This window comes from Staurois parvus, unplaced genomic scaffold (assembly GCF_062004578.1).
Source record: "Staurois parvus isolate SC_StPar_1 unplaced genomic scaffold, SC_StPar_1.0 ptg000136l, whole genome shotgun sequence".
Classification (NCBI taxonomy): Eukaryota; Metazoa; Chordata; class Amphibia; order Anura; family Ranidae; genus Staurois; species Staurois parvus.
The window spans coordinates 4,873,827-5,117,619 of NW_028317932.1; the positions used below are offsets into that span (position 1 = coordinate 4,873,827).

The 243,793-nt window shown below is 41.1% G+C and overlaps 3 protein-coding genes across 5 annotated transcripts; 1 reads left to right on the top strand and 2 right to left on the bottom strand.

The window, feature by feature from the left end:
• Nucleotides 1–110,059: 110,059 nt before the first annotated feature.
• Nucleotides 110,060–144,938, top strand: XIRP1 (xin actin binding repeat containing 1). 2 transcript variants are annotated; one of them, XM_089673139.1, is made up of 4 exons: nt 110,072–110,170; nt 132,972–133,153; nt 134,431–134,483; nt 136,043–144,938. In XM_089673139.1, the coding sequence occupies exon 4, from the start codon at nt 136,043–136,045 to the stop codon at nt 143,039–143,041; it is 6,999 nt and encodes a 2,332-aa protein (XP_089529265.1). In that variant the 5' UTR covers nt 110,072–110,170; nt 132,972–133,153; nt 134,431–134,483; the 3' UTR covers nt 143,042–144,938. The 2 variants fall into 2 exon arrangements, with proteins under 2 accessions (XP_089529264.1, XP_089529265.1); XM_089673138.1 differs by lacking the exon at nt 132,972–133,153 and having other exon boundaries at nt 110,060–110,170.
• LOC149465917 (solute carrier family 22 member 13-like) lies at nt 135,967–196,283 on the bottom strand. Of its 2 annotated transcripts, XM_089673140.1 has the most exons (11): nt 195,853–196,279; nt 192,444–192,547; nt 186,973–187,127; nt 178,399–178,567; nt 173,565–173,685; nt 169,749–169,843; nt 168,126–168,340; nt 167,567–167,675; nt 159,732–159,941; nt 152,489–152,606; nt 135,967–136,787 (listed from the first exon to the last, which is right to left on the bottom strand). In XM_089673140.1, the coding sequence occupies exons 1-10, from the start codon at nt 196,225–196,227 to the stop codon at nt 152,522–152,524; spliced, it is 1,638 nt and encodes a 545-aa protein (XP_089529266.1). In that variant the 5' UTR covers nt 196,228–196,279; the 3' UTR covers nt 135,967–136,787; nt 152,489–152,521. The 2 variants fall into 2 exon arrangements, with proteins under 2 accessions (XP_089529266.1, XP_089529267.1); XM_089673141.1 differs by lacking the exons at nt 135,967–136,787; nt 159,732–159,941 and having other exon boundaries at nt 152,264–152,606; nt 195,853–196,283.
• A 10,561-nt stretch (nt 196,284–206,844) lies between these two features.
• On the bottom strand, nt 206,845–242,907 carry LOC149465918 (solute carrier family 22 member 13-like). The gene is made up of 10 exons (XM_089673221.1): nt 242,518–242,907; nt 239,867–239,970; nt 233,712–233,866; nt 233,134–233,302; nt 231,566–231,686; nt 228,668–228,762; nt 213,856–214,070; nt 213,363–213,471; nt 207,400–207,609; nt 206,845–206,938 (listed from the first exon to the last, which is right to left on the bottom strand). Exons 1-10 carry the CDS (start codon nt 242,890–242,892, stop codon nt 206,845–206,847), a joined length of 1,647 nt encoding a protein of 548 aa, XP_089529347.1. The 5' UTR covers nt 242,893–242,907.
• Nucleotides 242,908–243,793: the final 886 nt, after the last annotated feature.

The following is a 243,793-nucleotide window of genomic DNA, read 5'->3' on the forward strand; positions in this document are numbered from 1 at the left end:
TACACATACCCCCTAAATGACCCCTTGTTGGAAAGTAGACAGTCCAAGGTATATAATAAGAGGCATAGTGATTTTTTAGAGTTGTCATTTTGTGTCACATTTTATGGAAAATGGAGAAATTTAAAAAATGTGTTTTTTTGCGAAATATTTGCTTACAGTACTGTCACCAGTGCAGTACAGCACCATCATATAACTGGTGTGACGGTGATCAAGGACATTGACTTGTAACAGTATATAAAACAAAAAAAATACTTTTTTTCATCTTTTTAACATTGTTTTTCTTTTTTATTACCATTTTGTTTCTTTTTTCTGATTTCTTTACTGTTATCAGAGCAATACTGTACAGTGTTACCATAATGGCACTGTACTACTCTAGGGAGGTGATCAGGATTTTGTCTTTTTACTTACTATGATTGCTTTTACAGTAACAGTGAATATCACTGTTATAATCAACCATTTTGTATGAATGACATGCTTTCATTCAGTGTATACTATTGTGAAGCTGTGATTGACCACAGCTATCACATAGTACAGTTGCACTGTGATTGGCCCTGTCTGTACCATGTGATCACTGTGACCAGTCACAAAGATCAACACAACAGTACACGATGAATGGCTATGAATGGAAGCCATTCATTATGTGCAATTGCTATGTGATCTGTTGTGATTGGTCACAGCAATCACGTGGTACCAGCAGCGGCCTGGTACACTGATATGTTATCTGCTGTGTACTGTGGTCACAGAGCGTGACAGAGTGCTCCTGCTTGGTCATCAAATTATTGACTGGGCAGGAAGTGGTTAAAAAAAAATCTATACTCACCTCTATGCTGCAGCATCGCTCTGATGCTGCAGCTGTTCCCTGTTGGCTCTAAGCCTGAGAACTGAGCAATTACTTGACCGCTGATCACTCAGCTCTCAGTCTTCTTGGAGCAGTGACTGAGAGTGACTGCTCTCCGCTCTGCCCCTCCAGCACTCACTGAAGTGCCTGCTGGAGAGGAGTTGGGCACAGCTACCTTCAGCTCTCAGTCGTGCGCTGAGAGCTGAAGTCAGCTGCCAATGAGGCAGCCTGGTGAGTCCTGACAATATTGTAGGGATCCTTTCAGAGTCTAGAGCAGCTCCGTAACTTCAGCTGACAGCAGTCTTTAGCCTGCTATAAGCTACACCTGGGTCACAAGGGAGCCAAAAGAAGTGCACTCCAGAGAACCTGAAGAGAAGTAGCTCCAATAAAAGCTTTGGCCATACTTGTCATTTAATCTGGAGTTGGATTTGTAAGTGTGCCTACAATAAAGTGGACCTGTAAAGTACAGATTTACTTCAACCTCTCACATCAGACAAACTCTTCCTTACTCTGCTCAAAGCAAAATAAAAGCCTTTGGGGTAGATAAAGAAGAACTGAAGTCTATTTGAGGAGTAGAATGTTGTTTTAAAATGTGGAAATACACAAATAACACTTTCACCTACTTTCCTGTTTTTGTCATAGTTCTCATTTTAACGTGTTGCTGTGCAGCAAGTACTGAGCTCAGCACCATAAAAAAAGAAAGAACTACTGTGATTCCTAAAGCAGTTGTAAGAATACTTTTTTTTCCTTGTAACATGAGTCGTGAGGTAATCTTCTTTTTTTTTTTTCCGTACAACACGAACATGCTGCGTGTTTCATGTAGACTTTATTCCCTTGGCAGTCTGCCCAATGATTTCCTTAGTACAGATCTCCTAGCAACCAGTCCCTAGTCATTTGAATTTTTATGTATCACTATGTCTCAGGTGATGTCATGGTTTCCATGACAACTATCAGCTGGAATAACTTTGACATTTTTTGCCACTAAGCAAAAAAAAAAAAAAAAATTAGCATGACCAGATATTTTCCTGGGAAGGTTGAACATTAAATATTCCACTCACACATAACAATGGACTGTCTGCTTTTTGTGTTGATAGAGTGCTTCCAATCCAGTTGCAGTGCTTCGTATTCCTCTGGTATCTCGTCAAGTGTAGATTTGTAGCATTGTGCATGAGCTGCGAGTCAACTATAATAATTCACACTAAATAATTTAGCACCTTCACCTAATATATATTATTTTACTTATCAAGTAGAAAGTGAGTTTTACTATTCAACGCCTTTTACTTTTATATTAGAGGTGTACATTTTTTAACTGATACTTTTATTTTGATAGACAACGTATTCAGAAGAGATCTACTTGGAATGTTTTTATATGTGAATGTGAACAGAATAATATGAAGGATCTTCCCAATGCATCTTTTATCTGTAAGGATATGTTCACCTTAGTAACATGTTACAATAATGAACCTGCTTGGAACCCCTGTGACAGCAGGCAGGGGATCCTCTCCGCACATCCGGAACCCCCAATCCCTCATTGTGGCAGCAGGCAGGGGATCCTCTCCCCACATTCGGAACCCTCAATCCCTCATTGCAGCAGCAGGCAGGGGATCCTCTCCCCACACCCGGAACCCCCAATCCCTCATTGCGGCAGCAGGCAGGGGATCCTCTCCCCACACCCCGAACCCCCAATCCCTCATTGTGACAGCAGGCAGGGGATCCTCTCCCCACACCTGGAACCCCCAATCCCTCATTGCGGCAGTGGGCAGGGGATCCTCTCCCCACACCCCTAACCCCCAATCCATCATTGTGGCAGCAGGCAGGGGATCCTCTCCCCACACCCTGAACCCCCAATCCCTCATTGTGACAGCAGTCAAGGGATCCTCTCCCCACACCCGGAACCCCCAATCTCTCTTTGGGGCAGCAGGCAGGGGATCCTTTCCCCACACCCGGAAACCCCAATCCCTCATTGTGGCAACAGGCAGGGGATCCTCTCCCCACACCCGAACCCCCAATCCCTCATTGTGGCAGCAGGCAGGGGATCCTCTCCCCATATCTGGAACCCTCAATCCCTCATTGCGGCAGCAGGCAGGGGAACCTCTTCCTACACCCGGAACCCCCAATCCCTCATTGTGACAGCAGGCAGGGGATTCTCTCCCCACACCCCTAACCCCCAATCCCTCATTGTGGCAGCAGGCAGGGGATCCTCTCCCCACACCCCGAACCCCCAATCCCTCATTGTGGCAGCAGGCAGAGGATCCTCTCCTCACACCCAGAACCCCCAATCCCTCATTGCGGCAGCAGGCAGGGGATCCTCTCCCCACACCCGGAACCCCCAATCCCTCATTGCGGCAACAGGCAGGGGATCCTCTCCCCACACCTGGAACCCCCAATCCCTCATTGCGGCAGCAGGCAGGTGATCCTCTCCCCACACCCGGAACCCCCAATCCCTCATTGCGGCAACAGGCAGGGGATCCTCTCCCCACACCTGGAACCCCCAATCCCTCATTGCGGCAGCAGGCAGGTGATCCTCTCCCCACACCTGGAACCCTCAATCTCTCACTGTGGCAGCAGGCAGAGGATCCTCTGCCTACACCCAGAACCCCCAATCCCTCATTGCGACAGCAGGCAGGGGATCCTCTCCTCACACCCGGAACCCCCAATCCCTCATTGCGGCAGCAGGCAGGGGATCCTCTGCCACACCCGCTGTCACAATCTGAAACAGTGCGGTTGTGTGGGTGCTCTGCTCACTCAGCATTGTCATTCATTCATTTAGACATGTTGAGGTTTGCATGTTTTTTTTTGTACTGTGTGTTTTGCTGCATTTGTTCTTCACATGACAAACTGTGTGTTTGCTTCTGCCTTTGGGGTGCCTTTACCAATTAATGGCACCAAAATCACAACTAGTTAATTTTAGGTGTATAACGGTGGTCATACACTATACAATCTGATTGCACGGTGTCTATACAATCTCCTTTAGATTTACCTTTAGTTTAGAGCTGGGTGGAAACAGCAACCAATCACCAGCTTGTTAATATGAAAAATTAACTCCAGCAGCTCCCGCCTTCTATTCAACGCTGCTGTGTCTCGCTCTGCATGCCCAGTAAGGTAGAAAGGGGCAGAGCTGCTGAGGTTATGTAATATGAAGGAGGGGGAATAGCTTCAAGGGGGCTGTGCAATGTGAAAAGGGCAGTGTATTGTAAAGGGGGCTGTGTAATGTGTAGGGGGCTGTGTAATGTGCAAGGGGGCTGTGTATTGAAAAGGGGGCTGTGTAATGTGCAAAAGGGTTTTCTAGCTGTGCTGGAACTCAGCCTGCTCTCCTCCAATTTTCCGGCTTCTGCTCACATGTCCCCAACAACCCCCCCGCATAGCCAGTCACTGGGAAGACCAGTGTACTGCTGTTTCTCCTCCCCCAGCTCTCAAAAATCCTTATGTAGCTGAGAACAGAGGATATGTGATCACTTATAAAAAAGGGGGGTAATGTTTTATATAAATACACAAATTTGTTGCCTTTCAATTCTATTTTAACCTGAATGGGTTGTTTTACATGGTGAGGGTTGACATATACTTTAAAACTTTGGTTTAGTTTTGGGAGAAGGGAATAGCCCATCTTTTTTTTATCTTCACTTTCCTTCTTGGAGACACAGAAGGAAGTAATATGGCGATCCCTACAAAGAGGGCATCCCCTCTCAGACAGTTGTCACCACAAGTTTACATATTTACAGATTTCCTTCACTTTCTGCTTCTGAGGCAATTAAAAAAATTGGGACTTCCTATAACTTTCTGTACTGGAGATGATGGATACAAGATAATTTAAAGCCTTAAATGGGGATATAGAGACAGTAATAATAATTAGAAAAACAGACAGAGATTCTAAGCCCTTTCACATTCTATACAAAACAAACAAAAAAGGACTTTATATACATTTTAAAAGATGTGCCCATTTGGTGGGGAGTAGTGATTTTAATGTTTAGAGTCAGAAACAATTGAGTACTGTCCGTGATACTTTTTTATTTGCACTAACATACAATTTTGAGGACAAGCTTTCGGGGTATGTCCCCTTCTTCAAGGTCCAAGCAGTACTATTACAAATCACAAAGTTTAAGCAGAATGTTAGATAAGCTACAGATAAGATACAGCAAAAGCGAGGGGGGGAGGGGGGATACTACACTCACACAGAGGGAGTCAAGCTTCAGCTAATAGTCATAAAACTGTTGGATAATGATTGAGGAATCCCATGTCCAAGTTAAGGCCGTTATCTCTTGTGTCAAATAGAATTATCATTCTTAGTTCAAAAGTTTTTCTTTCCTGAATGGATTTGAATTTTCCTTTCAGAACTAAAACATTGAGGTCTCTTATTGTGTGGCCTGGTTGTGTGAAATGGTGTCCTACAGGTGTGCAGAGGTCATCTTCTTTATGTTCCTTGATGGTATGTCTGTGCAAATTCATCCTTGTTTGCAACTTCTTTCCTGTTTTGCCAACATAACATCCTTTGCTGCATTCTCTGCACTGGATATGGTACACAACATTACTGGAGGTGCAGCTGTATGATCCGGAAATATTGAAGATTCCTTTTCGAGTGTCTGACACTTTTTGATGGATTGATTTGGTTGCACAGCTTGCAGCGTTTCTTATTGCAGGATTTGCTTCCATTATTTGTGACATTATAATCAGAAGGAAGTTTCCTACTGATTAGTTTATTTCTGAGGTTGGGGGGTTGTCTGAAAGCCAGTATTGGGGGTTTCTGGAATATTTCTTTCAGAGTTCCATCCTCTGTTATGATGGGTTGTAAATCTTTGATTATTATTTTTCTTATTCCTTCTAGTGCTGGGTTGTATGTGGTTACTAGAGGTACACGGTTGTTTGTTTTTTTCTCTTTGTACTGAAGTAGATTTTCTCTTTGGGTTCTCAAGGCTGTGTTTATGCTGGTGTTGATAGTTTTGTCCTTGTAACCTTTCTTATGGAAGGAGTCTGCTAGTGTCCTGAGATGTGTATCTCTGTCTCTTGGGTCAGAACATATTCGGTGGTATCTAATGGCCTGACTGTGTATGATGGCACGTTTCGTGTGTTGGGGGTGGAAGCTGGAACTGTGGAGGTAGTTGCATCTGTCAGTGGGTTTCCTGTATATTGAGGTGTGAAGCGTATCATCCCTGATGTATACTGTGGTGTCTAGGAAGTTGACGTGTGTTTGAGTATTCCATTTTTAGTTTGATTGATGGATGAAAAGTGTTCATCAATGAGTAAAATTGTTTTAGGTTTTTTTCACCTTCTGTGAGGATGATAAAGATCTGTGACATGCAGCTAATCCATCCTTGTGAGGGATATTACTATACAGGGATACTACATCCATAGTCACTAGAAGTGTGTTAGATGGTAATTGCTGTATGTTGTTGATCTTGTTCAGAAAGTCAGTTGTGTCTTGCAGGAAACTAGCAGTATTCATGACTAACGGTTTAAAAAATTTTCTACAAAGCCTGAGATTTGTTCGGTGAGTGTATTCATACCTGTTATGATGGGTCTGCCTGGATTTCCTGGCTTGTGGACTTTGGGCAGCATGTAGAAGTCCCCGATTTCTGGATGATCCGGAATCGCATTTATAGTTTCTGAATGTAGGTGGGCTGGAAGTGTTTTAATGAGACCTTTTAATTGCTATGTAAAGTCCTGGGTCGGATCATAATCCAGTTTTTTTAAAGTAAATGACATTTTCCAGCTGCCTCTGGCCTTCTTGTATGTATTTGTATTTGTTTGTATCCATCACAACAACTGCTCCCCTTTATCCGCTGGTTTGATGGTGATGGCCTGATTATTGTGAATATCGTGTATAGCCCTTCGCTCTAGTGGTGAAAGATTGTACAGAATTTTCTTTTGCTGGGTGGATATCAGGGATGTAGCTCGCAATCTGAAGCTATCAATATAGGTGTCCAGTTTGGGGTTGCGTCCTTGTGGAGGTGTGAAGCAGCTGTTCTTTTTCTTTGTGTAGCACTCCATTGTCCTAGGATTCCTTTCATTATTGTGGATATATATATCTGACAATAATTGTAATGTTGTAATGTTTAGAGTGAAACATAAAAAATTCCATTAAATAACATGCCTGCAGAATGCCTTTAACCTGCCTGTGAGATGACATGTCTGTATAAGTGTACATAACCTACTGCAGGAAAACTAACATTTACAAATAAAAAAATTGCCATTTTAAATTAGCAGTAAATGACTGCTCCTGGCTGCTTCATTCTGTTAGTAAACAAAGTGGCAGGGGATTTCCTTCATCTATACCAGATCCTTATCCTAGATGCCAGGTATCCCCATGAGGTCATTGACCAAGTGTGGAACCGGAAAGTGTTTTTTTTTTCAACGGGCTGTTGGGCATAATTCATTGTAATTGACAAGGATATGCATCATTGGAAGACATGATTTCCAAATGACTTACAAAATGGGACATTTTAGGGGTTTATCTATTTTTTAATAAATGAGTTGTAAAAAATTGTATTTACTGTGTAATTTTTTTTTTTGTAAATGAGTAGAGGTACTCTATAATAACATAAACAGCCAGGCTGGTGCCCTCTAGTTCCAGGAGGATGTGCCTGTACATCCTCCCATAACTGTAGCCTTGTGCATGTCCCTGGGGCATGCAGAGGCATGATCTATAACCAGCTATGGCCACCAGACACAGCTGATTACTGATCATGGTACGAGGCAGCTCAGAACAGCCCTGTTACCATGTGATTGCTGTGACCAATCACATTTACAGTAGTAAGCAGCAAGTACAACGTCACCAGAGCAAGTGCAGTGTCACAATAGTGACCCTATACTGCAGTGGCAGTGATCATGTACAATAGCTGGTTGCTATGATATCCCTGTATGTCACTGCCACTAGCCATTATCTCTGATCACCGTCACAGCAGTATAATGTTGACAGTGCTGTCAGTTGGTATCCCTGATCACCGGCACATCAGTCAGTGTCCCTAATCACCGCAGTCCACTCACAGTGTCCATAATCACCGCAGTCCACTCACAGTGTCCAAAATCAACGCAACCCACTCACAGTGTCCCTAATCACCATCGCCCACTCAATTTCGCTAATCATCACCGCCTACTCAGTGTCCCTAATCACTACCAAACCAGTCATAATGTCCCTGATCACCACCACACCAGTCATATTGTCCCTAATCACTGCCACATCAGTCATATTGTCCCTGATCACCGCTACACCAGTTACAGTGTCCCTGATCACCACCACACCAGTCACTGTGTCCCTTATCCCATTTACTGTGTCTGTGATCTCCGATACACCAGTTACTGTGTCCCTGATCACCGTCACACCAGTTACTGTGTGCCTGATCACTGCCACACCAGTCATATTATTCCTAATCACCACCACACCAGTTACAGTGTCCCTGATCACCACCTCACCAGTGCAGTTTTTCCTCTGCCTGCCATTAACTACATTTCTGCCAGCTGCCTGGACCTATTTGCTGGCCATGCCTGTGCCTGTGACCTGAACTGACCCATCTGCACATCCCACTTACTATATTCCTGAAAAACACCAGGCCAATGGACATGGCCTTCTTGGGGGCAGCCATGTACCAGTAGGCTAGGCTTGCTTGACTTATAGGAACTGGGACTACTATAAGTTATGCTACACTAAGCTATATTCCGTGACCACTCATACAGAGTTGGCCATTATAGTACAATTGGATTTGAAACCATTGGTTGATTTGTGATACACAAGATACAATGTCCAGTATATAATCAGTCCAGACAGTGAAAAAGTCTCATATATGAGGTATCACCATATGCAGGAGGAGTAGCAGAATGTGTTTTGGGGTGTATTTTTAAGTACCCATGCTGTGTATGAGAAATATCTTATTACATTGACAACTGTATGTAAAAAAAATAGTTTTCTTTTGGCATTTTCCAAAAACATGTGGCAATAAAATTAAATCTTCAAAAGACTCACCATGACTCTTAAAAATACCTTGGGGGTGTACTCTCCAAAATGTGGTAATGTGGTTTTGTGGGTGTTTCTACTGTCCTGGTACTCTAGGACTTCCAAAAAATGTGATTTGTAGTCAGGAAATGAGATGTGTAATTTAGAATGCCTGAAGGTACTCCTTGGATTTTGGGCCCCTCTATATAACTAGGCTGTAAAAAAGTATCACACAAGTGGTATCACCATACTTGCGAGGAGTAGAAGAATGTGTTTTGGGGTGTAATTCTAAGTATGCCTTTGCTGTGTGTGAGAAATAACCTAAAATTGCAACTTAACTTGCAACGTAAAACAAAGAAAAACTTTTTTCTTCTATTTGTTCATTTTCCTAAAAATCGTGACAAAAAGTTACAACTTCAAAATACGTACCATGTCTATTTTCCAAAATGGGTCATTTGGGGGGTATTTGTACTGCCCTGGCATTTTAGGGCCTCAAGAAATAAGATAGGCAGTCAGTACATTAGGAATGATCAATTTTCAAATATATATAGTTTGTAGACTTTATAACGTTCACACAGATCAAATAATATACACTGATTAGGGTTTATTTTGCCAAAGAAATGTAGCAGAATACATTTTGACATAAATTTATGAAGAAAGATTATCAGAAAAAAACATACACTCTAATTTAGTCTATCATTTCATTTCTTTCACATTCCTTTTATGTTTTTCAGTCTATTTTTTTTCTCTTTTATATTTTTTGTCTTTTGGTTTTAGTTTTACTATATTATATATTTTTTGGGGGTTTTTTTACCGGTAGTTTTTTTTTCTTCAGTTCTCTTTCCTTTTTCCCCCCTTTTTCCTTTTTGTTTTCATATAACAGTTAATTTTGTCTGTTATTTTTATTTATATTTTTTTCTTTTTTTTCTTCTTTTTTCTCTTCTTTCTTTTTCACTTATTTTTTCTCTTGTTATTTCTAATCTATTTCCATTCATCCCCATTTCTTTTATACATATGCACACACCTGTTTGTGTTTCACATGCATCCTCATCACAGCAAATGATGCATATATTCTCTGGCTCTCTGTATCCTCCTCACCACTGTGACCAAGCCCTGGTGGACAAGGTGAAATGCATCAGAAGGCATGGCTGGAGCGTCAGCAGAGGCCATCCTATCTCATCCTAGAGACATTGTACTCTCTGAGCTGGTTAGAGCGGCACCCGTCCTCACACTGCATTGGATTCACTGGAAGCATTCTGGAACACTGATGCCTCTCTCCATATACTCTCAGGGTTACTCTCTTTTGCCTCCCAGCTGGTGCCACAAGATTTTGCCCTAAGAAAAAATATGTTTGTTTTTTCAAAATGTTTGGTATTTTTTGTTTATATAGCAAAAAAAAAAAAAAAACAGTAGTGATTAAATACCACCAAAAGAAAACTCTGTCTGTCTCCAAAAAATGGATACAGTGTTGCATGGCTGAGCAATTGCCAAAGTGTGACAGCACTGAAATCTGAAAACTGTCCTCGATAGGAAAGGGGTGAAAGTGAAGTGTATTGAAGCAGTGATTAAAAAAACACATTAAAAAAATAGTAATGGCAGGTGGGAAATGGTAATGTGAGACTGCCTATGAACTAGAGGAAGGGGGATGTGTTGGCCAGTCGATATGGAAACAGTTTAAGTGTCAAGCTGGCTCTAAGCATGTGGAGGGTTTGAGGTCAACTCCTTCTGATTCATCAAAACCTTTCATGGGAAGGTCGTCACTGAAGATGCTAGGGTGGGTTTGGTGACTGCTGCTTTGAGCTTCAAGGCTTTACTCTGTGGAAGGGCGGGCTTTGTACTGTATGCCTAATTTTTGCTGGCTGCTGCCCTCTTGTTCCTGGAGAAAGACTTACACTTATAAGGGTTGAAGAAGGATTGGAATGCGTCTATGAATATGCTTTTGTGGAGCCAGGCTAGGAACTGGAGAAAGGGATCTGTTTTCACCAGTTCTTTTCCATCGATTATTCAGGGTCACTATTGTCTCCATGCACATAAAAGAAGCAGAAGGTCATGGGGGAGGTGGAGGAGGGAAAGGAGGAGGAAGATGGAAAAGAGGAAGGGAAGGAGGAGTAGAGAGCGTGGAGGTGGAAGAGGTCAAAATAGCAATGCTGGCTTGGCACCTACTACCTCCAAGTGGCAGCACTTCTACCTCTCCTTTTAGGTTTGCCTGACATTTTTTTTAAGGTCCCATTTCTGCAAATGGGTGTAGGAATCTACACTTATTTTTTTTTTTTGGCTGCCTGTCCACAGGATTTCCCTCCTCCATTTGCTGCTGCCTGCTCTTTCCCCCAACTTTCAGGAACTGACTGCTGAGTGGCTGGAAGGAGTAAGATTATACTGGCAAAGCAGAGTGCCAGTACATGGCTATATCACAGATGAAGTGGTAGCTGATGTTGGCACTGCATTTCCACCAAACACTGGTTGGGTATGAGCTCCTAAAGTAACCACAAACCCTTTAACATACAAGTATGCTTTGATGTGCTGTAACAAAAAGCAGCTTTGCTTGTGTCAGCAATAAGAGTACTCTGTGAAAGCCAAAATAAAAAAAAGGCTTAACAAAAGAAAATAAAATAAACACCCCCGAAAAAATAAAACTTGAAACGCCCAACCCAAACCTATTGTTTTAATCTAGCAGAAAATATAAAAATTATGAATAAACACTACATATGCATGTATGATGTATTTCCTCAAAAATGTGTAATGCAAAAGTGATGCATTTTTGGGAAATAAACCGTACCCACATGTTGTGGCACAAGCATACGGCCGCATACAACCATATACTTCTGTGGGTGGCTGTATGCAGCACCTGTGGCTCCCCAGGCATGGAAAAGCATCTAAAATTTTACACCACAATTCTTGTCAGCATGTAAATATCTATGAGTGTAAGGCATTTAAATGACTGTTTGGTCTCTGAACTGTGGACACAGGGGGTACATAAGAATTTGTAGCCCACCACACCATAATCTACATCCACAATAATTTCATTGCACTTTTTGTAGTGAGGGGCACATAATAGAACTCCTCTTACTGGCTCTTCTACACTATCAGACATACTGTAAGTTCAAAGGCCAGGCAGTGCATTATAGCTACAAAAAGTTTTTTCTTAGTTTCTTAGTATCAAGATAGCCCACGCCCATACACATCAATAGGATTTGCGAATTTCAAACAGGATTCAACAAACCATCTGCAAATAGCACCAGGGCAGATTCACCCATCCATATTTTTGAGTTATTGCATAAGAAAGGGGGACTATGGGATTTGCATCCTAGACAGAGAAAATTGGGAGCTATTCATTTTATAGCTGTGCGGGCTCCTGGCTTTGGTGACACTTCTGCAAAACTATTCCATGATCTGAATGTAGTCACATCTACTATGCATTAATCTATTAATTTATCTGAGGATTAATTCTATTCAATACACACTCTAACAGGCTTACAGGTAATGTTTTTTTCTTGTTTGTGCCAAATGATTAATATTTCAGAAATTCATCCAGTCTTTGCTTGCTTGAATACAGCTCATTATTTAACAGATTTTTAAGAGCTGCAGGTGTTCCCAGGTGGGGGGAATAGCAGCCAAACCACTGCTTCCCTTCTTTCCCTTGGGATGTAGCCTTTTCTCTATTATGTTTGGAGTCAGCAGCTATTTTCAAATCCTTTTTTGGCAAACTTCACTGTGGCTGTCATGGTAAGAAATGATAGTAAGAAATATATATATATATATATATATATATATATATATATATATACACTATATATATATATATACACTGTATGTATATGTATATATATATATATATATATATATATATATATATATATATATATATATAGAGAGAGAGAGAGAGAGAGAGAGAGAGAGAGAGAGAGAGAGAAAAAGAGAGAGAGAGAGAGTACATACCCTGCCCTGTTCTCACTAGAATAATATAGCATCTGGAGCATATCCCCGTAGTGATTGATAGTTCTGTCAGCTTCCCGTATCTAGAATATGTCAGGTACAGTTTTATGCTGGTTCATGAGTTCACAGAACAGCCTGAGGCTGTATGGGGTGAATACATCACTGGACACAAAACTGAGTGTTCAGACACATCATAGACAAAATTTAAAAAAAGAATATAATTCAGTCTTCAGTACACGTACACTTCAATTCTTTGTAGTATCTGAATAATGTCACTTGGTTTATTTCATATTAGCTGTGAAGGCAGGTTACGCAGCTGGTTATCAAAGGAGGTGACGAAGACATGTTCACTTGACAAGGAGCACACCTGCTCCACAACTGTGTCAATGAAGAACTGGGTGTCACTAGAGTAAAGCAAGAGGATGTAATGTAGTGAGAAGATCTGGAGTATCAATAGTCTGAAAAAAAGCCACAAACACATTCTAAGTACATAACAATATAATATCAACTACAACTGAGCCTGATGTTGAAATGTAGCTGACAGGGTACAAAAGGCCTCAAAATTTCCACTGGCCTACTCACATTTGGCAAGTGGAAATAATGTCCCATTGTGTACCCGGTGGTGATCAGGGGGGTGGGTGCTGCCGGCAGCACCAATAAAGAATACAGGAGGTAAACATTAAGAGAGTACGCCACTTAAGCAGTGGCGACCTCTGTTGACAGTTCTCCCCTCTCTCCCTGCTCTGTTGCTGCAGTGGTGGAGGAAGAGGATAATCGGCTGTCAGCCTGCTTTACTACTCTGGCTTCTCCGCGGCCACCTGCAGCTTCCTCCACCCCGCACAGCTGCTACAGGCTATAGGAGGAAGGCAGCAGAACTGCTATTGGCTGCATTTACAATTTTTTAACCTTGGGACCTAAAGAAGGCACGAAGGTTTCACCTACATGGTACATGGGCACAACATCATTGCACCTCCCCACCACTACCACCACCAGGAGAGGAAGAGGGCACCTGAATTAGATAAACTGTGCACTGTAAGTCAATGTTCTTTCTGTGTTACACTGTTGACCTTTGCACTATGCGTCACAGGCATCAAAGGAAGCTCTGCCTTGTTTTCCCTTAATTCCACACTTTCACTTAAAGAAAGTCTCTTACGTGTGATTGTAAAGATGAAAAAAATGCTCTAATTTTATAAAAGGTTTGAGCAGTTACACTTAATATTTTGTTTCCCTGTTGATGTAAAACACTTATTTTGCTTTTATGTTTAGATTTCTTTATGTTAATATTGTTAAAGTTGTTGTTAATATTTACTTTTGTAACTTTATTCTGCATAAAACATTTAACAGTGTAATTTCATGAGATAATTTACAAGGGCGTGTTTAGGGTTTACAGGTGAGGCAGGGTAGGAGTTGGGTGGGGCAACTGTTGTTGAGTAACTCTTAAGGCCTGGCTAGTAGCTTAGGACTTGAAATTTTGAGCCCTGGCGGTACAGGATATATTAATATATTAGGATATATTAATACCAGCTATTAACCTCCCTGGCGGTATTCCCGAGTGTAGCTCGGGGTAACATTTCAGTACCAAAAGCGGTAACCCCGAGCTACACTCGGGAATACCATGCGGCGCTGCTCCGGCATGTGTTCTTCACTTACCTTACCCTGCGCTCCCACGATGTGTCCCCTGCAGCGTCCCCGGCCATCTCCTCCGGCCGATGCCGGCATCCGGCTTCTGTGTCCTGTCCCTGTGACGTCGGGACGTACGGGCGCCGCCGCCGGCGGCGGGAAATTTAAAAATTTTAAAAAATGTCATTTTTTTTTTTTCATTTTACACAGTAAAACATTGCTGTTTCAACCTATTTCACATACATATTGTCCCTAGTGCTTTGTCCTGCGCCCTGCCTGCATTTTGTCTGTTCTTTCTGCCTAGAAACTGAGAAATGTCCATGGCGTCCAAAAAGTGTCCCTTTAGGTCAAAAGCGGTTTAGATCAGCTAGAGAACAGCGATAGTAAATCAGAACCACTTACAGAATTGAGTGATAATGATTCGTGGGGGAAATTCGTCATCAGAAACTGAAAACGATTTTGCGACTGAGCTCAGCAATGTGCGAACTTGGCGCTCTATTTCACATTTCAGTGTTTTTGGTTTGATTATATTATTGAATTAAATTTTTTATTATTTTTATGATTATTTATTAAATTATAATTTATGATTTTGTGTTTCAAATTTTATCATACCCGGGATGTTTACTAGACTCTTGTTCGGACAGATTTCAGTGAGTTTTTCCTAAAAATTACAGCCTACAATAAAAAAAATACATATTTCCATGCAAAAAAATGGTACCGCTTTCAGCACCAAAAATCTGAAATAATCATACTGCCAGGGAGGTTAATACCAGCTAAGATTGCATAAGGTAGGACAACTGTACCTTTGCTGTAGTGGTTCTTTAATTAATACTGCCCTACCCTCTTATGGAAGATACGTTTTCCTGCAAAATGTCTTGATAAACTCTGGAATTCATTTTCTCATCTATGACAACAATCCATCCAGGCCCTGAGGCAGCAAAGCAGCCCCAAACCATGACGCTCCCTCTGCCATGTTTTACAGTGGGGATGAGGTTTTGATGTTGGTGTGCTGTGCCTTTTTTTCTCCACACATAGTGTTGTGTGTTCTTCCCCAACAACTCAATCTTGGTTTCATCTGTCCACAGTATATTTTGCCAGTAGTGCTGTGGAACATCCAGGTGCTCTTTTGCAAACTTCAAACGTGCTGCGATATTCTTTTTGGACAGCAATGGCTTCCTCCGTGGTGTCCACCTATGTACTCCATTCTTGTTTAATGTTTTCCTTATTGTAGATGTGTCAACAAAAATGTTAGCATGTGCCAGAGATTTCTGTAGGTCTTTAGCTGACACTCTGGGATTCTTCTTTACCTCATGCAGCATTCTGCGCTGTGCTCTTGCAGTCATTTGTACAGGACGACCATGCCTAGGGAGTGCTAAACTTTCTCCATTTGTAGACAGTCTGTCTTACCATGGACACATGAACATCAAGGCTTTTGGAGATACTTTTGTAACCCTTTCCAGCTTCATGCAAGTCAACAATTCTTGATCATAGGTCTTCTGAGAGCTCTTTTCTGCGAGGCATGGTTCACATCAGACAGTGCTTCTTGAAACCAGTAAACCCAAAACAGGTGTGTGTTTTTTAAGGGCAGGACAGTTGTCAGCAACACATCCAATATCATCACACTGATTGGAGTCAAGGTTGGCTCACTCCTGGCTCCAATTAGCTCTGAGAGAAGTCATTAAGCTAGGGCCTTACATACTTTTTCCTCCCTGCACTGTGAATGTTTACATGTTATGTGCAATTAAACCATGGCAACATCTAATGTTTGTGTAGTATTATGTTCAGCAGACTGTGTTCTTTTATTGTTGTGACTTAGATGACGTTCAGAGCACATTTTATGCCCAATTCATGCAAAACTCCACATAATCCCAAGGGGTTCACATACTTTTTCTTGCAACTGTATTCAGCTCTTCCCTGCTGACCTTGGCTTGTGTCATTTTCTGCCTGCTGTTTTGTTACCTTTGATGCCCATCTGATATTGACCTTGGCCTTACTCCTAATTTCCAAATTAGTACGTCTGCTGCCTGACTGCAGCTCCTTGTGATTACAACACTGCTTCCTGCACATGCAGGCTACTGTGCCAAAGCTGTGTACCAGCTTCCTGCACAATATTCGGTCTGAGCATCTCCAGCATCCCAGCAATATCCAGCCTATCTTAAGATCACCTGCTGTGTCTGGATCCACCTCAGACACTCGTGCTACTTCTTGTCCTGTTAATCCCTGTCACCAAGTCTAGGGAGTATTGAACAGCAGGTGTAACAGAAACCCTCTCATCAACTCAGCTTCTACCAGGTACGTGAAATATGGGTAAACCAGCTGACATATTGATGGATGTGCTTGTTGGGTATTTGAAGCAGTCCAAAGATCTGATCATTTGTTTTCAGTCAAATCCCACTATTTAGTGCCAGCTAAAGAGCTTCATTTGGCCTCCCATCCAGCTGAAGTTATGTCACAGAAAGAAATTGCAACTGTCTGAACATTAAGAGCTCAGTAAAAACAATACATCCCTTGAGACAATTGGGTCATTGTTGAAGAGGTTGAAAAGGCAAGTGCGACCTCAGGCAGTTAAAGGTACTCATTATTTCAAATTTTAAAATTTGTTGGAAAATCTTGCTGTTAACAAGTCCAAATTCTTTACACTTCTATCAAGCAGAGTGAAGGATGAGTATTTTACTTCATATTATTACATCAATACTACATCAATAATGTGCTGGCCATCTATAAACACAATTTATAGGTACCTACATCTCAAACCTTTATAAAACATATACAAAGGAATACATTCTAGGAAACCCCTCTGGACTTTACTGGAACCAAATTTTCATATGTGTAGTGAAACTTCCAATTATTTTCAGAGATAGAAATCATATTTACTTATAAAATTAAAACTGTAAAATCCTTAAAAGATCATGCATTGCTCCAGTGACTACCCCTAAAATGAGGGAAAAAAGAAAAAGACAAACTAATGAGGTACTAGCCACCAATACATCAACAACTCCCCAAATCAACTTTAAACACATTACTTAAAGTCAAGTTTATATTACTGCAATAATAACAAATATGACTTCCAGATACTCATGTGCCATCATTATTGTGGATATATGGTTGGCGATGAGACTTGAAAGTCTCTGTTTCGTAGACTGACATCCACTTCTTTAGGAGTTAAACAAGGTGTCTATAACTAGTACAAATATACACAGACATTGATATTGCATGCTATATTGCCTACATAATCAGAGTATATGTTTAAGGAAGAAACTTTTATTAGAAACCACCATTACATTCATCTGTCTGTCCACCCAAAAGTGGAAAATCCCCACCAACACTGTGTATGAAATAAATACACAAAATTGTCATATATTTAAAAGCTGTGCATGGTGCATTACTATATACTAGTAAAAAAACATATGGGGGTTATAGTGAGCACAGTGTTACTGAAAGGAACAACTACCTACCATATCACACAGCCACCAAGTATTCCCTTTCATAATTAGGAATCAAGCTATCCCCATTGCTGTAAGTCCTAGGATAATGTGTAAACCTTACAATATAATCCAAACCAAATTCTGACCATCCATAGGTATTCACACACCTGTTTGGATCTCAGTATGGGTTAAGCCCTCTGATGGCAAACACTATTCAGTAAAATTCCTCCTTGGATGATCTCCTGGATACTACAAACATGCTATCCAGGTATCTGGGCTGTCCTGACAGAGGAATGTAATGTTGGTTTTTAATAAAAAGTTTTTCCTTGGAACATATGCTCTGATCATGTAAATGCTATAAAAGCACACATTGATATTGGTTATAACAAGGTATCTTTTGATATTATTGTATAAATATTTTTGTAACACTTATAGATGGCACATCTTGTGTAACTTCTGAAGTGGTGGACTCAAGTCTGCGAAACGTGTAGAGAATGTCCATATTTACTGTATATATTCCATATAGCCAACCATATATCCAAAATAATGATGGCACATGAGTATCTGGAATATGTCACAATTATTAGTATTACATACAATATTTATTGAATATACTGTTTGTATATATATATATATATATATATATTTTAAAGCTGTGGTTGAAGTTTATTTGGGAGTTGTAATTTTGGACAGAGCAGAGAAGAGTTCAATTTTCTGTCAAATGTTTATTTCTTTCTGTAACCCCATTGGGAAAATTTTAACGCACTAACTCTCCTTGGGACACCTGTACACAAAATGGGGGTTTTGGGTGATAGTGGAACAGAAAGGCACAAACAGCAATAACAATTACTATTGGTTCTAACTCTTCTTATTTTTATGTGTTTCCCTTTAAAGAGAAAATGAAGATAGATCCCCTCAATAAGGACACAGATGGTAATAAAAACATGCCAGAGGCTCTAACCTGATGTGTCCCAGCAGTGCAGATAGGCAGGTCATTATCTTTATTAATCATTATTATTATACAGGATTTATATAGCGCCAACAGTTTGCTCAGCGCTTTACAATATAATGGGAGACAATACAGCAACAATACGGTTCAATACAAGAGGGATAGGAGGGCCCTGCTCCTTGGAGCTTACAATCTAGGAGATAAAAAATTTCTGCTACAAATCATCTTACTATCTCTTTAAGTTCTTAAAGCAGAAAGGCCATAATATTCTCTTAAAATATCAATACACAAAACGTTTGTAGCGCTTATTACCAAAGAAGCCACTGGTAATTTCTTCCCCAGGTTCCCCAAGGTTCTTCCCCAGTGGATTGCCTATCAGCTAGACACACGATCACAGTCACTCTTCTCCTCAAAAACCAGTCTAGGGGTGTTGATTTTGTTGTTTTTATTTTTGGAGTAACAGGGCTAGGGTTGAAGAAATTTAGTGAAATACTCCAAGAAGAGAACTATGTACAGGTTGAAGACAGTAAACTCTTTTCCGAAAAGCTGAAACAGAAGTCTTGCAATAGCAAACTGTGGACTTGGCTTTTTAGTAGAAACAGTTAAAGCAAGCTTCTTTTTCAGAGCACCAAGAGCCCCTTCACAAACAACTAGATAGAATAAGCTCTTCATGGACACCAGGTGATGTCCCCTTTAGACAAACACACACAGCTGACTCTCTAGAACAAGAGGGGTTGAAGCAGCCCAAACTTTTTTAAGATTTCTCACAGCAGTCTGTACTCAGAAAATGTCCAGTTGGTTGCCTCCTTCCAACTTCCAAGTGACACATTTCTCCAGGCAAAAAAACAGGCAAGCGGACCCGATCAGAACGTCTGTGTGAAAGAGGCCTTTAGGTTTTGTGCTGCCCTAGGCAATACAAAAAATCGGCGCCCCCCCCGCCACCACACACATACTTAGGGCCAGTTCCCAGTGGTAGAGCACTGGAATGCAGCACACGTTTCCATGGAATTCTTGCGCATTCCATGTGGTGCATTTTGACAGCTCATTCATTTGCTAGGGGTGCAAAACATACCTGACCATGGGAAAAGTAGTGCTTGTGCTACTTTTAAAAAGTACTGTGGTACCAAGAGATTGGTGCTCGCAAATGCTGTGCTTTTGAGATCTGCAGTGCAATTACCTGTGGTACAGGAAAACCGCATAGACTATGACTTTCCCAAATCACATTCTAGTGTGAACTGGCCCTTTAAAGAAGAAATGCCATAATCTTCAGATGACTGGTTGCTCCTTTCTTGACCAGACTACAGACAAATGACTTCTGCTGTTATGCTGTGTGAGGTAGACTGATCATTTCAACTTTGAATTTTTGGGTTTACAACTACTTTAAAATGGCAATGCGCAAAACAAATAAACATACCCTTCCCCAGTCTGCCAAAAACAAAATATCAAATTTTGTCTTGAGTTGAACTTTAATAATATTTATATAAATGTAGCACGGTACTCTAAGAATGGGGAGTGAGAGAAATACTGGCTGCAGCTGCTCTCTGTAGCTGCTGCCTTACAAACTGAACTGGTTACCAGATATATCAGCCAGAGGAGAGAGCTGCTGAGCAGGGAGAGTTCAATAGACTGAGTCAGGCAGCACTGTGGAAACTGTAGTCAAGAGCAGAGGGACTCTACTGTAATCAATAGTTATTGAACTGCATTTCCCAGATAGAGATTGCCAGGAGGAGGGGAAAGAGTTGCATTTTCTCAAGCTATACAGGAATATGCTCCCTCTTGCTGTGAAGGAGACCAGAAGTGTACATTGCTGTCCAGTGTTCACTATCACTGTTGCATATTGGCTACTTGAGCAGGGTCTGAAGCTCTAAGATTGGGGGGTGCCAGCAGCCAGAGTCACCGGGGTGCAGAGCAGAAAGAAGACTACATGCAGTGTGTGACAAAATGGTGAGCTGCAATATAACTGGGACTGGTGAGCTGCTGCTGTGGGGATTTACTACCTGCTGCTGGAGGGACTGAGACCTTTAGGAACTGGCCATACAGCTATCTAGTAGCCTTAATGCTGCCTGCAAGCTTGTTTGGGTGTATTCTCACTTGCACCAATGGTACAACTGCGCTCCAACGCTGAAGAGTTAGGTCCTTTTCAGCTGCTACACAGAGCCCTTCACCTATTGCTTATGCTAAGAGGTACCTCTCAGGGGACATTGCACCATAATCTAGCCATTCTCCTAGAGTGCACTCTAGACTAGTTATAGTATTGTTATTCACATTGCAGCTAATGCTTATATGCACTGTTTTTTGCTAACTTTGCTGACTCATGAGGTAATCCCAGTCTAGTGGTACAGAACTCTATTTTAGGTTGCCTTGGCATAGTGATTATACTGTCTAGTGAACTGTGTCTGAGCCAACCTTCTGTGTCTTCATTTATGTTCAAACCATCTTTTATTCTAACCTTTACCAATACATTGGGTTCATTTACCACTAAACGATCTTGAGTCTATTTCCTGAAGCTAATTCACAGCCAAGGTAAAGCTATCCATACTCGTGTTATTATAATTGCTTGCAGTAACTTTCATTCAACCAGATAAGTCAGAGGGGCTGAGGTTGTTCTTGGAGTTGAGGAGCAGAACAGAGAACTCAAATTAGCAAACGGCTCTTGTGGGGGTAGCGTTATAGTAGTAGTGCTAAAGTTTGTGACACATTCAGTCTACAGATTATTATTCCTAATTTTCACAATGTTTTACATTTTCACCTGTAACCTCTGCTACAACACATTAACTGGAGAGTTTTCTGTATTTAAAGGACAGCTTCACTTAGACCCTTGCCTCTGAAATTACTGCTTCTTTTTACAAATCCACTGTGAACGCAAAGAGAAATGTATGGAAAACTCATTCCTGAAATACACTACTACTTTGCAGAAAACAAGTTCAGTTGCAACATTATTCTGTCAGTTCTAAGGGACTTTGCTTGTATTGGTTATTAGGAGAAATTAAATGAGAGCTCGTGGATTTATGTAAGCATGGTCACAAACAGCCCAAATTAGAAAAGCTATGATTGGACCAGGGGCGGACTGACCATTCGAGCACTTGGGCACTGCCCGAGGGCCCAGGGTCAGTAGGGGGTGTCATGATCGCGGCGTCAGACTCCAGACCTTCTCACCAAACTCGTGACCAAAGGACTAGCCAATCTAAAACTGCAATGTGACGTGCGTAACAATACCACACCCAGCTGCACCCTGCACAAAGATTTTCCAGCTAATGGACTACAATCTATGTACCTGCAACCTGAGCGATTGTTACTGGGTCAGGTTAATTACGCAACTAACCCTCCACACTGCCACCACCCCCTTTTTGTACAGAGAAAGAGGAAACTCGCGTTATCAGTGATAACACTATAATAATTGAAATAATCTTCTGTATAAAACGGTCCGCAGGCCGGTTATACAGAGGTTTAAATAAACAGTAGCGTCTCTTCAAAGGCAGGGATTCGTAAATTGCAATTAAGAACTATAGAAACAGTTCAACACTTTCAGAAAGAGAGATTTATTGCTAAAAGGGTCAAACAGGTGCAATAAAATATTTACAGAGAAGATGTAACTAAGATATATATATAAATATACAGAGAACCACAGCACAGCAAAGAGATATCAGAGAGAGGTGAAAGGGTTAAAGTACTTGCCAAAGTCCTGCAGATCCAAGTCAGAGCAGGCGGGTACTTTGATCTCCCTATGTTACGATGGAAAAATGGGAGAATTCTTCAACTCAACTCTCTTAGGCTTGACAGCTTGCTTTAAAGTTTCCCAGCAGGGGGTGGTTCTCAGTAACTGACCAATACTCTGTTTAGGGAGGGATCGGCAGGCGGAACCCAAAATTGGAACCAACATCTTTCATAATTCATATTCTGGTCTATAACTTCCCAGCTGCACACGTGACAATTTACCCACGGGTATATTATTATGCAAACAAGTCTGAGGATTATCTAGATATGAATTATGAAATTATATTTTGCACGGTTCACAAGTTCTATGTTTTGGCTCCCCTGATGGTCTGAGATAATTCAAATGACCCATCAAACTGTTCGCCTGCTCCTAGCCAATCTCACTGGATGTCTGGTTTTTAGGTAAGTCTCTCATATTCCAAGATATGAGACATAGTGGAAAAATGGAGTTTAGCAGAGTTTATCTGATTCTGTCACCTCCACTGGGTTAGGCACATCAGGTCAGCATTTCTTTCAACTTCTGGGAAGGCTCGTTATCTGTTTTACAAGGTGTGAAACTACACAGACACGTTGGTCAGTGAGGCTCCAATTCTCTTGGGAACCCTGGCCTTATCCTGGCCTAGGTAAGAAAGGCTATATGTTCGCAGACCGCTCGGCACAGAGCTAGAAATGCCTTGCCTGGCTAGTGACCCATATACAGTGCACATACACACACTGGCCAGAGATCTCCTCTCAGTGAGAGGGAGGGGTGGAAAGATGAGGGGAGAAAATGGAGATGCCTAACAAAATGGTTGAACCGCGTCCATCTCTGATGCGCACGTTTGCGACAGGGGGCCCCATGAGATGCCCCTGGTAGCTTTCATTGGCTTTTTCATAGTCTTTTTTGGGTGTGGATGAGGACACAGGGGCCCTATGATCCCCTATTGCCCGGGGGCTCCATGAGTTGTCAGTCCACCCCTGGATTGGACTTTCTTAACTGGGATCAGATTCTTCATCCCTTTTTATAAATGTACTGAACATGTGCAACTGTATGGCAACATGGGCTTTTCTATTGATGATTAGCTAGCCCAAACCTGTACATGTTTAGATTTCTCAGTGTGGAAGGAAGAATCTTCCCTGCCAGGTATTGTATTGTGACAGCCACAGCACCTGCGGCTTTTTGAATACCCAGCACTATTTGGCCGTTTCTTCCATTTTTCGGTTGACTATTGTTTAGTTAAGTGGTGGCAAAAGGACCATCTATCACTTGAATTTCGGACAATTCAGCAGAAATCAGACAACATTTGAGCCCTGTATGGCCAGGTAAAACATTGCTTGGATAAGCCTATGCATTTAAAGTATATGTAAACCCAAGTAGAAAAATTATACATATATTGCACACTGACAGTCTTAGATGTAGTGGCTACAACAATATTTGAATTTCAGATGAAGTACCTTTTTGGCTGTAGAAGGAAAAATCTGTTGATCCTCATAGAAAACCAATATCTTTTTAACCTCCTGTGTACTGAACTGAAATCTCAAACACTGATGTCAGCATTCTAAGATTCTCCACTGTGAACTACTTAAATCCTCCTACCTATGTAACGGAGAAGTGGAGAGGGTGAGGTGTTTGCCGTCCAAATCAGGCGAGCAGCCTAGGGTAACAATGCTACTCCTCTATAGATACAGTATAGGGAGTGGATATTATCACCCTAGGACAGAAAGTGTGTTACTAGGTAGCTTGGCAGTGTAACATAATGAAAGGCACAAAACTGAAAAAATAAGCTTTTTATTTAATTCGAAATTAACTTTGCAATATTATATACCAGATTCATAGTTTTGTGCCATTTTAAACAGGGCAAATGATAAAATACAATATATTCTTTTATGTAAAGTGACAACAATTTTATTAAAACTAATCAAAATAGAAAAAAAGGATTTTTTTTTTTGTTTTGTTTTTAGTCAAACTGAGCTTCAAGGCGGTGAGCTACTTCTGAGGTATTTCTTTAGCTAGCACCTAATGCTTTGAGAATCCTCTGTTATGTAATACATTTGTTATACAAATAAACGTTTAATATATGACAAAGAATACCCAGAGCTCTATTGGTTTCCTACATACAGAGCACAGCATTTCTTTAATTTCAGATGTGCTGTCTCTAATAAAAACCTTGAAGCTGTCAGAATAGATGCAGAGAGAAGGGGTTGAGTTGATGCTAAAGTTTAGCTTGAGCAACTGAGCACCGTTATTGTGACGGATGCGGCGGCAGACCCCCAGCTCTTCTCATCAACTCGTGACCGAAGGACTAGCCAATCACCGCGCTGTCACGTGCGTAACAATACCACGCTCAGCTGCACCCTGCACAAAGATTTTCCAGCTAATGGACCACAATCTATGTACCGCAGCCTGAGAGCGATTGCTGCTGGGTCAGGTTAATTATGCAATTAACCCTTCACACTGCCACCACCACCTTTTTGTACAGAGTAGGAGGAAACTTGCCAATCTTAGCAGTAACACTATGATGTTTTAATAAGCGTCTGTATACACACTGTCACCGCAGGCAGATGTATGCAGAAGTTTAAAACACACAATAGCGCTCTTCAGAGACAGGGATTCTTAGTTTGCATTAAAGAGCTTTAGAAGCAGTTCAACACTTTTCAGAAAATAGGATTTATTACTAAAAAGGGTCAAAATGGTGCAATAAAAATATTTGCAGAAAAAGATGTAGCCAATATATATATATAAATACCACAACAGAGAGATAACAGAAAGATGTTTAGAGAGGTAGAATACTTGCCGTCAGCCTTGGTTTAAGCAGATCAAGGTCCTGAACAAAAGGGTCCCGTTCTCCCAAGTTGGTCCCTGATGTTAAAAAGGGAGAATTCTTCAACTTTATCTCTCTCAGGCCTGACAGCCTATTTTTTAGTCCACCAGCAGGGTGTCTCCTTAAAGCAGAGAACCAATCGCCTCATTTGGGGAGGGTGTTTATGTGAGGAACTCTGCTATGATCAAATCCCTCACACGTTTATACCATGGTCAATAATCTTCCATAGGTACATGGAGCATCCTATCCACTGGTAGGATAATATGCAGAATCATCTGCTGAACGTCTAGATATCAGATATCTACCTGTGACGGTTAAAGAGATATCGCTTTATGGTCTCGGGTAGACATAATCTAGCGGTGTAAGATATCAGGCGACTCGCATTAAACTGAGCTATCCGAATATATGCTTTGTTCGATTGTATGTATTCCCTATTTTAAGTTATGAAAAGTGGTTTTTAAATGGGATGTATGTTTTACGGCTATTCTGGAATGTGTTTCATGTCCAGTGGAGGACCAGTTTATAGCTTTACGATCATCTCAGATCGAGAAGCTAACAGACACCCGGGCACCAGCTAATTGGGATTACAACCTTGAAGTGTATCCAGCTGTGCCTGATGCCCTTGTGAACCCAGCACACACATACGCCACATTCCTGAGGGAGGGGGATTGGAGGGAGAGAGAATGATACAAGATGGGAAATCTTGAGCAAGATGGATGACCGCGTCCATATCTGTGTGCACAATTGCTACAATTATGAACAAGCTTTTTACAACAATTGGTAAGCAGAAATTGTAAAACATGTGAAAAGGAGCCTAAAGCTTTACCTGTTTCCTGGATATGTGAATATACAATATTCATATGAAATATGTCATATATGCCAGACTACAAATATTAATAAGTTATATTTTTAAATCAAGTCATCTTCCTATGTTCTCACGTTTCAAGTTTCTCTTTCTGGCAAGAGTGGGGAGTCCCAGTTACATTGATCTACTGAGAGCTCTCTAACTAAGGCTTTGCCTTGAATAGTGAATGGGGCTGCAAACCTGAGTGGGTCATAAAGATGTTTACTTATGGCTTCATGTCTATGGACACTTGAAAGGTAAAACTGTGAGACTGGCTCCTAAACTCCATAGAAGCGGCAGAGTGTCAACACAAGAATGAGGTCTTTTATCTCTTTAGCTCTGTCATCTGCAAGAAACGCTTCCATTACAGAGCTTCTATTGGACACCACCTTGTATAGCTTAAAATTAGATCCTGCAAGCATCTCCCTAGCTCTCCGCAGGAGACTGCTACAGCTTCAGTGGCACAGATGTAAGTCCATCATCTACATAGAAATTTCTTAAGATGAACTGTTTTACATCTTCTCCTTACTCATTCACTTCCTGCTTATCTATTCGTCTTAGACCATAAATGGCTATGGAAGGCGAAGGACTATTTCCAAAGACATACTTTCATCCTGAACTCTGTAATTTCTTTGTTGAGGTCATTATCTTGAAACCAAAGGAACCTCAAGTAGTTGTGGTGATGTTCTCTAACCACAAAACAGTACAGTAAAACATTTGCTGCACATCAGTAGTAACTGCTGTCGCAAACGTGCGCACCAGAGGCAGGCACGGCCCTCCATTTTGTTAAGAGTTCTCCATGTCCCCCCCCCATTCTCCCCCTTCCTCTCTGTTCAGCCACAGTGACATCTGGATGTGTGTCACTGGCAGGCTAGAGCACAGCAGGAAGCCCAGAGCTATAAAACACCTCTCTGAGCAAGGTGCCTGGCTGTCTGAGCGAGCTGTGCCATATAGCACCTCGTAAAAGCTAAGGCAAGCCTTCCCAGGAGTTCAAGGCATTCCAGAGAAGCAGGAAATCAGATAACTTTTTTAAAAATCCATTTTTCCCTTATGTCTCATATCTTGGAATATGAGAGACTTGCATAAAAACCAGGCATATCTTCAAATTGGCCAAGAGAAGACGAACAGTTTGGTAAGTCACTCTCCTTGGTTGGCATACATAGGAAAGCAGAAAAGTAGATCTCGTGAACCATTCAGTGTATAATTTCATATTTAATATCTAATCAATCCTCAGACGTGTTTGCATAATAATCTACCCGTGGGTGGAATGTCACTTATGCATATGGAAAGTTATGAATCAAAGTATGAACTAGAAGAGATTTTGGCTCTAGTTTAGGTCCACGCCCGACGATCCCTCCCTAAACGGGGCATTGGTCCTTGACTTCAGAGACACCCCCTGCTAGGATACTACAAAATGGGCTGTCAGGCCTAAGAGAGCTAAGTTGAAGAATTCTCCCATTTAACATCAATACCACCTGGGGAGACCTGTACCCTTTCGCTCTGAAACTTGATCTGCTAAACCAGGACTTTGGCAAGTACTTTAACCTCTCTCTGTTATCTCTTTGCTGTGCTGTAATTCTCTGTATATTTATATATAAATTGGTTACATCTTTTTTCTGTAAATATTTTTATTGCACCCCTTTTTGACTTTCAGTAATAAATCTTTCCTTTTGAAAGTGTTGAACTGTTTGTATAGCTCTTATTTGCAATTTACGTATTCCTGCCTCTAAAAAGAGCGCTACTGTGTTTGTTTAACCCTCTGTATAACCGGCCCGCGGTGACCGTGTTATGCAGACAATTATCTCAATCATTATAGTGTTATTGCTGGTATAGTAGAGTTTCCTCTTTCTCTGTACAAAAAGGAGGTGGTGGGAGTGAAAAGGGTTCATTCCGTAATTAACCTGACCCAGTAACAATCGCTTAGGCTGCCGGTACATAGATTGTGGTCCAATTAGCTGGAAAATCGTTGTGCAGGGTGCAGCTGGGTGTGGCATTGTTATGCACGTGACATTGCGGTTTTAGATTGGCTAGTCCTTTGGTCACGAGTTTACTGAGAAGGGCTTGGATCTGACACCGCGGTCGTCACATATTTGCGACAGCAGTCGTGGGATCGTCGCATATTGGTGGTAGCGATCCCGCGTCTGTCACAACTGCAACTTGCTCTTTGCAGAAACATATAAGGACACCTAGCAGCATTTTACTCAAATCAGGGGTGCTAAGAAGTTCATCATTCAATGAGATGCCCTCATACTGAGCGCTATAATCAAAAAACACTTATCTGACTGGTTTTTGGGGGTGATAGACGCCAAGATTGGTAGATACCGACCCTCTTCCCCTGGTTTCAGCTGGCTTCACCTGGCAGGTTCTGCTTGGTCATAGTTACATAGTTAGTCTGTCTGAAAAAAGACAAAAGTCCATCCAGCTCAACTATTAAAAAAAAAAGTTATAATCCTACACCCACAGTTGATCCAGAGGAAGGCAAAAAAAACCCCAGGTAAGCATGATCCAATTTGCTCCTGCAGAGAAAAAAACTCCTTCCTGATCCCCCGAGAGGCAATTGGATATTCCCTGGATCAACTTTACCTATAAATGTTGGTATCCAGTTATATTCTGTGTATCTAGGAAAGAATCCAGGCCTTTTTTAAAGCAATCCATGGAGCTGGCCAGAACCAACTCTTGAGGGAGTCTATTCCACATTTTCACAGCTCTCACTGTGAAGAAACCTTTCTGTGTTTGGAGATTAAATTTCTTTTCCTCCAGAAGTAAAGAGTGCCCCCTTGTCCTCTGTGATGACCTCAGGGTGAATAACTCTACACCGAGTTCACTATATGAACCACTGATGTATTTATACATGTTGATCATATCCCCCTATCTCCTCTTCTCAAGATCATGGTCATGGTCAAAGATCTTTTGCATAAAGTCAACAAAATGTTCTTTCATTTCAGGTTTTCTTGCAAAGGCGTGCTGTATAACAAGGAGTCTCTTCTGAGCTTGCTTCATGTTGTTTGGAAGTGTAGGGCATGGTGAGCGAAATGGTAGGGGCATTACCCAGTGGTTGTTTCATCTACAAACATCTCCTTTTCAACTACATTAAGGAATATATGATCTTTGATGGATATAGTGAACACGTTGTAACCTAAACTGTCCATACTGCGAGCTGTGGTCTCTGAATGGTATAATCAAGGAGTGTATGGCTGTAGTTTACAAGCATTAAAGGTCTCTCGAATTTAGCTGGTGAATATAGAAGGGCACCTATTGGGCAGCATGTTTCTCTTAACCTCTTGCCGTCCGCCTGCTGTTTATAAACGGCAGGGCGGTGGCAGTCCAAGGTCGGGTTGCCGTTCCTAAACGGCACCCGCCTTTTCTAGCTGTGCGCGCTCCCTAGGAGCGCGCACCACCGCGATCCGGTGTCCGCTGTGTCCTCCGGACACAGTGAAACACCGATCGTCGGACGGGACCTCTGTACGAGGTCCCGGTCATGTGATCACTGATTGGCGAATCAGTGATCACATGCAAAGTAGTAAGCAAGATGTCACTTGTGACATCATTGCTTACTACGTGTGAAATCTGTGAATGATCACAGAGGTCACATGGTACAAGGCTATTCACAACAGCCTTGTACCATGTGACAAGCTGTGACCAATCACAGCTCACTCAGTATTTCTCAATGACTGCAAGAATGCAGACAGAGAGAAAGAGAAATGATTGCTTTTACATCCTATATGGGTGTAAAAGCAATCAGTGTAAAAAAAAAAAAAAAAATCTTCATCACCCCCCACAAGTAGTACAGTGTCACCATGGTGACACTGTACTGCTAGGGTGACAGTATGTAAAAATAAAAAATAAAAATAAAAAATAATATAAAAAAAAATAAAATAAAAATGTAAAAAAAAATGTTTAAAAATTATAATGTTTGGTTATAAACTAATTTGGATTTTTTTTTTACTAAAAAAATAACGGAATAAATTTTGGCCAAGATTTAGGATGAAATATTATTTATTTGCAAAATTTTATAAAAAAAAACACTTTTTTTCAAAATTTTTGGACATTTTCATTTACATAGTAAAAAAAATAAAAATCCCAGCGGTGAATAAATACCACCAAAATAAAGCTTTATCTGTCTCAAAAAAATGGTAAAAAATTCATATGGGTACTGTATTGCATGACCGCGCAATTGTCATTCAAAGTGTGATAGCGCTGAAAGCTGAAAATTGCCCTGGACAGGAAGGGGGTAAAAGTGTCCGGACAGGAAGTGGTTAAATGAGTTTATGTCTGCTTTTGTTTCAGACCCACCTCAGCATACTTCTCCAACTATGACCCAACCTAAATCTAAACTTTGTGCATTATGGGGTCCATTAATCTGCTCACACACCTTGTGCACCCTGAGAATATTTCTCCCTAGCAAGAGGAGCATTTCGGCATTAGGGTGAATTGTGGGAATCTTATCTGTTAAGGATTTCACATGAGGGAAATGCTGTGTAACCTCGGGGGATGGTATTTCTGACCTGACATCTGGGATTATGTCACATCCAATGAGAGTGGTAAGTTTTTTGTGTGTTTTCTCATCCACTGACTGAACAATAAAGTTTGATGCCCATCCCCTGTTTTTACAATAGTACCTGATCATCTTTTTAGTGTGTAAGAAAGCGTTTCACCACTAATGGTAACTGCGTTAATGAACTCTGACTTGGCTAATAAGCGATTTCTTTGATCATCTAACACTGCATACATTTTCACAGAACTGTCAGGTTTGTTAGAAGGTTACACAGGCACTAAACAAATCTTGGACCATGATCTGGGCTTCGTCTCTTCTGCACATGCCTCTGTACACTTGGATACAACAGTCGATGGGATAGGTTTATCCTCATCCCCGCCTTGCTTTTTGTTGGTTACCAGAGTCCCTTATGCCCAAGGTGCTGGACCTGGATGCAGTACCGAGGTATGCTGGTCACTACTGCATTCCCTGCATATTATATTGACCTTGCAGTCTTTAGCAATGTGTTTGTTGGATGCACAACATCTGAAGCAGATAGCATTTTCCTCCAGGTAAGCTTTATGTTCATCAATGTGCTTGCTTCTGAACCCACAACACTCTGACAGTGGGTGTTGATTTTTTATGGATTGGGCATGAGCTGTGTGGGTCCATGGACTTCTTTTCAGAGTTGTTAAGATGTAAATCTGTATCAGTGGCTTACACCTCTATCTTTTTGACTGACACTAATGGTCTGTTGCCATGCTTTGCTCTTATCTTCTCTTTGTTTTCTGACATCTGGTTACTGCATGTTGAGAATATGAAGCTTGGGTCATTTCTAATCTTTTCTTGTTTAACAATAAACTTGGCGAAGAAACTGAATGGTGGGAAAGAGACACGATGATGTTCCTTGTACTTAGAGCTTTAAGAAATGCACTTATCTTGCAGATTGCATGGGAGCTTTTTAATTATTGATTTAATCCCATGTGCTGTGTCTAGGTATCTTAATCCTGTTAAGTGGCCTTATGTCTTGACTACACTGACCTCCAACAACATGTTGCCAAGTTCTCTTAACTTTAGGTTGTCTTTGTTAGAGAATTTATGGAAGTCTTCCAGTTTCTTCAACAGAGAGTTCTCAATACCTTCAGGACTGCCATAACAGTCCCCTATTCTCTGCCATACAATTTTAACCCTAGCAGCTGGATCATGAATGTGTACAGACCTGATTATCTTGGTCTGTTGAGATGACTCTAGTCTGAGCCACTTTGTTAGCAGATCTAGCTCCTCTCTAGCCATAAGACTGAGATCTCTGATGATGCCTTGGAAAGATGTCTTTCATGCCCAGTAGTTCTCGGAGTGATCATCAAATGTTAATAGCTACATGCTCACTAATTCTCACCAAATTAGGTGTTTGCTAGATCAGTTTTCCCTGAGGATCCTAACGGGCTATTTCCGAAGGAGGATACATGATAACCCATGTTATGTTAATGTGGAAAGCAGGAGACAGTACAGGCATATCTGGAGAGGGCTGTAGGTATGTCAAGTTAGGAAACTGTGGGAATGTGTTGGAGATAGGCTTGATAGAAGCATACTCTCTCATAATTTGGTCTGGAGCATGATTCTGTGCATATTCCTGAGTCCTCTGCGCTGAATCATGAGTTGATATTTCCTCAAGATCTTGGAGCGTAGCCCCTTCCAAACCAACCACAGTTTCGTGTACCACAACTTCTGCTGCTGCTTCTTCTGCTGCCGCCCTTTGGGTTTGCAGCATGTGCTCTGCTCGTGCTCTTTGCATTGCTCTGCTTTCTGCCTCAAAGACTTGGCTTCCTGTCTCAAGTAGTTGGCTTCTAACTCTGCTTTCTGCCTCATCAAGTCAGCTTCTGTTTGAGCATATAAGGCCCAAGGACGTGCTGCCTCTGCCTTTGCTCTGAGCACTAAAGAACTGACTGATGATCTGTTGGAATGCACTAAATATCTGGAGCCAGACAAGTGAGACCTGGTTTCTGAAGTTTGCTGTGGAATGTCCACACTCCTATCTGGATCCATGATGTATGAATTAAAGTGGAGTACAGTCCCAAGTATAGATTTGTGTGAATTCTTTCAATTTCACATGAAGCTCTTTTATCTACGCCTGTATACTGATGCCTTTTTACTATGAAGCGCCTGTATCTTCACCTGTATACAGATGACTATTTTCTTGTGAAGCTCCCTTGTCTTCACCTGTATACAGATGGCTATTTTCTTGAGAAGCTCCCTTGTCTTCGCCTGTATACGGATACCTTTTTACTTGTGAAACTCCATTGTCTTTGCCTGTATATGTATGCCTCTTTACTGCCTTTTTACTGTGCAGTCCTACTAATGGTTAACCGACGACTAGCTAACAAAACTGACAGAAGCAGAGTTGTATTTCATTCCAAAACTGACTTTACTTCTGTGAATAGTTCTGTAAAACTGCAATAAAATCACATAAACTGATATTACAATATGCTTGGATACATGTCTCTTACAAATGCATACAATGAACACATTTCTTACAAACAGCTATCTACAAATCACTTTGAATACATTGAAATAAAATCTAGCTATGTATGTCACCATTGTGACTGGGCGTCATATGACGTCCTGTCAAAACGAGCCTCTCACACGGCCGCAGGGTCGCGCAGCTCCGCGATCTGTCACTTGTATACAATGGATGGCTCCCTGTCATGCCATCCATTGTATACACTTATGTTGTTAGCTGTGACTGCTCAAGGCAGTCACATGATACAGACAGGGCCAATCACAGCCCATCTGTATCATATGATCAGCTTTGCCCAGTCACAGCTAATCACAACAAAAGACTGAATTAGTCATTCAGTAACAATGATTGAATATATCAATGAGATACATTGGTATTAGCAATCATAATGTGTTAAAAAAAAATCCTGATCACTTGCCCAGAGTAGTTCAATGTTACTATGGTAGCATTGTATTACTTTGGTTACGGTGTGCTGAAATATAAAATAGTAATTAAAAGAAAATATGTAATAAAATATAAAAAAATATAGCAACATTTGAAAAAAAAATACAAATTCAATTATTATTATTTTCACCAAAGAAATGTCGCAGAATATATTTTGACCTAAAATTATGAAAAAATTTTATTTATCTGCAAAATTTTATAACAGAAATGAAGAAAAGTATGCTTTTTTTCAAAAGTTTCAGGTGTTTTTTGTATTATTTAGCAAAAAAAATAAAAACTCAGTGGTGATTAAATACCACCAAAAGAAAGCTCTATTTGTGTGAAAAAAATGATGAAAATTTCATATGGGTACAGAGTCGCATGACCGCGCAATTGTCATTCAAAGTGTGACAGTGCTGAATGCTGAAAATTGGCCTGGGCAGAAAGGGGGTATAAGTGCCCGGTATTGAAGTGGTTAACAAACACAATAAAGGAACTTACAGGCATATGTGCATCAAAGGGAGAATGGAGGCCTTCACAGGTGATCTTCTAGAAGCTGGAAAGCCTACAGTGATGTATGGAAAATTTTTATTCTTAAAAAACATGATACACTTCCTGTCCTTTATTGATAAGGGTTCAATTGCAGTCAACATCCAATAAATGGCTCCCTACTCATCACGAACATGATGATATACATAACATTTACTGAGCACCAAAATATTTGAACATTTTGAACACATCACTCGCTCCTCATAAAAACAAAAAAAAAGTTTTAAAATAATTGTATTCAGTAACAAAAAGGTCATCTAACCTTTGATATATAATTTTAGGAAATTGAGTGATTTAGAATGTAAGTCAATGCAATATTCAATAAGGCAAGTAACTGTAATTTAAAGTGTTACTAAACCCACAACAGGAAAATCAGTCTGTATATGCAGTAAAGCATGCTTGTTATACTCAACCTAAGGGGTTAATCCTCTGCATTGTGTAAAAAGGTTGTTTGATCCTTTCTTCTCTGTAGCTCCCATTTTCAAGGGACCACCTCTTATCTCCTTATAAGACAGACTAAACCGTAGGCATTTTGCACATACTCAGTTTAGTGCTATAGAGGATTTTTTTTCTTGGGAAAGTGCATGTGATCAGCACAGGGCCAATCAGCACTGGTCAGACAGAGGTCAGGGGTTTTGCATTCTCCTAGAGCAGAAACAAAACTCCTCCACCAAGCTTTAGCTAGTGCTGGGCTGGACACTGATAGAAGTCACAAGACTGCTCTAAGTTCTGATGAGAAAAGGTATTTAGCAGTTTATAATTACTAAAATAATTGTATTTCCATGTTCTGTGTACTCTGGGAGACAAGATATAGTGGATGCAGGGGCCTGGGTTTAGTAACACTTTAATGTCAGAAACCGAGGGTATAGCATTTTGAATTAACAGGTTAAAATGTTTGTTTTGCCTTTTACACCCTTCTCTCTGTACTGACCCAAAAGGAGCATGCACATCTGAAAAGTAAAAGTAAAGTTAGAATGCCTAATCTGCATTTTATCATACTTGGGCTTTCATATTTTATATCCCTATCCAGGTTCTTCTTTTAAAGACAAACTTTAATGAGTTTGAGTCGGTGTTGTTTTATTTTTTTAAATTATAGGTTGTCAAACTGTGCTTTATATCTGCTTTTACTTAATCTTTATTTTACGAGTAAACATTTAATATATGACAGATGATTCCAAAAGACCTGTGGATTAGTTAATGAGACAAAACATCAGTGTGCCTGCTTGAGCTACTAGTATGACTAATATATCAGTCATAATATAATATATATATATATATATGTCATGCAATAAGGAACAAGTCACCGGGATATGACACTGATGAGGAGTCATTGAACTGTATAAACAACAGGATCTTTTCATCAAAGACGCAAACGTAGTCTTTATATCCAATAGGGCAGGCTAAAGCTCTATCTGCTGGCTCAGAAAACAATATATAAATATGCTATACTTCACATTTACCTGAATAAAGTAAAGAAAAAATGTTTTTTTTAGCCCTAACCATAATAAATGCAGAAAGAAAGAATTTATAAAACCCATTCCCCATTTTCCTAATAGGCAAAATGAATAAAAAAGCTAATATGCTGTTACATTATTGTCATTTTTCTATGTCCTTAGACTTGTCCTAGATTGTACAGAATGTTTCCTGATGTTCCACATGACTTGTATATGTCCTTTTCTGAACTATGCATTTTATGTAATTATTCTGCTGGCTGTGAGTAGGTGATAATAGGCCTCCAGCTGAGTCATTGTTTTGCTGTGAATTGTCAATTTCATTTCAGTACATTAACGTTTTAAGAAGTGTCTAATTTGAAAGAACAGCGATAACCATTTCAAACTTCATTTAATTGAAAGAGGACACTACCACCTACATGTTGTCCTCAATCCTCTTTGTCTTTTCTTAAATGTAATTAGCCTGACATAGAATGAACATGATCATAATTAATACCTCAGAAAACAAACTTTTCTCTATTATCTTTTATTTTCAATTCCTTATCAAAACATATCCCATAAAGTGCTCAATAGTCATTACCCACTATTTGTTTTCTTCATATACTTCCTTTTCTTTTATTGACAGGTTACTATTACAGGTTTCCCCAATCTCTACAGCAGCCAGTGGATTTTGCTCATACCCAGAGACAGCACTTAACTATTTTAAACTCATTTGCAACTCCTGTGTTGAGGGCACATTAGGCTATTTGTCAAGTCAATCCATTCTGGCTAGAAGAGTTTTTTTCTGACACTCTAATGGTCATCGTATCTTGCTAAAAACTTTTCTTCTTGACACTTGAAGCATACATGAACAAAATGACTAGGGTGCGCATGCAGAAGACCATTACTAAGCTGGTCACAGATGGTTCGAATCTCGGCCAGTTCAGCAGGGACAAGCCAAACTTTGAACCATCTATGGGCAAGCTGATTGTGCCTAATTCGATTGTTGTATGACTTGGGTAGAGCCAGCATGTTGGATTTTTACATGCCAATAATCGTGTTCTCCCGGTATTGATGGCTCTTCCCCCCCCCCCTTCTGCAGGGAGAACACAATGGCTTTGCAGAAGGGATTCCCCCATCAACACTGGCTGTGTTGATAGGGGAATGGAGTGATTTTCTTTCCTGCAACCACGGGTTGCAGGAAAGAAAATTGCATTGTCTATGGCCTCCCTGTACAAACTCTTCTAAATATATATACAAGAGGTAAAAAGGGTCTACACCACACCCCCGGAGCCTTCCCTTTGCTCCCATCCTCTCCTCAACACATCCATCTCCCCTCACACTCAACCTACCAAATATATCCAGACTAGCTACCCCATAAAAATACCCATGCCTTTAGGAATCCCTGTCACACTCCTCCCTCCTCTTCCTGATCTACTATCTACCCCTTCTTTGACTTCTTGTCCCCCATGCTTCAATAAAACCCAGACTTCACATTGCAGATTTTTGTACCCAGCTTACACACTATACAATCCCTAAATGAGCCTCACCTGGTAATGGGTGGTCAGGCCTACTTTTCTGATAAGAAACCTCAAAAAAAGTATCTTTCAGATTGCTTTAACTACCTCTGGGATGAGAAATCCGTGTACCCCTTACTTTAAAACCCGGGTACGTAAGTATTTATTGTAACTATAGCACACAACTTATTTTATTGCTTTGTAATTTTGTCTATAATGTTTTAAATACTTTTCAATAAAAATATTTTGAAAGAGAAAAAAGTGATTGGGTATGAGGATCTGGCAGTAAGTGTTTGTTGGTATAATTAAAAACCTGTGTATACTCAATCAGCAGAAATAGCTGTACTGCCTTTCAGACCACCTGCAAAGCCCCCCAACCCCTAAGTTATTACAGGTTTTAAAATTATAAAGAAAATACTTTTTATAATTGGCACTTCTCAGGATTTACTGTGTAGCAGCTTTTAGTTCCAATCATATGAGAGTTTTCTTCATGCTGTTGAAATGATGCAATGACATAGGGGTCGGGGTTGTTGGAAGACTCTCTTATCGTCGTTCCTGGAAGTTTCAATTAAAATACAGATATCTCTGTTGATCAGGACTTCATCACTGCAGCAGGCAGGGACTCTGTAAGTGCTTAATATAGATTCCCTGTAAGGATGCTGATTGCACTTTCTATTGCAGTATATGAAACGCTATTATACTGGGGCCCTGAAGAGACCCTAGTCTGTTTATAGCCTTTGCCAGCTCCTTTTTTTAAAGGTGATCTGTAATGAGTTTATGTCAGTTTTATTTATTTTTTAAGTCTAAAAGTTTTAAACTTTGTTGTTTCATATTATTGTTTTTATTATTATACAGGAGTTATATAGCGCCAACATTTTGCACAGCACTCTACAATTTAAAGGGAGACAGTACAGTTACAATACAGTGCAATACAGATTGTAAGCTCAAAAGAGCAGGGCCCTCGAACCCCACGTGTATCACATTGTATTGTTACTGTACTGTCGCATGTTCTGTCCCCCTTTGTAATGTACAGCGCTGAGCGAACTGTTGGCACTTTATAAATACTGTATAATAATATTAATACAGGAGGATTAGGGTGACCCTGCTCATAGAGCTTACAATCTAATGGGGGGAAGTGGCACAAAAGATAATAGTTGCGGGGAATGATATGATGGCAGTGGCTAAAGTACAGCTTTTAGGTGGAGGAGGGGTAGGTTTCCCAAAATAAATTAGTTTTCAAGAATTCCATAGGATGGTAGAGGTTTTGGAGAAGTCTTGGGGGTGACCATGTGAGGAGGTAACAAAGGAGCTAGAGAAGAAGAGGTCTTGGGAGGAGCGGAACGGACAATTTGGGTGATATCTCAAGATGATGTTGGTGATATAGCTGGGACAGTGTTGTGGATGGCTTTGTATGTTGTGGTTAATTTTTTAAATATTATACATTGGGCTAGTTAAGCCAGTGAAGGGGTTGGCAGAAAGGGGCAGCAGCCACAGATCAGTTAATGAGGTGTATGAGTCTAGCAGCAGCATTCATGATAAACTGAAGGGGGGATAGTCTGTGTAGGTAGGCCAGTGAGAAGGGAGTTCTCATTGTTTATACCTGTTTTTACATAATCTTTTAAATAAATATTTAATACAGGACAAAGGATTCCAGCAGGCAGGGACTCTGAAAGTATTATTATTATTATACAGGATGTATATAGCGGCAACAGTTTGCGCAGTGCTTTACAAAATGAAGGTAGACATAACAGTTAAAATACAATTTGGTACAAGAGGAAACAGAGGGCCCTGCTTGTTAGAGCTTACAATCTACGAGGAGGGGTTGAGTGATACAAAAGGTAATAGCTGTGGGGGGGATGAGCTGATGGAGTTAATAAAAGGAAGTTTATTAGTTAGGAGCAGGATAGGCTTCTTTAAAGAGAACGTTTTTCAGGGATCATCTAAAGGTGGATAGATTAGGAGATAGTCGGACAGATTGGGATAGGGAGTTCCATAGGATGGGAGAACCTAGGGAGAAGTCCTGGAGGCGGGCATGGGAGGAGGTGACACGGGAACTAGAAAGCAGAAGGTCTTGGGAGGATTGAAGGGAGTGGTTTGATAGATAATTTGAGACCAGATTAGTGATGTAGCTGGGGGCAGAGTTGTGGATGGCTTTGTAAGTTGTTGTTGGTATTTTGATTTTATTCGTTGGGTGAGTGGAGGCCAGTGGAGGAATTGGCTGAGAGGGGTAGCAGACACTGAACGGTTGGTAAGGTGGATGAGCCTGGCAGCAGCATTCATGATGGACTGGAGGGGGGATAGCCTATGTAAAGGTAAGCCAATGAGGAGGGAGTTGCAGTATTCAAGGCAAGAGATAGCCAGGGAGTGAATTAGGAGCTTTGTGATATCATTGGTTAAAAAGAGGCGTATTCTGGAGATGTTGCAGCGGTTGAGGTGGCATGATTTGGACAGGGATAGTTCAGAATCCAGGGTTACCCCTAGCACTCTGGCATGCGGGGATGGGTTGATAGTGGTGTTATTGATCCTGGCCAAGAAGTCAGGGGAAGAGGCATGTGGGGGAGGAACTATTATGACCTCAGTTTTGGATAGATTGAGTTTTAGGAAATGGTGTGACATCCAGTCTGATATGTCTGTTAGTAATTCGGTGATACGTGAGAAAACTGATGGGGTGAGTTGAGGAGTAGAGAGATATATTTGTGTGTCATCAGCATAGAAATGGTACTGGAAACCATTGGAAGCTATCAGCTGACTCAAGGAAGAGTCGTAGATCGAGAATAGGAGAGGTCCAAGGAAAGAACCTTGGGGGACCCCGACAGTAAGAGGAGTAGGAGAGGAGGTAGAGTTGTAAGTGACACTGAAGGTGCGGTGAGATTCGAAATAACGGAGAGTACATTCATGGAGAGCAAGTAAATAGTTTTTTGAGGAGGAGGGGTGGTCAACTGTGTCAAAGGCAGAGGAGAGGTCCAAGAGTAAGGAATAGTGACCATTAGTTTTAGTGGTTAGCAAGTCGTTTGTGAGTTTTAGGAGAGCAGTTTCTGTGGAGTGTTGTGGGCAAAATCCAGGCTGAAGGGGATCGAGAAGGTTATTCTTACTAAGGTGGCAGCTCAGCCGGTTGTAGACTAGATGTTCAAGGAGTTTGGAGGCAAAGGGGAGTAAGGAGATGGGTCTTAGGTTGCTTAGATTGGTGGGGTCCAGTGAGGCCCTTTTAAGTATAGGGGTGACTAGAGTTGGAGAAGATGCCAGTAGAAAGGGAGAGATTGAAGATTTGAGTTAAAGAGTGAAGGATAGAGCCAGAGGGTGACAGTAGTATTTGCGAGGGAACAGTGTCCAGGGGACAGGTGGTTAGGTGTGCTTTAGAAAAACGTTTACCAACCTCCTCTATAGTAGGTGGGTTAAACAAGGGAAGTATAGAATGTGCAGGTGGAAAAGGAGTGTAGGGTGAGGGAGATATCTGTACAGTGGAGATCTCAGCACAAATTGTATCAATCTTATTTTTTAAGTGATTAGCGATCTCTTGGGCAGTTAGTGAGTTAGTGGGTGGAGGTAAAGAAGGATGAAGGAGAGAGTTAAAGGTAAAAAAGAGTTCATGGGGATTGTGTGAGAGGGTATTAATGAGAGTGATAAAATAGGTCGGTTTGGCAGTGTGGAGACAGGAGTTGTATTTTTGAAGGGCAGATTTATATTGGTTGAAGTCTTGCTGGGTGTTAGCCTTATGCCATAAATGCTCCAGAGCAGGGCTACGTTTTTTGAGTCATCTGGTATTGTCTGCTTGCCAGGGCTGTAGCGGTCGAGGCCTAATTCTGTGTGTAGTGAGGGGGGCCAGTGTGTCCACGGTGGATGACAGTGAACTGTTGTAGACAGAAGTGGCCAGATTTACTCAGGACAGGGCTGAGATTTTGTCATAGAGACAATATGTTGACAAAAAGAAGAAAAGGGGTTAAGATAGCGAAGGTTTCTATGGATAACTGTTTGGTAATTGGAAATCAAGGAGAAGGAAGCCAAGGAGAGAGTGAAGCTAATAAGGGAGTGATCAGAGAGGGGAATAGGAAAGTTGTTGAGGTTGCAAGGAGTGCATAGGTAGGAGAATACAAGATCAAGGCAGTTACCATTGGAATGAGCAGAAGCGTGTGTCCATTGTTTTAAGTCAAAAGAAGTGGTTAGGCTTTGGAGTTTAGAAGTAGCAGGAGTGTTAAGATTAACAGGGATGTTGAAGTCACCAAGAATTATTGTGGGAATTTCAAAAGAGAGAAAGTAAGGCAGCCAGGCAGAGAAGTCATCAAGGAAGCTTGATACCGGTCCAGGAGGCCGATAGATCATGGTAATTCTTAAAGAAATTGCAGAGAATAGACAAATACGATGAACTTCAAATGAGGAGAGGGACAGAGAGGGAGGGGAATAAAGGACCTGAAAAGTGCTTTGAGGGGAAAGGAGGATTCCAACTCCACCTCCTTTCCGTCCACTAGGCCTGTGAGAGTGAGACAAGAGCAGACCACCATGGGATCACCAGCAGGAGAGGGAAAGTCAGATTCATGAAGCCAGGTTTCCGTAATTGCAAGCAGCTTAAAGGAGTTTGTGATAAAAAGGTCATGGTCCTAGGTGAGTTTTTTACAGACAGAGCCGGCAATCCAAAGGGCACTAGGAAGAAGAGGAATAGTAACCAGATTGTGTGAAATAAAACCAATATGTACCTAATACCATATAAAACATAGTGTACCTTATATGCACCCCTCTTCACCAGGGACTCTACCCATCCCTATGGATAGGGGGATATGTGCATATCTGTATGACTGTGAATGTACAAAATACAATATACCAGGGGTGTCCAAACTATGGCCCTCCAGCTGTTGAAGTACTACAAGTCCCATCATGCCTCTGCCTCTAGGTGTCTTGCCTGTGGATGTCAGAGTCTTGCAAGGCCTCATGGGACTTGAGGTTCCTCAACACCTGGAGGGCCATAGTTTGGACACCCCTGCAATATACAGTACTATAATGCAATAATTTGCACCATTATAGCACTGTATATTGTATTTTGTACATTCAAAGTCATACAGATATGCACATATCCCTCTACCCATAGGGATGGGTAGAGTCCCTGGGGAAGAGGGGTGCATATAAGGTACACTACGGTTTATATGGTAATAGGTACTCATTGGTTGTATTTCATTTATTTTGTCTAAATGTGGAATATGCTCATGTATTGAAGTGCGGCACAGCTAAAATCATTTAGTACCAAACGAATTTGAAGCGGCAGCCCAGCATTTATATTTACATGTACACTTACACATTTGTGGTACTGCTAGCAGCAGCCTGCCGAATCATAACCTCTACTCCCAGTCCACTGCACAGGTTCTATTTGTATACAGATTGTGTGGATTGCGACCGCTGTTAGTGGATAGAGTGTGTCGGGTGTATTGGTCAAAGGAAAAAGATGGCAGTCCAGGATTTGGAGAAATGTCTCCAGATTTTAGGAGAAGCAGAAGGGTGAGAGAGGTAATATGGGAGTATGACTTATATGGAGGGACAGGTCCCAGTGTCCTGGAGGTTTTATTAGTATGTGGGCTCAGAATTAGCAGGATTTGATGAGTACAGTAGTAAGGTGAAAACAGGAGTGAGGGCAATATATATAAGCTGTGGGGTAGAGAAGAGGGGTGAAGAAGAAAGTTTGAGGAGAGAGGATACAACTGTGAGCAGGAGGAGTAGGGAGTGCATGTTACAGAGTGGTAAGATGAAGAAGCAGACTGGGTAGCAGCTGAAAGATCTGGATGGGGAAACAGGTCACCTGTAGTCTGATTAGTATTTGAAGTTGTCTGCTGTGGTTTCTCGCTTTGTGCATTCACTGAAGTGCAATGCTCAATACTTAAGCCATGATCAATACTTTAGCCAAGATGATAGTTGCCAATGCTACCCCTGGCTGTGCCTCCCCTAAGGAAGGCCTAAATTTATACTGAGTTGGGTGGGAGTATTGCCAATTTATCAATTAGGAATGCATAGCAGAGACAAGGAGAGCAGGAGGGCAGAGTTGTAAAGATTAGGATCAGCTCATAAATTTGGGTTAGACAATAAGAGTAAAATAAACACCGCAGTAATATGGGCCAGAGTTAGAGATTTTGGAAGCAGTAAGAATGACCAATAAGAACACTGATAGTTATGAATCAGCTTCAATTAGAGGTGGAATTTAAAAGCAGTTTAGATGACCATACAGCAGTGTAGGGTGAATTAGCATTCATACATGGCATGGGTGATAGTACAGATGGATATTGCTCACAGACATTTACCGTATAGTAGTGCAGGGTGAATTAGCATTCATACATGGCATGCGTGACAGTATAGATGGCTATTGCTTATTACAGATTTCCTGCCTGCTTTAAGTTTATGGAGTACCAAGTAGTAACAATTTTTTTTAATGATTGCCACTAGAATGCTGCTTTTTCATAAAGTTAAAGTGTGTATTCAACTTTAAAGGCAATTTGTTTGTTTTGTACATATTTTGTTTCTTAAGCATTAGGACATACAAATAAATTGTGTGTAATTTCTTTTCTTTTTATTTAGCAGGCATAAATAACATATTTCATATGAAAATAATGCAGTCTTATATCTAGCAGGGGGAGCATTAGACCTATTTTCACATTTTCCTTTATCTCCTTACTACTTGTAAAAAGGCTTTTTGTTTACAGTGCTCAATAGCTGAAGCTGAAACTTACATACGCAAGTGGATAAGTCAGAGCAGTGACTCATCCACTACTGGATGATTCCATTGAAGGTTTCACTCCACTCAGACAAAGAGAGTCCGAAGGCAGGAAGTTCCCGTTGGGCTCTCTTTTTCAAATAAACAATAGTATTATAGTAATCATTTGTCATGTGTTTAATGTAATACATATTTTTATGAAGAACATCTTTTATGGTAAAGAAAGTAAAACTGTGTGTGTACATTTAAAAAAGTATACATTTAAAGCCCAACTGCAGACATTTTTTTTATATAAAATGGGTCCCATCAGATTCTGAAAACAATAATGCCCCATCAGCTCAGTCTTCAGTAATTACTTTCTTTTTTTTTTTTATTTAAATATTTATTTATTTTCCATATAATATGCACATTTCTTCAACCTTTTCATATACAAAAAGAAAACATTTTCCAAACCCTTAATTACTTTTCTACCCCTGATTTATTCCCTCAACGGCCCCCAACCCACTCCAAAAACCCACCCACCCCCTAAAATATCCCCATTTCCCCATTAATAAACCCTCCCCGTCTGCATAGTTCTAATGACTTTTTTCCCCAAATAGAATATTTGTTCTTCCTCCTCTTCCTAAATTGTTACTTCATGGATCTTGCTACAAAATCTTCCCATTTTCTCCACTTCTTATAAAATAGCCCCATCTTGTCTTCTTGCATGTAATATAATTTCTCCATCTTGCACGTCTGATTTGTTCTTTCTACCCAATCCTCCTCCCTCGGTATCTCTGGTCTATGCCAAAACCTAGGAATCAGACCTTTTACCGCGTTCAAGTACTGCCATACACCGGAGTCTTTATATCTATTTACTGGTAGATCTGTACTATGTAATAGACACACCTCTGGGTTCAATCCTATTTTTATCCCAGTGATTATCTCAATTAATTGGACTATTTTCTCCCAGAAGGCTTGTATCATTGGGCACTCCCACCATAGATGATATAAGGTACCTATTCTTCCACATCCCCTCCAACACTCTGGAACCTTTTCCCCATTCATCCTGTGTTCCACGTTCGGTGCAATGTGCCATCTCGATAAACATTTATAATTTACCTCCACCTCTCTCATACTTATATTCTCGTGTATCAATCTATATATTTTCCCTTGTTTATCCTCATCTATCTCTATTACCAGATCTCTTTCCCATTTTGCTATATACATTGGCTTTGTGTGTGTGACTAACTCAGTGAGAATCTTATATACCTTAGCTGTGCCCCGTTTCCCTTATCCACGTGCATCCAACAACCTCTCAAACGAGTTCCAATCCTTTCTCATTCTCAAAGGATTCGGAAGATTTCTAACAAAGTGTTTTAATTGGTGATATCTCCATTCATCTATTTTAATAAAAAGTTCTCTTTTATCTTTTTTCAAATCCTTAAGTGTTCTCAACTGCTGTCCATCCATAATATCTCTCAGTTGAATATCCTCCTTTTTGAACCATTTTCCTATACTCTCCTCCCTAACCGGGGGAAAAAAATCTGTGTTCCTAAGTGATATTAATTGTGAATTGAAATCCCATTTCATATTTTTGTGCAAATTATCCCACACCTTTAAAACATTTAATGTGAAAACACTCGTGGAATCTTTTAAACCTCTATACTTTACTGGGACCCATATACTTTTCCTCAGGGTAGTTCGCTTAATTCATTCTCAATCCCAACCCATCTTTTCCCCTCTGGGTTATGTGTCCAGTCATATGTTCTCGCTAGGATTACAGCTCTATAGTACCTCTTAATGTCAGGCAATTCCAAGCCTCCCTTCTCCTTATTTCTACTCAGCAGGTCGTATGATATTCTAGGTTTTTTGTTTTTCCATATATATCTTGTTAGCATCTTTTTTATTACTTTAAAGAATACATCCGGGATTTTAACTGGGACCATCTGAAATTTATATAGGATTTTCGGTGCAATTACCATTTTTATCAGATTTATACGCCCTATCCAAGACGGGTTACCTCTTACCAATTTCCTTAGTTCCTCCTTGATCTCATTTAAGAGTGGGATATAATCTAGCTTATATAAGTTCGTAACTGAAGCAGATAATTTAACCCCTAAATACTTTATCTCTCTGTTTTTTCATATAAAAGGGAATTCTTTTTGTATTTTTTCTTTTTCGCTAATTGGGAGATTAACGTTTAAAATCTCAGTTTTTGATGGATTAATTTTCAGGTTTGATAACTCCCCATATTCCTTTAAGCTCTTCATTAAGTTGGGAAGTGCTATCCTCGGATTTCCCACATAAAACAACAGGTCATCTGCAAAAGCTGCCACTTTATGATCTTCCCCTCCTATCTGCACCCCTGTAATATCTATATTTTTCCTAATTGTTGCCAGCAAAGGTTCCAGCGACAGCACATATAACAATGGGGACAGTGGACATCCCTGTCTAGTTCCATTTGACATTCCTATAGTTTCTGATCTCTCCCCATTAACCACAATGACCGCGGAAGGTTCTCTATACAACTTTCCTATCCACTCTCTCATTCTTGCTCCCACACCTAAGGTCTCCAGAGTATCCATCATAAAGCTCCAGTTTACTCTATCAAATGCTTTTTCAGCATCTATCGAAAGCACCACTACCGGCGTCTTCCCCTTCCTGGCCTTCTGGATAAGCAACAGAGTTCTCAAACCGTTGTCTCTACCCTCTCTCCCTGGCACAAATCCCACCTGGTCAGCATGGATCCAATCTGGCATTAGGTCTTTTAATCTATTTGCTAGGACCTTTGCGTATAACTTTGTGTCGATGTTCAGAAGTGATATTGGTCTATAACTGGAGCATTGAGAAGCATCCTTCCCCTCCTTTTGGATTAGTACCACATGGGCTTGCAAAGATTCCCGCCTCATCTCCATCTCCCCTCCCAGGGCATTCATATATTTCTCCATTTTTGGTAGTAACAAGTCACTATATTTTTTATAGTACCTCACTGTATAACCATCTGGGCCTGGGCTTTTCCCCTTTATGGTACTTTTTAATGCACTTTTTATTTCTTCCTGCGTGATTTCCATATCTAGGGAATTCAATAGATCCTCACTTAACTTCGGTAGTCCTGCATTTTCAAAATACACTCTTCTTTTTTCTCTACTCTCTTTACCACTTATATTTACTAGGTCTTGGGAGGCAATGTTATACAACTTACTATAGTATTCTTTGAACACCCTAGTAATCTCTTTGGTAGAATAAACCAGTTCTCCTTTGGGATTTCTTATTTTTTCTATATAGTTCCTGTTTTTCTTTTCTCTCAAGGCTCTCATTAAATATTTACCTGGTCTATCTGCCCATCTATAGCTCTCACTAGCAACTTTATTAAAAACTCTTCTCTTCTCCTCCTCCAACAGTAACCCCAGTTCTTCTCTCTTTTTTACTACCTTTTGTCTTATCTCTTCTGTTCTTTTATTTTTATGTACCTGCTCCAAATCACTTATTTCTTTTAACAGCCCAGTAAGTTTCTCTCTTCTTTCCCTTTTCTTTTTTGCCCCAATCGCAATCAATATACCTCTTATGTAGGCCTTATGGGTCTCCCACACTGTGGCCACCGACACCTCCCCTGTCTCATTCTCCTGAAAAAATCTTTCGATTACTTCTCTAATTTTCCGATCCACCTCCTGGTCTAGGAGGAGAGCCTCATTCAACTTCCAACCTATCCCTCCGGACGAACATCTCCCCCACCTCACTTTCAATGAAACCGGAGCATGATCAGAGAGAGACATCGCTTCTATTTCTATTTTGTCCACCCTTTCTATGAGTTGATGGTCAACTAGTATGTAGTCCAATCTGGAATACATCCCGTGAGCATTAGAGAAATATGTATAGTCTCTTTTCCATGTGTCACTCTCCAAATATCCACTAATTGACATTCATGTATCACACCCTTCAGAGTTTTCAAAGCTCTACTTCCCTCTCTCTGCACAGATGATGTTGTGTCCATTTGTGGGTCCATGCAAAAATTCTAGTCCCCCGCCACTATCAAAAGACCCTCCTTAAAGGCCAACACTTTTCTCAAAACTCCCTTCAGGTTTTCCTCTGGTCTCTTATTTGGGCAATAAATATTTACAATTGTGCATTTCTGTTCTTGTAATCTACCCTTCAAAAATAAGAATCTCCCCTCCGGGTCTGTTTCTCTCTCTTCAATCTCCCATCTTATATTTTTTGCAAACCCTATTGCTACACCCTGAGCTCTTTTATTCGGGGAATCAGCACAGAACCATGTTGGATAATTCCTTGAGTACAACTTTACGTTTGACTTAATCTCCAGGTGAGTCTCCTGCAGAAAAACCACTGAAGCCTCTCTATGCTGCAACTCCTTGAATACTTTATACCTCTTCCCTGGGCAGTTCAAACCTTTTACATTATATGTTAAAAATCGCAAATTTTCCATAGGTATTGTATCGATATATTCTTATTCCCCATTCTAACATGCAGAGACTCGACCCTAAGACCCCCCCTATCCCTCTTATCTTTCTACTCATATCCCTCCACCCCGCTCCCACTAATCCCCTCCCACCCTCCTACTCGCTCCACCACCCCCCACCCCCCCCCCCTTTTTAGGCCTTCAAACTGCCTATCAATCATTTGTGGTAATAAAACCACCTTTGATTTTTGTTTAAACCTTGGGGTTGAACTCCTCCCATGTACGGCTTACCCACCCTCCGACCACCATGGTTTCCCTCGCTTACTTTAAATCTTTTAACCTTAACGGTGCAATTTAGAGAGAAAGTTAAGATAAAAAAAAACTCGCACTATCCCAACTAACTCCTCGCTACCTCCCCCCTACCAACTTCCTGCCATACTTCTTTTCCCCCAATGCCTATTTCAGTCTCTGTTTCCCACCCACTAATCCTCATTCTCTGCAATTCCAGTCTGTCACAGAAGTCTCTTAAGTCCTCGGGAAATCTCAAATATGCTGTAACACCGTTCTTCCATCCGATCAAACACTCTGGGTTACCCCATCTATATTGGACGTTCCTTGATCTCATCTGCTCTAATAGGGGCCTCAAGGCTCTTCTTCTCCACAAAGTCTCGTACGATAAGTCCGCAAAAATCTGGATATTTATATCTCCATAATTAATAGATGTTCTTCCTTTAGTCCTTCTCCAGATCTCTTCCTTATCTCCATATTTTTGCAGCTGAACAATCACATCTCTTGATTTTTCCTTCCCGTTACCTTGTTGGGACTTTCCTGATCTAAAGACTCCGTCCAGATTAATTACCTCTGTTTCAGGTCTGTCCATAATAGAGTTTAACATTTTACAGACTTTTTCTTGCAGTTCTTCCCCTTTCAGGATATCTGGGATTCCTCTTATCCTCAAGTTGCTTCTCCTAGACCTGTTCTCCTGTACTTCTATTTTATACTGCAGTTGTTTCTGCGTATTCCTCATCATGGTGGACCTTTTTTCTAAGTCCGAAATGAATTGGGTATGTTTGTTGATATTTCCCTCCATTTCTTCCATTCTCTTTAACAGATGCCCTAGATCCTGACGTATATTTGTCATTTCTTGCTTAATAGTTTTTTCCAAGTCCTTAAACATTACGGCCATCTCTCTTTTGTTCGGCACTTGTAAATCTTTTTCAAGATCTTTCCTCGTTAAGTTATCTGTCCACTGTTGGCTACTACTATTCAGGCCTAATGACAATCTAGGGCTATTCTCCAAGGTAGTTTCCATTTCCCCTATTTCATTTCCACTATAGGCCCTTTCTGGAGTCGCATTACCCTGGGAAGTATATTTTTTAATTGAGCCCGTCTGGGACCCTTTAAGCCCACTTCCTTTAGCGCTTTTATTCTTCATATCTTCTGCACTCAGTTTTGCTCTTTAATCGGCGGGAAACTTTAAGCTATATATTGGGGTATTGATATTAATCAGTCTCTGTCAATTTAACACTTCATTTTCTTATTTCTTTTCCCAGGTCTCTTCTGGAGCCACTTAGTAATTTCTCATTCCCTCTTCTTTCTGTTTTCACTTTTCCAGATCCCCTGGGAATCCCCCTTCTCTCTTTGTTAGAAATTAGCAGTCCTTCCCACAGTTCAACACAGTTCCACACAGTTACACAGTTACATGTGGGTTCATACGTATGGACTCACCCTCCTTCACTCCTTCCCTCACCCAGTGAGTCGACTCAGATCTCCAGCCGTCCGCTCACCACACTCAGCCGATGTCTCTGGGGGATTCCTGCAGGGTCTCCTGTAGGTATGTATCCTCTATCACCTTCCACTCCTGTGCTGCAGATTTTGGGGATTGAACTGGCTTCTCTGCTCTCCTGTCAGGGAGCCGGCACTTGTCAGGGAACCGGCCGGCGCCTCTGCTTCCCAGTGTTCCTTTGCGGCTAACCAGCGTGGTCACGCCGCGCTGCTCCATCTCCCCGGCAACCCGACAGTTGATCCCAGGTCACCGCGGCACGAACACCTCTCGGAGCTTCGTATCCACTCTCACTGTCCTCTCCCTGCAGCACGCCGGCACCCTCTCCCCCTGGAGACCTCCTTGCTCAGGTAGGGCTTCGCTCTTCAGGCCTTAGGGGTTCTCGTGGTGGTCAACTCGTGGGTTATCGGAGAGCACTCACATCGTGCTCTCCGGCGCCGCCATGTTTAGGCTCCTCCCCCAGTAACCTGACCTCCCTCCCCCCCCAGTAATTACTTTCTATCTGGAGCTTTCCCCCAGTATATCTTCATTTTAACAAAGACTGAGAACTCTACTGTGAATGCAGTGTGTCATGGTCCTGCCCCCTGCATCACCAGATCACCCTTCATTCACTGTCTAAGAATGCAGAGCATGCCATTGACACCATCAACTCAGCATCTCAGCATCTCTCTCTGCATCACAAGGGACCATCCACTGCCAGGAGAAGACTGAAAAAGACCCAGCATGTCATGTATACAGCCTGAAGATTTCCAGTGATGTGTAAATATAAAAAATTAACAAAGAATTACATACATGCTGTGGGCCTCAAGGTGGAGGAATGTTGGGCCTTATAAAAAGTATATTAACCCCAAACCTTCATGGGTTTTCATCAAGGATAAGTTCACATTTAGGTTCACTGTATTTAGGGTAGAACATTTAACATATTCCAGCTTCTCCCACCTCTCCCCTGAATCCCCCCCTCAGTGTAACAGTGAGTAGGGGATCCTCTCCCTGCACACGCTGTTACAATTCAAAAGCAACGTGGCCATGTAGGCTCTACCTGTACGGCTGCACCATTCAGTCAGTTTCCTATGAATGAACTACAAGTGCCATCAGTTACCGTGGCAGATGGCTTGTGGTTTTGATTAGTACTCTTGTTGTTCATTCACAAGCTCTGCAGCTTTCAAATGGACAGCCTGTATGGACGTGCAGTCTGAAAGCTGCTGGGCTGGTCTGCAGAAGCCTAACATTGCACCCGTGATCCACTGATCACGAGTGCAATGCTTTCCAGGCTCTCGTAGGACAAAAATAATAACTGCAACTTATTCTGCAAACATTTGTACATTTATTATATTTTTTAAAAAGGTGAACTTATCCTTTAAAGTTATGTTTTACCAAATGGTTTGTAGAAATTACCGCTGTGGAGGGAAGTAATGATACTAATAAGAGCAGCTTAAGTATTTGTAATTGCGCAAACACAGCCAGCTGCATGACACAGCTAATAGGAGACGTGTTTCTCAGAACACAGGTGAATGTGTATGATTTCTTTAAAATGCATCATAATTTCAGAAAATGGGGTTTCAATCATCTGTGTGCCCAGTAAACTAAATGTACACCATACGTGTTTGTGCTGTAAGAGTTTATTATATAATATATATTTATATACAGCAAAATCTATCCTCCTTAGTGTACATTTGCATTTTAACTGTAAAATTACAATATATAGAATAGAATATACAGATTAAGATACCGGTATATCCCCTATAATGCCTGACATTATAACAGTATTTGCTGCCACTTAAATAAAAACACTGCTAAAAAATATTCTGCCTGTCTCAATTATTTTATTATCTGTATGATGGAATTTCAAGAGTTCCTCTGAGATTCCGCACTAGAATAACCTTGGTAACAAGCCTAGTCTTTGATATTTAGCTGCAGGACATAAAGTACTCGAAGACTGCTCAGGTGTCTACATTGAAATTAATTATGTGTTTGAAATGATAGAACTGATTGCATTTTCCTGCAAAGCGAGGCAAGCTTCAGATTTGGACCACACTTCTTATGGCTCCCAAATGAATAATAGCCTATTAGGTAAAATCATAAAATAGTGTAGCTTTGAAAAACTGAATGATTGAAGACTCTTTTATAGTGCTAGTAAGGCAAAGATAATATATGTGAAACTAGATAAAGCAGGCAAAGATACATTTTCTAACCACTTTAATATATGGATCATTTGTTCTTGATGAACGTAGTTTCATTTAATTTGACATACTGTATGTCAGCACAAAAAAATTCTATGGCTGATAAATTGTAGCATTTGTTTTGGTGTATTGCATTTTCAGTGTGATATTGGTACCACTTGTGAAAGAATTAATTGCTGTCATAACAGCTTGTAGTATGGTTAACCTTGCAGTTTAGGGTTATGGGGAAGGTCTGCCTTATGGCCAGGTTTAATGTTTAGATTAGGTCGTGTTAAAACACTTGACTCACTGTAAAGGCAATAAATAAATTAACGGTAAAGAAAGTGTATATTTGGCCAAAATAAAGAAATAAATATTCATTATATACTTGCAATACATTTTCCAATTTTAAAAACACTACAAATACAGAAAAAAATACCCATTTACCTGCCAGAATCCCAGTTAGGGGAATTCATAAGGTGTGTCTAAAGCTGGCCATACATGGATTGAAATTCAACCATAAACCAGCTGAATTCTGACCCTTGTGTGGTCACGTTGGGTCATGTTGAACAGAAGTCAATTTACCAATTCAATGACCCTGTTGGTATTTTTTTGCTTGTTTGGTGCCTAGGCTTCAGTTCTGATCTGTGTATTCTGATGGCGATGGTCTCCCCACTGTCAGACTACAATGACACAGCGGGGAGGATTCTCGCATCAACATTGAATGTGGGAATGGGGAAATTGAATAGTTTTTTTTCATTCAGCCCCCTATGTATGGCCAGCTTAAATCGGACTTCCACTCACCCTGTCAAAAAAATAAAAGTCAGCAGCTACAAAAACTAGCTGCTGACTTTTAAAAAACAGCCGCTTACCTGACCCTTGGTCCCGCGGTGTGTCCCCCACAACGCGTTTCAATGGTTGTCCTGTATGTCAGGAGGCATCTTTAGTGTGGGCACCCGGCTGTGACAGCTTGCGGCTTCACAGCCGGGCACCCACTGCACATGCGCGAGTAACGCTGCGCTTCATGAATGGTCCTGTAGTCTTCTGGGATCTGTCATTTGTCCCAAAAGACTACAGGGAGGGAGGGAGGACACCTTCTGCTTCCGGTCACCTAGGCGATCGGACCGGAAGTAGGAGCGGGTACCTGTTAAATTCGGGTACCCGCTCCCCCCCCTGCCCCCCAAAGGTGCCAATCCTTAATGGGGAGCGGTGGAGCAGTCCTTAAAGCAGGACTTCCCCTTTGGGTGGAGCTCCGCTTTAAGACACTCTTTTTAGGATTCAGATATGCCTTCACAAGACAAATATTTCATGTGCCTGTAAACAGGTACAGGGATCTGGGGCATACAACGCATGAGGAGATGCATTTAGGTCAGCGCTGAGTGAACTATTGGCTCTTTATAAATACTGTATAATAATAATAATAATATGGACACCACTGAGCTTCCTCCTGCTGCTCTAGCTATCACACAGACAGAGCAGCAGCAGGGTGTTTTGAAGATGGGTGGGCAGAGCCTAATGGGAATTTAAAAACACTACTTCCCCATTAGGTTCATTCCCCTTGTAACTGAAAGCAGGCAGTGAGTGGATCATTAGCCTATAGACAGACTGCTGTTTTCTATAAAATGTACCCACTGCCCTCTGCCAATCAAGAGGTAAACCTGATGGGAAACTGGGGTCTTAGCTTCCTGTCAGGCTTTACCCACTGTCAGCATCACTGGTTGTCAGAAGGCTGACGGCTGTAAAGCTGACTGCCTCCTTAATAACCAGTGTGTCAGGAATGGACTCACCATTAGTGGTGGGACTCATCTGCCGTGTGGGCTGCAGTACCAGGGCTGGCCAGCAGGTGCTCTCAGCACCCAGAAGCTCACTCCTGCAATCAGCCATCACCTGAGGCTGATTGCAGGAGGTGTATTTAAGGAATGGCCAGACCTGCAGTCAGGGCCTTGGTGTATGTTTCCCATGAGCCCCTGTACCTGCATCCTGTCTGCTTCCTGCCTGATCCTGACTCTGCTTTGATCCTGACTATGAACGAACTCCGCCTGTCCTGACATCGGCTATTCCTGACCACTCTTCCGCTCGCTCCTGGTACCCTGTTTGCCCGTTTGCTACTGACCCGGCCTGCCCGACTACGTTGATTTGTATATATGGTTATCTGTTGGAGTTTGGGTTTTTTGCACTGTGTTATGTTTACCTTGCACTGCGTTTGTGTTGTCTAGTCTTAATAAATTGTCTTATTTACACTATACCTGAAGCCTGCGTTTCCCTGTGTCAGTCCACACACCTCTGGTCATACCCAGAGCCCTGACACAATGACAGGCTGCCACTCTGCTACATAGCATACAGAGACAGGCCTTCTTTCTGTCCCTGTACGCCAGCATAAAGTCGGTCTTAATTACCTCCAGTTTCATTACCTACAAACTGTAGTTAAATATTTTCAAATCTGATGCATTATTAGCACCATTTTGTAAAAGTGACACTATTAAGAACTACCTAAATATGATGCAAATTTTGGTAAAGCTGACGTAGGCTATTTTAAAGGGCCATAGCACCAGAAAAGTGTTGTTAGGAATATATTGAATTCCCCCGAGTATTACTTCCTTCTTTTGCTGACAACACAGTGCTTTTTCTGCACTGAAATTCCAAGCAGTGTTGTCAGCCCTGCTTGCTGAACTAAAGATGTTGCAGACTTCCTGGAACCATTGGATGGGATTAGGTCATTAATGCCAAGTGTTTCCACAAATTTTGAGAAGGCTTATCCTGTTCTTCTACAATCAACATCTGCCTTGACACATTCCGAGGGAATTGGATTTATGTGCGTTACCTGTGTGCCATTAAATGAGTGAGTATATTCTTGTCACTCAGAAGTAAAGAAGCAGAATTGCCTCATGTAAGCATGCTCAAACTGTTGACTGACTAGCAGTGCTTTGCAATGGAATTGAGTACTGACTCACTCAGAGTGCTGGCTTATCCATTTTCCAATGTTGTTCTACATTTTATCATTTTTGTCATGATTTCTATACGAAAACATTTTAAAATCTAAAATCTGGAATTTTAAGTCTTTAAGTAAACCTGAGCAATTCAGATTGGGCACTTTTCCAATAAAGTTCCTTGAATTTCCATATAAGTCAGTTAGGGTGATCAATGGAGGTTTGGGAAGGAAAAGTCAAGATTTGATATAAATTCAGACATCTTTATTTCAAAATCCACTGATCATTTTGACGTGTAATTTTCACTTGATAGTCAGGTGTATTTTATCATATTCTCAGGCTAAATTGCCCAGGTTTGCAAGGTTTATTTTAAAAATTGTAGCCATTTTTTTAATGTTTTGGATAGAGTGCGAAAGGTTGAAACCTCTGATAGGGCTTTATTGCTGTCAGTGTACCCTCTAGGGGGATTTACCCTCTCTATTTGTCCTGTGACTCTTAAAGTTTTACTAAACCCACAACAGTAAAATCAGTCTGTATATGCAGTAAAGCATACTTGTTATACTCCCTGTGGAACCTAAGGGGTTAATCCTCCGCATTGTATAAAAAGGATGTTTGATCCTGTCTTCTCTAATCCTAACCTTCTTCCATTGTCCCCTAAACATCTCCTGATAGAACAGAGGTTTGGAGTCACCCTGCACATGCTCAGTTTGGTGTGTATTACTAGAGAGTTATTTTTTTTTCCTGGGAAAGTGCACGGGATCAGCACAAGGCCAATCAGTACTGTCCAGACAGAGGTCAGAGGTCCTGCATCCTCTTAGAGGAGAATGAAAGCGCCTGCTATAAGCTTTAACCAGTGCTGTGCTGGACACTGATAGAAGTCACAAGACTGCTCCAACTGTTGATGAGAAATAGTATTTAGCAGTTCATAGTTACTAAAATAATTGCACTTCCATGTTCTGTGTACTGTGGGAGACCAGATATAGTGAATTCAGGGTTCTGGGTTTAGTAACACTTTAAAGTGGTTCTAAGGATCAAGGTTTTTTTATCTTCATGTATTCTATGCATGAAGATAAAAAACATTTTGTGTACAGCAACCCCCCCCCCCCCAGCCCTTACCTGAGCGCCCTCCGACCCAAAAACGTTCTTGACAGCCTCTGCTGTCTTGGGACTCTTTCTCCTCATTGGCTATCGCCAATGAGGGGGGGGGGGGGGTCGAGCCACGGCTCTATGTGTCTTATGGACACATAGAGCAATGGCTTGGGGACGAGCATGCAGTGGTGCCCCATGGCAAGCAGCTTTCCCTGGGAGCACTGCTTTAGGTGGACCAGCGTGGACCGACAAAGAAGAGGATCGGGGCTGCTCTGTGCAAAACCACTGCACAGAGCAGGTAAACATAGACATGTTTGTTATTTAAAAAAAAAAAAAAAAAAAAACACAAAAACAACAAAGCTTTAGTGTCACTTTAACAGCTGGATACAAAATGATAGGTAATTCAATATGTTACAACTGCAACCAGAACAGGAGGCGAGGAGAAATCTTCCAGTGGGGACTTGAGTTCCGGAGACATCAGTTCAAGAGGGGATTCTCCCTTACTTTGTGGAGATTGGATAAGGCATACTCTTTCAGTATAATATACAGGATTGAGCTGTCAGTTTGACCCACCAAAATGCAAGGATGGCCAGGCAGTACTGCGGAAGAAAAGGATTCTGCTCCATATGCATACCCCAGCACAACACCCAAGCTGGGTGCCTCTTCTGCCTTTACCTTGACCCAGCCCCAATAACAGGTATGCAGGTAAAACTGGACAGAGCAAACATTCTAGCCCCAGGTATGACAAAGAACTTGAACATGTATTTTTGTACTGAAACCACCTGTTGTAAATTATTTTTTATTGACTCAGTACATGATTAAACAACTGAAAGGCTGGTGTTGGGCAGAAGCATCATTTGAACCAATGACATATTATAGGAAAAACTAACCAAACTCATATTTATAGTAATGTAAACAGCTCATTCTGTTTTATTTAGCTTACGAATGTGGTTTCCTTTTTCATTTTAGGATCTTTTATAGTCAGCCAAATGAGAGGTCAGTTCCAGGCTGCATAACTATTTAGATCAGAAAAGTAAAAACTTACTCGGCTCATCTTGATCCACTTTTGTCTTCCCTGAGTCTCAGCAGCTTAGGTAAAGCATTTTCATCTGGCACCCCATCAAAGGCAGCCCTGAGCGCATTCTCACCTCATTTCCTCATAAACCAACAGGCAAACCTCTTTGAAATCTGTGACTTTACACATGTTTTTGGTTTTCTAGTGTAGTTTTTGGTGTCTTTAACAAAGAAAAATGTTTTGCTATTTGATCAGAATGACAAAGCGTTTATGCATGTAACATTTATTATATAAAACATTTTTCCACATTCTGAGGTCTTTTCAATATTGGGCATAAAAGAAACATATTCCTCCGAGTATTTTACTCCAGTCATTCTCAGCACCCACATTGGCTTTTTCCTTTTTTTTTTTTATGAAAAACCACATAAGTGCTTGAAATATGGACTCGTGAGCAAAAGTGGAAAGCTACATCTGAGACACATACCACTTGATAAAAAAAAATATGTTTTACAACTGTCTCAGATTTTATGATTAGGACCTTATGGCTGATCTGCACACAACAGGAACCAGTTTTTTTCTAGGGCAGATGACAATTAAAAGGATGAATCTGACTGGATGCTGTGGACTATGATCAACTTTGATGCGGACTTATGCTTCCTGTCTTACTTAGACCAATTGTATTTTTAATCAAAAACTGTTTTTAAATAGATTATCTTGCATACAAAAAGGTCTGAGTACAGGAAAAAGTAAAGAACATATTCTGTAATGTACATGCACCATAAAACATAAGGCATAAGGCCCAAATCTAACCTATAAAAATTATGGAACTATGACTGCATGTTTGGAACAGCTCCGTTTTGTTTACCACTTAGATCAATTGTAATGCAAGGTCCCCCCCCCCCCCCTCCTACCTAAGTCTACTAGGTAACCTTTGTATCACAATAATGTGTCATTACAGCCAACCAAGACATGCTGATGTTGGAGGTTGAGAAAGACTGTCTAACCCCTAAAACGTTAAGAAAAATAATTGCCCTCCATGACTGATTTGTTATTAATGGCTCCTACAATGGTATCCACCAAAGACACCATCCAATAAAATACTGAACTTCATAAAATTGGGTTTAAATGGCCACAGCAGCCACTTCATTAAAACACAACTAATTAAATGATTACCAACAATGTAAATACATTTCTGGGAGAGTTGATCTCCTATGTCACCCACTGTGCTCAGAGGCTCCTCCTGCCAACCACAATGTCCTTTACTTATGGGGTGGTTGGCAGGAAGAACCACTGAGCGCAGGGGAAGGTCAAAGGGGATTGAAGATGCTGGGAGTGTTTGGTTCTCCACAGACATCCGAGTGAGATTTATCTTCAGTGGAGCAGTGTTCAGCAGCATGTGAGTAGGTGAAAGATATGTATTTCAATTTTTCTTTTACAGGGTTTTTTTTTTTTTGCCAAACTGATTTATACAACAGCGTAGCTTTAGGTTCTTTCTTGATCCAAATTGTAATTTGTTTGTATAATTATAATTCATCTATGCACCCCCCAAGCCACTGTTTCAAACCTTACTAAATGAAAAACTATTACATATAAAACTCCATCAACTCTAGTGTCTGGAGGGGCAAAGCCTTATACAGGAAAGAATGAATGAATTGCTTTTATTCAAAGATGTTTTCTATGATTGTTGTAATCATAGCCAAAGCTTTTCAGGTTTTTAATATATCCCATTCTTGGAGCTATAAAAAAATTATATTAGAACAATATCAGAAACCAGATTAGAGTAGAGCACTTACCTTCTGTTGTACCAAATGTTGCTTTCCACTATATATATTATACATAAGGCCCCTTTGGGTCATAACACCATGTGCATGTGAGCAACACATGATGGCCTCTGGTTTTCTCCTGGGTTCTTCTTTCAAAAAAGACAACCATGTGTCAATCTCTGTCTTTCTTACCTTTTTTCAGTTGTAAATATTTCAACTACTTTGAAGTGGGCATGTAACATGATGGAAGATGATTTGTTTTTATGCTTGCATAAACTTTGTTGCTCTGAGCTGGGGTCTATGTAGTCTTTTTGAATTTGCAGCCTAAATGTACTGGCCCTTTATATTTTTGATTAAATATATAGCAACCTCTAGTGTGCTACTAGAATAGTAAAGTAGATTCTAGGTAAAAATCATTGTGTGACTCATGGTAGTTGTGTGGGTCATGTGATTACGGTTTGGTTATTGCAGGTCAGCTGGATGACTCTACAGATTGTGGCTCTATCACCTCCTCCTGACTCTGGAGGACCATAGAACCGTCCAGAGGTCGGTAAGAAGGAGGGGTGGAGTTTTAAACTGCATATTCATGAGGGATCTGGCCAATCCCAGGTTTGGAGGCCCTGATAGAGTGGTGGACTGGCATATAATATGGGAGAGTACGGCTGACAGAGGAGTCGGGTGAAAGTTGGAGTGTTGAGGAGACTGTTGGGGTCTAGGAGGGGTCCCCTAGGTCTTGGGGGAGGCCTCTGGGCTGGGCTCGGGCTGGCTCAGGAGGATACATTCTGCAGAGGGGCGCAGATGAGATCAGGCCTGGAGCAGCAGGGAGCAAAGAGGACAGTGTGAGTAAAGCAGCACACTTTGGGATCTACAAGAGGAAAGAGTGCCACACATAGCAAGCTTTCCAATGACAGCATTAAGCTAAATCCTTTTATCCTTGATCTGGAGATCTTATGAGAAGTGCGGAGGACTGGTGGTGTCTGCAGGTCAGAGAGCTGGGGGAGAGAAGACTTCTCTGCATATGGGGAGAGAAGACGTCTCTGCATGTATCTACAGTACGGAAAGTGATTTTTGAGCTAGTTCTTCACCTGTAAGGCGCAGCTGCTACTGATGGCTCTGCTACTGATGGCTCCACAACGACTGACGGCTTTCAGGAAAAGAACAGTCCAGGATCTGCTTTGTACATAGGGAGGAAGTTTCCCCCTTCCATTATTCAAGTAAAGTTAAACATCCCATAATCCCTATTTCCCTATCCAACTTGAATTCCCCTAAAAAAACAAATCCAAATTCATGGATTGGTCACTGTCTCTGGATGCAAGTCTGGGTGAAAATACCAGTTGCCTGGTTGTGCAGAGGGAGGCTTAGGGATACCCACAACACGCTGGCTCTCACGAGGGCAGCGCTACAGATATTTTTTTAATGTTCATCACTGACAGGACTGTCTGGATTAACATGAATAATACAAAACAGGCATAATTCATTTTCTGCAATATGTGTGACTTTACAGGATAAAACATTATATTATTTTTACTACGACTGTCATCGGTTAGCTGCATGTTTTATAGTCATATAGTTGAGTACCTTTTTCCCTTGAGGTGGGAATACCTGCAGACATTCTACAAATCTGTCAACTCTGTAGTTACAGGAGATTAACTGACTTTATATATTGAAAGATATGATGTATTTACTGGAGGCTTCCCCTAAGAAGTCTGCACTGAAGAAAGTCTTCCAGGAATAATAATTACAGACAGACAGAACATAGGATAGTAAAGGCTCAGTGATTTGCCAACATGTCACATGTCCAGGAACACAGTCTGCAATCTTAAAGAAACAATGAATGACTCATTACCCAGAATAAACATATATCCATATTCTCAGCTTTCATTTTTAGAGCATGCAAAACAAATGCTTAAGTATTACTATGCAAATGAAAGCTTCCCTGAACAGGATTGTAAACTGTATGTTATAAAGAATAGCTATGCAAATTAACTGCTGCCAAAAGGTCTACTCACTCTACTAAAAAATCATCATCATTGCATTCTGCCTCCCTCTTGGGGCTATTTTCTATCACTTCTTGTTCTGTATGACATTTGTCACCTAAACAGCTAAACCGGAAGTAAAGGTAATCTCCCCAAAGGGCACACAAATAGCAAAAAAAAAAAACACACTACGTTAAAGTGATTGTAAACCCTTTTTTTTAAATAATAAAATGTTATACTTACCTGCTCTGTGCACTCTTTCTGCCCTGTGCCTCTATAGGCTTTTTTCTACTAGGCCCAGGGCTTAGCCAGTGCACAATGCACAGCTACAATTTATTTACTTTATTTTTCATCCATGTTTGTCACTTTTTACTTTTGTGTGTGTTTTTTTCACTGGATGGAGGGTGTGGGTCATCAGGCCTACCCTGAGGTCTAGGGGGAAAATGTGGTATTCTGTTCCATCCCTGAATCTGGGGGGGTGTCTCTCTTCGTGGGAGCACCTCACCTAGTACTCGGTTGGCTTCAGCTGACCATGAGGAGAGGGGTCTGCCAGGCCTTTTGCTAGATGGACCATGGTTGAACCTTGTCTCTGTCAGGAGCCTTGGATTCCAGGGGTTTAGGGTAAAGTCCTACTCCCTTCGGGGAGGGGGGTGGACAAAAAGCACACCCTTAAATGCACTTTTTTGTTCACTTACGAGTTTTTGCACACTACCGCAGGTTTAAAAAAAAGAAACCCTGCATTGTGCAAGCAGTGGTTGTGCACAAAGAATCCCTGATCTTCTATTTCTGTGAGTGCTCCCCCAGTGCTCCTGGCTCCTCTTCTGCAACTGCCCCCATAGAAAAAACACTTCCTATAGGAGCAGTTGTGCAAGCTTTTTTCTAAGATTTTGTTCTTGAGTATTTTTTAACTTTATTTACACATCACAATTATGTTTTAGCGCAGCACAGTTTGACTTTTTCTGTTTTTGTTGTCTATTAAGGTCGATATCACTTAGTGTGCTTCCAGCGTCTTCTCACAAAAAAATCTTTTGTGCATTAGACCACTTGCAGAGTTCACTAATGTTATTTGATTTCACTTGTGCAAGCTTGATCCTGATCAGTGTCACAGACAGCATGGTTTGGCCTCACCACTTGCTCCCTCATCACAGAATTTGATTGACAGCAGCAGGAGCCTATAGCTTTCACTGCTGCCTGTTTCTCCCGGTGTAAAGAGAAGACTGCTACAGGGAACAGCGTTGGATCGAGTGAGGACTTAGTATGAGGGGGGCTTAAGGGGAATCATCTGCACAGGGTTTATATTATGCAGAGAATGCATTAAGGTAAAAAACCTTAAGACGTCAGAACCACTTTAAGTAGGCCATAGATTCATTTTTTTAAATTCAAATAGCGGTTGTGTGTGGATGAGGGAATAATCCCCACTGAGCTTTTGTATTCTGACAGTGGGGAGTGCTCCCAGCTATAGCCAGCGGTGCTGATCAAAAGGTTAAACCAACAGGCTGGTTGTATAGAAGTCAATCGGTAGATTTTCGATCCATGTACGTAGGGCTGACTTTAGTTGCTAAGCCTTCCTCAATTTACTAAAATATGTTTTATTACATTCCTTCACCATGTTAGGGATATTTCCCATCATTTTCTGCTCAGTATGACATATGTGATCTAGACAGGAAGTGAAGGGAACAAGCCAAAAGGTGATACAGTTGGCAAATATAAATTGATAGAGGTTCAACCCTTCACTACACCTTCCAAAACAAAAAAATAGAAAAAAGGTTTTGACTATAGTGATTGTTTAAAATCTCAGCCTGCAATACTCACCTTCAGTCTAGAGCTATTGACCACAGTACTTCATAAGTAAAAGGCAGAAGATTGAAGATTACCATTAATGCAGGACATCGGGCCCATCCCCTGAGGGGGGCATCACCACAGATGCTGCATTTACTTATAAAGGTGCAGAGAGTGGTGCTGATGTCATCATGTCAGCGCTGCTTCTTGCATCTTCGAGGACCCTCCAGCCCAAGGAAGAGACAAGGAGGAAGAGTTCAGTGGCATATTATTTGGTTGCCTGAAAACATCAGAAAAAGTAAATTCAAAAAATGTCTTGTTTCGCTAACGTGCTACACTAATCAAACAGACATACAGTATAGACAATTGAAACTTGTGTACTTTATATAATAAACACAATGATATAAAAAAAATTGTAATTATAAAAATCCATACTCATAAATATTTGTAAAAGTTGCAATAGTGTATACAAAAAGTCCATATCCAAGCATAATACCGTGAATCCCACTCCAAGTGAATCTCTACCATCTCAACCCCTTCCCGCCGCCACCTCCCAACCTTTTTAGAGATTTTAAATGCCAAGAGGTGGAGGTGGGCATTTGGGTCATGTGGCCGCTGTGATCGGCTATCACAACGGTCACATGATCGGAAAGCTCCTGATCGCTAATATGCTTTGGGAGCTTTCCGGTCCCTACCGGTGTCTGTGCTGGGAGTGTGCAGGCACAACACTCTCAGCACAAAGAGTGGTTTATTTTGGGCCACATATATGCGACGCTATATATCTCGACTTTGAACCCCACACACCGTGAAGCTGCAAATATACCCCACATCGGCGGGAAGAGGTTAAGGACAAGGCAAGAGGCCTACTGGAGATATATGACTCTCAAGTTATAGAGAAGCATGACGTAAATGTAACCACTAAAGGGCAAGGCTTAGGTTTCCATACAGTAGAATAACCAGGAGGATACACCAATATCCACATACCCCTCGAATCAGCATCTCACATGTAAATGTTAAAAAAAAAAGGAGACACCGCATAGTATAAGGGTGCAGTGCACTGATTTATTAAATAAAACAACTGCACTTACATAGATGGGCATGGAAGACGTCAGTTTTATGAAGTGCATAGAATGGAGCTGCATACTGTGACATCATCACATACCCAGAAGTGCTTCCGGACGTGCGATCTCCCCTTGCCTCTATAGAGCTCCACACAAGGTTCCAGTGAGAGACTGTAATAAAGAGAAACCACTTCCTGAAAAAACATCAGAATCTAATACTTCCACAAGTGTCAGATTACTAGTTTCCCATTGCATTCTAGGGTTCCTTTTACTGGCCCCCATGTCACTAAAAGACACAATGGTGACATATGGGCCAACGGATGGATCCACTGAGGAACACTGGAACTAATTACTAGAGCAGTAGAGAGAGACATAACATTAAAATACAATAGTTACACATTGCCCTTATAATATTTATTTCAGTTCCTCTTGTCTGGCCACCACTGAATTTTTGTAGCTAAAGGTAGCCATACACTGATCAAAATTAGGCCATCTCAGCAGGAACCTATGAAATTTTGACCAGTGTGTGGCCATCCCACTTGGCAGAAGTTGATCATGTCAATTGTGTCAATCTTGTGTCAATCAGAGGATGCAGCTGCTGATCAGTGTATTCTGACAGTGGTGGGTTCCACTATCAAAGTACAATGTTTTGGCAGGGGGATTCCTCCATCTATTTTGTTTGTGTGGATCTGTAACCGTCCATGGCCAACTTCATTGTAAAGGCTGAAGTAGTAGTAGTATGTAGGGTAGTGTACGGAAGTCAATAAAAGATAGGGCAGTGTACAGGAGTCAGTAGTATGTAGAGCAGTGTACAGAGGTCAGTAGTATGTAGAGCAGTGTACAGAGGTCAGTAGTATGTAGAGCAGTGTACAGAGGTCAGTAGTATGTAGGGCAGTGTACAGAGCTCAGTAGTATGTAGAGCAGTGTACAGAGGTCAGTAGTATGTAGGGCAGTATACAGAGGTCAGTAGTATGTAGAGCAGTGTACACAGGTCAGTAGTAGGTAGGACAATGTGCAGGGATTGGTAGGGCAGAGGACAGGGCATCACCAGGGTAGAGCACAGGAAGTCAGTAGTGCAGTGTACAGAAGGGTAAGGAGGACATGATACGGGGTGTTAGGAGAGAAAGGTAGTGCGGGGAAATAGCAGGGCATGGTACTGCGGGGCCAGGAGGACATAGTACTGGGGGGTCAGAGAGCACAGGTCAGGAAGGCTGAGGGACTGGAGGGCACTGTACAGGGAGGTCAGGAGGACATGGTACTGGGGGTGTCAGGAGAGCAGGATACAAAGGGGTCAAGAAGGCACACTACAGATGAGTCAGGAGGGAATGGAACTGGGGGTTTAGGAGGGTACGGTAGACAGACGTCAGTAGGGCATGGCACTGGGGGTTAGAAGGGCATGGTATAGGGGGAAGAAGGGCAGAGGGCACAGTGCACAGAGGTCAGGGTACACAGAGTTTAGGAGGGCATGGTACTGGGGGTCGGGAAGGCATGGTACCAGGGGTCAGGAGGGCACAGTACGCGAAGGTCAGGAGGGCATGGTAAAGGGACCAGGAGAGCATGGTACTGGGGGTCAGGAGGGCATGGTACTGGGAGTCAGGAGGGCACAGTGCACGGACGTCAGGGTAAACAAAGGTCAAGGCAGCATGGTACTGGGGGTAAGGAGTGCATGGTACTGGGAGTCAGGAGGGCACAGTGCACGGACGTCAGGGTACACAAAGGTCAAGACAGCATGGTACTGGGGGTAAGGAGTGCATGGTACTAAGGGTACATGGAGGTCAGGAGGGCGTGCTACACATAAGTCAGGAGGGAATGGTACTATTATTTTTTTCTGTTGATTGAACAAGATGGACTTGTATCTTTTTTAAACTTGATTATCAATGTAACTACAGTATGTAAAAGAACTAAAGGTACGGGGGGTGTAGTGGCTACTGAGGGGAGTCATGAGACTTTCTTAGCTTATATAATGTTGGAATACAGTGTTCATGTATTTTTGTACAACAACTATATTAGCATTCAGAGAAAGAGAGAGAGATAAATAGAGGTTACAGATATATTCTTCAACCATTAGATATCAGTGTTTAGTGGCTGCATCTATAGTTAAACTCGATGGAAAAATGCCAATTTATATTGTAGGTATAAGACATAAGAATAAAGAACCTCAGTGTCCTATAAATAAAATAACATTTTTGTTTTTGCAAATGATAACATACACATGTAACACACTGTCATACAATGACATATATATACCCCATCATACAAAACTACACCCAACCACTGCCTACAAGTGCTGAGCTTGGGTAGAGGCTTCAGATAGATCCCAACATGTTTCAGAAAAGGATTTCCTTCTTCAGGGAAGAAAGCATGGGTATAGGCATCTCTACAATATAATGTATCACAATTAGTAACAATTCAAAAAGAGAAACACTTGAATATCAAATATAGGTGTGCATGTGTGAAAACAGATTAGGCTGTTATATATATTAGACTTTCATTTAAATGTGTGTACAGAGTATTGCATTAAAAGCATCATTAGATTAGATGGGGCTGGTATTCACCATCGTACACAAAGATCAGCTAGGGGGTAACCACAGACCCAGCAGGCAACCACAAGGACCTTCCAAAGTGACACTGAAGGGACAGGTGCAAAGTCTATGAGAATTCAAATAAAATACATTTGTATGAGAATAAACTTTTAATGGAAACCAGAACAAACAAATCTCACCAGTCCCAAGGAAATAGGCCAAGCCTCATGGTCAAATAGGTTAGGTCCAATAGAAAAAGTAGTCTGTGTGGTATGCAAAGTACTGCTTGGCCACCCCTAAGGTGGCCAAACAGCTCTAAGAGCTGGATGATGGTGCCAATTGGCCCACAAAACACCTTGTGGCGGGCGCACACATTAATAAGATGTCCCCCAGCGCATGAGGAAAACATGAGCACATAGATGGGCAAAGAACCTAGTGAGGTCCCAAACGGGCGGCCGAGGACTTAGCATGTCGGGTGGTGACTGCTGGAACCAGAATGGAGCTTACCAACCATCCCCCCCCCCCCAGTGGACGATCAGCAAACCACAGCCCCATCTTTACATACAGATGTACATATGTAATCAAAATACAAATTCCAAAGTAGTGAAAGTAAACAACATAAAACAGACAACCAGGAGCCCGGAGTGGAAGGCTTGAGTCCACATTGCCTTGGTGTCACTGAGAGCCACACAGGGGACACTTCCTGCCAGGGATTCTGCTCCTCCCCTGCCAGCTCTGCTCCTCCCCTGACCCACCCCTCCTACTTTCCCATAGCCCCGTATCTCCCCTAACCCGCCCTTCACAGTCCTGCCCTTCCCCTCCTTTAAGTCATCCTCACAGCTCCTTCTGTTCCCACCCCCGGCCTCATACACACACGTGGTACAGTGACACCTGCCGGCTGCCCTGCAATGACAGATCTGGCATCTATTCTGTGACACCTGGAGCTGCGCTCCTCTCCAAGTAGGTAGTAAACACAAATTCTCCTGCGCTTGAAAGTGGGCCCAAGTATAGCAGTTGGCTACATCCTCATCCCAATTTGTGAGTGTAATACTTACCACTTTTACATGAATAAAAATTGAGTTTTAAGGATCATATACTAGGCTAGCGTGCCCTCTGTTTTGTTTTATAGTTACATCTGTGCTCCTCTGCAGAGGTTGTAGGGTTAATTCCTTTGCCTGCATTGGACCTAGCACACTCGGGACAGCGCAGGTGGTAGGACTAACTTCTGCACCACTCTAAATGCTGCGCCTGGGGCGACAGCACCGTCTGCCAACTGCATATTATGCCACTGGGCGCTTCTGACTCTTCCTCTTCTCGGAGTGTTACCATAAGAACCTGCTGCGGGCTCCATCCCAAGCCACACTGCCTGCATCAATAGACAGTGAGAATCAGACCTGCCTCCCGCTCCCTCATCACAGCGTTTGACTGACAGCAGTGGAAGCCAGCGCAAATTAGCAAAGCCTATGAAAGCAGGGAGAAGAGGAGAAAGCCACTACAGACAGGCACAGTGCTGGATCGAGATCAGGCTTAGGTAAGTATAAGGGGGGGGGGGGGGTGAGGGGGCAATACACATACTGAAACATTTTTTACCTTAATGCAGGAAATTCAAAGATAAAAAAAAGTTTTGGCTTTACAACCACTGATGTCAGGAAGTGACATCTTGCTTACTACTATTCATGTGATCACTGATTGGCACAGTGCTGGATCGAGATCAGGCTCAGGTAAGTATAAGTATAAGTATTCATAAAGATAAAAAAAAGTTTTGGCTTTACAACCACTTTAAAACTGTTTTACCTTAATGCAGGAAATTCATAAAGATAAAAAAAAGTTTTGGCTTTACAACCAAAGTGGTTGTAAAGCCAAAACTTTTTTTTATCTTTATGAATTTCCTGCATTAAGGTAAAAAAAAGCAAAGTGGTTGTAAAGCCAAAATGTTTTTTTATTTATATGAATTTCGTGCATTAAGGTAAAAAATGTTTCAGTATGTGTATTGCCCCCTCACCCCCCCCCCCCTTATACTTACCTGAGCCTGATCTCGATCCAGCACTGTGCCAATCAGTGATCACATGAATAGTAGTAAGCAAGATGTCACTTCCTGACATCATTGCTTACTACTAGTGAAATCTGTGAATGATCACAGAGGTCACATGGTACAAGGCTATTCACATCAGCCTTGTACCATGTGACAAGCTGTGACCAATCACAGCTCGCACAGTATTTCTCAATGGCTGCAAGAATGCAGCCAGAGAGAAGGAGAAATGATTGCTTTTACAGCCTTTATGGGTTTAAAAGCAATCAGTGTAAAAAAAAAAATCTTCATCACCCCCCACAAGTAGTATGGTGACACTGTACTGCTACGGTGACAGTATGTAAAAAAAAAAAAAAAACGTAAATAATAATAAAAAAAATAAAATTTAAAAGTAAAAAAAATTTTTTTAAATTATAATTTTTGGTTATAAACTAATTTGGGTTTTTTTTTACTAAAAAGATAACTGAATACATTTTGGCCAAGATTTATGAAGAAAGATTATTTATTTGCAAAATTTTATAAGAACACTTTTTCAAAATTTTTAGACTTTTTTCATTTTTATAGCAAAAAAAAATAAAAATCCCAGTGGTTAATAAATACCACCAAAATAAAGTTTTATCTGTCTCAAAAAAATGCTAAAAAATTCATATGGGTACAGTGTTGCATGACTGCACAATTGTCACTCAAAGTATGAAAGCGCTGAAAGCTGAAAATTGGTCTGGACAGGAAGGGGGTGAAAGTGTCTGGATTTGAAGTGGATAAACATGGATACAGTTTGTGTATATTCTCTTGTATTTTGCTTTTCCTGGTTCCTGACCAAGGGCGGACTGACAACTCATGGGGCCCCCAGGCAATAGGGGATCATGGGGCCCCTGTGTCCTTGCCCAAACTCAAAAAAGCCTATGAAAAAAGTACCAGGGGCATCTCATGGGGCCCCCTACTGACCCCGGGCCCTCGGACAGTGCCCGAGTTTCCAAATGGTCAGTCCGCCCCTGTTCCTGACCCCTCATCAACAAGATAATTAAATGTTTACATACCCAGTGATGTAATCACTGAGCCTCTATGCTTCTTTATGCCATGCAGGCAGATCGTGGCTGCTGGGAGAGTCTGGCAGCACATAGCTTCCTAAAGACATCACAGCACCCTGCCTCAGTATTCCTCTCAAGAGCCCTTTGCCCTGATAAAAGCAGTGGGTTGGCTCTTGAGAGGGGCTATGCAACAATCAAAATGCCTTGATTGGTGGGTATCAGTCAGGACATTCCTAGGTAGACTGCATTTGCATGCAGATCGCCCTAGGTCAGGCCCACACATAATGCTGTTGGGGTGGCTCCATGATTGATTGAACAGAAATCCAAATAATGAAAGGTGTGAACTAGGGACAGTAGGGCTAGGTGGAAAAGTGCTAGATGATGGATATTTTCCAGCCAAGAAATTAGGCAGGCTCTCGCTGACTTTCTGCAGCTTCTAATGCACGCTGTGAGAAGCTCACAGTGTACAGTGAAATCATAGTCTGTAACTTGGGTACCGGAGAGGAAGTTGTAAACCTTTGGAAGGTAAAGCTATAAGCTCTGTAAGCAGCCTTCAAGGTAAAGGTATTTAAAGTGGAACCTTCACCATAAACAGTGCAATGCATTAAATGCGGGTTTTTTGTTTGCATTTCTAGATGTAGTTCAGCTTTAAGGATCTCCTGAAAAGCATGTGAAAAGAAGCCTGGAGCTCCATTTGCTGACTTGATACATACATATTTATGTAATATTATATATTGTTACCAAACAGAAAAAAAGTTTATCTGTATAAATATATATATACAGTCATGGCCGAAATTGTTGGCACCCTTGATATTTCTCCAGGAAATCATGTATTTCTCACGAAACGTATTGCATTAACACATGTTTTGCTATACACATGTTTATTCCCTTTGTGTGTATTGGGACAAAACAAAAAAAGGGAGGAAAGAAAGCAAATTCGACATAATGTCACACAAACCTCCAAAAATGGGCTGGACAAAAGTATTGGCACCCTTTCACAACTGCGGATAAATAAGAATGTTACAAGCATGTGATGCTCCTGTAAACTCACCTGGGGCAAGTAACAGGTGTGGGCAATATAGAAATCACACCTGAAAGCAGATAAAAAGGAGAGACGTTCACTTAACCTTTGCATTGTGTGTCTGTCTGTGCCACACTAAGCATGGACAACAGAAAGAGGAGACGAGAACTGTCTGAGGACCTGAGAACCAAAATTGTGGCAAAATATCAACAATCTCAAGGTTACAAGTCCATCTCCAGAGAACTAGATTTGCCTTTGTCCACAGTGCGCAACATTATCAAGAAGTTTGCAACCCATGGCACTGTAGCTAATCTCCCTGGTCGTGGACGGATGAGGAAAATTGATGAAAGATTGCAACGCAGAATAGTCCGGATGGTGGATAAGCAGCCCCAAACATGTTCCAAAGACATTCAAGCTGTCCTGCAGGCTCAGGGAGCATCAGTGTCAGCGCGAACTATCCGTCGACATTTAAATGAAATGAAACGCTATGGCAGGAGACCCAGGAGGACCCCACTGCTGACACAGAGACATAAAAAAGCAAGACTACAGTTTGCCAAAATGTACTTGAGTAAGCCAAAAGCCTTCTGGGAAAACGTCTTGTGGACAGATGAGACCAAGATAGAGCTTTTCGGTAAAGCACATCATTCTACTGTTTACCGAAAACGGAATGAGGCCTACAAAGAACAAAACACAGTACCTACGGTAAAATATGGTGGAGGTTCAATGATGTTTTGGGGTTGTTTTGCTGCCTCTGGCACTGGGTGCCTTGACTGTGTGCAAGGCATCATGAAATCTGAGGATTACCAAAGGATTTTGGGTCGCACTGTAGGGCCCAGTGTCAGAAAGCTGGGTTTGGGTCCAAGATCCTGGGTCTTCCAGCAGGACAATGACCCCAAACATACGTCAAAAAGCACTCAGAAATGGATGGCAAAGAAGCGCTGGAGAGTTCTGAAGTGGCCAGCAATGAGCCCAGATCTAAATCCCATTGAACACCTGTGGAGAGATCTTAAAATTGCTGTTGGGAAAAGGTGTCCTTCCAATAAGAGAGACCTGGAGCTGTTTGCAAAGGAAGAGTGGTCCAAAATTCCGGGTGAGAGGTGTCAGAAGCTTATTGATGGTTATAGGAAGCGACTGATTTCAGTTATGTTTTCCAAAGGGTGTGCAACCAAATATTAAGTTAAGGGTGCCAATACTTTTGTCCAGCCCATTTTTGGGGTTTTGTGTGACATTATGTCATATTTGCTTTTCTGCCTCTGTTTTATATTTGTTCCAATACATACAAAGGGAATAAACATGTGTATAGCAAAACATGTGTTAATGCAATACCTTTTTTGTGTGAAATACTTGATTTTCAGGAAAAATATCAAGGGTGCCAACAATTTCGGCCATGACTGTATATATATATATATATATTCTCTTTAACACATCAAAACACCTGTCCATGACATTATATAAGTTTAGAAACCAATTTTGAAAGGTTCATTTGAGTCACATTTCCTAGAAGGGAAACTGAAAGCGAGAAATGAAAATATATGTGTGTATTACTGGGTAAGAGAAAGAAACGAGACTTATATCATTTTCAGTGATGGGAATAAATTTTAAAACACCTGTGAATGCACAGGAAATGAAACTGGTGATATGTCATCTATGTATAAATTAAATAATCAGTTCCATATAAAGCCATTCACCATTAGTAATGTAGCACTACCCCCTTAAGGGTTGCTTAGTAATTTTTTGGGTTCCCTGTCAATCTGGACCTCTCGTTGAAAGCCCAACCTCTGCTGCCACCACCATGCTCTGGTGACCCAAATAAATCACACCTGTTAAATGGACACACAGAGTAGTGTAAACCACATTGAAGTTTATATTGGAATTGGAGGTAACTGAGTCAAGAATAACAAAATAACAATGATAAATACAGCAAATATAATCACTCTTGGCAATTGTGAGCAAAATTAACAACATTCACAATGAAACAATAGTGATTATTAGCAGGCCTGCTTTCCTTAATAATCCACTGCCTCCAATCTGAGGGGAGTGTTGAATCCCCAGTGAGCAGGAATTACTATCAATAACAGATAAACTCACTCTGGGTCATCAGAGCTAGATAACAAGTATTTGATGTAAAATAAACAGAATTCTCAGTTAAAACTGGCAGTGTTCCCTTTAAGAGATCTATAATGTCTTCTGTGCACTTGTTGGGGCCTGATTGATGTGAAGTTGTGTCAAGGGGTGGATGGTAGTTCCTTAGGGTGGTCACATCAAAGATAGTGAGGAAAAAGGGGAAGATTTAACACTTCCCTGATTGATGGTAAAGAGTTAGTGCAAGGATTCCTCTAAGAGCTCTAGCCATGAGTTAAGCTTGACGTAATAAATAGCAACAATTGACAAACATGTCTATGGACAAAGGTATAGGATGAACAGTAGTAACAGAATCCTGCTCTGCATAAAGGTAAAGGGACTGGTTGATTCAGTTGGCACTGCTGTATCTTGATCTGTAACTATATATCCTGCGGTCAGTTTGAATGATAACTGTACTGCAGATGTATTCCAACGATGGCGCTGGTATAACAAGTCTGCAAACTAGGGCAACTGTATGTAATGTTCACAACTATGTGCAGGTAAATAACTGAGGTGATGAACTATCAATGTTCATTTTGTTAGTGGATGCATGGTCCTCTCTCACCCTATCAATGTGGTTCGGCGGATTGCCGTGATTCGCCTTTCCCAAAGGATAGAGACAGTCCACGGGTCCTCTGGTTCAGACATGGCTTTCCGCTCTGACTCCTGCTGTCAGAGTGGCCTGCTTGGCAGCATGGCAGGCAGGGTGGTCCATAAGTTCCTTCCATTCTCTCTCCAATCTTGGCTCTGTGGCCTAGTTCAGCATTTCAGCTGTCAGCACACCTCCTTCTCCTTCAATCTCCCTCCTCACTCTCTTCGCCAGTCTCTGAGGATTTGATATTTGTATGGCCCTTGCCCACATGCTACCTCTCTTGGGAAATGTAGTCCCATGCACTCTGCATATCAGCCAAGTCCTGCTGTTCAGAAATACAGTGGAGAAAATAATTATTTGATCCCACTTACAAAGAAAGGAAGGATCTATCATTTTTATCATAGGTGTATTTTAAATAACAGAAACAGAATATCATCCAAAAATCCAGAAAAACACATGATATAAATGTTATAAATTGAGTTGCAGTTCAGTGAGTAAAATAGGTATTTGATCCCCAAGCAAAACATGACTTAGTACTTGTTAGAGAAACCCTTATTGGCAAGCACAGAGGTAAGATGTTTCTTGTAGTTATCAGGTTTCTACACATCTCAATAGGAATTTTGGTCCACTCTTCTTTACAGAACTCTCTTGGATGTCGCCTGACAACTCAAAGTTTCTGCTCCCTCCATACATTTTCTATAGGATTAAGGTTTGGAGACTGGCTAGGCCACTCCATGACCTTAATGTGCTTCTTCTTGAGCCACTCCTTTGTTGCCTTGGTAGTATGTTTTGGGTCATTGTCATTCTGGAAGACCTATCCACAACCCATCTTCAGTGTTCTGTCTAAGGGAAGAAGGTTCTCATCCAAGATTTTACCATACATGGCCCTGGCCATTGGCCCCTCAATGCAGAAAAGTCAACCTCTACCTTTAGCAGAGAAACAGCCCCAAAGCATAATGTTTCCACCTCCATGCTTGACTGTAGGTATGATGTTCTTAGGGTCATAGGCAGCATTTTTCTTCCTCCAAACACATTGAGACGAGTTAATGCCAAAGAGCTCAATTTTGATCTCATCTGACCACAGCACTTTCTCCCAATCCTTCTCTGAATCATTTACATGTTCATTGGCAGACTTCAGACGGGCCTGTACATGTGAATTTTTGAGGAGGGGGTCCTTGCCGGTGCTGCAAGATTTCAATCCATGGTGGCATATTGTGTTACCAATGGTTTGTTTGGTAACTGTGGTCCCAACTGCCTTGAGATCATTCACAAGCTCCTCCCCTGTAGTTCTGGGCTGATCCCTCACTTTTCTCATGATGACCCTTACCCCATGAAGTGGTATCTTGCATGGAGCTCCAGACCAAGGGCGATTGATGGTTATTTTGTATGTCTTCCATTTGCGAATAATCACTCCAACAGTAGTCTCCTTTTCACCAATCTTCTTGCTGATGGTCTTGTAGCCCATTCTAGCCTTGTGCAGGTCTTCAATCTTATCCCTGATGTTCTTTGACAGCTCTTTGGTCTTCAGAGCGAGAAACTCCAACTTGTGTGTCGGGTAACACTTCAGCGGGGGGGAGAGGCTTCTACTCATGGAAGCTACAGGTCACAGTAACCCAGCATGCTCTTGATAGAGAACGTCCCCCTGTCCCGCTTAGATAACATCTACGTGAAGTTCATATGGTTTGGAGGGATGGGCATAGGCCAACACAGGGGCCTTTGTCAAACATTGCTTGAGCTTGATAAAAGCTTGCTCACACTGCTGAGTTCACTGGCTGTGATGGCTCCTGAGATCTTTGCGGCCCTTTCCTAGGAGAGTTCTTACTTGGCTCACTGGTTTTGGCCTCCATATTCTTTAGGTTGGTGAGGGGTGTGGCTGTCTTTACTTATCCCTCCACAAACCAAGAATACTATGAGCAGAATTCCAAAAAGAACCTCAATTCAGCGATGTTGTTGGGTTGGGGCCAAGTAGTCATAGCTTCAGTCTTGCTTGAGTCTGTAGCTACCCCCTCTACAGAAACCACATGACTCAGATACGTGACAAAATTCCTGTAGAACTGGCATTTTTCCAGTGACAGTTTCAAGCCTTCGTCGTGAAGTCTTTGAAACACTGCTCTTTGTGCTCCTCTGAGGTTCTCCCAAACACTATTATGTCATCTAGATAGATCAGGACCTCAATTAAATTCATGTCCCCCACCATACATTCCATCAACCTATGGAATATGGTTGGGGCTCTGTATAGGCCTTGAGGCATGCGATTGAATTCAAAGAACCCCAGTGGGCTGATGAAATAATTTTTTTTTCTCTATCTTCAGGATGCATAGGGATTTGGTAGTATCCACCAGTATCAAGTCCAGGATGCTAAACCAATTGGCACCTGATAGACACTGCAAAGCATCTTCAATTCGGGGGGTTGTATATTGGTTTTGGACAGTCCGCTTATTCAGAGTCCTCTAGTCAATACACATCCGTAAGGTACCATTCTCCTTGTGGACCACTACAATGGGAGAGGCATAGGGACTCCTTGACTCCCGGATGATCCCGGCCTTCTTCAGCTCAGCCAGTTGTTCTCTTAAAACTTCTAAGTCCCCCAGAGGGACTCGTCAGGCCCGCTCTTGAAATGTTTATCCTCCTTTAGTCTAATCCGATGTTGGACACATTTGGCACACCCAACATCATAATCATTCTGAGAGAACACTCTCTCCCAGCTAGTCAATCTATCTCTGGCTCTCATCTGAAACTCCTCGGACAGAGGGGAATCATGTAAGCTGAACTCCTTCCTACCCAGGTTGTCTGGTTTGTTGGGTGTACTGACTGGAGTGGCCACATGTACTTGCCCCAATAGAGCCCGGGCCTTTGTCATAATCACTTCTGGAATAATCTCCACCCCAGCTATTCCTTATTTACTCTCTGTTTCCAACACCACAAAGGGTCCCGGCTGGTCCCAGCTCAGCTTGACTCTGGCTCTCAGACTTGTGACCGCCACCGGCTGGAGCACTTTCTCTTCAGGGTCATTCTTCCAGACTTTCCCCACTTTTTGTTCTGGAGCCCTCAATTCTCTGACAACTCTTTGTAGCACCTTCCGGAGTTGTGGTTGGATGCTTTCTATAGGTACCATGTTCTGCTTGGCTAGAATAAGGAGTCTACGTACTAAGTCGGTGTTGGTCCCAGTTAGCAGTGAACACTGTTTTTTCTCCGCAGGTCTGTGTCAAACAATTGCCAGGGTATTGAAAGTCTATGCTTTTCTTTTAAAGGTTGGCCCAAAGGTCAGACAGATAGGTATATAACTGTCATAGGGGCACTTCTATTCCCCAGATCTCCAGCTCCTCTAACTTCTGGATGGGGACGTGCTTCAGGTGTTTGTCATAAAAATCCCTATAGAGTAGAGTCACCTGGGCCCCGGTATCCAGCAAAGCTTTGGCATATACTCCCTTCACTTGAATAGAGACCAATGGAGATGGGCCTACTAGTTTGTTTAGAAGTTTCTCAGGTTGAAGCTTGGCACTTCTGCTGCAGGCTTTCCCAGGTTTACTTGCTCGCTTCTGGAGAGTTGGCTTTTCCAGTTTCTTGGAGTGGTGTGTATTCATTTCTCGTGCTGACTTGGCTCTAAGGGACAACTAACCGGAGTCTGGGTGGTTTTGGTCTCTAAGGTTTGCATTCCTTGAGAGTTGGAGCTCGGAAAGTTCTCTGGCCCCTCAGATGGCTCCATCACTGAGTTTTCCTCCATTTTTGGATAGAATAGTTTCTTAAAGTGTCCTAGTTCTTCACATTGGAAACAACATCTGGGGTACCCTGGACTGGTATCCCCTCCCCCAGCTGACATAGCCGACACTGTCTGTCCCATCTCTGACATGGTCTTCAGCATGGCTTAGAAATAGCGGGGGACAGCTCTAGCATCACACTGATTCTGCAGAAGGGCAGAGTATGAAATTTGTTTTTTTAATATGCCCACACTTCTTCTTTAATGGACATTTGATTTAATGTTAGTTATGGCTTTACTCCCTAGCTCAGGGCTACTCAGATCTTTGTGAGCCTCAAATATTACAACAAATGCTTTAAGTGAAGCAAAAAAACTAAAGCTGGTTATATATTAGAATTTCATTGAAATTTTCATGTTAAGAATGCTAATTAAATTTTCTAAGTGTTAGTGAGGTTAAATCTAAATATAGGTTATACTCGTTTAGAGGCTAAAAGTCTTAGAGTCTCTGTACAACCCCTCACACTGGCCAGCATGTGAGCAGGTGCAGTGTGGTGCAGAGGCAGTAATGACACAGAGTCCAGTTTCAGATAACTCAAAAACTTGTATTGAAGAGCATGCTCAATTACAAGCAACCCGAGTGGTAGAGCACCGCATCAGGTAAAACTCACAGTTCAGTGCAGAGAGGTAGTGGGTAAGATACCCTGACTGCGTCTGCCTTCAGATGATTGAATGCCTAAGGAGAGGCTTCCATACAGGGTTGCATGTCCTTAAAATGTTTCTAATCATCAGGAACCTTTCCCTGCCACTAATCACTTTCCCTGACAGACAGGTGATCTTTCCCTCCTCTGTCCAGTTTGCAAAAAGTGTGCCAAATCTTTGGGGCAGGGACCTATAAAGGCTCTGTTCACCCAGGATGGCTGCCAGGAGTAACTGGTATGCAGTGTGGCCAATTGGAACGCTATCCTCAGGGACCAGGAATCCACAGAGAAACCAGGTCTCTCCTGACTTTGGTCCAGCTGTGGAACCACTCCAGTTCAGAGCCGCTTACAGTGAAGGAAGTGGATTGCACCTGCCTACAAGTATGGTACTAGATGTTGGCTTGTGTTGGGGCCCAAAATTCTGAGTCAGAGTGTTCAAATACATTTGTAATCCAACAGTAATAGGGTGAAAATCCTCAAATTAAATTCCAAGACCGAACATTTTGAAAAAAAAACACGTTTTTCTTTGTTTCTGTTATAAAAGTTTGCAAATAAATAATTGTTCTTCATAAATTTAGGCCGAGATGTATTCTGCTACGTCTTTGGTGAAATTAACCCAAATTAGGATGTATTTTTTAGTTTGTAGGAAAGTTCTAGAGTTCACAAACTATGGTATAGATGTGAATATTGATCAATCCTGAAGTACTGACAGCCAATCTAATTTCTTGAGGTCCAAGAATGTCAGAACAGTACAGATATGCCCCAAATGACCCCTTTTTGAAAAGTAGACAGTCCGACGTACTTCATAAGAGGCATGGCGAGTTTTTTGAAGTTGTATTTTTTTTGGCATAATTTTTTGGAAAATTAAAAAACGTATTTTTACTACAGCATGCCTAACTGGCATGGCGGTGATCAGGGACACTGACTGGTGACAGTATATATATTTTTTTATTATTTTTAATTTTTTATTACATTTGTTTTTCTTTTTTTAAGATTTTTTTTCATATTTCACTATGACCAAAGTAGTACAATGTTACCATAGTAACATTGTACTACTTTGGGGAAGTGATCAGTATTTTTTTTTTTTACACAATTTGCTTATAGCAAAGAATTACTTTGCTATAAGCAAGCATTTACCTGAATGACATCGATTCATTTAGGGTTTTTTTTTTTTGTATTTTTTTTGTTTTTTTTGTGCTTAGCTGTGATTTGGCCACAGCTAATCACATGACATGTGCATGTGATCGCTGTGACCATTCACAACTAGACAGTAGTATACAATGGATGGCATGAATGAAGCCATCCATTGTATACAACTGTCATGTGACCTGCTGTGATTGGTCACAGCAGATCACATGGTACTGGCAACGGGGCCGGTACTCAGATCTGTCATCGGCCGTGTCCGAGGTACAAGGCCGGTGACAGATCGCGCCGCTGCGCAAACTGCGCATGCCCAGGAGTATGCCATATGGCGTCCACCAGGAAATCTAAAGCATTTTTCCATCCGCCAAACGGCTATTGGCTGGGTGGCTAATGGTTAAGAAGAAGGTAAACGAGATTATGGTCAATGGTATCTCACCACTATGTAATCTGCTTTGAAGCCTCCTCTTTTTCTCTGCTGTCCAGAACTCTGGATGCTCAAGGGTTGCCTCTTGCAAAACCAGTTTTCATTTGGGAAAACAAAATGCACAAATGAAACCTGTTTAGTACCACAATTATACCTGATTCCATTTTAATGGTGGCAAGAAAAAAAATGCTCTGATAAATTAATTTTCAGAATTTAAACAAAACCCTACTGGTGCATGGCCAGGTTAACTGATAAAAGCAGATTCCAGTGCTACAGTCTACAAGCACTGTCTGGCCCTGGGCAAGCCAGGCAGTTTAAGGCACAGTTCACATTATTACGGGTACAGGAATGCATGTAAATTGCACATGTACCCATACTGACAAGTATCCACAGCCAAAATATGCTGCTTTTTTGCAGATGCTCAGGAGTGCCATCAATTTTTAATGGCAGCCCCACGCTTTGGAAAATGTGGTGCAACCATTCGGTTCCTTGTGGCCACTTTTTAAAAAAGGATCAGAGACTTTTTCTTTATGGGAAACCCAGGTACAGTAGCCCATTCAAATGAATGGGCTACTATACCTGCAGAAACACAGCACTAACCAAACGAATCAGTGTGAACCTAGGCTAAGAATTATCTACTGTACAATACTACAGACCATTCGAGACTACAAGGCAGAAAATTGGGGAAATGGTTGATGGTAGGTGTTTGGCAAGAACGTACATTGTGTCACTGTACAGCTGCTTTGTATAATAACACACAGCCTTGTGTATATTATTCTAGGGGTTTAAAGTCCCCCCCTCTCTAGAGGTGACATAGCAGTGCTAAAAGTAAATAACTCAGCTCCATTTATTTAACCACCGAACAGGCTCCATCAGGCCAGCCACCCACTTCGCCTCTGTATAGAATCTCTCTGCATGAGAAGTATCTGGTGTTCAAGTTGGAGGAGATTCCAACAGCGCACTGTTCTCCTGTATACAGCCTCTGTTGATAAATGGGTGTTAGTCAAAACAAGCAGCATTCCACGTGCAGCGCCCTGACAAGTATTATGCATTGGCAACAAAGTCACTATTTATCTAGCTGACATAGTGACATACAACAATACACAAATATACTGAGAATGGAATGCATATTTCATTATTTAGAGAAATATAATCTGTGCACAGCCTGGAGGATGGAAGAACATTCTTGTTTCTGAATCCATGTCCAAAACCATATTCAAACGTTATATGTACAGTATATACATACTGTACATATATATATACACATATATATATATATAGTGTCTCTTTCTCTATATATGTAAATTATAACTCCCAACCCGGGGCGGACTGACCATTGGAGCACTCAGGCACTGCCCGAGGGCCCAGGGTCAGTAGGGGGCCCCATGAAATGCCCCATGTACCTTTTTATAGGCTTTTTTGAGTGTGGGCAAGGACACAGGCGCCCCATGATCCCCTATTGCCCGGGGGCCCCATGAGTTGTCAGTCCGCCCCTGCTCCCAACTGTTCCCCCAAAAGAAATGACTGAAACACTTTTTTTTCTGCTTTTCTGCTTTCTCGGCTTCTGTGGAACAGGGACGCTGGAAAACCAGCATTCAATCAACACGTGCAGCTAATGGGCTGCAGCACTGATTAGTGTATTCTGACAGCAGGGGAGTCCAGCTGGCTGAATGAAAAACACTGAGCAACCCTAGATTCACACCTAAGCGTTTTGCGCAGCATTTTGCAGAAACACGCTGGAGTCCATTTAACATGATTTCCTATGGGACACGTTCACATCTCCATGTTTTCACCCGGTGCGTTTTTTGGAAAGGGTCAGGGACTTTTTTGAATGTAAAAAGTTGCGTTTTTAGTTCTTCCATGGAAACTCTGCAGAAAAGCCTGTAGTGTATTTTTGCTGCTTTTTTATGCATTTTTGTTGCGTTTTCGCTGTGTCTTGCTTGTTAAATCTGCCTACCAACAAGAAAAAAACACAAAATGCATCAAAAACATGGTAAAAACGCAGGTGCAAAAACGCAACGCAAAACGCAAGGCCGAAACAGATCAAACACAAACTGCATAGGTGTGAATCTAGTGTTATGTATGCTCAGCTTAACTTACAGACCTCTATAAGTAACTCCATTATTTAAATGATAAGTGACAAACAGGATGGATGTACTTTTTGTAAAAGTGCACTTACTGTTACTAAACCCACAAGGGGTTACTCTGCAGCATTGTGTATTGTCCCCTAAACATCTCCTGATAGAACAGAGGTTTAAAGTTCCTCTGCACATGCTCAGTTTGGTGTGTATTGCTACAGAGTTGTTGTTTTTTCTTGGGAGAGTGCATGTGATCAGCATAGGACCAATCAGCACTGTCTAGACAGAGGGTCAGGGGTCCTGCATGCTCATAGAGAAGAATGAAAACTCCTCCTACAAGCTTTAACCAGTGCTCTGATGGACACTGATAGAAGTCACAAGACTGCTCTAACTGCTGATGAGAAAAGGTATTTAACAATTTTTATTTACTAAAATAATTGCATTTCCAGTTTCTGTGTACTGTGAGAGATCAGATATAGTGAATGCAGAGTCCTGGGTTTAGTAACACATTAAACTTTGTTTAAAAATGCAAAACGAATAACCAAAACCTTTTTTTTAGTTTTGGACATTTTGCGGTTTGTATCCTGCTGGGGAAATTTTCTTTTACTTCCTGTCTTGAAGATACAACTATCTCCTAAAAGTGAAGGAAATTCCCATCTTAGACTATTGCTATCAGAACATTTCTCCCCAGTGGAAGATATGCCCATTCCTCTTGCTCTCATGAAAACTCTAAATCGTAAAATTTCTACTTACTTTCTCTCTTAGTGATAATGGTCTCCAGGACAGAAAGAGGGGTCAAAAAAAGTTTTGTGTTTTTGTACACTTTAACATTGAATTGCCAAAAAGTTTATATCCACCTCTAAGTTGTTGCAATGGTATTTCCAAAGTTACAGATATACAGCTGAATTTAAAGCGGAGTTCCACCCAAAAGTGGAAGCTCCCCTTTCTTGCCTCCTCCCCCCTCGACTGCCATATTTGGCCCCCTTTAGGGGGGAGCGGATACCTGTTTTTGACAGATACCCGTTCCCAGTTCCGGTTCAGTTCACCGCAAGTTTGGCCCCCCTCCTTCCTCCCGCAGTCTCTTGGGAACCTTCACAGGGCCAATCAAAATGTGCAGCACGACATGTGCATGTGCAGTGGGCACCCGGCTGTGAAGCCGCAAGCTGTCACATGCTGGTGCCCACAGTTGAGATGCTGGAGCCAGGGAGAGAAGAAGAGAAGAGAAGGGAAGGCGCAGGTGAGTGGACCATGAGACAGGTGAGTGTGTGTTTATTAAAAGTCAGCAGCTACAGTTCTTGTAGCTGCTGATTTTTATTAAACACAAAAACATATGGAACTCTGCTTTAAGAAATATCTGAAAGCGATATTAAAGGTTAATTTTTTTTTTTTTGTAAAATAACAAACATGTCTATACTTACCTACTGTGTGCAGTGGTTTTGCACAGAGCAGCCTGGATCCTCCTCTTCTCGGGTCCCCCACTGGCTCTCCTGGCTTCTTCTTTCTGTCAGGTACACCCATAGCAAGCAGCTTGCTATGGGGGTACCTGCTGCTCCATGTGTCCATTCACACATGGAGCCAGAGCTTGGCCCTGCCCCCCCTCCTCATTGGCTGACTGGCTGTGATTGACAGCAGTGAGAGCCAATGGCTCTCAAATGTTCCAAAATGTTTTTTGTCAAATGACATTCTACTGGCGTATGGCCATTTTATATATGCGGGGGGGGGGGGGGGCAGAGTTGACAAAGTGAATAAAGCAGCATGAGATTTTTTTTTTATTTTTAAAAACACCTGGGCAAACTTTAGTTAAAGTCTAGCTCCAAGAATTTTAAAAAATACACGCTTGCAGTACCCCCCAACTTGCTCTGCAAGGGTCAAATGCTTGTTATGTCTATGGGTTAAAGTACAGGCTGTAGTATTTACCCTACACTTATGCTGCAGCATGGCATGTACGTCACAGATTGACGTACAGGGACATTAACCCTGTATTGTATGCTGAGGAAGCTGGAGTGTAACTAGAACAGAGTGCAGAGAAGGGCAGACAAACTGATAAGAGGCATAGCGGAGCACAGCTATGAGGAAAGATTAGAGGAACTGAATGTATTCTCTCTTGAGAAGAGGAGATTAAGGGGGGATATGATCAACATGTATAAATACATCAGTGGTTCCTATAGTGAACTCAGTGTAGAGTTATTCACCCTGAGGTCATCACAGAGAACAAGGGGGGCACTCTTTACATCTGGAGGAAAAGAAATGTAACCTCCAAATACAGAAAGGCTTCTTCACAGTAAGAGCTGTGAAAATGTGGAATAGACTCCCTCAAGAGTTGGTTCTGGCCAGCTCAGTGGATTGTTTTAAAAAAGGCCTGGATTGTTTCTTAGATACACATAATATAATTGGATACTAACATTTATAGGTAAAGTTGATCCAGGGAATATTGGATTGCCTCTCGGGGGATCAGGAAGGAATTTTTTCCCGTGCAGGAGCAAATTTGATCATGTTTGCCGGGTTTTTTGCCTTCTGGATCAACTGTGGGTATAGGATTATAACTTTTTTTTTTTCTTATGGTTGAACTAGATGGACTTTTGTCTTTTTTCAGCCAGACTAACTATGTAACCAATCGTAGCTTACAGCGCAAGCTGCAGGGGGCAGTCACAGCACTGGATTGAGGAATAAAGTCAGAATATACACTTTATTCATGCATCCCCTGGGCATAATGAGCAATTAACCTTTGCAATGCGGGGACCCAACTGCATACCGATGCATATTTTAAATTCATAGAATTGGGTTTAAAAAAAAAAGTTCAGCTTTAAATGATTGGGTATGCTGGCAGGATTTATCAGAGAGGAGTGAGAAGTCTGAGCATGAGCCTGTGTGTGTTTAGTAAGCAGTCAATGTCGCCCTCTGCTGAGCTACCTGATGAAGTTCTGTGTCAGTGTTTTACAATGACTCCACTCAGTTTGATTCATCAAATAGGAATTTACTGAAATAATTCTAATACGTAAAAGCTAGATGCTAAAGGGAGATTAAGAACAGGAATTTCCATAATCTCTTTTTATAACTATCTAGATAAATCTCTACAAATATTAGTTTAAACAATTACTGTATAATTAATAGTCCTTACCTTTCAGGTTGATATAATATATCTAATTAATGTATTGATTTATTTTACTTATTTGTACATTTCTTTAGCATTTTCCACAGAAATGTACTAAAAATAGTACCATTCACATCAGTTTCTGGGTTGGATTTACTTTATCCCCAGTCTAATAAGCCTACCCGACTACTCCTAACTCACAATCCAATGTTCCCACCAGTCAACACATTGTAGGGCCAATTTTAGGTAAATCCCAATAAACTTAAAGCCCAAGTTTTAATAAAATAAAAAACAAAAATAGCACAAGGGACATGACATGAAGGGACATTAATCCAATGTAATATATGGATAAAGGACAGACGGATGATTGAAAGATTCTCCCCTCCATTCATAACTCACCTTTCGTTCATAGAAGGTGTAGTACGACTTCTATGAATGGCAGAGGTGGGCAAAAATGGTGGACAAAATAGGGCACTCTTGATGAATGCCTGTCAGAGCTCCCTCTGTTTTATTAACTCCTGTGCACCGGAATATTTCAGTTGTGAGGGTAGGGGTGGTTGGAGGATGAAGATTTCAAGGAAGAAAGGAGTACTCTTACTACTTGACCTCTCTGCGGCTTTTGATACTGTTGACCATCCCCTCCTCCTCAAAAAACTTCACTCTCTTGGTCTCAGAGACTCTGCTCTCTCCTGGTTCTCCTACCTATCGCAGCGCTCCTTCAGCGTTACCTATATCTCTGGCTCTTCCTCTCCACTCCCTCTTTCTGTAGGGGTCCCTCAAGGTTCTGTCCTCAGACCCCTTCTCTTCTCCATCTACACCTCCTCCCTTGGTCACTTGATAAACTCCCTTGGCTTTAAGTACCATCTCTATGCTGATGACACACAAATCTATCTTTCTACTACTCACCTCACCCCTTCAGTCTCCTCTCGCATTACTAACCTAATAAGCGACATATCGGCATGGATGTCACTACACTTCCTCAAACTCAATCTTTCCAAAACTGAGGTCTTAGTATTCCCTCCAGCCCGTGCCCCCTCCCCTGACTTCTCCATCAAGATCAATAGCACAACCATCAGTCCCTCCCCTCATGCCAGGGTACTAGGTGTAATCCTAGACTTCCATCTGTCCTTTCAGCCCCAAATCCAATCGCTGTCCAAATCTTGTAGACTTCACCTCCGCAACATCTCCAAGATACGCCCGTTCCTAACCTCGGAGACTACTAAGCAACTTATTCACTCCCTGGTTATCTCTCGCCTTGACTATTGTAACTCCCTCCTCATTGGCCTACCTAATCGCAGGCTATCTCCTCTTCAGTCTATCATGAATGCTGCTGCCAGACTTATCCACCTTACTAACTGTTCAGTATCTGCCATCCCTCTCTGCCAATCCCTCCACTGGCTTTCCATTGCCCAACGGATAAAATTCAAAACATTAACAATAACATATAAAGCCATTTATAACTCTGCCCCAAATTACATCTCCAATCTTGTCTCCAAATATCACCCAAACCGTATTCTCCGCTCCTCGCACAACCTCCTGCTCTCTAGCTACCTTGTCTCCTCCTCCCATGCTCGTCTCCAGGACTTCTCCAGAGCTTCCTCCATCCTCTGGAACTCTCTACCCCAATTTATCAGACTGTCGCCTACTCTGCTCACTTTTAGGCGATCTCTGAAAACCTACCTCTTCAGGGAAGTCTATCCTGCCCTCAGCTAATAATGGAATCTTCTATTCCTCCTACCAGTCCATCCCCCACAGTTACTACCTTTTGTACCACTAGCCCCTCCCTCTCAGATTGTAAGCTCCAAGGAGCAGGGCCCTCCTAACCTTCTTGTATTGAACTGTATTGTTGCTGTTTTGTCTCCGTTATATTGTAAAGCGCTGAGCAAACTGTTGGCGCTATATAATCCTGTATAATAATAATAAGGAATCCAGGAACCAGCAGTACACTGATTAATAATGTCATTCCCTTGTGCTGATTTAGCTTTTTTAAAATATTTTGTCTAAACTTAGGCTTTCACAGTTTGTAAGAAGTCAGACAGAACATGATTCAATGACTTTAACAAAAATCTGAAATCTAAATGGAAAATCCAACAGAGGGTGAAGAATATAAAAGTTTTGTAATGTGTGCCCAACTCAAGATTTTGTATAGGTATATACAGAGAATTAATTTACAACAAGAAGCAGTTAACAACAGTAGCATAACTTAAATGCGCCCCTTGAGGGTTAGGGACTGATGTGAATGTACAATATATATGTAAAACGCTGCGTAAATTGACAGCGCTATATAAGTACCTGTAATAAATAAATACCGTATTTGCCGGCGTATAAGACGACTGGGCGTATAAGACGACCCCCCTACTTTTCCTGCTAAAATGTAGTGTTTGGGCTATACTCGCCGTATAAGACTACCCCTCTTCCAATGCACACCAGTGGGAGGAATAGTGCCCCATCATTGATGTCAGTGGGAGGAATAGTGCCCCATCATTGGTATTAGTGGCAGGAATAGTGCCCCATCATTGGCATTAGTGGCAGGAATAGTGCCCTATCATTAGTATCAGTGGAGGAATAGTGCTCCATCATTGGTGTCAGTGGGAGGAATAGTGCCCCATCATTGGTGTCAGTGGGAGGAATAGTGCCCCATCATTGGTATCAGTGGGAGGAATGGTGTCCCATCATTGGTGTCAGTGAGGGGTGGAATAGTGCCCCATCATTGGTGTCAGTGGGGGGTGGAATAGTGCCCCATCGTTGGAGTCAGTGGGGGGGGAATAGTGCCCCATCATTGGTGTCAGTGGGGGGGAGGAATAGTGCCCCATCATTGGTATCAGTGACACCAATGATGGGGCACTATTCCTCCCACTGAGACTTGCTGACCCTGTTCTCGTATGGTGCTGTGGTTGCAGCAGCACCTCTACACAGAACACCTGCTGCTCCGGCACTCAATTTTCGCGGGGCCGCTCGGCTCCGCCCCCTCGCCGGTGATTGGCCGCCTGTGTGCCTTTCCTGAGCTACAGTTCTGGCGGCCAATCACCGGTGAGGAGGCGGAGCCGAGCAGCCGCACGAACATCCAGTGGCCGAACTGAAGGAGACGCCGCGCTTCCTGGACCGGATCGTCGTGGGACTGGATCCAGGTAAGAGACATCAGCCCCTGCAAACCCCTGTACTTAATGCCGCAGCCCCCCTAAACATGTGTACCGGCGTATAAGACGACCCCCGACTTTTGAGAAGATTTTCAAGGGTCAAAAAGTCGTCTTATACGCCGGCAAATACGGTAAATGCAAACATCATCAGTCATAGGCATTGCATAGGTCAGATGAAAGAGACAGGAGTTCTCTTGAGATCTAGGACAGCAGTAAGAACCTGTTGAAGCCTACAACCCTGACCCCATCCACCCAAAACAGATAAATACCTCTGAGTGTAGTTGCTTGTAGAACAGCAGAAAACTCATCATTATGCTCCTGCATCGGTTTTGCATTTTTCCATTAAAATGTATTTAAGCCCATGTTTACATTGTTTTGGATAGGGTAGGCAAGAGTTAGGCCCCCTGCATATTTTTATTGCAGTCTGTGTCCCCATTGGAGAAATTAGAATTTTTTATTCGCCATGTCTTTCATCAAGAATGAAAATAAGAAAAATGTAAAAATTGCAGTTATCACTTGAACGGGAATAGAGGAGGAATCTTCCATGGAGGACACTTGTTCTGGTGACAACTAAGAGAAGTTTTCATTTAAAGTTGAACTTCACTCTCTCTATCAACATTGATTATTTTTAATCCTTATACTGGGAGCACTAGAAAATTGATAGGAAAATACTGTATATCATTCTTACTTGTTGTAAACCTTTTTTTTTACATTTCTTAAGTTACCTCCTGATTTTGATGCCTAGGTAAATGATGTCATACATCTCAAGAGTTTTCAGGAGGAAAGGAAGGGCTTTTTCAGCTAAAAACACTCTCCTGCCACAATGCCTAAGCTAACAGTAGATGGATTCCAGGAAGCAAATGCTACATGATTCACCTGCTGTTACCCATAATGGCCATGGCCAGAAATGATAGGGAGTGTTTTTCAAAGTGGTTTCTCAGCAAAATAAAGCATGGAGACATGAATGGATGGGTCAGTTTGGTTTGAATATTAAAAATGAATGAAATAGCATTTTTGGTTTGTGGTGCTCAGATGCAGTGTAGTTCCACTTCCAAAACTTCCTGTTTTGCCTTGTAAGGAGAAACGAGGCAAAGGAAAATATCCACAATGGGACAGAGATAATAAAAAAATAGCTAAATGCAGATCTACAGTAAAACCATGACATTCTCACTTAATTTCTAGCAAACTTCTTCATTTCTGAAAAATGCCAAGCACTTCCACGAGTCTTATTCCAGTGGCAGGTTTGAATTCTAAATGTTTCCTTTATTGCCTTTATCTACTGTAGCTTTACAAGTTGTTGCTGAGTTATTCATGTCTTGGGTGGTGCATTTTGGATGGATCATGCCACATCTACCTACTAATATGCTAATAAGGTATCTGTTTTTTTTTATTGTCTAAAGCTGAACTCATGACGCATCAGAAATCACAATCTCAACAAGAATTGAAAAAAAGTGTGTTTCCTAATACTGGCTCACATGTGTAAGAATATGTGCACTCTCTAATTTATGTATTGTTCAGAAGAATATAGGAAGAAAAAGCTGAATGAGAAAATTATCTTTGTGTTCCTTAAAATTCAGTTTGCTACAGGTTTTTCACATTGCTCATTTCTACTTAGAAGATTAGAAGCACATACAGTATATAAAATGATATATATAGAAGAAACCCATTGCATAGGTGTAATACATAATAAACCTACTATATGACTGCCAAACTATGGTAGTAGCTTGCAGTTGTCTGCGTGTGACAGGTACGCTTTAATTATTAAAATGGGAGAAAAGAGATTGATGCATCTGTAAAACCTGCAACATTTTCTTTAGTAATATCTTTAGTAAAATAGTAGATAATGCAGCTAAGAAGCCCAATCTTGCCTATCCAATGCATTCCTATTGCATTAAGGCGTTAATATTTTTCCAAGGTTGTCATAAACAAAAGGGCTTGATGCCTCTGGAAGGCTATGGTGCATTTTCATTGAGATGATCGACGAGGTGCTCAGGAGAAGGTGACAGATGAACTAGCAGGCAAAATCTTTTATGTATGAGCTCTTGTATGTAGAGGTTAGGCAACTACAATAATTGGCTCATCTGCTTCTGTGTGTTTTAAATGAATTATCCCTAGCAGCGTTAAAAGAGAAGTCAAAGCCATGAATGGTATATTAAGAGGGATATTTTTATGCCAAAATCCCAAATACTGAAACCTTTAGGTATTTTAAAAAGAATATTTATTATTTTCAATCTATTTTATTTGCATATATGAAATGTATGCGCTAGATGTACATAGTTGTTTAGTGTATGTTAAAACATAGATTCCTTTACTAAAATTGCATCCCCAATTTCAGGGTGCTCCAAAATAATAGGCTATCAATGTCTTACCTGTCATAAAAGTGTTAGAATGCTACACTGCCACTATTGCAGACTGTCCCTTGCCTGAGCTTTGCTGATTGGTCTGACTAAGCAGAGAGGCCAGATATAGTGAATGCAGGGTCCTGGGTTTAGTAACACTTTAATTGAGCTTTAATTTTTTTTTTTAAACCTTGTATATATGTGCAGTTAGTCAGTATATATAAGGGCAGCAACATTTGTTAATTATATACACAGTGTCTAATTCATGTTTTGCAATGCTGTGCAGTGACTGTGCTTTACCGGTTCTTTTTACAATACAAGTCTACAGTAGTAGTTAAGGAAGTGGGAAATATAAGAGTCTACCCCCCTTCTTGGCCAGAAGGTCCATCCATGGCGCAAGCTGGTGGCCTCTTTAAGACGTTGGAGCCTGGACATTCTTGTAGCTTCTTTCTCCTCCTCACTAAGCCATGGAAGGAAAGCTCAGCCAGGAGAGAGAAGAAACCTGATTGGCTGCACGGACAGCTGGAAATTTATCCTCACCCACTGGACATGCAATGTTGGTCTGTATGGAGCCAGAGAATAAGTGAAAACTGTTGCACAGGAAAAGAAAAGAGCTACAAGTTGTGCTGTATGGGAAGGAGAGAAGGCCTGGAGGGGGAACTGCACTGCAAGATTCTATACACTGGACTGTATATGACATGCTACTGACCACTGCACTCTGTATCCTTGACTGTATATGAAATACTGCTAACTGCACTTTGTATGTTGGGCTGTATGTGACATGCTTCTGACCACTGAACTCTGTACTGTGCAATGTACAGTATATGACATGCTTATGACCACTACACTCTGTACCCTCAGCTGTATTTAACATATTTCAGCACCCTGTATCCAGGCCTATATACAGTCAGGTCCATAAATATTGGGACATCGACACAATTCTAACATTTTTGGCTCTATACACCACCACAATAGATTTAAAATGAAACCAACAAGATATGCTTTTACTTTAATTTGAGGGTATTTACATCCAAATCAGGTGAACGACGTAGGAATTACAACAGTTTGCATATGTGCCTTGTTAAGGGACCAAAAGTAATGGGACAATTGGCTTCTCAGCTGTTCCATGGCCAGGTGTGTGGTATTCCCTCATTATCCCAATTACAATGAGCAGATAAATGGTCCAGAGTTCATTTCAAGTGTGCTATTTGCATTTGAAATCTGTTGCTGTCAACTCTCAAGATGAGATCCAAAGAGCTGTCACTATCAGTGAAGCAAGCCATCATTAGGCTGAAAAAACAAAACAAACCCATCAGAGAGATAGCAAAAACATTAGGCGTGGCCAAAACAACTGTTTGGAACATTCTTAAAAAGAAGGAACGCACCGGTAAGCTCAGCAACACCAAAAGACCCGAAAGACCACGGAAAACAACTGTGGTGGATGACCGAAGAATTCTTTCCCTGGTGAAGAAAACACCCTTCACAACAGTTGGCCAGATCAAGAACACTCTCCAGGAGGTAGGTGTATGTGTGTCAAAGTCAACAATCAAGAGAAGACTTCACCAGAGTAAATACAGAGGGTTCACCACAAGATGTAAACCATTGGTGAGCCTCAAAAACAGGAAGGCCAGATAAGAGTTTGCCAAACGACATCTAAAAAAGCCTTCACAGTTCTGGAACAACATCCTATGGACAGATGAGACCAAGATTAACTTGTACCAGAGTGATGGGAAGAGAAGAGTATGGAGAAGGAGAGGAACTGCTCATGATCCTAAGCATACCACCTCATCAGTGAAGCATGGTGGTGGTAGTGTCATGGCGTGGGCATGTATGGCTGCCAATGGAACTGGTTCTCTTGTATTTATTGATGATGTGACTGCTGACAAAAGCAGCAGGATGAATTCTGAAGTGTTTCGGGCAATATTATCTGCTCATATTCAGCCAAATGCTTCACAACTCATTGGACGCCGCTTCACAGTGCAGATGGACAATGACCCAAAGCATACTGCAAAAGCAACCAAAGAGTTTTTTAAGGGAAAGAAGTGGAATGTTATGCAATGGCCAAGTCAATCACCTGACCTGAATCCAATTGAGCATGCATTTCACTTGCTGAGGACAAAACTGAAGGGAAAATGCCCCAAGAACAAGCAGGAACTGAAGACAGTTGCAGCAGAGGCCTGGCAGAGCATCACCAGGGATGAAACCCAGCGTCTGGTGATGTCTATGCGTTCCAGACTTCAGGCTGTAATTGACTGCAAAGGATTTGTAACTAAGTATAAAAAAGTGAAAGTTTGATTTATGATTATTATTCTGTCCCATTACTTTTGGTCCCTTAACAAGTGGGAGGCACATATGCAAATTGTTGTAATTCCTACACCGTTCACCTGATTTGGATGTAAATACCCTCAAATTAAAGCTGACAGTCTGCAGTTAAAGCACATCTTGTTTGTTTCATTTCAATTCCATTGTGGTGGTGTATAGAGCCAAAAATGTTAGAATTGTGTTGATGTCCCAATACTTATGGAACTGACTGTATATGACATCATTTTTACCAGTTCACTTTGTACCAATGGCTGTATGTGATATACTCCTGACCAAAGTAAGACTCTGTATGCTGGCCGGTAGGAACATTCTCCTGATCACTGCACTCTGTACTGTTATTGAAGTTCTTCCTGAAGTTAAGCTGTAATGTAATGAAAGGGTTTATTTTTTTTCAGCAAATGATTGTGCTGAGGTGTGTACGTGGCTTCTGCTTTCGGCACATTAATTAAGACATGTTGTGGGTGCAGAGACTGATATACAGTATATTACTGTGTACACAGAATAGGCTCATGTTTTTAGTCCCTCGCAATATTGACACAGTTTTGTTACACCCATAATTTGTGCTGCTCTCACCTCCTAATTATTCTCTGGGTGCTCAAGGCTGAGCTCCCACCATAAAAAAAACAATTAGCTATGGCCCTGAATAAAAGAAATAAGCAAATGCCTTTACTGACTTCCTTCTAAAAACTGCTAGTTGACTAACGGTTATGTTGACCCTCTGGCTTCAGTAGTTTTTGTGTAACTGACCTGCCATACGCCTGCATGTCTAGAAGGAACAAATGAAATTAGAACTTCTGATATGTGTACTTGTTCCAGGCCAATGACTTAAAGCATGGCAGGCAGGCATCTAACATTTTCAAAATGTGAGAGTGAGAAATTCGCAATGCCAGCCTCTACTTGTTCTCACTGCTGGCTTCCTTTTTTTATAATTTGGCAGAATAAGAATGCTGGTGGCGCTGTTTAAGTTAAAGATATCTGATAGCTGGAAGGTCCACCTGTCTGTTTATGTGACACCAATATATCAGAGCTGTGTGCCTTTTTATGGTTGGGGAAAGAGAATCTTTGGCTTTTTTTTTGCAGTCAAACTTTTTAACCAAACAGTGTCGCAACATTTTTCATCACTTTTCAAAGGTATAGGAAAAAATAAGCACATATGTAGGATCATATTACACACAGCAGAACTATCTTATTACATGCTAGGGAAAATATACTGTTATAAACATAAAGAAAAAAGCTGTTTACTATAAAGCCCATGTGTATTTCAGTGCACTTTAAAATTTGCTTTATTGAATCCAGGGGTGGACTGACAACTCAAGGGGCCCCCAGGCAATAGGGGATCATGGGGCCCCTGTGTCCTTGCCCAAACTCAAAAAAGCCTATGAAAAAGGTACAGGGGCATCTCATGGGGCCCCCTACTGATCCCAGGCCCTCGGGCAGTGCCTGAGTTTCCAAATGGTCAGTCCGCCCCTGATTGAATCAAAACATTCCTCCACTTAGTATCATAACCATCACCAAAAGCTTAAAATGGGACAACATTGTCAATATAAAAAGGGCTCCTGGCCCAGGCTTGGTTAGCAGGGAATCTTCAAGTGGTTCTAAAGGCTGAAGGTTTTTACCTTCATGCTCTCTATGCATGAAGGTAAAAAACCTTCAGTATGCAGCCCTCCCTCCATACTTACCTGAGCTCAGTCTTGATCCAGCAATGTGCAGGAGAGCAGAGGCTTTCTAAGCCCTCCCTGTCTTCACTGGCTCAGACACAGCAGCAGGAGCCACTGGCCCAGACACAGCAGCAGGAGCCACTGGCTCTCTACGCCCTCCCTTTCTTCACTGGCTCAGACACAGCAGCAAGAGCCACTGGCCCAATCACAGCAGTGGGAATCCCAGACAATTCTGTCAGTTATGGCTGCAATCTTTCTTGGTCTACCTGACCTTGGATTGGTATCAAGAGATGCCCGAACTTTCCACTTCTTAATAGGTGATTTAACAGTACTGATTGGCATATTCAAGGCTTTGGACATCTTTATATGTCCTTTTCCATCTTTATAAAGTTCTATTACCTTGTTACGCAGGACTTTTGACAGTTCCTTTCTGATCCCTATGGCTCAGTATCTAGCCTAGTCAGTGCTTCCATGTAAGTGCTAACAAACTCATTTGCTATTTGTACACTGACACTAATTGCAATTTAAAAAGCCACAGATGTGGACATTAACCTCTAATTGGCATTTTAACCCGTATGTGTCACCTTGTGTGTCTTCACCAAGGCCAAACATTCCAGGGTATGTAAACTTTTGATCCAGGCCATCTGGGTGATTTCTGTTATCATGATTTAAAAAGGAGCCAAACAACTATTTGATAATAAATGGCTTCTTATGATCATCATCCTTCAATAAAAGAGCTTTTTTTGGCATAATCAGTCATATTTTCAATATCAATGCCAAAATTTCACAATTTCTGCCAGGGTATGCAAACTTTTGAGCACAACTGTAGTAAGAGTGTACATATTTCCAACTGTAGAGAGACTGACTTCCTGTCCAAGCTGTGATGCTGGTCCATTCGAGCGCCACCTACAGTGGAGAAAGAAGACTACACCTGCATACACTCCCCCTCTCTCTAACAGATGCTGTCCTGAACATGGCAACAACAACAATGATAAAAGCACAATCAGAGCATAGTCAAGGTAGAACAAAAAACAAATTCAAACCTAGTAAGCATGTCATGCAGGGAGCTGCCCGCGGTTAGAACAGAAAGGCCGTTGGCTCTCTTCAGTCTCTGCAAAGTCACTTGACACAGATTTGTTGACGGATAGTAACTTGAAGGCCATAGGTGGCAAGGAACCATAGGTTTGCGCTTCATTAGTGCTATATCAATGATTGGGCTTTTCCAAGCCATGGCAATGGCAATTTTAGCCGCCAAAAACATTAAGTAGATTAAAGATTGTGTATGCCTTGGGACATTCTTGACTGGCTTATTCAACAGGGCAATACAAGCATGGTGACCAAAAATATAAGGCAATGTATCCACATCCAATACTCTGGACTTTGGGCAGGTCCACCATATGTGTAAAACTGTGCCCATCTGACCACAGCCCTTGAAACTTAAGGCCGACGGTCCCGGGAACATTTGTGAGAGGTGGTTTGGGACCAGGTGCTACCTCACATATGTTTTGTATCCTGCTTCTATCAGAGCTACATTTAATATGCCTTTGTGAACACGAGAGTTCCAGGATTGCCAGTCCTAATTCTTCAATAGTCATGCTCAGATCTCTCTCCCATGCAACCTAGTAGAAAAGTTTGGTCAATGGGGTGGTAAAGAGTTTGTACAATACGGAGATGCATCCGCACAATTGATTCCTTGCATACATCTGTTTTCAAACATAGTGCGTAACATCAGATCAGGACTGTTTTTCTGTAAAGTATGCAAAAAATGATAGATTTGCTGCAAATGAAAGTTCTCAGAGGGAGGCATCTCCAGACTGTACACAAAATATGAGGATGGACAAATTCCCCCTATGGTCAAGAAAGTCCCCTATTCTATAGAGTCCTTATTTACCCACTAGTTAAAATAAGTAGGAGACAGTCCCGGGGGGGAGTAAAGGGTTGTGAAGTAGGGGGGCCGCAGGCATATGTGAAGAGCTTAAGGGCCAACATTTGCAGTTCAAGTCCCATAAACTGAGAGAGTGGGATAGAGTAGGGCACAGAATTGCTTTGCATCAGTGCGATGGAAGCCATAACAGCAGGTCTATGGGGAGTGGTGCACAGGCTTGGGCCTCAAGGGATACCGAATCATACCTATAGCCACGTTGATAAAGTTGGCATAACTGCGAGAGGTGTGCCAACATGTAATATTTCCTAAAGTTCAAGACCCCCAGTCTACCCAATACACAGTTGTTCGAGCCAATCTGTTACCCTTAGCACCCCAGATTTAGCAGAACATTTTTGATTGGAACTTCTGAGTTATCACCAATGGGACTGGGATGGTTAGCGTTCTAAAATAATATAGCAGTCTGGGTAAAACTGTCATCTTAACTGAGGCAATCCTCCCCATCCATGACAAGCTCACAACTGACCATGTCTCCACATCCTCCAATAATTTTTGAAACAGGAACGGGTAGTTTGCTTTATACAAGGATTTCCGTTTTGTATTTACTATTTTTACTACTTTGCATACTAATAAAACTTGTTTTTTATATACTCGTCAAGGGACATATCCTGCCGACCACACCAAGTGTGGGAGGATGCAGCTCGGTGCAATGATAATAACTCAATCACTGTCCAGGTGGAGGCAGTAGAACTTGTATTAAAGTAAAAACAATTCACAACAAACATGGTGGGAGAGGACCCAACTGGGAGCACTCACAAAAGCTAACAGCCTGTAGTGGATCAGGTATCAGCCAAACTGACAGCATCTGTCTGGAAGGGCAGAATGCAGCTTGGCTTTTTCGTAACCACACTGGAAGATGTCCAAGGAAATTACTGAGCCCTAAGGTTTCCTTTCATGTCTGGAACCTCTCCCTGCTGCTAATACTGTCCCTGGCAGACAGGAAATCTGTCCCTACACTACCCACATGCGAATGTACACCAAAACCTGGAGAACAGGGACTTATAAAGACTTTGCTGTCCCAAGATGGCCATCAGGGGTCACCTGGATGAAGCACAGCCAACTGGAACACTGCCCCCAGGAACCAGGAAACCATAGAGAAACTGCATTTTCCCTGACTTCCTCTCCAAAATGTGATGTCGCTCCTTTCAGGCACCTCCTACATTGCCCCCAGGAACCAGGAAACCATAGAGAAACTGCGTTTTCCCTGACTTCCTCTCCAAAATGTGATGTCGCTCCTTTCAGGTACCTCCTACATTGGAGGAAGTAGACTGCACCTGCCTACAAACAACAGAATTTGTTAGGTTAACTAGTAGGAATATTAGCGTAACCTATGGCGATTGAACTAGGCCACAATAAGGCTAAGACCCACTACACTGGTCCACACAACGTCAGTAAAAATAGCATCAACCATGAAAGCATGAGTGGCATAAAAGAAACCTCACTATGATTTACAGATATTCAATAACTATTCAAACAATGTTCCTGAGTGCACTGCAAGCATACAGCCCTATTAGTGGGTGGGCAAATGCTCTACTAGCAAATGGGCTCCCCTAAAGGTGTCTACAGTATCTGGCACCTAATTGTCAGTGTTCTGCAGCTTTTGTTGGGGCTCTTCTGTAGGTGTGTCAGGGCTCCCAGGTATGACCAGAGGTGTGTGACTGATGCAGGGAAACGCAGACTTCAGATATGTGATAAACAATACAATTTATTAACACTAACCATACAAACATAAATGCAGTGCAATACTAAACATAATACAGTGCAAACAAACCAAACCAAACCACCCACAGATAACAGTACATACAAGCAAGCGTCGTCAGGCAGGCCGGGTCAATATCAATTGGGCAGGTAGGTACAGGGGGAGCAAGCAGAGAATGGTCGGGGTCACAGGCCAGGTTCAGCAGGTAGCAAGCAGCGTAGTACAGAGGGTCAGGCAGAGGGATGGTCAGGGTCACAAGCCAGAGATCAAAACAGGTAACAAGCAGCGTAGTGCAGAGGGACAGAAACAGGATGCAGGACAGATACAGGGCCCAGGACAAACACAACACCAAGGCAGAGTCTGTGGGTCTGGCCATCCCTTAAATACCCCAGCATCATCAGTTCCAGGTGTTAGCTGGCTGAAAGGTTGAGTCTCTGATTGCTGGGAGCACCCGCTGGCCAGCCCTGGTACTGCAGATCAAAAGGCAGGTGAGTCCCACCATTGCTGGCCAGTCCATTCCTAACAAGGTGGTGCACATGTAGCTGTCCCTTTAAGACATCAAACAAGGGATGGTAAATGGGCTACTAAGTAAGGGGCAGTCTCAGTTGGCATTAACTGTAGGCAGTAAGTGGTTAAGTTCAGTATTTCCTCCTACCACTGCCAGTATATAACGGATCAGGTCCACTACGTTTGGCGATCAGTGGTCCCAAATATCTCAGTCCTCACAATCAGGTCCTCTCTGATGTGGTAGCAACAGGTCTTGGATTTCAAAGCACAGCAACTTTCTCTGTGACTCAGTCGTCCACTCTGGTCTCCAAAGGCTTTGTTCTCAGAGCAGGCAAGCACAGCACAAGTCTGCACACACTGATTTTCTCACACTGTCTGCCCAGAGTCCAATGCAGACCCCAGCAGCAGGTTTGTATCTGTTTGCTGCCATGCTGTTCTCTTTTAGCAGGTCTGCATGTGTTTGTTGCCACACTATTTTCTCTCAGCAGATCTGTATCTGTTTGCTGCCACGCTGCCAGCAGACGCAGCCAGTGGCTTACCCAGCTACATATGCCTGCTGGTGTGAGGCCCTTCATCTTGATATCCTCCTAAAATTATAGCTATGTACTTGCTGGTAAGATTGGGTGATGGCATTGTTCTGTCTCTTATATGTGGAAACAAAGTGCTGTATTTACCAGGGTGGCCATCTCCACACAGAGACACAGTACAGAACAAAATATGCCGAGTCAGTAGTGGGGAACAGATCACCTGCAGGGAGACCACAGACAATACTGGTGACTGGTCATTTGCCCTCTACCTGCTTATTTATGGCGCAGCTTCCAGAGTTCAGTTCCTTCTTAAGTTTCATACTTAATTATTTTGATTTTCTCTATTTTTTAACTTTGTTCAATCCCCACTTTTGTAGCAACTGCTATAAGGTATTATAAAAGCACACATAGATGTTTCCTGTATAAAATGGCATTGCTACATAAAGTCTCAACAAGCCATGTACCTGTAAAGAGAAACATAATAATACTTACCTACTTAAAGTGGAGTTCCACCCAAAAGTGGAAGCTCCGCTTATTTGTCTCCTCCCCCCTCCACTGCCATATTTGGCACCTTTTGGAAGGGAGGGTGGAGCAGGTACCTGGTTTTGAGAGGTACCAGCTTCCACTTCCTGCTCAGTTCACTGCGGTGAACTGAGCCGGACGTTCGGACCCCTCCTTCCTCCTTCACAGGTCCCAGAAGACTGCAGGACCAATTAGTATGCGCAGCGCATGCGCAGTGGGCACCCGGCTGTGAAGCTGCAAGCTGTCACAGCCTGGTGCCCAGAGTTGAGATGCCAGCACTGTGGAGAGAAGAAGGAGAGAAGGGACGATGTGGGTGAGCACATCACTGGACCCCAGGACAAGTAAGTATGTGTTTATTAAAAGTCAGCAGCTGCAGTTTTTGTAGCTGCTGACTTTTAATAAACACAAAAACATCTGAAACTCTGCTTTAAGGCATCCCATAGATGAGTCAGTTTTTTTTTTCGCTCAAACGGGGTTGAACAGAAAAAAACTGACTTGATTCCCTCATCCACACACTAGATGTAGATGTAGGAATCCTCCCCGCTGGTCTTGAAATTATGTGAAATAGCCCCACTTACAAAGGGGTTAAAAGGGAAAGACACAATGAAGGGGATTTACTAAAAACTGAAGCACTCTGAATCTGGTGCAGCTGAGCAATGTAGCCAATCAGTTTCTAACTTCACCTTGTTTAATAAAGCTTTGTTTTGACAAAAACTTGGAAGCGGATTGGTTTCTCTGCAGACCTGCACCAGATTTTGCATGCTCCAGTTTTATTATATCTCACCCAATGCCTTCTAGATCTTCAGTCTGTAAAAGCAATTGACATGTGCAAACCTAGTTCCGGGTTATTTCATTAGAAGACAAAAGAACAACCCTAAAGAAAGGCTGCAAATTAATGGTTTAAAATAAATCCAAGCAGAGTAGTTCCAGGTACCAAAATTACTTTATTGTAAATCTCACAATGAGGTGAAACCTTGCAAGGTGAAAAACACATCACAAATATTAAAAGAATCAGCAATCCGGATTGTGATATCCAAAGGCTATTGTGGAGTACCAATCATCATGGATATGCTCTACTAAATACAGAATATTCTGATGAAGTCAGCGGCGATTGGCAGATGAACCACGTCAACGTAATGACGTCATCACACCTGGAAGTGACGTCCCAAGGCGTTCTCACAGACATTTGAGCATATCGCACTGGAAGTGACGACGCACACTCGTGGCTCCACACAGCTCTACAATATACATTTCCCTGCGTTCAAGCAATCACAGGGACAAATTTAAGGCCTCCATGGGGAACAGTACAGCAACTACCAATGAACAAGGATACATTCGAGATTCCCTTTTCCACCACCAAGCCATGAAGTGTTGGATACACAATTGGTGAGTGACACAACCACGATCTCACAATGCATATTTTCATCTGGAGTTCTTTTTACACTTTCAATATGCTGTTCTGCTTACATCCTCGTGTTATTTGAAGCCGGTTATTTCTAACCATCTGCACTCTAGTTGGAACTTACAGGGTCTATTTCCTGCGACACTTGATTTTCAAAATGATTCATGTTAATTGACTGCCTTATAAACACCATATTTGACCTCAATGTTATACCTCTACAGATGTCGGATTGTCTGAATTTTGTTCCTGTGGACTAAATATATGTCCTTTAATATTTTCCTAATACAGGATGACCGGAGTGAAAAGTACAGTATTCTGGAGCAGGTTTTTGCACTGTTGTTCTTGGCATCACCCCTACAGTAGACGTGTATTGACACGAAACGCGTCTAGGAGGAGCCTTCGCACGCCTTGACGTTACGCCGCCGGGTCAGGAGGTCCGGCGGCCCACCTTTGGTATTCACTGGTCAGTGTATAGAATCTCTTTTTCAAGCTGCTTATACTGGCTACAGGCTGCAGGCATGCGTTTTGTAACTTTTATGGTTTACGTTATTGGATTTAATAAATAATTTTAAAACATACTACACTATGAGTATTCTTACTCCTTACATCTGGCACTGAGTTCCAATACCTCAGCCCCAGCATTTTTAGGTTCTCTGCGTGGATCCAAGGAGCAGTGTGATCCGACCAGGCCAGCATCGTCTTACCACCGACGGACCATCTGGGTACTATAAAGCAGCGCCTACATGGGACCCCGGCTACATGTAACCTGTACATGCGTATTAATATTGCGCTTCTGGTAAGCAGGCAATTTATCTATTCCTGGGATTGGATTGCATCTATACTCCCTGAGAGTCCCCCATCACTGAACTGTTTATCATCTTCAATATTCCTATATTTGATGACCGCATATATAATTGTCACTTGGATATTATTTGTAGCGCTGCACTTTATTGTTTCTGTTCTTATAGAAATGACTAACTCCATACCCCAGTAGCACAGTAATAGCCAGGGGCGGACTGACCACTTGGAAACTCGGGCGCTGCCCGAGGGCCCGGGGTCAGTAGGGGGCCCCATGAGATGCCCCTGGTACCTTTTTCATAGGCTTTGAGTTTGGGCAAGGACACAGGGGCCCCATGATCCCCTATTGCCCGGGGGCCCCATGAGTTGTCCGTCCGCCCCTGGTAACAGCTACCATGCTGGACCATGTACCATGAATCTTTAGCAGACATTGATTAACCCTCCTGGTGGTATTCCAGAGTGTAGCTCGGGTTAACTTTCAGTACCAGAAGCAGTAACCCCGAGCTACACTCGGGATTATCCTGCAGCGTTGCTCAGGGATTCCCTCTAGCACTTACCTTGTCCTGCGATTAAAAATGTGACATTCACTCAATACACTAAAATCACATAGTATTACATTACTGTATCAAACCATGTCACATACATTTTGTCCCGAGTGCTTTGTCCTGTGCCCTGCCTGCATTTTTACTGTTCTTTCTGCCTGGAAACTGAGAAACGTCCATGGCGTCCAAAAAGCATCCCTTTAGTTCAAAAGCAGATTTAGACCAGCTAGAGAACAGCGATAGTAAATTAGAACTACTTGCAGAATTGAGTGATGATTCGTCATCAGACACTGAAAACGATTTTGCGGCTAAGATCAGTGATGTGCGAACTTGGCGCTCTATGTCAAATTTCAGTGTTTTTGGTTTGATTACATTATTGAATTAAATTTATTATTATATTATTATTTTTTATGATGGTTTATTATATTATAATTTATTATTTTGTGTTTCAAATTTTATCATACCCGGGATGTTTACTAGACTCTTGTTTGGACAGATTTCAGTGAATTATTCCTAAGAATTACAGGCCTACAATAAACAAACAACATATTTCCATGCAAAAAAATGTACCGCTTTGAGCACAGAAATACTGACATAATCAGACTGCTAGGGAGGTTAAAGAATGCATGTTATTATTGTTCATGATGTGTTTTGTTATAATCAGAAGAGCTACCTTCATTAATATGTTTAATAATAACAACGCATGAGGGTCCAGATAATAGTATGCAAGCATTTGCTGCCTATTACTGCACATTACAATGTAGTAGTTCAGTTTTTCCACTAGATGGAACTGTACTACCAGTGAAGGTGATTGTAGTCCTGTTAGTGCACTTGCAACAGAAACAAATGAGTACTGTCCATGATACTTTTATTTGCACTATTGTCCCATTTTTCAGAACAAGATTTCGGGTTGTACCCCCTTCTTTAAAACCCAATGCTAAAGTAACATTCTGCTAAAACTTTGTGTATTAGTACTGCTTGAGCCTTGAAGAAGGCTTGTCCTGAAAAAATGTATGTTTGTGCAAATAAATAAAGTATCACAAACAGTACTCAATGACTCCACTCCTATGAAATGCTTGCATTGTTTGGTCAGCTTTCTGTTAACTTCTTGTTTACTAAATTCTTGCTAAATTCTTGAAATGTCTATTTCTTACTATTTCATGTAGAAGACGCATAAAAATGGTTTACAATATCTCTTGATAATGCTTGATTCTGTAAAGCTGAATTTTGAAACCGAGGCTTTTGCAGGCTGGTTGCTGTTGCTTATGTGATTAACCACATAAAGTTCTGTTCCAATTTCATATGTGCTAAGATCAAGCGTTTGCTGTGAACCAATCTGAACTGGCCAAATAAAGAGTGAGGTCTAAAGAAAATGTAGCATATGGGCATTAAATCCTTCCTGATTTAAGACTTCTAAAGCTCATTCGAGGTTGTCGATGAAACCAACTTCAGCCTGTGGCCTTGAGTAACTGCCTTACTCGCCAACTGTTAAAGACAACGTGTCATGGTTTTTGGTCCATTTTATTTAATACCTTTATTTAGTGTTTACCAGTTGAAAACATCTTTACATATATAGGCTGCCCTTGTTGTACTGTCCTTCTAAAAATAATAGATTTTGGTGCAATGGCTTCAGTATTTTCAGTATATTTAGTCATTAACTCAGAACAATTATGCAATAAAAGATCTGACTTTACTCTGATTTTTCTGATCTGTATGATTGTGGTATGTCAACTTCTCAAAAAGCATTGATGGCGGAAACAATCAGGAACTATTATTTTAAGAAGGAAATCAGCAATGGTTAATTCACTCAGTACAAGTTTCAGTTACAAAAGTGATATTTAGATGTACTTTTTCATTATTTGTACAGTAGTATGAACTATGTGTAGAGTTATTCACCCTGAGGTCATCACCGAGGACAAGGGGGCACTCTTTACATCAGGAGGAAAAGAGATTTAATCTCCAAACACAGAAAGGTTTCTTCACAGTAAGAGCTGTGAAAATGTGGAATAGACTCCCTCAAGAGTTGGTTCTGGCCAGCTCAGTGGATTGCTTTAAAAAAAAGCCTGGATTATTTCTTGGATACACCGAATATAACCAGTTACTATTTATGAGTAAAGCTGATCCAGGCAATATCTAATTGACTCTCGGGGGATCAGGAAGGAATTTTTTCCCCTGCAGGAGCAAATTGGTTCATGCTTTTCTGGGTTTTTTGCCTTCCTCTGGATCAACTGTGGGTGTAGCATTTTAACTTTTTTTTTTTACGGTTGAACTGGATGGACTTTTGCCTTTTTTCAGCCAGACTAACTATGTAACTATATAATCTCCATTACACACAATTAGTACAGGGTGGAGCCATGAGTCCCAGTTTTCAGGGGATGCTGAGCTTCCCCTGCACCTGGAAGTTTAGGTCAACCGAACACTCATTTAGGTCATTTGGCTAAACTCTGAACATGTAAAATGTATGTAATGTAATGACCAAACTGTACCTAATAAGTGCTTTTTCTTCCTAGGGCATCCTTGGTATTCCAGGAAACTGTTACTACTACTAGTTGATCCCCTGTGAATAAGAGCTACACAATAGACCTCTTGGAAGTTTTGTCTGCGGACCAGCACTTGAGCCAGAGAGCTCTCTGAAGCACCACAGCAGCCAAAATGATGCGGGCAAGCACGTATTCATCATCCAAAGAGGCATCAGATATTATCTTTACTGCCTGAACCAGCAGATCTGTCATATCAATCAGACGCTGGAGAGAATCATTAGACACAAGATCTGGACTCTAGTCTATTCCATTACAACCTGGGACAAAAGAAACATTTTGGGTAGATTTCAACTTTAATAGCAATATTCAGTGTCAACATTTTATATTTTGCTGGAAATATTTCTAATAATCAGCATATAATCATTTTGAACAAGTATGGAAATTTGGCTCAGCGTAAAAACCAATTGAGTACTGTCCGTGATACTTTTTTTTATTTGCACTAACATAGAATTTTTGAGAACAAGTTTTCAGACTGTACCCCCTTCTTCAAAGTCCAAGCAGTATTAATATATTTGGACCTTAAAGAAGGGGGTACACCCCAAAAGCTTGTCTTGAAAAATTGTATGTTAGTGCAAATTAAAAAAGTATCACGGACAGTACTTAATTTTTTCTTTCACAAGTGCACTTATAAGGCTACAATCACCTCAAGTTCAGTGTAAAAGTAACTCTAGCTCTCTGTATGAACTCAAAGTGCATGAAATGTAATTTAGACTGCCAGGTTAATGTGATTCCCTTTCTAGTACCTCAGTTGTGTTTGAAGTCTATATGTATTTAGACTATATGTGTACACACATGCCTCCATGGAATGACATCAGACAGTACTATTTATACACTAAGGATCGTGTTAATGACATGATATATTAAATGAGGGTGCTGTTATATCCTAATTGGTTGGTTTCCAAACTGTGAGTTAATGTAGAACACAGGAAAGAATAGTCCATAAAGTGCATGAACATTGAATTCAATATTTTTTAATTTTAAGTCTGAGAAAATATGATATTAATGTTTGTTAGAAATACATGTGTATGAGATCAGTTCAATGCAAATACTCTTATCACTGTAAGTTTATGTTATAAAACATTTGGTTCTATGTATAATGGTTTTTCAGGTATGTACATGGGGGTAGAAATATTTTCTCATTACGTGTATAAATTATTTTTCCTACTTCACTGTGCTGTACCATGGTGCTGCTTTACTGCTCTTTATTCTCAATTTAAATCTTAGTCAAGTCTGACATACATTCCCTATATGGCTGCATTATTGCAGTGATATATAGCTCTTGTTAATGATATATATCTAGTTGTTAATCCATAAATCTTTGTATTTAATACAACTGTGGAAATATAGAAACAGCAGGTAGTATGGCATATTGCTTAAATAAACATTACAATAATGACTCAAATATGTTGACCAATAAAAAGTATATACAGGAAACATGTGTATATGGAATACATTATAGTATCCTCTGGTGTACAAATCTGTAAATGTGTATTTCCCCAAACCATTGACACCTATTATTTTATTATTTCTCCACAAAGTGTCCTATAAGCTCTGTATTTCAGTATTTTATGACTGACTACTAAAATGACTATGATTGGTTGTTCTTGGCTTCTGAATACACTGCTCTTTGATTCAGCATTAATAAGTCGTTTAATATCTTGTACACCTTGATAACACATTTACAGTAGAAAATTAACTAAGGAAAAGACAAATATTGATATAAAAAAAATCCCTGAAGTCTTCCACCCTCTTTGCAGCATTTAAAAGTCCTTTTTCACTCCATATCCCACTGTTGAGTCAAGTCACCTGTAATTTCCCTTGTGTTTTACAACTATACTAACTGTTCCCAAAAATGAGTCCAGCAGAACAAAGTTTAAGAAAGTGGCCAATAGAAGTAGCCAAATCACATTTAGACCAGGCTTACCACCACAGCTCAGGCTTCACTGAGGACAGTCTGATCTGCTTCAGATGTCAAGGTGATGACAAATTTCTCGTCATCTTTCTGTAATACGAGAACTGCATACAAATACATTTTAATGACTGCATGCACCTTCCTGGCCATTTAAAATCTGGCTTGATATCTGTTGACCTTAAATGCCAGTTGTGGCCCATGCATAGTTCAGTTACTGGCACAAGAAATATAAATCAACCATGTCTGCCCAACACTTAATACACCCTCCTCCTAGATAGGTGTAAGGATAAGTAAATGTAGTTTGGCTCATTGAAGTCAATGGAGCTAGTTTGTTTTGTTAGCCAAATTTAGTTTTGGCTCACTGTACTGTATCTAGTGAAGCTGGAAATTTTCTGGGTTGCAGTATAACTCTCAGTTTATTCAAAAAATATGTGATCGGAGCCTAATATAAACACCCACATTATGGCACCATCCCAAACTTTCCAATTTAGAAAACAACAAAGTGGGTAGAAACACCTATTACTAGTTAGGGATATCTCACTCAAAAAAAGGGGAACTTTACATGTGCCTAACAATGGGAACTATATACAACACAATTATATATAAAACATATGTTTATTGGCTCATCAAATTAAAAAGAATCATCCAGAACCGTGGCCTGTGGAATCTTGTTAGCTACAATTGATGACTTGGTTGATTTAACTCCTTTGGGCAGTATCTTGGGAGCTGGTATGGAATGGTTTTGGGCATGCAAAGTTGCATAATTGGAATAATGGTTGGAGGTCTATGGGACCATTTTTAGTATTACATATCTAATGACAACTTAATCTTGACTCCCCCCTTCAGTTTAATAAGATTTTAGATACACTGTACTTTACCCCCCTTATGGCTCTGGGTGGGAATACCTCTTTTTGATGAAGGTTATATACATTGAAGTCACAGTATATCATTGCATTATGTGGATTCATATGGATTAGTGGTGGCAGCTTTCCATGTGGCTCAGAGAGAAGAAACATATGGATTAGTGGTTTATCTCAAGAGTGGATCCTGAGGAAGCAAAATATGGCGAAACGCATCGATCCTACATACTTGTTATACACTACCATAATATCCATAAAGATTTTATGATACTGCTGGATTTTGATATTACATGTTTTTATGATAAATGATTCTTTTAATTGGATGAGCCAATAAACATGTTTTTATATATAATTGTGTTGTATATATTTCCCATTGTTAGGCGACTTCATTTACACAGATGTCAATGCAAGCTACACATGAAATCACGCAAAAACAGTGCACAAACCTTTTTCAAAGTCACTGCGACTTGAGTTGCACTGACTTGAACAGTTCCATAGTGGCAAAAGGGTGCTACTTGTCATGCAACTTTGATCTGTCAAGTCACATGACAAGCCGCACCAGTGTGAACCAGGGCTAAGTGTTAAACTAGGTAAATTTACCAGTGATTCTGCATTTGATTGGTTTGCTCTGGTCTGTGTTCCAGAGACTGCATGGTTGTTTGCTTTCCTTGTTCACCTAGAGAAGTACTGGGTATTGAAGGCAAGAAGGTTCTAGTCAGCAGTTTATTATATATGTAGCCCTAGCCAATAACTGGGTGTCCTAGCCCAGAGGATTCTGGGAGAGTGCATACATATCCTGGAGCCTAGAGCAGCTGGGTCTTCTTTCAGAGGGAAAATCGCAGCCTGGGGGGCTGTTCGCCCTCCCTGGGCACTACTGCCATGTGTATGCCAAGTGGAGGCCCCAACTGGGAGCTTGAAGGGCCTGAAGCTATTGAAGGTTACTGAGAGTCAAAGGAGGGGCTGTCATCTAAAGATCTGGTCTGGTACAACTGAGAACAAGTGCTTGCAGGATACTGGTAAGAGGCAGCCATTTGTCCATAAGCATCAGGGAGTACAGACAAAGGTGGGAGATCCTAGAGACTGAGTGCTGCTGCTGCCACCCCTCCTGTGTTAGAAGATCAACCGAGTGTTTGAAAAAGAGATAGTGTCCTGAAGAGCACAATCTATCTAATTCTTTGTCAAAGAACTTTGCTTGGACTGTCCACAGAGGAAGATTTAACTTCCTCAATACTGCTGAGGAAGTTGTTCTCACATTTATTAATAGGAGTTATTGGAGAATCCCACCACTTCCCACTCCTACCCAAGTTCAATCTTTAATAAAGCATCAGAAAATTATCCCCTAGCCTGTTTCTTGAGCCAGTGGGGTGACTGTGCACGTGTGCCTGGCTGCAGGGTGATTACAGGAAAAGACCTAGGGACCTACAAAATTGCTACACATGGAAGGGCACCATTGGTGTATTTATGATCATGCTGGTTTTGTTGGCTTTTCTTGGTCCATCCTTCTAAAGAATTTTTAGAAGAAAGCTGATTTTTATCTGTTTATAGGAAATAAATCAAAGTATAAGAACATACAGTAGTTCAGCAGAAGACTTCCATGATATAAAAAAAGGGTCCATACCACAATCCTTTAAATTCAGGTCACTTGATTATTTTATTCAGCTTGCTTGCTGTTGCTATAGCCTAAAATGAGGGTTAACTGCAGCGGCTCAAGTTGGTAACATAATGTAGTGCGTATCATTCGAAAAATGGCACCAGGGACATCAAAATATCAGTAACAAGTTCGCCTTCTTTATCATATTGGACCAACTTTTACGGGCCAATTTACTACTTTTACCCTTTTTTGGCTTTTAGTTAGGAAAATATGAACCCTATAAAAATATATAGCAGACCCAGAAGAGGGACATCTGTGAAAAAACTAAGGACAAAAGGATTTGGGTCCCAATGAGGGACAGGTGGGAGCTACAGTAAGTAGTCTCTAGGTATTTTTAATGAGCCGTTAAATGAAAACACTCAGGTCTATTAGTCTACATTCCTTGCTTTAAGCATCCTGCAGCAGAAATGTTTATCTAGTTTCACGTTACAGAGCCGATGTCCACTGTCAGGTGTTGAAGAACCCTCCATATTCTCAGTAAGAAATGTGAAGGTGCTCGATGTGTGTTAGGGCTGTTGACATAAGACAGTCAGTAAAAATCAGAGTGGCTAATCTGTGAATGTTGACATCTCTCACATAACCTAAAACTGCCCTGGTATATAACGACCACACAAAACTGGAAAGCATATTGTACAAATATCATTTGAATTCTACAAAGTTAACAATAAGGTTTGTCTACATTTCAATTTTGATCAAGTCAATGCAAAGGGGATCCTCCTTAGAATGTATACCATTCTAAGTACCAGCTGAGATTTGATCCTTCTATGGGCAGGCAGGTTGTATTGAAGTTAATCCATCAAACCACTTCAGTACAACCAGTCTGTCAGATTTCTTGTGCACCATTACTGCCAGCAACGATGGCCGCCCCCCCGTAATCATTGTGTTCTGCAGGCAGAGAAGACTCCCTGTCAGCAGAACACAAAATCTCTGCAGAAGGAATCTCCCCACCAACACTGACTGTGTTGATGGGGAATTGAGAGATTTGCATAATCTATGGCTTGCCTTATTGATATCTGTGTTACTAATGGTGCCATATATTCTGGCACTTTTCCACTACAAGTTTTCTATTGTTCATACTCATACGTTCTATGGTTCCCCTAATCAGACATAAATACAACATGATTGCACAACATTCGCACCACAATCTGACCTTTCATCAACACAATGGAGTAGGTGAGCACAAACCATCAAGACGATATCTCAGCAATTTCTACTCCCTTCTGGTGCTTAAACTGAGATAAACAGACATCGCAAAAAAGAACAAAATGATCATTTATGGCTCTGGTCATTTGTGGATAATGACACATTACTGTGTATGAGTACCCTTAGGCTTTTCCTGACTGTAACTTTCAGAACACCTTCATCTTGGTATAACTTTTAGACCCTTCTAAGGTGTTCCTACAAATCCTTAAATCACTGACACCATCATCATAAGCCAGGGTGTCTGACAATGACTCAGCCAGAGTCCTAACATACCTCATTTCCAAACACTCATGAGCTATGTGTTCCTTAAGGTTCATACGTACCTGATGTGTCTCTCTCCTTTGGTTTCAGCAGAGTAATGGTTGACTCAAACTCATAGAATAGCAAAGCACTTGCAATACCCTAAAAATAGCTATGTAGGTTCATCGTCCCAACATAGCTCTGTGCCCTGATAAAAACAGCTGCCACTTGCTAGACACACAGAAACAAAGTTGCAGGTCCTGACAAGGACGCAGGGAGCTGATCAGCCTACTTGGGGACTTTCTTCTTTTCACCACGCTCTGGACCTTGCCTGTTTTTGTAAGTCATCCTTCTTAGCAATAGTTTAATCTTAAGGTATAAGGATGTTTAATAGCAGAATGCATGCTTACAATTTGAATCCATTTGCTCAGTTTTAGTACGTTTTGTTACATTTAGTATTATATTCAATGTTTGAGTTTGATTTAATGGAGCTGAGAATATTAATACTGTGCTGCAAATATGTATGTAATCAGCCATTTATAATGATAGCTTTAGGCTATTTCCACTTTGAGTTGCATATTGTGCTCCTTGACATTTAGTCTTTTGTTTGCTGGTTTGACATTTCTGTTGCTTGATTTTAGTTGTACCTCTAGTGAGAATTTGTAACTTATAATTGCTGCATTAGTCTCATATAACTTAGGCCGGATTTATTATGAAAGAGAACTTGGTGTGAGAGAGGGATAAAGAAAAGAAGAAAAGGGATAGAGAGGAGCTTGATGTGCTGATATTTGCAATATGACAGAATTGAGTTATGCTTCCAATAAACAAGACATGTCTGTGCCTACTGGAGACATGATGAGTAATTATCAATATTGGTAATGCTTGTTATTGCACAAAGGATTTTAACCAGTCATATTGATATGCAGTTTGGAGGAGGACAGGCAGACCGACCCTTGTTGAGATATGCCACAATATGATGGTACTAATATTTCAATTGGTCACAGGAAGTCAGCTGTATCAAGGAAATAATAATTATTATTATTATACAGTATTTATATAGTGCCAAAAGGTTTGCTCAGCGCTGTACATTATAGTGGGAGACAGTACAGTAACAATACAATACACGAGGGGTTCGAGGGCCCTGCTCCTTGGAGCTTACAATCTAGGAGGGAGGGAATAGTGGTACAGGAGGAAATGGCTGTGGGGGATGGAGTGGTAGGAGGAGTGGAGGAGATCGGCTGTTAGGTGAGGGCGGGGTAGGCTTCCCTGAAGAGGTGGGTTTTCAGGGTGCGCCTAAAGGTGAGGAGGGTAGGTGACAGTCTGATGGATTGGGGTAGTGAGTTCCAGAGGATGGGGAAACCCTGGAGAAGTCCTGGAGTCGGGCATGGGAGGAGGAGACCATGGAGCTAGAAAGTAGGAGGTCATGTGAGGAGCGAAGAGTACGTGTTGAGTGGTATTTGGATATCAGGTCGGTGAGGTAGTTTGGGGCAGTATTATTAAATAATCTCTCTGTAGTATCACATCCTTATGTTTTTGAAAATTAATGTGTTTGTAAAGCCAAAACATTGTTTTTAGCTTTGGATAGTTTTTCTGCCTGTGTCCAGTGAGGGAGGTTGTCCCAGAGACAAAGCAGGAAGTTAGAGAAGATCTTGGAATACCAATGTATAAGTGGTCACCAGAACAAGTTGCCCCATTGAAAGATTCCCCCTGTTCCCCCGTTCTTGTGACGACTCAAAAATTTTGAATTTCCCATCAATTTTTGTACCAGAGACAATGGTCATCTGGACCAATAGTGTGGGTGGATCTACCCAGCTGGGATGCAGACAGCAATAAAAACCTGACAGGGGTTTCAAGCCTTCCCCAGTTTATCCAAAATGTGAAAAACAATTGACTTAACATACACTTTGAAGTGCACTTGTCATAGGAGAAATACAGGAGCTGCCATTGCTTGCCAATTTTTGTATATGCATTTTTTTTGGGATGTTCTGCTGACCCACGTTAAAATTTCTGAGTCAATGACACAAAACGAGTATTTAAATCAGGAAATTTTTTTTTTCTGGGTCAGGGACTCAATTATTGAAACAAGAAGGTGAGCATGATAACCTTGTATTTGGCATTTGCAGAAGGGGAATTCAGCAATGGAAGCCTTGGTGCTTCTATTATGGTCTGTTCTCTTCATTGTGTTTTTCAACTTAAAATATAAGATGCACCCATTAGGAACTCTGTTTAACAAAAAAAGAAGGTGCACCCCAAAAACAACCAAGGGACCTATATCCAAGGGCTGCTTTTGATTTAATTGACTGATTGGAACCATGAAGTTGTTAGCACTTCCACCTAGCAGCACTAGGGTGGTTGGTTCGAATCCCCACCACAGCACTATCTGCATGGATTTTGCATGTTCTCCCTGTACCTGTCTGAGTTTCCTCCAGGAACTCTGGTTTCTTCCCACACTCCAAAGACATTCTCCTGTCTAAATTGGCACTAGTATGTGTATTAACCTCCCTAGCGGTATTCCCGAGTGTAGCTCGGGGTAAAATTTCAGTACCAAAAGTGGTAACCCCCGAGCTACACTCGGGCTTACCATGCGGCGCTGCATATGGAGTCCCTGAAGAGCTTACCTTGTCCTTCGCTCCCACGATGTGTCCCCTGCAGCGTCCCCGGCCATCTCCTCCGGCCGATGCCGGCATCCAGCTTCTGTGTTCCGGTCCCTGTGACGTCGGGACGTACGGGCGCCACCGGCGGCGGGAAATTTGAAAATTTTAAAAAATGTCATTTTTTTTCAAACAAATTTTACATAGCAAAACATTGCTGTTTCAACCCATTTCACATACATTTTGTCCCGAGTGCTTTGTCCTGTGCCCTGCCTGCATTTTGTCTGTTCTTTCTGCCTGGAAACTGAGAAAAGTCCATGGCATCCAAAAAGTGTCCCTTTAGGTCAAAAGCGGGTTTAGATCAGCTAGAGAACAGCGATAGTAAATCAGAACCACTTGCAGAATTGAGTGATAATGATTCGTGGGGAAATTCGTCATCAGACACTGAAAACGATTTTGCGACTTTGCTCAGCAATGTGCGAACTTGGCACTCTATTTCAAATTTCAGTGTTTTTGGTTTGATTATATTATTGAATTAAATGTATTATTATTATATTATTATTTTTTATGATTATTTATTAAATTATAATTTATGATTTCATGTTTCAAATTTTATCATACCCGGGATGTTTACTAGACTCTTGTTTGGACAGATTCCAGTGAGTTATTCCTAAAAATTACAGCCTACAATAAAAAAACTACATATTTCCATGCAAAATAATGGTACCACTTTCAGCACCAAAAATCTGAAATAATCAGACCGCTAGGGAGGTTAATGTGAGTTAAGGGCCTTAGACTGTAATCTCCTTGAGAGTTAGGGACTGATGTGACTGAGCAATATATGTAAAGGGCTGCATAAATTGAGGCTATATAAAGTACCTGTAATAAGAATAAATAATAAAGCTCCAACTTAATGAGACAGAGGTTTTCCTACAAATTGTGACCAGCCAGTGATTGAGTGACTGGTCAGATGTGTCATGTTTACGTATCTGACCCCGTAGTACTTCAGTTGCATGATGTGGACTATATCCCCATTGTGAGGTTTCAATGTGGAGTATAAAATCATTAAACCTTGCGTGCCTCTGAAAAAGTATTGCCCTGGCAACCAGTCATTGCATTTGCTTGTAAGGAAATGAAAAGTGGAAAACAAAGGATTTATATGAGCAGTAAATCCACTTTTTTCAGGTATGTTATTTTTTTGATCTCCTATGTTACGTTTTCAAATTCCCATTTATATTCCTTTTTATTTTCTTCCTTCATTTTTCATATTTTTCATATAGTAAGAAAAGTTAGCTGAAATTAAGTATCGGGTACCACTACCACTTGCTACCATTTTAAAATAAAATTATTTTCACAAAACACTCTTTATAAATATAGCCATTTGGTGGAGCCAAGTTATATCTAAAGCCATTCCTTTGGATGATGAAATGGATGAAAACCTTGTCAGGTTTATTTTGTCCCTATAGGGAGATTTTCTTTCACTTTCTGCTCTGCAAACTGCACAGGAAGAAGGAGGATTTTGTTTTTCAAAATGGTGTCCCCTCTAACCTTTCCCTACTATATCCAAAATGTGAAAAAAAATTGCTTTAGATACACTTTAGCTGGTATATATAAGCCCCTTGTAAACTGCTTATCCAGTAACTTCTAAAATTGTTTAAAACATTTTGATTATTTTTTTTCTTTATATCCTAAATTATGCAAAAATCTATATTTGTAAATATTGAAATTCTTCATCCTGCTTTAGTAGACTCCATCCTCATCTATTATATTTTAGGACAGCAGTTTTTTTTTCTTTCGCACCAGTATCTGAAGTGGTCATGGGTGTGGTATATACAGCCCTGGGGCTAGCCAATATTCTGTTTAAAATGCCTGGGATGCTTCTGTAAAGAAGACAAGACTAGGTCAGGACAGCTGCCTAGTGGTAGAGGAGGCTACATCCTGGAGCCGGAGGACAGCTGGGGAGGACCTCAGTACAGTGTGGCTCTTAGAATACCCTAGCCGCATTCCTGTGTTAGACTAGACTTTTACAAAGACTGAAATATATCATAGTGTGATCTATTTTGCTGCAATCAGTCTCTCACAGCAGATGTCTCTAGAAGAGGTGTGACATATTTCTATTTATTTTCTTGTATTTCTGTCAGCCTAACAAGAATGTGTGCTGTAAAAAGTCTTGGAAATGACAAAGAAAACTATGCTTACTTGTAGGAAAGGTTTACTTATGGTACAAGTATCTAAACCTCTGTATACAGCCTTAAAAGTATCTATCATAACTTGAAACACCTGTATGAGAAGCTTCAGATGCCATTCTCTGACTTCTAGGCTGCATAATAGTTCCAAAACTAGTGATGTCACCTGCAATTAAGCTGAATAATATCGTGAATAAGTTTAGCTGCACTGTGAACAATCTGTCAACAGGCAAACCTCAGTGCCGTGATAGTGCAAGCAGATCCCATTCCATCCAATGTGATGTACATCTGGCTCACCTTCAAAACCTTGTTCTGCATTGCAAGAAAAGGAAGCAGGCCTTTGTGGTCAGTGTGTAATCAGCCCTTCCATGCTCTCCTTATTTACCTATTTAGTTTAGAGTGTGGCATGGTAAACCAGGAGAACAGGAGAAGAGGATGACCTGCAAGGCTGGATCTAGCATGTTTGATGTGGGGGTGCAGTAAAAAATGTCAGGGGGGCAGAGGATGCAAGGTCAGCAGGGCAGTGTATAGGAGTCTGTAGGGCAGTGTATGACGGTCTGCTGGATGGAGGACAGGGGGTCAGTAGGGAAGTGTACAGGAGTCCGTAGGGCAGTGTATGGGGGTCTGCTGGACGGCAGACAGGGGGTCAGTAGGGAAATGTATAGGGGTCAGCAGGACGGAGAACAGGGGGTTAGCAGGACGGAGGATAGAGTGTCAGCAAGATGGGGGACAGGGAGTCAGCAGGATGAAGGTCAGGGGGTCAGCAGGACAGAGGTCAGGGGGTCAGTAGGGCAGTGGACAGGGGGTTACCAGGGCAGTTAACAGGGGTCAGCAGGATGGAGGACCAGGGGGTCAGCAGGATGGAGAACCAGGGGGTCAGCAGGACAGGTTACAGGGGGTCAAATCCCCCCATTCCCCCTCTTAACCAATATCCCACCAGCTTCTCCTAGCACAAATAACCCGCCCCAATTCCTCCATGTAGCTGCAAAAATCCAACCCCCCCCCCGGAAATTGCTCTACCCAACTCAAATAGCCCCCCCCATCCCTCCTCCTCCACAAACCTTTTAGTTGAACCCAAGCTAGTCCCAGTAAAATACCCCACCTGTATGTTGTTCCAACCCCCCTCCAAAAAAAGAAAGATAATAAGGGAAAAGGTTATAGAGCCGGAGGAGGTATGCTGCGCTGGGCTGTACTCTCCTCCTCCTGTCAGAACAGCGATTCTCCATGTAGCAGATGGCACAGGATCACTCTTCATCGGGCTCTACACACAGGTTTGATTAGCCGCCCCCTATGTCTTCCAAGGGCTGCCCATCTCCAGCAGTGAGAAATGTGGACAGGGGGCATGTAATCAAACCTGTGTGTTCAGCCCAATGAAGAGCGATCCTTTGTCACCTGCTGCATGGATGATCGCTGTTCTGACAGGAGGAGAGCACAGACTGCACCTCCTCTGCACTCTATTGCAGTGATTTCTATCGGACGTTCCGATTTAGTTCATTGATCCAGGCTGCCCCCCCACCCGTCTTGTCCCAGACCTGGGTACGGAAATGAGGAGAGGAGCTCAGCAGCCAGCCAGAATTTTAGAGGGGTGGCAAGCTTCTGGGGGGCGAAGTCCACCCCAGAACCCCCCCAGATCTGGCCATGATGACCCCGTGGCTTTTTGTTGTAATGCATCATTCAGGCTTTATATGAGGATTAAGAAAAGGCAAAGTTAGAGGTTCTCCTAACTAGACATGACAGCTCAAACCCCACCCGCTGATATCTTCTCTGCACTGCCTCAGTTGTCCGTTGGAGCCTTCAGGTATATGCATTACATCCAGGTATGGGGAAGCATATGGAATTCTCCCTCTTCCTCCTACAATGCAGTACTCAGGCCCGAGCTTCCAATCCTTAGGCCCAAACACTGTCACATGGGGCTGGAAGGTCAATAACCCGTGTGAGCTTTGGTGAGCTTTGATTGACATGGGGCTTGTAAATCAGGAATTCTGCAGATGAAAAGGAAGACAGGAATGCACAGGGAAGGTATCGGTGGTTGTGGAGCATAGGGGAGTCCCTAGTCAAGAAAACTCTAAATGGGCAAAGTGACAAATTCTCTTTAACAATGCATGCAGGCTCAGGGAGGTGCTGGTACTATGGAAGAGACAGTACTTGCAAATGGCTATAGATTTACTCAGTGTGTGGTGTGGGAGCCACAGAATAAAAGATTTAATCTTTTGTGGATGGTATTCTAGATATCATGCCACATCACTAAACAGAAATACCAATCTTAGCAACTGTGAACGATAACTGGACTTTTGAGGCACTACATATTAACAAGGGAAAGGAACAATGTAGTATCCCCATAAGCAAGTTAATGCTCTATTGTCCGTAGAAGGCAACTCATCAAGGGCAATGCCCAATATATGGATTTTCCAGGTCCTTTTTGACAGTTCTCGAAAGGCAACCTTGGACTCAACACGTTTCCTGGACTGTAAAATATGTTTCTTTAGGAGTGCCAAATACTATTTAAGATATTAAAAGAGTAACAAACATTCACATAGTACATATTAAATTATTAAATTCCGAATGAATTAGATATTGCAGTGAAATACCTCCTGTCCTCCTAGGTAGATGGAGTGTTGAGCTCAAACTGCAACCTGAGCAGGGGACCCAAAAATCCCATTTAGAAAGAGGTCCATCTCTGGAATCATGGCTGGCACACTTTCCGCATGGCAGTCAACAAAACACTATAATAGAATGTAAATGGATAAGGATAACGACAATCTATGTAATCAAGTATGTCATCTATATTATATCATAAAGAATCAGCTAAGCTAATCTGTGATCTAGCCTTACAGCAAAAATATAGATTCTGTCCTCAAATGAGGTTAAATTAGAGTAATGTGCATTGAAAGGCTTAAAAGTTGATAATAAAAACACTAAAAAGTACTGTCTCTAGTTTTTTCTTAGTAAGCTATGGGCATATGGAGAAAAGATTATTCCCTGTATAGCAAAAAGATTCAGAATAAATGGCCTTAGCATAGACAGTTTATTATTATGTAATATATTGCAGCTTACCAATCATTCAATGTGGTGGCTGCATTAGTTTTCTTTCTTTGGCTTTTTCCCCTCTGTGTTCACTTGGTAATCTGGCCAGTAACACACCTCCTGTGAACAGGTGCACTCTTGGACAGCAGCATTGTCAGTCTGGGACGAGGCTCGTGTTGGATGTACTAGCAAATTTAAATATACTAATAAACTGAAGCCAAACGCCAACTAATACTTTATAAGCTGTTACAGCAAAAGTTTTTTTCCTTTTAGGATAAAATGTTTACATAATTAAACACTGATCATTGTAAGCACCCCTGGCAGTGTTAAATGACTTGTCTCATCTCTGTAACTGATACATTCTACTGGAGAACTTTTGAAAACAACAGACTTACTGGCTGGATCACCAGATGTAAATACAACATAAAAGAAACAAAGTCTAAAAAAGAACATGAATGCAGCCATCACATCTAAGAAATGGTAAGCTGCAATATAATCAAAGTTTGTATGGGCGGCACAGTGGCTTAGTGGTTAGCACTTCCACCTGGCAGTACTAGGGTTGTTGGTTCAAATCCCAGCCACGGCACCACCTGCCTGGAGTTTGCATGTTCTGCCTGTGCCTGCGTGGGATTCCTCCAGGTTCTCCGGTTTCCTCCCACACTCCAAAGACATGCAGGAAGGTCAATTGGCTCCTGTCTAAATTGCCCATAGTATGTGTATGTATGAATGTGAGTTAGGGACCTTAGATTGTAAACCCCTTGAGGGTTAGGGACTGATGTGAATGTACAATATATATATGAAAAGCGCTGTGTAAATTGACGGTGCTATATAATTACCTGAAATAAATGTTTGAGTTTAATACTGCTTTAGGTAGCACTCATACGTTCAGAGTTGCAGCTGATTACTATGATGGAATAAGAAAAGCAGGCATTTAACTGGAGAAAAGGTGAGGTTAAGAAAATAAAATCCAAGATTAGTTTATACCTTATAACCTTCCAAACTGTACATCAACTACCAGGATAGACATTTGGGAGCTGTCTGTTTTGGATAGAGATGTGAAACGCTGTCAGGTTTTTATTGCAGAGTTTTGGCTGGAGGTGGGCTTTAGAAACGGCATTTTGAAGAGCTTCCAGCATTAGTAGGAATAGATATACTACACAGAAAGCATTTGAAAGGAACTATTTATATAAGATCTTGTAACTTTTTTAGAAATACTGCTACATTTATTCTATATTAGTTTAGAATGAGTAAACTATTCTGGCATCTGTAATACAACCCCATGCTTTACAGCCATCCATACAATAGAATGTGTATCCATGAATTGGCAGGGCCATGAATGGCTGACAAATATAAAGTCTCCCAGATTAGACTGACACACTGGTTTCTTATCCAGCTATTATGAGTGCCTAGCCATCTATGAGAATTCCACAAGACAGGCCACAGCAGAGGCGCCAGAGATTACTGAGCCCTTTGTCAGAGCACATATTCCATTCAGTGCAAGGGAGGATGTGTCCGGGCTGCCTCTTCATTTATCACTGACTGCCAGGCACATTATACCCAGGGCAAATATTGTGACAAGGTTACCCGTTGGCAGCAGCACTTGTTGAGTGATAAATTCTACAGTTTGCAATTTGAGATTCTCCTTCTAATTTTGGTCCTTTCAGATTCATGAAATTAAAGGGCAGATCAAAAGAGATCTTGAGAGGCTGACTTGCAAACCTGGAGGAAAGTAGAGGTGACTGCATTGCCCATAGCAACTTTGTTTTCTAGACTAAAGAAGGCTGTTATGGGCCCGCTTCTCCGTGTGGCAGAGGCACTTAAAACAATAGATACCTAAAATACCAGGAAAAGAAATGGGACTCTAAATTCCAGCTCTTACAAATAATTTATCAACCACGTGTCAAAAATATAAATATTAAAAAAATGGAATACAACTAAAATACAGCTATACATCAGCATAATAAGCATCAACCACAGAAGATTTAAAAGTTATCTGAACATCTGCTAAATACACTCTGGTGACCGCTTTCAAAGTTTATATATATATATACGCCAGTGCCAATTTGTTAGCATGAATGGGTTGTATTAACGTGCCATTAAACCCAAACAATTAAAACCTATCAATGAGTATGAACCTATGTTGTTCATACTCATTCACTCACTATGGGATTCATGGGCGGATCTAGGGGGTGCTGGGGTGGGCTATACCCCTCCAGATTTTAGTTGTGCCCCCCCCTCCAAAGCCACCCCTAGCCTGACACTATGGTACCATAATCTGACACCTTACCACCCTAATTTGCTACTTTACCGCCCTAGCCTGACACTATGCTGTCCTTGACTGACACTATACTGATCTCAGTTATGCGTTGTGTGGGGAGGAGGAGCTCTGCTGCCTGTGCTCAGGCTGTGTGCAGTGCAGGGATGAGAGAAGGAGTTGTACCCCTGTCCTCTGCCCTGCCAGCAGTGACCCCTGTCCTCTGCCCTACCAGCAGTGACCCCTGTCCTCTGCCCTGCCAGCAGTGACCCGTCCTCTGCCCTGCCAGCAGTGACCCCTGTCTTCTGCCCTGCCAGCAGTGACCCCTGTCCTCTGCCCTGCCAGCAATGACCCCTGTCTTATGCCCTGTTGACCTCCGACCCTCTGCCCCCTTGAATTTTTTACAGCACCCCCACATTGAACAGGCTAGATCTGGCCCTGATGGGATTTGTTTTCAGTATTCTGCAAAAAACTGGATGATCCTGCAGTTCTCTGTCCCTCCCTTCTTCGATGTCCCCACTGCAGTTGGGGATTTTGCAGAGCAGTGTTGGCAGCTAGTGCACATGATTAGTTTTCAGTGTATTTCTACCCTAAATATTTCCTCCCTTGTCATTATGGAGTTACACATGTGGGCGTATTCACAGTGGTAAATGACAGCCCACTCCCTCCCTCCTCTTGCATGCCCACTAACCAGCTAAACACAATGGGGGTGGGATATTACATCCTGAATGACGAAGGCTTCACCTCCCTATTATTCAAACACAGAGGCTTGAGGGGCGTGACACAGCCTGTAACTGGCAGAAATCTGCCCACACCATGTTATTGCAAAAAAGATTTGATTTCAACTATATATTTGTATGATGGTTTAAAACAGTTTATTATTATTAGTTTATTATTAATTATTTATTTTTACTCTGTATACCAAAGGCTGTTTTTTTATTTTGAACATGTGACTGGCAGCAGAGGACTAGAAGGTCTTACTGCCACTGTTTCCCTGCAGACAGACTGGGAAAGAGCTGGGTCATGTGACAGCTGTATACTGATTGGTAAAGAAAGAAGTTAAATTTTTTTTTATTAAAAAAATTACAGAAAGAGAAGGGATAATGTAAATTATACAGTGTGTGTTTAGTATCACTTTAAATAAATTGTATTTTTTTATTTAGAGTCACGTTGTTTTCCTATGACATTAGATATATATGATTTTGTGGGAGTGCCAGCACTCACAAATTGAATATTTGACAAGGGCCTTACCTCCTGTAAGGCCCTTGTCAAATAATAATAAATATTATTATTATTATACAGGATTTATATAGCACCAACAGTTTGTGCAGCACTTTGCAATATAAAGGGAAACAATACAATTTCAATGCAATAAAGGTTAAGAGGGCCCTGCTCATAAGAGCTTACAACTTATTACGGTGGGGCAAGTAGTACTAAAGGTTATATCTATGAAGGATGAGGGGTATACATAATATTACAAATGCCCAGTGACAGTTGAAATTTTGAAAACTCATCCAGAGCAAATATTTCAGTTTTTGGTAGACACATGGGAATGGTCTCACTCACTGGCATCATTCATTCACTCCTGTCTCAGCAGTAGACACAGCAGGTGTCTCACTTTTGTTGCTGCATTCCCCAGAAAAATATTGACAAGGGTAGCAGGACCTCCACACCATGGCTTGAACAGATTAAAGCAGTATTAAACCCCAAACCAATATATTGCAGCTTAGCACTCATTTGATGTGGTGGCTGCATCAGTTTTCTTTTTTAGGCTTTTTGCCATCTGTGATCCAGCCAGTAACATACCTCCTGTATTAGAATGCCCCGACTCTGGATGGAGGAGCACCCCCTGTGGGGGCATTCTAATACAGGAGATATGTTACTGGCTGGATCAGATATGGAGTAAAAGCCTAAAAAAGAGCACCTTTGGACAGCAGCATTGTCAGTCTAGGGGGAGGGGATCCACTAGCAGTTTTAAATACATTTACGAACTGAAACCAAGCTCCAGTTAACACTTTATAAGCAGTTACAGCAACATATTTTTTTCTTGTTTGGATAAAGGTTTTACATGAATAATTAAAAGCTGATCATTGTTAGCACCCCTGTCAGCTGTACATGGTTTGTCTCATCCCTGTAACTAATACATCTGCAAGACAGCTTGTTCATTTGAAAAACAACAGACTTACTGGTAGGATCACCAGGTGAAAATGAAAGAAAGAAAACTAATGCAGCCATCATATCTAAGATTTGGTAAGCAACAATATAATTAATGTTAGCTTTTGTGTTTAATACTGCTTTAAGTAGTCATGAACTAAACACAAAAATCTCACCTCGGGGGGGTCCACAATGGATAAAACTGGGTAGTTAGTTCAATTCACTGGTATCTTCCTTAAAAACTGAACTATAGTATTTAATTAGATTACATTTCAGCTACACAAAAGCCATCATTTGCAAAACTTGTTCAATGCAAATATGTACAACATAAAGATAGATAGACAGACAGATAGACAGACAGATAGATTGACCGATCGATCCATAAAGATAGATATTGTATCAGCATTTTTTTCAACTATTTGTCTTATATTTATACCTACCTACAAAAAATAAATCAAAATGGATAGCCAGAACTGGGGTTGGGTCTACTGTGCTCTTGTACTGACATGAGCAATATGATGTCTGCGCAGCCGGAGTAATAACAACAACATGAAGCTGGCAGGGCTGCATTGTGTCCAGTCTCTGGAATGGGGATTACAGGAGGTGACTGCAGACGACTAGTGCTGGGTGCCCAGTCTGGATGGGCTATGCTGAGTTTGCACTTTGTATTATAGACACAGGCAGGGCACCACTGTTGGTGTTCCTGCTCACTCTACAAAAACACAGGACCATGATGGATGCAAACAGGTGGGTTTTTATGTTCCACGCCACTGCTTAACCCTTGTGTGCAGTAAAGAACAACACAGCTATTCTTTATTATTGTTAATAATCTCTTACGGCGTCTTGCATCCCTTTTGGGAAAATAACTAACAATACCTATTACATAGAATTATTATGTGTCAATTTGAGACATTTTTGTATACAGTATGTCATCTCGCCTGTTGCAATACTACCATCCTCAGTATGCTCAGCTCTTCCTGCTAGCATTGACGTAATTACAATGCTGTAAGTTGTCTGATTTTGAATAATGAATAGTTTTATAATCTGCTTTATTTTAATAACAAAGTATTTTACTAGTTTAATTATTACTTTTACTTTTCAATACATTTTGATGTTATGAGTTATTTTTATAATATTTTATGTTTTTTTGCATCCATTGTATGAGACAGTTTGCAGGACTATTTTACAATTTAGGTGTCTATAATATACTTCATCGATTAAAAGAGAACACAAACTTAAAGCATGAATACTGTCATTGTACTACTTCTGGCAAAAAAAAAATATTGTCCATTTACAAATGTAATTGTTTTTATTTTTCTATAATTAATTTAATCCGATTTTTTTCGATTTTTGTCAATGTCAGAATAGATTAGAGTAATGTTCTGTATATCCTGACTCCAAAAATGGATTTCCATAAAATACAGAACATACTATGAGTTTAACTGGTTATTTAACCACTTGAGCTGTGGAAGATTTTACCCCCCTTCATGACCAGGCCATTTTTTGCTATTTAGTACTGCGCTACTTTAACTAGTAACTGCACAACGCTGTACCTAAATTAAACGTATATCTTTTTTTTCCACACAAATACAGCTTTCTGTTGGTGGTGGTATTTGATAACCTTTTTTTAATTTTTGCAATATAAACAAAAAAAGACCAAACATTCTGAAAAAAAATATTTTTTGCTTTCTGCTACAAAACATAACCAATAAAACATTTTAAAAAGTCTAAATTCTTAACTGAGAAGTAACAAGTAGACATATACAGTATTTTTATATTTTAATTAGGATATATATTTTGTAATACTACAAAATTTTTCTGTAAATCTGTTGATATATTTATGTATTACAACTGTTACCTCTCATGTAATTATGTAAAACTTTTTCCAATAAAAAAGTTTGTAAACAAAAAAAAAAGTCTAAGTTTTTAAACAGACAAACAATGGTATATATACTGGATTTTTTTATACTACTAATGGTGGTGACCAGCAACTTATAATGGGACTGTGATAGTGCAGCAAACTGACACTAACTGACGCTTGGGGGATCTGACTAACTGCTACTAACATCACCTATGACATTAACACAGTGATCAATCATAATACTTTATACTGTAACTGTACTAATGACACTGGCTGGAAAAGGATTAACATCTAGGGCAATCAAGGGGTTAAATGTGTGCCTAACTATGATTGTATGCCCCTTGAGGGTTAGGGACTGATGTGAATGCACAATATATATATGTAAAGCGCTGCGTAAACTGATGGTGCTATATAAGTACGTGAAATAATGATAATAATAATAATAACTATGTGTAATGTGTGTAAAGTGTGCTGCTTTTTACGAATAGATCTCTTAGGTTCTCATCCCTGCTTTTCAATCAACACAGAGCTCAAACAGGGAGATTGCTCCCTCTGTACAGAGCTCTGTGCTGATTGTCAACACAGAGCTCTGGGCTGTTATTGTACACAGCCAATCAGCACGTCCCGGCTATGAATCATTGACCAGGACTTGCTGATAGGCTCCCAAGGTGTACAATCACAGCAGTTGCAGATGGGGAAGCATTCAGTAACTTACGGGTAAGACGCCTTTCCTGTGGGCCGCCCATCAACAGTACATTGCAGGTGGGCGGTCCACAAGTGGTTAACCACTTGCCCTCCTGAGGATTTACCCCCCTTAATGACCAGGCCTCTTTTTGCTACTCAGCGCTGCACTAATTCAACTGATAATTGCGCGGTCATGCAATGCTGCACCCAAATGAAATTTATGCCCTTTTTTCACACAAATAGAGCTTTCTTTCGGTGGTTTTTGATCACCTGTGCGCTTTTATTTTTCACGCTATAAACAAAAAAAGACCAAAAAGTTTGAAGAAAAACAATATTTTTTACTTTCAGCTATAAAAAATATATAGTAAACTCAAAGTTAATTATAAATTTAGGCCAAAATTTAGGCAAAAATGGCCAAAAAACAATATTTTGGACTTTTTGCTATAAAACATGTCCAGTAAAAAAAAATTTAAAAATCAAATTTAGTCATAAATTTCTGCCAAAATGTATTCTGCGACATGTCTTTGCTAAAAAAAACCCAATATGTGTAAATTAATTGGTTTACGTGAAAGTTATAGCGTTTACAAATGGCAGTAAAGATACTGGTATTTTTAATTTTTTTTTATACTAATAATGGCGGCGATCACCGACTTATGGCAAGACTGCGGGACTGCAGCGGACATTCTGACACTGGGGCGGAACTGACTTGGGGTCACTGACCCCAGTGACACCAATACAGTGATCAGTGCAAAAAAAAAAACACTGACACTGTACTAATGGCACTGGGAGGAAGGGGTTAACTTCTTTATTTACTGAAAGGGTCAACTGTGTGAGGGGAGTGTTTTACTAGGGGGCGGGGGGTGTACTGCAGGGGGACATGCTGATCGGGAGAGATAAACTCTTCTCTCCGGCTCAGCATGTCAGGAGCTGACAGGGAACTGACAGAAAGCAGAGCTACTGCAGCCCTGCTCTCTGTCAGTGATTGCCGCTAATCGGTGGGACACAGCCTGTAACGACCAGCTGTGACCCGGCGACTGACATCCACGGCCGTGATCGGCGGGACAGGTAGGGCAGTGGCACACCTCGTGCGTGCCCCCTACCTGTTTTGCATACACACGTTTTAAAACGTGGTTTTGCCCAGCCGTGCCGCCCTGTCAATGTATTTCTACAGTGGCTGGGCGGTATGTGGTTAATGGATGGACTGGTTGGGTACTTTCAGAAGTGGAAAGTTTGGAGGGTTTCAGGTTTGATTTGTAGTATGTATTTAATCTCCCAGATTGTAAGCTCCAAGGAGCAGGGCCCTCCTATCCCTCTTGTATTGAACTGTATTGTTGCTGTATTGTCTCCCGTTATATTGTAAAGCGCTGAGCAAACTGTTGGCGCTATATAAATCCTGTATAATAATAATGACACGACAAAGAAATGTAACAACCCTAGACATTATTTGGGCACATTGTTGTAGTTCTACTGGGAGGTCTTACAATATAGGAAACCTTCAGTTGTAAAGCTTTTGTAGAATGCCAAAACACATGGTATCACAAAGCAAACAGTTTTTTGCTGGAACTTGTAGTTCTCCATCCTCTTGTACTGAAAGGCACTTGTAGCGGTGCGTTTACATAGCCAGAGTCATAAGGGTGTGCTGAAAAATTCAAATCTAAAAAAGAATTGCGAGCATCTCTAGTGCAACAACATGAGATGCCGTACAGTGCAATAACCTGAGATGCCGTACAGTGCAATAACCTGAGATGCCGTACAGTGCAATAAAAGAGAACAGCTCTGGCCCTGGAAAGGAAAGGCATTTTCTGAAATGTAGAAGTTGCATGCTTTCTCTTGGGATTCTAGATGTTTCAGGCCTTTCTCTCTATGTAGCCATGTCTGGCAGAATGATATGCTCACACAATGCAGCAGTCTATTTTTGGAGTTCTATATTTCACAGAAGCAATGAAAGAACAGGTGTTACCTCCAGTGCCAACCGACTGAGCGCAGTTTTGAGGTAAATCTGTTGTTTCTCCAGTCAGGGGCTTCCTGTGGGATCCAGGCCAGGGAAACACATAGTTGGAATGTTTTAAGGACACATGATGGTTATTTTGGCAGTCTTATCTTGTGACTAGTGATAAGAAACTGTTCTAAATTTGAGTCACTACTTAAGAGATTTATGTAGGACATGCTGAATGATCTAAAATAAACAGGCTGGACTATGAGGAAACACAGATGGAAATTGTTGCTGGCTTAATACATCAATTAGTGCATTAAAACTTTGTAAAAAAAAAAAAAATCTATTTAAGCATATGTTCTTAACTCAGTAAAGTACCTTCTATTGTTTTCAGCCTCCAAACCTCCAAATTCCTTTTTGCTGCTGTTATCTGATTTCCTGTTAGAAGGTGGCTACATTCGTTCTCCGTGTAGGAAAGTAGTCACCCTCTCTTGCCCGCTCCCAAGGACTAAGTATTATGGACTATGGGATTTGTAGCATGCGTAGAGCAATGCACATGACCTCAACTAAGTGCACTACTTGTTCCAAACACATGGAGTTTAGGGGGAAAAAAGAGGTTTAGGACCTTACAGAGGACATAAATAGAGAGGAAAAACAAAGTAAGAAACAATTTAATGAAAAATATATTACAGAGCCATTAAAGTGTTACTAAACCCACAACAGTAAAATCAGTCAGTGTATGCAGTAAAGCATGCTTATCATACTCAATGTGGAACCTAAGGGGTTAATCCTCTGCATTGTGTAAAAACACTGTTTAATCCTGTCTTTTCTGATCCTCCCCTTCTTCCACTGCCCCCCTTTTATCTCCTATCATGTGGATTCACTCTGCACATGCTCAGCTTGGTGTGTATTCTTAGATAGTTTTTTTTTCTTCTTGGGAGAGTGGTCAGACAGAGGACAGGGGTTCTGCATCATCCTAGAGCAAAATTAAAACTCCTCCTACAAGCTCTAACCATTGCTCTGCTGGATACTGATAGAAATCACAAAACTGCTCTAACTGCTGATGGGAAAAGGTATTTAGCAGTTTATATTTTCTACAATAATTGCATTTCCATGTTGTGTGTACTGTGGGAGACCAGATATAGTGAATGCAGAGTCCTGGGTTTAGCAACACTTTGAGTTGTGGACGTGTATAAATGATTTTTGGAAAAAAAGATATTGTTTAGAGTCCCTTTAACTGCTTCAGCTCTTCCCCATAGCAGAAATACTGCTACAGGGTGACTGCTGTGCGCAAAATCACGTATATATACATGATCTTGCATTCCCTGGTAGGGGGTGCATGCACGAGGCTGCATGTCACAGGCAGCTCCCAGTCATGAGGCAAATCAAAGCACTTACATCCTGGTCGCACCGGTCTGAGTTTGAATTCCAGTGAAGTCTCACAATTTCAAAGTTGGATGTCATTCCAACTTCAGGTGTGACTTGCAAGACACAGATGTCTATGCAAGTCGCACCTCAAGTAGAGCATGCACTACTTTAGAAATCGGTGCAGCTCTGACCAAATCGGAATCGCACTGACATGACCACTTTAATTGCAGACAATAGGGTGCAACTTGCCATGTGATTTGAACCTCGCATGACATGGCAAATCGCATGGCAAGTTGCACCCGGCGTGACCGGCACTTAATTGACAGCACCTCTTTTGTGGATCCTCACTGTAATTTTTTTTTTTTTTGAGGAGGGGATGATTCTTCTATTAGTAGGGTAAAGAAGCTGTTTAAGGGCTCATGTACACTGCAGCTGATAAACTCACGTTTAGGAGCTGTTCAGCGTTTTTTTTCAGCAGCCCCTGAACTCACCCTAATGTTTTCCTATGTGTCCATGTACACATCTTCGTTTACAGTTGTTTACAGGCAGTTGAATTTACAGTCGTTTTTTTAAACTTGTGTTCAGACGTCGATTTTATCAGCGTTTCAAGCGCAAAACGCATGTAAACGTGTCTAAACGCGGCAAATCGCATTTATAAGCGTTTGCATTTGAAATTTTTTTTCAACTCTTCCAGTTCCCGATGCTGTCCAGAGTCTTTATTTATCATGAAAAATGCATGCAAAGAATTTTCAAGGTGCTCAGATGGACAAAACACTTAACACAGGATGTTCCTACCAAGCTTGTCACACATTGGAAGGACCAATTCACACCTTCCCACCCTTGGAAACAAAAGAAATGTTGATGAGCAACTCACACCTAATTATCTCAACACATACTGCTGTCTCTGCTTCTACTGTGTTTATTTCTCTGAAATAGTCTGAAATAGTTAATATTTTACCACTTTTCAGTGCATTCTGGGCATTTGGGAGGTTCTCCTGTGCTTATCTTTAAAAAACGCTTCTAAACGCAAATGCTTCTAAACGCACATGAACGCATTATGCAAACGCAGCTAAATAGACTTTTTTTGACCTACGTTTTCCAGCAGTCAGATTCCATCGTTCATAAAATTCCCGTGTACATGGGGCCTAAAAGGTAGTTTTTATTTAATTGACAGCCTCTGAGTGTTCCCACTTGCGATTCTGAAAGTGTGATTTACAAGTGTTTTCTTGTGTCGCACATATAGCATCCCATTCACTTCAATGGGCTACCATGTGTGCGTTTGTCACCCAAAAGAAGCTCCTGCTCCTTTTTTAGGCAACAAGATTAGTGCAATTTTAAACGCATGTTTTTCCTGCGATTGCTGCACGAAGGACAATTACGGCAAAATCATACCAAGTTTTGAATGTCTACAATTCCAAATCACTTAATGTGAATGGGGCCTAAAGGCTAAGTCCAGCTGAAATATTTTGGTTATTTGTTGAGTCTGGTGGGCTGAGTACAGGCCAGTAGCAATAGTTCCCTACCATAATTTGTGACCCTGTTCTTGTCCATTTGGGTGATTTCTGCATTTCCGCCACCCTCATATAATCCAGCCCCTCCTGTTACAATCCCAATACGTGTAAATTAATTGGTTTATGTGAAAGTTATAGCATTTACAAATGGCGGTATATATACTGGGATTTTTTTTTTTTTTATACTAGTAATGGCGGTGATCAGCAACTTATTGTGGGCCTGTGGGGGGCATTCTGACACTGGGGGGGAACTGACTAATTGTCACTGACATCCCTAGTGACACTAATACAGTGATCAGTACTAATAAAAAGCATTGACACTACTGACACTGGGCAGGAAGGGGTTAACTTGTGGGGCAGTCAAGGGGTTAACTGTGTGCTGTGTGTGTTTTACTAGGGAAGCATGCTGTTTTGTATTGCTCTGCTATGCAGGGCAATACAAAGCAGCATGCTGGAGCTGACAGGGGACAGATTTGTGTTCTTTACATACAGACCTCTCTACCCCAACCACATCCCCCCACCCCGTCGGTGATACTTGGCAATCGGGAATACTCCCTGCCAGGCAGGGGCGGACTGACCATTTGGAAACTCGGGCACTGCCTGAGGGCCCGGGGTCAGTAGGGGGGCCAATAAGATGCCCCTGGTACCTTTTTCATAGGCTTTTTAGAGTTTGGGCAAGGACACAGGGGCCCCATGATCCCCTATTGCCCGGGGGCCCCATGAGTTGTCAGTCCACCCCTGCTGCCAGGATACTGTATTCTAACAGCAGCACTCACTACTGTCATCATACACTAATCAGTGGATGCAACTAAAAACCTGCACCAATGATATGAGTGCCAGACCAAAGGATAAAAGAGTCCAAATCCATTTTTTTGGTTTACGCTAAAAAAAACAAAATGTTGGTTGCTATCTAATGCTGTTCCTTCTTATTATGTCCATGAAAACATTGTTGTGTACACACGTCTTGAGTTATGAATACTTATTGTTCACTTATTGTTGATTGTATAACTGTGTACTGTTCTAAACAAAAAATAAATAATGTGTAATAAAAAATAAGAACAGTTAGTCCATTAGTCAAGGCCACCAGTTAGTGAACCAGTAACTCTCCTAATCCAGCATTTATCCTCTGGGCATCGATTGTCAAAGGAAAACCCTAATCTGAGTCAATACAAAGTTCTTATTTTAACTGAAGTCCTGATGAGTGTCTTTTTTACCCCCAAAACGTGTTGGCTGTTTTGTTTTTTTTTAGTGTAAACCAATAAATGAATTTGGACTCTTATCCTTTGGTCTGGCACTCCTTCCATTGGTGCATGCTTTTTTTCTGGTAACCTGCTGGGTACCCACTGGCACTGGTTCCTGCTGAACCAACCAAACTTTGATCAGCGTATGGTCAACTTAAGTTTGCTTTTCCTGTCTTCCTACTCTGAGAGAAAAGAAGGGAGAGGCTGCATCCATTGTGGGTTTGTGAGAGACTGTTGGAGAGGAATTTGTGAGTGCGAGGGAGGTATAATGAAAGGTTCTGTATGAGTTTATATTATTACAATGTTATACTATATACATTAGTGTGTAAATAAGTGTGTATATGTTGACAGGAACAGGCTTAGAGCAGTTGATGCGACTTGGAATGTTCAAATTACATGACACAGTCGAACATGAACAGCTCGATGTAACATTCCCTAACTAACTCAACTAGGCTGCCCAGGCATACCCCATTAAAGTGGTAGTCCATAATAGGCGCATACCCCAGAAAAGTGATAGTCCATAATAGGTGCTCTTAAGGCTTGGCAGTTCTGTGGGTTCCCAGTGCCTTCGAATGGACTGCTTCGGGGCACAGCAGTTCCCCCTTTGTTGCTCCACAGCAATCACGGCAGGTTCCTGGGAGGGCTATTGGACCCAGCCTTCCTACCTATTTATATCACAGGGCAGATAGGCTGGGTCCAAAAAGCCAGAGAACAGAGGTGAAAAGCATTAACCCCTTCCCTAGCTTGGGCCAGCCAAATGCTTAACTAAAATACTGTAGGCAACTTGTATGCATAAAGAGATATAATATACAGTAAAATAATATAAATATCATCTTCAGGAAATGTGCAAAGAATTAAACTTCTCCCCTCTATGAGTATGGAGAAATCAGTAATCCTTTAAGTGTTACTAAGTCTATGATCCTGCATTCACTATATCCGCTCTCCCACAGTACACAGAACATGGAAGTGCAATTATTTTAGTAAATATAAACTGCTAAATACCTTTTCTCATCAGCAGTTAGAGCAGTTGTGACTTCTATCAGTGTCCAGCCGAGCAATTGTTAAAGCTTGTAGGAGTTGTCTCCATTTTGCTCGAAGAGGATGCAGAACCCCTGACCTCTGTCTGGACAGTGTTGATTGGCCCTGTGCTGATCACATGCACTCTCTGAAGAAGAAAAAACCTCTCTAGCAATGCTTATTATTATACAGGATTTATATAGCTCCAACAATTTGCGCAGCGCTTTACAAAATGAAGGTAGACATTATAGTTACAATACAACTGGGTACAAGAGTAACTCCACACAATGTGTCTTATCAGGAGATAAGAGGAGGACACTGGAAGAAGGGGAGGATCAGAGAAGTCAGGATCAAACAGCATTTTTTACACACTGCAGATGATTAACCTGTTAGGTTCCACAGTGAGTATAACAAGCATGCTTTACTGCATATCCAGACTGATTTTACTGTTGTGGGTTTAGTAACACTTTAAATAACACTGAATGAAGCCAAACCTAAAGCTAAGTGTCACCAGCAGGACCTGCAAAAGAAGATTGTTTATAATGAGCTGTCCTGCCAACGGTTCCTCCAATCTTCACTCTGTTGTAGAGCTACAGGCTCTTCACACCAGACACAGTCCGGGTGCATTGGAAGCTGGGTCCCCCACTGCATTCTCTGGTCCCCCCCACCGACCCCTATGTCAATATAGGTCACAATGGTGCTGTAGGTGACGCCTCCTGAAAGTGTAGAATGTGAAGAATCTTTGGGTGGCCCAAACTGTTAAAGAATAAATAAACACACAAGTTGTGGGACAAGAGCATATATCCTTTTCTTTTCTGCTTATGATATATGACCTGTTTGCTTGAATAAGATGTGGGAAGAGTATAAAGACTTCAATAAGTAGGCCCCTATGTGCACAACTAACAAACGTTCGTCACAATCGAGATATGCTGCATTTGGCAGTCCTTGAGTGGACCAGAGCACAGCAGGTGGAATGGAGCACATCCAATAGGACAAACTATACACGGGAGGGATGAAAGGACAGTGAAGAGAGTAGAACATTGCTTGTCCTAGTTTCCTCTCTCCATAGCTATCAATGATTACAGCCTCTCTGTCTGTATCAGTGCTGACATATTAAATACTGCACTCTATTCATCCCACTTTACTCTGATCCGCTTATGGACTTCCAAGTGCGATGCAACTGACAGAACACATAAGCACCCAACGTGTATGAACAGCTTAGCTATGTAGCAGTGCAATACTTACTGAAGATTGTCTTGTAAAGAGCCACAGTTTCTAAACTGTTCTTACAGGGAATCTTAATGTCACTCTTGCAGATGAGAAAATAAGTGACATTCCAGAAAAACAACATCACAGAAGCTTTCAGCAAAGAAAAGCAGATCTATCCCCTCCGTGAGGGAGTTATCAGATTTTTTTAATTCTCATTAACAAATTTATTAAGAGGACTATCATCATACTTTAAAGACATCTGCTGGATTTTGTGGGCAATCAAAAACCAGTAAGTATTTTACAAATTTTGACTTATTTTGAAAGGCAGTGAAAGAACAGTAAGGATGCCCAAAGAATAGAAAACCAGACATTCCAAATCATCAGTTCTATTACTGCCTGTAGACCAGTTTAGAAATATTTTTCTTATGATAATACATTTTTTAAAAAAGTATAGCTGCACTCTTTGAACGCTGATTGCATTTTCTTTTAATTTTTTTTAAATAATCCTTTATTTTATTCTATCATTTTATAATTTTTGCTGTTACACAGTAACTATCTGATGTGCTTGAGATAAATATTATTTCATTGATTTAAATAAACTTGCTTCTCTTGGGCATTTCTATTGTATACTTCATGCATACCTGCTCATAACATTGGCATTCCAAAGGGACATTCAGGTTAATAGATAAGCTTAACTGCTTTAAAGTATATGTAAACCCTCACCCATACAATTTAAATAAAAATGAAAAGTAAAACATTTGTGTAGAGATATAAAAATATTATAAACACCACTTTTTCTTTTTTTATGAGTGATCACATACCCTCTGTTCTCACTTGCACAAGGAGCTCGGGAAGGGGAAACAGCAGGACAATGGTCTTCCCTGTGAAGAGCTGTGGGGGGGGGGAGAGTGACAGGTGTGTCAGGACAAGTCTAATCATTGGAAGAGAGCAGGATGACTTCCCAGCACAGCTGGAGAACTGACCATGCTGTTCTCTACTATCAGTTTTTAATAGGAAAGAGCAGAGTGGCTGGCATACCAGGGATTTCAAAAGATTAAAAAGAGAACAGGATATTTTTTCATACAAGTACATGGTACTGCAGGCACACATCGGGAATATGAAATGTTGGGTTTACATATTCTTTAACATCAATGCAAAATATAAGGACATTCCATTTTTTTAGCATTTACATTGGAAATTGTGGGCATGTGACTAATAAATTTGATCTCTCCATACACAAAAGGACAGATGTACTAAAGTGTGCAATGCAGTAAAGTGAATCTGTGTTCACTTAAAAATACAGATATATTTTCCTATATTCTCATGCACATGATTAGATGTTTGAAACGGAAAGAAACACATTACACTTTACCTAACCTAATGTAAATCATACAGTACTTTCTCAAGCTGATTTAGAAGGTCATTACTGTATGTTTTCACAACAGTTGTTCAAGGATACTGATTTGCCATTCACATATAGAGAAAGACATGCCTTCTAGTAGCTGTTTGGCTAACCACATTCAGTCATTTTATATTATTTAGTTATTATTATATATTTTCTTACAGATCTAGAAGACAACAATCAAGCATTTTGTATAGACACTACTTGGGATTTAAAGGTATGATAAACACATTTATATCTAAACTAATAAATGGCTATAAGGTAAAGAAAATCCGGAATCCGCTGCAGTCTTCAATCTTTATTTGTTTTAAGTAAAATCCATATCACAGACAGTGTCAGTGACAAAAAGGTTAACGCATTTCACGCTAAAAGCTATCGCTTATTCATAACCACTGTGGTTATGTTTTTAGCATGAAATGCGTTAACTTTTTTGTCCCTGACACTGTCTGTGATATGGATTTTAGTTTTAATGAATACAGATTGAAGAGTGCAGCGGATTCCAGATTTTCTTAACCTTGCAGTTTCACAGACGAGCTGTGCATGCACCTTCACTCTAATGGTCAGTGGATGATCCGAACTACTCGCCTGGAGCAGCTTTGCTGTGTGTGTGTTTCCCCTAATAAATGACTATGCTTTATGAAAGGCGTACTATAGAAAAAAAATATTGTGACCCATATCAATCAAGAGATTCAAACTGCCATTTCTACAACCCAAGTTTAAAAATGAACCAACATTTCTTGTTCTGCAACAAGAAATATTTAGGTTGGCATTTTTAGTTACTTTTCACACAGCAGCCCTAAAAACATATTTATTACAACATTTTGCTCCAGATAACTTTATATCTAAAAGTGGGCTTTCAACAAAAAATAAATCCACAGACAAGTTTAAACTGTAGGCTCCTATTCGTGCCTGCATATACCTTCAGCGGCTTTCACTTCATCTTCTCTGCCCAAAAGCCATACTGCTCTTATCAGGCAAAGCTAATGTACTTCTGCCCCCCCCGACCCAACTTCAACATATTTCTGTGAGTCAGTGTGGAAACCTATCATAGTGATGGGCTGATTGGAGACTAGTCACTAGTTACTTATAAACAAGAGATGCCAATCTGGCCAGAATTGATCTTGTGTGCATTGGCTTGCGGGGAGCAATTGATCAGGCAGCATAAAAAAACCTGATCCAATCACTACTGTTTTTTGCCAAGAAAAATGGTGCTGGCAACGCCTCGCCATTTCTCCAGTCTCCTCTCTACATAGGCATAAATGTAAGTTCTTATGAAGTGGTTAGACAACATCTCATGTCTGATTAACCTGTGGAATCTGTACGTATCCTTAGAGTTCTTTATAATTTATCAGTTAATCTTACGTCTGAAATTTATTTGAAAGCAACAGCATGTACTGAGTCTGTCCTTTCATTATAAGAGATGCTATAATTAAATAGAGGTGCCACAATAATTGTTCTGCCTCTGGTTATAAATTCTGACATGCTCAGTCACTTCATTATCTAACTACTGTATATGAACCCATCATTTGTTTTATGATTTCTAGACTTTGCTGACATTACAGAAGCTATTTTTAAACTTACTGGTAATACTAAATTGCCTTCTATAGGTTCCTATTCCACCCATTAAAAATGAAAATATACTAGTGAAAATCATGTGAATATATAGTATATTTTTAATATGTATGAAATACACCATAGTGTGCATGTGCTAATCCTAACTACTTTATTAAGCAATATTGGATAAAAATGTGAAAATGTGTTTTCTTCCTTTTAAAGATGGCAGACAACATCATGAAGCTATCTGAAGAAAAGAAGCTTGATTCTGATCTACCTTTACCACCTCCCCCCGAATCAGTGCATCATTCAGTTATAGTAGCTGGAGCACAGGATCAAAGCTACCTGCCTCCACCACCACCACCAAAAGAGTCATTTTCTAAGTTCTATGAGCAGAGACAAGTTAATGAGCTGAAAAGACTTTATCGCCATATGCATCCAGAGTTGAGGAAAAATTTAGAACATGCTGTGACTCAAGACATTAATGAATTATTAAGCACAGATGAACCTAACCAGCCCCTTTCAGTCAATCTGGATACAGTGTTGCCAGGAGAGGTGCAATCCATGCGTTGGATCTTTGAAAACTGGAATCTGGACACTATTGGAGAACATCAGCGTAGTCGGAAATTGACTGAAGAAGAGACTGTACTTGGAGGAAATGTCAGAAATACATCTCAGATGTTTCAAGGTCAGACATGTGTAGATGGTAACAGGTCCTCTGCTGCCATACTTGGGAAGGATCAAAGAAAAGGTGATGTGAAGACAGCCTTGTGGCTGTTTGAAACCCAGCCACTTGATTCATTAAACAAAATCTATCCCCAAGACACTGACGTTCAAGAGGCTGTGTTAAAAGACCCAGTGGAAAAGGGTGATGTGAAGGGCACCAAAATGCTTTTCGAGACACAATCTCTAGATGAAGTAGGGCGCTGCAACTCTGTAGAAGAACACAGTATCCTTCAGCTCAAATCTGAAATACAAGAGATGAAGGGAGATGTGAACAAAACTATTAAACTTTTCCAGACTGAACCTCTCTGTGCAATCAGAGACAAAACAGGAAATGTTCATGAAATTAAATCAATTTGTAGAGAAGAAACACAGAGCAACAATGTAAACACAGCAAGATGGTTATTTGAAACCCAACCATTAGACACTATTCACAATGATACCTCTAAAGTTCAGATTATAAGAGGGATTTCCTTGGAAGAGATCGCAAAGGGGGGAGTGAATGCAACTAAGTGGGTATTTGAAACTCAACCTTTGGACACAATAAAAGAGCACATAGAAGAAGGAGTATTCCAAGCATCTGTAGACACAATCCAAGGGGAGAATGTCTCAAAGCAGTGCAATGTATCTGAGAAGCAATATCTGGAATCCATAAATGCCAACACTGACAGTAAAATGTCATCCAAAGAAGAAATAGTTGCTGGTGACGTGAAGTCCACACTATGGCTATTTGAAACACAACCAATGGAGACACTCAAAGGAAGCATGGAAGTTGGCCAGCTGAAAAGGGTTGAACTGTCAAGTGAAGAAAAGGGAGATGTCAAACAAAGGAAACATGTTTTTGAAACATGTTCACTGGATACAATTTCCCACGAAGAAGAAGAATCTAGTGAGCAGATTGAAACAAACACAAAAGATATTGTTAAAGGGGAAGTGAAATCATTTAAAAATCTTTTTGAAACACTTCCACTGGAAAGCATTCAGTCTATTAAGAGAGTTCATGTCTCTAGCCAGGAAGACATAAAAGCAGGAAATGTGAAGGCAACTCAAGCACTGTTTGAAAACACACCACTGTATGCTATTGAGGACAGCTTGGGCAATTATCATGAAGTTACATCTGTCAGTCGGGAGCAAATCGTTAGTGGTGATGTTAAAAATTACAAATGGATGTTTGAAACAAAACCACTGGATCAATTTAATGATGGCACCCAAAAGGTTGACATAATTAAAGGTATCACTAAGCAAGAGATTGTGTCTGGAGATGTAGGAACAGCCCGATGGCTCTTTGAAACTGAGCCTGTTGATGTCTTTTCAAAAGACACACACAGTGCACCCCAGAAAGAAGTTTTACAGAAAGGTGATGTGAATAAATGCAGATGGCTTTTTGAAACCCAACCCATTGATATATTATATGATAAATCAGAGAAACCAGAAAAGGAAGCTTTAGTTCAGGGTGATGTTAAGTCTTATACTTGGATGTTTGAAACTCAACCATTAGATTCAATCAAAGACTCTGGGGAATATTACATAAATGTGAGTAGTGCTTCTCAAAGTGATTTAGAAAGTGTCAATGTGAAAACAACCAAACATTTGTTTGAGACGGAACATTTAGACAGTATTTCCTCTTCTAGGGAGTTTCCAAAAATTATAAGGTATGCAAGTCGTGTTGAAATCCAATCAGGTGAAGTCTCTAGAGTAAAGGAGATTTTTGAATCAATGCCAAATGAACAAGTTCCTTTATTAAAAACAGATATTCCTACAGAAGAAAACATACAAATTGGCTCTGTAAACAAATTCACCTGGCTTTTTGAAAACTGCCCAATGGATTCTATAAAAAACAACAAAAATGGTTTTCAAGAGCTACCCCCTGAAAAAGATGTGCAAGGTGGTGATGTTGGAGGTAAAAAATTTGTCTTTGAAACCTATTCATTAGATCAGATCCATCAAGAGTTCGATGAGAAGGAGATTGGCAAAGTCCAAGAAACTCTCACCAAAGGAGATGTAAAATCCTGTACCATGCTTTTTGAAACCAAGCCACTGTATGCTATACAAGACAAGTGTGGTGAATACCATGAGGTGACATCAGTAAAAAAAGAAGAGATCCAGAAAGGAGATGTGAGAGGTGCAAAATGGCTGTTTGAAACCAAGCCTCTTGATAGAATCAATAAAGATGAGGAAGTTTTTGTCATCAGAGCTGTCACACAAGAAGATATTGAGAAGGGCTGTGTTAAGGCTGCACGGTGGAGATTTGAAACAGAACCACTTGATACCATTACTGATATTGCAAAGCATACTGTAAGAACAGTTGATGACATTCAAAAGGGTGATGTTCAATTAAATAAACAGCTTTTTGAAACAGACCAAGTTAGCCAGAAGAAGTATGTCCGGCTGGTTAGTGTTAGTGATGTTCAGAAAGGAAACGTTAGAACTTCTACATGGCTGTTTGAAAACCAACCCATTGATAGCCTGAAAGGGGAGGATCAAGAACATCAGGGAATAATTAAAGTGCAAAGAGAAGATAGCCAAAAGGGCGATGTCAAGAGATGCACTTGGTTATTTGAGTCTCAACCACTAGAATGCCTCAAAGATACAGAAAATCCAAGTAGTTCTCAGACAACAGAAGATATTCCAAAAGCTAATACAAAAAGCACCACATGGCTTTTTGAAAGTACACCTCTTGACAAAATTGACTTGAAACATTCAACTAGTATTGAACAAAGAGAAATAACCATAAAAGATACCCTTGATGCATTCTTCTTCTACAAAATTATTCAGAATAAAGGAATTGTCATAGAAAACATTCACAGTGGGAATGTAAAAATGATAAAATATCAGTTATCAACACAAACTGATGTGGATATCCAAAAAGAAGAAACTGTTGGTGGAAACCTTCAAAGAATACTTTTGCAATTACTCCACAGAACTGATGTCGAACCCCATGGAACCCTGGTTGAAGAAAGCGATAGCAGACATCTACAAATTACCAAGTTAAATCTGTTAAATACAGTTCAATCAAAAGAAGAAGACAAAGAGTCTGTCAGGGATGATGTAGCTAAAGCCCTCAAGATATTGCTGAATGAAGATGACTCTCACAAAACTGGCATTATAATGGAAGAATCAGAAAGAGGCTCTGTGAAAATGATCATCTACTCTGTTTCATCACATTGTAAATTTAATGAGGCTGGTGAGGTTGTTGTCAAAGGAGATGTTAAATCCACTATCGACTCTCTCCTTGCTTGTAGCCAGGATGGCAAACCAAAACTCTCAGTGACACGCGAACAAAATGAGAAAGGAAATGTTCAATTATACACAAACTGCATTGAGAAAGGTGATCTGGGGTACTTAAAATGTCTTCAAGCTGAGTCAGAAATAGATGCTCTTACACAATACGAGAGGAACCCCGTTTATCAAGAAGCTATCACTGAACAACATAGTACAGTGATGCAAAAAGACAACCAAAGCAGTAGATGTTCAGAATGTGTACATGTTACATCCTCCCCTGTACTATATCCTGTACAACCTCAGCAACAGTTGAAAAAATGCATAGCAGTGGATACAGCTGAATCAAACCAACAAGATACAACAGGATGTGAAGTAGAGAAACAAGACTTAACTCCAAATGAAGAAAGACAAATCAGCTCCACTCTGCAGAAATCTGCAGTCAGCAAACACACAACTGAAGCAAAGAACCAGTCTACCTCACTTAAAGAGTGTTGTGTTAGCGGTTTTACCTCCACTACAGTTAAAGACACTTGTACAGATAACAGTGATCTTCAAGCTGCATTGTCAGACCTGCGTCAAATCACAGCTGAAGCTAAAAGCATTCAAAAACAGGTTCAATGCAAAATTGAGAAAACCAGCCAAGAGGTTGAACTTACAAAGCAGGATGTGCTGGAGAACACTGTGCAACCCGTTCAAGCAACATTACATCAAGAATGTGCATTTGCAAAGCATACCACAAGTGTCACAACTAAAGCTCAAGAAACACAGACGTCTTATGCAAGTCTTCAGAAATCTACCACCTCCACAAAAAAGGTCAGTGATTCTCAAAAGGAGAAGAAAGAGGCTGCTCAGGGAAGTAGTGAGGTTTCTGTAGCAGAAAATAACAGTATTACATATAATGCTGAGTCACCCAAACAAGCAAAAAATTATTTAAATCCCTTTATTGATGATGAATATAAAACACAATTAGAGCCAGAGGAAAGAGACCAAGATATTGTCAGAGGAGATGTAAAGGCAGCAATCAGAGCATTACAGAATGCTTCAACAGAACAAAGAGCAATAGAAAAGGAAGAAGTTGTAAGAGGTAATTTAACATCTGCCCTTCAGTCCCTCCAAAAGTCTAATGTTAATGTATCAAAGGGTGACTTTAAAGCTGCTATGATATACAGAAATGCAGGTCAGTCTTATGCTGCTAGCAAAAGAAAGGAAAATGATCAGCAGGTTAAAAATGAAGCTCTCATTAAGTCGGTACGCCCATCTGACAATGACTCTCCTCCTTCTTCAGCTACTGTAACTGGACAAGAGAAGTACCAACCGCCCAATACAAGTGATGCTGATGCAACAAAAGATGACTCTAAAAAGATGAATGATTCTGTACCGAAGTTTGCAGATCCCATTAACCAAAAGGCAAGTGAAAACACATTTGACAAAAATGCAAACACTAAAAGTACATGTCAGTCAACACAAAGAAAAAAGCCAGTGCCACCACCAAAGCCAAAACATCTTCTCCCTGGGAAATGTCCCCCACCTCGTCACCGAGCTAAGACCCCCATGACTTCAACACCAGCTTCATCTCCACCACCTACTATTCCAACTGATAACTGTTGTTCCACAATTTTAGCAGGCAATGAGTCCAAACATGCCCATGCTTATTCTGATGGTCCATCTACATTTGTCGACCTTTATCTTGACATAAAGGAAAATGAGGTGTCCAAAAAAGACATGCTTACAGATAGTATAAACATGATATACAATGAAAAAAACACCAGTACATGCAAAAGCCAAGTCTATGAAGATGAATTTACATTACTGAAAAAAACTCAGAATACTACATCAGTCAGTGAAGTAAAAGCTTGTACAGCACAACCAGAACAGTTAAAGCCAATTTTAGAAGATAAATCCATAATATACCAACCTTTAGAAAATAAAGATGAAGTTGTAGACAAGAAAAATACTAAATTAACTGAAACAAGTGATAGTTGCAATCACAGTGATAACAAAGGCGTTGTAATGAGGGTAAAGAAAAGAAAAGAAACAGAAGATGAAAAGCGCAAACGATTATCTATTCATATGGATGAAATTATGAAGGATAATGTCAAAGCAGCAACAGACATTTTTGAAAACTTGAGAAAGCAAGATGAACTTGAGACAATTTTAAAACAAGTAGAAGAACTGGAAGAAGAGACCAGTAATGTAGATATAAAGTCTGTGAGGGGTTTATTTGAGACTGTTCCAGACTGGATTGCAACCAGTAGAGAAGAAACAACCCCACATCTAAAGCAGCAGGAAGGGCGCAAAGATGAAAGCTTTGAGATGCTAAAGGATGATACAGAAAGTGTCTCATCAGTGGAACTTGCCTTCGAGGATCTTGAAAAGGCAAGTGCTGAAATAAAGTATTTAAAAGAACAGACATTAGCAAGACTTCTAGATATTGAGGAAACAGTTAAGAAGGCGCTATATTCTGTTTCAAATTTAAAATCAGAGTCTGATATTGCAAGTCTTTCAAGTCTTTTCCGGGAATCTCTTCAAACTTCATCAAATACATCCAACAATATTAGAAAAATTATTATTGTTTCAAGTAAGTCAAAACAAGAGAGGACAACACAATCACTTGGACAAAAATATGCATGTATTATGAATAATCAAGAAGTAATGGAAAATAAGAAAACAGAGTTAGAAGTGAATGCTGTTCCAAGTCGCCTGTCTCCCACATCTCCATCATTTATTAGCATAGAATCTACAGCCAGAAAGTCACAACAAAATGGAAGCTGTTCCTCCTCAACAATGAATTCAAGCAAAAATGGTCAAGACTGCACAGATCCCTTTGTCCAGTTGTGTATTTCAAGTGACAATGATCAATGTTCCTCAGCTGGCCTTCTTGGTGTTCCAGCAGTTTATGAGACTAATACCAAAGCGAACATTAATACACCATCGAGTCCTAGCTCTCAACGACAAAAGAGTGTTCTAGAGTTGAAGACTGGACCAGAAGGACCTAAAGTAATTGGAACCACAATAGTGACAGAAAAATATGAAGAATCTGATCATTATGGCAACAAAATTATAAGGTCCAAAACATCTACAACAGTCACTAAACAATCTGACACTCAGAGTACACCAACGTATGAAGTCGTAACTGCTGCTCCCCGGTTTGAGGTAACTGCCTCCCCTCTTCTTAGAAGACATGCAATGCCATTAGCAGAAAATTCCAACAGTAAAGGAAATGAGACGGGTGTTGTGTTTGTTACTTTTGCCAACTCAAAACCAGGCAAAAAATAATAAGTCCAAGAACACATTCGAATTTTATACTAGACTGCTCTAGTCATGTTATACAAGACTGCAACAGATTGTAATACCAGATAAATGTCAGCTGAAGATTCCTGCTAATACGATTATGCTCATGTTTTGCAGCCAAAGTCTTTAATAGTGAAAAACAATGGAAATGTCCAAGTTCTGATTCCAAAGTTTTAAAACTTTATGTTATTCTATTGTCAGTTTCTTTTGGCAGTGTTATTACTTTTACCAGATGAAGCCGACACTCTGGGCAACAGAGCAAGTGTTTTATGCCAAATGTTTTAAAAGGAAAATATTTTGCCATTCAAACAGCAGTATTTAATACTATGTGTAGACAAAGACCCACTTATTGTAGGGTAGGAGAAGTATTCAGTGTAAATTAGGGCAGCAATTTATTTCCTGGCTTATTTTCTAGTACATTTTTATTTTCAATAAGGAGATGTTGTATAGCTATATCACTATATGGATAAGAAAAACACACATTGAATAAAACATTAAATATTGAAAATAGCTTTGACAATTAAAGTATATCTAAAGCACACACTTTTTTTTTATTATTTTTGGATACGTGAGGTAGAGTTAAAACCACAGTGAGGTTTTTTTCATCTCTGTTTTATTAGGGAGATTTCCCTTCAGTTCCTGTCCTGTAGACTTATCAGGAAGTGAGAAGATATATTTCCAGTGATTTTTTCAGTGAGGGAAATCCATTCTTAGACAGTTGTTATGGGAACAAATGTCCCTTTTGAAAGAAAATTCCACTCTATTAGCGTTCTGGTAGCAACTCAAAATGTTGCATTTACCCCAACCTTTGTTCTCCATGACATTGGCAATCAGAACAAGCAATGAGAGCAAATCTCCCCAGGGGATACAGGCAGCAATAAAAACTGACAGTAGTTTTAATTCCTTGCCATTCTATCCAAATCTTAAAATAAGTTTTGCCTTTAGTTATACTTCAAAGAGAAGAAGAATGAGCATATTCATTTAAAGATAAATGGGTTAATTTTTAAAATAGAAAAGTTTGAAGAAGCCATCAGATGTTAATATTCAAGATATGCTGTGCTAAAAATAAAAAGGATTGAAGTCTGGATGTTAGGGGTAGCTACTTCTTTACCCTGGTAATTAATTAAAGAAAATACAAACAATTGAAGGGATAGTCTAAAGCAATACTTTAGACTAAAAATAGTAAGTTATACCTCAAACAGTGGATCCATAAGGACCACCCTGAACATACAAACTAATGTCTTAATTTAGACAAGAGATCCCTCTCAGTCCTGTAAATTTAACTGAACTAACATATGGAATGCTGTGATAGAAAATCACAATTTATTCAACTTATCTATGCCAGATCATGGTATACAAACTCCCCACCTGTCACACTTGCCTAATATTGTGAGATTCACATTTTAAGGCAAATAAATATATAAGCATAATATAGTCCTAATTTTATGTCTTTACTTTCTATTATACTTTTTATGCTTTTCTTAACATACAAATGTTTTCGAGTCAGACTTTTTTGTCATATTTTGTCATACTTATGACAGTGTGTTTTATTTGTATAGCGCTGCACACCCCATTTTTATGTCATACTCTTAGAAAGGCTTTTGTGGTTCCTTTTTGTGCATTAGCGGCTTTACTTGGTGCGCTCGCTAACTTATACATTTACAAATGTTTTAGAGTATTTAAATATTCCAGAATAATTTATTATTTATCATGCCAAAGTGATGTTTTTACAGAGTTTTATGCCTTAAAATGTTACATTTATAGAAAATACTTTTGTATAGTTACTTTTCTCAAGAAATTGTTTTGTATTTCACCTGCACTACTGTCTGTGACAATCTCTTTGTTTTTACTGTTGCATAATAAACATACATATTTGCATTAAGTATGTTTTTTGCTCTTAGTAAAGTCTCCAGTATATAACTGTATGCATTACCCCTTTAAGGAATCCTGCTGAATACTGAATTTCAGAAAAAAGGAGGTTCAGGTCATATCATCCAAAAGATTTTAGTTAATAACTGGGCAGAATAAGAAGATCCGTATGGATGAGATAAACTGCCAGAAAATCTTTACTATATCATTATGGTAAATAATTCCAGTCCAGCGGCTGTGTAAATAAGATTGTAGAAAACACACATTTCAGGTAGAGAAAATTAATTATAAAAGTAGAAAAGACTAGAATTAGCATGAAAACAAGAAATTTCCACTGAACTGCGTTCAGTGTCTAATAGTTATGGTCTCCATTCCAGCGCAGCTCATTAAAAAGAGCAATCCATACTAACCTGAACATGTTTTTTTTTGCAAACTCTTTATTATACACTCTTCAGTGGATTATATCACATGGCCCAAGTACAAGTCTGCCACAATGGTTCTCAATAACATACATAGATATAGCATAAACTATATTGCCAAAAGTATTGGGACACCTGCCTTTACATGCACATGAATTTAATGACATCCGGTCTTAGTCCGTAAGGTTCAATATTGAGTTGGCCCACCCTTTGCAGCTATAACAGCTTCAACTCTTCTGTGAAGGCTGTCCATAAGGTTTAGGAGCGTGTCCGTGGGAATGTTTGTGCAGGCCAGTCAAGTTCCTCCACCTCAAACTTGCTCATGCATGCCTATATAGACCTTGCTTTGTGAACTGGTGTGCAGTCATGTTGGAACAGGAAGGGTCCATCCCCAAGCTGTTCCCATAAAGTTGGGAGCATGAAATTGTCCAAAATGTCTTGGTATGCTGATGCCTTAAGAGTTCCCTTCACTTGAACTAAAGGCCAAGTCCAACCCCTGAAAAACAACCCCACACCATAATCCCCCCTCCACCAAACTTGGCACAATGCAGTCAGGCAAGTACCGTTCTCCTGGCAAACACCAAACCCAGACACGTTCTTCAGGTTGCCAGACAGAAAAGCATCGTAACTCCAGAGAACACATCTCCACTGCTCTAGAGTCCAGTGGCGGCATGTTTTACACCACGGCATCCAACGCTTTGCATTGCACTTGGTGATGTACGGCTTAGATGCAGCTGCTTGGCCATGGAAACTCATTCCATGAAGCACTCTACGCACTCTTGTGCTAATCTGAAGGCCATACTAAGTTTGGAGGTCTTCAGCTATTGACTCTGCAGACAGTAGGCGATTCTGCGCACTGTGCGCTTCAGCATGCTCTGACCCCACTCTGTCATTTTACATGGTCTACCACTTCGTGGCTGAGTTGCTGTTGTTCCCAGTTGCTTCCACTTTGTTATAATACCACTGACAATTGACCGTGGAATATTTAGTAGCAAGGAAATTTCACGGATGGACTTATTGCACAGGTGGCAACGTATCACGGGACCACTCTTGAATTCACTGAGCTTCTAAGAGCGACCCATTCTTTCACAAATGTTTGTAGAAGCAGTCTGCATGCCAAGGTGCTTGATTTTATACACCTGTGGCCATGGAGGTGATTGTAACAGCTGAATCCAATGATTTGGAGGGGTGTCCCAATACTTTTGGCAATATATTGCATATGGGATACACACTGACATAATTAAGAGGTTGGTGGTGTGTAACAATCTGACAAAAACAGAAACACATAGGTGTCTTGAAATATGATGGTCAAATAGATCCACTTACAGTATATTGGACAGGTATATTATGGGAGTACAATGCCTTAAAAGTGTGATTCTGATTTTAAAATAAAGAAGGAGGAGACCTAATAAATTAAACCAAATACAGAGAAAGGAAAGAAAAAATGGGGGTGAATTGTTATAAAAGGAGAGATAAGAGAAGAGAAATAAAGAATAAAAAAGATGGTATAATAGATAGTAACAGAGGGACCTGTGAGTTAAAAAGGGAAATAGAGTGGAAGGAAGAAGGAAAGAGGGGTTAGAGAAGAGAGGGGAGGGGAAGGACCTCTATAGACTGCACATGTGGCTGAATCGAAAAATAAAAAATAAAATTTCTCTGTAAAAAAGAAACATTATACTTACCTGCCCTGCCACCCAATCCACCAATCTTCACTCTTCTCAGGTGCTATGGTGACTGGAGAATCCACTTTATTCAGTCCACTTTGGGGAGTGTCAGATGCTTAGTTTCCCATCAAGTATTGTGTTTCCCATCCATGGGCCCTGCACAGGCCTGGACTGGGACACAAAATAGGTCTGGGCATTTTAAACTTAGCAGCCAATTTTTCCAGAGACCAAGAGGGGGAGGTTGGGCATTCGCGGGGCAATTGGTGACGGGATATTCATGGAGTCGGTCCTCTGCATTGTACTGAAAAGGGCCACTGTGATACAAAGGGGACTGCACTGTAATGATTAGAATGCCCCTTTATAGTGCAGTCCCCTTTATATCATAGTGTCCATAGCAATCACAGCCCCCCCCTTTTCGCACTAATCACAGTACCCCCTTTTACCCTCTGCCTCCTCTGCACAGTCCTACCTTCGGCAGGGCAGAGGCAGGATTTAGCCTGTATGTACTCCCCAGGGCCTCCCACTCCACCAACGATGTCATCCTATCAACAGGGCAGGGGGCAAGAGGAGCTGCAGATCTGGATCCTATTAACAAGCGGGATTACTCGCATGTTAATATGAAAAGACCCCCGCTCTCTGTGCAGATCTTTAACACCCCTCCTATTCTGCTGATAGGATGACATTGTTAGTGGGGCAGGAGAGCTGGGAGAAGAGACACAGGCATGGCCACATAGCGGGAAGTGAATGGCGACCGTGGTCTGTATTAGTCCCGTCCGGACCATGGTCGCTGCTTACCTCCCTCTGTGCAGCGCGGTCATCAACAGGTAACAAATTGGTACTGGTCCACAGCTCGGAGGTTGGGGACCCCTGCATTAGCCAGCTCTTGTTATGTGGCCTGGCTGGTGGTGTGCCCTATGGCCAATCTGGGCCTGCCCCTGCATCGTTACTGCATGCTGTAGTGGCACAGGGGCTCATGAAAGCAACTGCAGCACTCCACCCAAGTGCATCAGGTGACAATATTGCTTTTTTAGTCTTCAAATTTAAAGTACGTGTTTATTGTTTGGGTGTCACAGGGATTGGAAGTAAGGAAAAATCTCTAATATGTTCAAAGACAAAAATATTATCCTGAGAGAGAACTGAACTCTTCCCCAATCAAAAGTATTGTAACAAAAATATGTTAGGCTGTAATAAAATACTTATCTTGACCTTTTTTAATAATTTATTGCATCATTGTGCTGCTGATTTCCCACCACATCTTTTCAACCACTTTCATTGCACATGCAATCCAGCAATGGCTGCATGGCATTTGTCAGGAGTAGGCGGGGAGGGGGTCACGCCTACCTTTAGCGATGGTGGTCAGACACTATAGCTGGTTCTGTGTTCTTCACTTATAGTGGGCTCCTTTCTCATAAGGCAAACAGGCCTACTGGTACTCGGTTGCCCCCAGGTCTTAAACACAATGCTATAGTGCTTGGCTACCATGCTGGGGCAGGCGCAAGCTAAGCACAGCAAACAGATACATGAAGTTGACAGACAGGCAGAATGGTCCAGTGGCAGTTCAGGTTCAGGGCAGGCAATGTTTAGAGAGTAGTCAGGGTCAAAATTTGTGGTCAAAAAGCAGGCAGAGTTCAGAGAGTAGTCCAAAGTCCAATCCAAGGTTGATAACAAAGAAATCCAAACTAGCTGGCAAGGTGGTAATCGGGCAAAGGCAAAGGTCAAGGCTTTGGAACTAGGCCGCTAAACAAGGAGCTTGACGCACGTGTTCCAAACACTATCAAAAGCATGACACTAAGGGCTTGGGTGGCTTAAAACAGATTTGGACTCCACCCAGACGCTGTCTACATCAATCACTGTGCAGGTGACAGCCAGACAGGGAGCTGCAGCTCAGCCAAAACCGGCATGTTGGAATGAGACCAGCAGCTGCCATGGAACATTAGTGTTACACACTCCTGACAGGGGGTTCATGGTGATTGCAGCAATACTAGACCATGACCACGCAATGTAATTCAGCACAGAGACATGTAGTCGCCACTGGGATAGCCTTTGGCCAGGTGACAAAGCAGAAGAACAATTGAAAGAGCCTCATCACCCTATAACACAGCGGTTCTCAACCTGTGGGTCGCGACCCCTTTGGGGGTCGAACGACGCTTTCACAGGGGTCGCCTAAGACTATCGGAAAACACATATTTCCGATGGCCTTAGGAACCGAGACACCGCTCCTCTATCCGTCTCCAGGAGTGGGCGGGATGACATGCCGTCCCTGTCATCTGGACACACCCCCGAGATCAATCCTCGCTGGTGATTGGCCGCCGGAACTGTAGCTCAGGAGAGGCACACAGGCGGCCAATCACCGGCGAGGAGGTGGAGCTTGGAGAGGAGGAGCCGAGCGGCACCGCGAAGATCGAGCAAGTGAAGAGGAGGAGAGCGGCCGGAGAAGGAAGACAGCTGACCGGTAAGTGTCTGTACCATGGGAGAGGGAGGGAGCGAGCGAGCCCAGGCTGGAGCAGGGGTCAGCAAGGTAAGTATCATTGGTGTCAGTGGGAGGAATAGTGCCCAATCATTGGTGTCACTAATACCAATGATGGGGCACTATTCCTCCCCCCACTGACACCAACGATGGGGCACTATTCCTCCCACCACTGACACCAACGATAGGGCACTATTCCTCCCCCCACTGACACCAACGATGGGGCACTATTCCTCCCCCCACTGACACCAACGATGGGGCACTATTCCTCCCACTGACACCAACGATGGGGCACTATTCCTCCCACTGATACCAATGATGGGGCACTATTCCTCCCACTGACACCAACGATGGGGCACTATTCCTCCCACTGATACCAACAATGGGGCACTATTCCTCCCACTGACACCAACGATGGGGCACTATTCCTCCCACTGACACCAACGATGGGGCACTATTCCTCCCACTGACACCAATGATGGGGCACTATTCCTCCCACTGATACCAACGATGGGGCACTATTCCTCCCACTGACACCAATGTTAGGGCACTATTCCTCCCCCCACTGACACCGATGGGGCACTATTCCTCCCACCACTGACACCAACGATAGGGCACTATTCCTCCCCCCACTGACACCAACGATGGGGCACTATTCCTCCCCCCACTGACACCAACGATGGGGCACTATTCCTCCCACTGACACCAACAATGGGGCACTATTCCTCCCACTGACACCAACGATGAGGCACTATTCCTCCCACTGACACCAACGATGGGGTACTATTCCTCCCACTGATACCAACGATGGGGCACTATTCCTCCCACTGACACCAACGTTGGGGCACTATTCCTCCCACTGATACCAACGATGGGGCACTATTCCTCCCACTGACACCAATGATGGGGCACTATTCCTCCCACTGATACCAATGATGGGGCACTATTCCTTCCACTGACACCAATGATGGGGCACTATTCCTCCCACTGACACCAATGATGGGGCACTATTCCTCCCACTGACACCAGTGTTGGGGCACTATTCCTCCCACTGACACCAGTGATGGGACACTTTTCCTCCCACTGACATCAGTGATGGGACACTATTCCTCCCACTGACACCAATGATGGGGCACTATTCCTCCCACTGACACCAGTGATGGGGCACTATTCCTCCCACTGATACCAATGATGAGGCACTATTCCTCCTACTGACACCAGTGATGGGACACTTTTCCTCCCACTGACATCAGTGATGGGACACTATTCCTCCCACTGACACCAATGATGGGGCACTATTCCTCCCACTGACACCAATGATGGGGCACTATTCCTCCCACTGATACCAATGATGAGGCACTATTCCTCCCACTGATACCAACGATGGGGCACTATTCCTCCCACTGACACCAATGTTGGTGCACTATTGCTCCCCCTGATACCAATGATGGGGCACTATTCCTCCCACTGACACCAATGATGGGGCACTATTCCTCCCATAGACATCAGTGATGGGACACTATTCCTCCCACTGACACCAATGATGGGGCACTATTCCTCCCACTGACACCAATGATGGGGCACTATTCCTCCCACTGATACCAATGATGAGGCACTATTCCTCCCACTGATACCAACGATGGGGCACTATTCCTCCCACTGACACCAATGTTGGTGCACTATTGCTCCCCCTGATACCAATGATGGGGCACTATTCCTCCCACTGACACCAATGATGGGGCACTATTCCTCCCATTGACATCAGTGTTGGGGCACTATTCCTCCCACTGACACCAGTGATGGGACACTTTTCCTCCCACTGACATCAGTGATGGGACACTATTCCTCCCACTGACACCAATGATGGGGCACTATTCCTCCCACTGACACCAGTGATGGGGCACTATTCCTCCCACTGATACCAATGATGAGGCACTATTCCTCCTACTGACACCAGTGATGGGACACTTTTCCTCCCACTGACATCAGTGATGGGACACTATTCCTCCCACTGACACCAATGATGGGGCACTATTCCTCCCACTGACACCAATGATGGGGCACTATTCCTCCCACTGATACCAATGATGAGGCACTATTCCTCCCACTGATACCAACGGTGGGGCACTATTCCTCCCACTGACACCAATGTTGGTGCACTATTGCTCCCCCTGATACCAATGATGGGGCACTATTCCTCCCACTGACACCAATGATGGGGCACTATTCCTCCCATTGACATCAGTGATGGGACACTATTCCTCCCACTGACACCAATGACGTGGCACTACTCCTCCCACTGCAAAATTACAGTTATGAAGTAGCAACGAAAATAATTTTATGGTTGGGGGTCACCACAACATGAGGAACTGTATTAAGGGGTCGCGGCATTAGAAAGGTTGAGAACCACTGCTATAACAGGAAGTGCTTTAACAAAATGTGAGATTTTAGTGATTGGGTTTACTTATACCTTATGGAGCAGTGATGGAGCCACAAGATCTTGTAATGATACCTGTAAAGTTATATGGACACCCACATACTGTATATTAACTGTGAGAAAAAACAAACATTTTAGAATTATGCCACTAAATATCCAATCTCGTGTTTCAGAGAACACAGCATGTTGAAGCAAATGTAATTTAGGGATACAAAATTATTTATATATGATACTATCTTAAGCTTTCTGCCAATCAATCAGAACAATTTCCATGACAAGTCAATTTCCCAGTTAAGCAGGATGGTGTTTCAGATGAAGAGAGGTATTTAGAGATGAAGAGAAAGTTCAACATGGTTTTCATATTATTTATTGCACATACTCTCAAACACAAGTTTGTCATTGTTTTTCTTGATACTAGCTCACATCTGTGCCATGTGTTGATGTGCATTGGCCCTAAAAATGAATGTCCTCTCCCCATTACCCCATTTGGGTATTTGAAGGGAATGGAAGCACGTTAGTGCATGACAAAAAACAGAAATACATAGATACAAAGGTGTCCAGTTTTAGCATTCTTACGGAACATGCTGCATTATTTGTTCTTGGTGCCTCTTATAAACGTGTGCTCTTCTGCTCCTGCTCTGTGCTCAGTTCAAGATGTCCATTGACCAAATGTTGTTCTCTTTCGCTCTTGCTTCTGAAAAAAAAACTCAGTTTCACTTATGGGAAATGTGCATAAATTGATGCAATACAATTTATCATCTTTTAATATGAGTCCAGAACCTCCAAATGACCATATAAGGATCTACAGTATCATTTGTACCAATTGTATATATAGATTACTTTAAATGTATAACAATTCTACATTTATTTACTAGGAAAAAGAAATACATTATAGTGGTTCTAAAGCCAGAAGGTTTTCCATGCATAAAGGTAAAAAACCTTTTGTGTGCTGCTCCCCCACAGTCCCCTAATAGTTACCTGAGCCCCCTCCAGCAATGTGCACGATAGTCTCAGCTGTCCCGGGACTCCCTGTCCTCATTGGCTTAGACAGCAGCGGGAGCCATTGGGTGCCAGTGAGTCAATAATGAGAGAGGGGGGAGGGAGGCCAAGCCACAGCTCTATGTCTTTTATGGACGCATAGATCCAGGTTTGGGTGCAAGCACGCACCAGTACCTCCGACAGTCCCCTAATCCTTACCTGAGCCCCCTTTTGATCCAGTGATGTGCACAAGAGCCTCAGCTGTCCTGGGACTCCCTGTCCCATTGGCTTAGACAGCAGCGTGAACCATTGGCTGCTGTCAATCACAGACAGTGAGCCAATGATGAGAGAGTGGGGGGCGGGGCTGAGACATGGCTCTATGTGTCTTATGGACACATAAGAGCCAGGCTCGGGAGCAAGCATGCACCAGTGCCTCCATAGCAAGCGACTTGCTCTTTGGGGGCACTGGTCATGGAGGAGGAGCCAGGAACGCTAGCAGGGGACCCAAAAAAGTAGTGGGGCTGCTCTGTGCAAAACCACTGCACAGAGCAGGTAAGTATGACATGTTTGTTATTAAAAAAAAATAATAAAAGCCGAACCTTTAATACCACTTTAAAGTATAACAAAAAGGAAAACGTTATTTTTTCGTTTTGCATAGAGTGAAGGTGGGTTAGAACACCTGTCAGTTTTTTATTGCTGTCAGTGACCACCAAAAGATTCCCCCTCTCTATTTGTCCTGTTTACCATTGTCATTGAAAGTGAAAGTAAAAGAAAATCCCAAATTTTGGGTTGTCCCCAGAAAAGTAATGGAGGGGATATCGTCCAACTGGAACACTAGTTCTGGTGACCTGGGTGTCCCCAAGAGATTACTTTTACTTGTAGGGATTTCCTCTCACTTCCTGTTTTGGCTATGCAACAGGAAGTGAAGGGAAATCTTCCCAATGAGACATAGAGAGCAAAAATAAGCCTTACAGGGGTTATGACTCTCCCTTACTCTATCCAAAGAAATGCCTATAGTTCTACTTTAATAAAGTAAAACTCTCTCCACTGACATCATAAAAAGAGATTACCGATTTGAAGATTTTGAATCTCTGCATAGAGATAAAGAAGATAAAATATCTGAAGTCACAGGTTCATTTCAAATTTGAAAAAACCTTTGCACCCCCTTGTGCACCAGAGGAAATTATTTAGGTTGTCCATGTGTAGCACTACCCCTTTAAGGGTTGCTTAGTAATTTTTGGGTTCCCTGTCAATCTGGACCTCTTTCTGAAAGCTCAACTTTTGCTGACATCACCACACTCTTGTGACCCAAATAAGTCACCACTGTAAAATGGATTCACACACAAGTTAGTGTAAACCAATATGAAGTTTATATTGAGTTTGAACGTAGCTTGATCAAAAAACACAAAATAGCATTGGCATATGCAGCAATATAAACACTCTTGTCAACTTTAAGTAAACGTAACAGCATCCACAGAAAAGTTCCAATAACTGTTAGCAGGCCTGCTTTCAGAAATGATCCACTATCTCCAATCTGAGGTGACTGTTGAATCCTCAGCGAGAACAACTATTAATAAACAAGTAAGCTCACTGTGGGTCCTCAGAACCTTAAGGCAAGGATTAGATTTGAAAATGGAGAGAACTCTCAACTAAAATGAACCAGTATCTCCTTAAGAACAATATGGAGTCTTCTGTGCGCTAGTTGGGGCCCAATTGGTGTGAAGATTATCTAAGGTATAGATGTTAGTTAATAAGTACTTCTCCTTTTGATGGTAATGAACTGATGTAAGATCCCCTTTAAGGCATTAAACAAGAACAGATTTGAAGTAGTAAAGTATAACAGTTGGCATAAATTATTGTAAGCAAGAACAACTCTCTCTCTCTGGGTGACAAGGGCCACAGGCAACAGTAGTAGAATCACGTTCACCTGGGAAGGGCAAATTGTCAAGGTTCTCTCAGTGGGTGTATGGGATCCTTTCACCCAATTAATGGTGTCAGGTAGGTCTTAGTGGTCGTCTTTCCCTGCAGATGGGGCCCCCAAGGACTCTCTGATCCTGATCCAGCATCCTGGCTGGTTTCCTGTTTGCAGATTGGCTCACTGGGCAGCATGGCAAGACTGATGATCAGCAGATTCTTTCCGCTTCTCCTCCCTCTCTAACTCTGGCTCCGTGGTCTGGTCCAACACTCCAGCCATCAACACACTTCCTCCTCTCTATCTCTCCCCTCTCACTTCCTGATCAGTCTTCTGGGCTTTTAGTTATATATACCCCCGCCCACATGCCAGCTCCTCTGTGAAATTTAAGTCCCAGGTGCACTGTTCTTCAGTGAAGTCCTGTAATTCAGCATACAAGTTCCACATGGCTATTCTTCAACATGTGGCTGCTACTGTTCTGTAGAACACTGCCATCTTGTGTTGACATCAACACCCTGCACTAGATGTTTACAGCAGGGTGTTACACATCTCATTCAATAGTATGTTTTTAAACAACAGAACAGGCAGCACTGGGAACTGGCTGTGCGCCCTCACCTTTGCCAATTTATTGTTGGTTTGTGCACTGAAAGATATATACCCCATATATTAATATGGGTCAGATTCATAGAAGATGCATTTATCTTAAGGAATGAATTTGTGAAACAGTTAAATGAATGTTGGCCTACCTCAATGTAAATGATGTAGGTATTTTCTTACAAGTCTATCTTACAAGCATTTATCTTATGGAATGAATTTGTGGAACAGTTAAATGAATATTGGCCTACCTCAATGCAAATGATGCAGGTATTTTTTTACAAGTACAAATCTATGGAGATCAATAAAAAGGTGGGTACTCTCCTGCCACTCACTTCCCCAGACTATTACCAGATTTTCTGATCCACGTGTATCAAAATGTGTCTAATAAAGCTTCAAACACTCCTGTCTCCATGTCTTCTGTTCTTTCCAATAGTGTTTCACTTCAGTGTTTCCACATCTTCCACAGAAATCCCAGCCTGTGTACATTTTCCAAAAAATGAAAAAATTCATATAGTGCAGTAATTTTGAAATGATCTTAAAAAAATTACTATGTTGTGTTCAAATGTATATGGGACAATAAAGCAAGACAATTACCAGTGATATGTGACTTCTCACCCCTCCTGCTTATCTTCTTACCAAACATCTTATGCCACCATACACCACCCGTATGCACACAAATCACCTTACCAAACTTATCCCCTAAGGCACATGACTAGGTGACATCTGATACTCCTCGTAGATGTCACTCCTCCAGTCCCCTTATAGCATACACTTCCAATGGGTAAATTATATATATGACATAAAGGATAACAGAAGCGCATACTGCAGAAATCCCCATTAAAAACACTTTGTTTACCATAAAACTGCTTACATAAAAATGAGATACAGGGGTTTTTTTTATAAAGTCTATGGACAAAACATGTTAGGAAGTGATGTCAGATGCTGATCTTGGAACTGGAAGTGTCCAACTTGAGTATTGGAAACCTCCATCTCTTTATTTATGTAAGGAGCATTTTTTTAAGTCTGTGCAAGAGGGGGACCAGAGGAGTGACATAAGAGGAGTATCAGATGCGATAACACCCATCCCTGTGCCTTAGGGGATGAGTTTGGTAAGGAGTTTTGTGCACATGGTGGTGGTGTATTGTGGCATGTATTGATGGATTCACAGCCTTTGCACTATATGGAGCGCAGCTTAAAGCAATTTTAAAAGCAAATTTTTTTTTAATAAAAAACAAAAATATCATACTTACCTGCTCTGTGTAAGGTTTTTGCACAGAGCAGCCTGAATCCACCTCTTCTTGGATGCCCCTGCCGGAGCTCATGGCCCCTCCCTCCTGCCAAGTGCCCCCACAGTAAGCAGCTTGCTGTCGGATCACACAAGCAGGCTCGCTGCCAGGTCACTGCTCTGTATGTCCATTCACACACACAGCTGCGAATTAGCTCCACCCCTGCTCCCTTCTAATTTGCTCACTGGCTGTGATTGACAGCAGTGGGACCCAATGGCCAATGGTTCCCACTGCTGTCTTAGTCAATGAGTAGAGAGAGCCCCAGGACAGCCGAGGTTCTCGGGCACACCTCTGGATCAAGAGAGGGTTTGGAGAGAATTGATAAGCCTTCTAAAGTGCATTTCTGTTAAGAAGATAAGCAGGAGGGATAAGAAGTCATGTATCACTGGTGATTATCATGCTTGATTGTCACATACACATGTGAGCACAATATAGCAATTTTTTATGGTAATTTAAAATTACTGCACTATGAGTTTTTGTATTTTGGAGGGGATGTACACGAGATGAGATGAAGATTTCTATAGAAGATGTGGAAACACTGAAGTGAAAACACCATTGGAAGGAACAGAGTACACAGAGGACTGGGGTGTTGTGAAGCGTTGTTAGATCCATTTTGGTACATGTGGGTCAGAAAATCCAGTAAGATTATGGGGAAGCAAGAGGCAGAAGAGTACTCATGTTTGACAGTTAACATATTTCTGGGTGTTGGGGTTTTGTTCAGCTGCTGGGGATTGGTACTGGGAGTACTTGAGCACTGGTGGATATTTGAATTATTGAAATCCATGGCAAATTAATTTTTTGGATCTGACTATAAGGAAGGATGAAAGAAGAAGAATCATTAGTAATAATATACAGGAAACTGACATCAGTGAATAGTCTACATCACTGGTATATCCAAATTACCTAAAACAGGACTAACTTTGCAATCAAGAAGAAAATAACAACAAATTCCAGACAAAAGTCAAAATTTGGCAGACATATTTTTGGAGAGAAGGTATTTGAAGAAATGTTTAGAGATTGCTTATAAGAAAGTACAAAATAAAATCATAGAATCTCTTTTGAGAATGGAAAAATCTACAAGAAAGGAGAAAGATAAAATAAGATTGATAAGTACATATTCATAACAATTTTAGCAAGATTTTTAATATATCAGACCCATTTTGCTGGAGGACAAAGATCAAAAAGAATTGCACTTAAAAAAAAAATCAAGCATCAAGCATTGGAAATAGAGGATTATCAAAGAGGCTCTTATTCATAGTTCTCTGGATACACATGCTAAAATGGCAAGGAGTGAATTCTATTTACCCCAAAGGCTGAACAGGTCTTTTGGATGTGGGCACTACAAAGCATGTCATAATATGTCTACTGAAGGATCTTTTTACATTTGTAGCTTCATAAGAGTTATATATGCAGTAAAATGCTCCTGTTCTAAATGATATACACAGAAAAAAAAAGATTATCCAGTTTTGAAGATAAGATTTAGAGCATAATGTACGATATTCTGCTCAAAAGAGGGAAAACCTTAGTTACACATGTATGGGCAGCGCATGCAGGTTATTCAGATTGTCTAAATTTTTAGGTAGTCGGGGATAAAAAACTGCATGCCTGTAAAGGAGACATATAAAATCCTGCTTCAGTCTAAAGTGCATTGAATTTTTAGGATAAATTCCAAAGCACCCTACAGTTTGAATTATTTCCATGTTCGTCCTTCATCAGTAGCTAAGATAGGATAGACTGCTCAGTAAGATTATATAAAATAAATTGACTATACTGAAAAGTATAGGAATTCGTCCAGCAAAATATAATGAATAAAAAATGAGACAAATAATTGTATAAAATAAATAGGTTACAAATGGTGATTCTTATTCTTAAAATTGATTTCTAATTAGCTAAATAGTACAAACTAGATGTAGCTATTAACATAAAATCCTAAATAGGAACAATAGTCTCCAAGGGCATACCCTTAAATAAAAGTGGCTTGTTTGACCTTAGATGAGCATTAAAATAACAATTCAACTGAGTTGAAATACACACACATTTTACTGACCTCAATTAGATCATTGCATGATTTGTGTAATGACAGTGGTAATGTACATGCATGCGTGACATAATGACATCACCGAGTGTACACCAGAACATGTTTAAAGAAACTTATAAATAGAAGGGATGCTACAGGACAGGATATGTTTTGCTGCAATCTGCTCTTTCCCGAACACTATTACCCCTAACAAAGCCACAAATGTGGACATGTTGTCCACTTTTATGCACTTAAAATGTGGGTGAAGCACTTTATAATTTTGCATGTGATGAGGGACATGCAATATGGGATAAGAAGATTAAAGAAATAACCAGTGAGGGCATATCTAAATAATCCATTTAGCTTGTATCCAGTTAGGTAGGCCATTGTACTACATAGCTGTAAGTAGATCTAAAGAAGATTGTATAACCAGACTGCAATCTGTATGGTCCAACTGAAGCAAACAAATTACCAGTTATCACTAACCCTAGGTTATTTTAATCATACATTCATTATACATTGTGGTTTTAACAACATTTTGATAAATATGTGTGTGTGATGTATTTTAACCTTTGATTTAGGGTGTCTCTTTAGTGCCATTTGGATGAATCAATTTAATTTGTATTTTATTCAGCAAGACAGGAAGATGCTTTGAGGCAGGAAGGAGCTTGCCTCAATGTTCAAGTCCAAAACAGATATAAAAATTACCTGACTTGTCTAGCAGACTCCACATATAATCGAAATGTGACTTTTGAGGTAACCAGCTCTTTAAAATGGAACTTAGTATATTTAGTGAGTGCATATTTTAGGTTGTTGAAAATAGTCTGACTTTCAGCAGACTGATAGATTTTAGGAAGAGAAACAGTAAAAAAAAAGTGTGATCCTAATAATGATAAAGAGAAACATGCTTTTTAACTTACTAGAACAAATTGGTATTTTTTTTAAACGCCAAGAAAAATAATATAAAAAATTAAAAAATAAAAATATAAAAATAATCCTAGAGATGTCCTTTTAGTATTGCATCTGTACCTTGTGACTCCATTGACTTCATGTGTGTGGTCCTGGAGTTCTCTATTCCGTGTCTCTGGTAGAAAGAAACACAAAATGCCTCCAATGATGGGGCCAGTGCCATAAACAGCCATTGGAATAGCTGAATGATACTGGTCCAAGAGATTTACGAGTGGAGCAATTATTCCAGCTAAACGGGAAGTCATGGAGCAAAGACCCACTCCATTCTGTCTGTAATAAAAAAAAACAAAAAAAAATGGTAAGTATCTGGATACCATCATCCAAATAACAGACAAACACTGCTCCAGGTTAGCCCACTTAAATAGCCCCTAAACTGTGCAAATGGGTGCAAGTCAGCTTTGCAGTCAAGTATTCCACAAATATACAAATAGGCTGATTTTCCTGAACAAATCCATACCAACTGAATGCTTTGTCCTCCAAGAGAGCTTGGTCAGGAAATGCTTGGAGATGTCACAGCCCACAGGAGGCTGGGACAAATGTTTGCATATGTTTGTAGATACCTTTACTCTTTAGGATTAACATTCATAATGATTAGGCACTTACTACATGAAGGTCGTTACCATTGTGTTCCCTGCCTGTTTGAGCTGTGGTGTTTTTTTACCATAGATTTATATCAATACACTTCGTTGGATTTCCTGAAAATTGGAGTGTCCACCTCTTTGTATATTTGTGGAGTATCATTATCCAAAAAGTCTATTAAAGTGTAAAGGTATATCTACAAACATAGTGCAAACATTTGTCTCAGCCACCTGTAGGTTGGGACATTTCCATGCATCTCCTGACCAAGCAAAGAGTCGGTATGGATTTGTTCAGCTAATCACGTTTCTTATCCCTGTGAGACAAGCCAGTGCTCAGGTGCTCCCTTCTTCATAGATCAGACATAAATAATCACCCTGTCAGGGATCCAGGTATGACCAGAGATGGGTGGACTGACACAGGGAAACAGCAGGCTTCAGAAATTATTAAATAATAATAATATTTATTATGAGCTGCACAAAATAAACAAACACAGTGCAAAACAAAACAAACCTTAAACTAATAGGTACAGGTGCAGTCAGGGGTGGAGAGGGGGAGTGGTCAGGCAGGCCGGGTCAGGAACAATCAGGCAGAAAGGTACAACGGGAGCAGGCAGAAGAATGGTCAGGAATAGCCGGGGTCAGTGCAGGCGGAGTTCTATCAGAGTCAGAGTCAAGCAGGAGAGTCAAGCAGGCAGGAGACAGGATACAGGAAACAGGGCACATGGGAAACAAACACCAAGGCACTGACTGCAGGTCTGGCAATTCCTTAAATACACCTCCTGCAATCAGCCTCAGGTGATGGCTGATTGCAGGAGTGAGCTTCTGGTTGCTGAGAGCACCCGCTGGCCAGCCCTGGTACTGCAGCCCACAAGGCAGGTGAGTCCCACCACCATTGGCGAATCCATTCCTGACACACCCTGTGAGACTGTTTGTACAACACTCTTTCCTAAAAAAATGTTTTGCCATCTGGATTGTCGGTTCAAAGCCAGATGGTGTCTGTAGACACTTTTGAGTGGATGTTAAAAATTCGGCAAAATTAAAACATATTCTATATATATATTTTTATTTATTTTTTTTACGCAAAACATGAACATCTTCAGGTGTTTTATCCTTTTAAAAATGCAGCAAATACAAGAAAATCTGGCAGAAATCCAGCATGCTCCTTATTTCCCGTTGAGTCAGTGTTTTTAGCCCTGCCCAGACTACAAAACATTATCCCCTATCCTCATTTCCATAACATAGTATCTGTAGTCCATCAGAGGAGAACTGTTTGATAACACTACCTAGACTTGAGCGAAACTGAAGCAGATTTTCAGTTCAAACACATTAGGAGCTTACTAGATTTCTAGCAGGATGTGTATTTTTCTGCAGCATTTGAAAAGAAGTAAAGCATGACAAAAGGTGCATGAATTGCATATGTAGTGATTGTTATGAATGACATACAATTTAAGCCCATATTAACTGATATGTAAGATCATTGCCCGGATCACCCACTGCACACCATTGTCCCTTGTACACAAAGTGCAAAGTTCACAAGAAATGAGCCTAAGCAAAAAAGCCAAACAAACATAGTGAATGTTCTATTCAGGCTCCTCTAAACCTTGTGTTAGTCTTGTGAACTCCCACTTCTGCGATGTAAAAAGCCTTGGTGATACAGTGGAATGTTTGGCAGCAAACAAACTAATTAAAATAGACAATACTCCCATAACCACATTTATTCTTATTATCAAGAATCATTACACAGAAAAAAATGCAGAGTATTGCACTGAATTACATTGAATTAAGAAAGACTGAACTCTACTCACCATGCTCAGATGCAGGAAAAGACCCCTTTAACTCATTTTCCCACAACTCCCATGATTACTGGACACACCTAGGCAACGGATTGTCTGACGTCACTTGGTGGTTCCCAATGACTTCATACACCAGCTGATCTGTGGCTCCTCAACTTCCCCATCTCTATCCTGGGCTGCTGCCAATGGATTGTGTGTGGACGATCCTTTTATAGGTGCTACTTTACTGGCAAGCGCTCCTATCAAGGAATTATGTAAGTGCACATTTGGCTGCCTTATTAAAGTTGTACTATACATCTGAACTTAGTGGTGCCTCCCCTGAGTTTTTCTAGCATAGAGAGACCACACCTGATTAGGCAGTGGTAGCTGGATATGTGATCTGCAGCCTGATGAGAGGCCCTCCATTGTCAGAACCGACAGCCAGACAGGAGCCTAATAGCATGCAGCTTCTTCAGAAGACCAAGCTACTGTGGGGAGACACTCCCTTGTTGTTATCAAAGGACTCAGGTTCCAATGGTGTGGCACTTTGTCCTTGGACTTTGGATCCCTCCATCTGTTCACCTGTGCTACCAGAGCTACCCTGGATTTAACAGAGCTTGTCTGTAAACTGTCTATAAGGATTATCACAAGTAACTGTGTCCTGTATTGTATTTATTGTTTCTTATAGAGATTCTCAGCTTTCCTGTCTGCTATTATAGGTACTTACAGTATAAAGACTATACTATGCAGCCACAATATCTTGATTGAGTCATAAACACATTGCTGTGAAGAGTTCATTTTTGTGCTGCTTTCATGTTTGTCCAGCTTTATTATTCTGCAGTGTATGCATGTTTTTGCCATTCTACGCCTGTTTTGTGTTATTGCCTATAAATGTGCACCTGTTTAGTAAACTGCAAGTTACAGTTACACCCTGCCTAATCATTTGGTCAATTACTCTTTCTGTTAAAGATACCAAAGACACCAATTTCATATGACCCTTATGCAAAATAACATTTTGGATCCATTTAAGGCTCACAATTATTGTTTCATATAAATGCATTATTTCTTGCCATCGGGCCGTCAGACTATCAGACCATAATCTGTCTCCATGAAGAACAGTACAGGACATACAATGTATGCTATAGCTGCTCCTGTAGCCATCTATTTCACCTTTCCTCCTTCATTGCTTAGTAGCTGTAATTGTTTACCATGATGGGTAATTGGATGAACGATCACACAGAAAGTAACAGTAACTTACAGTTTATTAAACAGGTGCAAAGTTAGAAGCAAGCATACACTGTAGAATAACACACAGCAAATTATGAAAGATGCACTAACATGGACTCTTCACAGTAATGTCTCTGTGACTCAGCCAGGGTAACATGTTGCTGTATAACATAGTTTCTATAAGGCTCAATAACAGAAAGTCAAGCTGAAAATCACTACTCACAGACTGCTACTTTCAATTATCTTCATAGGGCCTCTCGTAATATCCAGGGTAGCTCTGGTAACAAAGGCAAATAGCTAGAGGGATGCAAGGCCAAAGAGTCACCCCACTGGAACTGGAGTACTGTTGTAGCAATTGGCCAGGTGCACCACACAGTAACTGGGTGTCAGGAGATAACCTGGAGAAGATTGGCTCAGGGACCTGGCACACTTACCAATATCCAGCATGGTCAAGCCTGTAATGGAATTGAGAAGGCGCACATTAATTTGCATCACACGAACATTCATTCACTGACATACGCCATGGCCAATAGATCTTTGCTCCCTTTGGCCTTTATAAGGAGGACAGATGCTCACAGACTTTGCTGACCGGTCTTGAGCCCCCTGTTAGCCATGTTTCCTGTGTGCTTATATTTCTGTCTTCCCATTACGGACTTGGCTAGCTACTGGATTACCTGAGCTCTGCTCTGGCTCTGACCTTCACAGATCTTCCCCTGCCTGCTTTGTGTATATGACCCCAGCCAGCCCCTGACTACACTCTGATCTCTCCTCTGCTGACTACAGTGTTCTGCCCCTGGCACTTGCTGCTGACTTCATCTCCTGTCTTGCCCTGCCTGCTATAACCTGCTTGCTGTGATCTACCTTCTGCTACTGCTGTGTCTGCCTGTATGATCCAATATCCTCCTGAAGGACCAGCTGCCTTCCTCATCCTCAGAGGTCTCACCACTACAGCACTTCCACAAATGGAAACCTTTGCTTCTCTGGGTTCAGCATTCCGTGTTACCATCCTCGGGGTGTGGAGCACTTAGCCACAAGGAGAGCTTTCTGGTAATTTCTGCCTCCAGACCAGGTTTGTGACACTGGGTCTTCTGGAGATGCGTGCTATGAGACTTCTGTTGCCTGGTTGTCCACATGCTAATTATTACAGTGAAGGGCCTCTCACCTGGCTTCAGATCACTTGTCTAGCTACCTCTGCCCCATTAGGTGTTGCCTATCTAAGCTGCTAAATGAGGGAAGTAGAGAAATTTTATCTTTCTTTGTCCAGGAACTCAGGGGGTTGTATGAAATGGAGTTAAAGGGGCCAGAGCCTGTATCTGAGCATAGTGGGTAAATGAGCACTTTGTTACAATTGCTGTTGGCATCAGTTCCTTTTATGCCATTAGCAACTACAGACACCACACAAGAAATGTTGGGAAGGCTAATTAAAAAATCCTCCCTAGTGTCTCACCTAAATGCCCCATTGTGTTTTTAGGAACATCAGTAATGTACATTCCGTAATAACCTACAGGTGAAACTCGAAAAATTAGAATATCGTGCAAAAGTTCATTTATTTGAGTAATGCAACTTAAAAGGTGAAACTAATATATGAGATAGACTCATTACATGCAAAGCAAGATAGTTCAAGCTGTGATTTGTCATAATTGTAATGATTATGGCTTACAGCTCATGAAAACCCTAAATCTACAATCTCAGAACATTAGAATATTGTGAAAAAGTGCGATATTATAGGCTAAAAGTGTCCCACTCTAATCAGCTAATTAAGCCATAACACCTGCAAAGGGTTCCTGAGCCTTTATATGGTCTCTCAGTCTGGTTCAGTAGGAATCACAAACATGGGAAAGACTGCTGACCTGACAGTTGTGCAGAAAACCATCATTGACATCCTCCATAAGGAGGGAAAGCCTCAAAAGGTAATTGCAAAAGAAGCTGGATGTTCTGAAAGTGCTGTATCAAAGCACATTAATAGAAAGTTATGTGGAAGGGAAATGTGTGGAAGAAAAAGGTGCACAAGCAGCAGGGATGACCGCAGCCTGGAGAGGATTGTCAGGAAAAGGCCATTCAAAAGTGTTGGGAACTTTCACAAGGAGTGGACTGAGACTGGAGTCAGTGCATCAAGAGCCACCACACAAAGATGGATCCTGGACATGGGCTTCAAATGTCGTATTCCTCTTGTCAAGCCACTCCTGAACAACAAACAACGTCAGAAGCGTCTTACCTGGGCTAAAGAAAAACAGACCTGGTCTGTTACTCAGTGGTCCAAAGTCCTCTTTTCTGATGAGAGTAACTTTTGCATCTCATTTGGAAACCAAGGACCCAGAGTATGGAGGAAGAATGGAGAGGCACGCACTGCAAGATGCTTGAAGTCCAGTGTGAAGTTTCCACAGTCTGTGTTGATTTGGGGAGCCATGTCATCTGCTGGTGTTGGTCCACTGTGCTTCATTAAGTCCAGGGTCAACGCAGGCATCTACCAGGAGATTTTGGAGCACTTCATGCTTCCTTCCGCAGATGAGCTTTATGGGGATGCTGACTTCATTTTCCAGCAGGACTTGGCACCTGCCCACTGCCAAAAGCACCAAAACCTGGTTCAATGACCGTGGGATTACTGTGCTTGATTGTCCAGAAAACTCGCCTGACCTGAACCCCATAGAGAATCTATGGGGCATTGCCAAGAGAAAGATGAGAGACATGAGACCGAACAATGCAGAAGAGCTGAAGGCCGCTATTGAAGCATCCTGGTCTTCCATAACACCTCAGCAGTGCCACAGGCTGATAGCTTCCATGCCACACCGCATTGAGGCAGTAATTGCTGCAAAAGGCGGCCCAAACCAAGTACTGAGTACATATGCATGCTTATACTTTTCAGAGGTCCGATATTGTTCTATGTACAATTCTTGTTTTATTGATTGCATGTAATATTCTAATTTTCTGAGATTGTGGATTTGGGGTTTTCATGAGCTGTAAGCCATAATCATCACAATTATGACAAATCACGGCTTGACCTATCTTGCTTTGCATGTAATGAGTCTATCTCATATATTAGTTTCACCTTTTAAGTTGCATTACTGAAATAAATGAACTTTTGCACGATATTCCAATTTTTTCGAGTTTCACCTATATAAAATTGATCTTTAAGTAATCTGATTATAGTAAATGAAAGTGTGATTGGCTGCAACATAGTTACCACACTTTACTCATGAATCACTGCTGTTTGCACTTGATGTCCTTACATTTAGCTACAGAATAAGTATACAAATGCAAAACAATAGACATGTGCATGCCGGAAATTTTTGTTTAGTTTCAGACGTATTTGTTCATTAAAGAATTTTGTTTCATCATATTTGTTATGTTGACTCAATTCATTTATGGAATTCATTTAGTATTTATTTCATATATTCGTTGGTCTGGGTGGATTAAAAAAAATTTGCAGTTATTCCAGAAGATTGCTAGTCTATTCTATTGTTCGGATGCTAGTCCAACCCACCAAGAGAAATGGCATGAGCTGATTGGACAATATCGACTGGTGTCATGTGCATCTGAATTGATGAATAGAACAAAATTCAGATCCATTTGTTATCTGAATTACTGAACAAATTTGAAAATTTAATTCAGATCTCCATGGGCGTGAACTACTATTACATCATGTGATGTCATCCAAATGAAGCAAATGAGACTAATGATTTAATTAATTTCATTATAACTTTTTTTCAGATTCGTTGACATTTGTTTCTTTGACCAGAAAAAACGTATTAAAAAAATCCCGCACATACCTACAAATAATCATTAAAAATAGTTGAAGATTAGCATTCAGATGTCTGATTAGACTAAACTGGTTAAGCTGTGAGTTGTTGTTGTAGCATGTAATATACAGTTGCTCTTCGCCTCATCATACTGAATAGCCTCATCTGCTCTCCCCAAAATGGATTTGATCCAGCATTGAATGATGTCCAGAATCCCAACAAGGACATCTTCCCACACTGCTGGCACTGCCAGCATCTTCTTTTAAACAAAGATGCCATTGTTATCAGCCTAAACTTGTTGTTTACAGGGAAAACCCACACAGAAGATCCATTATCTGGATTCTTCATAAAAAATCTATACATAATTACCTTGGACCAACAACAGTGGCTGAAAAGCTGCACCTAATGCAATGAAACCAGACAAAGGGTTGGGTATAATCTAACTGCAAAATACACCTACAGCAGTGCGTACCTACTAAGGTCAAACCCTGACCTACATGTTTCTCAACTGCCCCAAGACTACCCAAAAAACATACACTTAAAGAAAGGGACAGACATGGAAAAATTTTAAATTATCTCACCGAATAATAGTGGGGAATACCTCAGCGGCATAAATATAACAAATTGAATAGGAAGATGCCGTTGCAAATTTTCCAATTATGGCCAGCACTGTTATAACAATGGAAAACTCTAAAAAAGAAAATGATAAACAAGTGATAAGGAATTATTATGCAAACTAAAACAGGCCAACGCATTCCCAATTTTGTGAAGTTTTTAAAAAAATGAATGATCACTATACAAGCATAATTCTACTCCAAGGCATTCTTTACAAGATGTAAACAAATGTGTTATACTAGTATAGGTTGCTATTGCATTATTGGTTCTTTTGCAGCAGTTCCTCTGCTGAGCCACTTCCTCACAGCATACCCAGTAGCTGTCAATTAGAGCTATGTATGGGCCCTCTGAAAGGTTCAGCATACAACATTGCTTGTAGAAAGGGCAGGGGATTTCTGGAAGAGTTAAACAGTGGCATCAAAATTTTTGTTGGCATTTCCTTAGAAAATCCAAATTCTTTGGGTTTCAAAAAAGGTCTGTCCATAGACAATTTAACTTGATGTTCCACATTATTGAAGGTCTTACCGTTTGGTATGGTAGTAACAATAAGGCAGACAACTCCTCCAAGCAAAAGACAAGCTGCCTGGCTTGGTTTCCTTCCAATATACTGCACCATGAATAGGGATCCAATCCGAGCTGGAATTTCTACTGCTCCAAATATAAGTTGGGTGACATATATATCCAGCCCAAAACTCCCAACACTGAGACTCAGACCATAATAGACCAGACTGTTCACAAACCTGAAAGCAGATTTAGAAATACTGGTGGGACCTTTCCCACAAACATAGGGACATGCATATTTATTTATTATATATGCCATCAACTGTACATATACACAAGCGAAACAGAAAATAGCAAGCATAACCAAAGATTGCATTTTTTTAAAAACAAAGTTGTCTTGTTAGAAATAACAAGGACCACAGTGCCTTTTTCTCCCCCTGTAAATGTCAGATGCTGTCATGCAAAAAAATGAAGACTATTGTACTATAGTTTGACTCCAACTTTGCCTAGACTTTTAATGCTGGGTTAGATACTCTGATACAGTGTCCATAGTTGGAATCATTTTCCCTTGCTTTCTGTCTAGTTAATGGGATATCTCTACAATAGGACCAAATGTAACAGCATTTTTAAAGTAGACTAAGGAAAAATTAGAATTTGCGGAATGTGTTTTCCTGTTCTAGCAACTATTGATCTATACTTAGCAAAATAATAATTTGGTTAGTGTTCTGCTGTAATAGAGAAAGACAGGTCATCTGATCCACTAATCAGCTTATCGCTGATGTGTGAGCCAAGTCAGATTTTACTGGCCTTCACATCTCCAATGCCTTACCACGAATCTGAATAACTGATAACACTGTACAAAACAACCATGCAATCGGGTGCAGTGCATTTATAATATCGGTGCATGCACTACTTTGGTGAGATGCGGTATGATTTCAGCCCTATTCAAAATGGGCTCAAATTGCACCACACTGAATCACATGTGATTTGCACAAGAATGCGGTGCAATTCCTGTGCGATTCATTGGTGATTCATAGTGTGAACCAGGGCTTAGATGTGATGGCTGCATTTGTTTTCTTTTTTAGGATTTTTTTCTTCTATTTTCATTTGGTGATCCAGCCAGTAAGTCAGATGTTTTTCAAAAGAACATCTTTTGCAGATTGATTAATTTACAGGAATGAGACAAATCATTTAACATTGACATTTACATATTTTTCAAAACCCTTTATCCCAAAAGATAAAAACTGTTTGTTATAACCAATATTAGCTGGGGTTCAGCTTTAATTTCTTAATTTATCTAAATCTGCTAGTACACCTAACACTCCCCTCCCACCAGATTAACAATGATGCTGTCCAAAAGTGCCCCTGTGCTCTTTCATCCAGAGTGGGGACACACTTAACATAGAAGGTGTGTTACTGGCCACGTGTAAACAAAAGGAAAAAATCCTTAAAAAAGAAAAGTGATGCAGCCATCACATATAATGATTGGTAAGTTGCAATATATTACATTTTTGGTTTTGGGTGTAATACTGCTTTAATGCTAAATAATTGGAAAATTTGTGCAATACACATTCTTAACCAACGAAAGAACATTATTCCAACTTTCATTTTATCTGTTTGTTACCTATTCTCACCTCCAAAACTTACCATATCAAACACATAATCAGAGTTACTTTTCTCAGATTTGGGATCCTAAAAAGATCTATCATGTTTCCAGATTTAGTCTGTTTTTCTTCGTGTAACTTTAAATAAGAAGAGAAAAAGAACTGTTTTGGGAATTTACAGTTTTTCACGTCCCCAGCAAAGTGTCCTGGTTCTGTACATTTTTATCACTACCTAATGTACCGGGTGTCCTTGTTCCATACTCTCATTTCCTTAAAGGGTAAACTTTTAATAATTATTCTTCATGCTACCCCCTCCCAACATCCACCCAATGTTTTCACTCACTAGTTCATACTCCAGTGAGATTCACATTGTCCAACCCAAGCACAGCTTTGTCCTCACTTATTTTGTACATATCTGATGAGTCTTGCAGTAGCATGGAAAGGTGAGTTTTAAACTTTTGGGGAGATGAAATCATAATTATACAAAAGTATAATTATCCTATGGAGAGACAGTCATTAATGGGCATTTGTATTAATTTGAACCTCCACTCTCTGCTTGTTAATGTGGACATCCCATGGAAAATAGAAGGTCCACTTTATTACCAGTTACTCACTACCAAAATAGAAAAAATTAGCTTTAACATAATCTTCAAAAAACATATATATATATATATATATATAAATATATATAAAATAACTTTTTCAATAAATAAATGCTTCTTCTGAAAATTGGGTATTTGAAATCCTGTGAGTATACCCTGCAGCTCATTGCAGGAGTTCATTACTGCAGGATTGTGAGTGCCCAGGAGTCAGGAGTGAAGCGCACCTCCAGAGAGCATCACCCACACTTCGAAGAAGCATCAGGAGTTTTACTATTTTTGTCAAATAGTTATTTTTAAGGGTAGAGTAGTGGCAGTAAAGCAGACCTTTGATTTTTTAATGGAAGGTCTGCTTTAAAATTGTGTATCATTTTATTTATTAATTCTGTACTTTTGCATGGTGGACATCTGGTGGAGATTGGTTGTCAGATGATAAGGCCATCCTATTTTCTGTCTGCATTTGATGGTAATAACAGACTCTCAAAAAATTATCAAATATCAAAAGTGCTGTCAGGATTACATGAAAGACAAGAAAAGGCTTTGACAGTTCTACCCTCCTTCATCAGCAACCTAATCTTATCCTATGTGTCCATGCACATTAGGTAGTCTAGAGGTGTTTTTTAAGCTCAGTGTTTAGAGGCAGAAAACAAACCCCGTATGTTTTACATTATTGAGAGCCCTTTTCTGGCAGAAAAAAAAAAAGATAAATGCTCCTCAATGCTCCTAAACAATGTTACAAAAAATGTTCACAATGTTTTTTCTGCCAAAGGCACTGGTGTTTTTTTTAGTTAGTGTGCATGAAGCCAGATATTGTAAAGTGAAACCTAAAAAGCTTTAAAACTGTAAAGTGAAATTAAACAACACTGCTGGTTTTCAGGGGTTTTGCAACAATCAGGGGCAGACCGATCATTTGGAAACTCGGGCACTGCCCGAGGGTCCGGGGTCAGTAGGAGGCCCCATGAGATGCCCCTGGTACCTTTTTCATAGGCTTTTTTGAGTTTGGGCAAGGACACAGGGGCTCCCTGATCCCCTATTGCCCGGGGGCCCCATGAGTTGTCAGTCCGCCTCTGGCAACAATGTGTAAGTATGCCCAGCATTATTGCATATTATGAAAGACTTACACATGTGGACTGCACATGATTGGGAGGCTGTTTAAATGCTGGAGTGGGCAATTTGGCAAGTAAGTCTTTCATAATATGCAATAATGCTGGGCATACTTACACATTGTTGCCAGAGGCGGACTAACAACTCATGGGGCCCCCGGGCAATAGGGGATCATGGGGCCCCTGTGTCACACAAATTCTTGGTATGATTTTGTGTTGGGACTAAGCAATTCCCGTGTGCATGCATTGAGCCAATCAAGACAGCCCAAGACTTCAAACCCAGAGGATTGGGTGAAGACGGAAGTGTCTGGGAGGGAGATTACATCAATAGAGGAGAGGTAAGTATTGCAGACTTTAGTTTTACTTTAAATGTCCTCAGCAATCTGTCACCCACAGTTTCAATTGTTTCTTGCATCAAAGTAACAAAACTATTGCAATTAGTATGTGTATAACCTTGTGAGCTGCTATGTACACTATACTGCCAAAAGTATTGGGACCCCTGCCTTTACACACACATGAACTTTAGTGGCATCCCTGTCTTAGTCCGTAGGGTTCAATATTGAGTTGGCCCACCCTTTGCAGCTATAACAGCTTCAACTCTTCTGGGAAGGCTGTCCACAAGGTTTAGGGGTGTGTCCATGGAAATGTTTTACCATGCTTCCAGAAGCGCATTTGTGAGGTCAGGCACTGATGTTGGACGAGAAGGCCTGGCTCGCAGTCACCGCTCTAATTCATCTGAAAGGTGTTCTATCGGGTTGAGGTCAGGACTCTGTGCAGGCCAGTCAAGTTCCTCCACCCCAAACTCGCTCCTCCATGTCTTTATGGACCTTGCTTTGTGCACTGGTGCGCAATCATGGTGGAACAGGAAAAGGCCATCCCCAAACTGTTCCCACAAAGTTGGGAACATGAAATTGTCCAAAATGTCTTAATATGCTGACGCTTTAAGAGTGCCCTTCACTGGAACTAAGGAGCCAAGCCCAACCCCTGAAAAACAACCCCACACCATAATCCCCCCTTCATCAAATTTTACACTTGGCACAATGCAGTCAGGCAAGTACTGTTCTCCTGGCAACCACCAAACCCAAACACATCCATCAAATTGCAAGACAGAGAAGCGTGATTTGTCATTCCAGAGAACCCATCTCCACTGCTCTAGAGTCCGTGCTTTACACCACTGCATCCAACACTTTGCATTGCACTTGGTGATATAAAAATTGAATACAGCTGCTCGGCCATGGAAACCCATTCCAATAAGCTCTCTACACACTGTTGTTGTGCCACTCTGATGGCCACATGACGTTTGGAGGTCTTTAGCTACTGGCTCTGCAGACAGTTGGCGACTTCTGCACACTGTGCGCTTCAGCATGCGCTGACCCCACTCGGTCATTTTACGTGGCTTACCACTTCGTGGCTGAGTTGCTGTTGATCCCAGTTGCTTCCACTTTGTTATAATACCACTTACAGTTGACCGTGGAATATTAAGTACCAAGGAAATTTCACGGATGGACTTATTGCACAGGTTGCAACCTATCACGGTACCACGCTTGTAGTCACTGAGCTCCTGAGAGGGACCAATTCTTTCACAAATGTTTATAGAAGCAGTCTGCATGCCTAGGTGCTTGATTTTATACACCTTTGGCCATAGAGATGATTGGAACACCTGAATCCAATGATTTGGAGGGGTGTACCAATACTTTTGGCAAGATAGTGTATATGCGCCCAATTTGTAAGATACTTGCACCATACAGACTCCCATATATCTGTGTATATACTGCTAATAAATAATAATAAACTATTGTAATTATAATGGAAATCATTTTAAAAACTGATGTAATGCTATTCTAACAAGTATTTTAAATTGATTGGCTCCCAAATATCAATTATTTGCTAGCTTGAATCCAAGAAGCAATAGAAATTTGCTACTGCTACTTCCTGTAGAACATTTATTCTATGACCAGATATGGCCACTGTAAGAGCAAAAGGAAGGCACATTTTCCATCAAATACATGTTTTATCCTTCATTTTTGGTCAAGTAATAAAAGTCAGTTGGTATTTATTACCGGTTACCTCTACATGGTAAATAGAACTGGCATTAAATACACTACAATATACACTACACTACAATGAGCATCACAATGTGACCAGGGCAAAACTTACCTGTTTAAACAATTCCTCAGATAATTCCTGTTTATTCATAACTGCTGCTTTCTGCAGAATTTCTTTGGCCTTTTTTACTCTCCCTTTAGCTAGAAGCCATCGGGGTGATTCGGGAAGAAGCCTGTCAAACAGACATTCATGTTATGAGGACTTGAAAAATGGCAGTCTTACAGAAATAAAATATTTACACATTATGTACGTAGGATTCTGTGAGAGAATTCTCTGAATGGGGTTTACATGTTCATTTCAGCCTAACTTCATCCAAAATGTTTTATTTCCTTTTGATAGAGTGCAATTGTTAGAGCCTGTGGCATTTTGTTATTGCTGTTTGTGTTAGTGCTGTCCATGCCATCTTGGTACCACCATTTATTTCTTTAGGGGTGCATTCACACTTTCGAATGCACCCTACCTGCAATTACATGTGTAACCTGGACTGTTGCTAATAACTGCTGCAGAACTTCTTCCTTTGTTGCCTCTGTATTATCCTTCTGCAATGTGAACAGGGTTAAGCTGAATATTCATTAATGCAGAAGTGTATTAAAGAAACCATCTTTAAGGAGACCACTTTGCAATGCTTGTCTATAGAGTGTCTCCCCTGCAGGGGGCAGCCATCTTGGCTGGTTCTGGATTGATCCTGGAAGATGGTGATTGGCTGATGCAACAAAGCAAGCAGGGGTGTGTTTGCAGGCTGTTGAGAGGAAAGGAGAGGACAATCTAAAAGCTAGGAGGGGGTCAAAGAAAGACTGCTCTTCTGGCTGGATGGAACCGTGCCAGAGCTGACCACATTTGGATAAGTGAAGCAAAGAGACTGCCATCTCGCAGGGCCTTACCTCAGAGACTGGGAACTTTCTACCTGGGAGGGTGTGAGGTGTGATTTGGAAGCCTGGTGTGATCAGACTGTACTCCCCATGGCTTGTAAGGAAGTAAAGGAGGGACTTTCTCAGCAGGATTAAAAGAAAGACATCACAGCAACTTCTTTCCTTGTCTGATTTGAACTTTACCTTTACTGAATGAGAGCATGTATCTGCAGACCCGGAAGAGGGCACCCTGGGTCTGGTAAGAGGCTAACATTGCACAAGTTAGTCTGTTGTCTGCTGGGAACTGTTGTGCTTTGTTTAAGGGCTTTGCCAGCCAACATTCTGTTTTCATTGGCCAGTGTGACAAAAACGGGGACTGTTATAACGAGTTAGGACTGTCTTTATATACTGTTGCTAGATAAATGCCATTCAGTTCTGCTCAGCGGCTCCTTTGGGGGTAGCACTGCAGATGCAATAACCCAAGCAGAGGTTTGCATGATTATCTGCAAGTAGCCATCCAACTTGAAAGCAATGCGAGGCTGGTAGCTCTCACAGCTGATTGTGCCCACTTGCATGTAATAACTCATCCAGCAATCACATGTGAGTGCCTGCATCCAGGGCTGATCGCTCACATGTGATCGATGCTTGAGAGATTACATTCCAGTAGGTGCGATTATCTGCAAAAGCCAGCAGCCTCCCAATGCTTTTAATGGGGCTGCCTACTCGCAGCTAATTGCAGAAATCCCACTGTGGTTCTCGCAGGTAATCACAGGCAGGGTGCATTCTCAGGTGTGAAAGATAATCTTCCCAAAGCGGTTGCAGTCAGAGATAAAAGGCTGGCAAATGGTTTAACTATATCCAAAATGTTTTAAAGCAGCCTTTTTCAACCTTTTCAACGCAAAGGAACTTTGACATAACTTTCCAGTCTCAGGGAACCCCTGCTAAAATGACTATCGACAATTCATGCTACATTAGTGTGATAATCAGAGGTAAGAATGCTCCTTATAAGTGTGGTCATTGGGAAGAATTACCCCTTTACAGATTGCTAAAAAGATCAATGGTGTCAGTGGGAACTTACCTGAGAGACAAAAATTGCTCATTGCTCAAGGATCCCCTGGCAACCCCTGAAGGAACCCTAGAGTTCCATGGAACCCTGGTTGAGAAGCCCTGTTTTAAAGGTTTGACTGTTGTTTGACTTTTGAGGGGACTAACCATTCAACAGTAACCATACTGGTAGTTTAAATGGTTGCTAAATAAAACATCCCTAGCTTATATGTGCATTTGTATGTGAATGTCCTCTGTGTTTCCCTAGTGTGTTCATCTGAATGACAGGAGTAGGGAATATAAGCCCTTTTGGGGTCAGTCTTCAATGTTGTCTATAAATTAAAAAGCAATACCGTAGATAAGCATTTAGCTTTTTATGGCGACTCAGAATACAGGCTAATGTATGCAGCTACAAGAAAAAAAAGACAGTAAAACTTCCCCAAAAGGATTTAAAATATATGTTCTTCAGTATGTACTAACCCATCCACTGTGGAGCATTGGAGGTCTGAGTTAAAGAGATATACAGTCAGGTCCATAAATATTGGGACATCGACACAATTCTAACATCTTTGGCTCTATACACCACCACAATGGTTTTGAAATGAAACGAACAAGATGTGCTTTAACTGCAGACTGTCAGCTTTCATTTGAGGGTATTTACATCCAAATCAGGTGAACGGTGTAGGAATTACAACAGTTTGCATATGTGCCTCCCACTTGTTACGGGACCAAAAGTAATTGGACAATTGACTTCTCAGCTGTTCCATGGCCAGATGTGTGTTATTCCCTCATTATCCCAATTACAATGAGCAGATAAAAGGTCCAGAGTTCATTTCAAGTGTGCTATTTGCATTTGGAATCTGTTGTTGTCAACTCTCAAGATGAGATCCAAAGAGCTGTCACTATCAGTGAAGCAAGCCATCATTAGGCTGAAAAAACCAAACAAACCCATCAGAGAGATACCAAAAACATTAGGCGTGGGCAAAACAACTGTTTGGAACATTCTTAAAAAGAAGGAACGCATCGGTGAGCTCAGCAACACCAAAAGACCCGGAAGACCACGGAAAACAACTGTGGTGGATGACCGAAGAATTCTTTCCCTGGTGAAGAAAACACCCTTCACAACAGTTGGCCAGATCAAGAACACTCTCCAGGAGGTAGGTGTATGTGTGTCAAAGTCAACAACAAGAGAAGACTTCACCAGAGTGAATACAGAGGGTTCACCACAAGATGTAAACCATTGGTGAGCCTCAAAAACAGGAAGGCCAGATTAGAGTTTGCCAAACGACATCTAAAAAAGCCTTCACAGTTCTGGAACAACATCCTATGGACAGATGAGACCAAGATCAACTTGTACCAGAGTGATGGGAAGAGAAAAGTATGGAGAAGGAAAGGAACTGCTCATGATCCTAAGCATACCACCTCATCAGTGAAGCATGGTGGTGGTGATGTCATGGCGTGGGCATGTATGGCTGCCAATGGAACTGGTTCTCTTGTATTTATTGATGATGTGACTGCTGACAGAAGCAGCAGGATGAATTCTGAAGTGTTTCAGGCAATATTATCTGCTCATATTCAGCCAAATGCTTCAGAACACATTGGACGCCGCTTCACAGTGCAGATGGACAATGACCCAAAGCATACTGCAAAAGCAACCAAAGAGTTTTTTAAGGGAAAGAAGTGGAATGTTATGCAATGGCCAAGTCAATCACCTGACCTGAATCCGATTGAGCATGCATTTCACTTGCTGAAAACAAAACTGACGGGAAAATGCCCCAAGAACAAGCAGGAACTGAAGACAGTTGCAGTAGAGGCCTGGCAGAGCATCACCAGGGATGAAACCCAGCGTCTGGTGATGTCTATGCGTTCCAGACTTCAGGCTGTAATTGACTGCAAAGGATTTGCAACCAAGTATTAAAAAGTGAAAGTTTAATTTATGATTATTATTCTGTCCCATTAATTTTGGTCCGTTAACAAGTGGGAGGCACATATGCAAACTGTTGTATTTCCTACACCGTTCACCTGATTTGGATGTAAATACCCTCAAATTAAAGCTGACAGTCTGCAGTTAAAGCACATCATGTTTGTTTCATTTCAAATCCATTGTGGTGGTGCATAGAGCCAAAAATTTTAGAATTGTGTCGATGTCCCAATATTTATGGACCTGACTGTATCTGATTTGAGAAACATACATACAGTATGTACTGCATTTTGCAATGTGAAAATTTGAGGCCATATTGTCCTAATGGATAGATGCGCTGTGACTTTATTCTTTTCAACAGTTAAAATGTCTGGTCTTCAACCAGCAATCGTATGCTAATATGGAAACTTTTTTACTTCCAAAGTAACAGAGAGACAATCTGTCATGCAAAACAGATAAGTTCAAGCCCAAGTTTAGTTACATTTTTTTTTTTACAAAATCAGCACAAGGGATGGTACTTATATTCAGCGTGAAATGTCCTTTGTGCTGCATACTGCTCACCGAGTTGAAACCTGAAGACCTCTGTCAAGCCATACCCCACCCTTCTGCACTGTGAATAGAGGGCAGGCTGATGAATGAAAGGTCTGCCTCCTCAATTCATATATTTCTTTTAATTGATGGAAGCTATAGTACAGAGTCTATGAATGGGGGGCAGAAAGGGCACACATAGTAGGCACTCTTGATGAGGTCCAGCTGATCGTATTAACCCCCCAGCATGAAAAGATTACAGCTGAAGGGGTTTGTTGGGGGGCAGAGTACTTCAAATTAAACTAAAGACAGCAGTCAGCAGCACAAGGGACACATCAAATTGAGTGTAAGTCCCTCGTGCTGATTTTTAAAAAAAAAATGAATGAACTAAACTTTGTCTTTGCTTTATCTTTTCTGCATGACAGATTGTCTCTGTGTTACTTTATAAGTGAAAAGGTTTTCTAAAACAAAATACGATTGAAAAAAAAGCAGTTACTTAAAATTTCTGAAACAATAGAGCTATTTATAAATTTAATACACCTACCAGATGAACCAGAACATCAGGGCTGTGGGTGCAGAGCAAGCAATCTCTAACAACCTCCAGTTTCGAATGGCATAAGCTACCCCAGCCAAAGCCATTAGTCCCACTGCAAAGCAAACATGTGCAGTGATAGTGGCAAATGCACGCTGTGATGCTCCTACCCACTCTGCAACTGAAACAAAGAAAGGAATTGTGAGCAATGAGAATACATAGAGTGTTTCTGTCTGCCCTGCCTGAGGCTGTATGAGCACAAATCTTACTAGTGGATGCAGACAGTCTACTTACTGACACTGTGGAGTTGCTTTAATAAAGGCAAATAGACTGTTTGCTTTCCAAGGGAAGTTGTATTTTTTAAGGGAATTTCCGCAGAGCTTAGTGAATGAGGTGAAGCTCTGCTGACTTCAATCATCCAATAATGTACAAGCAAAAATGCTGTTTCCCATGCAAAGTGCATCTTCCTTTGCAAAGTGAACAGTCAAGTTGCCTTTAGTAAATCAACCCCTAAACACCATTTAGATAACGCCTTTTGTTAATATAGTGTTTAATGGTAAATCATGAAAAGGAGCTCTGCAAAATCCCCCATTTTTCTGTCTGCTGGTTGAACGTTTGAAAGGACCACTCACCAGTTCACTTTTAGCACCAAAGTATGGCAGCAGACCTTCATTCAAAAAAACAGCACAGCAGATTCTAAATGTGCTAAATAACCAGAAAGTGTTAATTAACATATGTAAACAGCGTTCATATATACATCACATGCAAACATAATGTTATATTTGCGCCCAAAGTTCAAAGTGCTATAATGATATTCCATGCGTAAAAAAAAAATCACAAATAGCTGACTATAGATGACCATGCAAGTGAATCACACCAAAAACATGTACATGTGATCCAGTGACAGTGCTCCAAAGTCTTTGAAAGTGTGCCACATTAATGATGTGCTACTCTAATCCACCCGTTGCAGGTGTTCTGTGGTCCAGAGCGTCCCCTCAAGTAGTGCTCCTTAACCAACTGCCCTTATACATATAAGAAGGGCAATATGCACCTTGTGCAGAGAGGTCTGTCTACACGTACAGTGAAGGAAATAAGTATTTGATCCCCTGCTGATTTTGATCGTTTGTCCACTCACAAAGAGATTATCAGTTTAAAAACCGAACGGTATTTGTATTCTACCACTGACAGACAGAATAGCAAGAAAAAATTCAAAAGAAATGCATGTCTAAAAAATTATGCGCGGATTTGCATGTTCATGAGGGAAATAAGTATTTGATCCCCTTCACAAAACAGTACTTGGTGGCAAATCCCTTGTTGGCAAATCACAGAGGTCAGACATTTCCTGTAGCTGACCACCAAGTTTGCACACATCTCAGGAGGGATTTTGGCCCACTCCTCCTGGCAGATCCTCTCCAAGTCATTAAGGTTTGGTGGCTGACATTTGGCAACTCAAACTTTCAGCTCCCTCCACAGATTTTTAATCAGATTTAGGTCTGAAGACTGGAGTATACCACGTGCCAGATGGGGCACTTTTAATTGTGAGGGCATATTGTGCACTTTTAATATCTTTTTTAAAGAAATTTGTTGCACAATTATATTTTTCTCAGATCTTTGTCCCACTGCCTAAGTGTTAAATAACGTGTAAGTGAATACAGTCCAATACCTCTCTGAAGTGGTGGAATGCTGGAAAGAGTTAACCTGGCACAGCACAAGGTGCATATTGACCTTCTTATACTCCAAAGGGGTAATCCGTAGCTGATGAGTGAGCACTACTTGGGGGGACACTCTGGACCACAGAACACATGCAAATGGTGGATTAGAATAGCACATCAATAATGTGGCGCACTTTCAAAGACTTTGGAGCACTGTCACTGGATCACATGCACATGTTTTTGGTGTGATTCACTTGCATGGGGTTTTATAGTCAACTATTTGTGCATTGTGATTTTTTGACATGTGGCATATAACAATAGCATTTTGCACTTTACGCAAATGTCACATTATGTTTGCACATGATGTATATGAACACTTTTTAAATATGCTAATAAACACTTTCTGGTTATTTAGGTTAGGTTATTTATTTTGATTTAGGGGTTCACATATACTTTAAAACATTGTTAAATTTATTTTTTAAAATTAAAATAACATATGTACTTGAATTTGATCTGGTATCAGCCTATTGTAGTCCATGCATAGTAAAACTGAGTGAAGAAGGAAGAAGCAGCACCAGGAGCCAGTTAGTTCATGTGATGACAAGAGGCACATTGACAAGAAGAGAAAGTAGAGTGACAGAGAGATAAGCTCATCATTGTGCTGCTTCTTCTTTCGCTGTCCAGTCACAGATTAGGGCAGGTCCAGAATAACCTGGTATCAGAAGAAGCTGTTTATATTCAACTGGCCATCAGGTTGAAGACTAGTGGCAGGAAAAAGTGCTGCAAGTAAAATGTCTGGATGGGAGCTTAATATTGCAGCGAAAGCTGGTTTTGTTGTTATATCTTTTAACAGGCCATTTATTTTTATATTGTTATGTTTGGCTATAGATCTGCATTGCACTAAAAAAATCCTAATGCATTTCATTTTGATACAATGTAATTACCAGTATATTTTATTAGTTAAATTACATAGGGTTAGTTTAAAATTTTCCCTTGATTTGGTTATCAGTTGGATGGAATTATAAAAGCACTTCTCTTCAGGGCTCTTCCACATCACATCCATTGGACTGCATTTCTCAGCACAGGCCCAACACAATGACAAGCTGAAATCCATAGTGTGCAATAGGCTCAGTTCACTCCAACATGTTGCTTTGATGTTTACGGAATGAAAATGGAACATGCATCACAATGTGCTACAATGTGTGTTAAATAAATAAAAGAATGTATTTTGGCTTCTGCTCTGGAAAAAAAATGTACATAAATGTAATGTGTTAAAAAAGGCATATCAATAAACGTCATCTCAGCTGCTTTCAATGTCAATGTGCCTTACATGCAACACACATGGTGTGAATCCAACCTCAAGTACTGTTTCTATCCTGTGGATTAGTTGCCCTGAACTGTACTGGACTCTGCATGACTGGCAGTAACATTTCAGTTTCCAGTAGAAGCCACTATTGCTCTGTACAAATAGGAACTCCAGGAGACATCAGATCACCCATCCCAACCTTTAAAATTTTAAAAAGTGCGTTGGGCCAGAACAACACAACAAAGAGAAGAATTGTGGAAATGGGGAAAGAACAACAATAAAATATATAACGACAAATAATATAATAAAGAAAAAGAACATTGGGAACACAAAGCAGGTATGTCATAAGCAGAAAATGTGAACTCATTTCTGCAGGAGCAGCTCACTAATAAGGAAGGTTTAATGTTCTCTTTAAAGCTCAGTAGTTTATAATACAATCTAATGTACATTCAGTGCTAAGAGAGGTTTAAATAAATGCTGCTGGGAAAGCAGTTAAGCAGTAAAAAAGGAAAGTAAGATAAAAGAGCACACATGAATAATAAGCTATCTGTATGTTCCATATAATGTACCCATAACAATAAAAGAAAAAGTACAGTCATACATTGAAAAATACGATGTATTCATGGCTTTGGATGACAGTGTCAGAAGTTCAAAACTGCCATAGAAACTGATAACAAAAATGCTGACTCATTATTAAAAGGTTTTCTGTTTTTTTTTTTCATATGAATGCATCTCACCTGTAGGAACCCAGTGCAGCAACCAAGAGCAACTGGTCACTTTGTCATCATGTGCTGGTCTTACTGGTCATGATCATAAACTGCATGGTTTTCTATCCCAAGCTATTACGTAATAGTCAGTAATGTTTAGTCCAGTATGTGTTGACATAAAAAAATGTAATAGCATAACCATTAGACTGGCACACACCTCCACTGCCTCCTCTGCCATTTGCTTTCAAGGCAGCCCAGAACCTGGTTCCTTTCAGCACATTTGGTGGTCATGCCCAGTGGGCCAACGATACTGGCAGCAGTACCAATATACCATTAATATACTTCTGTTGCAGAAATGTATCTCTATGTATTTTAGGACAAGGCTGTCACAGTGTGGGGTCAGGTTCAGAGACCAGTAGCTATAGCAGCAGGGCAACCAATAGGATAGGTAAACAAGCAGGTCACCCTGGGAGGTGACGCAGGTGTGGGGTCTAAGCACTAACCGGTATTCACCAGAGCTCCTGATAGTGGAGATGGATTTTGCTGTGTGTTAGTACCAGGTCACAGTTCTCAGGATTACCCCACCAGGAAGTGATCAAGCCAGGATCCAGTAATTGATATGGCAGGTAGGGATCTAGCAGAAGCGTAGTCAGCAAACAAGCCAAGGGTCAGTAACAAGCGGCAGCCGGTTGGGATGAGGCAGAATCGTAGTCAAGGAACAAGCCAAAGGTTGGTAACAAGCGGTAGCCGGTTGGGATGAGGCAGAATCATAGTCAAGAAACAAGCCAAAGGTAGGTAACAAGCGGTAGCAGGTTGGGATGAGGCAGAATCGTAGAGAAGGAACAAGCCAAAGGTCGGTAGTGAAGGTATGGACGGCAGCAGGAGAGACAAAGCGAGATACTGGCTGGAGAAGGCACAATAATCTGGCAAACAGGAAGTGCAGAGACATGGCTAAAATCAGAAAGTTCATGGGAGGAGCAAGCAGTTCAAGGTTCATCAGAAAACAAGACACAAGGCAGGATTGTCCAATAGATCAGACAGAGTGTTGTTCAGCATCCCAGGCAGCTCAGTGAGAAGAGTTACTGCCTGACACAGTAGAGGGTTCAGGTTCAAGTCCAGGCCCTGACAAAGGCCTTACCACAGCCTCCAGCTGGTTCCATAGAAAAGTTCATGGCTTCCTGGTATGTAGATTTAGGACTTGAAAACTGTTAAGGCACATTCACCAGCTGACCTCATTAGCACACACCCTGCACCTTCCCCTGTCCAGGAGATTGCTCCCACCCACCTCTGTATTCACTGCTCAGAAAAATTCAGATCTCAATGGGGAAAAATATCATGCTGGATATCTATACTGATATGGTCTGGGTAATGTGTTAGGAATGTAAGGATGCCCCATGATTTGATGAAAATGAAAATTATCAACCTACAGAGGACTGAATTCAAAGACACCCCGGAAATCAAAGTGGAAAAATAATGCAGCAGGCTAGTCCATTTTGCTGTAATTTCATTGCAGCAACTCAAAATGGTACTCAGCAGTTTATATGGCCCCCACGTGCTTGTATGCATGCCTGACAATGTCGGGGCTTGCTCCGAATGAGACGATGGATGGTGTCCTTGGATATTTCCTCCCAGATCTGGACCAGGGCATCACTGAGCTCCTGGACAGTCTGAGGTGCAACCTGGCAGATGGAACGAAACATGATATCCCAGAGGTGTTCTATTGGATTTAGATCAGACAGGCGTGGGGGCCATTCAATAGTATTAATTCCTTCATCCTCCAGAAACTGCCTGAATACTCTCACCACATGAGGCAGGGCATTGTCGTGCACCAGGAGGAACCCAGGACCCAGTGCACCAGCGTAGCATATGACAATGGATCCAAGGATTTCATCCCTAATGGCAGTCAGAGTGCCTTTGTCTAGCCTGTAGAGGTCTGTATGTCCCTCCATGGATATGCCTCCCCAGACCATCACTGACCCACCACCAATATGGTCATGCTGAACGATGTTACAGGCAGCATAACATTCTCCATGGCTTCTCCAGACTCTTTCAGTCTGTCCCATGTGCTCAGGGTGAACCTGCTTTCATCTGTGAAAAGCACAGTGGCGCCAGTGGCGGACCTGCCAATTCTGGTGTTCAATGGCAAATGCCAGTCGAGCTCTATGGTGCCGGGCAGTGATCACAGGGCCCACTAGATCAGGATGTCAGGCCCTCAGGCCACCCTCATGGTGTCTGTTTCTGATTTTTTGGTCAGACACATTCACACCAGTATTTCATGTACAGGAATGAAGACAACACAAACTGCTGGTGTGAGGAATCATGTTGTACAACAGAACTGCATCCAGGTCAGGCATAGAACAGGAACAGTAAGTATAAGGCAATGCAATATTACCATAAGCAAGTAGGGTCACAGTATTTGCATAATAACTCTATAATAACCAGTGGCCTGCTGGAGGTCATTTTGTAGGGCTCTGGCAGTGCTCATCCTCTTCCTCCTTGCATAAAGGAGCAGATACCAGTCTGCTGATTGGTTAAGGACCTTCTACGGCCCTGTCGAGCTCTCCTAGAGTAACTGCCTGTCTCCTGGAATCTCCTCCATGCTCTTGAGACTGTGCTGGGAGACACAGCAAATCTTCTGGCAATGGCACGTATTGATGTGCCATCCTGGAGGAATTGGACTGCCTGTGAAACTTCTGTAGGGTCCAGGCATGACCTTATACTACCAGTAGTGACACTGACCCTAGCCGAAATGCAAAACTGGTGAAAAACAGACAGAAAAGATGAGTAGGGAAAAAAATATCAGTGACCTCCACCTGTAAAACCATTCCTGTTTTGGGGGTCATCTCATTATTGCCAATCGAGTGCACCTGTTGTTAATTTCATTAACACCAAAGCCCTCCAACAACCCCCTCTGCTGCTTAACTCACCAGATCAAAATCCCAAGAATCTAATTGACTTGATGCTGTACTCTGATTAAAAAGTGTTCCTTTAATTTTTTTGAGCAATGTACAAGTATAAAGGAGGGAGTGAACAGAGACACTCAGCCGTCAGGTCCTATTCACATCTCTGTATAGCGGGAATTTACATTCCCGTACGTGTTTTTTTGGAGGGGAGTTTTGGAGCCTTTCTGCCCATCACGCCTAGGGCAGACCATTCACTTGACAAACACTCCAAAGAAGCTCCAGAACTCTTTTTTGATCAGAGCGTGGTGTGTTTCTTTACTTCGCCTTTTGCTGCATTTTCAGCACGTTTGTTGTGTGGCATACCACATGGTAAATGTGTGCCTGCTACCCACGCTTGGGGTGCCATTAACATTTTACGGCAACGCAAGCACCATATGCCTTTGCAGCACGTTCACTGTTCAGAAATGTGCGGATGTGAATTGTTCTTGTGTATACACACCAATTTCACTTATAGGCCCCATTCACAACTAGCGTAGTGGAAGCACACATTTTTTTCCTTTTTTCCACAACATGCATAGGGCATCCCATTAATTTCAGTGGGCTGCCCTGCACTCTGCCAAATACCTCTTGGGATATTTTTTCACGTTGTGGTCTGCACATTTTTTACTGTGAGTTTTGTTGCATTTGACACACTGTTTTTCATGCAGTAAAATGTGTATTTGCATCAGAATTTGGGGTACCATTAACAGTTAATGACACTGAAAGCATGACTAGTTCAATTTAAGTGTATAAAGAAGGCCATACACTACACAATCTGATTGTACAATCTCTGTACAATCTCCTTTAGATTTACCAAAACTACATAATAGGAGGACACAACTACCTATCCAATCACAGTCGTGTAGGCCCCTGGACTACATACAGTAGTTGATGGTAGATCTAAAGGAGATCGTACACTCATATTATATAGTGTATGGTGAGCTTTGCAGACTTCCAGGGACACACTTTTGTTTTCAATACAACTGCCTGCATGTGAGTACAGAGGTGGGTGGGAGCAATCTCCTGGAGGAGGAGGGCAGGTGCAGATTATGTGCTAATGAGGTTAGCTGGCAAATTACTTCCTGTGTCTTAACAGTTTTCATGTCCTAAATACCAGGAAGTCATGAACCTTTCTATGGAACAAGCTGGAGGATGAGGTAAGGCCTTGCCCTAAAATACATAGAAATCTTTTTCTTTTCTGCAGCAGAAGTACATTATTTGTATATTGGTACATAGAGAAGCTGGAATTTAAAAAAAAAGGTAAACTTAGCCTTTACAATAAATCTTCCAATTACCGACTATTCTGAGCGATCAATATAGGGCCAGCCTCCAGACTACTCAGTCAGTGGATTCTGGTTGTTGACCTCACAAGTAAACAATACTTTCCATGACACATTTTATGTGTAAACTGTTTAGCACGTCTATTGGTGCTCTTGCAGACAGCCATCATTTACAGTGCATGGGCATACAGACTAAAATACAGCCTTCAAATTTTACGTTTTTAACCTCTTCGTGCTGGCCGCACGAAAAATGTACGGCAAATGTGGGCCATCAAGCCGAGTGGCCACACATTTGTGTGCAATTAAGAAAAACATGTGCTGAAAGCGAGCGCCCTGTGCGCTCCCACCACAAATGTCCGGTACTCACGGAAAGGTACCAATCTCCTCTTTTTCGATTGGGACCTTTCCCGATCATGTGACCGCTGTGACAGCGAATCACAGCGGTCACATGACCCTAAAACCCCGCCCCACTTCTGAAACCCTTAAAGGGCCGAGTGGTGCCGGCGCCAAGGGGTTAAAAATATGTTCATGCACATGAGCATTAAGCACCGGTGCTGCCAGTTACACAAGTGAGGCTATGATACCCAGGCACATTTTACTCTGCATGCTAGTAAACTCTAAATTACAGCTGTGTGAATCATGAAAAAGGATTTACAGAATACTACATTTGCAGAAAGGTGTATACAATATATATATTACCTAATGTGAGATTGTTCAGCATTACACCAGCCATTCCAATTCCTACCATACAACGCAGAATCATATAGACATAAAAATATGGAACAAATGCCGCTCCGACACCAAAGGCAAACATCAATAAAATTGAGATTAATATAACAGGACGTCTACCAATCCTTAAAGAAAATAGACAGAAGGTACAGTTGTAATATATTATGTAACACTGTATATCACCATACATTTAATACATTCTTAAAAAGGACAGAATCTCCTCTCCTTTAGGCGCACCCTGAAAACCCATCTCTTCAGGGAAGCCTACCCCACCCCCTGCTAACCTGCCAACCTCCTCCACTCTTCCTACCACTCCATCCCCCACAGCTATCTCCTCCTGTGCCACCATCCCCTCCCTCCTAGATTGTAAGCTCGAAAGAGCAGGGCCCTCGATCCCCTCATGTTTTGCATTGTATTGGTATTGTTCTGTCACATGTTCTGTCCCCCTTTGCAAAGTACAGTGCTGAGCGAACTATTGGCGCTTTATAAATACTGTATAATAATAATAATAATAATAATAATATTGTCATGTGTATCCTTTTTAAATACAGTTTGTATTTTAGCCGGGCTGGTTCTATTTTCTGGGTGAAATGCAGGCATGAATCTATAAGGACACAAGAGGCCAATTTTACAAAGCTAGGATAAGAATCCTTATTTAAAAGAATAGAGAGTAATTTGTGAAAAAGTGAGTCCAAGCAGATTTGAAAATAACTTCTACATGACTAAATTCAAAATCCTTTTTATTGAATTCAAGCTTTGTGAGCCAAGCCTAAGGTTTCTCTCACAGAAAAGTAGAAAGAAACCATTGTGGAGATGTTGCCTATAGCAACTAAGAATGCTAGCTTACAGTACAGTACATCTTCACTAGACAAATGTCTCATTTAACTCATTCAGACTCAGTTTACACTACTGCTATGCGACTTTACAGTGTGGTTATGTGGTGCAACTTTGCATATTCCATGGAGCCAAGTCGTGCTGTAAATCAAACCAAAGTAGTGTAGGAACCTTTTTCAAAATCACACTGTTCTGACTTGCATTGATCAGAACAGGCACCATTTCAAACAATGAGATTTACCTTGCATGTGATTCTGTGCAAGTTGTATCTTGTGTGAACCAGGCCTTATGGTACCTACTGTATATATATATATATATATATATATATATATATATATATATACACACAGTATCTCACAGAAGTGAGTACACCCCTCACATTTTTGTAAATATTTTATTCTATCTTTTCATGTGACAACACTGAAGAAATGACACTTTGCTACAATGTAAAGTACAGCTTGTATAATAGTGTAAATTTGCTGTCCCCTCAAAATAACTCAACACACAGCGATTAATGTCTAAACCTCTGGCAACAAAAGTGAGTACACCCCTAAGTGAAAATGTCCAAATTGGGCCCAGTTAGCCATTTTCCCTCCCCAGTGTCATGTGACTCATTAGTGTTACAAGGTCTCAGGTGTGAATGGGGAGCAGGTGTGTTAAATTCGGCGTTATCGCTCTCACTTTCTCATACTGGTCACTGGAAGTTCAACATGGCACCTCATGGCAAAGAACTCCCTGAGGATCTGAAAAAAAGAATTGTTGCTCTATATAAAGATGGCCTAGGCTATAAGAAGATTGTCAAGACCCTGAAACTGAGCTGCAGCATGATGGCCAAGACCATACAGCGGTTTAACAGGACAGGTTCCACTCAGAACAGGCCTCGCCATGGTCAACCAAAGAAATTGAGTGCACGTTCTCAGTGACACATCCAGAGGTTGTCTTTGGGAAATAGACATATGAGTGTTACCAGCATTGCTGCAGAAGTTGAAGGAATGGAGGGTCAGCCTGTCAGTCCCAGAAGGAAGCCTCTTCTAAAGATGATGCACAAGAAATCCCACAAACAGTTTGCTGAAGACAAGCAGACTAAGGACATGTATTACTGGAACCATGTCCTGTGGTCTGATGAGACCAAGCTAAAGTTATTTGGTTCAGATCGTGTCAAGCGTGTGGCGGCAACCAGGTGAGGAGTACAAAGACAAGTGTGTCTTGCCTACAGTCAAGCATGGTGGTGGGAGTGTCATGGTCTGGGGCTGCATGAATGCTGCCGGCACTGGGGAGCTACAGTTCATTGAGGAAACCATGATTGCCAACATGTACTGTGACATACTGAAGCAGAGCATGATCCCCTCCCTTCGGAGGCTGGGCCACAGGGCAGTATTCCAACATGATAACAACCCCAAACACACCTCCAAGACGACCACTGCCTTGCTAAAGACGCTGAGGGTAAAGGTGATGGACTGGCCAAGCATGTCTCCAGACCTAAACCCTATTGAGCATCTGTGAGGCATCCTCAAATGGAAGGTGGAGGAGTGCAAGGTCTCTAACATCCACCAGCTCTGTGATGTCATCATGGAGGAGTGGAAGAGGACTCTAGTGGAAACCTGTGAAGCTCCGGTGAACTCCACGCTCAAGAGGGTTAAGGCAGTGCTGGAAAATAATGGTGGCCACACAGAATATTGACACTTTGGGCCCAATTTGGACATTTTTCACTTAGGGGTGTACTCACTTTTGTTGCCAGCAGTTTAGACATGAATGGCTGTGTGTTGAGTTATTTTGAGGGGACAGCAAATTTACACTGTTATACAAGCTGTACACTCACTACTTTACATTGTAGCAAAGTGCCATTTCTTCAGTGTTGTCACATGAAAAGATATAATAAAATATTTATAAAAATGTGAGGGGTGTACTCACTTCTGCGAGATACTGTACATATTTATATTTAATTTTTTTTCTTTCACAAAGTTGTTAGTCTGAAGTAAAGCTATACCTCACCCTGACTCTCCCCAGTATTGTTTGTAATGGCTCATTTTTACAGATCTCAAAAATTCAAATGTGTATTATAAAGTTTATTCCTGTTCCAAGAATTAAGAGAGACAAAACTGTATTATTAGGCTTCATTCACACAGCTGTAAAAAATGCATATACAACTGTTTTTTAATTATGAATCTAAACGCAGCTGCATTGTTTTCAATGGAGCCATTCACACAGGTGTTTAAACATGCACTGCATTCAGATCCATAAAACGTAATCCAAAAATCTGCTCTTTACACAATTATGCATATAAACACATGTACAGTGGATATAAAACGTGTACACACACCTGTTAAAATGCCAGGATTCTGTGATGTAAAATAATTAGACAAAGATAACATATTTCAGAACTTTTTCCACCTTTAATGTAACCTATAAACTGTGCAACTCAGTTGAACAAACTGAAATATTTTAGGTGGAGGGAAGTAAAAATAAAAAACTAAAATAATATGGTTGCATAAGTGTGCATACCCTTAAACTAATACTTTGTTGAAGCACCTTTTGATTTGATTCCAGCACTCAGTCTTTTTGGCTATGAGTCTATCAGCATGGCACATCTTGACTTGGCAATATTTACCCACACTTCAAATCTGTCAGATTATCTCCTGTGCACAGCCCTCTTCAGATCACCCCACAGATTTTTGATCGGATTCAGGCCTGGGCTCTGGCTGAGCCAGTCCAAAACTTTAATATTCTTCTGGTGAAGCCAAAAAGTTCAACCTTGGTTTCATCAGACCATAACACATTTTTCCACATGCTTTCGGGAGACTTCAGATGTGTTTTTGCAAAATTTAGCTGGGCTTGGATGTTTTTCTTTATAAGAAAAGGTTTCCGTCTTGCCACTCTACTCCATAGCCCAGACAGATGAAGAATATCGGAGATTGTTGTCACATATAACACACAGCCAGTACTTGACAAATATTCCTGCAGCTCCTTTAATGTTGCTGTAGGACTCTTGGCAGCCTCCCAGAGCAGTTTTCTCCACTTAATGATGACTGTCTTCACTGTGTTCCATGGTATATCTAATGCCTTGGAAATTCTTTTGTACCCTCTTCCTGACTGATACCTTTTAACAATGAGATCCCTCTGATGCTTTGGAAGCTCTCTGCGGACCATGGCTTTTGCTGTAGGATGCGACTAAGAAAATGCCTACTAGAACAGCTGAACTTTATTTGGGGTTAATCAGAGGCACTTTAAATGATGGCAGGTGTGTACTGACTCCTATTTAACATGATTTTGAATGTCATTGCTTAATACTGAACACAGCTACATCCCCAGTTATAAGAGGGTGTGCACACTTATGCAACCACATTATTTTAGTTTACTTCCCCCCCTAAAAGATTTCAGTTTGTTTTTCAATTGAATTGTACAGTTTATAGGTCACATTAAAGTTGGAAAAAGTTCTGAAATTATTTATCTTTGTCTCTTTTTTTACATCACAGAAACCTGACATTTTAACAGTGGTGTGTAGACATTTTATATCCACTGTATACATGCTTGCAAGCACATAAATTAAGTCTAAACAAAGGGAAAATAAATTATTATGTATGCATATGTGTCTTTAGGCGTTTAAATGCATCTATACTAGTATTTACTGAGAATTCCGCAGGAACTTTTCGCCTAGAAAACATGTGTAATAACAGCAGTACTGTACATTATTATGCCCATGTGAATGCAGCCTTAAACTATTATTTAAGTAACTTAGAAAATGATAGTTTTACCTGGCCTACAACCTTTACGAGGGTAACTGTAGCCTTAGGGTGGGATAGCCTTAAAGCGGAGCTTCACCCAAAAGGGGAAGTTCCACTTTAAGGACTGGTCCCTTGCTCCCCGTTAGATTGGCATCTTTGGGGAGCGGAGCAGAGTGGGTACCTGAAATTGACAGACACCTGCCCCCACTTCCGCTGCGATCGTCTAGGTGATAGGAAATGGAAGTTGTCCTCCCCCCCTCCCTCTTTGTAATCTTCTGGGACATGTGACAGGTCCCAGAAGACTATGGGACCATTCACAAAGAGCAGCACTACTCACGCATGTGCAATGGGCACCCGGCTGTGAAGCAGCAAGCTGTCACAGCCATGTGCCCACACTAAAGATGCTGTCACCAGGAACACAGGGTGGCCGGTGAAACAAGCCGCAGGGAGGACACCGTAGGATCAATGGACAGGTGAGGGGCTGTTTTTTTTAAAGTCAGCAGCTACAGTTTCTAACTTTTATTTTTTTACAGTTTCACTGGAACTCGCTTTAAAGTGTTATTAAACCCAGGACACTGCATTCACTATACTTGGTCTCCCAACGTACACACAACATGGAAATATACAGCCAAGTGTTGCCCCTCCAGTGCTGGATATTTTTCCCATGTTTGGACTCTCCTAGGCGCTCCATTTTTCACCCATAGTATTGCCAGAAAGATTACTGGTAGTTAGTTTGAGTAGTATATTTACAGTATTACTGGTATTGGGACATTAGATATATTAGATTTATGTAGCCTAAAAAGTTAGATTAATAAACATTCATTTAAATTAAAGTGTACCAAATTTTTTGACGGTGGATAAATTAAAAATAATAAAAATTCTTACCTGTCTCCGAGATGACCGAAAATAACAGATCCAATAAGCAGCCCCAACATATGAATGGATTGGGAGATATCCTTCTGTTCCTTTCTGTGACACACCAGGTCAAACTTACATTGGATGAAATGCAAAAAATTATTTAATTGGTTTCACCATTTGTCCTAACAGTATGCACATTATGTATGGCCCACACTTTTTTTTGTTTTGTTTAAAACAGAGTAAGGAAGGGTTAAAAACTAAACAGTTTATTTTTTGCTGTCTGTGTACCATTGGGGAAACTTCTCTGTATCTCCCATCTCAGTGACGCAACAAGATGTTAGAAAAACCTCTATAAAAAATGAAGGGAATTCCCCTCTTACACAAAAACAGTGTTTCCTTTGGAAAATTCCATTTCTTGTCCTGGCAACAGCAGTAAAATTTTGGAAATTTCCTCACTATCATTCTCTATATGCCACCTTATAGGTAGAGTGGTAAATCTCTCAAATAGGAGACACAGGCATCAATAAAAAAAAAACTTGACAGAGGGTCTAACCCTTCCCCCACCATATCCAACACTAAAAAAAAAAACTTTACTTGTAGTCAGGGTTGCCAACCGCTTGTAAATTTACAGACAGTCCGTAAATGTCCGCTACAGACCATCCATTACTGTCCAAGCACGGGGGTCACAGGAGGAGTCAGAGGTGTGTGGACTGTGGGGAGGAGAATATAGGATGAAACCAGAGCTGAAGCCCGGAGAGGACTATCTGGCTGAGCCCTGCAGGGTGCACCTGAGAGGAGGTCAGTGACAATTCCCCAAGGCCAGTCTGGCTGGGTCACTAATGTAAGGGAGGAGTGAATACAGTAAGGTAAGGGGGGGCATGGATATAAAGGTTCTCCCTTATATCAGTAACCCCCCCTTACCTTAGTGTATTCACTGTGGAAGGTGGTCTGTGGTCACCAGAGATCCCCCACATCAGAATTCCCAGTGTTCCCCTTTACATCCGAGTCTTTAGTATTCCTCCTTGCAGTGCAAGAGGGACCTTTGTGGACCCTGATGTAAAGGGGAACTCTGATGTAAAGGGCAATGCTGCAGACCCTGATGTAAGTGGGAACTCTGATATAAGATGGTCTCTGGTCACCAGAGCCCCCCTTACATCATGATATAACCCCACAAGCACATAGTTCCCCTTTACACCAATGTCTGCAGTATTCCCCCTTACATCATGATGTGCAGCATTCCCCTTTACATCAGAGTTCCCCTTGCACTGTAAGGGGGAATCCTGCAGATTCTGATGTAAGGGGGAACTCTGTGCTGACTGGTTTATATCAACCTGACCTTCATTTAAATGGAGAAATATGGTTTTTGGCTTTTGTTATAGCCTGAACACATTGCTAATGGCAGCAGCTACCGTATTTTTCACCGTATAAGACGCACTTTTTCTTCCCCAAAACTGGGGGGGGGGGAAAGTTGGTGCGTCTTATACGACGAATAGAGAGAGAATCCGTGAGGAGCGGCCATGGCCGTAGGAAAGGCTGCGGCTTTGGCCTATCTCTGGAGCGGTCGGCCATCTTAGTACACCCGGCGGTGCGCGCTGACGTCATCACCCCCTCTGCTCGTGGATCAGCCCTGAAGACCGGAACGGCGCGGGAACACGGCGAGAGGAACGCGCGGAGCAAAGGTAAGTGAATTGACACAATATGGGGAATGAATTACTATAGGGGGGATGAATTACTATATGGGGGATGAATTACTATGGGGGATGAATTACTATAGGGGGGATGAATTACTATATGGGGGATGAATTACTATATGGGGGATGAATTACTATATGGGGGATTAATTACTATGGGGGATGAATTACTATATGGGGATGAATTACTATATGGGGGATGAATTACTATGGGGGATGAATTACTATATGGGGGATGAATTACTATATGGGGGATGAATTACTATATGGGGCATGAATTACTATATGGGGGATTAATTACTATGGGGGATGAATTACTATATGGGGATGAATTACTATATGGGGGATTAATTACTATAGGGGGGATGAATTACTATATGGGGGATGAATTACTATGGGGGATGAATTACTATATGGGGGATGAATTACTATATGGGGGATGAATTACTATGGGGGATGAATTACTATATGTATTGGGTTCAGAATCTTTTTTTTCTAGATTTTCTTCCTTTAAAATTGGGTGTGTCTTATATTCCGGAGCGTCTTATATGGCGAAAAATACGGTACATGTTTGTAGCTTAAATATTGACATTTGCAGTGTTTTGCACTTAAAAAGGCAATTTTATACACTTTTTTGAAGTCAGTTAAAAATGTCGCTCTGTCAGTAAATTTCACAATTTTTGTCAGTAAAAAAATTGGTGTTGTTTGTAAATTTTGAGCGTCCTGTCAGTAAATTTCATTTTGGGGGGTTGGCAAAACTGCTTGTAGTTCAATATTGAAGAAAGGCTTTTTTCTAATGATCCTCTCATTAAATATGCTGATTGACTATATAGATCAAATTAAAAAGACCACCTAAGAACTGTGCTTTTTTCTCTGCACCTATATTTCAGAATAATGAAAAACTTTACAAAGATTTCCAATGGGACCTAGAGTGCTTGTGATGAGGTTATTTTAGGAAAATATCTCCTGCATGAATTGTTCAGCAAGAAAGAACACATAACATTCATCAGATTTTTCATATCACCTTTCAATTGAAAAAAAACAGAAATTATGAATTTTTAATCTTGTGAATGGTCATGCAGACATTAACAGGACAGATAAATTACATGAGATGACTCCTGAGCTGTACCGACACAATCCTATTACAAACATATTAGCAATTTTACTTTTTAAATATGACTATTTAATAACATTTTATATCATGTAACATTTTCTTTTTGGTTATAAATAAGAAATAGTTATGCCTTTATTATTTTCTGTAGTAAGCTCACAGTACTAAATTCCCCATAGATTAGACTTCCAGGTATTTGCGTGAGTAAATGTTTTGTACAATAATTTTAATATAGAGCGTTTAATATTTAAGTGGAGGGTTTAATTGTAATAACTTCTGTTCTGGACTCGAGAGTCAGTTGGATTTTAATTAATGACTAGGCGCTACAGACAAAAATGCATATTTATTACTAACTGCAATTGTGTACAGTAAGTCATGGCAATACATTAATAGTAAGCTTTATTTAAGTGACATGTAAATGTAATGGGGTCCAGTTTCTCTGTACCTTGTTGACAATTTTTCTGAATGATTTTGGAAAATTGGTCTGTTGGTTATCAGTCCACCTAAAACTGTAGAAAGGCACCAAAGTCTGTCTGTAAATCCTGTTGGTAGTATTCAAAATTGACATCTAACCAGAGCATTTATTGATTACCCAACAACAAGCATTATAACTGAGAAATCAATATTTACAGACCTCGGTGACCAGTGTTGACTTCTGCTGTGACATATCATACATCCATCCATCCTGGCAGACCTCTGTGTTGTTCAGGCCATACCTTTCAATAGATTCCAAATCCCAGTCCACGGGAGTGTACATGAGGCATTGCTCATAGCTGCCCTCTATATTATGTGGGATGGTTAAATTCAGCTGATACTCTTCAGTTAGGTTTGGATTCTTTGCCAAGATCCAGCTGGTATTGCAATGATGAGGCACTGATATTCCCATAAATACTTGTCCAAACATGTGGAAGGAGTTCAAGAAACTGAGTAAACACATCTGAAATACCAAAAATTTCTGGAATCGGCCAAATTCCCCAACATTTTTTAGAATTTCCCCAAACTCTGTCATCGTGTCCTGGATCAGAGTTGTGAAAAGCAGGAGAGCAGAGAAGCCAGGAATTAATGTTTAACCCCTGTCCATGAGACAAATGTAATAAGTCAAAGTCTCAGAACACATGCATATTCTATATTTCCTCGTTTAGAAGCTGTTTCATATGCTAATATACTGTATACATAGTTTTTTTTATATATATAACAAGTTACAATGTCTAATAGCCCTTAACTTTGGAACTAGGGAGTTGATTTACTAAAGGCAAATAGACTGTGCACTTTGCAAAATGCAGTTGCTCCAGAGCTTAGTAAATGAGTTAAAGCTTCACTTTGCAAAGAATATCCAATCACATGCAAGGAAAATACAAAAAATGAATGTTTGCTCACACATTATTGGATGAAGGAAGCCAGAAGAGCTTCTGCTCATTTACTAAGCTCTGGAGCAACTGCTCTTGCAGAGTGCAACTGCACTTTGCAAAGTACACAGTCTATTTGATTTTAGTAAATCAACCCCTACGTGTTTCAGCACAAACAACAAACTTTCCTACAGGCATTAGTGTATACTACAAAATAAAAGGTTAGTAAATTGTAATGAACCCTTTATTGTAACAAAAGATCAGTTATTTATAATAGAAAACAAAAGTATACTGTGTAATCCTTATGTGTATCTTTTTCAGATTTTTTTTTTAATAATAATTATGTTAAAATGTTAATTAAGAAGTATAGTGGGGGGCATCTGTCAATTTTTGTGTCACAATGGAGTGGAGCATTGAAACAGATTACAAGGTAGATTTACAAATATATACAGTGCATTCATAACCCCCCTTCACTTTTCCATCTTTGATGTTTCAGCCTGATACTACAGTTGTTTGAATTTATTTTTTTCTCAATAATCTACACTCCATACCCCATAATGACAAAGTGAAAACAGAATTTTAGAAATATATGTGAATTTATTAAATACTTAAATATTCAGACCTTTTACTCAGTACTTTGCACATATTTGAGGGATTTTCTGCCTTTCATCTTTGCAAATCCTCTCAAGCTCCGTCAGGTTGGATGGGGACCATCGGTGGATAGCCATTTTCAGGTCTCTCCAGAGATGTTCAATAGGGTTCAAATCAGGGCTCTGGCTGGGCCACTCTAGGACATTCACAGAGTTGACCCTCAGCCGCTCCTGTGTTGTCTTGGCTTAGGATCGCTGTCATGTTGGAAGGTGAACCTTTAGCCCAGTCTGAGGTCCTGAGCGCTGTGGAACAGGTTTTCATTGAGGATACTGTACTATGCTCCATTCAGCTTTCCCAAAAACTGCAGAAAAACACCCCCACAGCATGATGTTGCCACCACCATTCTTCACTATTGGTACTGGAAAGGTGATGAGCTGTGCCTGTTTCCTCCAGATAGAATGTTTAGAATTGAGGCCAATCAGTTCAATCATGGTTTCATCAGACTAGAGAATCTTGTTCCTCACAGTCAGAGTCCTTCCGGTGCTTTTTTACAAAATCCAAGTGGGCTTTCATGTGTTTTGCACTCAGGAAAAGCTACTGTCTAGCCATTCTGTCATAAATCCCAGATCAATGGAGGGCAGCAGTGATGGTTGTCCTTCTAAAGCTTTGTTCCATCTCCACACAGGATCTCTGGAGCTGAGGCAGAGTGACCATCGGGTTCTTGGTCATCTCTCTTACTAAGGCCCTTCTCCCCTGATTTCTCAGTTTGGCTTCCATTTAAGAATTATGGAGGCCACTGTGCTCTTGGGAACCTTCAGTGCAGCAGAAATGTTTTTGTAGCCTTCCCTATATCTGTGCCTTGCAATAATCCTGTTTCTGAGTTCTGTAGGCAGTTCCTTTGAACTCATGGCTTTTGTTCTGATACAGAATGCATTGTCAGCTGTGAGGCCTTTCATAGAGAGGTGTATACCTTCCCAAATCTTGTCCAATCAATTTCATTTACCACAAGTGAACTCCAATCCAGGTGTAGAAACATCTCAGCAATGATCAAGAGAAATTGGAGGCACTTGAGCTAAATTCCAAGTGTTTTTGCAAAGGGTAAAACCTTATCCTGACCACTCCTTTGTTGTGTGTCTGTTTGAACCCAAACTCCAGCTAAACTTCAGTGCTATATCTCTCTCCATTGGCTGCTCAGGATTTCAGGAGCCAATACAGGTTACCAATACACAGAACAATTGGAATACATACTTTGCTAAAAGAGAAGCAGCCTGTTTTGTACCTAATTGTTTTACTAATTTGCTTGATAAATGCCCCTCCAATATATTTCTAGGTATTACAGTTTCCTTAATGGTACGGTTTAACCAGTAGAAGGATCACTCACTGGCTTAGTGCAGTTACTCAGTCTCTCTTTAACAATTTTCTCCTGGTCTGCTCTTTTATGTGCTGCCTTGGGAGAAGGACCTGAGAATGCAAATATATTCACAGAATTGGATTCAAATCTGGGATACTACCAAGTTCTGCTCCAGAAAGTTATCAGCAGTTGAGACCAATTACAAAGTTCTCTTTCACTGGCACTTGGTGCCGTCCAGGCTAGCTCCTGCCTACCCAACCAATCCTCTGACCTGTTTTCGTAGCTGTTCAGACACGCGGTCATATTTCCATATTTGGTGGTCCTGCTTAGTGGCTTATCTTACATACATTACTGCAGAAGCCAATCCCTGTGATTCCACAAGGAGCTGTTCTTAACCTGTGTCCAGCAGAGATTACTTGGTGGCAACACACCTTGATTACCCATGTCTTCACAGCTGCGAAGCATGGCAAACTTTCATACATTGTGGGATCCCTGGGTCTCTCATTTTCTCCTGAGGGGCTTCAATCATTGCTTTCTTGAACTCTAAATTTGGAGCAGCCTTGGTCGTGGCCTCTGGGCTAGACTGAGGTTACCCCCAACCGCCTCTCCCACCTCCCCTTTTCGTTCTCTTCCCTCCGCCGCTGCTTCTTCTCAGCTCCTTTCCTTTTTCTGTCTATTTCCACAATACAGAGTGCTAATTGGCCTAATTCTTTCTGGGGCCAGGCCCCTACCCAGAATTCTTGTAATGTCATTACTGATATGCTTTGTTACCATTTTCCACTTATCTCTCTGTTGTTGCTCTTCATGCTGATGTTTACAAGGCTGACAGGACTTTTTCTTTTGCACTGTATTATCTGTTATTCCATGCTTCAGTGATCAGAATTGTGAACTTATATGTTTCCAAAGTTCTTACCTGAAGCACATTGTTGTATTTGTATTTTTTTAAATTAAAATCAATAAAAATATTGAACAAGAAGATTACTTACATAAAGCTGATGTCTTTTACATGTTTATTTTAAAGTAATTTAAAACTATATATTTCTAGAAAGTAATGGAGGTGTTCATCAAATATATATGTAGCAAACTGAAAGGATGTGGCACCATTTAGTTTTAGCAGCAAACAGCAAAAAAGTATTTAATTTCAGACACCAAACAGCAGAAAGGAATGAGCTCAGGATCAAGTTGAGGTTGTGATTTACAATAATTTAAATCAAACATACTGGAAGTGCATCATCAAAACATGACAAGGCAAGCAATCTGAATAATAAAATTGCTATGCAATACACAAAATAAAGCTACACAAGTAACAAAACATGATATGAATATCCTCAAAACCCTTCCATTTAAACACTTGTATGCAAAACTACATGTTCGGAAGCATCTCTTTGTTATGTGCAAGACAAAATGACACATCACTCTACAGTCACAATAATCCTTTAAGATAAACAAATATGGGTGATAGTTTCTATTGAGACATTTGGAATGTAATGTAGACAATCTATCAATCCACTATACCTCAATCATTTTTAGACTCAAAAAGCGATCGTCCAACAGAATATGGGAATCCTTTTGCTATATGATTGCTTCATTTTCCTACATCATGGGTGCCTAGGTAAATTTGAGAAACTTTAGGAGGCATGGCTGGCCACTCCAGATCTTGCCCTCTTTGATTTGGCAATGCGCAAACTCTTGTAGTTACCTTCCCTTGACGTATTATGCCTATAGTCTGTTATTACTTGCTTGGATTTATCGTGTTTGTATCATAGGGAGGTTTATGCACTATACTCTCCTATTGAGCTGAGACTAGAGTGGGAGTTTTACTACCTTACACATTGGTTTTAGTATATGATTTTTCTGCACAATGCCACTATTCTTCTTTTCTACACTAGAAAGCTGGTAACACTGGAAATTCTTTTTTTCCTTTCTTGTTTCTCTTTTGGTTGTATGTACCAATTTTGTATGCCTTAAACATTACTTCTGATTTTAAAAAAATAAAGTGATCAACCCCTCTCCTGTGTTTGGATACATCATACAATGGCCTGAACTACAGTGGTGACCACCCAGAAATGTAGAGGCACTATAGTCTAGTGCTCAAAGATCAAATTAGCCAGTCTCTTGACTTATTCCCCCAAAATATTTGGGGTTATTAATATAAGGTTACATATAGTTGCATGACCTCAGGATAAGCATTCATCTCTATATGTCAATACAGAAAAAGGACTTAAGCAAGAAAACCTGAGAAAAGAGGGACTTTTGAGATATATATATATGTACCTATAACTTGATCAATGATTTTATAGACATGCACTTTTTGTTTAAAACCAGAGGGTTTTTTAACACGTGTTAAAACCTTGCAGTCAGGTCCATGAATATTGGGACATTGACACAATTCTAACATTTTTGGCTCTATACACCACCACAATGGATTTGAAATGAAACGAACAAGATGTGCTTTAACTGCAGACTGCCAACTTTAATTTGAGGGTATTTACATCCAAATCAGGTGAACGGTGTAGGAATTACAACAGTTTGCATATGTGCCTCCCACTTGTTAAGGGACCAAAAGTAATGGGACAGAATAATAATCATAAATCAAACTTTCACTTTTTAATACTTTGTTGCAAATCCTTTGCAGTCAATTACAGCCTGAAGTCTGGAACGCATAGACATCACCAGACGCTGGGTTTCATCCCTGGTGATGTTCTGCCAGACCTCTACTGCAAATGCATGCTCAATCGGATTCAGGTCAGGTGATTGACTTGGCCATTGCATAACATTCCACTTCTTTCCCTTAAAAAACTCTTTGGTTGCTTTTGCAGTATGCTTTGGGTCATTGTCCATCTGCACTGTGAAGCGTCGTCCAATGAGTTCTGAAGCATTTGGCTGAATATGAGCAGATAATATTGCCCGAAACACTTCAGAATTCATCCTGCTGCTTTTGTCAGCAGTCACATCATCAATAAATACAAGAGAACCAGTTCCATTGGCAGCCATACATGCCCACGCCATGACACTACCACCACCATGCTTCACTGATGAGGTGGTATGCTTAGGATCATGAGCAGTTCCTTTTCTTCTCCATACTCTTCTCTTCCCATCACTCTGGTACAAGTTGATCTTGGTCTCATCTGTCCATAGGATGTTGTTCCAGAACTGTGAAGGCTTTTTTAGATGTCGTTTGGCACACTCTAATCTGACCTTCCTGTTTTTGAGGCTCACCAATGGTTTACATCTTGTGGTGAACCCTCTGTATCCACTCTGGTGAAGTCTTCTCTTGATAGTTGACTTTGACATACATACACCTACCTCCTGGATAGTGTTCTTGATCTGGCCAACTGTTGTGAAGGGTGTTTTCTTCACCAGGGAAAGAATTCTTTGGTCATCCACCACAGTTGTTTTCCGTGGTCTTCCGGATATTTTGGTGTTGCTGAGCTCACCGGTGCTTTCCTTCTTTTTAAGAATGTTCCAAACAGTTGTTTTGGCCACGCCTAATGTTTTTGCTATCTCTCTAAAAGGTTTGTTTTGTTTTTTCAGCCTACTGATGGCTTGCTTCACTGATAGTGACAGCTCTTTGGATCTCATTTTGAGAGTTGACAGCAACAGATTCCAAATGCAAATAGCACACTTGAAATGAACTCTGGACCTTTTATCTGCTCATTGTAATTGGGATAATGAGGGAATAACACACACCTGGCCATGGAACAGCTGAGAAGCTAATTGTCCCATTACTTTTGGTCCCTTAACAAGTGGGAGGTACATATGCAAACTGTTGTAATTCCTACACCGTTCACCTGATTTGGATGTAAATACCCTCAAATTAAAGCTAACAGTCTGCAGTTAAAGCACATCTTGTTCGTTTCATTTCACATCCATTGTGGTGGTGTATAGAGCCAAAAATGTTAGAATTGTGTCGATGTCCCAATATTTATGGACCTGACTGTATATCATAAAAGATATTAAAAGTCATATCTCTTTTTGTTAACAGTCAATGCACTTCCATATTGTCTCTACCCATATTTCATACATCTTGTACATATGTGTCTATCCTATTTGTACTTATGTTTCATTTATTCAAGAATAATTTGTGTTCTTGAACACCCTGGGGCATCAGCAACAGCAACAGCATATTAACCTTTGGTTAAGTCTAAATAGTTACCTTTGTGTACAAACGTGAATAACCCCCTTTTTTGGAAAACATCCAAGGAACTATTATGAGAAATCTACAGATCGCAACCTACTGATAAAAGTCACCATTTTTCACCTGCCCTCTGTGTTCAACTCTGTCCCTAAAAGTCCGTTACAAAGGGTGCCATGTATTGTTAATAGTAAATCAGTTTGAGAGATTAGACTTTATGAAATGGCTGATAAATTAATTGAATGTGGTTATCCAAAACAAGAAATTGAAAAAGAGGTTACTCTAGTTAGAAATTACTCAATAGATAGATTGCAATAGAATAAACTTAGCAGACTACTGTTTGTATCCTAATTTCATACCCTTTTAATTACATTTGGGGGCATACTAAGTGTCACTGGCATATTTTAGAAAAAAAATACCCTTAGGCAACTGACAGGGTCATCCCTTGCAATTGTTTAGATGAGATTGAACAATTTATAATCAAGTTGTCTGTGCAGACTGCGTGAGATCTAATGTGCAGCCCTTCTCCACTTTTTTGAGGTATAGAATAAATGAATGCTATCCCTGTCTTTTTTTGTATACATTGTTATAGGGTGAAGCATTCACTCATCCCCATAAGGGTTGCTCTATAAAAATTTCAAATTATTACACGTCTTGGTTCCTATGTCATTGATAAGATCAAATGCCCCCGTGGGCTGCGTTAAATTGGGCAGACTCCCCAGTGAGTGAAGGAGAGAAACGACCTACACAAATACACCCTTAAGAATAATCAGATTAAACCACCTTTAGCAAGACACTTTTTTAAGGAAATCTCATAAGGAGTGTCACAAGTTAGGGATACTGTGGTTGATTCAGTCCTGAAATCAAAGCGAGGAGGCCATAAAGAGTTACCATACTTAGTTAATCTACTTACTTATATAGGAAGTTTTCTGGATTAAACTTACTTTATATCCATTAGGTTTGATTGGAGATTTTGATTTAGACTTAGTTTTGTAAATATTTTTCTTTATATCCATTAGGTTTGATTGGAGATTTTGATTTAGACTTAGTTTTGTAAATATTTTTTCTATGTTTGATGAAAGGGTTTTATTTTTGTTTCAAGTTTATTGTGTTTCTACTTTTGACTGCAGAAATATGTGTTTCTGCACTGAGTTTTGGATGTGCGGAAATCGTTAGTCTCTTTCATCTGAACTAGTTTATATTCACTTGTTCCAACTTTGTGATCATAGAGATCTTTTACATGCGTGTAGGTACAATTATTGGTCGTGACACTATTTATATGCTTTGTAACTAAGATGTTTTCAGATCTGCTATTTGGCCTGGCAAAATAAATAAATAATTATTGAGTACTCCAGGCCATGTGTATGTGTGTGTGTGTGTGTGTGTGTAGTACCCTCTAGAGTGCTACTAGAATAATGTAGTGTATTGCAGGTAAAATCATTGTGTATGACTCATAATAACTGTGTGAGTCTGTGATTGAGGTTGGTTTATTGCAGGTCAGCTGGATGACAGGTTGTGGCTCTATCGCCTTCTCCTGACTTTGGAGGACCATAGAACGTTCCAGAAGTCAGAAATCAGGAAGGGGTGCAGACCTAATCTGCATGTTTATGGGAGCCTGGCCAATCCCAGGTTTAGAGGCCCTGGTAGAGTGTTGGACTGGCCCATAAATATGGAAGAGTCTGGCTGAGAGAGGAGTCGGGTGTAAGATGGAGTGCTGAGGAGACTGTCAGTTCCTGGGAGGGATCCCCTAGGTCTAGGGGGGAGGGCGGCCTCCAGGCTGGGCTCGGGCTGGCTTAGGAGGATACATTCAGCAGGGAGGAGTGAATGGGATCAAGACATGGAGCAGCAGGGAGCAAAGAGGACAGTGTGAGTACACCAGCACTCTCTGGGATCTACAAGAGGAAAGACTGCCACATGTAGTAAGCTTTCTAAGGACAGGGCTCTATCTTTTATCCTTGTCTCGGGAGATCTGTCAAACAGCCAGGAGGGCTGGTAGTGTTTGCAGGCTGTGGAGCCGGGAGCAGCTCTACAGGGGAAGAGAAGACATATCTGCATGTAGTTATAAGAAGCTAAGCTGATTTTTGAGGGGCTGCTAGTTCCTCTCCCGTAAAGGGCTTTAGCTACTGATCCGCAAAGACTGACGGCTTTCACAGAAATGAACAGTCAGGCCAGTTTTTGTGTATTCAGCACATCAATTTCAGGAACATGTTTACTTGCTGCCTAATAAATCCCACCAACATTCAGATGCCATGTGTAACAAGATAATCAATGTTATTCACTGAAGCTATCCATGATCATAAAGTTATGGATGATCATGTGTGTATATATATATATATATGTATATATATATATCTATATATATAGATATATATATATAGTAAGCTCTAACGAGCAGGGCCCTCCAAGTCCTACTGTACTAAATTGTATTGTAATTGTACTGTCTGCCCTTATGTTGTAAAGCGCTGCATAAAATCTTGGCGCTATAGAAATACTGTATAATAATAAATATAAATATATATATATATTTTATTTTTCCTTAGACAAGGATGACAGTATGTACTGTAAGTATCTGACATTATTGGGGACTGCATAGAGTCTATTGTTTTCAATCAAAAAATCAAATAAAAGAAGTTTAATTGAAAGAAGATCATTAAGAAACCAGTTGTGCATCATTAGTGCAATGAATAAAGCTGTCTCCAAATAAATACGTATAAATTATACATAAAAGCAACTTTTCAAGAACATTACCAAACGTTGATAATATTATTTACACTGAGCTGGTCTTTATCATGCATATTTATAACAAAAAATATTTTGAATGCTTTAAAGTATTAGAGTGCCTTCGCTAAACAATATGAGGTTTGCTTCTCCCTGCAGCCTTTGCAAAAAATGTTTTTATAATGGGTTACCTATTTTGCCAAAGTGTTCCTGTATTTAGAGGAGTTAGACAAAAAAATTAAAACGCTACATGATCTGAAGGTGTGAAAGTGATAACATGTTTTGCGTGGGGAGTGGAAGTGATGTAATTTATTTTGCTTCCGCTGTGTGGTTAGACATCTAGCTAACAAGTGGGAAGCCTCACTTTCATCATTCACTGCGTGCACTGCTAGTAATATGGAGTCATGTCAGTCATCTCAATCTCAGTCCCGTGATGACTAAGATTGAGCTCTGCAGTCACTTTTACAGCAGTTGTTTTCGTATTCCAGGTCACAATCCTGCGCAATGTCCTTTTGTCTTTTTCATGTCAACCGGGCTCATGCTTATCAGACGACGTTTTCCTGGAAACTGTATATACCGTCATAACCTTTGATACTGTACATCGCAACACAGCAAGAAAATTGGCAAACTCAAGTCACAGAGGCACCAGTTAAGTGGCACCAACAGTTTGCACTCTTTGAAGCTCAGTAAGCGCTGACATGACTCCGTATTACTAGCAGCGCGCGCAGGCACTCCCTCACCCTTCACAGCCCAGAACTCCAGTGAGCATGGGTGGGGGTGGGGCAGAGCACACAGCGGTGACCGACAGCCCCGCTCCCTGCTTAGAGCCATTGTGAGAACTCAGCAATCATGTGAATTCCCACCCTTAGAGCTGGTGGGGGATAGATGCAGCATCAGACCAATGCTACATCCACCTAGGTAAGTATGATTTGGGGAAAAAACACAAACCTCTAGTTCTCTTTTAAGTTACTTTGCTGACTTGCTTAAAGCCTCTTTCTTTGATAAGGTGTTTCTGCTGATTGCAAATACTATTTTTAATATGTTTTCTGTGTTATTGCATGCCCATGCTCAACCCACTGTGTCCGAGGAGCTGAGGTTCTTGAGAAGATTGAGGCAAAAGGGACCCATTCTATCCAGCGGCTCCTATAGGTGTACACATCTTTACTGCAAATCTGAACCTTGCCACCACTAGAAGCTGCTGTTTGGAGATAAGGGACATGAATTCTGATGATTCAGCAATCTGTCAATCAGCAGCAGCTTTTTCAGAGCACAGCCGGAGCCAGCAGGCCACTGGTAATACAATTATAATAATATATTAATAATGGGGACAAGGCTTCTCTTCAAAAAAAGTAACTAGTATATTATATGGGATTTTTTTCAGAGGACTCTGGGATAAGTATAAATGTATAAATTTTACTGATGTTTATGTGTAGTTAGACTTTAAATTAAAAAATTACTTCATCCAAATGTTAGTAAAGAAAACGTCTATAAACGGGTCCTCTTGTATTCTTGTTTTGCACTCTGTCCTTCTTCCTGGCAGTTTTTGTATATTATTTCTTCTTCCAGTAGATCATGAGACCTGTAAGAAAGGGAGCACAAAATTGTATTAACAAAATCACAGTCAAAGGTATTTGATAAAATATTTATGACACTTTCTGGTGTTATGGTCCCTGCGTCAAATTCAGGAAAGCCTCTTGCAACAGTTTCAGCTACAGTGCTGACATATGCAAGAGACTCATGTGGTTCTTGTTTGCATTAATTTTACATTATGTTGTCATGACTGCAACAAATTCACAAAGAATTACCTGCAGTTCAAGGATAAAGATACAACAGACTCTCTTGGTTTACATTACTGTTCTGAACAGGAATCTGGTAATATATTGTATAACATTTATACATTAACCATATAGTCCTGTGGAAGCTGGTGAAAACAGGGGATTAATCACAGTTCTGCCCCATTCTCTTGAACATGTTTTACATTAAGGTACACATTCATTTTCAAAGTTTACTTAAAACATCCTTTACCATTTTCGATCATACCTTGGTGCCCCATTGGCCTCATGTGTATGGTCCTGCAGGTCTCGATTTCGTGTTTCAGGAAGGAAGAAGCAGAGGAGGCCTCCAATGATGGGGCCGCTTCCATAAATGGCCATTGGAATAGCAGAATGATATTTGTCCAAAAGACTAATAAGTGGTGCAATGATCCCACCTATCCGAGCTGTCATAGAGCAGATACCCACTCCATTCTGCCTGCAACAAAGCAAAGCTGCACCATTAACATTAGTAAAGGGATTAATGGGTAAAGCATGAACATTCTTATCTCTCAAGACTCTCTTTGTTCAGGCTATTCTTGGTAGTTTTTAAACGCTTTCCATTAATTCTCCAGTGTCTACTGACAACAGGTACCTTGCAATTTCCACTACAATAACAGTATACACTTTTACCTTGTCTATCAGACTCACACTTAAGTCCATGTGCAGTGGCAAATGACACTGCTGGTTTGAGGTTTTTTTCAAAGGTTTCTACAGATGTTGTTGGTCTACAAATGGTTTACTGAGTATGTGCATTTTTAGTTGGTTGTGTACACATCCAGTAATAGAAGAAGCCAGATCACCTGAACAATAAGGTGCTTCATTTTTGCAGTGTTACGTAGATAAAAGAAGTGGTGTTGCTGGACCTGAGGATGCCTAGAAGGTCAGGCCTGCAAATGTCACAACAACAAAATGTAATGCTCCGTCTCTTCTCACTCTAGGCAAAGACCAGAGGCTTACCACACATCCCTCTAGTGGCTGTAAAAGTGTTAGATAATCCACCCTCTAATAAGAAAATCACCCCTTCAGATGGCAGAACCAAACAACTCACCACTGGAGGACTGTGTAACAGTCCTTGTTTAAAGCTGGCCATACTGTACATGGATCGAAATTCAGCCACTTTGGCTGAAACTCAATCCATGTATGGGCACCCTGGTTGCACAAAAGATGATCTATCGATTGAGTTCTATACAACCACCCTGTGGAGTTTTTCCCAAATGATCAGTGCCAACAAATGGCAACCACCCCAACCTATTACTTTGAAGCAAGGAGCACTTGGAAAGGCGACACGTCAAAAAACAACAAAAATTCCCAGCTCATTTTCCAGCCAGCCTGCAACAAACTGAATTACCCTGTCTAACAGCTTATGTTAAAACAAGGGCTTTGTATGCACGCATTTGGAAATATATGCATAAGCTGCAGAGGAACGTCACGGCACCCCAGTGTACTGCAATCCTAACTCTAAAACTTTGAAGAGTCTCCAAAGTTGGAGCACATATAACATAATCGATAGACTGAGGGCAGGTATGCCTGGAGGGAGCCCACCCCTCCTTAAAGGTATAGGGATGCACTGGACACCCAGCATTATCACAATGGCAACATAGTAATCTATCCAGATAACCATGCGGATAGAGCCTATGTGGATACAGCTGTAGTATTAAAAACAGGAGAAGTGTGTCTTGGGTTCTGTAAAGCTCACCATACACTATGATTGAACAAACTCCTTTAGATCTATCATCAACTACATAGTGCAAGGACCTGCCTGACTGGACACAGTGATTGGATTGGTGGTGTGTCCTCCTATGACGTAGCTTTGGTAAATCAAAAGGAGATCGCGCAGAGATTGCACAATCAGATTGTATATTGTATGGCCACCTTTATATACCTAAAATTAACTAGTTGCACTTTGGGTGCCATTAATTGTTAACGGCGCATCAAACACAGAAACAAGCACATATTTTACCACGTGAAAAAACGAGTGACAAATGCAGCAAAACGCACAGTAAAAAGCGTGCAAGCTGTATCACACCAAAATGTCCCATGAACTACTTTGCCACGTGTGGCGCAGCCCATTGAAATCAACAGGCTGCCTTATGTGTGTCATCAGAAAACGTTAGGCGTGAATGGACCTGAAAGTGAGGTTCCATTCACATCTGTGTGTTTCCAAATGCATGACAAACTACACAGAACATGCCTGCTTTGCCATGAGTTTCAGAAACATGCTGCAAATGTGCATCATGTTTGTGTTGTCATTACATGTTAAAGGCACCCCAAGTGTGGCAAACGCACCAAAAAGTGCAGTAACGCAACGTGCTCTGCTTAAAAAAAGTTCTGGTGCTTTTCTGGGGCGATTGTTGCGTTTAGGGCAGCCCATTCAAGTGAAGGGGCTGCCCTATGCGTGACGAGTGAAAATGCTCCAAAACACCCAAAACAAACGCATGCAGAAATGTGAGTTTTCATTACGGTAAGATGTGAACGGGGCCTGACAACTGAGTGTCTCTGTCCACTCCCTCCTATAACTTGTATAAAGATGTCCATACACTATGCAATTTAATGTACAATCTCTGTACAATTTCCTTTAGATTTACCAGAACTATGGAAATGGAGGACACATCGGAACAATCTATTCAATTTGTATCAAATCAGACAGGTCCTTGTACTACATAGCTGATGGGAGATCTAAAGGAGATTGTGCAATCAGAAATTGGATTGAAGGTAGTATTGTAGTGAGGGAGGTGTGGTCCAGAGTGGTGAACATACCCTATCACACTCTCTTCTGTGATGCAACAAAAAAGTGGAGGCTTCTGGGAGATGGCTACAGGAAGTGAATGCTGAGAGATGATCTACAGCAGCGGTTCTCAACCTGGGGGTCGCGACCCCTTTGGGGGTCGAACGACCATTTCCCAGGGGTCGCCTAAGACTATCGGAAAACACATATTTCCGATGGTCTTAGGAACCGAGACACCGCTGCAGTCTCCGGCGATGTGTGGGCGGGATGATACGCTGCTGTCACCTGGCCACACCTCCGGGATCGCTCAGCAGCTCCGCCTCCTCGCCGCTGATTGGCCACCGGAACTGTAGCTCAGGAGAGGCACACAGGCGGCCAATCACCGGCGAGGAGGTGGAGCTTGGAGAGGAGGAGCCGAGCGGCAGCGCGCGTACATCAAAGAAGACCGAGGGAGCTGCCGGAGCGAGTGAAGAGGAGAGCGGCCAGAGAAGGAAGACAGCTGACAGGTAAGTGAGAGAGCGAGCCCAGGCTGGAACAGGGGTCAGCAAGGTAAGTATCATTGGTGTCAGTGGGAGGGATAGTGCCCCATCATTTGTGTCACTAATACCAACGATGGGGCACTATTCCTCCCCCCACTGACACCAACGATGGGGCACTATTCCTCCCCCCACTGACACCAACGATGGGGCACTATTCCTCCCCCCACTGACACCAACGATGGGGCACTATTCCTCCCCCCACTGACACCAACGATGGGGCACTATTCCTCCCCCCACTGACACCAACGATGGGGCACTATTCCTCCCCCCACTGACACCAACGATGGGGCACTATTCCTCCCCCCACTGACACCAACGATGGGGCACTATTTCCCCCCCCCCTGACCCCAATGATGGGGCACTATTCTCCCCTCCACCACACTGACATCAATGATGGGGCACTATTCCTCCCACTGACACCAATGATGGGGCACTATTCCTCCCCCCACTGACACCAACAATGGGACACTATTTCCCCCCCCCCCGACCCCAATGATGGGGCACTATTCTCCCCTCCACCACACTGACATCAATGATGGGGCACTATTCCTCCCACTGACACCAATGATGGGGCACTATTCCTCCCACTGACACCAATGATGTGGCACTATTCCTCCCACTGACACCAGTGATGGGGCACTACTCCCACTGACACCAGTGATGGGGCACTACTCCCCCCACTGACACCAGTGATGGGGCACTATTCCTCCCACTGACACCAATGATGGGGCACTACTCCCCCCACTGACACCAATGATGGGGCACTACTCCCCCCACTGACACCAATGATGGGGCACTATTCCCCCCACTGACACCAATGATGTGGCACTATTCCTCCCACTGACACCAGTGATGGAGCACTACTCCTCCCACTGACACCAGTGATGGGGCACTACTCCCCCCACTGACACCAGTGATGGAGCACTACTCCCCCCACTGACACCAATGATGGGGCACTACTCCCCCCACTGACACCAATGATGGGGCACTACTCCCCCCACTGACACCAATGATGGGGCACTACTCCTCCCACTGACACCAATGATGGGGCACTACTCCTCCCACTGACACCAATGATGGGGCACTACTCCTCCCACTGACACCAATGATGGGGCACTACTCCTCCCACTGACACCAATGATGGGGCACTATTCCTCCCACTGACACCAATGATGTGGCACTACTCCTCCCACTGACACCAGTGATGGAGCACTACTCCTCCCACTGACACCAGTGATGGGGCACTACTCCCCCCACTGACACCAGTGATGGAGCACTACTCCCCCCACTGACACCAATGATGGGGCACTACTCCCCCCACTGACACCAATGATGGGGCACTACTCCCCCCACTGACACCAATGATGGGGCACTATTCCTCCCACTGACACCAATGATGGGGCACTATTCCTCCCACTGACACCAACGATGGGGCACTATTCCTCCCACTGACACCAACGATGGGGCACTATTCCTCCCACTGACACCAACGATGGGGCACTATTCCTCCCACTGACACCAACGATGGGGCACTATTCCTCCCACTGACACCAACGATGGGGCACTATTCCTCCCACTGACACCAACGATGGGGCACTATTCCTCCCACTGACACCAACGATGGGGCACTATTCCTCCCACTGACACCAACGATGGGGCACTATTCCTCCCACTGACACCAACGATGGGGCACTATTCCTCCCACTGACACCAGTGATGGGGCACTATTCCTCCCACTGACACCAGTGATGGGGCACTATTCCTCCCACTGACACCAGTGATGGGGCACTATTCATCCCACTGACATCAGTGATGGGGCACTATTCCTCCCACTGATACCAACGATGGGGCACTATGCATCCCACTGACATCAGTGATGGGGCACTATTCCTCCCACTGACACCAGTGATGGGGCACTATTCATCCCACTGACATCAGTGATGGGGCACTATTCCTCCCACTGATACCAACGATGGGGCACTATTCCTCCCACTGATACCAACGATGGGGCACTATTCATCCCACTGACATCAGTGATGGGGCACTACTCCTTCCACTGACACCAATGACATGGCACTACTCCTCCCACTGCAAAATTACAGTTATGAAGTGGCAATGAAAATAATTTTATGGTTGGGGGTCACCACAACATGAGGAACTGTATTAAGGGGTCGCGGCATTAGAAAGGTTGAGAACCACTGATCTACAGGAAGTGATGGAATCTGAAAATCAGTTCAAAAATTCAAATAAACTGGCAAGAAATAAACCTCCTGTAGATAAGGTAAGTGAGAGAAAAGAACATTGGGATGGCTGGGCCAGAAATGGCATATGAAAATGCTTCTATTTATTATACAGTGGTAAATTCTGACTGAAAAGGTGAACTTATCCATTTAAGCCGAACTCTAGGAATTCAGATACTTGTGCTGGTTTTATAATTGACAGTTTTTACGGAGAGCTGGGAGTACAGCTATCACTAGACTCCCAGTGCTCTGACAGGATAAACAGCAGAAACTCTGCCCACTCCTCCTCTCTGCTGTTTATTTACAGAAGGATTGTTATTTTGTAAATGGGTTCACATAATACAAAGCACTCTGTTATTGGGCAGGAAGAGGGGAGGATTCAGGCACAGCAGGTGCATGTGACACTGCAGCTGCTAGAGCTGAGACCAGAAGGTCCAGCATTGGCCCCCCGAAAGTATAACAATAGCAGTTAGTAAAAATGTAAACTGTAAATTAAATAGATGACATGCATCTTGCTCAGCTTAACCTGTAGTAATTTGGCACATTTTACAAAGTGGTTGACTTCCTGGAGTTCGCTTTAACCTGGTTAGAGAGAGTAAGTAACTATCAGCTGAGGAGAATGGTATGCTGTACATACTCCCAAATTTTGATTTATTACTGCACTAGGTTGCTCTAAGTGACTCACCTGATAATTGTAGGAAATAGTTCTGCAGCATATATGTAACAGATAGAAAATGAAGCTGCAATTGCAAATTTTCCAATCACGGCAAGCACTGTGATTACAACAGGCAATGCTAGAGAAACCGAAAAAAAAATAAACAATTGCTTTCATAAAAAAAAAGGCAATTTAATTAAAATAAGTTAGTACAAAATCTTGTTTGAAATGAAGCATATATTTTATTTGGAAAAATAACTGTATAGTGTTTTGTAATGACAGGACAGTTCCAAGAAGGGGCTTGACTAAGTTTATTCCAATAGTAGAAGCCAACGTTTCTGTCCCCCTAGAGACCTCCATCGTTCCATGGCTATAGACATAAAGTATAAACTAGAATACAAAGATACAATTTATACTGCTAGTAAAACAACAGTTCCCAATAACTTTTTATACCGTATGAGTGTTGCAAATTTTCATGTAGCATCAAGGAACTGAAAAACGATAATTAAAAAAAAATCCTTACTCTTCGGTATTGCTGTTATTATAAGACAAACTGTTCCACCAAGTAATAAACACATTGATTGGCTAGGTTTCCGTCCTATAATCTGCACTGTGAACATGGATCCAAGGCGAGCTGGAATTTCTACTGCTCCAAATATGAGCTGGGTGAGATAAATGTCCAGCCCAAAACTGCCGACGTTCAGACTCAAACCGTAATAAACCAGACTGTTCACAAACCTAAAACCACAAAGATAGAAAAGTAGAAGAGGAAGATGGGGAAGAAAAGAAAGGTCACTTGACTTTGTAAAGACCACAGTGGGAGTTCCGGAGATGAAAGAGTCATCAAAACCAATGATCCTACTCACTAATGAATACTCACAACTACTGAAATATTAGTTTTGCGTGGATTGATGCTTTATAGAGTATTTATGAAAAACATTATAGCAGAGTTCCACTCACCTGTCAAAAAATAAAAGTAAGCAGCTACAAAAACTGTAAAACAGCCTCTTACCTGTCCCTCAGTCCCGCGGTGTGTCCCCAGCAGCCCATTTCACTGGCTGTCCTGGATTCCAGGAGGCCAGCATCTTCAGTGTGGGCACCCGGCTGTGAAGGCTTGCGGCTTCACAGATGGGTACCCACTGCGCACGCGCGAGTAGCAATGCGCTTCATGAATGGTCCTGTAGTCTTCTGGGACCTGTCATGTGTCCCAAAAGACTACTGGAAGGGAGGGAGGACACCTTCTGTTTCCGATCGCCTAGGTGATCGGACCAAAAATGGGAGCGGGTACCTGTCAAATTCGGGTTCCCCCGCCCCCCCAAAGTTGTCAATCTTTAATGGGGAGCAGGGGAGCAGTCCTTAAAGCGGAACTTCCCCTTTTGGGTGGAGCTCCGCTTTAAGGCTCCATGCACACTAGCATTTCTTTAAGCTCTTAGAAGCTGTTATTAGCATTTTCTGCTCCTAGAAGGTAAATAGTATTATACTATGTGTCCGTGCACACTACTTTAGACTATTAGCATTTTTTGAGCTTCAGTGTCAAAATTGTTTTTATAGTGTTTTAAAACGTTTTTCCAGCTGAAAAAAAACACTAAACGCTCCTAACAGCTTTTTTTCTAGCTTTTTTTTCCCTATACATGTACTATAAAAACACTAATAATATGCTAACGCTCCTAAATGCTTCTGAATGCAACTAAATGGCTACTAAAAAATGTTACCAGCATTTTTTAGCGTAAAAAAAAATGCTAGTGAGGAAGGAGCCTAACCATGGCTTGGAGCGGGAGCTCGATGTGAGGGCTCCCAGCTCCCAAGCACCTCCAGTGTCCTTCCGAGAAGGGTAGAGATGTGCGGGAAGCCCTGGAGAGACTAGCCGGGAAGAGGGGGGGCTTGCTGGTGGGGAGCGTGGACCGAGGACCTCCGGGAGTGGCGGCCATCGCGGCGGGTCTTCCTGTGCTCTCGTCACTGTGCTGTGTGTTCCCCAGAGCTCAGTGGATGCCGAGCGATCAGGTGATCTGCTGCAAGGGAGCTCTGGGAGGCAGAGGAGCCGGCCTGTGTTTCTTGGAGCAAAGGAGACGCCGGCCCTCTTCCTCCTGCACACAGGACCGTGGCAGCTGGACGCGGAAACGGGCTGGGTGAACCCCCCCTGCAATCCAATCCACTCATTGTGTGAGGGGAATGTTGAGTGCAATGTTCCCCAAAAGAGAGTACCTGGAGCCGCCTCACCCCTCACTTGGAGTAAAGGTCCTAAAGTGTGGGAAAGTCTCTCAGAGAAGTTCAATCCCATAGAAACCAGAGGTCTCACATGGGGGAGAAGTATTCCTGTTTCAAGTGCGGGAAATGTCTTTAATGTAAGTCCTATTTTTATATATACCAGTGATAATACAAGAGGGAGCAGCCACACCCTTGTTCAGAGTGCGGGAAATGTTTTTCACAGAAGTCCAGCCTGCATATACAGTTGCAAGAAAAAGTATGTGAACCCCTTGGGATTACGTGGAGTTTTGCATGAATTGGGCATAAAATGTGCTCTGAACATCATCTAAGTCACAACAATAGAAGAACACAGTCTGCTGAACATAATACTACACAAACATTAGAGGTTGCCATGGTTAATTGCACATAACATGTAAACATTCACAGTGCAGGGAGGAAAAAGTATGTGAGGCCCTAGCTTAATGACTTCTCCCAGAGCTAATTGGAGCCAGGAGTGAGCCAACCTTGACTCCAATCAGTGTGATGATATTGGATGTGTTGCTGACAGCTGTCCTGCCCTTAAAAAACACACACCTGTTTTGGGTTTACTGGTTTGAAGAAGCACTGTCTGATGTGAACCATGCCTCGCAGAAAAGAGCTCTCAGAAGACCTACGATCAAGAACTGTTGACTTGCATGAAGCTGGAAAGGGTTACAAAAGTATCTCCAAAAGCCTTGATGTTCATGTGTCCACGGTAAGACAGACTGTCTACAAATGGAGAAAGTTTAGCACTGTTGCTACTCTCCCTAGGCGTGGTTGTCCTGTAAAAATGACTGCAAGAGCACAGCTCAGAATGCCGCATGAGGTAAAGAAGAATCCCAGAGTGTCAGCTAAAGACCTACAGAAATCTCTGGCACATGCTAACATTTTTGTTGACACATCTACAATAAGGAAAACATTAAACAAGAATGGAGTACATGGGAGGACACCACGGAGGAAGCCATTGCTGTCCAAAAAGAAGATTGCAGCACCTTTGAAGTTTGCAAAAGAGCACCTGGATGTTCCACAGCACTACTGGCAGAATATACTGTGGACAGATGAAACCAAGATTGAGTTGTTTGGGAAGAACACACAACACTATGTGTGGAGAAAAAAAGGCACAGCACACCAACATCAACACCTCATCCCCACTGTAAAACATGGCGGAGGGAGCATCATGGTTTGGGGCTGCTTTGCTGCCTCAGGGCCTGGACGGATTGTTGTCATTGATGGGAAAATGAATTCCAGAGTTTATCCAAACATTTTGCAGGAAAACGTACGACCATCTGTCCGCCAACTGAGGCTCCGCAGAGGATGGGTGATGCAACAGGACAATGACCCAAAGCATGCAAGTAATTCAACAAAACAATGGCTGCAACAGCACAGAATACGCCTTCTGGAGTGGCCCAGTCAGAGTCCTGACCTCAACCCGATTGAAATGCTGTGGCATGACCTTAGGAGAGCGATTCACACCAGAAATCCCAAGAATATTGCTACACTGAAACAGTTTTGTGAAGAGGAGTGGTCCAGAATGACTCCAGATCGTTGTGCAGGTCTGATCTGCAACTACAGGAAACGTTTGGTTGAGGTTATTGCTGCCAAAGGAGGGTCAACCAGTTATTAAGTCCAAAGGTTCATATACTTTTTCCTCCCTGCACTGTGAATGTTTACATGTTATGTGCAATTAAACCATGGCAACATCTAATGTTTGTGTAGTATTATGTTCAGCAGACTGTGTTCTGCTATTGTTGTGACTTAGATGACGTTCAGAGCACATTTTATGCCCAATTCATGCAAAACTCCACGTAATCCCAAGGGGTTCACATACTTTTTCTTGCAACTGTATATCAGAGACCTCACATGAGGAAGATGCTATATCCCTGTTCTAAGTGCGGGAAATGTTTTCTCAGATAAGTCTAGACTTTATATATATCAGAGATCTTACACAGGTGAAAAGCCATATGTCTGTCCTGAGTGCGGGAAATACTTTTCAGTGAAGCCCAGTCTTCACACACATCAGAGATCTTACACGGAGGAGAAGTTGTATACCTGTTCAGAGTGTGGGAAATGTTTTTCAGAGAAGCCCCTTCTTCATATATGACAGAGATCTCATACGGGGGAAAAGCTGTATTGGGGACAAGAGGGTAGGTGAGAGCTGTAAAAGTACTGAGATTAATATATTGCATGGGAACTGAACTGTATGTATTGAACTATATGTTTAAACTGAGGAGGGGTTCACCTGGGGGGTCTTAGAGGAAAATCAGAAGGAAAATTGAAATAGTCCCTGACAGCATGAAAAACAAAGTATCAAAGGGAGGAGGGCCTAAGGCTTCCCAAACAGGGTCAATTAAAAAATATATACCCTCACAGGAGAAAAAAACTCCAGAGAGACAACAGGGAATAAGTGTAAGAGGTGAGAGGGAAAATGGCGGGGAATGTTCCAGACTATCCCTGGGAATAGCTAACAGGTAGTCAACATATGGAAGAAGAAGTGGATATGGATAAAGTAGAAGAACAAGAGGAGAGCTCACAGATGCCTACTAAAGCAGAAATAGCAGAAATGTTTAAAGGACTTGAAAGATCACTAAAACAGGAACTGGCGAAATTACATAAAGACCTGGGGCAAATATTATCAAGGGTGGAGGAGACGGAAGAAAAACTAGATAAACATGCCCAAATTATACAGAAATTAGAAAAACGGGCTATGGAAATTAGAAAAGAACAAAGAAATCTGTTATATAAATTGGAAGACCAGGAGAATAGGGATAGGAGATGCAATCTAAGGATCCAAGGCTTTCCAGAGATCTCCCAAGGAGAAGATTTGATGGGAATAATAACGAGATTGCTGAATACTATAATGGATAGAACTATAACAGAGCCTCTCAAAATGGAGGGAGTATATAGAATAGGAAAATATATACAAGAAGACAGAAAAGAAAAGCCAAGAGATGTAATAGTGCAATTCCATAATTTACGGGATAAAGAAGAGCTTTGGAAGAAGATAGAGGAGTGGGAGGGAGGGAGGAGGGGTGGAGGAGGGTCGGGAGGAGGGTATGGGGTGGGGATAGGTAGTTTAAGACTCTGCGAAATAGTGGGAGAAACATCAGTTTGGAGAAATCCTAGAGATCAAAGGGGAAGATGTGGAGGAAAGATGAAGAGAGAAGAGATGGGGAAGATAGAGGTGTGGAGAGGAGAAGAATGGAAGAGATTCACTTTGTGACTTATAATGTTAAAGGGTTAAATAGCCCTGGGAAGAGATTTGGGATTGTTAAAGAAATTCAACATAGATTTTCTTCAGTGGTTTTTTTAACAGGAGACACATTTGGTGCAAGAATCAAATGTGAAATTAAATTCCAGATATTATCCAATGTGGTTTTATGCAGATTCCCCAATTAAATGTGCCAAGGGAGTGGCAATAGGTTTTGCGAAAAATATAAGGTTTAAGCTGGAAGACAGATTGGTAGATCCGGAAGGCAGATTTCTGTTTCTGAAGGGAAAATTACAGGAGACTGTACATTAGCAAATATTTATTGCCCGAATAAGAAACCAGAGGTATTCCTAAAAAATATTCTGAGGAAGTTAATGAATTTCAAAAAAGGCAATTTAATTGTGGCAGGTGATTTCAATCTCTGCATGGATCCCCAGATGGATATTACATTCCTTGTGCAGAGAAATGGTAGTAGGTCTCTGAAATCCTTGAAAAACATGATATACCAATGTCAACTTGTAGACATATAGAGAATTAAGCACATGAAGGACAGAGACTATACGTTTTATTCTCATGCACATGAGATGTATTCAAGACTGGATTATATATTGCTGGGCCATTGACTTATCGGGTCTCTGGTCAAAGTAAAAATATAAGTGATGTCAATATCGGACCATGCCCCTGTCACAATGCAATTATTATGGGGAAATGAGCAGATTGGGGGGAAATTATAGAGGTTAAATGAGACATTTCGCCAGTATTCAGAGGTAGATCAAAGAATTAAAAAAGAAATAGAGCAATTTTTTTAGGAAAATTTTTCTGGGGAAGTGTCCGTAGCAACAGTGTGGGAGGATCATAAGGCCTATTTTAGAGGAATCCTGATAGCGATTGGAGAAAAAAAGAAGAGGGAAAGAAGAGAAAAAATAAACACGCTTTTTAGTGAACTCTGGAAGTTAGAGCAAATACATAAACATAAAGTAACAAAAGAGATTATGCAGGGGGTAATAAATAAAAGAGAAGAATTGAATACATTTCTGGAAGAAGCTAAGAGAAGAGTGTTCAATAAAATGATAAGTGAGAGATACAGATGGGGAGATAGGCCAGGAAAGTATTTAATGAGGGCTCAGAGAAAAAAAAATCTATTAACTATATAGAGAAAATAAGAGACCACAAAGGAGATTTAATGTATTCAACTAAAGATATAGCTAAAGTGTTTAAAGAATATTATAATAAGCTATATAATATTATCCCCCACAGCTCCATAAGTAAAGATGAAGTAGGAAAAATAGAAAAAGGACAGACATACTTAAAAAAGGCAGGATTACCAAAATTAAGTGAGGAGCAATTAAAACCCTAGAATCAGCAATAACGCAGGAGGAAATACACTTAGCATTAAAAAGCACTATAGCTGGGAAAAGTCCAGGACCTGATGGATACACAGTGAGATATTATAGAAAATATAAAGAATTATTAGTACCTAAACTGAGGATATATATGAATGCATTGGGAGGACAGATGGAAATGAGGAGGGAATCCCTACAAGCCCATGTAGTTCTCATACATAAGGAAGGTAAAGATGATACTCACTGTTCAAGTTACAGACCGATTTCCTTATTAAACACAGATACCAAACTATATGCAAAAGTTCTGGCAAACAGGTTGAAAGACCTAATGTCGGAATGGATACACATAGACCAAGTACGCTTTGTCCCAGGGAGAGAGGGTGGAGATAACAGATTGAGATCTCTGTTTCTCATACAAAAAAGTAGGCAAGAGAAAATCCCTGCGGTGGTACTCTCTATCGATGCTGAAAAGGCATTTGATAGAGTAGATTGGGGATATATGTTGGATACATTGGAAGTATTTGATGTGGGACCTCGAATGAGAGAGTGGATAAGGAAATTATATAGTCAGCCCTCTGCAGCAATCATGGTTAATGGGGAATTGTCAGAGTATTTTGGGATGCAGAACGGAACTAGACAGGGATGCCCTTTGTCTCCATTGCTATATGTTTTATCATTGGAATCTCTTTTGGCTACAGTAAGGAATAATATAGATATAAAAGGAATTTGGATAGGAGATATGGAGCATAAGGTGGCAGCTTATGCAGATGACATGCTGTTCTATGTGGGAAACCCAAGGATAACATTGCCAAATTTAATGAAATCACTGAAAGAATATGGGGAGATGTCAAATTTAAACATTAACCCAACAAAAACAGAAATTTTAAGCATAAATCTTCCAAATAGAGAGAAAAATAGGCTACAGGAGGAATTTCCCTGTGTTTGGAGAGAAAAAGAATTGAAATATCTAGGAATAACTGTATCATCCAAGAACTTGTATAAATTGAATTATATCCCATTGTTAAATGAGATCAGGGATGAACTAAGGAAATTAGGAGGGGAACCCCATCATGGATAGGTCGTATACAGTTGATAACAATGGTGATTGTTAGAGATGAGCGAATTATTCAAAAATTCGATTCGGCTGATTCGCCGAATTTGAGGAAGAAATTCGATTCGATGCGAATTTATTCGCTGCAAATTTAACTTATAAAAAGGGTTTCTAGGCTTCAGAGAGCCTTTATATTAGTGCAGAACACTGTACCTTTAATTTAAATGCCCTTGGAGATGAGGAAGGAGAAGGAGAAGGATGAGAAGAAGGAGAAGGAGAAGGATGAGAAGAAGGAGAAGGATGAGAAGAAGGAGAAGGATGAGAAGAAGGAGAAGGAGAAGGATGAGAAGAAGGAGAAGGATGAGAAGAAGGAGAAGGAGAAGGATGAGACGAAGGAGAAGGAGAAGGATGAGAAGAAGGAGAAGGAGAAGGATGAGAAGAAGGAGAAGGAGAAGGATGAGAAGAAGGAGAAGGATAAGGAGAAGGAGAAGGATGAGAAGAAGGAGAAGGATGAGAAGAAGGATGAGAAGAAGGAGAAGGATGAGAAGAAGGAGAAGGATTAGAAGAAGGATGAGAAGAAGGAGAAGGATGAGAAGAAGAAGAAGGATGAGAAGAAGGAGAAGGATGAGAAGAAGAAGGAGAAGGATGAGAAGAAGAAGAAGGATGAGAAGAAGGAGAAGGATGAGAAGAAGGAGAAGGATGAGAAGAAGAAGAAGGATGAGAAGAAGAAGAAGGATGAGAAGAAGAAGAAGGATGAGAAGAAGAAGAAGGATGAGAAGAAGGAGAATTCCAAGCCGGCAAAAAGTGTATCTGCAGAGCTCCGCTATTTCTTAGCGGAGCTCTGCAGATACACTTAGCGGAGCTCTGCAGATACACTTTTTGCCGGCTTGGAATTCTTCTTATTTTCATCCTACTTCTTCTTCTTCTTCTTCATCCTCATCCTCAGAAGCAGAAGAAGAGGATGAGGATGAGGATGAAGAAGAAGAAGAAAAAGAAGAAGTAGGATGAAAATAAGAAGAATTCCAAGCCGGCAAAAAGTGTATCTGCAGAGCTCCTCTATTTCTGACAGTTCTCTGACATTCACATTTACAGCGGTTGAAACATTGTATCTATTTGTTTCCATAAATGGAAACAAATACATACAATGTTTCAACCGCTGTAAATGTGAATGTCAGAGAACTGTCAGAAATAGCGGAGCTCTGCAGATACACTTAGCGGAGCTCTGCAGATACACTTTTTGCCGGCTTGGAATTCTTCTTATTTTCATCCTACTTCTTCTTCTTCTTCATCCTCATCCTCATCCTCAGAAGAAGAAGAGGATGAGGATGAGGATGAAGAAGTAGGATGAAAATAAGAAGAATTCCAAGCCGGCAAAAAGTGTATCTGCAGAGCTCCTCTATTTCTGACAGATACACTTTTTCCCGGCTTGGAATTCTTCTTATTTTCATCCTACTTCTTCTTCTTCTTCATCCTCATCCTCTTCTTCTTCTTCTGACGATGAGGATGAGGATGAAGAAGAAGAAGAAGTAGGATGAAAATAAGAAGAATTCCAAGCCGGCAAAAAGTGTATCTGCAGAGCTCCGCTAAGTGTATCTGCAGAGCTCCGCTATTTCTGACAGTTGTCTGACATTCACATTTACAGCGGTTGAAACATTGTATCTATTTGTTTCCATAAATGGAAACAAATAGATACAATGTTTCAACCGCTGTAAATGTGAATGTCAGACAACTGTCAGAAATAGCGGAGCTCTGCAGATACACTTAGCGGAGCTCTGCAGATACACTTTTTGCCAGCTTGGAATTCTTCTTATTTTCATCCTACTTCTTCTTCTTCATCCTCATCCTCAGAAGAAGAAGAGGATGAGGATGAAGAAGAAGAAGAAGAAGAAGAAGTAGGATGAAAATAAGAAGAATTCCAAGCCGGCAAAAAGTGTATCTGCAGAGCTCCTCTATTTCTGACAGATACACTTTTTCCCGGCTTGGAATTCTTCTTATTTTCATCCTACTTCTTCTTCTTCTTCTTCATCCTCATCCTCTTCTTCTTCTTCTGAGGATGAGGATGAAGAAGAAATGGAAACAAATAGATACAATGTTTCAACCGCTGTAAAATGTGAATGTCAGAGAACTGTCAGAAATAGCGGAGCTCTGCAGATACACTTAGCGGAGCTCTGCAGATACACTTTTTGCCGGCTTGGAATTCTTCTTATTTTCATCCTACTTCTTCTTCTTCTTCTTCTTCATCCTCATCCTCAGAAGAAGAAGAAGAGGATGAGGATGAAGAAGAAGAAGAAGTAGGATGAAAATAAGAAGAATTCCAAGCCGGCAAAAAGTGTATCTGCAGAGCTCCTCTATTTCTGACAGATACACTTTTTGCCGGCTTGGAATTCTTCTTATTTTCATCCTACTTCTTCTTCTTCTTCTTCTTCTTCTTCATCCTCATCCTCTTCTTCTTCTTCTGAGGATGAGGATGAAGAAGAAGAAGAAGTAGGATGAAAATAAGAAGAATTCCAAGCCGGCAAAAAGTGTATCTGCAGAGCTCCGCTAAGTGTATCTGCAGAGCTCCGCTATTTCTGACAGTTCTCTGACATTCACATTTACAGCGGTTGAAACATTGTATCTATTTGTTTCCATAAATGGAAACAAATAGATACAATGTTTCAACCACTGTAAATGTGAATGTCAGAGAACTGTCAGAAATAGAGGAGCTCTGCAGATACACTTTTTGCCGGCTTGGAATTCTTCTTATTTTCATCCTACTTCTTCTTCTTCTTCTTCTTCATCCTCATCCTCATCCTCAGAAGAAGAAGAATGAAAAGAAGAATGAAAAGAAGAAGAATGAAAAGAAGAAGAAGAAGAATGAAAAGAAGAATGAGAAGAATGAAAAGATTCTTCTTCTTCTTTTCATTCTTCTTTTCATTCTTCTTCTTTTCATTCTTCTTTTCATTCTTCTCATTCTTCTTTTCATTCTTCTCATTCTTCTTTTCATTCTTCTTCTCATTCTTCTTTTCATTCTTCTTCTTCTTTTCATTCTTCTCATTCTTCTTTTCATTCTTCTTCTCATTCTTCTTTTCATTCTTCTTCTTTTCATTCTTCTTTTCATTCTTCTTCTTTTCATTCTTCTTTTCATTCTTCTCATTCTTCTTTTCATTCTTCTCACTCTTCTTCTCATTCTTCTCACTCTTCTTCTCATTCTTCTTTTCATTCTTCTTCTCATTCTTCTTTTCATTCTTCTTCTTTTCATTCTTCTTTTCATTCTTCTTCTTCTTTTCATTCTTCTTTTCATTCTTCTCATTCTTCTTCTTCTTTTCATTCTTCTTTTCATTCTTCTTTTCATTCTTCTTCTCATTCTTCTTTTCATGAAGAAGAAAAGAAGAATGAGAAGAATGAAAAGAAGAATGAAAAGAAGAAGAAGAAGAATGAAAAGAAGAATGAGAAGAAGAAGGAAAAGAAGAATGAAAAGAAGAAGGAAAAGAAGAATGAAAAGAAGAATGAAAAGAAGAAGAAGAATGAAAAGAAGAATGAAAAGAAGAAGAAGAATGAAAAGAAGAAGAATGAAAAGAAGAATGAAAAGAAGAAGAAGAATGAAAAGAAGAAGAAGAAGAATGAAAAGAAAAAGAAGAAGAATGAAAAGAAGAATGAAAAGAAGAAGAAGAATGAAAAGAAGAAGAAGAATGAAAAGAAGAAGAAGAAGAATGAAAAGAAGAATGAGAAGAATGAAAAGAAGAAGAAGAATGAAAAGAAGAATGAAAAGAAGAAGAATGAAAAGAAGAAGAAGAATGAAAAGAAGAATGAGAAGAATGAAAAGATTCTTTTTCTTTTCATTCTTCTTTTCATTCTTCTTCTTCTTTTCATTCTTCTTCTTCTTCTTTTCATTCTTCTTTTCATTCTTCTCATTCTTCTTTTCATTCTTCTCATTCTTCTTTTCATTCTTCTTTTCATTCTTCTTCTCATTCTTCTTTTCATTCTTCTTCTTCTTTTCATTCTTCTTTTCATTCTTCTCATTCTTCTTTTAATTCTTCTTCTCATTCTTCTTTTCATTCTTCTTCTCATTCTTCTTTTCATTCTTCTTCTCATGAAGAAGAAAAGAAGAATGAGAAGAATGAAAAGAAGAAGAATGAAAAGAAGAATGAGAAGAATGAAAAGAAGAATGAAAAGAAGAAGAAGAGGAATGAAAAGAAGAATGAAAAGAAGAATGAAAAGAAGAAGAAGAAGAATGAAAAGAAGAAGAAGAAGAATGAAAAGAAGAATGAAAAGAAGAAGAAGAATGAAAAGAAGAATGAGAAGAATGAAAATAAGAAGAAGAATGAAAATAAGAATGAAAAGAAGAAGAAGAATGAAAAGAAGAAGAAGAAGAATGAAAAGAAGAATGAAAAGAAGAAGAAGAATGAAAAGAAGAATGAAAAGAAGAATGAGAAGAATGAAAAGATTCTTCTTCTTCTTTTCATTCTTCTTCTTCTTTTCAGTCTTCTTTTCATTCTTCTCATTCTTCTTTTCATTCTTCTTCTCATTCTTCTTCTCATTCTTCTTCTTCTTTTCATTCTTCTTTTCATTCTTCTCATTCTTCTTTTCATTCTTCTTCTCATTCTTCTTTTCATTCTTCTTCTTTTCATTCTTCTTTTCATTCTTCTTCTTCTTCTTTTCATTCTTCTTCTTCTTCTTCTTTTCATTCTTCTTTTCATTCTTCTCATTCTTCTTTTCATTCTTCTCCTCATTCTTCTTTTCATTCTTCTTCTCATTCTTCTTTTCATTCTTCTTCTTTTCATTCTTCTTTTCATTCTTCTCATTCTTCTTTTCATTCTTCTTCTCATTCTTCTTTTCATGAAGAAGAAAAGAAGAATGAGAAGAATGAAAAGAAGAATGAAAAGAAGAAGAAGAATGAAAAGAAGAATGAGAAGAAGAATGAAAAGAAGAATGAAAAGAAGAAGTATTCCAGTACAGCAAAAAGTGTATCTGCAGAGAGCTCCGCTATTTCTGACAGTTCTCTGACAGTTCCTTCACATTTACAGCGGTTGAAACATTGTATCTGTTTCCGAATAAAAACATCTGTATCCTAAATGGAAACAAATAGATACAATGTTTCAACCGCTGTACATGTGAAGGAACTGTCAGAGAACTGTCAGAAATAGCGGAGCTCTCTGCAGGGACACTTTTGCCGGCTGATCGGGAAAAATCCGATTCGCGCACCCGAAGTATGCTAATATTCGGATTCGCCGCGAATCGAATTTTTCCTGAAATTCGAAACGAATTCCACTTCGCCTGGTTCGATTCGCTCATCTCTAGTGATTGTTACAAAAATATTATATAAATTTCAAATGATACCAATTAAACTACCAGAAGTATACTTTAGATCAACAAAAAAAATGTTAATAAGAATTATTTGGAGGAATAAGCCAGGAAATTTTATGTAGAAATAAAGAGAAAGGAGGATTGAGAGTCCCAGATTTAAAAAGATATTATAACTCAGTAATAATGGAGAGAATTTTTGACTGGACATATAAAGATGAGAAAAGCTGGGTTAAAATAGAAAATATACTAATGCTAAATTAAGTATAATTGTATGGTTACCTTCACAATACAGAGGATTAGCAGACAGTAAACGTTTGTTAACATTTAATGTTTTAAGAGTTTGGGATGTTTTAAACAAACAGATGGGATGGGAATTTAATTCATTGTTAATGCCCTTAAAGTCCACAGAGTTTTTCCCCCCCGGGCAAAGAAGGTATCACAGGGAAGTGGATTAAGAAGGAAGATGCACAATTAAGGGATATAATGGTGGGGGAGGAAATGGGTTCACTTAAGGAATTTGAAAAAAAAGGAGAAGTTTTTACGAGAATGGATGAGTGGCGTTATTTCCAATTGAAACACTTTATAGGAAAGCTTCCAAAGCCTTTAAGAATAAGAGAGGATTGGAATCCTTTTGAGCACTTATTAGGTATACGGGGAGATGGGAAACACGGACCCTCTAAAATATATAATATTCTCACTGAAATAAATGCAGATACAAGTCCTCCATATATAGAAAAATGGGAAAGAGAAATAGGAATACTAATAGATGCAAAAAAAATAGAGGAAAATGTATAGAATAATCCACGGAAATATAAATATGCAGGAAGTAGAAATGAATTATAAGTGTTTGGCAAGATGGTATATCACACCGAGTGTGGGACACAGATTGAGTGGAGATAATTCACCTTTATGTTGGCGTGGATGTGGAGGTAGAGGCACAATGTATCACATATGGTGGGAGTGTTCTAAAATACAAGAGTATTGGGGGAAAATAGTAAGCTTGATTCAGCAAATTACAGAGGTTGATATTCTAGGAGACCCAGAGATTTGCCTTTTTCATAGTACTAAGCTTTCAGTTAAAAAATACAAAGAATCTAGTTTATTGTACTATTTGAATGCAGCAAAGGGACTGATACCCCAGTATTGGAGGAGACAGGAGGTGCCGAAAATAAAGGACTGGGTGGATAGGGTGGATCAACTATGTAAATTGGAGGAACTTTATCATTAGAATGAAGATAAGATGGAGAGTCACTATAGAAGATGGAACAAATGGGAGAAATTCAAAAAGTCAAGGCTAGCCTTAGAGGTTATGGGAGATTAACATAGCATAATATGGAAACATATTTTGTTCTTCTTTTATAGGGATTACAATCTCCAGAAATGAACAGGAAAATGCAGAGCAGAAGAGGTCAGGGATTGGATGGCGGGGGGGGGGGGGGGGATGGGTGGTATATAGGTAGGGGGAGGGGGGGGAGGGATGAAACAAATGTTTTGATAATATGCTAAGGTTTTAATGAGTATGTCTGTATAACATGTTTATCTGAAAAATGTATAAATATTTACCTAAAAAAAAAGCATGGAGTGCAAGCGTGTGCATGGAGCCTTAAATCCAATTCCAGACAACATCTATAACCTATAGTTTTATATCTTAGTTTTTTTTTTATTGCTGTCTATAATCTTTGACTTTCTACCCCCCCCCCCCTGCCATTGGATCTGGAAGTGAGGGAAAATCCCCTGCAAAAGAGACATAATAAAATGGAAAACATCTTTATGTGTACAGTATTCAAGTGGCTTCAGTAACCTATGCCGGAGCACCAGTATCCCAGCTATGGAGGATTATTGGGGGGGGGTTGTAGCACTGCTTTGTTTACGCTCTATGAAAACATCTCTGTAGTATAGGGAAGACATAGTCCCCCCACTTTTTTTTTTTTTTTTTTTTTTTTTAGATTTTTAGATTTTTTTGTGTCTGTGTCCCTTTAGGCGTATTTCTCTTCTCTCTCTCTCTGCCACTGCCAGAAATGCTAGGGGGTTTGTTTCAAAGTGATTTCTCAGCAAAATAAAGCATGGAGACATGGATGGATGGGTGAGTTTGAATATTAACAATTAATTAAATAGCATTTTCGTCTGTGGGGCTCAGAAGCAGTGCAATTCCACTTTAAGAATTTATATTTAGCATTTTTGAACATCACATTTGTTGAAGTTCAAGCATTAGAAAAGGACTTACCACACAAAGCTCATAACAAGTGTAACTCCTCTAAGGGTTGGAATCCTGAAAAGGTCTAACATGTTTTTCGATGTTGTTTCTTTTTTCTCTTGTAGCTTAGAGACACAATAATATAGAACATCATAAGCTTGATAAATTAATAAAATGGTCAGTGTCATAATCATAGAACTCTTCAGTTCACCTACCCTGAGATTCTCTACAGTATGATGCTATCATTATTCAAAAAGGAGAATTATAACTAGTAACTGGTTGTAGTAGGACATGCATTGCCATAAGGACTGTGGAAAATGCATTTTATTTATTTTTTATTTTTTTGCTGGCTTCAGTTACGTCTGGATAAAATGCTTCTGTGAAAGGCATCCTGTTTTTTTTTTTGGATAGAGTGGTGAGGGGTTCAACCCTCTATCTCTGGATTCATCTCTCTATTTGTACTAGTAACTATTGTCACCAAGACAAAGGTGAATCCCACATTTTAGAGGTGTCGTGAAAGCAAAAGGTGAGAGAAAATTAGTTACTGGTGGAAACAGTCAGCAATGAGAATTCTTCTCTTACTTCCTGTTGTGTTCCCAGGATAGGAAGTGAAAGGGAAGTCCCATACTATGTCCAAAAAAACAATGTTTAGAAAGTTCTCTATGGGAAGATTTGTCCTATGTCCTGTGGACCACTATGACAGAGACAGAAACTAAAGGTAAATACGGAATTTTAAGCTTGTCATCGGAACTATAATAAAGGAGAAATCTTCCAATGGGGGGCACCTGCTCTGGTGACATCTGTCAAAGAGGATTTACCCTAATTTTAGAGAGATTTCCTTTCTGATTTCCTGTTATGTTATGGCTCAGGATACAAAGGGAAATCTCCCCAATGGTACCCTTTCCTTTATCTAACCAGAAGAAAAAGTTTTAGCTATATATTCACATTACATTATGTGTAGTGTAAGCTGACTCATAAGGGGTTATTTACTAAAAATTGGAGAGTTGAAAATCTGGGCCAGCTCTGAATAGAAACTAATTAGCTTCCAGGTTTTATTGCCAAAGCTTAATTGAACAAGCTGAAGTTTGAAACTGATTGGCTACCATGCACAGCTGCATCAGATTCTGAGTGCTCCAGTTTTAGTAAATCTCCCCCGTGCTGTCTCCTGTCCTTGGAGTATATCAGAAATAAGCAAAGCTGAAAAGTTATTCAGCTTGCTGGTACCCACCATGTAATTTCTAGATAGAGCTAGCTGCTACAATAAACAAGTCATAATATTTATAGTGCCTTTACAGCCCCCCCCCATATCACAGCTCCCCTTCTTACCTCACAGTCCCCCTATATCACAGCTCCCCCCTCTCACATCACAGCTTTCTCTCCACATCACAGTTCCCCCTCTCACAAAACAGCCCTCCATATCACAGCACCCCCACTCTCACTTTATGGCCCCCCCATATAACAGCTTCCCCATTCTCAACTGAAAGCCCCCCCCCATTAGCTTCCCCCTTCACAGTGATACCTCAACACAGAATTGCAGAGAGTGGGAAGAATGGCAAGGTGGACTCCTCTTCTGTATGTACTCCCACCTGCCGCTGTTGTTGAATTCACAGCAGGGAAGAGGGCAGGCATTATGGAAGGTCTGCACTTAGGGCAGGAGCTGCCCAACACTTGTTAAAAAGTGAGTGACCCACTTGTTAATTTGAAAAGTTGGGTAAAGCCAGCCATACATGGGTCCAATTACAAAATAATTTTCTTTTGAAAATCTTTTCTGAGAATTTTCATTTGAATTTTGAAATTTTTTGAAAAACAAATGAATTTCTAATCAATGATGGGAGAATCGTGTGAGAAATTTAATTGAAAAAGAAATGAGCATGAGCTTTGACCTGGAAGGAAAGAAAATTCTTGGCCATGAAAATTCTTTTCTATAACAACGTGAAACTCAAGGCTTGGTTGGTCGAATTTTGAATTCAATGGTGGCACCATTGGAATACAAAATGCACGAAATTTCAGAATTTCTAAAGAAAATTCATTTGGAATTTGAGCCATGTATGGCCTGCATGAGCTGTGACCTGGAAAGAAAAGAAAAATTCTTGGCCACGAAAATGCTTTTCTGTAGCAACATGAGGTGAAATTGAAGGCTTTGTTGGTTGAATTTCAATGGTGGCACAATCGGATTACAAAATGCATGAAATTTCCGATTTTCTAAAGAAAAATTGTTCTGAAGTTGAGCCATATATGGCCTGCATTACTCCTGATCCCCCTGTAGACTTGCAGTATCTCCTGCTCTCTTCCCTGCCGTGAGTTCAAAAGCAGCTGTAGCAGCAAAAGGTCCACCCTGCCATCCCTCCTACCCTCAGCAATGCTGCAATTATTACCAGGAGAGGAGTCCACTCAGGATGCTAAGTGGTGTAGCCGCGGTCCAGACAGCACTGTCACTCGGTCTGTGTCCAGACCGCGGTTTGCCATTTAGTGACGCCTGCTTCAAAATAAACCCCTTTTCCTTTCCCACATTAGCTACATAAAAGTTTATGTAGAGAGCTGAAGGGTGGGATGGAGAAGCTGGACCTGCACAGACTGTAATTAGACACTCTTCGAGGAGGTTAGGGCTATGATGTACATGGAGGGAGGGGACTGAGCTAGCAAATTGACTCTTCCTGGAGTAGTCAAATTTTGTAGCCAGTTCAAAAGCACCCTGCAAGTGAATACAGAATTGTTTATGGAAAAGAAAAACAGTGCAAGTAAGCATTTAAATTACTTGTTTGTGCTTGTATCTGCATTCTTTTCCATTGGTGACAGGCTCTCTTTAAAATGCTGAGTCTCAGGGTCAAGCCATGCCTATTCAATACCCAGACTAAGGTCTAGATTTGCTATGTGTTGTGTAAGGTCATTTTCTGTATGATATTGTGCAAAAACATGAATTCTTGGTACCTGTGTAAACAATTCCTCTGAAAACTTCTTTTTATTGACTGACGCTGCTTTTCGGAGGATTTCTTTGGCTCGTTCATGTTTTCCTTTAGTTAAAAGCCATCTGGGAGATTCTGGGAGAATCCTGCAAGAGTGTAATTTTAGAAGTTGGGAACAATAAACTGCATGCTCCAAAAATGTTCTTACATTTGGGGCAGGTGGGAAATGTCCCGCAGACAGGCCTCAGCCTGAGGGAACCTCAGATAGGCCTGCAGAGGAAAGTTTCAGGAGATGGCAGGCTGCCTAGAATTACATGATCTAATCACACATCTTTCTCAAGTAAGCATTAAAATGTATGGATAACCAAAACTTTTTTTTCTTAGTTTTGGATAGAGAGAGGAATGGCTAAAGCCAATCAGTTTGTGAGTTTTCCCTTCACTTCTTGTCTCTGAGACCTCTAGTCTTGGGCAGGCTATAGATTATGCGATTTTCTTTCCTGTAACCACAGGTTGAAGAAAAGAAAATCACTCAATTCCTCCATCAACACAGTTAGAATTCCTGCCGCGGAGCTATTGTATTCTTCTGGTGGGGACATGGGAGTCCACCCCTGCCAGGAGAACACAATGATTATTGCTAGCGGCTATAGCTGCTGTAGTGTTTGTAAGGGTCTTTACTAATCCCCATAGTCTAGAAAAACATATAAGAGGGCTAAAGCTGAACTCCAGCCTTACCTTCACTTGTACAAGTTACTCTTCTGAACTGAAATGACTTACTGCACATTGTAAATTTTCACAGTGTGCATTAGAAGCTGCAGCAAATCAAAAAAAGCTTGCCTCATTTCCTGGCAGAAGGATGTCCAGCAGCATGTACTTTATTCCTCAGCAGCCTAACTGTCCCTGGCCCTCCCCTTTCATTTATTGGATTTCAATCATGGAGTATCCTGCTGGCCACTCCCACCAACACTAATATGCCTGCATTGCATAGAGAGGCACAGAGACCCATTGATGAATCTAAAATATAAGTAAAAAACCTGTTATTTAAAAAAAAAACATCTACAACATGGACACAAAAAAGATGAGTTCCATTCAACCCTTATTCTATTAAAAAAGCAGTTTTATTTCTGACTTGCTGTTGTAGATTTTATCTCACTTCCTCGCAGATCAAACCTTTATCACCAGGACAGGAACTGAAGGGAAATGTCTCTAATGTAGCCACAAATAGCAGTGAAAACCTGACAGAGGTTCTAACTCTTCCCTACTCTAGTCAAAACTACAATAAACTTTGGCTTAACATACACTTGAATGTACCTTATGCAGTATAATGTGTTAAAGGGTAAGTTTGCCTTTTAAAAAATAAATAAATGCACATAAGTGAATACTTATGTACATGTGTTTTTTTCGTTTTTTATTTTTAATAAATTGCAAAGATTTAAAAATGAACTTTTTTCACGTTGTCATTTTTGGGTATTGTTTGTAGAATGTTGAGGAAAAAAATGAATTTAATCCATTTTGAAATAAGGCTGTAACATAAGAAAATGTGGCAAAAGTTAAGTGCTGTGAATACTTTCTGGATGTACTGTACATGATACTCACCAGATGTAGAAAAATAAAAGGGCAGTTGGGGCTGAGCAAACTATCTGCAACAACCTCCAGTTCCTGATGCCATAACCAAATCCTGCCAAAACCATCTGTCCAACTGCAAAACAAACATGGCCACTGATGGTGGCGTAGGCACGTTGTGACGATCCCACCCACTCAGCAACTGAAATAAAAATTATTTAATGAAAAAGTTATCACACATTTTCTTTTTGCTTTAACAATATTGTACACAATTACAAGAATGGCCAGAGCAAAAAAAAAAAACAGACATTCCAAACTTGTTTAGAGGTTCACAATGTATATTGCTGTTCTCTTTTGGATTAACATAATTGAAAATAAGTGAATCACTTGTCATACTGCAGTCTCCTAAGTGATGTATAAAACACCATTATGGGAGTCTGGGAGTCTTTTATTTATGATAAGAGGATTGCATGGGATGGTAACCCCTCCATATCACTACACATAAGGCCCCAATCAAATAGGGAAATTCCTTTTTTATTGCTTTAAAATAAACAACATATATTAGAAGGTGACTAACTCAACTATAAAGTAACAAGTCTCATGCCAATTACCTAACACAAGATTGTTGATCAGGACCCCCGACATGGCCATTCCCACAACGCACCGCAAGGCTGTATAGAAGTAAAAATCTGACACAAACGCTGCTCCAACACCAAACGCCATCATCAATAACATTGAGATCAATATGACCGGACGTCTCCCAATCCTTTAAAACAAAGCATTACTTATTCCAAAAATATTGACGTTTTTAAGCGATTTTTGTCTACAAAATTATTAGAGGCATATTGGACATGAGACCAACTTTGGAGCTGAAACTCTAGAAGCAATGTGAATCCCTGAAATAGAGAACTGAAAATCATATTAATGTATCCAATATACAGGGCTGGATTTACCCTTAGGCACAGCAAGCCTTCGCCTATGGGGCACAGAGACAAAGAGGCAGCTCTTTACTTTAGGCCTCGCTCACACAGGTGTACTAAAAGTGTTACTAAACCCACAACAGTAAAATCAGTCTGTGTATGCAGTAAAGCATGCTTGTTATACTCACTGTGGAGCCTAAGGGGTAATCCTTCACACTGTGTAAAAAAGATGTTTGATACGGTCTTCTCAGATTCTCCCCTTCTTCTACTGTCCCCAATCTATCTGCTGATAGAACAGAGCCTTGGGGGCAGGCTGCACATGCTCAGTTTGGTGTGTATTGCTAGAGAGTTTTTTTTTCTTGGGAGAGTGCATGTGATCAGCACAGGGCTAATCAGCACTGTCCAGACAGAGCAGGGGTGGCGAACACGCGGCTCTCGAGCTGCATGCGGCTCCCAGCCAAAATGAATGTGGCTCTTTGCTCTTACTTCTTTGATCTTACCTGTTCCTCTATCCAGCGGCGCGCTGTCTTCCGGCTTCTGTAGTGTGGGCACTGGGCATGACAGCCGGGTGCCAAGTGCAAGAAGCGGTGCTTTTTGTGAATGGTAAGGCGGTACCTGGGACACATGACAGATCCCAGAAGCCGCCGGACCAATCACAAAGTACAAGTGCTTCTCGCTCATGCGCACTGGGCACCCGGCTGTCATGCCGAGCGCCATTACAGAAGCCGGGAAGACAGCGCGCGGCTGGATCGAGGAACAGGTAAGATCAAACAAAAACTCTGCGGAAGTAAGAGCGGGTACCTGTCAAATTCAGGTACCCGCTCCCCACCTCCCCAAAGGTCAGCAGTCATCTGTACTGTCCGCAGTCTCTGGTCATCCCTGTGCTGTCCGCAGTCTCTGGTCATCCCTGTGCTGTCCGCAGTCTCTGGTCATCCCTGTGCTGTCCGCAGTCTCTGGTCATCCCTGTGTTTTGTAAGGGGAAGAAAGTGTTATGGTGAATAATATGGTTTTAATTATGTGTTTTTGTGTGAGTGTTTGTCTGTTTTGGCAGGTCACTGCGTGGTGTGGCTCTCTGACTTTCACAGTTTAAAATTTTGGCTCTTTGTGTCTAACTTGTTCGCCACCCCTGAGACAGAGGGTCAGGGATTATGCAACCTCATAGGACAATCAGGGGAGAATGAAAACTCCTCCTACAAGGATGGTTTCACAGTTTGGTTGAGAGCGCAAGCAAAATGTGACAGTCACATTTCTGCCATGTGATGGGAATGTAACTGTTTTTAAAACTGCTATATTGATGCGCTTATTTCCACTGTAATTTGGGAACAGTGCCTGTATCTGTGCATAGAACACCTGTAAAAACACGGCCCTTCGCACAGACGTATGCTTAAGTATGCCAGTGTGATCGGGGTCTTATAGTTATCAGCCTAACATTTTTTGATCATTAGTAGAAATAAAGTCAGCTCAAATAAGCAGAGGGGTGCTCCCCTGGGTTCCCAAGGTTGTGTGCCTACATGCTCCAGTGATGGAACTCCAGCTTTGTTCATAAGACAATCTGTTGAGTGTCGCACCTACAGTACTCTGTACTTCTGGAAGTTAGGTTGGGACTGTGCTCCTCGTGCTCCAATTCATCTGTTTTTAATGCATTGTGTATACTATGACTTATAATAGCTCAGGGGTGGCTCTGAACCCGTATCAGAAAACAGTGGCTATGGAATAAAGTGGTTAATCTGGTAGGATGATTGTAGGACCTGCTTTGTGGGAGCACATAACTTCCCAAAAAGATTGCATTGCACCAACGCAACAGTACCGCTGCAGATAAGGGCTCACACATGATGGACAGAGTGAGGCCAAGTTGTTGGGTTTTACTGTTCACATTCTAGTTAATAATTGTATTTGTTTTAGAGTTGTTTACTTTTTTTATTTGGAAAAAATCTAATAAACAATTTTGTAAAAAATAGACCATAATGAATCAGAAAAGAGACACAACCTCCTTTCCCTCCAATCACCTTTAGCTTTAGAGAAGCAATCAGCAAGTATGTAGGTATTGCTGGGCGTTCTTGATAGAAGCTTCAGCGTGTTTTGTAAACTGAGTGTCATAGCTTCAGTCTGTATTAAATGTTTGTAAAATAAAGATTTTAACAAAAAAGTTAAAAATAAAAAATATCTGTTTATGTGTGCCATTTCACTCTACATGCAGGTGAGGCTCTGATAGAGTTGGGATCCTTTTCTACTATGAACCATCATCAACTTGCCAAATCTTTAGCAATCCCTAAAAACTTGGAGTCATACAACATCCGTTCAGGTCTATGACCCTTTTACATGTCACAGCAAAATAGTGGAGCGTTCTAGTTATACAGCACTTGGCTTCTTTTGTAAGACAGAGATGTGTGTTGCAGACTGAATTTCACATAGCACTCCACTGAGTTGCCAGGATTTGTCAGTGATATTAGCCGGAAACTTGTGAAAGTTCACAATAGTATAGTCTCCCTTTGAAGTTGACCATTTCCCACTTCTGTATGTGTCTCAGGGAGTAATAAAGTCCTCGGATCAGTATAAAGGCCAGGCATCTAGCATTCCAGAAGTAGTCGTCAACAGTGGCAGCCTCCCTGTTCTCCCAGTACAGGGTTCATTTAAGGTGCTGACCATTGTATGTCATTGTACACAAACAACAGAAAACGTATTGGAAACCCAACTGAACCATTAATTTTGAAGCTGTACTCCAGACAAAAAAAGTCAAAGATAAATAGCCCATAAAAAAATAAAGATAACTTTTTCTGCAATATGCATCTTCAAACCACAGATTTCCACAACAGTGATTTTTTTCTGTAGATAGATGTCCTTAGTCTGATGTCCAGCATCATTCAACCCTCATCCGCTGAGCCCCAGTTATCCTGGACCCATCCTAGCCTTTGCCTGGACAGTCTGAGTCTACTGAGAAGCGGCACAGGGTCACTCTGGTTTCTTCTCCTATCAGCATGTTCAGTCAGTACATAAACTGATCAGCTTCATGTCTTGTTACTTCCTCTCAAACTGCAAGAGGCTGATACCAGTGTCAAATTTGGGTACTTACACTACTTGAATGTAACCAAGACAGTAGATGTAATAATGATCACAGAGATGCATTCATTTGTGTATTTTATATTTCCTTGGAGTTCAGCTTTAATCATAATAATGCAAGGTGAGCAGACAAACTTCATGAGAAGTGTTGTTGATTGGGCCGCAAGGGGCACGTGAGACCACTGAGCTCTGCGTTGAAGCATTTTTCTAATCTCTGGAGAGCTGGCAGTCCAGGGGACTTCAGTAAAGGCTGCAGCATGCTTGTACGTTAAGATCTCTTTCAGACAGCAGTAAAAACGGGTGGCTGAGCTGCAGTTAAGTTAAAAAGGGTTGTGCAGCAACTGCTTGTAATGCATGCATGTGGTGGGGTAGTGTGGGCTTACAGGGTTAAAGTGTTAGTAAACCCCGGACCCTGCATTCACTATATCTGGTCTCCCACAGTACATACAACATGGAAATGCTATTATTTTAGTAAATATAAACTGCCAAATACCTTTTCTCATCAGCAGTATATAGCAGTCTTGTAACTTCAGCTGAGCACTGGTAAAGCTTGTAGGAGGAGTTTTCTTTCTGCTATAGGAGGATGTAGAAACCCTGACCCCTGTCTGGACAGTACTGATTGGCCCTGTGCTGATCACATGCATTCTCCCAAGAAAAAAAAAACCTCTCTAGCAATACACACTAAACTGAACATGTGCAGAAGGGCTACAGGTTCAGTATGTCCTATCAGCGTGGACATTTGAACAAGAGGAGGGGCAGAGAAGTCAGGATCAAACAGCCTTTTTACACAATGCAGAGGATTAACCCCTTAGGTTCCACAGTGAGTATAACACGCATACTTTACTGCATATACAGTGGGGATCGAAAGTTTGGGCACCCCAGCTAAAAATTTGTATTAATGTGCATAAAGAAGCCAAGGAAAGATGGAAAAATCTCCAAAAGGCATCAAATTACAGATTAGACATTCTTATAATATGTCAACAAAAGTTAGATTTTATTTCCATCATTTACACTTTCAAAATAACAGAAAACAAAAAAATGGCGTCTGCAAAAGTTTGGGCACCCTGCAGAATTTATAGCATGCACTGCCCCCTTTGCCAAGCTGGGACCTGCCAGTGTCATGGATTGTTCTCAATCATCGTCTGGGAAGACCAGGTGATGTCATTCTCAAAGGTTTTAAATGCCCAGACTCATCTGCCCCAACAATCAGCACCATGGGTTCTTCTAAGCAGTTGTCCAGAAAACTGAAACTGAAAATAGTTGACGCTCACAAAGCTGGAGAAGGCTATAAGAAGATAGCAAAGCGTTTTCAGATGTCAATATCCTCTGTTTGGAATGTAATTAAGAAATGGCAGTCATCAGGAACAGTGGAAGTTAAAGCAAGATCTGGAAGACCAAGAAAATATCAGACAGAACAGCTCGCAGGATTGTGAGAAAAACAATTCAAAACCCACGTTTGACTGCACGATCCCTCCAGAAAGATCTGGAGGACACTGGAGTTGCGGTACACTATTCCACTATAAAGAGATACTTGTACAAATATGGTCTTCATGGAAGAGTCATCAGAAGAAAACCTCTTCTACGTCCTCACCACAAAAATCATCATTTGAGCTTTGCAAATGAACATATAGACGAGCCTGATGCATTTTGGAAACAAGTTCTGTGGACCGATGAGGTTAAAATTGAACTTTTTGGCCGGAATGAGCAAAGGTACGTTTGGAGAAGAAGGGGCACAGAATTTAATGAAAAGAACCTCTGTCCAACTGTTAAGCATGGGGTTGGATCAATCATGCTTTGGGGTTGTGTTGCAGCCAGTGGCACAGGGAACATCTCACGAGTAGAAGGAAAAATGGATTCAATAAAATTTCAGCAAATTTTGGATGGTAACTTGATGCCATCTGTGAAAAAGCTGAAGTTAAAGAGAGGATGGCTTCTACAAATGGATAATGATCCTAAATACACCTCGAAATCCACGGGGGATTACATCAAGAGGCGTAAACTGAAGGTTTTGCCATGGCCTTCACAATCTCCTGACCTCAACATAATTGAAAATCTATGGATAGACCTTAAAAGAGCAGTGCGTGACAGACAGCCCAGAAATCTCAAAGAACTGGAAGACTTTTGTAAGGAAGAATGGGCAAAGATACCTCAAACAAGAATTGAAAGACTCTTGGCTGGCTACAAAAAGCGTTTACAAGCTGTGATACTTGCCAAAGGGGGCAGTACAAGATATTAACTCTGCAGGGTGCCCAAACTTTTGCAGACGCCATTTTTTTGTTTTCTGTTATTTTGAAAGTGTAAATGATGGAAATAAAATCTAACTTTTGTTGACATATTATAAGAATGTCTAATCCGTAATTTGATGCCTTTTGGAGATTTTTCCATCTTTCCTTGGCTTCTTTATGCACATTAATACAAATTTTTAGCTGGGGTGCCCAAACTTTCGATCCCCACTGTACAGACTGATTTTACTGCTGTGGGTTTAGAAGCACTTTAAATCAGGCGATGCGGAGGTGATATAATGCTTCCTCACTGCCTGTCAAAACACTGAAAAGCATTCTATGTCAGAGGGCACCATAATCTACTACTTGTGTGAAATAGCCCTATATAAAAAAGCCCAAAAATTAAAATGGCAATCACATCCTTGACTGTTTATGCAGCCTGACTGTGTTACAGCTATTAATACTGAGGGTTCATTTGGACTTTAACTCTTTATTCTTTAAATGCTTAAAGCACCAATTTATTTTTTTCTATTGATCATTAAAATAGAGAGAAAGAAGTTTGCTTACCAATCCCCTAACGGTCCAAAAATAATGGATCCTATTAGGAGCCCCGCCATATAAACAGACTGTGAAATATCCGTTAATTCTTTTCTGTGGCAGACAAGATTAAACTAAATAAAGAGATAAGGTTGAATTAGTTTATACCTTTGTTCTGTATCATATGGATTTAATGATAGATATGCATAGAGTGTGCACTAAAGTACAGTTAACATACCGGAGAAGGGGAGATCAGTAGTAGACTGTCAGTATCGGAAACATCCTCAGTCCACTGCTCAGTTTTGAAGATTTAACTTAGAATTGTCTTTGTACTGATCAAATGTACCATAAAATCTATTTGTCTTTGCATGTTTAATTCAACATTTTTTTTTTACTTGCTAAAGTGTGCCCATTCATCAAACAAGCTGAATATAGAAGTGTGCATTGGTACAGTAGCAGTGAGTGCAGGGGCAGGCAAGGAGTGGAGGGGCAAGTTAAGTGGAGGCATGTGGGAAGCAGGAGAGGAGAATGGGGGCCAGGTCAGTAGTGAAAGTGGGGGTTGATGTACAGGTGTCGGGGTTCAGGCATGGTGGTGAGAACTGGGATGCAGGCCCAGTGATGACAGATGTGCTGGCACAGTGCTGTTGAGGAGGGCTTGCAGGTGTAGCAGCAAGTGGTGTCTCCACCAAGGAGCTGCCAACTGTAGCTGCAGATGCCAGTGCATGCCTCTTGGCCAGCAGCATAGGTTGGGCAAAGTGGTTGGTGGTGTTTGCTTCCAGACTGGAGATTACAGTGTCTCGATGAGCCTCAGAAGAAGCGAGGGGATGGGAAGATGATGTGAGCAAAGTTGGCCAGAAATTAGAGGCCATGTCCATTGTATTTCCTGTACTTTTCTTTTACAATATGTATAGGATGCATTATTTAATTTTTCTTACGAAACCCTTTACAAATGAACACAACGTCTCCTCAATAATATACATGTATGTATATTTCTTTTGTTAAAGAATGCGCCATAATTGGATTGCCTTGTGCTCTTTAAAAACAGTACCGAGCATACCTATTTCAGCAGCACACTGTCCTTAGAAATGATGTTAAACATTTAATTAAGCTTCATTTGTTCACATTTTCTGTGCGTAACACACAGTGGGGCTGATTTACTAAAGGCAAATAGTCTGTACATTTTGCAAGTGCAGTTGAGCAGTTGAACTCTGCTGATGTCCAATCATGTACAAGCAAAAAAATTTTTTTTTTTAATTTTCCTTGCATGTTATTGGATATTCATTGTAAAGTGAAGCTTTACCTCATTTACTAAGCTCTGGGGCAACTGCACTTGCAAAGTGCACCGTCTATTTGCCTTTAATAAATCAATCCCAATATGTTCCCTTTATTAATTATTAATAAAGACCTATCAGCTTCTGAGCAACTATTCCTTCTTTTCATAAAGTTGCCATATCCTTTGTACTCACTGCCATGGTTGTAGAAATTGGATCTTTGGGATACCGTTTGCTGTGGAAGGGTCTATTTGAAGTGGTTAATTGAAAGTTACTAAAGACATTCCTCAGGTTTACTGGGTACCGTAAGTGTAAAATGATGTCTGAAAAAATGTCACCAATATTGTTTAGAAACTCTGCCCATATTACTTTAGTGCATTTGCAGTTTTTTGTGTTTTCTTTGTGTTTTAGAAGACATTCTGCCATAATCCCACTGACGTATTGTATAGGCTTCTAGGCCCAACATGTACTACATAGAGATTTAAGTTACTTTAATCTCAAATACTTCTCTGGGAGGCGTCAGTTGTTCTATAAATGCACTAGTATCCTGCCTTGCTGTTCATTCATGGTATGGCCCACTTTGTGAGCTCCCTAGAAAAGATGTTAGCTCATGTCTTTGCACACAGGAGTTCTGCCTCTCTGCTCTGTCTTGGTATGTGTTCTCCCATGTAAAGGTGCCTATTCTTTATAGTAGATGGGAAGAATTTAACATGGCTTAACTCACTGCTTCAATGTTCCTAAGACCTGGTTCACATATATGCAATCTGAGCAGCACAATTCAGATTATATTTGGAATAGCATGAGAGGGTGTTCACATACAGTATATGGGGTACATCTGGTTTCTGTAAAAAATTGCAGTGTGCGAGTTTTAGTAGTGTGATCCAAATATATATTGCATAAAGTTCAGCGAAGCCCGCATGTGATGGAAAGCCACACAAGATTTGCTCTGGCAGCATCACAGTTCAAAACAGAGCGTTTTTGAACCACAGATATGTGAACGTAAATTGAAAGTGTTGGCCACTGGCTTGAACTGGTCCAGTGTGCTATGCAGAACCTCTCCTGCCCTCCCTACCAACATAGTATTTAGCACATCTGGTTTGTATTGCCACTAAATAAACACATTGGACTGTTCCCCAACAAGAAAGCATTTTTGGTTTTCTATGGTAACATAATTTTTTATGTACAGTTCTGATCACAAAAAGGTTGCAGAATGAATGTACATGTTCAGTATATATCGTATAAATATAAGAGCAAAAAAAAAAGTTAAAGAAAGATTTAGATTCACATTGGTCTTTACCTACTGATTAACAGTGGAAATACATTTTTTTTTAATAAAATAAGGAAGCCTTTATTTTAAACTTCTGAGATGAATAGGTAAGAGTTATTAAGATTAGGCATATTTTAACAGACCTCAGTGACCAACGTTGACTTCTGATGTGTTGTATCGTATACCCATCCATCCTGGCAGACTTCTGTGCTGTTGAGTCCATACCTTTCAATAGATTCAATATCCCAGTCTTCTGGAGTGTACATAACGCATTGCTCATAGCTGCCCTCTGTATTGCGAGGTATAGTTAAATTCAACTGATGTTCCTCAGTTACATTTGGATTCTTCTTTAAGATCCAGCTGGTATTACAATGATGAGGCACTGATATTCCCATAAACACTTGCCCAAACATGTGGAAGGTATTAAAGAAACTGAGGAAACACAGCATAACCACCAATATTTTCTGAAATCGACCATATTCCCCAACATTCTTAAGGATTTCCCCAAACTCTGTCATAGTGAGGTCTAAGAGAATGACACGAATCAGGCAGAAAGACATTAATATTTAATCCTAGTCAATGAGTTACCTTAATAAAGGCAAAGTCTCACTTTTAGTTCCAGTTACTCTTTGCCAAATCATTTGAACAAAGTTAAAAAAAATATACTAAAGCCTAATGTTCGCTACCATAATGAATGTCCAAGGGCCATATACATCACATACATTAGTGGTGACCAGGCCAAGTTCTCAAGGTCCCTTTTTGCTGTACATGTGTTACAGTTCCTTTTACAGAATAACAAGATGTAATTAATGTTCTCTTACACAGATTACAGATATATACAGCTTCTCTACAGAGCACTGAAGAAAAAAATTGTACTCCCGGTGAGGCAGCTCTTTAAGACTAGGGTTAGGAACTGTAATATGGACAAACCAAGCAAGTACAAAATTGTTCCTTTGGAAATTTAAAGTGGATTATTAATAATGGATTAGGTAGAATAATGATAAAGAGAACTCCAATGTTGAGCAAGGTAGGAAGGGTGGTTGGGATTAAGGGAGGGAGGTTGGTTGGGTTTAAGGGAGGGAGGGGTGGGTGGAAGGGAGGGGTAGAAGGATGGGAGGGAGGGGTGGATGGGTGGAAGGGAGGGGTGGATGGGTGGAAGGAAGCGAGGGAGGGGTGGAATAAAGCGAGGAAGGGGTGGAATAAAGCAAGGGAGGGGTGGAATAAAGCGAGGGAGGGGTGGATGGGTGGAAGGAAGCGAGGGAGGGGTGGATGGGTGGAAGGAAGAGAGGGAGGGGTGGATGAGTGGAAGGAAGGGGTGGAAGGAAGCGAGGGAGGTGTGGGTGGAAGGGAGGGGTGGGAGGGTGGAAGGAAGGGAGGTGTGGGTGGAAGGAAAGTAGGAAGGGAGGTGTGGGTGGAAGG

Bases quoted from the DNA above. Each gene is read 5' to 3' on its own strand.
- XIRP1 (XM_089673138.1), top strand. From the start codon at position 136,043: ATGGCAGACAACATCATGAAGCTATCTGAAGAAAAGAAGCTTGATTCT.
- LOC149465917 (XM_089673140.1), bottom strand. From the start codon at position 196,227: ATGACAGAGTTTGGGGAAATTCTAAAAAATGTTGGGGAATTTGGCCGA. The intron at 192,548-195,852 runs GTCTGTAAATAT...ATCCAATGTAAG, and splicing joins AGTCAACACTGGTCACCGAG to TTTGACCTGGTGTGTCACAG. The intron at 159,942-167,566 runs GTGAGATAATTT...TTTTTATTACAG, and splicing joins GTATTCCCCACTATTATTCG to ACAGAATGGAGTGGGTCTTT.
- LOC149465918 (XM_089673221.1), bottom strand. From the start codon at position 242,892: ATGACAGAGTTTGGGGAAATCCTTAAGAATGTTGGGGAATATGGTCGA. The intron at 233,867-239,866 runs GTAAGCAAACTT...TTTGTTTTAAAG, and splicing joins TTTGGACCGTTAGGGGATTG to GATTGGGAGACGTCCGGTCA. The intron at 233,303-233,711 runs GTAATTGGCATG...TTTTTATTTCAG, and splicing joins GATCAACAATCTTGTGTTAG to TTGCTGAGTGGGTGGGATCG.